This window comes from Epinephelus fuscoguttatus, linkage group LG24 (assembly GCF_011397635.1).
Source record: "Epinephelus fuscoguttatus linkage group LG24, E.fuscoguttatus.final_Chr_v1".
Taxonomy (NCBI): Eukaryota; Metazoa; Chordata; class Actinopteri; order Perciformes; family Serranidae; genus Epinephelus; species Epinephelus fuscoguttatus.
In genome coordinates, this window is record NC_064775.1 from 21,574,012 (window position 1) to 21,862,369 (window position 288,358).

Genomic DNA, 288,358 nt, shown 5'->3' on the forward strand with positions numbered 1-288,358 from the left:
GGGATGGATCCCTAAGGGCTTAACCACCTGTTACTCATTTATCCACAAGGGGGCATTCCAGAGATCTGAAGTTCTGCAAAACGAACAAGAGGATTTTTTTTTTTTCAGGTACCTGCAAGTTAGAAGTTATTTTAATCAACACACACAGAAGCTTTAGTAAAACTTAACTCAGGCTTCCTGCAGGCATTTTTATCACAGCTTAAGTCCCAGTCTTGCAACAAAATTATATTCAGAATGTACAATGCCATCCAAAAATCAAAACAAGACAGTACAATATATATAAAGGAGAAGTGGGAAAAAGAAAGAAAGGCAGTGATCTCGGTGGAGAGTTGGGAAAGAGTGTGTCAGCCACAGTGGAGGTCAACAGGGTCAAACATATGGCGTGAGTTTTGTTGGAAGAACATAGTGAGATTTTTTTATCACACCCATTCAGAAACGGCATCAGGGTAATGGTGATTTTTGTTGGAGACCATGTGGCACTAGTGGAGCCAGTCACTTTCATATTTTCTGGGGCTGCCAGGTTATCAGAGGATTTTGGGAAGAAATCCATAAACATATGACAAATGTAATGAGGATGAATATTACCTTCAACTATGAATCAATGTATTTGGGAGATACTGACTTTCACAGTTGGAACAAGAATGATAAAGAATTGCTTTATGTACTATTGGCAGCTAGTAAAAAAAACTATCACAAGAAAATGGCTTAAAGTAGAACCACCCACCATCGGGGAATGGATGGATATAGTACAGGAAATTTACATTATGGAAAAACTATCAGTTTTACAATACTTGAATGACTTTAAAATAACTTGGAAGAGCAGCATGGAAAAGACACTTGGACTTTCTGTAATCACCCTACCCAGTTACCAAGGGGAATGGGGCGGATAAACCAAGGGAAAAGACACTTCAGGGGTCCAGGGAGTGATTGCAGTGTTGTAAATGAAACTGTAAATATTTGCTTTTCCAAATAAAAAGAAAATTTAAAAAAAAAAGCAAAAAAAAGCTTCATTTCAGATCTTGTTTTGAGTGTAAATGTTTTACACCATAACACGTTTATCACACTGTATTTCTACTTTTAGGGATCATTTATTGCTATTGTTGTTTTGTATCATTTCTGTTTCATTGGTATGCATGATGGTTCTTTGTTTGATCAGTGACTTTTTTTATTGTCTGTTTATGCTCAGCATCACTCCCTCAGTTGATTTCCTGAATCCTAAATAAAGGTTTGAATGATGAATCTGCAAAGGTGCTGCTCTAATATGCTATCTGAAAAAATATAGGAAGAGATTGTACTGTGTTCTTATCTATGCTGCCAAAAAGACCATTTTAGCACAGTGGATTAATGAAATAGCACCATCTGTTAAAGGCAGACTTGGAATGCTGTTTGATTTAGTGCCATTTGGGGACCTTAAGAGCAAATTACATTCAAAAAACAAGATTGTTATCAAAACAGTGATTGTTATCATCGGGCCCCAGCAAGTTACACAACAAACTCTGCCTTTGGTTGGTCCCCTGTTGGATTATATCAAACCTGTTGCAAGAAATCTTGGAGTCCGGTTTTACAGTAATTTAAGTTTTGAGCAATATATCACAAAGCTTGTGCAATCATGTTTTCATCATCTTTGAAATATTTCATCGCAGTGCTCCTCCTGTTCCTCCTCACAGAAAGGAGCAGATACCGGTCCTGCTGCTGGGTTGATGCCCTTCTACGGCCTTGTCTAGCTCTCCCCGAGTAACAGACAAAAACAAGACATAAAAACAAAACACATAAATTTCTGGCATGTTTTTCATATGAACACAATCTTTTCTCATCTTTATTTAGAATAGTAAAATCCAGAAAACTAGAGGAGTACAGAAGAGGAAGGTTTTTGGCAAATGGACCAGTGAAATCTCTGTTGGCATCGGAAGCAGTTTTGAAATCATTTGTCTGTTTAAAAATGACATACAGGAAATCATGAAAAAAAAAAAAAGAACATTTCACAGTGTATCAAAGTATTGTACAAAAAGTCGCCTTACAAAAAGGAAAAGATGGATGTTTTTTTTAACTGTGTCCAAACTGGCATCACATTTAATTCATCTAATTATTATATTTAGAAAACACTCTCATCACGATGAGTGTGCTCACATGCACACAGTTTAAACTCCTGGCTTTGATTCTACTCAAGCATTTTACATACATGTTTTAATCTCATCACAAATGTGTCAGAGGAAACCTTTAAGATGCAAAAACACTACGGTGCACACACTCATGCTTCAGTGTCCCAAATACTTCTGGTAAATCTTGTGTATTTCATTCAGCTTTATCATAAAAATCCTCCTTATTATAAACAGGATATGTAGTCGGGGGTGAACATTACATCTCTGTGTGTGCACGTGAAGGACACTCAATGGCACAAACACGAAAATAAACAGGAAAACGTTGCCAGCAAGACTTTGTGCTGCCAGTTTGGAGTCGAAAAAAGTAAAATAACATTGTGAATTACATCACAGACATCTCTGATCAGACACTAGTGGTGGAGAAGGTGTGTAATAAGAGGGAAGTTACAGGAGGTGAAGTGGGAAGACCTCTGGGTAATGCATGTGTGAATCAGCTATCCAGAGGTATTAGCAGTGATCCTGTGTCTTTAAGAAGAGTCTTTTTCAGGTGTTTGTGCAGACTGAAGTCCAGATCTTCACCCAGATGAGTCTCTCTCGGTGCAGACTCATCAGTAAAGGTCTTTCCTGGTGCTCGGCAGGGAGCGGCTGGCGGAGCAGGTGGCGCTGCGGATCACCTCCATCCACCTGAGACAAATTAAATATAGTTGGTAAAATCGCTTATGCTTTTCCTGTGATCAACTTGTCACACCCAAAATACCGTACCTTTCAAAGGTGTACTCGCTCTCTGATCTGAAGTAGTAGACGTGGGATTTGAAGTGGAGTTTGAAGACGTAGTCTTTATGGATGTTCTCCGACTCTGATGGAACGGTGACGGAGTAACCAAGCAGAGGGAGGCTGGCCAGAGGGTAGTCATCCTATGAGCAGACGAGCCAGAAGGACAGGAAATCATCAGTTTTAACATATTATTTAACAACATATTACTGCTTGACCAGTTTCCCATATCAGACCAATACCTCTTACAGCTGGGGTAGGCAAATTAATTTTAGTGTCATTGGGCAATCGTCCCATTGAGAGAAAACTAGACTCGTCTTGGCTCTGTTTTCAGGCTTTGGAAAATCTGGGCCATGATGGGAGACTCACAAGTCATTTAAGAGAGAGACGATGTTCCTATTGGCTGTTCTATAAATGCAGATGCACATGCATGTCCCTGTCCCTGGCAGAGAATCCCACAGAGGAGGTTTCTATTCCAGCATTGGCAACAACTGCCTACACCGCAAAGCAACCCAGAAGAGGAAGACGGACTTTTCAAAAAAACAGAGAATCGGTCAATAACAAGAACAAAACGTGTCAATATCAGCAAAGTGTTTCAGAGAAGGACAGAAAATGTTGCTAATAGTTTAGCCTTCTGCTAACCGGAGCTAAAAGCTCACAGCTGCGGCATCAGGTTTATGCTTATGTAGCTTACTTTAGCTGGAGCCTCATTAGAGAAAATCAATTTATTGTGAACAGAAGAAGAAGGCGGTAACAACATGAAGAAATCTATATCCAGAGCCCTGGGGCCTCCTACCAGTGGGACATGCCCGGAACATCTGCAGCGGGAGGCGCCCAGGAGGCATCCTGATCACATGCCTGAACCACCTCAACTGACCCCTTTCGACATGAAGGAGCAGCGGCTCTACTCCGAGCTCCCTCAAGATGTCCTGAGCCCAGCCACCCCATGGACTAAACTCATTTTCAAGGCTTGTAGCTGCAAGCTCATTCTTTTGGTCACTACCCAGAGCTCATGACCATAGGTGAGGGTTGGGACGTAGATGGACCAGTAAATTGAAAGATTTGCCTTTCAGCTCAGCTCCTTCTTTACCACGACCGACCGGCGCAACGTCTGCATCGCTGCTGAAGCCACACCAAACCGCCAATCCATCTCACACTCCATTCTACCCTCACTCATGAACAAGACCCTGAGATACTTGAACTCCCTCGCTTGAGGCAGTAACTGAAAGAGTTAAATATTGTAAAATAAGCTAACCACTGGCTAACCACAGCTAACTTGTGCAGCATAGCGGAGTCGGACATACTTCTGTCCCATGCTTGTATACTGGGACAAGGACCAGGATCAGTAGTCCAATTAAATCGCCTGGTCGAGCTATAACTGTAGCCCAATTTAACTATGCATGTAAACGTACAGAGTGTGTCCTCCGCTCCAGCGCTCTCAATAACCCTGACTCCACTCCACATCAGCTAACAGGCTAGACCCTGCGCTGCTGCAGGCAATCAGCCTGCTGTGGTACCGGGCGCTGAGGGGTTGGCGCTGGCAGAAGGTCCTTCCTCCGAGCTGCTGCTTGCTCTCTCTTGGGGAAGCAGTCCACAGTGGCGGGGTTAAGGGAAGGTGACTAATCCTTGTCTCATTTTTGGGCTGATAATTAGAGTGTGACAAGGAGAGGCTGAGTGAATGCGCTCTGTATGAAGCCTGTTCATAGTATATTTTCAAATGCTACTGTTTTGTTTTTTTTTTGTTTGTCTTTTTTAGCCTTATTCAGCTTTCCGCCTACCCAGCTGTAATTCCTGTATCCCTGTCATTGCACTCTCACTGCATATATATCTAACCTGGTGTGACTTGTAGAAGAAAAGGCTGAAGTTGGTGAAGACCACCCAGAGTTTCTGCCAGCCGTTACTGTTCTTAAACTTCCTCAGCAGGTTACCTGACAGCTGGTTCTGGAAACACAAGAGAGAACTGAGTCAATAACAGACATGCGAGGCTAAATAGGAAACAAAGCCATTGATTTCATTATAGTGTTAGGAATGGGGAAGAAAGACAGGGGAGGTTAGGTAAAGGTAGAAGGGTAATTTCAGAAAACTCTCTTTTACATTTAACTTGTCTGGCAGGAGGTTGGCAAAGTGATACTTCAGGAATATTAAACACACTCTCGCAGTAGCCTTTTTACCAGTGTTTCTAGCAGAATTTAGTTTTCTGATTATCAGAAAGTTCATCGTACAGTTACTGTTAATCTTTTGGAGCAGCTGTGGCTGTTGCAGTACCTCTCTGCTCCAGCAGGTGTCACTAAACGACAGGCTTTGTGTTCTGTACCAGCAAACCACAGCAAGCGACACGGGCCCCTTAGGGCTGCTGAGGGGCCTCGACAACTCACTGGCCGGACTACTACTGTCCACTAGTAACGTCAGCGTGGACGGACAGAGGTGGGAATGGACAAACAGACAAATGGAAGACAGGAGAGACACACGGTGGGAGAGATGAAGATGGAGGTGTAGAAGAGAGAGAAAGGACAAGAACACAGACATGAGAAGAAAAGCAAGACAAGGGACATTTGAAGGCCCTTTGCCTGTGGGACACACTGGACAAAGACATAAGTCTGGACTCCACAGCTGTAAGACTCGAGAGGACAAACAGGTGGGAGATGTGTGGAGAGAAGACGATTAAAGAGACACAATGTGGTACCTCCACAGCAACACTAAAGTCCACCATGGACACACTGGTGTTGCGATGCCAGCAGACGTGCACGGTGGTGTTACCACGGTGACCCTGACGCTCCAGGGACGAGCGTGAGCCGCAGAGCTCGTCCTCCGACTCGGCTCCACCGTCCTCGGACAGCTCTGGGGAACGACGGGGAGTTCAAACGTGCAGGTTAGAATGAAACTGTGCTCACACACACACACACACACACACACACACATTATCCACCATCTAATAAACTGATGTGTACAATCATAACAAGTCAAGTCAGTCCATCTATAATGGAGCTGCAGGATATAAGAAAAGAATGCAATATGTAGCAGTTTGTTGAACATCCCCATGATAAATAAACAGCTTTCAGCAGACCGCTAAAATACAACACATTGCTTGCTGAATTTTAAAAAAAATGAAAGGAAATTATTTCCAACATACTTTCATTGAACAAATTAAACATTGACATTATATTTTATTTATTTATTTCCTTTATCTTTTGATCTTTCCTATTTTTTTATTTTCTAATTCCTATCCTTTTTTCTCATTTGTGTCCATCTAATTGAGGCTGTTGTACATGTGTTATGCAGGGATGTTGTAGAGGGGGTGAAAGTGGGACTGATTACCTAGGGCCTCAATAGGAGAAGGGTCCTCAAAAAGCCTGAAATGAAAGTTTGGTTTTGTTTGCAATTTTTTTTATTTCTAATCAGTGCAAAAACTAGGCTAATGTAATCAGATGAAAAACTTTGTATTAAAAAACATAGTGGAAGCTCTCTGAAGCCCCTCTTATCCCTTAAAGGTGCAAAATGGTTTAGTCTGCCCCTGCACTACGATTTGTTTTAAAATGCAGCTAAAGCCAAGTGACTCCTTATACGGGATTTATACTTCTGTACTGAATCGACACCGTACCTTGGCAAGGCAAGGCAATTCTATTTATATAGCACCATTCACACACAAGGCAATTCAATGTGCTTTACAAGAGAAATACATTAAAATAAAACATTAAAGGAACAACAGATCATTAAAAACAAAAGCTAAACATAAAGCAAAAGTAACAGCAGACAAATATAAAAACAACAGCTACAGATTATCCTAACAATAAGTTACATATCTAGTTCACTGGCAAGCTGCAGTAAATAGTAATGTTTTAAGCCCTGATTTAAATGAGCTGACAGTTTCAGCCGACCTCAGATATTCTGGAAGTTTGTTCCACAGGCGGGGAGCATAGAAACTAAAGGCTGCTTCACCTTGTTTGGTTTTGATCCTGGGAACACTGAGTAAACCTGTTCCAGATGCATTAGCATGTTGTATTTGTGGGGAAAATGTGTCCAGATAAAGACAAGTGTTTGTCTGTGAATGCTGTGACTTATAGTGAAGCTGATTTGTAAACTTGTGTTTGCAATCGTCTCTTTTAAGCCATGTTTAATGTGTGTTTTGAATCAACTAAACTTTACAGCACTTCACAGAAACCTCTGCTGCCGACTAGTGTTTTGGAGGTGTAACTGCAGAGTGACACAGACACACCACTGCACAAATATAAATGCTCATAATAGTGTAGACCACATGCATAGGCTACAGCGTAGGCTGTGCATAGAGCTGATGCACAAGTATAAATCCCGCTTTAAGAAAGAAAGAAAGAAAAAAGGCAAACTCACATTGAAAAAAACAAAACGTGTGTGAGAGAGACACGGATCAAGAGAGGAAGGGCGGGGGCCCCTGAGAGACTGTATATGCATAGGGCTCAGAATTTAGTGCTACACCCCTGCTGTTACGCATTTAAATATTGTTTATTATTTGCAGTTAATGCTTAATTTTATTTTGGGAGGATGCTGGGGGATATGTTAGGGAGCAGAGGAGGGATGACTATACTGGAATGATTTGATTTTGTGATTTAAAAACTAAAATTTATTTCTAAAAATAATAAACACTTGTTTGAAAAACAACAGCAATGGCAACTATTAAAGGCTAAAGAAAAAGAGATGACTTCAGCATTGTTGGCATGAAGATAAAACACTTTGTAGGTGTCTAATCCAGTACGTCTTTTAGAATAAATCATCTGTGCTTTCAAAATACTGACCAATAAATATCAAGTTTTATTTTAATGAAACTGCTTTCATGTCACGAATGTTGCCACAGAATTTGATACCAAAACGCTGACTCTAAAATCCAAGAGAAACAAGCTCTGCAACATCCTGCAGCCTCTTTTGTTACACACAACTGGCTGATGTTCTGGATTTTAACTGGTAGCAGCTGGTGGAGGAAACTGCGACTGGACAACTACACTTGGAAATACTACGCTTGGTTTGGGCCTCCTGCTTTGGCTTTTTTTGGGCTGCTGATGCTGAAGATTTGGATTGAACTTTGCAGCAACAATCTGGCTTTAATAGCTTCACTCTGGCTATTGCTGAGTATGCCTAACCAAGCCAGGGCTGCTCATTTATGTCGTCCCACATTTATGGTTTTAACGTGGCTGCAGGTATTTTACACAGAACAAAGCGCTGCTCAGACAAAACAGTGATCAAAGCAATTTCAGTACAGTCTGGATGAAATAAAGGAGGGAAAAAAGCTTTTGTTGTAACTTGTAAGCGAATACTCTTTAACAGTTTGAGTTAAAAATTAGACAACGGAGACGTCAAAGCAAAGGTCACCAGGTGGAGGCCTCGCTGAACACGGTGACAGGCGTTTATGATAAAGAATGAAGTGAAAAGAAGAAGAGAAAAGGGGGCGACAGCTGGTGCCTGGACCTACATATATCAGGTGACATTAAAAAATATGATGAAAGACCACCTGGAACAATCTGGTGAGATTATTCATGAGGCGCTGACAGCAGCTGTCTGTCGTGTTAGCGGGAGAAGAAAGGATTGAAATATACCCTGAGTCTGCGGGAAGTGCAGGTCCCAGCTGAGGTCTCTGTGTCACATTAACTTCAGCTGGGACATTTTGGCAAGGAAAGGCATCGTGGGTGACGAATCCCATGTGGAAACATTTCCAGAAATAACTCTCCTGTGGGGCTTTTTGTGACTGAACCCTCTGGTTCCCACAGAGTCTCAGACAGTCCTGCAATACTTTGGTGATTAAGTGATGTTCGGGCAGGAAGCAGTTTTTTAGGAATGATGATTCAAATCCTCTAAATCAATGAGAAAACTGAGAAAAATGAACAGTTACTCTAGTGAGGTGCTGCCTCACAGACAGACTGATTTGGATGCATTTGTTTCACCTCGTAAAGATCAGTGTTTCAGGAAACTCTAGTTACTTAACTGGCATTTGTACCAAGTAGGTCAGGTGTTAGGAGTCATCAACTCAAAGGCTGAACACATGTCTATATTATCAAGAAAACAACAAGCTTACTTTGAAATTAGTGAAAAAAAACACAAATTTGTATTTACACAAATAAAGCTTCAATTAAAGGTTTAGAAAAAAATCTAATTATAAATCTTGCAAATTAATACGTAAATATATATATATGTGCAATATCAAAACTGATTAGACGAAAGTTACAAAATAGAAACTATTGGTATTTAAACAAGACGTGCACTCAGTGGCCAATTTATTAGGGCACATCTACTTTTATGATGCCTGTGATGTAAAGCTGTTCCTAATAAAGTGGACGCTTTTTTCAGTAATGTACCAGTAGATATGTGGACGGTAGGGACATGTCCCAGTTATGATTTTTGCAGAGGACAAAATTGTCTTTACCAATGACTGAGCAGGTCTGTGCATAAAAATACAGGGCATTTCGCATCTCATATTGATTCAGTAAGGGACAGTGCATTTTATTCATTATTATTATTATTATTATTAATTTGGAGTTTGCAGTTAGTTTCAGATGGTCTGAGAGGGAAATGACCCTATCAGCATAGCAATAACATAATGCTATAGGGCAACAATGTGTGTGTTTTTTTGATGACAAAATGACAATAAAGGCATTCTGATTCTGATTAATTCTGATTATAAACTATTATATTCGGATTTCATGTTTTGAAACGTCAACTATCTCTTAAACTTTGGGTTTTCCCTTCCATAAAAAGAGACATTTCCACAAAAAAATGTTGCATAAAACTTCACCAGAATGCAGGAAATGAAGTGAGTGACACTCAAAGTTTCACAGACTACCCCACAAACTGAAATATGGGAAGTCCACGGTGAGTCTCTCTCTCACACACACACACACACACACACACACACACACACACACACACACACACACTCTCTCAGTGTTTGTACAGTGAAGGGCAGACTCACTGTTGTCAGACGGGCTGGTGGACAGCAGGTCAGTGCTCAGGCTGCTGCTCTGCTCCGCCAGGTCGATGGCCATCCTGATGTCCTCCACCCACCGCTCCATCTCTGGCGCACAGCTGGACGGAGACAGAGAGGAGGACAGAGAGATACTCTGTGTAAAATTGTTTCTTTATGTGTCTTGTATTGTTTCCACCCATCATTCACAGTAGATGGTTTCAATATACCACCTCCATTTTGTGGTGTTTATTAAAAATTGTGTCATTATTATGTAAAGAAAAGTGTATGTGACTGTAGGTTTGTGTTTGTGTATACCTGGCTGCCACCACTACAGACTGCCGCTGTCCAAACAAGGTGAACGAATGAGGGACGCCCCACTCCTCCTCACTTTCTCTGATCTGGAAAAAACACACACTCCTGAGCTGTAGACCTCAGTCATCCTACATATGGACAATGCATTTACAAAAAAAACCTCTTATAACAAAAACATCTGATGTAAAAATAAGTCCTAACATCTAAATAAAACACAATTTTACCCAGTTAATCCTGCACTCTGATGCCTGAAGTGACTTAAATTGTTTTTTAAAAGCATGTTGTTAATGTAATATGGTGACGCACCGTCATGCCGTACAGAGGCAGCTGGCCGTGAACTTTAAACTGGTTGGTTGGGGTCATTCCTCGACTGGTGTACACCAAGGAATCACTGAACTGGAGAGGAAAGAACAAAAGAAGAAGTGGGAGTGAGTTCCTCGTTTTCGCTGTCACCAATATTAGATTCTCTTTGAAAAGTTGCTGAAGTGTCACACCAGGAAGAACATCCTCTGCTGAAGGCCCTTCCCTGAGAGCTTGCTGAGGCAACCCAGCCTGATAAATTCCTGTAAGATAAACACAAAAATATCATCAGAAATATGAAAGCAACAGGGAGGAAGCAGAGATACATACGTTTGCAGAATGTTGCAGGTCTTGTCACTGAATAATTTAAGCCTGAAACATTGAACCTGACTATTTAAATAACACCAATGTGAACTCCCTCTCAAAGAAATAAATGTAAGAGTCTAACCCTCCCGGGGATGGCGAGGTTCTCGATGCCGGTCAGATCCTTCTTGAGCTCGAGAAGCTTCTGGAAGTTCTCCATCTTCATCATGGTGCCTTGGACCTGCAGCACCATCTCAGAGATGTCCGCCAGAGCAGCTACAGAGGGATTAAGGAAGATATAAAAGATGGAGATAAAAAAAAAAAAAAAGTTAAATTTTTATTAGTAGGAGTATGACTTGACTTGTGACTTGGAAGCACATATGTACCTCTGGAATCCCTGAAGTCATCGTGGGTGGGCGGGTAGTGCTTGCAGAGCCTCTCCAGGATGAGTTTGTAGTGCAGCAAGCGGTGGAGAGGCCTGAGGAGGAAGATGTTGAGGGGCAGGTAGCAAACTCTCTGCTGCTCAAAGTCTCGACACATGGCCTCCACCTTCCGACTGGACCTGAGGGACGAGGAGGAGGAGGGGAAATGCTGCTTTTCAAAAAGCTCCTACATGGCACGGTACTGGTGTTAGCCTTTCTGACACCTGTATTCACCTACCTGCAGGCGCGTTCCAGTTCCACCAGGCACTCTGAGTGTTTCTGAAGATGAACTGTCAACTGCTGCAGACGCAAATGAAAGAATGATTGAGAGAGTGTCTACTTACATCTGAAGGTTTATGGTGTAAAAGAAAATAATAAGAGTGAGGTACAGTTACCCTCAGACCCTGAATGTTCTTCAGGAGAACATCACCAATTCGTTGATAGTCTCCTTTAATGTGGGCATTAGAACGACCCTCCCTAAAGAAGAGCACACACATTAATTGGAGCGCTTCTCTCATGTACAGTAACACCTATTCACCAGTAGGTGTCAGGCTGCAGCTACGTTTCTCCCACACAGGACTGGAAAATCTTCACTCAGTTCCCACAATCCCATTCATCTTACCAGCAAGTCCTTGGGCCCTCTCCAAAAACAAGGTTTGTGTGTGTGTGTGTTTGAGTGTGTGTCTCCTCCTGTATGTCATTACAGAAATAACACAGATAAGATTCCCATAGGAGGAAATGAAGACTGTGCACAATTAGTTCGCATGCTCACTCACATTAAATCCCCTTATTTGTGCTTCTTCTTTGAAGTTTTTCATCATATTATTGTGAAACATGATGCATCAAATTAGAAAAGCTTCTTGGAGACACTGCAACATGGTACACACGAGACACTACAGTTGAACGGATGTTTTTCTGCATGGTGAGCCATGCTACAATGCTCCTGTCTGTAATCACTTTCTGTCCCCGTGGAAATGCAACAAACTTCAGTTTTCTGAATGAGAACAGACAGATACGGACCACTGAGCCAGCCGCTGCTCCACCTCTTTGAGGAATCCTTGGTGGAACGTGTAGATGGGATCGTAGTTGGCAGAAATCAGGTTCTTCACGGAGTCTGGGAAGGCCTCGTCTTTCCCCGCAGCGCTCTGGAAGGACTACAACAGGCAGAGACAGAAATACAACATTGATTACACATGTGGGCATGTGGAAAAACAGAAAACATGCATCGCTTGCAAAATTAAGATTAAAAAAGAGGAGGATCTGACATTTAAATTTTCCGACTTGGACCAAAAGTTCAAGTTTGACGGTTCTCACAGTGACATGTGAGAGCCACATTAAAGGAAGTAAGATGCAAGTGAGTAAAGCAGTACACAAGTTTAAGGAGGGATTTTAAGCATTTTTATTAAGTCTGGATGGGTATACAATACTCAGAGACAAAGCAATTAATCTATTAGTAATTTCTATAAACAGATATTTGCTGTTTATACAGAATCTGTGGGCGACAGGACAAGATCTATCACTATTCTGATAATCAAACAATCATTAGTTACAGTGTAGATGCTAAATAATTTAGGAAAGGGCTTAGACATGACTCCAACAACTAATCTCTGTGAAAGTAACTTTTCCTCATTCACCTACATGAAAAGCAAATACAAGCTGAAGACTGCAGACTGAGGCTGATTTGGCCTTCCGCCCGACAACCTCCATCCGCCCAGGTTAACCGTGACATCCATACATGTGGAATCACACACACAGGTATGATCCCAACAGATGCCTGATGAGCAGGTCGACGGGTCAGAATGACTGATTCGACTAGAGAGCACAATGACATTTGTTTGCACCGAGGATAACCATCAGCTCGCACACACACTGTGACCCTCCTGGCCCTGAGCGAGTGCACTCCACCCCCCTGACACAGAGGTGTTATATTCCCCTTCAGAGTAAATCACACACGATTATGACAGCCAGCGCGGACAGGAGGCCGTCCAGTTGTTTCACAGAAGGACCCAGTGGGAGAGAGGGGAGGGTGACAGCGAGAGAAGAGACGGAGGAGGGAGGAGAGGGTGTGGGATCTCAGGCCTCAGCGGTGCCAGCCAAAGAAAATATTTAAGAGGGTTTATAAAGCGCCAGCGCACGCCTTCCTGCCACATCAAAGAAGGGTGGAAACTACTGTTGGGAAGAAAAACAGCTGAGAGGGTGAAAAAGACACGGCAGAGGGGGAATATGATATTTCTGCCTCCACAGCGAGGTCATAGGTCAGCCTAATACCATTAAGGTAATGCAGGCAGGTGCTTAAACCTCTGTTTACTGCCCTCCTGCTGCTGATTTTCCCCTTGTGTGTCAGTAACAGACAGTAAAAACACACAAGTTGAATCCCATAAACAGCGAAGACAAAGTCTGACCCACATTAAGCTGCACTTTTATCCCAGGATTTAAGATGCAGATGTTGTATTTATGCATGCAGAGCGAGTCTGAGAGTGGTTTTACTTGTAAACTAAAGGGCCGGGAGCTATGGGTCTGTGTAAAGACCAAACAGGATACAAGTTTGCAGACTTTAAAAGGAGGTGAATTATAACATATGCATTGTGAGAAACAAAAGAGAATGTCATTTAAAAAGCACAACTGAAACATGCTCAAAGGGAAGCTGTCATCTGTCCTGCACAGAAATACTCCCATAAAGCCTCAGATGTTTAACCTCAGTTTTATGTCCTGGGCCAAACTAAATGCACATAAAAGCCCATTTTCGGGATGTGAGTGAAACAATCCAAACACTGGAACAGAAGGCTGGTCTGGTAATCTAATGTAATATTAATGTCACATGACAGAAAAGACCATCAGCTTGTGATTTTGGTTTAACTTTCCCAACACTGAAGCTGTAAAAACACCAACTTCCAGCACAAATCAGCTCTGACTCATCGCTCCAGCACGTGAGCTTTTACAAGACGGACTTCAGCTCAAAATGTCCAGCTTTAAATAACCAGCTTTGACTCACTATTCCAGCAACACGGCTTTAAAGTGACCAACCTTGGCTCACTGCGTCTCTGCGGGTGTATACTCAAGGGGATGTGTTTACGCTTTGCCAGATGAGCTCCTGGTCTTAACACAGATGGCTTATTAAAGTTTTTTCTTCTCTCTATCGTTCGGTTGAGAACGAACGTGCAGTTAGCATCGACATGACAGCAAACATGCATCCTCCTTACCTCTGTGATGACCTGCAGGTCTTTGAGGTAGGTCCGCTCTGTGGTCAACAGCTCCTTGGCGATGAAGTAGGCCTTGTCTGTGGGGAACTTCTGGACAAAAACAGAAAGATGACATCATGCTTTTTTTTTTATTACCACCCCTGACATCAAGTGGTATCATCTCATGTGGATATGAGAGAATTTTCTCTCCTCAAGAGTTCCTTATTATCAAAACACCATCAATAATCTATGGGATCATGCTCCTCTCTGAGTCCACTTTTATTCATATGGGCCAAATATGCATTCTCAAATTCATTCTGATACTAACCCTGTTGACAGAGTGACAGATGTGGACAAGCTCCTGCCTCAGTGATTCATATGTTTTGGTCTTGCCCTTCTCTTTTGGTCCAGCGTTTTTGAAATGACAGCAGGTGCCCTTTGATCCAACTGCATCAACAGCACTGTTTGGGGTAATACCACATACAGCGGCCCATCCAAGAATTACAGCAGACCTTGTGGCCTTCTTCATGTTATTGGTGAGATGACTAATATTTCTTTGTTGGAGGTCAACCTCTCCTTCATGAGGCCTGGATCAGACATGCTCTTAAATTTAGTAAACTGGGACAGATTAAGTTCACACAACGTGGGTCTACAGCTAAATTTTTATGGCAGTACTTCATTATAATTGACCTTTCGCTAAGCCCCGCCCCTTTGTGATGGTCCGACAAGCTGTCACAGTAAGCATGGAGCCCACGCTGTAACTAACTGCACTCCCTGAAGAAATATTATCATATTTTTGGACAAATGAAAGAGTGATTCCAGAGAGAAGCAGACAGAGGGGTCTACAGTCTGTGTTTGAAGGATATATCCAGGATGTCAAACTGACTCAGCAGCAACAACAGGTTAAAAAGACAAAGATAGATAGAAGCTAAAGCCGAACTATAGGCTCCAGATCACAGTGTAAAAGTGAACCACCACATCACTGCTGATCGCCACACAAGACAATGAATATAAAGGGGAATTTCACTGATACTGAACCAGCTGTGTGGCATCGCAGTGTGTGCAGATGAACGGTGTTTCTTCAGTGATCTTCATCTCCAGGGGAAATCAAACAACGTTCATCTGCACACACTGTGATGACACACAGCTGGTTGAATATCAGCAAAGCGTCCCTGCTTCCCTTCACTGGTTCCTGTACAGCAGGGTCGGTCTTTGTTTCACTGTTATAATCATTAAGAAGACATTCAGTAGGCTATATCTTCAGTAGCTAGCTAGCTAACCCTACACTTTTCAGGGTCTGATTTTGGTTTGGGAACAGGGAAGAAACGTATATCTTTTTCCAACCTCTCCAGGTAACGAGTATCATTAATACACGACGTGCCCCAGGCACAACATTTAGCTCCACATCCACAAAACCAGCCTGAAAGCGAAGGAAATCTGAAACCATTGCATTTGAGTCAATGGAGCACAGCTGTGTTGTTGTCAGATCCTGGTCTGAGCCGGCCCGATGCTACGTTATGATTGGCCAGTCTGCATCCGGGGGTGGGACTTAGCCAAGGTACAACTGAAACTTGAATCGATTTTTTTATGGATGTATGTGTAAAAAGTCTGACAGGCAGTCAAACAGGAAAGGGATGCACATGCACAGGTGAGATTCTCCTACTGTAAATACCCAAGTATGATAACCGTCAATTTGCATAGCTCGGTATACATCTCACAGTATATCGCTGCAACCCTACTTTACACGCACCACCCACCCAAACACCATTGCACCCACCCTGGAGGAAGCTATGTCGCACTGCAGAAACTGCTCAAGGAATGTTACAAAGAGCTCAAAGCGTCGACTTGACATCTCAACCCATAGGACTCAAAGGATCCGCCACCTTTGTCCCAGTTGCAGACAACGGAGACACCCCTAGAGGTCCTGTGTCTATGCCTTCGCAGGTCAGAGCCAAGTCTGATGCAAGTCCAAGTCTGAGGAGGCCCCACCTTGGACTTGCCTCTGGGGTACCTGCTGCACGTCCCATGGATGCTTGATCAGATTGGGATCTGGGGAATTTGGAGGCCAGGTTGATGCCTTGAGCTCTTTGACACGTGCTTTGTTACATTCCTGAGTAGTATTTGCCGTGTGGCATGGTGCATTGTTCTGCTGGGGGGTGGGTAATTTGTCTGTTATGGTGTCTGGGTAGGTGGTGTGTGTCAGGTGGCATCCACATGAATGCCAGGACCCAAGGTTTCCCAGCAGAACATTGCACTGTAATGAGATAATCAATGTTATTCACTTCATCTGTTTAATATGTCAAATTTCCCCTGTTTTTATATCTACCTTCCTCCTCGCCTCGTCTTCATCATCGTTGCGGACACATCCAGCGTCAGTGAGCAGCGGGCTGGTAAGAGGCGATAGCTGCCGTCCCTCAGGACTTTGACCCAAGACACCGATACCGCCCATCCCCTGTCCATTTACAGAGCCGTTGCCGTTAACGACCACATGGGGACTTCCCATCGGGGAGTCCTCTGAACCGGGACTGTCTGGAGGAGGAGAGTAAAAATAGAAAAATGGAAAGAGGAGGGAGACGAGACGAGGGGGAAGAGGAAGAGAACAGAGAGTGAGATAATGGAGAAAATGGTAATCCTGTACTCTCATGAAATTCACTGCCATCCTCCTTATCATTTAATTCTCATGGTGACGGTTTCATTCTTTCCTCAGACACTTCTCAGTGGAGGAAAAGGCTTCTACATCCCTGCATTCAGAAGCTCAAAATCCCCAAATGATTCCTCTAAATGTAACCAGCGTGCATGGTGATGAATTTCGAGGTTTGCTACACAATCAATCTGAATCTACGGGTCAGCTGTCATGTTCAGGCATGACAGAAATGCTACAATCACTCAGCTCTGAGGGAGGCTACAGCTACTGTAGTTCTCTATTTGGATTCTCAGCTAAAACATGATTAAAAAACAGTAAAAAAAGGAAAAATAACGGTAAATGTTAAGCAGATGTTAGTAAGGAGCTACGGATTATACAAGTCAGTGTGCATTATAAGGGTCAAAAGAAACAATGCAGTCATGCATATAACAATGTCAAGTAGAAAATGTAATATATCTGCATCTATGAGGACTACATTAACTTTTTTTTTTTAAATTCCCTTACAATGCACAACAGACATGATGCCTAAAATCATTTGTCTTCTGAAAGGAGTCTGATCTGACTGTAGTTGAAATCTACTTTCACTACAGCTACTTACTACATGGTACTAAGTTGTGACTGTATACTTGCCCAGGTTCAAAGTTTCCAAAGAGTCCACTCTTACACACCAAACTGGATCATGGGTAAAACCATGGCAACCACTGAGTGCAGATCTGTGACGGCGTGTGCTATAAAAGAACTTGACTACTATGACAAAACACACACCACGAGCTGGAGAACATGACAGACACGTGTGCACATGCACAACAAGCGAACAAAAAACGGACAACCTCTACTCTACAGGCTAGCTACCACGACACAAGACAGGGGTGGGTGGGGTCAGGATTCAGGCAGGTTGATGGGTGGGATGCGGGTGTGTTTGAGGGAGGGGGGTACACATCGGATCTTGCTACAGAAAATTCTGGAGTCCCTTTTCTTCGGACATACAAAGTCGTTTTTTTATTGACACTAGTGCACAGAGTTACAGTGTTAAAAAGAGAGATGAAGGGTAAAGAAATAAAACCTCAAAGAAGTCACAAGAAAATAAAATCCAGTGGGTGTTTTGCAATGAAAATAAAAAGGACAGGTGTGCATACATAAGTGTTACAAAGAAAACCAGTGAGTCAGTGCGACTGTAGGCCATACAGAGAGTGTGCGTTAAGGGAAAGATGATCATTTTAATGCCTTTCTTTTGTGAAGAATATAAAGCCGTCTTGGCGGTTCTTCAGCTACATTTGCAGCAGTTCTGGAAGTATTTGTCATGATTTTATGCTTTAGAGATGCTGCAAAACTGCAGCAAATCTGAAAATCAGAAACAGCCAGAAAAAGTTTGTATTCTTTCAAAAGAAGTCAGTCAGTAAAAGTGAGTTATGTAAACAGAAAGAGAAGCACAGATGAGATGCTAAAGCGCCACCTTATACCTTTTAAATAATCGAAATTAAAGAAAATAGAAATAGTTTGACACTTTGGGAAATATGCTTATATAATTTACCAAAATGTCAAGCTATTTGCTTTAAGCAGCCCGATATCAGTCAAACATGATCACAGCGTGCATACCGCAGAAGAAACTACAATCATTTTACCTTTTAAACCTAAAAGATTTGGCTCTGATTAACTTCATTAACATACATATTACAATATGAGTACAAAATCACAATCTAGCAGTCTGTTACTGTATGTACACTTCATTACAATTACAAAAAGCATCAATGGAATGCTGCAAGTGCTATTTGGTGAAAGTGAAAAAGAAGACGACTCAGCTCCAGTGTTAATGTGTATATGTGCGTCCAACTTCTGACAATACTCAGACTTTCACACCTTACAGAATGCCTCTCAAAGAAATCTGTTTCCACACTTACGTTTGCATTGAGCTTAACTTTACTTGTGTCTGTCTCCCTCCGCCCTCTCGCTCTCCGTTATCAAAAAACACTGGAGTTGAGTCTGTTTTTGTGCACAGCGAAGAAACTTGGGGCAAAAACACAAATGGTTGCTCAATATTTGAGAAAGACAGGGTGCAGTGAATTAATCATGATGGTGGCATGAAAGCTGCAACATCCCACGAGAGGTGAAGAAGGAAAACAGGAAACCTGCACACTTGTAGAGTTGTTACGTTTGTGTTACACTGCACCGAATGCTTCTCAGACATCTGAAACCATTTCTGAGCCCCGCGACAGAAACACCAACGTGAGCAAAAACAGAGCAGAATGACAGAAAAGCAGCGACATTGCTCGCCTGGTTAACATGCACTCAGAGTAAAGAAAAAGAAACTTTTCACCACTGACATGCTTAAAAACAGTGCATTTACAAAGCATGAACATTTGTTCCAGGAAGAAGCAGAAGCTCTGAGGAAAGAAAAGGTTGTTTGGCTTTAGAAGGTGACTACACATGATGAGATGCTGATGGCATTTAATCCAAATTAAGTACATTAAACCCCTTAAATCACTGTTTAAGGGAGCACTATGGCCCCCTCATTTATAGTATACTCATGGAAAAGTGGTTAACAAGGTCAATTAAAAATCCACCTCAGATTTCATATAGTTTCCTAATTCATTCTAAATATGTACAATTTCATTTTATATTTTTATGCACTGTGAGTCAATCATTCATAAGTGTCTTTAGTTCCAAATTCAGAAATGTATGCATGCTAATTAACAATAACATTTGTACTGCTAGCTATGGAGGTTGAAAAATAAATACAGGAATAAATAAATGTGTAAAAATCCAGAAATACAGAAACAGATAGAAAATGCTGAAATAATATGCATATATGGGGAAATAAATGCAGAGGTTAGGGCCTTTTAATTATTAAATTTAATTACTTATGTGTTTATAATTATTTATTTCCATATCTATTTCAACTGTTGTTTTTTAAAATGTATTTATTTCTGTATTTTAATTCCTTTTTTATGTATATATTTATTTATTTTGATATTAATTTTCTTTAATTATGTCTGTATTTATTTATTTATATATTTAATTATTTTGTTGTTTTTTATTTCTGTATTCACTCCATACTCCTGTCTTTGTTTATATATTTGTTTATATATGTGGGTTTTTTTTAATTCCTGTATCTATTTCCAAATTTAATTTTTTTTTACTGTTTCTGATTTCATTTATTCCTGTCTGTATTTATACATTTATTTCTGTGTTTATGTTTTTGGTCATGAATTTATTTCTTTTACTTCTAAATTTATTTCCAAATTATTATTTTTTTACTCCTGTATTTGTTTTTGATTTTATTTATTACTGTCTCTATTTATATATTTATTTATTCATGTTTTTTATTGCTGATTTTTTTTACTTCTTTATTTTTTTCAATATTTATTTATGTGTTTTTTTATTTGTGATTTTTAACCCCTGAATTTATCTCCATATTTATTTGTATTTATTTATTTTTTTTATTCCTGCCTTTTGTACTCATGTATTTATTTCCCTATTTATTTATTCCTGTATTTATTAATACATTTATTTATTTGTTGATACTACTACATCATATTTTCCATCCTCCATACTAGTCGGCATTTACAGAAAACAAGAAAGCATGTGTTGCAGTGAGCAGACAGCCAGCAAATGACAGTGATTGGGGGATGAAGTGCCAGCACACCTTCAACAGAAGTCACTGTAACAGAAGAGAGAACAGCATCCAAAGCAAGTGAAAGATAACAACAGTGAGCTACCTGATTCTGTTTTGTGTGTGGTTGTGGTGCATGCCAGGGGCTGAGCCAAGCAAAGCAGACAGCTGTGGATGGTCACAGGTTTAAGGACGATGGTTGGCGTGTTTGATTATTGCTTATTGTGTGTGTGTGTAAGAAAGAAAAAACAAAGATAGAAAGAAATGAAAAATAACCAGCCAGAAGGATGCGTCTCCATTAGATATGCAGAAACACATGGAGCTTCAGTTATTATCAAAAATACAAATATAAAAATTTAGGGTCTTCATACTCTCCCTAACATTTTAATTGATGCAAATCTATTCAAATACTTCCACTAACTGTAAATACAAAAGAGAATTACTATAAAAAGTCTCTACAACAAACATCCAAATTACAGTGCAAGTTGCTCACGACAGACGGACAGAAGTGGAAGCATGAAGAAAGTCCTCCGAAGAAAATCAGCTCGGCCCAAAAGGAGAAAGGCAGATCGGCCGCTAGCTACAGCGTTCCTCCTCCGGCAGACAGCGTCACACATTTAACTACCAAGTTAAGTGAACTACTCTACAACATTCTGTACAATCAAAGGGGAATATCTCTCAGCTCAACAATCCGTCTTATCCTTAACACAACCACAAACTATATAACATCTGACGGAAGATAGTTTCCCCCTTTAAACCTCCATTTAAATCCCTTAATGAACACCAGCTATTATCTTAAAGCCCTCCTATTGCACAAGACAAGAGTGAAATAATTATAATGAGAGTCAAAGTTACATTAGGACACTAAATATTCTTACAAACAAGAGCTCGATTAAGGGATAATGACAAAGAAAGTCAACAGCTTTCAGAACAAGCTATCAACGCCACCTTAAAACCTATTTAACTCGTGCTTCAACACCTTAATATCTAAACAACAAGCATTTACAAAAAGTGAGCTACAATCAGCAGAATCCTACTTTGTCCTTAACAGATTACAGACATGAATGCTATCAAATGATTCTTGAATATAATGAGAAAGAATTGCAGAAATAATCTTCCCCACAAAACCTACGATTCTACACATGAATGTCTTCCTTTAGATTTCCTAACATCCCTACATAGCATCTTTCATCTGCACATATATCTACACTGAATATACAGTTATGGCACATTGTAAGGAAGGTGACCTATAGTGGATTGATTCTTTAGCTGTACAGAAAACTGGCTGAGGTGCCTCCAGGCTTCTAGGACTGATTCTCCCTCTGACAAACAGCCAGCCAAAGTGTTTACTATGTGTAAGGCTAGATTAAAGTCAGCAGTTTGTATACAAAATTCAATAATAAGACTCATCTAAAAGTAGGTATTCACAGTTAACAAACCCACAACACATGTAAGAAATGTCAATTTTCAGACTCCAAAAACGTGTTAGAACCTTTGTACAAAATGAGAGTTTGTTGTGTATCATAGCCAACCTAGGGTAAACAGGTGGACTAACTCTATAGCATCGCAATTCACAGTTGTGTACTTCCTCTATGTCAATAACTACCAGTAGCTAGGTGGCTACAGACCTGTAGCTTTACACAGTAGATTATCTGTAGGTTATTAGGGCTGGGCAGTATATCAATATCAATTAGATTTTGTCTTTTCCTGGTTTTAAGGTGCTTTCACACCTAACCTGTTTGGTTCCGTTAAATCAAACTCAGGTCTGTTTGCCTGGTTAGTACAGTTCTTTTAGCCTGGTGTGAAAGCTGTCAATCGAACCCAGGTGTGGATCGAACAACCGCTTGAAAAAGTGGGTCTCAGTCCGTTCCCAAACAGACTCCAGTGTGGTTTGTTTATCCTGTAAAAGCAAACCAACCATTCACAGGATTTTACGAGAGCAGATATGTGATTTTAGCGTGACTTCAAAAGATGAAGTACGAGCAAATCATCTGCTGATTGTGAAATTTATCCGCTATCTGATAATTGACTCTAAAGGCCATGTAAAGCTGTATAAAATACCTCCTTTACATCCTGTTTCTATGTCATTACTCAAAATGTGCCGCTGCTTTGCAGTCTATAAATAGCCCACTGGTAACTATATTCAACGATGCTATGCTTGACTATAATAAATATTTTCTGTGTGAGCTCTATGTGACTCCAAAGAACCCAAACATCAGGAGCGTTAAAGTGCTGCACGAACTTGTGGTCGTCACCACAACTTGATTTCCCCAGATGGGTCTGAGGATGCAGTGACCAAATGAACCACACTACAGGTGTGAAAGCAACCTTAAAGACTGCATTACAGTAAAGTGATGTAATTTTCCGAACTTATTGGACTTTTCTACTTTTGCCTTCACCCACTTAGTTAATGTATCAGCATTACTGATCATGATATATCAATAGACTCATTGTGCAAATATTTTGAAAAAAATATTGTCGCAATATTGATATCGAGGTATCTGGTCAAAAATATTGTGATATTTGATTTACATCGCCCAGCCCTGCTCTACACTAAACTGAGATGTTACCATTGTGACATAACAGGATTATACTTGTTGGGAATGACAATGTTTAAAAATGAGCCCGAACTACCCTTCAGCAGCTGAAAACTCGCCCTCCTATATCTTCCTCATTAAAGCGGTAGCACCCTTCCTCCTCCTCTCCCTCACCATCCTCACCCTCCCCCAGCTGGAGACTCCCAAAGGAGAACTTGCTCCGAGGCAGCGGGGATGAGTTCACGCCGTTCGAGTTCACCGAATTCATCGAGCTAACAGCAACAGGGTTGCCGTACATCAATGGCTGGCTGTATGCGCTGCTACCAGTGTCTGACTCTGTGTCGCTGGTGTCAGTGCCGCTGCTGGTCGATCCGTCGATCATCTGGACCGGCTGGTTTAGATTGTTGTTACGAGTGGGGTTGTTATTGGGCTTTCCCTGACGGCCGAACAACCGCTGCACCGTGTTGGAGCGCACCTGACCTGGAACCATGAGGTTCCCTGCATGATTGCCGTTAGTTATAATCATTCTCCGCTCCACTGGGGCAGAACACGGCGCTTGGGCGTGCAGCCCGGAGCGGTGAGGGTCATGCTGGTGGATGGGGGTGGATGTCAGCTGGCTGAGAATGAACGGATCAGTATCAGAGCGGTTTCGCATGTTGTTGTTGTGATATGGTTTGGCGAAATGTGGTGGTGTGCGGTTTGGGGTGATCGGGGAGTAGCTACCGTAGTGGTTTGGTGGCTGGGATGGCGGCAGGGGAGTGGGAGTCTCCACTGGGATGACTCCTGGACGTTTACTGAAATAATGGCCGCCATCATCCCAACGTGGGGCTGAGCGCTGCTGGCTGTGACCATTAGTCATCTCAGAGTGACTGAGAGAGCTAGTGCGGTGGTGGAAGCTGCTGACCACCGGGCTGGAGCACTGACTACGAGTCCCAGTGCCTAACGGTCGCCCTACCGCTGCGCCTCGCTTGTCTCGACCCTGAAAGATTTCGTCCAGCAGCGTGCTGTGGAGTGGCAGGCGGCCATGAAATGAACCCCCGTTGGTCAGAATTTCCTCATCTGTAAGCTCATGACTCCCGTTAAACTTGTTAGACACTGGAGACTGATCTACAGCACTTCTGTTACCCAGCATACCTTGCTGCTGCTGTTGATGCTGTTGCATCAGCCCCTGGTGATTGGTGTGGTAGAACCCATTTACAGCCCCAAACAGACTTCCAGTTTGCCCCCCATTGCTACTGCTACCTCCTTGCTTAATATCATACACACGAGGCTCATCCGCATTGCTGTTGTTTGTGTTGCTGTGGCCCCTGGGAGCCCTGTTGTTTTTTGTCACATCACATTCACTGTCTATGTCGCTGCAGTCTATGTAAGGAATAGAAGAGTTGCTGCCTTTGTTTGCCCTGCAGGATGGACCTGGTTGGAGGAACTGTGAGTCCGGCGCTGATCCAGTGCCATGGTGGTTCTGTCGGGGCTGAACTGGGTCTGAGCCGGGTGCTGCCAGGATATCGTGGAAGCCATTGGTGGTTGATGAGGCCGCTGGAGGCTCCTCCGCACCGTTGCATTCAGCTCGATGGCTCAGTCTGGTTGAGTCAGGCTGGTCTGCCAACTGGACAGACATGGCACTCTGTGAATGAGGGAAGGGAAGAAGAGCGACGGGTTGAGGAAGACAAAAGGAGACAGTTGAGAAGAAGCCTTTTAAATACCAATTTAACTGGGCTCATTAAAGTGAATTCCTCACTCTGAATAAAGAGGGCAAAGAGAAAGCACACACTGAAACACACTCACTGCCCAGAGCTGCTTGGGACAAAAACAGCTTTGTACTTTTGGCCACAGAGCAGCTCCAGATTTAAGAGACAGAAAGAAGAAATAAAAACAGACACAAAACATCTGCAGATGTGTACCACCAGTTAGACGGAAAATTAAAACTAATGCAAGCAAAGAAACAAGACTATGGGGGAATAAAGGTCAGTGTCATAAAGACTTTTCTCAGTGTTTGGATTTTCCATTCACCATGGAGGCATGCCAGAAAACAAAGTTTGGTGGGCTAAAGTATTCCTTTAAAGTGTGCATCACCTCTTTTGGCACTTGCGATCTGAAGGATGATGACTGAGGGGACATGCTGCTGTTGGACAGAACCTTACTGTGCTTCCTGAAAAGAGAGAAGGGGACAGATGAGGTCTCACACAATAATTGCAGTTTCTGTTGTTGGAGTAATCTAATCAAAGGAGGGAGCTTCACCTTTCAAATGGGAGTTTCTTGAGCTCTGAGTCTTTCACATAATCGATGATCTGCTTCTGGGTTCGACCGCTGCAGATACAAAGAGAGAAAAGCAACTGATGAAGAAGCAATTTAAGACAAGTAGTTGTTTCCTATCTTTCCCTTTCTGTCCTTTCCTCACCTGAACCGGAACGAGGATCCTCTGGTGAAGAGGATGGGCTTGGGTTTGGGCTTGGGCTCCTCGAAGAGCCTGAAGAAGGCGTGATACTCTACACAGATCTTCCAGAAGACCTTACAGCAATCCCTGCTGGCCATGGCAAACTCCAGCGTGTCGTGGTGGGCATTCTGCTGGAAGACGCAGAGGCAGATGTAAGTACAGACAGAGTAAAGGAAAAGACTGAGAACAAGAGTTAAAAAATGAGGGAAAATAGAAAAGGATAAATGCTTTATGCACTTACAGCGGGGTCTGCTCTCAGCTTGATTAGGAACCTTTTGCGTTTGAAGCTGAGCTTGCGAACCTTGGACCAGTTGAAGGAGTTAATTTTCGTGTAGCCCTGAATAAAGGAGAAGACAATATGAGGAGCTGATTAATATTCATTAAAAAGTCATTATCTTACAAGAGAAAAGATAAATTGGATGAATTCTAAACGGAGAGTTCAAAAGTAATTCTATCAGCTTGACTCCTGCTGGCAGTTTCTAAGCATACAATAATATACTTTCCATATCCCCAAATCTATATTCCTATAAATCAAAGGCACACTTAATTGTCCGTAGGTGTGAATGTGAGTGTGAATGGTTGTTTGTCTTTATGTGTCAGCCCTGTGATAGTCTGGTGACCTGTCCAGGGTGTACCCCGCAACGAATGAATGAATTTATGGATTTACCTGGAAAACCAGCACCCCCACGTGCGCCACAGCCAGACTGAGCTTAGTCCCCTCTCGGTCCTTGGCTGGGTGCAGACGAACGCCATACATCTCCAACCGCCGGGCAATTTCCAGGAGCTGGTAGTCTGACTCTGCAGGAGTCTGTCCGCTGTGGAGGAGAGTGATCAATCAGTCCATTAATGATCCATTAATCAATGTACCAATCAATCAGCAGCTCATGAAAATAAGCTTAAATAAGGAAAAAAATCATAATTAGTTTCTTATTTTTCTGTTTTGTTTGCTTGTCGATAAAATGTCTCCACAGATGTAGGTGGGCACTTGGGGCTGTTACTATGGCAACAATTAAAAGAATGATTTGTCATCACTTACCCCTCACCAAGCGGTCATGTGTTATTATTTGTACTGTATATATAAGCTGTTAGACACGACCCGTCCCAGGTTTCTCCTCCAGATTTATTGTGAGTGCAGAAACAACAAACAGTCTTAAAATACACCACGGGATCAGATGGCAGCACCCACTGCGGGGCGGAAAGAAATCTGCCACAAAAGAAGTTTGTTTCCTCACAAATCTGAAAATAGCTTCCTGTTTCCTGTATGAGCTGCTGAATTAGCCACTTCCTTCCTTCGTCGGCTCGAGGAGGCTGAGGGATTGGAGAGGAGGAGGGGAGTGTGTGGCGCAAAGTGTGACCATGACAAATAACCAACAAGTCTGTGGTTGGTTTCCAGCTGCCATCTGTGGTTAAGTTCGAGGTTTTTGGGGGATTTGCATCGGCAGGAAACAAGGAAATGCATTTGTCATGTATTTGCAAACAGTGGCAGGGAAAGCACAGCTATAACGTAAATGAGAGGTGTGTTGTGTGAGTGTGTGGTCCCTTGGGCACGGAGGGAGTGAAATGTGGCGTGTTTGCAGATAGCCACCTCTGCGGGGAAGAGATTAAAAGTGTGTGTTTGTGCGTGTGTGTGTGAGCAGTTGCGGTTAAAGAGATAAACATCACTGCAGGAGAGAGACTTAATATTATGGGCTGGGTGTAATTGTGTAATGGGCGTGTTTGTGAGCTCACGTCTGAATAAACAGATACACATCTATGTGTGTGCGACACGCTGTGGAAGCATGTGACTGTGTGTTTATGTGGAAAACAATTTCTCCTGACACCTTCAAGCTTAACGCCATGCAGAAACTGATCCCCAGCCAGACTAACGCTCGGCTCAGTATTGTTTTGCGAGCGAGGATAATCTCGGGCAGCTGTTTACAGATAAACACTGCTGCTAATGTAACTTTGGGTGGTTCAGTATGCAACTTACACAAGAGCCATGTGGAAACCTAAAGCCTGCAGCACACTGAGAATAAAAGCATGAGACGTCTTGTGTCCACTTTCTAAAATTAAACACATTTGCATATTTATAGATTTTGGATATTTAATTGACAGAAAAAAAGGGAGTAGTTGTGCTTTTAATGAATTTATAATTACTTAATTTAACTTTTTTGTATAACACTAAATCAGATACAAATGATTAAGGAAAGCAGTTTATTTTAATATGCCTTAAATCATCTCTTGAGGTGATCTTTAATTTAAAAGTACACCTAAATCTCACAGTGGAGGTAAAACACTGTACTGAGCAATTCTATAAAAAACATACTGCTATATTTCTGTTAGAGACAAGTCAAATTATTGATTAGGATTGACAACAGATTATATTTAAAAAAATGGACATAGCCACCGTGACATCACCCATTGGTTTGTGGACTGTTTTGAAGCCAAGATTTTGGCTTTTTAGCCGTCTCCATCTTGGATTTTTGAAGTCAGAAGTGGCCATATTTGGACAGGAGGTTTGCTTGGTAATCACGGCACATTTCTAGTCATAGTTAGGAGGCAAGGCAAGGGGGAAAGTGGCCTGTAATTGCTGAGAAAGGTCAGTTTTTAGATAGCAGACACTATTCCATTTACTCAAGATATTATTGCCCCTTTAAAAGCTGAGCAAATTGGCTTGGGTTCTTTCAAAAACACAAAACAAAACATTTTGTTCTCTGACATAAAATATGTCAGTGCATATCCCATTTATAAACTCTGCAGCTTCTATGTGTCTCAAAAAAGGCGGTTGCTGACAGGTGGCTGAATGAGACAACAGAACATCATCACGCCACGCCACGCTAAACACAGCTTTACAGTCTTGTTATGGTGGTGACGTGAAGTCATGCAACAGTAGTGTAAGTTAGTTTGTAGCCTCACCTTAGCATTTTACTTCTTGCGATTGGATTTAGGCTTCAGTCATCATGACTGAAGCCCACTTGAGATCACACTGGGCTGTGTGTGTCCATGCGTGCCTGTGCTTTACACTCACTGAATGCATGTGTGGACATGTATGTGATAACTTACACATGCTTGCGGTGGCATTCAGTGATCTTGTCTCTGATGGCGTCCTGGTCGGGCAGGTACTTATTGTGGAGGAGATGCTGCCAGCTCTGGGTCTCATCGAAATCTCCTATCTCGGCTGGAGGAGTAGGGAGAAGAGGACGGAGAAGGAGACAAAGAGAGGTGGAAGAGAGATTCATTATTTATTTGGAGTGACAAAGAAGAGGGAAAAAAAAGGTGAGAAAACAGAATAAGGATGAAGCGTTAAAAGACAGATAAAAACAGGTGTGCAAGCGAATGCAGTAAAAAAGTAAATATGCATTGATTTATTTTCCTTGTCTCTATTCTACTTAATTTTTTTATTCATACCCCATCCTAATCTATCCTACTGTAGATCAGATGAAGTGTGCTGATGCGTGCGTCTCCCATCTGTCCAATACCAGCGATAATAAACCCTCATCCTGTACTGTACCACCCCGCAGGTGCACATACAGGCTTCAGCACTGACGGTTACCACGGTAACCAAGTGATATTCTTTAGCATGCTGTGCGGTGGGCCCTGCCACTGTCTGCAAGACTGAATTGAATCCATAAATTCTACATCCTTCACGTATGGTGCTGAATAACAAGGGCTGCTGCAGCGGAGACAGATGGTTTGACAAGCAGGTGCCCGGAGGCAAAAAATAAAGTGTTCATTTAATTCAAATATCTAATACAAGGGGGGTACTGATGCTTTATGTAACGGAGAAGACAATGGAATAAAGAAAGAGGGTCAGGAGGGTAACATGAGATGGAAACATGATCTCATACTGGTAAAAATCTGCCCTGCTGGAGTGAGATGAATCCCAACAAAGGATGAGATTCTTTTCCTATTAATGTTATTATAAGTGCTATTATGCTTTAACTTATTTCTTTCATAATGGTAAGATGTCAAAATGTTCACATTAAATGTGCCCAAAAAAATCAAATAATGAGGTAAATGTATGTAGCTTTCAAGCTCAGCGTTCTGAGTACCTGAGCGTTTTTTATACATGCGAGACAAGCTGACATCAGGAGTGACTTACGTAGCCCACACTACATTTAGCTATATGCTAACGTCATCATTTCTCTCTGATTCAGATCATGCTGTTAAATGTCAGAATGTGTAAAGAAGCTTTTATTGTTGATATTTAACAGGTGCCGCTATACATAGTCAAAGTAAACTGCTACATATAGCATCATGCTATCATAAGGAAAATGTAATCTTGGTTGCTGGTGTTCTTAATTTCTTCCTGGTTTTGGCTAATATTCCTGTTGGAACTTGTCTGGTTGTGCTCAGCAGCTTTTATTGTTGATTTTTCAAAGTAGAAAGCGCCAGTATTCTCCGTTACAGTCCTTCCCTTGGCTGCAAGTATGCTGCTAATTGTAGCTACATGCTAACATCAGGGGAATAGTCCTGCTCGAAAATGTCCAGTTGTGCTGAGAAGCTTTTATTGGTGATTTTTAACGAAAGAAAGTGCTGTTATTTTTGCAAGTACACTGCTACTTGTAGCTATGTGCTAACGTCAAGGGAACCTTTAACATATACCCACTGTGTTTAGAAGCTTTCAGTGGCAATTTTTATGGTAGAAAGTACAGCCATTCTCTATTACTGTCATTGCCCAGCTGCAATGATGGTGCAGAGATGCCAAAATGTGGACGACCCAGAAATGCTAACCAATGAGAGCAGAGGGAGGGTAGCTAAAAGAGACAGGAGCTAAAACACAGAATCTGAGACAACAGGCATTCCTGCACAGTATGAACAAAATAGTGGGGGTTTTTTACCATTAAAGCATGTAAACATGCTCTCATAGAAACCCAAAATATCAGTGTGCCTGAGAAAGAGTTTAACAGGCCCTCTTTAAGTGTTCAACTAAACTAGCCATGGTAAGTGCTGCTGAAATAGCCCCCAAAGGAAAATCTGTCATGTGTTTGTGTATATTTCCACATGCTTTTCCTTTAAACTGGGTCCCACGGTAAGACTATAGTCCCGTCAGACATGGACTATGTAAAACAGCAGGCTTCATCAAGCTGTTAAAGTGATGTGTTTTTGTTATTCAGACATTAATTGCATGTTGCAGCTTTATTGAACCCTAACTCGAGCATTTACAGCGTGATACTTGTCACCTGGTGTGTGAGAGGAAATGGTGAGAACAGCGAAGCGCTATACAAATTTATATTATCAAAGTGGTGTTTTATTTTTCTTTCACATGCAGCATCTGTGATGCAAATACATGACAAACTACAGTGTGTGTTGCACTTACACTGGATGATGTGGGAGACCATGAGAGCAGCGCTGGTGTCGTTACAGATGAGACGACCGCAGGCCAGATCGCGTTTTATCTGCAGGGCAAACAGATACCTAAAGACAGAGAGAGAATAAAAGATACAGCAGACAGAAATAGAAAGGAGTTAGGGAGGGAAAAGAGTTGGAAAGCAAGGAGGTAAAAAAGGTTATTAGGTTAATGCAAGCTTTATACACTCGGCTGTCAAAAGCACCGTCAGACTGCTGGCATGTACACTGCTGTTGATTTACATCTACTGACTTCAGACCAATCCCTAATTGAGTTTATGCCCCTTTCTGTTAATCATTATACAGTCAGCTACTATAATATGACCTGGATCTCATAAGTATGCACATGCCGCCAGGTCATGATGCAGCATTTCAGTCAAGAAACAGCAGAGACGGCACTATAAAGAAGACTTTAGTGCAGCGAGACAGCTGACCTCAAAACCTACAATCAGCTCAAAGACAAAACACAATCATAAATTCAGTCTGCTGTTATTTTCTAACGTATTTTCTTAAGGATTTGTTACATATTTGAGGATAAAGCCCTAAATTGGCTGATTCACCAGCTCTCTACTTACTGCATTAAGAGTAATAGCAGACTGTATCTGAGTGCATGAGTCTGTGATTAATGGTGCACGGCAGCTTTTTATGTGACATCCAATTCAACCTTTTTATAAGTGCGTGATTATCTCTCTTATAAAGTTAATGAGGCTTTGGTGAGTTTTGATATCTTTTCATTTTAGCCTGGAGTAATACTGTTATATAGGAACGCTGCACCAATTTGGAGCAAAATACATCATGCCAGTTCAAACTCAAGTGCTGTTTTATGTAATGTATCAGCAACATGAGAGAGAAAGATAAAAAAGCTGCAAAATACAGTGATTATATCTAATTTGTAGACCTCACCCTCCATCACATTGGAGCCGCACTGACTGGCCTGAGTCCCATTTTTAATAAAAGGCTAATATCAGCCTGATATATCTTCAAAGAGATCTTTCTTCCATCTGTCCGTCTTCATATTTGGTCTGCTGTGCCCACATTACCCATCAAAGGAAACAATGACAACAGTGAAATGCTGTGCGAGCCAAACAAAAGGAGAAGGAAAGGCTGTGTGCCCACTTCCTGTTTAACGCTGGAGTCAGCTGGCTCACTCCGAGACAATATGACATCAGTGGAATAAACTGGCCAGCTGAGGGGCCGAACAGCATCAGTGGAAAATATGTAAGGCGTTCTGCACTGGTGATGATATTCTCTTGTGGAGTTGTAGTTTTGATCCTTAAGATTTCAGTCCCGGGTGATTGATAACTGTTGTCTTGTTTTGTAGCTGCATTTTTGGTGGTCAACAAATACATTGCGTTTTCTTCTTGAGGACGCAAAAATAACTTGAGTTTCAACAAATAAACAAATAAATGTACCAATAAATACATTAAAATAAACAATTAGCTCCACATTCAACCTTCAGCATTCTGACTTGTTTAGATACTTTCAAATTCGCAACTTTGTCAAATCCAACTCCTCAGTATTTCCACAAGCTCCGCCGCCCTCAGGTGTTGACCATCTTCTTCCAGTTGGTGACTTATCAAAGGGACATATTTCCTTTATTTATAATCTTTTATCAAGGACAACCCCACCCCCAGCCCTGCATAAGATCAAGACTAGTTGGGAGGCTGAACTGGGCATTATCTTGACTGAGGAGTGGTGGGACGATGCATTACATGCAATAAATTCTTCCTCCTCCTGCGCAAGGCTTAGCCTCATTCAGTTTAAGGTACTTCACAGGATCCACTACAGTAAAGCCAGATTATCAAGGATTTACCCAAATCTCTCTGATACTTGTGATAGGTGCTCTCAGGCGCCAGCAGACCTGTCTCATATGTTTTGGTTATGCCCAAATTTGGCAGAGTACTGGAGGTCCTTCTTTAATTTTATGTCAGAGGTACTAGAGCTGACATTAGTCCCTTCTCCTCAAATTGCCATTTTCGGTATCCCCGAGGAGGGAGTTAGAATGACTGCTAAACAAATTAATGTTCTCTCCTTTGCCTCATTAATTGCCCGTCGTCGAATTCTCCTCCTGTGGAAGAGTCGCTCACCCCCCTCAAATACATCTTGGCTGCGAGACCTATTGTCATTCATAAAACTGGAAAAAATCAAATTCACCATTCGTGGCTCAACAGACAAGTTTTACAGGTATTGGCAGCCTCTCATCTCTTACTTCCAAAGAATGCAATCTATCTCACTGGACTAAAATTTCATGGTACGAATGGTTGAATAGTATTCCAGGAAGTACATGCTGACTATTTATCACATTATAGGGTTTTTTTTGTTTTGTTTTTGTTTTTTGCTGCTGTTGTTGTTTTTTCCTTGTTGCTGTTGTTGTTGTTTTCTGTTGTTTGATTATCTTTCACGCTTCCTTAACATATTTATGTATTTACTAATTTTGCTGATTACTTTTGTAGTATTACTCTCTATGTATATTGCAACTGTTTACTGGGAAAATATGGTTGTGTAATACTACCTTGTTACACCTGCAGAAATGTTGAATAAAATTTGGTTATTAAAAAATAAATAAATAAATAAATAAATAAACAATTAATAAATACAGAAATAAAATATACATAAATGTATGAATAAATACATGAAAAAAAGTTGATTATTCAACAGGACTCAAAAATAAATGTGTTAATGAGGTAAGAGGTCGTAACCTCTGCGTTTATTTCTTTATTTGGGCATTTATCTATATATTTATTTATCATTTCCACATTTATTTGTGCATTTATATTTTTAAACCTTTGTATTTATTTATCTATTCATGCAGTTTTATTTATTTCCATATTTATTTGCACATTTATTCATTGTTTTATTTATTTATATATCTATGTATTTTCTTACCCATTTTTTTGTCATTCCTCAATCTGGAAATCCATCGGGTAAAAAAAAAAAAAAAAATTCTTCCTTTACATACAATGTAGATTGCAGAATCTGTCTTGAGAGATTAGTCATTCCTCTATTCATTTATTTATGCATGTATATATTTAAACCTCTTCATTTATTTATTTATTTATACATTTAAGCCGTTATTTGTTGATTTCTGAATTTCTCTGTGCATTTATTTATCTTTTTATTTATTCATCTACGTTTTTTCACTTTTTTTGTATTTTTTTATGAATTTATTTATTTATTTATGTATTTATGTCACTTTTCGTCCTCCATATTTCCTGTGACATCTTGGCTATAAAATCAGCTTTCAGCAGTAACTTAATACAGCTCTGATTCAGCAGTAGCAGAGTGGACAGTAAACATTGTGGCAGATATCAAATGACAAGACTGGATTACAGGAATCCTTGTGATGATATTATATATGACTAAAAATGTGATATAATGGTAAACAGATGTATGCATTCTATACGGTATTAAAAAGTCTTGAATTTAATTTGGTGAGACCTGCAGAGACCCCAGCATGTGAGGGCAGTTTAAATCCAGAATGGGAATGGTGGACCCTGCCACACTGAGACATAATCACAGTGTGTAACTTCACTGAATGGCTGAAAAAAATGAAGACTCTGAACAGTGTCAAACTGGGGTTTGATTATAACTGCATTCAATCTCAAGAGATCCCCTCACAGACGAGAGGCACTACACTTCCTGCTTGGCTCTGGTCTCAAGTGAACCCAGCTGGGCGGTAAGAAAGAGCCACAACATCACGGGTAAATGAAGCAGGTCAACTGTTTTGCAAAATGGTGCTGCACTGAAGCTGAAACTTGAGGTCCTGAATGAGCTTAGACGTGCACAAACTGAGTCGTCTGGCTGTGTCAGACTAAACAAAGCAGAGAGGCAGACAAGATGGTGGCTGATATTTTACACTTTCAGAGCAAGGAGCTAGAAAGGAGGCAAAATATCCAAAACAATCCTTGAATGCTGACGGGGCAAAAAAAAAAAAGATGCTTCTCCAGATACGGCTGGCTGTGAGTTAACTCTTACATCAAAATATGTCAGAGTAGCAAACTTTAGTCTTTTACAGCCCAAAACTCTGGATCAAAAGTGGTCAGAGCATTCATCTCCTTTCAGCTGGCTTGGAGCTACAAATGCTTTCATGAGTCTGGTTCCCAGATGACAAAAAAAAATCCTGTTTGGGTCCAGAAAAGAAGAAAAACATGTTTGATGCTATGGCATGTGGATATAAATGTGTTATAAATGTTAAGGAGCTGACAGGGGACAACGAAAAGTACAAAACAAGATGCAAACATATTTAAACAAATCCTGCTTTATGTTGAAACGCAGCTGTGTGAAAATCCTCCTGAAGGACTGAAAAACATTCTGGCCAGACAGCAAACCCAAATCAAAACAACGTGTCTTTTAATCTGAGAAGTTCCTCCTCGGATAGGTGTGGTTTCTGGGTGAAGACTTACCGAGTCAGCTCCTCCAAGAGCTGTGTGTGGTCAGGAGGGAAGAACTTCACCACGAAGCGAAGGATGGTGTTTTTAGGCCCTGAGGGAGGCAGAAGGAGGAAGACATCAGTGTGATTTAGAAGATTTCAGTTCATGTGTGTGTAACGTTCACAAAATGACTGTCATTCAGTGGGCATGACTAGCTGTTCTCGCTCCACAGACACTGACATTTAGGACTTCATGTTCATTTCTAAAATAGAAGTACCTGTTTTTAAACCAGTAATGTTGAGATAGCCTACTTACGTCTGATCTGTTTCAGTGTCGGCTTCAGCAGGTCGAGCCACACCTGCAGAGGACAGAGCACAACTTTACTTTATTTAACTGAGGATTTTTTTTCCTAAAATTCTGCAGTCAAAATGACTGTGGTCCTTCTGTTATAGACAGAATGCTGGCATATCAGCGGGACGTGACAACAAGACATCATCGAAGAAATAAAATAGCAAAAGACTGTGGGGTGTCATGCTTTTGACTCTTAATGGAAAATCGACTGAAATGAGCTTTCAATTTTGTTTGATGAAATCAAAAACAGGATCAGTGAGCCATGGAAATGACAACTGTCAGGGTATAAAGCCAGACTTGGTAGTCTAACAGTGGATAAATTGAATAAATAAATAAACCAAAAATTGAATTGAATCATGACTTTAAAATTAAAAGTCAAACTGAATCATGGATTTGAGGAATGGTGACACCCTTACTGCGTAACATCAGGTAATTTGCATTGGCATACCAAAAGGGGAAGCACAGGGGCCGTGAAAATAATTGGAGGCCCACATTACTGTCTTTATAAGGCTGTGGCACACAGGGTAACGGTAGTGTTATCTTGTGAAACCTATGGCATCCATTGGTACCAGCCATATCAACATAGCTTGCCGGGAAGAGGGCTAAATTATGCTGTAAATTTAGGCTAAATTTTTGGTGAGGAAACAGGGGAAGAGGAATGGCCATTTTCAGTTGGGTCCCTTGAACTCACACCTCAAGATATCTAAATGAAAGTGGGTTCAATGGGGACCCATGAGTCTCTAGTAAATGTTTTGTTTCTTACAATCAAAGTACTCCTTTACATTAAAGCTGTATATTTGTGTTTTTAAGAATAAGGACAACCAGTCGATTTGAAGAGCAATGACTCACCTAACACATGTACAGTATATATATTCATTTTAATCACATTGCAACAGGATTGTTGTGGAACTCAAAATGTTAATATTAGTTCAGTCAGGACCACTTTTGCCAAAGAAAACTTCATTTCCATTTGCAGTATTATAAATTATTTATTTTTTTGGTGGGACTCTGTTCTGGGGTCTCTCTGCCTTTCCTAGGCCTACGCATAAAGAAAGGTGGAGAGAGCACACCTCTCTGCTCTTCCACATGCAAATGAGGAAAGCCTAACTGCACGTTTAAACCAGAAGCTTCCAAAGAGGCAAAGTCTCTCGCGGATGCCCAAGAAGCACGACTGACAAAAATATTTGTAGCAGCTTTGGTCGCTCTAGTCACTCATCACTTGAAACATTGAACGTTCGATCGTGCTTGTCAATTTAAAAGAGCCGCAAAGTGGACTACTGGCTTGAAAGCAGCGTAGTTGCTGCTTGCTGTTGTCCAGTCAAAAAGCTCATAGTTGGCCTACAGAAATCTATGTTTGGTCAATGAAAACAGAAAACGTATGTCATCCCATTCAAACCAAGCAAGGAAGACTTGCATGCTACGTCGCTACATTAGCCTGCAATTCTCTCCTCTATTACTAACATTACACACTTTAAAACTCACCAGACCAACCAACTACCTCCGCGACACAGTTCTAAGCCTCATTCTTTTTATATTGGTCTCTGTAACCAAACAGCGACACATTACAAAGGACTGAGTGGGCGCGAACGCAAGTAATAAACTTCTCGATATCCATTGTTGGAACAAGTGTGCTGTAGGAACCAAAGTTACATGGCTTGTTCTCTGGGACCCAATTCATTGAAGCATGTCAGTATTCCAATTGGTTGCCGCCGAACCACACCAGAGCTCATTACCATAAAGGTAAACCAGTTTTAACTCCCCTCCGGTCCGCTCCGGTCACTTTGGTCGCCCAAGACGCGTGGCTGACGACCAGGTCGCCCAAGTTGCCGGGCTCACATTGAAAATGAATGACTTCCGCCATTTTGGAAGCTCTGGTCACTGTTGGTTTGAACATACAATAAGGCAGGGAGAGCAGCAGCAAAGCCCCCCCTTGGCAACAGAACAGAGCAGCATCAGTGACAAACAGAAATGACACTTATAGGTCGGACACAACAGTAGGCACCCTATGAAAATTTTCTGGGGGTACCCCTGTTAATTTACACTCAAAATGGTACATAAGTGCCAATTGGTTCAGATACTACAATCCTTTGTTTTGGTTTATTTTGGTTGGTGTAAAAATCTCTACATGATAAAAACCTTCCAACAGTACAATTCAGGTTAAAGGGTAATTTTCTGGTAATTTCCTCTGAAGTTTCCTTGACAGACCTATGTAATTTTGTACTAATTACAGGGTATATAGGATTTTCCTTTTTCCATTTAAATACAGCATATTCAAAACTGAGCAGTAATTCATTGTTGGAAACTGTTTGCTCCACATTTGCATAATTAATGCCTATTATATTTTACACCGATACAAGTCGCACTAGCTAACATACACAAGATACCCCGTTATCGAATTGATGTTTAGCTTCATGCATTTCTGTGTCTCTATCTTCCTGTGAATGTGTGCTGACAACATTGCCATTATTTCTTCAGCATTACATCATTTGTTCCATCGATCCGCTTCAAAACAACTGTTTTTTAAGCCGGAGGCTCTGAAATGTACAGCGAGAGTCCAGTGTTTGAGCACACTGAAGTATCTGTGTGTGCATTTTGTGAGATGAATGTGTCTGACTGTTGTCCTCCAGCTAACATCTCCTTTATGAGCAGCCTTTTCATGCACTAATGCAGATTTTACCATCAGCCAGAACAGCAGAAAAGACGATAGCATCTCCAAACACCAGTGGAACAGACAGCAAGTGTGCAAATTATTACAACCAGCTGCTCTGTCGTGATATAAGTGGAACAAGTGACTCCAGGTTAACACCATATAGACGTAGATGAAAGGAAGATAGCTAAAACAGGAAGTTTCCATGACAGCAGAATGTGGAGCCATGTGATTAAAACTAAAGTTAACATGTGGGAAAGAGAGCAACCTTGCTTCAAGCAAGTTGGAGAGTTTTAAGAAAAATCCTGTGAAAATACTGTAAAAACATTTTAGATGTTAAAGTAGATCTGCACGAGTCATGTGGCTTTAAACCAGGAGACAAACAAGAGAAAGATTCTGTTAAAAGTTTCCCTTTAGGTTACAGCTGCAGGCAAAGGTAACAAAGAAACTATTGCTTATTGTAAAAAAAAAAAAAAAAAACATACAGCAGGAAAATTGGTCTCTGTAGCTAAGAATTACTGCACTAAAAAGAGTAAAAAGCAAAAATATATTACACATTTATTGTACTTTTGTGAAAATCATTTGTTTCAAGCATCTTTCACATGGTACCACATCCACTGATCTGTTTGCTAATTCGTTTTTATGCTAACTTCCTGTGGCACAGTGCATACGGTCTTTCCGAAATCACAAAAATTTCAATTCTTTTCAACGTACTAGAGGCAAATTCCAGACTGAAGTCTGATCCGAGATGTGATAGGAGATCATGGAATTTCTCAAAGGAATGAATGGACTTCTAGTTGACTTGCATATGTAGATAGTTCTATGTGGAAATGAGGCATAAACCATAAACAACTTCTGAATTCAAATGTGTCAGCGGTGGAGTCTTGTGATTGGTTTGCTTGATCCACGTGAAAGCGTCTTTCGAGAGCCTTGATGGTGAACGGAATGGACCGCCTTTTACACTACATGTCACATTCACCCATTCACACACTGGTGGCCGAGGCACATGTTGCTGCCTCCTCTCCAGTATCCATTCGCTCTCACACACCATTTGAACAGCCATCGGGAGCAATTTAGGGTTCAGTATCTGCCCAAGGATACTTCGACATGTGGACTGGTGGAGCTAGAACCACCAATTTTCCAATTAGTGGAAGTCCCTCTCTACCTCTGAGCAACAGGGGCCCCTTGTCCTTGAAATGATCCTATCACTCACAACACTGCTGTACCAGCATTTTCTTGAAACAGAGGCATTTTCCCTGAATTGCTACTAGAACTCCAAACCTCCCCTTTCATATCTGCCCAAGTAGCAAAACAGACCACGTAGGTGTTTCTCACCGTCATCTTGCGCTGGTCCTGGTACTCCAATCCAAAGTAGTCTCCCTCTACCAGATTGAGATGGGCACAAACCAGGTCAAACAGCACTTTGCCGGGGGAACGTTGCTGCAAGAGAAGAACAGAGGTGGAAAAACTCAAATTAGATTAAAGATAAAGGAGGAAACTGGAGGGCAGGAGAGGTGAGAGGAGGGAAGTAATGCAGAGAGGCCACAGAATGTCACACAGCATCTCATCACGGGAGTGCTGATAATGGAATTGAGAAGATTATTTATTTAACCTAATAAGTCTTCATGTGTGTCATCTACCTTTCCTCAAAGTTGTATGTTATTTTCATTTAATTTCACAAAGAAGCAGGCGAGGAAGGTCAGGGAGAAAACTCCTGACTCGTAGGCCTCTAACAAGCCTTTCTTCGCTTAACAAGCTAGTGACCTTTGACCCTTACGTGAGGTCTTGGATTCAGGTTCGGGACTAATGAATAGCTGCAAGCTGAGGCCCAGCTGGGAGTGTTCAGAAATAACCTCAACGCCCCAGGAAAGGTTCTAATGATGCAGCTATACCTGCTGCTGGCAATGCAGAGTAAGTATTGCTACGTTAGCAACTTTAACAATACAGGGTCGAGTTTTCTGCAAAACAATGTTTGGAGCAGTGACAGGAGCTAAATCATGTGACCCAAGAACAGGAGGATGGTGCAATATGGTGTCTGAGATATACACTTTACTGCTGTATCAACTGGACTCATTCAGCAGCATTATGGCAAGCCCTTCTAACATTTAATCAGATCAGTAATATCAACTGTAGATATCAACAGTCACTTTTTGACTAATCAGAATTCCAAGCCAACATATCTATGATGTAATTTTACTTAGCAGCAATTAAAATTAATGATCTACAATTAACTTCTCACTAGTCAAAATGTTATTTCTTGATATCAACAATTAGTGTATTACTAGTAGAAATGATTATTGTAGATATCTATGACTGTTACAATTAATCAACTTTTAACATTGACTTCTATTCAAACTCAATCCCAAACATGAAAAATGTATTACTCACTAGTTAAAATGTTTATTCTTGATATCAACAATTGGTTTCTTGCAAGTGGAAATGTCCACTGTAGATATCTGTAATTACAACTAGTCAACTTTTATCATTGACTTCCACTCAAACTTAATAGAGGCTTACAAACTTAATACATATCAAAAATTGAATTCTCACAAATTAAATTCTAATTCTAAATGCTAATTCTTGACATTAACAACTCATTTCTGAAAAGTGAGAAATATAAATATTAGATATCTATAAAAAAAAAACAAGTAAACTTTTACCATTGACTTCTATTCAGACTCAATTACAGATATCAAAAATTCAGTTCTCACTAGTTAAAATGTTAATTCTTGATTTCAAAAAATCAGTTTCCTATTCGTGGAAATGTCTACTGCAGATAGCTGTAACTGAGTTACAACTAGTCCACTTTTACCATTGACTTCTACTCAAACTCAATTATAGACATCAAAAATTTAATTCTCCCAACTTAAAATTTAAATTCTTGAAATCAACAACTTATTTCTTACCAGTGGAAATGTCAATCACAGATATCTGTAATTACAACTTGTCAACTTTACTTTTTACCATTGACTTCGACTCAAATTCAATTACAGACATCAAAAATTTAATTGTGACAAGCAAAATGTTAATTCTTGATATCATTAATTGGTTTCTTACCAGTGGAAATGTCAAAAAAGTCAAAAGTCAAAATGAAATTATTGATATGTCTGCTTAAAACTGTAACTAGTAAGAATTGCATTTCAGATATCAAAAATGCAATTCAATCTAGTGGAAAATATATTCTCACTAGTACCAATTATATTTGAGAAATCTATAATTCTCTTTATAACTAGTCAAAATTAAATTTTAGATATACAAAAAGAAATTTCCACAAGTCAAAATATCATTGTAGTTATCTTCAATGACATATGTATATATTCAAAATAAATATGCCAATTTAAAAGTCAACCAATGGCTTTGTTGTACTTTAATAATTCAATACCCGCATATCCAAAATGGTATGCTGATAAGTCAGACATATCAGAAATACAGTTGTTGATATCTGAAATGGAAAATCCCATTTTCACTTGTCACAATCCTTTGTCAACATGTGGATATTCAACTATAGATATCTGTAACTGTAGCTCGTACCAGGGAAAATGAATTACTGTTATCTAAAATTAAATTAAAGATATCTGTAAATCAGTTTTGAAAAGTCAAAATGTACCTTCTATGAGTGACAATGTGGCAAGACACATGAACATTGTTCTATCTTAAATTAACATTTCAACATGTCAGAATGACATTTTGACATGTTGAAATGTCACTTCCACCACTGAAAACTGAGTCGCTACCAGTCAGCCCTATTGATTAAATGTTAAAAGGGCAGCAGGAGCATTACAAGCATCAAACAACCTCCTCTGCAGCATTTCCAAAATAGACACGTGAAACCAAACCCCAAAATTAGCCCAGAATAATTTTCTCTGAGGTCGATGGAGCTAAATGGCACCACCCTAAAGAGTTACACTGTACAATTATACATTCAGGGAGGCTGATGCTGCTCTAGTCAAGTATGAAGGCAGGCATTCCTTCATCTGACAGGCTGATTTATAGTAGATACAAAAATTATACATTTTTTCAAAATAAATTTGCTCATCTCTCCTCTTTTGATTTCATTAATGGAAACTGTAACAGTGGACAGATAGCACGATTAGTCTTGATGATTTAAAGTATTCACAACATGAAAAAAAAAGCCATAAAGCAAGTGATGTTGTGAACTACACCATTATTGGAAAGGAAAAGCCCAAAGAGAGTAAAGAAAGCAGAGAAGAAAAATGAGCAGGAGAGGAATCAGAGCGGTGAAGGCCAAGGTGTGAGCCAAGTCTGTCACCATCTGGCTACCGTGTGTGTGCATGTCCATCTGTTTCTGTGCGGTCAGTCTGTCTGTGCGGACACACCCACACACTGTGCTCACACACACTCACGCTACCCAGACCTCTGGAAACAACAATAGTAGTCAATCACAACATGTCAGTTTTTCTGCTGTCAGATAGCGAAGATACAAACTGGCTGAATGACTTCCTGTGCGCATTACATGTTATGACAGAGACACGGGGGTGGGGAGGTGTTTGACTTGACAGATGTCACGGTCACAAAGCTCAAGGATCCCTGGAGTTTGGACAGGATCCAGGTCTGGGTGGCAGTAATCTTGGTTTAAAGGAGGTTAAGAGGGGAGAAGAGGAGAGGTAGTGGGAGAACAGGTTGGAAAAGAATTCAAGAGCTCGTTCTTCAGCGTTTATTTGTGTAACTTCTTTGTCTCTCATTTGCATTGTTTTTCTGTTTAAACTGTTCTTTCTGTCTTGCATGAAACTCCAGTAATACATCCATCTTCAACAATACAGCGTCCAGTTTTCTGCAACACAATGTTGGGTTTGGATGTGACACAAGAGCGTCATTATGTGACCCAATTAGAGGAAGATAGTCGAGTATGATGTTCGAGATTTAGGCTGCGTCTCAAATCGGATACTTCTGTACTAACAGAGTGCATGAGTGCATGATTGTGTTCACACTACAAATACCCAGATGGTGCGCTGATACAAGGGTTGAGTACCGAAACCCAGCGCCAATATGGCAGTGGCTCCTATATGAGCGGTACCTATAGGACCAAATTGCAATGCAGAATCCAGCACCTCATTTCTGTGCCAGATTGTGTGCGTAGCAAGTGTAGCGTCAAGAAACAGAGCATTCATGTGATGGCAACACGTGACAGTGAGGCTGCGGCAACCAGAGCAGAGAGTATTTGTGCACGGTTTAGCCCATTTGCTTGCCACCTTCTGATAAAGTGAAGGGGGTTCACCCTGAAGTTAGCAAGCAAAGTTGAGCAGCGAAGGGTTTGGGAAAATTTGTTTTTTCAGTCCCCTAGATACATTTTGCTGCTGCAAAAAATGGCTGAAGTGAGATGAACTGACTGAAAACTTTTTATTTTATTAGATAAAACAATTGCTGACAGAGTTTTCGTTTGGGGACATCATTTTCGTTGGACAGTTCTCACCCTTCTTAACGGTCACCATGTTGCCTACATAGCGACAGGGACGGGACCACAAACACTTTTCAAACTTGTGGCAGCCAAGAAGAAGAAACTGAAAACATGTGGAAACCTGGGTGCTTTGGGTCACGTCAAACAAGGTGAACCTAATTAGACTAAGGGAGACTTCCAAATATGTTTTGGGCAAAAGCTATTGCAAACCCTTCTCCAATAACTACAGTGAGTCCGTGTGCATGCATCAGGGAGATATCCCATATCACATTCATGTAATATAAGACACTGGAATGCAGAGGAGAATGTCATTGAGGGAATGGTGCTGAAATCTTTAAATATCAGAACCAGTAAGAATAACACCGATGTCACAAACACATGCTGTGTCACGAGTCTGACAGCATCGAGTCTGAGGCAAACCTGAAGCTACAACCTGAAGCCTTATTTCATGAGTCTGGTTGGAATTTTTCTGTCACGACAACAAGCTGGCAGGACAAACACCTAAATTTAACCTCAACTGTGAGAAAAGAAGCTGTAATGAAAAGGTGAGAGCAGAAGTGCTGCAAAGTGACGGAACCAGGATCCCAAACAAATGGATTCAGCTCTTTTTGGGCACTGAAGCAAACCTCTTAAAACAATATACAGTAACTGGCCAGGTTCACTGAATCTGGTCAACACAGTGATGAAAGACAGAAGCTTCAATATTCAAAACTGAACTTCTGAAGCCTGATTATCTCAGAGATGATAAAAGTAGGTTTGTAACATCTAAACCACATTTAAGGTCACCAAATTTGCAACATTTCACTTTCACTGCTTTAAGTGAAGGGAGAGGAAGTGAAAGAGAAGTGGGATGATGTGAAACAAAACACCAAGGACTCCCTCATCCTGTTTGAGGCCATGTTACTCACTACTCACCACTTTGGTCAGTCAGAAGAGGACCCAAAATACTGAGTAAACATTACCTATCACTACTGCAGGTAGTTTCCTGTTATCTGAGATAATACCTGTACGTTTCCGATCCGACCGCTCAGTCCCTAATCCCCCTCGCCAGCAGAGTAAGTCCCCTTTATAACACGCGATGATCGAGTCTTAAATGGTCAAGACAAAAGGTCAAGGATTCTCCGGCTGCGGAGGGGAAGTCATTAATCTCTTTCATGAGAAAAATGTGTCGGAACTCCTCTTCTTTTTACAGATTTATGGCACTTCTAGCATTTTCTAAATAGGGTTGTGTTTTGGCGAGAATCTGAGGATACGATTTGTATCATGATACAGAAGTTATGATTGAATATATTGTGACACTGCAAGCAAGGCGACAGAGCCTGAATTTCAGTGTGGGATTGTATTGCACATATTGATTCCTGCAAATCTAGCACTTATAACGATGTCTATTAACGTTCAGTGGTTGCGTTAACCAAAATATTTATCCATCACTGACAGATTTTTTTTAACAATGACGGAAGATTTTGAAGGCCATCCGTCATTTTGACAGATTGTAATTCACACCCCTGTCTAGATGGTGTGAATTGCCATATGGTGCCATATTAATTAGAGTATTGTCTTTGTTGTTAAGTTTTTCCTTGACTTCAGCCGCTTCAAAACGTCAATGCAGCAAAGTGTCTTTAAAAAGCTCAATAACTGTGATGGATTTGCCCAAGGTAGCACAATGATGCAGAGAGCAGAAGAGATGACAAATTACAGCAATGTATAGTTCAGAGAATACGGAGGAAAGTGACAAAATGCAGCCTGAGATAAGTTTATTTAAGTGACACAGCAGTGTTTACAAACGGTTTAATGAAACCTTTCTTCTAGTAGGCATTTTTAGCATTAAAATGTCACACTTATTTCCAGTGATTACTATCGCGGACCATCTGAAAGTGTAAGAGGCAGATAAAGCTGCTCTCCTGTGCACTCTTCAGCTTCACCTCAGGGTAAAACTATCTTTATTCATAACACACAGGCTGCACAAACTGTGCTTTTCCTTGCTTTACATACTGTATGATCACCTGTTTACAAAGTTTCAAACTAAATCCCAGATAATATGTGATGTAGTTATGGTTTGTTTGTTCAAGCTTCTCAAAAACACCTTAATGTACCAGCAAATCCAAGCAGACGCTGCTTACTAAATTAAAGTGGCACTTTAAATGGAACAGCATGTTCTCGTGATCTGCTCTCATCTTGGCAACAGCTCCAGAGGAGGAAATGGTCACCCAGCCGAGGTCAAGCATGATATATTTAGGTTTCGTTTCTAATAAAATAGGAGAATAAGAATAGGCTGGGTGTTGCACCACCTGGGAAACGAATAAGGAAAGTGAGAATCTTCAACAAGGTCATAGTTTGAGAGTTTTAAAGTCTAAAAATAACTTGTGTATGTGTGTCAAAATGTTTCAGCTGAGCAGAGCAGACTAGGCCCAGTGGAGCCCAGACTGAGGTCCTTTCAGTTCAAATCACAATCACTTCATTCAGCAGCAGCCATCAATGAGCCTTTCTTAGCCGGCCAGAAACACACACTTGTGCTCGATCGCTCGCACACATTTTTATCATATCTTGGAGCGTGATTTTTGTCTCATCTAGCAGAAGTGGAACGATGCTCTGCAAACCCAGACATATTGAGTGCTTTCTCTGCAGCATATGCACACAGTGACACATTCATTGGCGTGTGTGATCGCATGCAGACGCGCAATTAAAGAGTCTGAGAACGCTGTGAAGTCAGACTTTCCTCTGGACTGTAAAAGCAACCTGCAAAGGCCAAGGTCACGTCCTTAAAGGCAGGGTCCAGTTTCATACAGCTGTCCTTTTGGGCCTCACACTCGTGTCTTTTAAGATAATTAGAAGGCTTGCAGGTCCTGCAGTGAGCCTTGACAACCAACTGTCCATCAATGGATTCTGGCTTAAGCCTGGTGACCAAAAAATACTTCCAAAAGCTTTAAGAAGCCATCGAAATAGCTCCAGGCATGGGAAACGGAACAAGCACCAGCATGTCTGTTTGCAATGCATCTTTCCAGTGTGTCCTTGCTACAATTTGCTGTTAAATCCAAAATAAGTGGGTATATTTCAGCAAGTGAGAGTCACAGAGGCTGTCTGCAGCTGCGGCGGCTGTTTCCTCTTCTTGTTTACTTTTCATAAGATGACTCATGCAGCAAACTAGACTCAAATTATAGTGGTGCCCCTGAAACAAAATGCATGTTTGGGGGGGTTGTGTGTCACAACCGAGTATAAAAATATCCATTACTGTCAGCTGACAGGTTGACTGTGGGAGATCCCACGCAGTGTGTGTATCTGGTTTGTGTTAGTGGCAATAAACAAGGCTGAAGTCGACTGTGCCAGCGAAAAGACGCAAATCGATGGTGAATGGACCAAAATGAGAATGTGTCAGTCTGAACTTTCTTATGGACTCACTCACTCTCTTGTCTGCAGCCAGACTCCTGTGGCTCTTTGCCTATCGGGGACACTTGCCAGTAAGCTGTCAACGTGCCTGTCTACTCATCAGACTGTCTTTCTGCCAAAGCCAGCCTCAGTGTACCCCTGCAAAAACACTAAAGATTCAGCAAGCGCACTTCCTCTCCTACTTCCTTTAAAGGATTCATATTGGGAAAAGTCAGATTTCTATGTTTTTTTAAATTATAATCCTTCTGGGATTTATACGTCGGGCTAGGCTAATTTATACAGTAAAAAATGCCATAGACTTGTGCTAAAAACGTTAGCATGTTGTATTTGTGGGGAAAATGTGTCCAGCAAAACGCAAGTGTTTGTCTGTGAATGCTGCCAGTTATAGTGAAGCCGATTTGTGTACTTGTGTTTGAAATGTCCACTATTAAGCCATGTTTAATGTGTGTTTAATGTGTGTTTTGAATCAACTAAACTTTAGAGCAGTGGTTCCCAACTGACCCCAAATGACTTGAGAATGTGTCAAGTTTATAAAAAACACGCTTTATTTTGAAGTACAGTTCATTTCTTGCACAAAGCTTTTATTTTGAAGTGCAGTTTTGTGTTGTAGAGTGAGTGAATAATGAGTACAGCAAGTGGTCACCTATTTTCTCTGATAACTTAATATGTGCTCACTTTATTTCTGATCCAGACGTTCAGGCGGAGTTTACTGTAAGCCACATTATCTGCAGAGGTCTCACCCTCTCCAAATCAAACAGACCTGTTGATTTAAACTGGTAAAAACGCTGGACAAAGTAGTTTCGCATTATAAATCTCTGATGCTGTTTGGCACGTTGAAGACATGTTGAAGCTAATGGGTGCTCCACTTTTTTCTCTGATAACTTAAGATCCAGACATTCGGGAGGGTTTTACCAGGAGCATAATCATCCACAGAGGTCTCCTCCTCTTATAACACACGGAACCGATGATTTAAACTGGTAAAAACAATGAAGGAAGAAGTTCTTCTTTAGACAAATCTGTGTTATTTTAGATGCTCTCATCGTGGAGGTGCTGCTAACTATGATGGCCGACATGAAAACGTTAATGGCCCTGTCTAGAATCAGTGTTTGGTTTGTCTGTCCTGAGCTACTGTAGAAATATGGCAGTGCAACATGATAGACTCCGTTCACAAGGCCCCGCCCCTTATGCAGATATATACGGGTCATTTTGAGACAACAAAAACAAAAAGATTTTTATTTTCAGATGATCATTAACTACAGACAACATTCTTATCATGGACCTTTAAGCAAGCATTCAGGACTTCTTCAGGATGGGGCACTTAAAGAGACAGGCGCTAAAATGGAGCATTTCAGACAGAGGGTGAATACAGGTGTATTCAGGCAGACAGTATGAGAAAAATAATCTGTTTCTTAAACATTAAAGCAGGTAAACATGTTCTAGTAGAAACCCAGAATACAAGCATGAGCCTGAAATTCAGCACAGTATGGGACCTTTAAATCCAAGTCCTCTCTCATGCTACAAGGTCAGTGCCTGGCTCAACTGGGATATATCAAAGTAATTACTCTCTCTATTCTACTGTCCAGTCTCCTTTCGCCCGTTGAGGCCTATAGCGAAGACAACCTTCATATATTTCACTTCGCTTTCTCTCTTTACTCTTTTCTTTTGTTACTGCTGCTTCATTACAGTAAGAGGCCTCCATCTATCCCTCTTCTGAGCAAGTTAGTAGTTCATAAAACAGTCACACCAGCAGTCTCTGCGTGTCTGTAACTTAAAGCACTATCTATATATCACTCTCCTGTCCTCTCAGAACCCATGTCAGTTTTCCATTCGCCGTATAAAAGTCTATACTCACATATTTTACCTATTAATTACTTTGTTTGTCTTCCAGTATTTTCCTTCGCTCTTCCTTTCCTTGGATCCTGTCTTGCCCCGCAGAACACGGCCAAGTAAAATATTCTCACCATCTGTCGTGGTGTGCTGAGAGCCCCACAGCGTCACCGATGCAAATGACCTATGAAATCCCCAAAAGTGAACGCACATGGCGTTTGTAGTATCCATAACTGGATTGGATTTAGATTATAAACTTGGATTATGATAGATTACACCTGGCTGATGAGGTCCACTGCAACACTACGGAAATTTGAATCAAGATATCAAACTTCCTTTGCACAATTGTGTTTTTAGGACATGAAACAATGGGCGATGACTTGAGGCAAACTGGCAGCAAGTAGGGGGATGTCTGAAAGGCACTTCTCTGTAGTCCTGCTCTCAGACTAATGTCAGCAGGGATAGAAACCAGATGGGTGAAACTGATGATAAGAACTCTCCACGGGGGAAAAGACAGGAAAAAAAACACACCTCAAAGCTGTTCAGTTTCTTGCTTCAGTCCCCCGCTATGAATTCCAGCAGGGAAAAATGTGCTTCGTATATTACTTTAAAATTGCACCGTAACTGGATGTTTTAGACTCACAATTTAGCAGAAATTACCCCAAAATTGACCATTCTAGAGGAAAAAAGTTGAGGAATTGATCAATTTGTTACTAAAAACTTTAAGGTTACATGACAAGGAGACAGTGAAGTGAAAGATAATGGAAGAGTGAAAAAGAAAGAGATGGTTACACCCTGCTGAGAGCGCGCCAGGGCATCACCTGAACCTTAACTCAACTCCTGCCTGGCTGTGAGCGTGCACACAAAGCAGTAATTTGAGCTGTAAATCTGAGCAGTTTTTTTATGTTCACAGTTTGACCTTATCATGAAAGTATGAAGGTTTCATAGCAGAGAGTGTGCTGAGTCTTGCTGCTTTACTGCAGGTCAATGGGGCCAAAAATCCACAGAGAGAACGGCTTGAGTTACAGCAACATGAAGCGGCACAATTTGTCATCATTGTGATGTCAAAATGGACAATAAACACCTCACAAAAGACAAACAAAGAGATTTTTTGAGTTAGTTGAAAGACTTTCTAACTCAGTTGAGTGTTCAATAAAAGAATGTTGGAAATAATTTTGTTTGAGCAGCAACAGTTAACTGATGTGTTGTCAACTACTGAGTTAATCGCCAGTTAAACTGATAATTGATTTACTGGTTTGAATATTTTTTTAAGAAAAAAAAAAAAAAGTCAGAAATCTCAGATTCCAGCTTATTACATGTGAATATTTTCAAGTTTCTTTCCTCCTTTATGACACTAAACTGAATATCTTAGGGTTGTGGACAAAACAAGACATCTGAGGACATCTTCTTGGGCTTTGGGAAACACTGATCAATATTTTTCACCATTTTCTGATATTCAATTGAGCAAACAACTACAGGCGGATAAATATCTATTATATTTATTTACAATTATGCATTGGCTTTATGCAGACCCTACGACGTAGCCCACGCTGTTGTGAGCATTTATACTTGTGTGGTGGTGTGTCTGTGTCACTCTGCAGTTACACCTCCAAAACACTAGTTGGTGGCGGAGGTTTCTGTGAAGTGCTGTAAAGTTTAGTTGATTTAAAACACACATTAAACACACATTAAACATGGCTTAATAGAGACAATTTCAAACACAAGTACACAAATCAGCTTCACTATAACTCGCAGCATTCACAGACAAACACTTGTCTTTATCTGGACACATTTCCCCCACAAATACAACATGCTAATGTTTTTAGCACAAGCCTATGGCATTTTACATTGCATAAATTAGCCTAGCAGCTAGCAGAGATTTCCCTTTGCTTATATGAAGTCAGGGACAACAGCAACATTCAATAAAGGTAACGCTACAAAATTAGGCTCTATTAGGCTACAACTCACAATGTCTACCGACAAAACAACTGTCTTAAACTAAATAAGTTTTCCAAACAAATACGACATGCTAACGTTATTAGCACAAGCCTATGGCATTTTACGTTGTATAAATCAGCCTAGCAACAAGCGGAGATTCTCTCTGCTCATATGAAGCCAGGCTAAATCACACACAAGACTTAAAATGCTATTTCTGTGGAGGCTTTATTGTCTTCACAATTTATTGTTTGTTATCTGTGAAATAAAAGTAAATAAAAGCTTATTTCCACTGAGGGAAATGGTTTCAGCTTACAGAGATAGACAAGAGGTCTGCGTCAAGGCGACGTGTAGTTACATTTCTGGGGAGGTGCACTCTGTGATTAATGGAGAAAAGAATTAATCAACAATAAAAATAATCAATAGTTCCAGCCCTAATTTCCTTTCATCTTTAAATTCAACAAGAAATTTGTTGTGTTTCAGCAGTATACTGAAAGATCAAATAGGTCTACCACTTAAATATGTTTATTTAATGCAAATCGTATCATTATTGCAATATTCAACAGCATTATCACATATTTTGCTCATATCATGCAGCCCTACAGCAACATGTACAAAACTGCCACTGACTAAGAATTTTTTTAGTCAACCAATAGTTAGGGCCATTAGTCGACTAGTCGTGACTCCTGTCTGACTGCTGAGCATGGCCACTTCCTGCTTCTGTCCTTTCAAATTAAATTCCCACATGGTCCAGTCATACAGAGTTTGATTTATTTTGACAAGGTGCAGCTCCTAAAAGAGTCTCAAGTTTGGGTTTTATTCAGCGACTAAGCAACCAATGAAATCTTGCCGACTAATGACCTGTCTGGTCACTAACGTTAGGTCGACTACTAATCAGAGTGATTCTCTTAAAGTCTTCGTCACTAGTTCATCATGCTAATCTAGCTGAAAAACAGCTAACAAGGGCCGACAAAAACTAGGTTCACAGATGCTTACCAGCAGCCCGACACTGACCGATGGTTGACCGTCACCCTGGTGTGTCAGGGCCCTTCTAACAAAAAGCTTTAACTTTAAATCCAAAGCTGCCTTTTTAAAGTGTCTTGTTGTGTTTCTTTCTCCTTTATTCATTAGTATGCACGCTATCATTTTGTCTGAGACCATTTACTTGAGGAGTGGTTCCCCAAGGCTAAAAATAATAGAGTTGCTGCAACGTTTAATAGCCATGACACATGCTATTTTCTGAAAGGACTAAGCAGAGTAGTCCATAAAATCTGGTGTAGTCGTGTCATATTAAAGTAACTGTCAGGGCTGCTAGTTCTTCAGCTTTGGAAGTGATGGTTTACTTGATGCTGCCTAAAGCAGCTTCTGAAATGAGAATCACAAAGATCCCTCTGCTGTTGTTCTTCATCCCCGCTGTGTGCTGTACAGTGGTTAACCAAGCAACTGCTCAAATATGTCAAGGGACAGAAAATCAGTTTTCACTTTAGCTTGTTGGTACTGGTTCGAATGAATGATGGGGTATTTAGTGCAGGAACAGGTTTTGCTTTTTCAATATCACCCTGGTATGAGGCTAAAGAACGCCGCCAGCCTAAACAGCCCGACTTCCCCTCAAGCTAAAAGAGTAAAAACCAGCTAACAGCAGGACAGCTGGGAGAGGCTTCCTCCCTCCTCCACTGTCCACCAATCACATCCTCTCGCTCAGATTAGGTTAAACGGCTTAACCTACTGGCAAGACGTCAGAGCTAGTTCCTCCACAGAAGGGAGAGGACTCAGGGTCCACACACACACACACACACACACACACACACAGATGGACACACACATGACTAACGGGGCTGTTGAATAAACAGCATGTTGGCAAAATACCTGCAAGCATTGTCAGCAGTGACAGCAAGGCACTGTGGGAAATCAAACTGGCAACATGTTGATGGGGGATGATGAAAATGCCTGCAGTGTGTCTCAGTGTGCAGCATACATGTGTGTGTGCGTGTGTTCACAGCACACTGGAGGCTGACAATTAAATCGAGCAGCGGAGGGGAACACATGTTGTTCCATTAAAAAAAAGCAATTGGTGTCTCGTGTAGGATGGTGGTTGGTTTGTAGAACGCCTCGTGCAATAATGAGGTCTGTAAATCTTGCAACAGGGCCGCTTTGTCTCCTGAAAGCCTCTGGAGCTCCATCGAGACACGGAATGATAAAATGGAAATGGTGCAAGCTTTTATCTAAAGTGTCTTACAGAACCACGAGAGTCCACTTGTAGCTGCTGTGGCAACACCATCACTATCCATAGTTTAGCTCTGACATGCCAAAGATCAATTATCAGTCATGGAAGACAACCCACTCTTAGATTATCTATACCTTGATAATACTACTCTAAGGCAGAGCTTTGCAAACATAGGCACAGATTTCAGAGATTCAGCACAGGGTGTTATTCGGCGCGCTCACTGACACCGACACCGTCAGCAGTTGGAGCTGCAGCAGCTAACAGCTCGCAGAGGCCATTAAGGTACGTTAAAACCCTTAGCCTCCACTAGCCACAATTATGCCAATAACACAGTCAAATCTGAACACACAGACACGATACACATATTTTTAGATTCAGTGTGACCTACACTCTCTGGAGATATTATAGACTTAATCACCGTGACGACCTGTTAACAACAGTAATTTCCTGGTAGACAACTGGCAATTGATTTCAATTGTGGAGATACGTTTTCAGATATAACTGTAACGTTTAAGGACATGTAGTTAAACAGTGGTCCAACCGATCTGATGTTTCTGCTGTGCTTACTTTGTGTACTGTGCTGCTTTGCCGGCATCTTTAACAAAATGAACCTACCGGCACGAAAGCTAAGCAATGTTCTACTGTGAACGGAGCCGCAGTAAAATGTATTTAAGCCACCGAAAAAATGAATATCAGTCTAAGCGTTCGCTGCATTTTAAATATATTCTCTGCTTTAACTCACACTCTCACCAATCAAGGCAGTGGTAGGCCAGCAACTCCAGTGTTCTGCAAAGTAAAAGTACTGTTTTTGTCAATGGAGTCTGGTGGCTTTGAGATAACCGCTTCAGTTCCCCATTGGAAAGAGCTGCCTGACAGCAAGGTAAAGCTGTGAAAATATTTTCAATATAGCATACAATTAAAGTGATTTCGATTATTTTAGCTGGGATTTTTTAAAGTTTTTAAGTTAGTGTTCACAAACATTGTGATTTGGTCTATTATGTTCAATTTCCATTATGAAAATACATCTATAGTTCTGCTTAGAAACCACAGAAGAACAGACACTCCTTATAACTCCGTTTTTCTCACGTTTTTAAGTTATCTTCAGTATTAGAGTCATCCAGTGATAGTTATCTGCATATACATGGGTACACTGCAAACAAGGCCTGCTAATAGCTAATTCAGCTAACTTCTAATGGTGCCAATTTGCCAAAATACAGGCTCAAATTGTAGCCATCAGTATAACTGAGGATAGATTACTGAACAGGCTTACTGAGCACAGGCCAAGGGGTCCAAATATGGGCAAAACAACTACAAAAACGGTAGAATAACCACAAAGAGACACAAAATGACTAAAAAAATAGACAAAACAACCATAAGGATACACAAATTAGCTACAAAGATGTGCAAAACAACCACAAAAAGGCAGAAAACCACCTCATGGCAACATAAAATGACCCCAAAGTGATAGAAAACAACAACAAAAAAAAGACACAAAATTACCTCAGAAAGGTACAATTTTACCTCAAAGACTCCCAATCGACTACAACAAGATACAAAACAACCACACAGGGAGACAAAATAACTATTAAGAGAGACAAAACAACCAAAAAAGACACAAAGAGACCAAACAACCCAACATATCCTCATAGAACAGTTCGTATGACATCCTACAAAGATGAGCACACAACAGTTTGTAAGTTATTCTACAAATTAGCGGCCCCTGAACGATGTTACGTCCCTGACATCAAAGTTATGTGCTTACTTATGACGAGGACATAACTTAAATGACTTAAAGTTTACATGGTTCCCAACACACCAAGCAAAGCCGCCATTCCAACCCGATCACTTCCTGTTTAATCCATCAGCACAATGGTCACGTGACTGCAGCCTTCCAAAATACGTGGGATATGTACGCATTTGGGTGCGTTACTTTTCGTTAGAAAATGTACAAACAGTTTATGAGATCAGCCTGAACCCCCACAAAGTCTGTGTGTCTTACACATGTGTAGAAAAGGAGGCGGGGCCCTTTGTGTATCTGTGCTCAGGGACCCACTGTTCCATTATCCGCCCATGTCCCCAAAGCGTCATGGGATGTGTAGTTTAAAAACCAAGAGCATAATTATCTCCCAAATGGAAGACAAGGAATAAGACATAAACATCCATTTATACTTTATGTTACAACTTTTTTTATGACTTCAGAAGCAACAGCAGCTCAACAGCATCATAAAAGCGCAGATACTTTTGCTGCAGTCGTCTTAAGAGCTTTGGGTTCCTCACCCCGTTTAACCTCGCAGCAAAGACCCAGCCATTAAAAGCCAGTCACAGATGCCTAAGCTTGGCATGTGTTTTTGTTTGTGCGTTGCACGTGTTGCTGAAACAGATGAATTACCAGCCAACCAAAGGGTGTGGAAACACAATTGAATAATTAAACTATGCCTGCGGTAAACACATATGTGTGTGTGGTAATGAGGATACACAGATGATTTACAAGTCAGCAACAGAATTTTAATTATGCCACAGACAAAAATCTTCAGTGTAATTAAAACTGGATATCTCGGTGACATCAAAGCATGTCAATCAACACGCATATATTACCATAAACAGAAACTTCACAATCTCTGAAGCTGCTCAACTTCAAATGAAATGCTTCCAAACAGCACAGATAAGTTAAAAAGCATCACTCAATCCTTTTAAGAGTGAGAACAAACACACTTCAATCACATAAATCAATCACAGCTGAGCCAGCAGGGAAGTGACAGTGATTTATCAGGGGACACAACACTGGAAATTCCCAATTAGGGCTTTAAAGGAACAGCCCCCTCAAAAGTCTGCAGTGAATTATGATGGGAATGATGAGATGGTAAGGCTCGACGGAGGGAGGGGCATGAAATCTGAGAGAAAGAGGAAAAAAAGAGTGATGATACGAGTCAGAGAAAAAACAGAAAGGTGGAGAGAGGTGAAAACCAAAACACCTTTGCCTCCCAAACATCACATTTCAGGCTGCATTCCTCCGCTAGTTTCTCAGAGAAACAAACGGCTGGAGACTCAGGGACACAGCAGGGGAGACGCCATTGAATTCCACTGAGGCTCCTGGAAAACATCCAGAGCGGAGACGAGGGAAGAGATTAAGGAACACTTCACCTATTGAGAGAGAACCCAGTGCAGCATGCTCCCAACACACACACTCAACAACGACGTCCAAAGACTTAGGGGTGAAGTTACAGGGCTTGGTCCAGATCTGCGACAGAGATTGAGTGAGGCCTTAGAAAGGTTTAATAAGGAGCCATGGTTAACTCTTATCAAGGGGGAGAAATCTCATTTAGGATACTGAAGCTGACACTTGGGGTTTAAGCGGCTTTCTAAACTCTTAGCAGGCCCACTTACGCATTTCTTTTCTAATTAAAAAAGACTGGTTCCCATCGCTTAGTTCCAATACACGTCACTCTCCAAATAACATAATAAGTGCATGATGAAAACTGATGCAACCCAAAAGCAAACCATTAATCATTTATTTGTCTCATGAAATCATACAAGGTACAACTCCAATGAAATGTGATCCTGTCAGCTCCTTCAACGTGTATGCGTCATAGTTTTTTTTACATGTTTTGACCTCAACAAGACGACCACATGCTCACTCCTCCTGAACATGGGCAGCGCTTCACTCTGCAGCTGCCTCTGAACGGCATATCCTCCTGAGACCCTGTGACCTCAAATGAGGACATCACATTTTGGGTTTACTTGACTTCATACTTAACTCAGACCTGTTGTCCTCGTTCCTGGACACTTTTTTGTGCCATCTAGTGGTAGTAAGAGCACAATACACTAATCCATGTTAAAACAAGATGGCAGCCATCTCTGCCAAGTCAGTCTGCAGCCGATCCCGACACAGAAGTGGACAAGGTCCAAAACCTGATCACATTGTATGGTTGAAGCTTGTTTATTTATGATTAATAATGTTTACAGTTTGATATGGCAACACATTTGACCAATTTCAGCGACAGTAACGAGCTGTGACACTGTTTATAATTAGGAAGTACTCATCTGGGACCTAACTGTCATTGACAATGTTGAGTTTTTTATACTTATCAGGTCCTACGGATCCTAAATAATTAGGGAAAAATTAAAACTGCATACCAAACAAAAGTTCAGATCTCACACAGATGTAGCAGTGATCCATAGTCTTGTGGTGCAAGGTGAGCAGGAACAGGACAGGACCTCACACTCTGACTGTCACACCAGTCCTCATTCACCATCAAGTACACGCCTACACTCCTGTCTTTCTCCAGACTCCTCTGCTCTATCAGATTGGCATACCAGAATAGAGTCACATGGTTGCAAAGTGTTTTTTCATCAGCGTCATTTAGCCAAGATCATTTTAGTTCCTGATACCCCCTGAGAAACTGACGCAAGCACAGAGGCCATCCACTTTATTACCGTGCACTTCTACAATGGCAAGCAGGGTGCTAGTCTGGCAGAAGGAGCTGCGTGTTCAGGATCTCAGCTAGAGTTTAGCTCCTTTCACACATGCTCTGAAAACCTGAAATGATCGAGACATTACCTGGAGAATCTTTATGTGAGAATGCAAATGTAAAAGTCTATCTTCATCTTCTTAAGTACAAAGTTAGTAATGTCCAATTGTGCCCACGTGTGAATGCAGGAGGTCTTCACAATTATGCTCTCTCCAAGCACCACTCCTCGCCTAAACCAAGACTCCTTTTGCGTGCTACATGTGAGAAGGACAAACTTGCCACGGTGCCTCTGATGTGTACGCAGAGATTGACACAGAGATGGTGTTGCTTTGTCCAGCTGTTCGGCTTGTAGCTGATGCCTGTCTCCTCCATCTTCTCCTCAGTGTTTACTGCGGTTTACATTTGAAAACTGCGGCCTGCCCAGCGAGCAGTCACATTAGAGGAGAGTTTACAGACTGGTTGATTTCCTCATGCCACTGATTGACTCGCAGCCACACTCCACTACCATCCATCACCAACCACAATAAGCACCATCTACACTCGCAAAACACACATAAAAGCATAAATTTAGCACAAATGCAGTGGAGCTGACGGAGAGGTGACTGGAAATGTTTGTTCCCACGTCATCATCGTACTCCTGTAGTTTAACTCTCTAATAGGTGGTGTGTTTCTGGAGAGAATTCAAGCCCTCACTCCTCAACCACAAGCAACCTACCAACGACTTTATCACCCATGCCAAGGGAAAACCCTGACACAAACTATTATTACAGTACATCATGGGGTGCAGATTTACGGCAGCAGAGACAGCTGGGAAGACGAGCCACAAACTTAATAACTACACATCAAATTAGGTTTTACTTTTCAGGTGGAGGGGAGGGAACATCAGCGGCCAAACCTCATAATAATGCACTGGGAATGATTTGATTAGGAAAAACAGGAGTGCTGCCTGAAGCCTGTGTCCAACATGTATACCCTAGTGCTGCTACTATTTTCTACCTCGACTAGATTCATTTTTTAAACACAACAGGAGCTCCAAATGAGTTTTGGCTTCCTTCCAGGGTATCTGGCGGTGATGATAAAGCTACCAGCATTTGGCTCATGTTAATTTCCCATTGTGTTTAAAACAACAACACTGCCATGCCAAACTGGATTGACAAGGAGGGTGAGACATTATTATTACAGCACGGTAAGAATCTGAGTTACATAAGTCCAGTCAAACAGAGGAAATAATCAATATCCAAGCCGTGTGAATGGACTGACAAGACAGCTCCACACTTGTTACCCACAGAAACTACTAATTTGGTGTACCACAGTGAAACAGAGGTACAGTCATTACCCTAAATGAGGCCCAGTAGCTCTTCCACTGCTGGCTCCACTAGCCTCCTCACTGGGGACCTCATTCACTGCAGTTACACACAAAAAAATCCCATCTGCAGCCAGGCAGAGCGGACAGTGTTTGCTCACTCGCGCACTGCAAAAAGGCTTCAGTGGGAGACGGATGTGTGTCTGCATGCATCTTTCTCCCTCTCCCCCGGTGCTGCCATCCCCCTCTTTCTCTATCACAGCGAGCGTAACCCCGTGTCTCTTTTTCCCCCCTCAGCGGGGCCCCCTTCGTTTATTTCCTTCCCCCGTCCCGCTCCCATTCAGGGACAATCTCGCCGTAATTGTTTCTCCATCAGCAATAGCCTTCCACTCACTGAGTAATAATCTCTCTGTCTCGTTCGCTCGGTTCCCTCCTTCCTAGCTAGGAGGCAGCTGCGTCTGTGGCCCTGTCTTTGAACTTAGCATGTCTAAATGCTTCCACGTGGCTCCATATGCACACACCCACCTTTACAGCAAAGGGAAAAGCTTCTGCTGAAACAGCGCAACAGTCATACAGCACCTTCTTGTTCACGTCTTACTCTGACTTGTTGCAAATAGAAGGCAAGAGACGCAATGTTTCCAGCTCAATGTTTTGAACTTATGACAGTGTGATACTTCATGAGGAAGCTCTCTTCATTTGCTCCACAGGCAGGTCAAACTCTGAGGTCAGTGACAGAGGGAAAAATACAGAGAAGTAGTTGAGAGGGAAGTCAGTTAGAAGGCCCTCTCTGAGGTCTCCGACCACAGGAATGAGACAGTGAATGCCAGCCATTACATAATACTGCACAGTTCCTCTGTGTGAGACTCTGGATGTAAGCTCGCTGCATCCACATGTCTCTCAAACGTGGGGTTTGGGACACCAAACAGGCTCCCAGAGATTTTTTTTGTTTGATACAGAATACAAAGTATAGTATACTGATTTATATAGCAACTTTAATTGGTTGCTCCATCTCTGTTAATGAACTGTTTGACCCAGGAGTCATGCACTGGTTTCTATCACCATGACAACCATTAAAGGTATACCATGCAGGATTGTTGGTCGCTCTTTGTAAACACACTCCCAAGGGAAAGCGAAAGTAAAAGCCAGCCCCAGATACACTCTCATTTGGCTTTTCCACTCAGCCCTGTGTCTCTTGATGCCTGCTGCTCATAGTCTGCCACCTGGTCTCTACCTTTCTATAAAGGCCCGACCTCACCTGAGCGCTGTGAGGGTACACGCCCACAAACATCCTGAACACAGACAATAAGAAGAAAATTTAAAAAATGCAATCAGAGGGCAGAATACACTGCGACACACACCTAGTGGGTCATAAGTGATGACTGAGAAAATCCTGCATTGTATATTTTTAAATTTACACGTATCATAACTTGTGCCAACTGATTTAACTGGCCACACTAAAGGGAAAAACACATGTGTGTCCATGGTAGCATGACTGAGCAAGAATAAGATAACAGTACCTTGAAAATAAAATCATTTTTAGGGATGCACGATATTGGATTTTATGCCGATATCTGATGTGCCGATATATTACAACTTATTTGACCAATAACCGATACCGATATCTATATATCCACTTTTTTTCCGTCTAATTTTAGTGATCATCAAGTCTCCTCTGTGGTGGAATTATCAACATATTATGCAGATGTACTCTTGTCGTGATGGCCTACCAGCAGATGGAGACAGGAAATATACTTTTCAATGTATGTAATATTCACTTATTACGCAAAATAAGAAAAAGCATGTTGGCTAATTCTGATAAAATACCGATATCATACTGCATCCCTAATTATTTTGGTTTGATGAAAATGAGAAGTTGGACAGAGTGTCAGAGTATAGGCTAGTTTTATTACTAAAGCTTTGGAAAATCAGGCACAAGTATGAAGTGTGAAGTCACACAGAATATACAGTTCATATTTTCCTATAATTTGTATATTTGGTCACACAGCTACATATGGAAATTGATAGTCTGCCTGGTAAGTGTTGGACATCTGTTGTTGCAAGACACTGCTGAACAAACTGTATCTTGGGACGTTGGTGATAACAAAAAAATTAAAAGTGATCTCTGCTTGTAGTTACAGTTCACCACGAGGTCTCCTATGCGTTTAATCTCATGCTTCAGGTTAAGTTAGGTTAATAAAAAACATTTTAGGTTATGGTTTTGCCAAAGTGCCAAGAAAACACACATTAGGCACACAACACTTTGTGTGATGCAGGACATAAGGCACCGCCCCCACATGAAAAACCTTGTTTTTAGTGAGTCCCAAACAGGAAACTGGAACTTACCAGCTTCTCTGGAGTTGGCTGTAAATAAACGCCCCCAGTTGATAACCGGAGCTCAACAGGGGCTCTGGAGAATGCCGTGTTTTCACAATAAAAGCTTAGCAGGTCTGCTTAATTGATAAACTATAAATTGCTGTTCGGGGAAGGGATTAAGCACAAGGTCAACTGTGGGAAGTTAAAAGGGTACCGTGGGCCCTGAAAAGGCCATTATGTTGAAATTTTCATAATGCAGTTGTGTGGAGGTGTGTGGTGTGACTCAGTGCTGAAGAGAGGATGATGCATCAGCCATGTATTTAAATGATTAAAAGAACAATACATTATTCAGTCGTGTTCATCCCCCATTCCCATCAATGAGACATTCATGAAGGGGAGGATATTACATCAGTAAATCTCATCAAATATTTATTTTAATAGGACTGGAATTAACTAGTCTTTAGAGCTGGTGGAACTGCAGGGCAGGTCGTTGCATGCACACATGCACACTGGCCTATAAACTCACACGTCCATGTAACGCACTTTAATGTGGCCCTTGTGAGCCCATATAAACAGCATCAATATAGGTTTAGTATGTAACGGTGCTTGAGTGAGCAGGGACTGGGGGGTTCAACACACACACACACACACACACACACAGAGCAGGCCTCTGCGGACGGTGATGGATGAGGTCTGCCAAAGCTACTGTTGGTTCTGTAAGCGCTCCAAGAAAGCAGAAAGAAAGGAGATTATTTGGAGGATCAGAGACGAGGGTTTGGAGATGGGATGGATGGACAGAGGGAGAACGAGGAAAAGAAAAAACTAGTCTCTGCCATGCTGAGACGGTGGGTCGTAAATGATGTGCAGAGATCACAAAGTGTTTGAGCCTCACCCTGAAATAACTACATTTTACTGTCCTTAAACATCACCTTGGCTCTACCCACACATCCAAACCACTTTAACTTAACTGCCAGGAATCCTGCCAACTCCAGAAGTCATAAAGAAACACGATCATAGTTTGGCTCCAAGCTCCAAAACACACACATCTCTTATCACTTTGTGCTTGTCTGTGTCTCTCTTCTATCTCCAGTGTAAATGTCAGGGAATAAAAGCAACTCTGTGGTGGAAATAACTCAATCTCAGCTGAGTCTGAACATGCTTCAGGGTAAAGCACGGCAGCAGAGGACACACAAATATCTCCAAATTCAATTTGAAGACTCTAGCCGGACAAAGTTTTGTTGCTCTACCCAAAGCTTAAAATAACTTTAGGAGTTAGTATAGATAAGATTGGAACTGTCTGGTTCTGTGCTTACTAATTCACAAATGGGAGGCTGCTGTAAAACTAATTTCCTCTGTTTATGTTAGGGCCAAATAAATAAGGTCTCAGCTGTGCAAGCACAACAATGAGGCAGTAATACCTCTGCTGTGGAGGAGGGATGACGCACAGTTAACACACTGATGTGCAGCAAGCTCTGTCTTAAAGGAATACTCCATCCCCCAAATGACTGTTTGTATATCAGTCACTAAGCCTGTTCTATATCTACATAAATCAACAGGTGATTTCCTTCTTTTAGCAAAATCCTAAATGACTGAGTTGGGGGTTTTTTTCCACCTTGACCTTTATGCTCTGCCATTTCTCCTCTAATTATCACGCTGTAACCTGTGACAGGCTGCTATCGTACATTCGAGCCGCAAGCGTAACGTAGGTGTACTTTACCAAAGGTTTATGACAAAACGACACCGACTCCCGTGTGGGCACGGCGAGAGAGGAGAGGGAGAGACGCTGTGCCGCTGCCGGAGGAGCCGCTGAATGAGTTCCCTCTGAGCCGTGAGTTGCTACAAGAGTCTGAGAAGTCCAGAGCTGTTCAGAAAACATTCAGGACGCCACAGTTTATTCCACTCTACTGAAGCTGCTCCTCTTTCTGGAACCACTGTGAAGTCTGTAATCATTTCGCTTTCAGCCATGATTGTTGTTGCCGTGGGTAACAGTATGACGTCAATGTCAACAAGTAGAAATATCGCAAGGATCAGGATATTAATTTTTCATATGATATTAAAAATTATACTGGTGTTATTGTGAACGAGACGATACGGCACACCTAGGGAACAGTTTATTTTCATCATTTATTTCACTACAGAAGAGAGATCAATGTGAGTTATGGAATGGAATCAGGCAGACGATGGACGGCAAACCAGATGTCATTTTAGTGGATGGGATAATAATGGGACCTAATAATTTCATTTAAAATACTTCAGTTCATTTGTTTAAGATTATTTTCTAGGCTTTTTGCCGTTATTTGACAGGACAGCATCAGAGTGTGAAAGCAAAGGGTCATGGGCTGGAATCAAATCTGCATCTGCTGCGGCAAGGACACAGCCTTTACAACCGAGGCGCCTGCTCTACCAGGTGAGCTACTGGGTGCCCCGCTTTACCCCATTCTTAATGAATATGTCAATATGTCATGTGCATTTTGTTTCATGTTTGTTTTTTCCATACCGTCTAGACCAGGGGTAGGCAACCTGTGGCTCCGGAGCCAAATGTGGCTCTTCAGCCCCTGTCCAGTGGCTCCTTGAGCCTTCGAGAAAAGACTTCTATGGAAATTCATTCTATGAATCCAAATGTTGCTGAACCTCGATAGCAGTGGCTAGTTAGCTATGGATGCCAAATCCAAAAAAGTAAATTGAATAAAATAGAGAATGTAGTAGTGTATGGACAGATTTGTTTGCTCTCACTGCCAGCTCTGCAAAATTTAAGTACCAAATAATCATAGATAGTGCCCTGCACAGTGTCCACCTTGTGGTAAAACATATTAACAAATGCTTATTTAGACCATAAGTATACGCTAATTTAGACTTAATAGGCTATTTACCTTGATTATAAGGCTCAAACATGTTTTGCGGCTCCACACAGATTTTTTCAAATTATTTTTGGTCAAAAATGGCTCTTTTAACGGCAAAGGTTGCAGACCCCTGGTCTAGACAGTGTTGTGTGTCTCCCGCCCTTGACATGAAAAAGGTTGAAAACACCAAAGTCACACAATAACACAGACTAATTGAGGCAGAGCTAGACCGGCAGCTCCTGTGTTCAGCTATTTGAAATTAGAGTTTTTGTCAGTGGAATCAAAGCATTTGCACAGCCTGGTGGAAGACCTTTAAAACATTATATATATGCATTCAGATCAAAAGAATCAAACATTAAAGGGTGGTTTAGGAAGAAATAAAGATAGAAGTTATGTTCAGACAGCCTGTCTTTGTATCGTTCTGTAGCTTCATTGCTCCTTTTGTCTCCTAAAACACTTCTTAAAGGTGGGACTGACTCCCGTCTTATTCCTCATTCATTTATTCCCGAGGTAGCCGACAGGACAAAGGCCCATCCATTTGAAATGTCAGCGTCTCCATATCGGAGTTACGGCGTGAACATGTGTGTGTGTGTGTGTGTGTGTGTGTGTGTGTTCCTGTATAATGTAGCAGGGGACCTGTAGCTCATTTATCACAGGCCTGGGGGGACTGCTAGTCTATCAAATGATGTTGTCTGTAAAGCGGTTCTAATCCTCATAACCCTCCCCCCCCGTTGCCCTGTAGCTTTTCCCTGCTCTCTTTCTGACACACACACACACACACACACACACACACACACACACACACACACGCACACAAGGTCAAGAACCATGCAGATCTTTATAAAGCCGCAATCCAATCATGCAACAAAAACCCCGCAGTGATCTTATTGCACCTGAACAGAAACACCTCCCACACACATGCAAACACTAAAACCACGTCCTGCCTCTCCTGCTCTCTGATTTTAAAGCTCCTGACATCCACTGAGAAGGTCAGTCTCAGTGTGTGGATATACTGGATGGTCTTGCAGGGATTAAGGTCAAGTAAGCAGGCTAGACAAGGAAATATCAACCAATCAGACACCACTGATTGATACATGGAAGAGCCCCATACTGCCTCGGTGTTATATCATCCTTGAGACTTAAATGGATGCAAGAGTGAAAGCTCTGTCAGATATTGTGGAGAGGGTTATTCTCTCAGATTGTTCGACACCATTTTTAGATGAGATATGCAACAGAAAGAAGGTTCATAAAGCAAAAAAAAAAGTATGAAAGTATGGCACAGAGCCATGGCCAAGTAAATCCACTGCTACTGCATATTGTTTAAGAGAATATTAGAGATCCATTCTAAATTTTATTAAAACAGACATAAACCAAGATAAAACAAGATCCCAGAAAACTCTAATTAATGCAAACCTGTTGCACTGCATCCACTTTTTGGAACATGTGATGTGATTTGTAGTGTTTGTCACATGATTTTGTTGTTTGGTTAAAAGTTGTTTTGTATTTTTCATTTACTTGTATTGATGTGAAACAGCTGACGTCCTGGGACACAAGGCAATAAAGTCAAATCAAATTAAATTAAAAAAAAAATGGAGGTCCACTAGAGAATGAGACGTACGCAGATGTTGGCTAAAAAGATGTTAAAAACTTGGCTGTGATGGGGATGCTGGCTCCAAAGTTTCCAGACTTGACTGGATCAAGACTGTTTGTCTTCCCTGCTCTTTTTACACACAGCAAAACATATCATTTAAACTCACTGTCACGTTGTTTTGCTCTTCTTCCCCGGCCTTCCTCTCTCTGTAAAACTCAAGTTTATGTTGTTCTGGTTTGGGTCCAGATCCAGTTGAGGGATGCGTCTTGTGAAATTCTATATTTTTCCTATTGTAAACTAACAAAAAAAGGACCAAAACCAACAATGTGTTCGTCCATCTGTCTGTACTTGCCAACGTCTTCACAATGTCTGTGGTCCTAAACCTCAAACCCATTCATTCCTGAGGGAGTAAATCTTTAAAAAGTGCAAAATTGTTTCCAAAACAGCTGAAAGGACTATTTTCTGCTGCGGATTAAAAACACGTCTGGTGCTGCAGTGAGGATTTTCAGCAGCAGGGTGGTTGCAGCAGCGACTTTGTTTGTTATAATGAAGGAACGTGTCAACCAGAGCTTGTTGTGGCTCATTAATGTGATTTTAATAGTTTTTGGACAACAATAGAGCCCTGCTGCACAGAGGAACAAGATACATTAGGTTTTGGATACAAAGACAATAAAAAAAAAACCTCTTTTAAGGTGGTAGTAATCTCACTAAAAGGAATATCCCTAAAATAAATTTTGAGAAACAGGTGTGAGTTATAGTAAAGTGCAGTCACTTGTTCCTTTTCGCTGAGTTTTAATAATCTTCACCACAAAAACCAAAATGGTTTCCTTTGGAAAATTCCCCTCCATGACTGCATGCTGCGACCTCGTGATAAACTGAGGGAATCTGGGGCAGGGAAGCTTTACTGGAGAAGGCAAACAATCATGCAACAAAGTTTCTCTCTCTGACATACAAGTAAACACTGCAGCTGTAACGGATTAAAACTGTAATGAAATCAAATATCAAAAAGGACTGAGTCAAAAGGGCACACACTGTGGCCACAGTGAGAGAAAATGAGGTTAGGGTTGAACTTGTGGGAGAGGCATCCGCACACGGGCTCTGTGAATGGTTTCACTGATGCTGAATTACATCCAAGCAGGTGAAACCAACTGAAAGCAAATGAGTAACACACATCCGCCTTTATTCACCATGCAGGCAAATACAGACAGACAGACACACACACACACACACACACACACACACACAGCACATCCTCTCCACCTTCAATTATTCACCAGGTGGGAGTGAGTGACGACGTTCTGCACTCACACACTACTCCACCACGCTGCTACCATTCCACATTAATAATGAAGCCTCCTTTGTGTGTGTGTGTGTGTGTGTGTGTGTGTGTGTCCCCACTAATGCATTCTGTGCCAATGTCATGTCATAATATTTTATTGATGTAATGTATACTCAAACAATGTACTAAGTCAGCTGAGAGAAGAATGACGATGACAATAAGAAATATGACTTATCAATAAACAACTGTCTTACCGTGTGATATACGCAGACACTGATTGGCCAATGATTCCCGTCATTCCATGAGAGGGAAAAGCTGCATTAGATTTAAAAGGTATTCAGGCTCTTTGCCTCTCAAGAGTCCCGATAAAATTCTGCAGGATCTCCTTTTGTTCTAATGGATTCCACGTTCCCTCTCGTGGGAATCTGGCTAATAGAGTCCGTCCACATTCCCGACTGAAAGCCCGAGGATACAGCTGATTTCATAAACAACAGAATTATCGTAAGGACGCAGAGTTTTGAGGATGAAAAAGCCTGAGCCCTCAGGGTCAAGCTACCTGGATCTAAGAGATGTAACTTTATTGAAGACGCATGTTGGACCAAAATGTTTTGAATGATGTATCAGTATTTGTGTTCAGATGAGTTTAGGTATTGGAAGAGAAAAATTGGAGCGTCCCTATCTGCCCTGCTGAAATATATAATACATCACAGTACCTATGATGTGAGAAAAGCACAATGGAGACTGAACTGTGAGATCTTATTTGCAGAAAAAGGCCATGCTGGGCTTTTCCAAACCCAAAATAAGTGGCCAATGGGTTTAAAAGAAAAGCATGTTGCTGCAGAGGGCATTTAAACATGGAGTGAAAAGGGTTAAAATTGAAACGTCGACCATGGGAAGCTCAGGTCAACACTACAACAGCACCACGGCATGCCAACACTGACGCTTAAAGGGATGGTTTGCATTTTTTAAGTAGAGTTGTATGAGGTACTTCTCCAGCATCAGTATTACCTACAGTAGATGGCGGTCGGTACGCTCCCAGTGTGGAGAAGTGGACAGAGGTACCACCATGGAAGCGAAGCAATGTCCTGCTGTGGACAATGGCTACAGGAAAACACAAATCCCTAACAGTTTAAAACACTAAAGTCAACCTATAAGACTAACAAGCTAACTGATCGAAGCAGCAGTAAACGAGCAGCTCCTGTGTTCTGTGAGGTAAAATTACTGTAAAATATTATAAATACTGCATACGCTTTAACTGATGTAGATTTTTTTGGTGGCTAAAATCCATTTTGCTGCTGACCCCCGTCCACAGCAGGACATTAGTCTGCTCGTCATGCCTGCTTCTACAAACTGGGGGCATGCCGAACACCATCTATTGTAGGTAATACACTGACCATGAATTATATACAACCCCACTTCAAAATGTCTGAACTATCCCTTTAAAGTGTAAAAAAGTCCCGTGTTTTGGATCTTGAAGATGTATGGCTCCTGTTCTGCAGCCCCCTGGCTGAGGCTTTAAGATAACAGGCTCAGTTAATGAGCCAGCCTGTAGTGACAAAAAGCCCAATCCAGTGCCAACATTAGTGTGGGCTGCAGGCTTATCTCTTGATTCACACGTTAGACTACACCTACTGCACAAATACACTGGCAGGCATTGTAAGAGGAAAAAGACAGAGTACGTGAGTCAAGCTCAAGAGACAAAGCCTCCCCTATTTCTCTCAGTCTGTGATAAGCACTGAAAACATCGTAAGTCATTAATTTGGTTGGTTCGCTTTCAAACCATTCCTCAGCTCCTGCTCAGGTCTCTTTTCCATCAGTCCTCTGATCCTTCTATCCGTCTCTACGACTCCCTTCATTATTATTCTGGGTCTAGTCCTCTACTGGTGCACATTTCGTTCTTGTAACAGCAACCAAACAATCTCAGCTGAGAACAACGGTGTGTGAGTGCAGTATTAGTATTTTGTCATGCTGCTGTTGTTCACTGACGCTCTCCTGCGGTCTGAGACGTGACGTCTAAATACGTTCCACAGACATCAGGCATTTCATTTGTACGTGTGTGAAAGACTGAGGGTAGAAAAACATAGTTGGATGAGGTTGTCATGAGGCGTTGAGGAGTCCTGCTGCTGCTTTGTGGGTTCTTACATCAATTTGAGAAGACATCAATTTAGGATTTTGGAAAATGCTAAAAAAAAAAAAAAAACCCACACACATGCAGATAACACCCCTCTCACACAGACACCAGATCCCAGCCCTCTGTCAAACTGTCCAGAGACACATCCCGAGGCACCGACACACTAACAACCACATACATTCTTGGCATTTTCCACAAGAGCCAATTACGGCTCCCCAAACTGGCAGCTCTGGATGTTCTACAAGCCAGCTGAGAGAGTGACTCGCTGCAATCTTTCTTAATTATCATCACAAAAAACTCCCCGAACTTTAAGCTGATAATACAGCGGCTGGGTTTTCTGAAAGGCGTGCAAATTGCCGAGAAGGGCATGGAACCAAACTCTCTGTCAGTTTGCGGCAGGCATTAATTCAGAAATTCAGGACTACTCCCACCCGGAGATGACATACCAAAGCACCGCAGAACCGAGGTCATTAAAGCTGCTGCATGTGCAGCCTCTCAGAGGACCCTGCATTAGGAAGCCAGGGAGCTGCTGTAGACAAACACATGCCTCAGACTCACTTACATGGAAGCACACACCCTCAGTGAAGCTCACAGAAGGATTCAAAACACATGCAAATACTTTAGATGACTGATCAGGGTGAATACTGGCCAATATCTGCAAAGAATATTCAGTTGTGTTTGCTTGTGACTGAGTAAATGAGAGTATGACAGACAGAGGACAGCCTATAACATGTCATGGGAGCATATATTTTTAGCTTCAGCAGTGTAGGTGGGAAGCCTGTCAGCATTAAAGAAAAGGTTCTGAATTTTTCAACTTGGACCCTATTTTCCCATGTCTTTGAGTCTTAGTGACTGATGGAGAGGACACCTTTTTAAACTGGTCCAGTATTAAGTGAGAGCGCTGCAACGAAAAAGGCTGCAATGTAAACACTTGGGGAAGGTTTGAACCGCCAATTAACACTCACTAAAAGTGCTTGCTTTTGCCACTGACGGGCTCAGATTCTTATTTTAAGTGTCGGACAACATTGTGGTAAGGATCCCTACAGAGATAGACCTTTTCCTTAAAGAGTAAGATCCTTAGTTTAACTAGAAACAGCCCCAAAATGGCCATCGGCAAACCCACCAGACTCCATTTCAATAAACAGTAATTTTACCATCATTAAACAGACTTGATTCAAGGTTGACAGAAACAAAATAAAACTCACAAAAGCTGCCTTGGTTAGTCTTTCTACTCTTCCAACAATCACCAACTCTGATTTAGTTGAAATAAATCCTTATTTCACCCAGTTAGATGTGGAAAATAGGCTGTCTGTATACATGCTAAAATTACTGTTTTTTTAAATGGAGTCTGGTGAGTTTGGGGACTGTGATTTTGGGGCTGTTTCTGGTTAACCAAAAAGGATCTTAACCTTAAACAAAAAGGTCTATCTCTGTCAGGATCCTTTCCATAATGTTGTTAGACACCTGGAGTAATAATCCGAGCCTGTCAGTGGAGAGACAAGAACTTTCAGAGGGCGTAAATTGTGAACATGCCCAGTGTTTACATTGGAGCCTGTTTTTGCTGCTGCTAGCTGCAGCGCTCTTTAAATACTGGACCAACTTCAAAAATCATTATTCCCATTAGTCACTTAGACACAAGAGCATGGGAAACTACAATCCAGTTTAAAAGATACCAAACTTACCCTTTAAACCAACACACAGAAAGCGGAGGATGGGATACAGTGAGAGACAATGACAGAGGGGGAGCAAAGGCTGCAGCGTTTCTGTCTATGAGGAAGGATCACGGGTCTGTAGGTGTGGTGTGTTTAGACAGGAAGCTGGCGTCTATCCCACTTCCTGTGTACCTCCAGGAAGTGGAGATAAGACTAAAGGTAAATGGAGCATATTGAGCCATCCTCTTGCAACCAAAACTAATAATGGATTGATGGGGTTCCAGCAGGACGGAGATAAACAGAAAACAAAACTTATGCCTGTACTCACCGATATCTGGAAGACTTCCTGTGTGTCATCGAGCATCTGAACCCTGATGGAGACTTGTCGTCCCGGAGCCTGGACAGGAGGACGCAGGCCTGGCTCCAAGGTGGACACCCCGAAACTTTCAGGGGCGCCCAGCCTCTGTCCGGCTGTAGACGGCCTGTCCGCTGGTTCGACCATGGTGACGGACGCTACAGTGAGGGGCTCTCGAGCTGCAGGCACCTCTGTTCAGGTCTGGAGGAGAAAGAACACAACGTTTTCACTCAAAATTCGGGGTGCAGTTTGCGTCTCTTTATATGCGTCAAGCCAGGAAAGCCAACAAACTGTTCAGTCTGTGATTTTAGGGTTATTTTGGGCTTCTAAAATACACAGCAGGCTGTTTTAAGCCTGAAGGATCAGGCATTTCCTCTCACATCCAAGCTTCTAAATAGGCCCTCATCCTAAATAGCATCACATCCGGGGTTTTGGTAAGTTTATATACTTGTATTCCTGTAATCTTTGTATAAGAATTGTCAAATGCCTTTTGCTTTTAAGAAGAAAATGAAGGCTAAAAGTTGCATTCTGGTTCTCAAATGTGGAAAAATACAACATTTGTCTCACATTTAAAGGGAGTCAGGGATTCTGATGTAGAAAACATTGCTTGGAGGGAAACTTTGGGCTTAATTAGATCAAGAAATGTGCGAAGAATCCTGCCACGTTTATTCAGTCTGGGTTAAATTGGCCTTGCACAATGTAAAAACCACAAGACATTTAGTCAGGGATTTTTTATTAGTTTGGATGATGAAATGACCAGAACAACCTCATACAAAATGACAGCTTCAGTTAGAGTTTGGCCAGTGCACAAAGAAGCAGACAGACATGTCTCACACCTCACTAGACACACACTTATTCCAGCTGTGGCACACACAGGTGGGATTTCCTATGAAGCAAACACAGAGCTGTGTTTAAGGCCAGTTCAGACATGAATCAAAGCTTCACACACAAGTAGGGCAGATGAGATACGGTCTGACAACACACAAAGACGCTCACCCACCCCCCGCCCCCCCTCCTCTGCTCTTCTTTCAGACACACAAACTTTTCAGCGCCCCCACCTCCATTCCACACTTGATAAACCTCAACCTCAGACAATAAATATGCTCTCAGACGGTTGGTGACATCACAGCTGAGGAATGTTTTAGAAGACAGTCAAGGGGCAATGCACGGCTGAGGGTGTACACGGTTGAACTGCTCCAATGTACAAACACACTGGTAATGTGAGGGCATGGGTCATGTATGGGACAAGGCTGTCCTCAGTTCAGTCATATTTGGTCACCATTTCTTGTCAATTAATCATTTATTCAATATGTCATGAGGGACCTGTTGGACATCATGATAATTAACAGGTTGTCAGATCTTTGTTTGTAGTCACAGGTCTTTCCCAGAGCAGCATGTCAGGTCCATATTTCAAGTCCAAATACAGTATGTCATCGAGGTTAATGGGGTTATCTGATTCCAGAGTCTCGTCCAAATGTGCCTGAGAAATACAGCCTTCTTTTGCCCAAATCTGGAGAATAAAGCTGGTGTGTAATTTGCGGTCTTTTGGGGACTATCCTTAAAATCCACACAGTGCCGGTCACTTTTCTCTGAGAGGCAAAGACGGGAAGTACAGTGACGTGATGGTGACGCCTCTGTGCATCATCTATTTTGGGGAGATGGCGCAGGCTCATCATACAGAGCAGAGCTTAAACACTTTATTGAATAAAGACAATGAATCAGTGATTAGTATGATCGACACTCAGAAAAAAGGCAACTTCAATACGACATTCTGGCTGGGTTGCACTGAAATTCTGGGCCATTAAAAATGTTTAAAATATCAATTTGGCAGATCAACTGGACCCATACTAATGTTTTTGTTGTTATTTATTACCCTTTTTGTGCCAGGGAAACATATTTCTCCTCCAAACAACTGTATTTATTCAAGATGCTTACCAAAAATTTAATTTTCCAAGATTACAGTGCTCTTCACTTTCACAATACTCTTTGGTAAAGAATGTGGATATGATGCAGTGGCACAGAGGAGGAGAAACTTTTCACCGTAAGGTGAAAGATAAGACACAATAAATTGTGAAGACAATAAAGCCTCCACAGAAATAGCACTTTAAGTCTTGTGTGTAATTTATCATTCAGGGATTTATACTTCAGGATTCATCCTGGCTTCATATGAGCAGAGGAAATCTCTGCTTGTCGCTAGGTTACTTTCTACAATGTAAAATGCCATAGGCTTGTGCTAATAATGTTAGCATGTTATATTTGGTTGGAAAACGTGTTTAGCATAAGATAATTGTTTTGTCGGTGAATCTTGTGAGATGTAATGGAGCCAAATTATATACTGTTACCTTTGTTAAATGTTGCTGTTGTCCCTGGTTTTATATGAGAGTAGGAAAAGATTGCTAGTTGCTAGGCTAATTTATAGAACGTAAAATGCCATGGGCTTGTGCTAAAAACATTAGCATGTTGTATTTGTGGGGAAAAAGTGTCCAGACAAAGACAAGTGTTTGTCTGTGAATGCTGTGAGTTATAGTGAAGCCAGTTTGTGTACTTGTGCTTGAAACTGTCTCTATTAAGCCATGTTTAATGTGTGTTTTGGAGGTGTAACTGCAGAGTGACAGAAATGCTCACAACAGCGTAGGCCACGTGCGTACGGTCTGCCACACAAGTATAAATCCTGCTTAAGGCTCAGAGATAACATCATCTTCTCTCTTCTGCTTGGCAGCGGTACATTTACAGCTCACAGACACTTAATACGACACAGTCTTTAGCTTTTGTTTGGTGCTGTTTCACATTTCTGATCCGTCGTTAGCGCCATAAGCTTGTTTGCTACATTGCACTGAACATCCAGCTGAACCCCGTTCAAACTTCAAACTATAACTTCATATGAAAAAAAGAAGCTAATCTAACTCGACTGGCACCATTATAAGTCGGGTAAAGCCTTAACTTAACCTTTGCCCAACACTCATTTTTACTGAATACAGCTTCAGATGTTTACGCAATAACGCTTCACAATGTAACTCAGTGCAACCTCCATTAGTTCAAACTGCTAACAACTAACCACTAATATTAACTAACTTTCCTCCTGCTGATTTCAATGCAACCTCTGTTAGCTGTTAGTTCCAATGTTCTGACAGAATAACCTACCAACACCATGTGCACATCTGCAGTGCATTTAAGAGGCAGAGGTGCTGGTTTCTACTTTTCCTACCACTCAAAGTGCTTTAACACGTTACAGTCACCCATTTTCACATATGTTCACATACTGGTGGCCGAGGCTACCATACATGGTGTCACCTGCTACTCAGTAACCATTCACATGCACTCATACATCGATGGAACAGCCATCAGGAGCAATTTGGGGTTCAGTTTCTTGCCCAAGGATACTTCGACATGCGAACTGGAGGAGCCGAGGATTGAACTGCTGATCTTCTGATGAGTGGACAACCCACTCTACCTCTGATGCACAGCCGCCCCTATCCTCTATCAACTATTTGTGTCCATAGTGAGTTTACTGTGGTCCTTCATCCCAAAGGCATCCTAGGGAAGGTATCTGTTCATCCCAAATATGTTTTCTATTGTAGCCAGGACGACAGGATGCTTTTTGTTTTGGGCCCTCCTTTTTAGCTTGCGCAAAACTGATGTGACATGCTGAAAAGGTGATGACAGTCAGTCAACAAGCCAAGTATCCACCTTACCAATGTTTGCCCGATAAATCAGTGCATTCCTAGATTTTGGGCATAAAGAACTAGTGATGGGCAGCAATTTCTGACATCATAGCTGTGATATTCTCAAATAATTGGAAAAAAATAACCAGCAGATTAGTGATAAGGCAAATAATTGTTAGCTGCAGCCCTTCAGCAGAGCTGTCAGTCTTCTGAAGGCCAGACAGTCCAAAGGAAGAGGCCCCAGATATGGCACATAGCTAGTGAACGCCTACAAGCACCAGGGGAGCTGCTCTGCAACTGACCTCAGACCTCAGTGTCAAAGTGGACATCTTCTTACAACAAAAATATACTGTGCGCTCCTCCTCGTGGTAACAAAATAAAAACAGTTTGCAGAGAAACTTCACCTTTGCTCTTTCACACCTAATCTACCCTTTTATTTCCAACATGAGAACAAAACCCTACCTTTTACTAATCCCTCCACCTGCACACACAAACCAGCAGCTCTCCTCCTCACCTCAGTAACAAAAGCTGAAACTGGAAACTGGAGCCCAGCCAGGGAAGTGACCCGACAATAAAGGGACCTGACATTCAAGTTACTCATTACACCTGTGGGAAAATTCCTTTGTTCTTGTGTGCTACTTCCCCACTGCGCTGAAACGAACGCTCTGCTCTGTTGTTGATTAGTCGTTCAGTATCAGCCGGTTCGAGTATCTGAGAATAGTGCCTGACAAAAAGAGGAAGTTCAGTCTCAAAGAAGTGCTTGAATTATCTCTTTTGTAAGCCTACATTCACTCAGTAAGAGTTACCCTTCACAACAAAACAAGTGTCAACTCAGAGCTTTATAGCTCTACCTAACCATTCACTAACAAGCAGGTGCCAATTACCCTGACAAACATCAGCACCGTTGGTTTGTCACCTACACATATTTAGTCTCTCAGCACATGGCAATCGACAGGGTACGTTTCAGACATTTTAAGACCACCAACTAAAGCAAGAGAGTACCTTTCCATGGTTTAACATCCAGTGTCTAAAAAGCTCATCCCTGACCCTGCAAAGGCACTAAAACACTTTCACAGTTCTTTAAATGTGTTTTCCCTCATGAACAAACTCATAAATGTTGACTTGATTGATTCAAGACATTGAGAATAACCCACTAGCTGTTAATTTAGCGCTATCGCCTGCTTTCACAGCAAAAGAGTGGAAATTTGGAAGCACAAGTTTCATCATCTCCTCAGCAGAGGGTGGGGGATTATACATGCAGTTGGTTGTGAGGAATACAGAGCGAGCTGGTCACACAGGCACAAAGGAAGCCACTGTGGGAGCTTCCAGCAGCGGGGCTTTAAAACTCGCAGGGACCGAGGCCTCTCAAGCAGCCTTTGAACTGGTGTTAGCTGAAAGTTTCCCAAGAGTTTGTGAGAGGGAAGCCAGGCTCTGGGAATCGGATGTGAGCGTGTGTGCACGAATACATCTACAGAAAGCTTTATGTTTTACAGACATTAAGAGGTTACAAATCTGTTTTGAGTCCTTTTAATTACTTACTGTAATAAATAAAGACTGCACATATGTTACATACTGTTACATAATGTGGGTAAGTATATTCACATGGAGGTTGCATAATCTGTAACATTTGCCGGCTATAAAACAGGCCTGACATTCAACCCTTTGATAAATGGATTTTCAAGGTATCATGAGATAAAACTGCTGATTATATTCAGGGGAATATGACAACACATGCCAAGATTACAGAAACTGCTGTAAAAGTGGATCAGAGGTCACAAGCTCACACTGAAAAAGGAAGTGATGGGCATGCTGTATGTGCCACTAAGCCAACTGTAGCAGTGTTTCTATTGGAAATCTTGCACTGTTAATCATTTTAGCTACCTATATGTTGCATGGGTCTGCTACTAATGAGTATTTTTACTACTTAATTACATGACTGTTTTCTCAATGAATCACTTAGTCTATAAAATGTTGGAAAATATTTTAAAAATTGCAAATTCCTACAGCCCAAAGTGAGTTTCATGTCTTGTTTTGTCAGACCAACAGTCTGAAACCAAAAGACATTCGGTTTACTGCATGTTTAAAAGACAAAAATACTCATCTGGGAAGCTGGAATCAGCAAATTTTTGGCATTTGGCATGTAGTAAAGAACTTGATAATCAAAGTTGTTCATTTTCTTCGGTGTTATAGTGTTACAGCTTTGGGAAAAGTACAGGAATATTAGAGCTGCAACAATTAATCAATTAGGTGTAAGTTCTTATATTAATCAGCAACTTATTTGATAATCAATTAAGCAATTTGAGTCATTTTCTTCAGAAACATAAAAGTTATTCATTCTTTTTATGTGATCGCTTATCCTGATGGGGGTCACTGGGGGCTGGAGCCTATCCCAGCTGACACTGGGCGAGAGGCAGGGTACACCCTGGACAGGTCGCCAGACTGTCATAGAGCTGACACACAGAGACAACCATTCATGCTCACATTCACACCTACGGACAATTAAGAGTCACCAGTAAACCTGACCTGCATGTCTTTGGACTGTGGGAGGAAGCTGGAGTACCCGGAAAAAACACCCACACTGACACGGGGAGAACATATGAACTCCACACAGAAAGGTTCCCAGACCCCGGCGTTTGAATGCACCACCCTGGATTCGAACCAGTGAACCCTCTTGCTGTGAGGTGGCAATGCTGACCACTGATGCACCACCGTGCCACCCCACTGCAATGATAAATTAACTATTGATTTAATTGATTAATAAAAATTTAGGGGAAAAAAGGCAAAATTCTCTGATTCCAGCTTTGTCAATGTGAATATTTTCTGGGGTCTCATTTATAAAACAATACGTAGGAACAATACTTAAAATGTATGCTCAGGCAAAAGCCAAAAATGGTGTGATGGCATGCACCAAAAAATATTCAACAATTTCTACAATCAGGCTTACACCTCACCGTCTGCGTCGCCAATTTCCCATCTCCAAAATGTTAGTAAGCATGAGTCAAAGCTTCGCCCATCAAGTCTGTTTTTATACATCACAACTTTTGCGTGCGAGGTGGCTTACGCCTTTTTCAGACCTCGTTTTGTGCATATGCTTATATGTTTATACATGAGACATGAGGTTTCTTTCTGTGGACAAAACAAGACATTTGAGGACCTCATGGGATTAGATTTCGGGGGGGGACTCAGAGGGACACATTCCCTCTAATATTTAGGACGTGCATTTGTCCCCCTCCCAATAAAAAGATAAAAAGTAGCAGATGACTTTTACTTTGACATAATTAAAGATATTTACACCATACACCATAACATTTTCTTGCCCCCCAAACTCCCAATTTCATGTGCGTCCCCCAAATAATCAACCGAAACCAGCGCCCTTGGCTTTGGGAAACACTGATCAACATTTTGCTTTGATATACCAAACAACTTGCCAATTAATTGAGAAAACAATCGTCAGATTAATCAGCAATGAAAAGAATCATGACCTGCCGTCCTAGGGATATAATTCGGAAAGACAGAATTGGCTTTACATTTGAAAATTACAAGAAAACTATGTGGTAAATGTTCAAAATGCAAGGTCAACCTGCTCAGCTATTCCCGCCTGGTTACTGTCTGAACAAGGTCTTGCATTCACTGAGGAACGCTGTGGGATTCAACCAAAAGCTCTGGGAATACTGAAGCAGGCAGACGTTGCATTTAGAATATTTATCATATACTGTGCAGTATGTGCCGCAAAGGTCAAGACTGAGTCTCCATGAAAACTAATATAAAATGCTGGAAATGCAGATATGAGCGTGGAGCTCCAAGAGCCTCAGTTAAGAACCATCAAGGCAGCACATTAATCTCCTGATTGTGTTACTTGTTGCCATTTCAGCATCCAATAAACATCTGTATCTGACTAAACTGACAAATGACACCCTGAGGCGTCAACTACAACCTGACAAGCACAGGTGAGGGTGAGATCAAGGCCACAATCCAACGCGGCTCTTGACAGATCAATAGGCTGCGTCTGATACCTCATTTTATCAAGGTGACACTCTTCACCCGCTGAGCCATTAAGCTGCTCTGCTACTCTCAGGAGAGTTTCTATTGTGAGGCTGTGTGAAGGAAAGGGAGTGTAACGCCAATTCTCCTGGTGTTATGGGTGTGATATTGATTTTAAAAGTGGACAGGGAACAGGGCAGCATAGTGATTAGACACACCATGCTTCTCCCCCCAGCTCCACCAACGATTAAAGGTCCAGTGTTTAGGATTTAAGGGGATATATTGGCAGAAGTGGAATACAATACAATAAGTATGTGTTCTTAAGCGTATAATCATCTGCAAATAAGAATTGTGGTGAATTCGTTATCTTAAAATGAGCTGTTTTTATCTACATAAGGAGCAGGTGGAAATCACCATGCTGCACGGCCATGTTTCTACAGTAGCCCAGAACGGACAAACCAAACACTGGCTCTAGATAGGGACATTAACGCTTTCACATTGGCCACTGTAGTTAGCAGCCCCTCCACAACAACAGCGTTGCAAAAAACACTTTTTCTTTTACGTGTAACTGCTTTATTCAAGGTTTTTACCGCTTTAAGTCATCTGTTTGTCTTGGAGAGGAGGAGACCTCTGCCAATAATTCGTCTCCCTGTAAAAACCTCTTGAACGTCTGGATCTTAAGTTATTAGAGAAAAAAGTGAGCACACATTAGACATTGTTTCACTCGTGGCCTGTCTCTGACATGCCAAACAGCATTGGAGAATCACTGATTTTTGACTTGAAACTGCTTTATTCAGTGTTTTTACTGGCTTAAATCACCTTGTCTGTTAGTTTCGGAGAGGAAGCAACCTCTACGGATAATTCGGCTCCTGGTAAAAACCTCCTGAACACCTGGATCAGAAATAAGATGAGCACACATTGGCAGATGCTGGGCTCACAGCTTGCCAAAAAGCAAGGAAGACACACTAATTTCTAACATGAAACAGCTTAATTCAGTGTTTTACCAGTTTAAATCACCTGGTCCAACCAGGAGCCAATAATTCAGCTCCCGGTAAAAATCTCCAATGAAGGAAATCTTACAGGGAGAAGTTTCAGCTGGTTGCAATCTGCAATCCTCCCTGCTAGGTGCTACCAAATCCCCCTAAATCGTACCCAATATTAATTTAGAACAAAGCTGACCCTAGGTGCTGCCTTCACTGACCCTATGCTTTGACCTCCCTCCAACAGGGGGGTGCACAAAGAGCACCCCCACCCCCCACCCCCTCGAGATCAATAAATGAAAGGGATTTGTCACCTTATGGGTGGCGTGCACATTATCAGCTGCCAGTGACAACACCAAGGAGGACCTAGGAGGCGCGATACTGCTCAACATGCAGCAGCTTTGTCAAGTGAAGTGAAACAGACACACCTCTAAATAAAGGTACACACATTAGAGTACAGTTGGCTGAGAGTGCAAGCCCCAGGATGTAGGTTAGCAGAGTAATCCTTTAGGCCAGAGTAAAGATGTCAGTAGGCTAAAAGGCAACCTGATCACACTCGAGACAGGGCTGCTGTGTGTGTGAGTGTGTGTGTGTGTGCGCTATATATTAATGTGCATGTGATGACAAAGACAAGGTTTGGTGAATGGAAAGGCAGCTGGAAAAAATCCACAATATAAAACATCACCAAAAGCACATGCCAGTTAAACACTAACATGCAGGACATGTTAACTTTGTGTAAATGTTTGTAGCACTTCCTGGAGACCCTTGTCTATCATTAATTAAGCTTACAGTAAAAGAAGCTCTGTTGGACCTCCTACAGCTCAGCCGATTAGGAAAATGAACAGGCTGGCTGCAATGGAAGCGAGCTTATACTTTAAGACAGCAGGCTCATCAAACATCACGCACTGTAGGAGCCAAAGTCTCTGAACTGGAAACGCATATTGCAACAAATGTAGCTGAATGTGAACACAAGTGAGCTCCACACAAGGAGCACCGGACAGGCTACGTGTAACCTCGCTTCATAATCCGGATAGCATGATTTCCTTACCCCTCTCTTTCTTCAGGATCCACAGATTGTCCGTCTGTAGGAGCGTTTATTTCCGAGGCGGACGGTAAATCCCGCACCGAGCTCTAAGTTTGGGTCAGTGAGTCCTCTCCTCGCAGCCGAACCGCTCCCTCTCAGGTGGGACGTGGTTTCTGTGTGGTAGCCATTGAGACAAATGTGGGAAACCGTGCATTGAGCTTTCTACTGGAACAATAAAGAGCTCCACACACCGCCTCCAGCACAGCGCCCCGGCTCCAGTGTCAGCCAGGCAGGGAGAGAGTGCAGCCAGGGCGGATGAACAGCGCCACCGCATGGGGGAGCGGGGGGATGACAGTGTGGAGGCAAAGGTCGGAGCTGGAGATCTGTATTTCAAATGCTCAAATAAATGTAGCCTCTCAGAAATATAACATAAAACATGTTTCTTGTCTTTATGGAGAATTAAACTGGCATAAAATATGGTTGCTTGGTATTAAATATTCTGCTATTAATTAAGTAAAATATAATTTATTTGGGATTTTTACACCATACAAAGTCAGTAAAACATGTTGGAAAATTTAAGAGTAGAAATGTAGTATTTTAATATTTCTGTGGATTAGGAAAAAAAGTTTTAAACAAAAACAAAATCTGGACTGACGCCACATAAGTTAAAAATAAGAAGGCAGTGAAAATCGTATTGTTTTAAAAAAAAAATCACCTAGTATGTGCATATAGTGTGTAACTTAAATGTATTTTATTATTGAAATATATATATTTCTTCTGCAAACACTGGCTATACTTGTATACAGGCATGAATGTTTAATGAACAGGCCTACAGAATTTCTACAAGAATTTCCCAGGCAGGGATCAATAAAGTACTATCTATCTATCTATCTATCTATCTGTCTGTCTGTCTGTCTGTCTGTCTGCCTGTCTACTGGGCACAGCCCCAGGGGTCCAAAGTGTTAGGGGGCCCCCTGGCCTTCACCTGCAAAATGGGACTCGAAGAGACATGTGCTGCAAGGAGGAGACTTAGAATGACTACAAAGAAACATAAAATGACTACAAAGAAATGCACAACTGCAACAAAAAAGGGCAAAACAACCATAAAGAGACACAAAATGACTACAAAGAGATGTATAATGACCTCAAAGACATGCAGAATGACTACAACAAGGCAAGCAATGACCACAAAGAGACACAAATTCATTATATCAGGGGAAAAATGACCACAAAGAGATGCAAAATTAGCAAAAAAAGATGCAAAGTGACCTCAAAGATATGCAAAATTATAAGAAAGAATCTCAAATTGATCACAAAGAGAAGCAAAATCATCACAAAAAGCCACAAAATGACAATAATGACATGCAAAATCACCACGAAAAGACATAATCACCACAAAGAGACGCAAAATCACAACAAAGAGACACAAAATGACTACAAAGATATGGAAAATGATAACACTGAATCTCAAATTGATCACAAAGAGAAGCAAAATCACCACAAAAAGACCTAAAATCACCACAAAGAGACACAAATTCATTATAACAGGGGAAAAATGACCACAAAGAGAAGCAAAATTAGCAAAAAAAAAGATGCAAAGTGACCACAAAGATATGCAAAATGATAATATGGAATCTCAAATTGATCACAAAGAGAAGCAAAATCACCACAAAAAGACCTAAAATCACCACAGAGACGCAAAATGACTACAAAGATATGCAAAATTATAATAAAGAATCTCAAATTGATCACAAAGAGAAGCAAAATAACCACATAAAGCCACAAAATGACAATAAAGACATGCAAAATCACCACGAAAAGACATAATCACCACAAAGAGACGCAAAATCACAACAAAGAGACACAAAATGACTACAAAGATATGGAAAATGATAATACTGAATCTCAAACTGATCACAAAGAGAAGCAAAATCACCACAAAAAGACCTAAAATCACCACAAAGAGACACAAAATGACAATAAAGACATGAAAAATCACCACAAAAAGACCTAAAATCACCACAAACAGACGCAAAATTAACACAAATACACACAAAACGACAACCAAGAGACACAAAATCACAAAGAGATGTGTAACGACTACAAAGATACGAATTAATAAGGTCTGTGTGCCTTGCTCCTACGTAGGAGAGGTGGCGGGGCCCTTTGCATATCCATGCCCAGGGGCCCATTGTCTCATAATCTGCCGATGTATTTAGGGTATGTTACTCCATCGACTAAACTATTGTAAATACTAATTTTAGGGGACCTTTACTCAAGCATTTCCATGTCACGCAACTTTCCACTTCCTCTCCACTACAGTTCAGAGGGAATATTATACTTTTCCTCCACTGCATTTATTTTACAACCACAGACAACACTTTGTAGAGAAAGACTTTACATGCAAAATCATGACTTTATACAGTATGATGCATTGGTGTAGATGAAGCTAGCCGACAGTGTTTAAATTAGTATCAAACTATCTTATTATGGAAACATAATAACGTAAAACACACCTACAGGGCCTTTTTGTCTAAATTATGAGTACTTTTACTTTTGATTGTTTAAGAGCATTTTGGAAGTAATAGGCAACCTACATACTTTTACTTAAAGGTCTAGAGTGCAGGATAGAGGAGCATCTAGCTGTGAGGTTGCAGAACTGAAACTTATTCCATGTGCCAAATGGAGAGGAGAAATATGGATGCCAGTGCAAAGTGCAAAAACACAAATGGCCCTATAGAGCTGACAGCATGGTGGAGGGAGAGGACCAGCTCTGCTTGTAGATATAAATGACTTACTGTAAGCTAATGAAAACGCAACAGTTCTTATTTGCAGATGATTATAGACTAGGGTCGTGAAAACATAGTTGTTTAAATACCATAAACAATTTGCAATCTGAAGTTTGGTGAGGGCCTCAGCAGCAGGGACCAACCCATACTGTTTTAAGACAGAAGTCTGATACAGATTCTTTTGTACTGGAGCTGCTGGCTGACAATATGTATATTTAATATATTTAAATATGACCACAGTAAGTACATGAAGTATCTACTCACTGTTTGAATTTCTCCTGAAACCTCTCAGTACAAGGTCATCCAGTGGGCATTTGGCGGTGGGTTGTTGCCCCCTGGCTGTATGTTTGATACCCCTGAGTTAGAGTCAAGAAAATGTCTTAGCATGATTTTCTCACTATCAGTAGATCATGATGTGCTTAGGTAGGTTAGTGGCAAGAAAGAAAAGCTTACTTGGCCCGTACGGGGATCGAACCCGCGACCTTGGCGTTATTAGCACCACGCTCTAACCAACTGAGCTAACCGGCCATGTTTCTCTGAGCAAAAATACATAGTTTTAATCTTGAGCGAGATACTATTATTGTCACTATTTAAGGTACCATTTGCTTGCAAGTGAAAGGGCAGACGTTTTCCCAGTTAGATATCTAGTTTGGAGCTTTGGTGATTTCTTTAAAAAAAATACCCAACGTTGCTTATTACAACAGCTACGATATAATGTAACACAATGTACCCATAATAAATTATTTGTAGTATAAAAAAACCAAACTTTAAATCGGGAGTTATGACGTCTGTCATACCACAAGGTATCATCGGTAATGTCCGTTGCCATAGTTACTCTAGAGAGAGGGCGAGCCAGCTCACGTGACCCAGCAAGATGGCGACCACAATGCAGAATGGATTTGAATGTGAGTACTCCGTATTATTAGCTAACCGTTTTATTAATAAACCAGTGTGTAATTTCATATCGCTGTAAACCGCCGCCGGTGCACTGTCACTGTGTCACAAAGCAAATGTTTTCTTTACAGTTCACCGTAAAATAAACAACCGTTAGTTGGGTTTTATGCTCGGTTCAGCCTGCCAGCTGAAGTACCGAGTCCGCTAACGTTAGCTGTGTTCTAATCTGAGCTCGATCATTTATTGTTCACCGTTACTCAGCTGTTTTTCACCTCAGCCAGGGCAGCTCACCTCAGGCAGTGGTTAAACACTTTCAACATGTTCTTCTCTCATTTATTGTTTTATTCTTTATCTTCTCTCTTTCAGGATTTTAACTAAATGGGTCCGTTTTGATAGGAATTTGGATCTGCTGGTTAATTGTTCATCATCATTATCATCATATCACAGAATCAAGATGGCCCTAAATGTCTTTGGTAAGCAGCATCACGCCTCTGATACTGGCCTTTGTGTCCTGATCCGAGTGCATTTAATGGTGTGTTTGTGTTTGTATTTTGCTTGTTTGTTGTGGGGGACAGCCATCACTTATTATGATCATGTTTCTGTTATGTATTTTGGTGAAATCTGGAGAGGCTACTAGAAATAAGGATTCAGTAGCATAGCCTTAAATCAATTTATTTATGTGCAATTTTGAAGTAGTACTTAATGTTTTCCCCTTAAGTCTTACTTCACTTTATTTATTTCACAATTATAGGTGGTGGGTACCTTGCAGACTTAGATTTTACACACAAATCATTTGGTTATCTCAGAAAATGTGATGCAGCTTTATAAATTAAACATCCAGCAGTGTATAAAGAAGTTCAGTTGTCTTTACCATGAGCTATTACAACATTAAAAGGCAACATACACAGTAATGCATCTGCATTAATACCTAATTATATAATATGTGATGTTCAGTGGTGTAGTGGAGGGGATACGCAGGTATACGGAGTACACCCACACCTTTTTCTGGCCGTTTACAGTATACCCACCTATCAGCCAAAAAAAAAACATTGGCATATATAAGATAAGATAATCCTTTATTTGTCCCACAGTGGGAACATTTGCAGCACAGGGGCAAGGAAAAGCAGAAAGCATCAGGAAAAAAAGTATACATTGGTAAAAAGAAACACACATATCGACGTTATAAGTAATCTGCACAAAACAAAGACCAATATAATAAACTAACAGTAATAAAACACAAAGCAGTATCACAGATACACTTCACCACTGGTAATATATACATATATACAAAAAACACTGACAGGGCTATTACTTTTGATACTTAAAGTACAGATACATTACTGATGCTGTACTTTACCCAGGCAATGTATTAAATGCAGGACTTTCACTTTTTTATTTTGTTTATTTCTACGTTTACTTTGGTAAAGCAGTTATTGTAGACTATGTAATGTAAGCTCTGTATTTCACTGCTGGAAAGATGGGCTTTTTAAAACCAGGCTGTTTGTACAGTAGAGCAACACAAATACTTTTGAAATTGGTGCTACATGACCAGAGAAAACATAGACAAAGGGCTGTAGTGTTTTCTTTCGCTGAATAGATAGAAAACCCACAGTTAGCAGAATGCAATGTGCCGTATCAGACCACTAAGTGCTCCTGCTGGTTGGTGACATAATGCAAGCTCCTTCGTTTTGTGGCGGCTGGCTTGAAACAAATGATCTCGAGTTACAAATAAACAGGAAGCTAAAGTATGTTTCTGAAGACATTTAAGGCAAGAATTTGGTGATACAGTAATAGAATCTTGGTTTATATGTGCTCAGCGCTGCCTAGTTTTACTGTCCGAGGTCTTTTCACAGTACGGTAAACAGTATGGCATGGACTTCCTGTTCACAGACTCTGGTGGTGAGGTGAGAAACAGGTGATAGAGTAACAGAATCTAGGTTTAGATTTGATCAGTACTGCCTGGTTTGGTCTGGCTTTGGTCCAAGTTTGAGAGATAGAGAAAGAGAAGGGCAGCTCATTCTCTCGTTCCGCTTCAGTACTCTTTGTGTCTGTAGTGGCGGGTACACAAAAATGCAGAGGAATAATCTGTAGTTTGAGCAACAGCCCTAGAGCCAGTGAAAATCCAACAGATGACACATAACGCTGTAAAAATAGAGATACTCAGCTAAGGCGTTATTGTTGTCCCTGTAACACCTTTGTAAAATCGCTGCATTTAATTTCTTTCCACCCCTGCTGCAGACCCTGTGAGCTGTCAGCGGTCGATATGTTTTGTCTGGTTTCTTGTGAGTGTGTCTGACTGTGAGGGTCTGCTGTCTTGAGACAGAGGCTGAGACACTTGCCCAGGGAGGATTTGGAAGTTATTTTGAAGACAGGATACCGGGACGACAAGTGTTGAATAGATAAGGCTTGCAGAGTGAACACAGAGTACACCAAGACAGGAAGCAGGCTGTTAGTTTTACACATGCAGAGGAGATGGAAGACAGCATGCGAAATGTTGACCAAAGGACAGATAGATTAGTTGATTTCCTACTGATTTTTTTTAATACACAAGTGGAGCAAGTTTAGTTCTGAAACAAAGTCATTCTCTTTGGCTGATTCCACGATTAGTTTCAGTTGTTCCTGCAGTTTTGGACACAATGAGTCAGTGGATAATTGTACAAACATAGACTTTGCACCTGAAAGGGTTTCACAGTAATAATCACATTGTTGGATTTTTACCGAAAATGTTCAGTAGCTGCTGCAGAGTTCAGCCAAACTCCAACTGAGTGCTCGGGGCTGAAAATTATCCTGTTCTCCTCACTGTCTAATGCTGCAAAGAGTCTCATATTAATGTCAGCGTTGTTTATGCTCTGCAACAGCTGAACAAGCAACAAGGACACACTGCTACAGCGTTGATACCCATCTACAATTCATTTTAGAAGGCTGGCCCGAGGCGGTGACAGCACAAGCTTTTCTGGGTGTTAGAAAGATAAACATCGCAGTGAAAACTCATTTACAAGCCGTCCTTTCTGCGGAGCAATACAAATGAATCTTTCACAGCTTTTTATGCTTCACAGAGTAGATTTATGTACAAAGTCACTCAGACGCCGTTTATGCTCAGTGAGGTTTTTGTTGTTGTAAAAGAGCATCATGCATCAGTGTAATACCCAGAGGTAATTGCAGAAAATGAAGTAGCTGAAAGCCGTAACTTCATGAGTCATGCTGTCAGTGTGAGGATCTTTTAGACATTAAACTGTTTATTTAGCTTGTTTATTTGGCAATGGCCTTAATAAAAATCAGGATTGCTCCAAAATCCTCATCCAGCTCCAACTGTTCATCCTTTAAACCAGCATTTGAGCTCATTTGATTGAATGTAAAATGTCTGCTTTTGATTTTTACCTCAAGCTCCCCCTACAAATATATACTCTGTATTATGTCACTGATATAAAATAAGATAGATTAAATTAAATGAGAGAGCTACGATCTTATCTAGTTGATGGTTTGTATCAAAATTGAGACATTCAGTAGAGCAGGCAGATATCATGTTTTGTCCACTTGGGGGCACTGTAGCAAAGGAAATTAAGGAAATTACTGTAAAGATCTTGTACTTGTCTGTCCTCAGATCATGATGAATACAGGCCACCAGTGTGGAAGTCTTACTGTAAGTATTGATTAACCATTTTGTGTGTTATTATTCTGATTTTAATCTTGAATTTAAGATTGCTATACACTTATTCTTTGTCTGGAGGGTTTCTGCATGCTGGCAGCGTGCCCTTAGATGATGATTTGTGTGTTCTCTGCCATAGTGTACCAGCTCCAGCAGGAGGCACCTCACCCACGCAGACTGACCTGCACCTGCGAAGTAAGAACACACTCTCTGATTGTCGGCCAGCCGATGTTTAACAAGTCTGTCATGTCTCCCTTTAACACACTATTTAGTTTAAAGACTTTATGGTACTGCTCTTCAAAAATACCACTTCTGTTGGACAAGATACAGAGCAAAGGGTCTACAAATTATAGAGAGATGTCTTTACGTTTCAGCATGACAGTGGTTAACATGGTTATGTTTAGGCACAAAAACACTTGGTTATGTTTAGGAAAAGATCATGTTATGGCTAAAAATACCCAGTTTTGGGGGAATGACGCCTGCTGAAAACGCAGCAATGTCTTGGTAAAAAACAACTGCTTTTCATGGTACTATCCCTGATGGAAAATCAGCAACAGGTCACACCAAAAAATTCCACATTTGGTGACCAAAAAGCCGCTGGAAACACAGCAGTGACTTGCTTAAACAAAGAGTTGTTGTTTGTTGGTCTCTATAGCCCAATTTCCACCAAATACTTTCAGTACGGTAACCAAAAGTAACCCTTCAGACATGGTACCAAGACCTTAGGTCCATTTAGCGTTTCCACCGCAACAGTACTCTTGAATGTGGGCGGGGTTGTTTTCACTCACTGCTCCATCCAGCACTTACTGTGTTTCCTCATAGATGGAACATCTGCACCTCATTTATCGTCCACAGAACGAAGTTGCATGGCAACATTTTCAGTTTCTCGATGGGATATTTTAAAATAGCAGGTTTGTGCATTTAGTCCCTCTCAGGCAAGCTCAGGGGTTTAGTGTTGCTGGAGCCCACAGGAACAGTGTTCCCCAAAACTGGGGACAGTACAGAACGGTTCCATTGGCACCATCCACAACTTTTCACAGTGGAAACGGAAAGATGCGTACCAACAATACCATACTGCTCGGTGGAAACGGGGCTCAACAGTGGTCTGCAGCTTGGCAGCAACTACCTGGTCACTGCATCTCACCTTGGTGTTACGCCATCTATTATCCCCTCCACCTCCAGATGACAAAAGTCAGCTCATATGTTACATCACAGTAGAAACATCGATGTAAAATGTATGAAACATGCAAATGTAGCATATCTGTGGTTTTACAGAAACATGCAATGCCAGAATTTTCTTCTGCTGACTGAGCTGAGATAATGAAGCCTCAAAATGTTCATTGCAGATGTTGCGCCACTTTGCACGCAACAGCAACGATCCCTTGTGCTATTTGGGTTAGCACATGACAATGTAGCTTAAATGAGGAGCAGGAGATTTGAGCACAGGTGCAGGATGTCAGTAGAGTTGTCATCTGGGTATATCCTCCCACAGATGTTCCATTTGAATTAAAGCCAAAGCACCCTAAGGGGGTCACTTAGGTATCCCATCACCTTGTATCGTCACTGCACAGGCATACTCTGTGGCATCACATACAGTTACTGTCTGAAACAATAATGGTGTGGATCAAGCCTCAAGCAAGCTGAACATTTCATAGTGTGTCTTTGGGTGTGTGTGCTTCGTCTCCTCAGAGGCTGCATTCGCTGACTCGGCTTGTAGCAGGGTTGATTGTTTTTGTTGTAGTTCACCAATCCATTGTCTTTAGGGAAGGCAACTGGTAAACCAGCCTTAGAATGTTAAACACGGCATCGTTTTTTTCATGTTGGTAAAGGCACCTTCAATCGTAGCATCAGTTCCTGTTATATTTGCGTCAGTAGGACTGAGACTAAACAACACTATAGCAGTTATCCAGCTGTTCCTCAGTGATATTGGTACAGTTGTCTACTCATGGACTAGAGGCCTGTGTGAGATTTAAACATTATTGGCGTCCTCTTCGGCTGAGCTGTATCCAGTAGATAAATGCTTCCTTGTACACAGCAATATGGTTGGCAGGTGTAGTACGAAAATACACGAAACTGCTCGCAACAAGGTGTGTGGATTATCTTAGGTAGCTGGGTCATGATTTCTGGAAAGGGACATTGCTGTTGAGTTCAAATGTATTTTTTGGCTCACTGAGCACCACAAGCTGAGTGCCATGTAGTTCCATTATATTAAAGAGAAGGCAGACATCTCTACAGCCGATATCGCCAACACTCATCAACTCACACCAAAACAGTTTGGATTAATAAACAGCACTACAGCTAAGAGAAAAAAGATGTTTCTTTGATTTAGGTGTGTAGAAGTGTTGGCCTTTTATTTGTCATGAAAACAACGTGAATATACGCATCTGTTTTTGTAAGCTAAGTTTATACAGATGAAGTAGAGGCTCTGTCCTAGGTGAAATGCCACGTGCCAGCACCTCTGCCCACAAGAGGGAGAGCCACCAGATGTGTGTGTGGGTGGGTGGGGGTTTGAGCAAGGTTTGGGGGAATCCACCAGGGATTAAATAATGAAGGATTGTATGTCTGGTGTTTGTGTTAATCTGTAAAAGACAGTCCTCTTAGGGCACGCTTTAATGGATGGTAGTGTGTTTGTAGATGCTAAGTGAACAGCTGTTGGCTCTGATGCCCCGGTCTGGTCAGGTAGTCGGTGCTGACCCAGTTAAATCAGCAGACAGACGGAGTAGAAGCCCCACGCAACCGGCAGCTACATGTAGTCTGCTGGGAGTTCAGCCATATGTGGTTTAATGATGCACCAATAAACACTTATCTCAGGCTGGTACTTTTTAATTTGTGGCATGTCGGGGTGACTTCAGTGAGAGGAGACTGTCCTTTAGCTAAAAGTCATCAGGTTACATTATTATGAAAACTGAAACTTAAGCTTTATGCAAACACCAAGGTCAGATAAACTGTATATTGTCCACCACAGGCAGGGCTGGGTTGTAACTCATGACAAGAAAACTATATTTGTGATCCCGTAATCGACTTTTTTCTTCACTATATTTCATATGTGTAGATTTCGGGAGGGAACATTTAGAATTTGAGAAGGAAATTGATTGTTTAATGCTCAAAATTTTCTGGTGGAGGACCCCTAAACAGGTGAAAATGTAGTAAGCTAGCGAAGGTTTCGTGCCCCTTCCCTACCAGACAGGCTGACTTGTCCCTCCAGACTACCTATTCTAAACCTTTTAAACCTTTACAAAGCAGCTGGCTGGCAGCCAGAAACAAACAACGATGATGCATTGTCCGTTGCTATAATTTTTTACAAAGAACACATTTCTCAGGTGGTCCCTCTAAAATGAGCTGTGGTTGAAGTTACTATATCATTATGATGGGGGAGTTGATACACAGATGCTAGGTAGCGCTAGCATAGCTAGCTAGTTGAAATGTTGACCACGCGCATAACTGACTGGGGATTGTGAGCCTCTGATTGGGCACATTAAAATGATTGATAGATACCCCCAGAGCCCTTGAATAGTCCTTGAATGTTCTGTTCTATGGCTCTGGATACCCCGCCCCCTCAAGCTCACGCATGCCCACGTTTAAAACAGTGGCTCTGAAACTCACACATGCGTGTCTAAAACGGTGGCGATAGAACTCACGATTGCGCACGTCTATAACAGTGGCTCTCCGGCTCTGCAGGGGGATGATATTGTCTATTTTTGTAAGTTAAAAACCATTTCCTTTAGTGGAAATAAGCTTTTATTTACTTTTATTTCACAGATAAGAAACAATAAATTGTGTAGACAATAAAGCCTCTGAAAATAGTATTTTAAGTCCTGTGTGAAATTTGTCCTGGCTTCATATGAGTAGAGGAATCTCTGCTAGTCGCTAGGCTAACTTATACAATGTAAAATGCCATAGGCTTGTGCTAATAACGTTAGCATGTTGTATTTGTTTGAAAAACGTGTTTAGTATAACACATTTGTTTTGTCAGTGAACCTTGTGAGCTTTAATGGAGCCAAATTTTGTAATGCTACATTTGTTAAATGTTGCTGTTGTCCCTGGCTTCTTATGAGCAGAGGAAATCTCTGCATGTCGCTAGGATAATTTATACAATGCAAAATGCCATAGGCTTGTGCTAAAAACGTTAGCATATTATATTTGTGAGGAAAATATGTCCAGCAAAAGACAAGTGCTTTGTCTGTGAATGCTGCAAGTTACAGTGAAGCTGATTTGTGTACTTGTGTTTGAAATGGTCTCTATTAACTAGGGCTGCCACTAACGATTATTTTCACTGTCGACTAATCTGTTGATTACTTCTTCGATTAGTCGACTAATCATTTCATCGAAAAATGTGTTAAAATGTTGAAAAATGTTGGTCTGTCTCGCCCAAACCCCAAAATTATGTCATCTAATGTCTTGTTTCCTACTCACGCCGAAGGGTTTTAGTTCTCTGTCATGGGAGAGTGTGTAAAGCTGCCAGTATTTCAACGTAAGAAACTGCAATGAGAGTATTTTGGCGTACTGTTATAGTACTCTTATGAAAAATGACTCAAACCCATTAGTCGACTACTATAATAGTCACCGATTATTTTAATAGTCGATTAGTCATCGATTAGCCGACTAATCGTGGCAGCCCTACTATTAACTCACGTTTAATGTGTGTTTTGGGTGTGTTTTGATCAACTAAACTTTAACTTTAGCACTTCACAAAAGCCCTACTGCCGACTACTGTTTTGGAGTTGTAACTGCAGAGTGACACAGACACACCACTGCACAAGTATAAATGCTCACAACGGCGTAGGCTACAGCGTGGGCTCTGCATAGACCTGACACAAGTATAAATCCACCTTAAATATAGGATGCTCAAAAACCTACATGCAGTGTATCTGCCTAAATGGATACCTCATGTACAAAATTGAAAGCAAACTCTATACATAATTACTCCCTGAATTCCAGGTAAACATTTCACTCACTACCAAATTATTTCATAATTAAATTTGAAATACACTGTTTATGCAGATGAGACTCACAATGCATTGCTTATTCCCTCCAGCTCTGTACTCTGTAATGTGCAGTCAAGGCAGTCTAGAACATTAGGAATGGATATTTGTCTGCCATCCATTGCTTACTGACAGACCTCAGAGCAGTTTGGTAGGCGTCCAGAGGTGCAACTGCATGGCTGATGAGAGAGGGCTAACTCTGACTGTTACCATCTTGACTGTGTTGTATTAAGGCTTTTAGTTAATACTGGCGTTCACTCTATTGAACTGGCAGGAGTTTATTATTTGCTAATAATATACAGTCTGTAGACGCACCACATTTACTCTCAGAACAGGAGAGTGTTGGCATTTTGCACATACAAGGCTTAATGTCTAAACTTAAGTGTGTATGTTGCTTATTTTCCTCTCTGCCTCTATCCCTCTCTCTCTCTCTCTCACACACACACACACACACACACACACCTGCCTGCCTTCTTCCACACACACACAGCAGCCAAATTAATATTCAGCACTGTTTGTTGGATCTTTGTTGATTTATTGGCTCGACAGCAGTTTTGTTAAGAACAACACAATGTTCAGCTTTTTATCTGACTCGTGCAATATTCTCTGCGCCCACACACTCACGACGAGCACACAGTGTGTAGCTGTGGGGGCATTTCACACATTATATTGTTTTTTTGTGTGTCTTACAGAGCAATATGACATTGTTGGTGTTATTGTGTCATGTAAACATTCAAGCTTGTATGGAAATCCCAGTTTTTACTTTTTTTTAAGCATTTTACAGACTACGTGTTTTTTTCTTTTCCCTGCAGGTGGACAACCGACCTAAATACTATGGAAGAGAGTAAGTTGTTTTCTCGTTATCAGTGATTTACATGACGCACATTGTCTCAATTTATCTCCAACAATGAGGATGGTTTTGAATCCATCTGTACCTACCATATAGCTTTTGCTGTTCATTTTTGCTACATTTAATCCAAAGTTTCCCACATACATAAAAACATGCTTTGTGGAGCAAGGGTCATTACTGCCATGCAGTACCAAACATTAAAGGGTAACTAAAGTATTTTTCAACCAGGACCCTATTTTCACGTGTTTTTGTGGCTGAGTGAGGAACAACATATGAGTGAGACCAAACAGGCTGCAATATAACCACTCAGGGCAATGAGCCGTCACTTTACATCCACTAACAGTGCTTGTTGTTGCCACTGACAGGCTCAGACTGTTATTCTAAGTGCCTGATAACATTATGAGAAGGATCCCTACAGATATAGACCTTTTGGTTTAAGAGTGAGATCTTTTATGTTTAACCATCTCACTCTCCAACAGTGCCAATCATATTGTCATGTTTTCCAAATAAGACTACAAGGAAAGGTGACCTATATAATATGATTCATGCACTCTAATGAACTTCATGCATGGTAAAAATATTGTTTTTTCTGGAAACTATTCCTTTTAATGCACTTGTAATGTGTATATGGAAACATATGAGTAAAATGTGAGTGTGCTGTGTAAATACTTGGTCTAATATTAAAGTAATGAAGCATCATCAGGCAATTGGAGCTAAATTTAGCCCCAAACTCGCGGTTACTTACCAAATGAAATCACGAAAATGTATAGATCTTAAATATTGTTGTTTTCCCAGGACCTGGTCTGGTTTGTCTGTGTCAATGTTTTAGTCCGGTTGTTTTATTTTGTTAAGTGCTATATGTGAGTTGTTTTGTGCACTGTCACAAATGTAAAATGGTTGTGGATTTGATAGCTCCTGCAGTGCAATTGGGATCCAACTAAACTAAACTAAAGTAAACTAAACTGAACTCAAAGGTCTATTTCTGTAGTGATCCTTTCTCCATCTGTCACTGAGACACAAAACATGGTAAAATTCAAATTTGTTGGTAAGGTTGTGTGAAGACTATTTCTTGGTATTACAACAGCTAATTCATTTTTGTGATACAAGGAATCCTGACCTAATATTTTGCTGCTTTTTACGTCCAGGTTCCATGGGATGATCTCAAGAGAAGAGGCCGACCAGTTGCTGAGTCAGGCCGAAGGCAGCTACCTCATCAGAGAGAGTCAGAGACAGCCGGGCACGTACACACTGGCTCTAAGGTAATGTTTGTGTCTTTAGCTAATTTAGGGAGATGCAGACAATCAAGAACAAATGTGATCTCAGTGGTGCCAGTGGATAAGTGTAAGCTTAAGTAGCGGAACAGGTATTCCAGTACATTTATTAGCCAATAAACCACCACAACTAGAAAAACAGTTAAGTCAGGTCGGAGTCTAGACAATCCCAAATCACCATTTTACATAGAACTACAGTTAAATACAATTGTTAAGGAGCTTGTTAGGTTACTATGTATTTCCCTGTCAACATAATCTGTATGGAGGAATAAAGGAATAAATAAAAAATGAAAATAAATACATAAAAATTGAAAATAGATAAGTTAAAAAAAGTAAAAAATAAATATGAAAAATAATGCAAAAATAAATTTATACATTTAAAAATTTTAAAAATAAGAAAGAAATGAGAAAATGAAATAGGGAAGTATATACATAGTGAAGCAAATTAATTAATGCCTACACTTATTTTTAATATTATTTTTGGTGTGTTTAATGTCACAATTTATTTATTGTGTTATTTATTTATTTTTTAATAAATGTATTTCCATTTTTGGCAGCTTTTGTCCTCCATAAACCTGCTTCTGATCAAAAGCCAGTCGTAATAGCTCATTATATGAAATATAATCAACAAGTCAATCGTTTAACTTGAGGACCAATTTTTTTTAGCGTTTTAAAGACACTCAACACGCTCTTTTTTCACTCATGGAGGAATGAGCAGTGTAATATTATAGTTTTTTATTTTCTTTATTTTCAAGTACTAAAATGTAAGCCAAAAAGAGATAACTACAGATATTTTACTGTGCATTCTCTGCTTCTCTGCTTCTTGTGAATCCCCTGAGACATCAGTAGGAACTGTTGTTTGACCTCTTTTGTCTACGCCTGCACAGATTTGTGTGACAAGGCAAGAAAATGAGGTGCTGCGGCGCTGTGAGAAGCATGTGTGATTGTGTGTTCAGACGAGGTGTGAGGGTTTAAAGGCAGCCGTTTGAGCTTTAAGCTGCTCAAAGGCGCTCATCTCTGAACTCACATGGCTCTGCACACCTTTCCTCATGAGGAGAGGTCAGAGTGTGAGGGAGTGGTGGTTCATGGGAGCTTCTCTGAGGCATCAAGTGACTAAATTCCTGGTTGATCTTGCTTAGAGGCGCTTCAGTTGTGTTTAGGTTTGATGTTCTAGAAGTTCAAAGTGCTTGACTAGCTTGTAAGCGTATCAGTTTGACTTGAATGTGAGCTATCATTTTCTCCAAATAGGTGTCACACTTTTAAATGGGTGCATGGCATAATTTGAATTTGGTTTTGGGTCAGTTTGCTCTATTCATAGCTGTGCCATTCTTCCACCTGCTCATATTTCTCTCTCTTTCACTGCCTCTTCAATCCCTGTGGTTATAATTACCTTCCATAAATACCCACTTTATAAACTAGTGTCCCACTCTGGGTCGGCAGAAAAGGAAAGGTTGGATTTTGGGTTAATGATCTAATGGTGCTGTTTTATCTCGCGGTGGTTTCACTGTGATCCACTGAGGAGCAGATAAATGTGTTGGCCCAGTTCAGAGTCTGTCTATAATGGAGTTTGTGCCATTTTTGACTCAGAGTTAGAGTAAGGAGAATCCTCTTTCTTTTTCTCCTTTGCTGTATTTGCTTTGAAGCTCCCTATATCTCTTTTTCCACACTCTTTGAAGCCAGCCAGTCTTGTCATTTTGATGAAATATTATATTAAAAATGGGTCATTTTAAGCATTAATGCTCCAACCCAAACTTAAACTTTTAGTATCCAGTCTGCTGCCAGACAATCCTAAAGCTAAAGCATCTCCCTCTGTTCCATCCAGGTTTGGGAACCAGACGAGAAACTTCCGTCTCTACCATGACGGGAAGCACTTCGTTGGAGAGAAGAGGTTCGAGTCCATCCACGACCTGGTCACAGACGGCCTCATCACACTCTATATTGAGACAAAGGTGTGTGTTTCTTCCGCTCATTCCTTCTTACTCTCCTAAAAAATAACTTCCTGCTTTGGCTCTGAGAACAGTGCTGCACAATTAGATTGATCAGGGCTGTAATCACTGGATGTAAATGCTGATTATGGGTGATTACGAAGTGGAAGCATTTAAAGCTCTGTGCTTTAAGCTCATGTTTGCCAGGAATTCAGCTTGACTCACATATCATTACCCTTTGATCACCGCTTGTTTACTTGATCATCTGAGTCCCTGGATTCTTTGAAAATAACGCCTGAAGGAAGAAAGAACATTGGCGTTTTCTTGAGCTCACTCCCCATGAAGTGTTTATATGTTTATTCAGACAATAGGAAAGTACTGTGAGGCAAAGCTGTGCTGTAAAGTCAAGTATAGTATTGTAAGATAAAGATCCAGGGACATGTGAGTCAAGTGTGGTTTCACAGGCAGGAAAAATAATCACTGATTCTGCTGAGGACTTTACACACCTGGTGCATGATGAAGAAACGACACGAAAACGCAAAATACTGGCCTGCCATTACTTTGCATTGGAGCTATTCAAACCTGCAGCGATGTGAATTTGCAACAGTTGCAACAGTTGCTCAACAAAGGGTTTTGATGCAAATAGACTTGACGGCAGTAATGCAAATGTGCAACAGTCAGTGCTAACCACACCACCACCATGCTGCGCCTTAAATTTAATTTTTTAAAATTTTAGGCCTTAAAAGTCATTAAATAGTCATAAATTTGAATTTCTTCTTGTCAAAATGAGTCAAGCTCTTCTGCATTAAAGTCAACATTTCTGATGTTACAAGTATTTAAACCGATTACTGAACTTATATAATACTGTCTTTTTACTTTATACTCGCACTTACCTGTTGGCAAAATGGAACCTCATTCATATACCATAAAACTTAAATTAATAGCCCGGGCTATTTATTGAGACAGGCGCTTCTTTGTCAAAATGGGAAGCCACACCAGGCTGGTAAAAGGGACTGGGCGTTTAGTTGAATTTTTACGCTGCACCACATATATACTGCTTACCTTTAAATGCACCCGCAATGCTTGAAATAAAACAAGATGATTTGTTCATATTTCAGTCTTATCTTGGATTTAAAATCATCTTAAAAAGGCCTTAAAAAGTATTACTGTAATGGTCCTATACTGTAGCCACTACTGGCTGCTAATGCTAACTGGGCTACGTTATTTAGTTTGACGTGCACCCAAAGAAAACGATGCGAGTCCTCCTTTAGAACTCAAAATAATCTGGCAATTTATTTTCCACAAAACTTTCGTTAGTCTGTACAGCAGGCAATAACGCCACATCCAACAACATAAAAATAATAACACAGATTACTTCACAAAACCACAGTGAGCGCAGTCGAAAACTTTTTGCTTCCCCCCAAATTAGCATGGCAAAACCTATACATTTGTTTTGAACCTGGTTAAATGGCCTAAGGTGACCTCAGGTCAGCGGCATCTGCTGCGACATCAAATACAGCCCTCTAGTGGTACGGAGGAACCATTTCAATGAGTAAATAATAAATGATAAGTTAAATATGGCTCATACAATTACATTTAAGTGTCATACCTGTAGACACCCTTGTTGTATGATATATGCCCAGGGCTTTTATTGTGAAAGGTAAGAATGGAAGAAGTGGATCTAGTATGTGCTGCCTTTAATCCCGTTTCCACCGTATGGTAAAGTTCAGTTCAGTACGCTTTTTCGGTTCCCGCTATGAAAAGTTGTGGATGGTACCAATGGAACCGTTCCTTAGCATCCCCATGTTTGGTCCCCCCTCTGCTGGGGTACCTAGCACACAGATCTGGTACTAAAAGGTGGAGCTGTGAACACTGCAGTCTGTTGATTGGTCAATAGCGGACGGTCACTCTGTAACTTTTCACGGTAGAAACAGGGAAAAAGCATACCGTACCGTACCGTGCTGCTCGGTGGAAGCGGGGCATAAGTGTTGTTTTACAGTCCTCCAAAGTAAAAGCCCAACATGGTTGGTTGATGCCTTTATTCATGGTGGGAAAGGTCAGAAAAAACAACCAGGTTCTGAAAAAAATTATGTTCCTTTTTTGCTGTGTAATATTTGCGTTTTGTGAAAGAACTCATGACGAAAACAACAGTTTGAAAAACGATATTAACATGCAGATGAATCACATCAATAAAATGCCTCGGTGTGTAAAGGCTTTTAGAGGACACTGAATCTTAAATAATAAAAACCTGCCACCTTCTCCTCTGTCAGGCAGCGGAGTACATCGCTAAGATGACCATAAACCCCATCTACGAACACGTGGGCTACACCACCCTGAACCAGGAGCCCACCCTGAAAAAACACCTGCCTCAAAGTCCAGAGGCCCCGGATGGACCTGCTCCAGCCAAAGATGACCGTAATGCTGAGGAGAGGGTGAGGACAAACACACATGCATGAACACTGACACAGGCAAATGTTTTGTGACCTTAAAGTTTTGACATATTTTTCATGTTTCATTTTGAGGAAGTATCTCCAGCTAAAGGGTGACATAGCGAAAACAAACCTGAAACATTAACCACTGTGAATACTCAATCAGTATCTCCAAAACATATCACTCTCTGCAGGAATTATGGAAATGGAAATCGTGTAGCAACTCAGGCCAAAAGAGTCCTCCAATTAACATATGTTTTTGGCAAACTGACCTGAAAGCTTCAGGGTTTTTAGAGGGTTGGTTTGAATAAGAAATGGAGTTGTGTTGGCACAGGGAGTTGGCTACAGACCAAAGAAGATGCCCTGGAGGAAGCAACAGTCTTAAACTAGGCCTTAAAGTAACCAGTCTGAGACAAACTGAATCATTCATCATCACGTTTCTTCGGCTGGGTGTTTTTGCAAACTGTTTTTGCTTGTTGGAGATTATAAAATGGTGAGCAATCAGTGAGTCATATCTCAAAACTGAGATCATATTAGTAGAGACATTGACAGTGGAAATTGTGTAGGAGTACTGTGAGGTTTTTAAGATGGATTGATCCAGAGGAGTGAGAGATGAAGACTAGGGATGGGTACCGAAACACAGTATTAAATGAGCCCCGGGGCTAAATGATCAAAGACTGTAGTATTGATAAGCTCCGATGTTATTGGTTCCTTTAGTGGTACTTTAAAACTTTAAAACATACTTACTCACTCACTCACTTACTTTAAAACATTTTGGTTTAATTCATCATCCTGCAGCATCTCATCTGCGCTCTGTGCTTCGGCTGACCTCCACATCCACACACACACACACACACACACACAACATGGAGTAGTCAGTGAACAGCTGAAAGGCTACGGTGGAAACAAAGTAAAGATAACTCGAAAATTACGTGAGTTGATGGCAGCTATGTTCATGACTGTAGTGCCTTAAATCTTAGCAAGTAAAAAGCCAATACTTTGTCAATACATGTGATCAGCAAGCATGAACATTTAAACAGCGATATTTCATTCTGCTCTGTCCTCAATCTCTCATAGCCTATTTGTAACAATTTGCTATTGGCCGAAAATGACAGCTGTCTGTGTGTAGTCTAAGCATTTAACTTAGCTTGCGACTTAAAAATTGGGCAAATACATTTAAAACAAAGCTGCCGGCTGACACGAACAGCGCCCCCTTCCTCTACCAGCGGTAATGTTACCTGCATGCAGTGAATCACATCAGCAAAGAGGGTTATTATTTAGAAAAAATAAAGAACCAATAAAAGTAGTAGTGTTGATAAAATCTTAACGATACCCATCCCTAATGAAGACTACACTTGCATCTTTATAGAGCGGGCCCATCTGCGTTCTTTTCCGTTTTTTTCAAATGGAAACGCACACTCAGCCATTAGAGTGACGAGCACTGATAGCAATGATAATAACTAAAAGGGTTAGTTCGCATTTTTTGAAACAGGATTATATGAGGTATTTAGCCATAGTCAGTGTAATATTTTCATCACGTTCCCTTGCTGTCAGACAGCCTTTCTTGATAGGCAAGTGAAGTCGTTATATCGCTTTCTTCAAAGCCACAAGACTATTTGACAAAACAGTAATCTTACCTCGCAGAACACATGAGTTGCTGCTCTTCTGCTGCCTCGATTGGCTGGTTCGTTTAAATTATTGTGTTACTTTTGGATCCGAACTAACATGGCGTCCACAGCAGTGTGTTACTCAAGCCCCATTTCCACCAAATACTTTCAGTATGGTACCTTTGGAACCTAAACATCCAAACTGAAACATACCGTACTGCTTGGAACACTGCTGGGAAGCTACAAAAATACATAAAAACTTGATGGTGCTGTCCTTTAAATGTATGTGTCTGAAACTAGAAGGCGAAAGTACGAAATGTTCAGTTGTAGTTCAGCAGAGGAAGGAAGGAAAGAGTAATTTGCAAGTGGAAGATGAGTGAATTTATGCTGTGGGCAGTATGCAAAACAACTTGCACCAGTCAATCTCTTGAAGTCACTGGACCTTAAATGTATAAATAAAGGTTATGTAATCAGTAAAAGTAAATGTTGCTGCAGAGAGTTAGAATGAGGGTAAAGGTAAGGAAAGTTGCTGTGTATACAGTACTAAGATGGAAGGATGAGAGTTGATAACATGGTGAAAGAAGGAGGAGGAGGAGGAGGAGGAGGAGGATGGATGCAGAGGAGAGATGGCCTCCAGCCAAAGGCTCTGCAGCAAAATTACATAACAGCAGTTTGCCTGCAGAAACCTGCTATCTCCCAAAAGCTGTCTAATAAGAATTCAGGAGTCGTTGTTGGCTCATTAGTTTCCATTCGGCTGTGAGATAATTGTTTTCTGTGATTAGTTTTTAAGCCAGAGGACAGACAAGAAACTTTTTCTAAAGCTTTTGTAGAGTTTGGGAACAGAGGTTTGGACTGGAGATGTGAGGTTTACTATATGATGCAGGAGCTATCTTGGATGCTAATCATTGGTTTCATGTAAATTTAAGTTCTGCAGCTGTGAGTTTGTGCAGGTGGGTGTGTTGGAGGAGGCAGGAGATGTAGATCCATTCAGACAAGTGCTCTAAAACCACCATGTATATGAACACACACACCAGTGTAACACATTCCAGGTGAAATGGACGACACAAAACACCAACAGGCTCATAACAAAGTAGGTGTAGTAGTGTGTGCAGTGCGTTTATCGGCTACACCAGCACTGAACCTCCTGAGGCCTTGTGTGACCTGCAGTGCATGACCACCTACACTGCATCTCATACATCACTGTCTGTGTGTGTGTATGTGTGTGTGTGTGTGTGTGTGTGTGAAGGGGGTGGTCCTACGTGTGTGCTTTCATAATTGGGTGGATTTGCAGACAAAGCAGTACGAGTGTGACATTGAGACCAGAGGTGGCTCTCTGCAGGGAAGACAGACATGCGAGATATACATATTTCATGCAGCTAATCACCTTTTATCGCGGGTTAAATGCCGTTTTTATGGTCCCCAGGGGGCTGATAGAGACGTGGTTCTGGTGATGACTTTAAATTTTAAATTTTAAGGTCTTGTTTTGAGGGTGAGTTCACTGAATGGTGACAGGAAGTATTTTGGTGAGCAAAGAAGGCAGCAACCAGATTTGATGGAAAATACATAAAAAAGAATACACCAACTTAAACATTAGGAGCTAAAAGTGCCACATATAAACATATGAGCTTGCTAAGCATAACTAGCTTTGTTCCCTCTTCGACGTCTATGTTGTTTTTTGTCTTTCTTTCTATGTCTATAACCTGGGTGCTCTTTTGTTATCAACCCTGCCATCTCCACACAATGGAAACAATCATTAAATATCCATGACCAGTCATACATATGCACTGTGTTGCAGATATAAGCTGAGGATTACTGATTTGAATATATGGTGTCACGTTTCAATTATACTTTGTAGATTTGTAGTATCTAAAATATCTTATTTCAGTGTTTTAACGTGCCCCAAGGAAAATCAATCATTCTTATTATAATAAAATTATTAAATAATTAAAAAACATAAACATAGTAACAACAGTAAAATTACTACTTGTAAAACAGTATCTAAACTTTCAAGGACAACAAACTGTAAAAAGACATAGGAAGATGACACTTAAAAAAAAGTGTACAAATGTATAAGTAAGAAAAAAATTCTAATAATAAAAAATAAACATATAGGAAGTACACATTAAAAAAAAACAAATTAATAAAATAAGTAAGGAAAAGCAATCATAATAATAATAATAATAATAATAATAATAATGCTATAATTAATTGAAAAACATAATAATAAAAACAGTAATTTTTGTTTGCTATTTTCAAAAACAACAAAACATGGTATTGCCATTCTTCTTTTCCATACAAACAAACATAATTTCAAAAGACATAGGAAGAATACACTTCAAAAATATGAATATAATAGAATATATCACTAAAAATATATATTTAAAAATAATAGATTAAATTAAAAAAATAAGTAAAAACAAAAAAACAACAACAGCAAATACTATAATAATGAATTTATCATCTAATTAAAAATATAATAATGATAATAATAATAAAAATGATAGTATAACAGTAGTATCTACAATATCTAAAAAAAAAAAATAAAGAACTTTAAAAAAAAAAATAAAAAGGACAAAGCCCACAGGGTGAAGCTTTTAGATCTCTCCCAATGTAACAGGATGCAATGCAGTCCCACTGCTTGTTTGTTGACAGTTTGCTCAGCCCCAAAAAAATGCCACACAAAAATCCACCCACCAGAGGCCCCACTTACCGAAAAAACCTCTTAGTGCACTTCTTAAGTGAAAATTTAGCCTTAAACTGTTCTTATGTAATGCTGATAATGGATGAGCAGGGCCATCTGAGGACATGGGGTTGTGTTTATCTGTTGAGGAAATTTCAAGCAAAAAACAGAAAGCACACTAAAGCAGTGTCTATTATTTACAGTGGACAAGTATTAGAGACAGACTGGGAAACATCAGAGGAAAAACAAGTCAGTGCTGATGGTAAAATGACAAAAAGGAGGGAAGAAACAAATGAATAAAATAATAGCTTGTTTCTCAGCTCATTCTTTCTCTCCCTCTCTTTCCTCTTTCTCTCCCGGGACAATTGAGGTGGCAGAAATTGGTGACGAACAACAACAACCTCTGCGTTCTGATTGGCTCGTTCTCCTCTCAATGTGACCTGTTAAATTCATCCATTACTGCACCGTAGCTCAGCCTCAACCCCCCTCCTCCTCCTCCTCTTTCTCTCTCTCTCCGCCTTTATCACTTCCCTCCTCCACTAGTTCTGCCTGGTGAGTGTGTGGAGGGAAAGAGGATTAACACACACACACACACACACACACTGAGCCATGTGGGCTGAAGCGCTCACCTACACGAGACTGCGAGACGGGAATGCTCATTCTGCCGCATCAGTCCGGTTTGAAGGATTTGGGAACGCGTTGGGAACTTTCTTTCATAATTTTTTATTTTCTGATTGGCTGGCTGGCTTTTGTTTCATTTTTTTTTGTTATGAACTGGAATTGCACCATGCAGCCCCATCAGTATGCAAGGCTAATCTGATTGGCTGATCTTTGTGCTGCTAAGACAGCGGGATTGGTCGTGTGTTGGCCCCTCAGTTTGGGATGTTGTTCTCAGATGGAGCTTTGAAATGAACTGAGCGTCCAGTTGTTGTACTTATTCCTATTGCGCTGAGCATTGTTTGTCATTTTTAACACAATCTTTAGAAGAGTATTTCCTTTTTGGTTTTTTTATTGCTCGGCACTCTGATTGGCTGACTGTATTTATTTATGGGATTTAGGTCTCACAGCTAGTGTTTGATTTAAACCTCCAGTGTGACTTAAATTCACACTAAAAGTACAGATCCCACAATGCCGAGCCAAGAGTCGTATGTCGTTAAAAGAGGAAAAAAGCAATCCCGCAAACGAGCCAAGAAGGACTCAGGTCAGAAGGGCTCTTTGTTTACTGCAGCTCTTGGTTTGAATGTCAGCGCTGGTTCAATTCCCTCCCTGCCAGTTACTGGCAGCACCTCAGACCCCAGCGCGGGCTCAGGGACCCTTCTCAACCGGGCGCCAGCCCCCTCTAAACCCACCTCCCCTGCTTCCACCTTCTGGCAACCAATCAGATCTTTTGCCCTTTCGCAGCTTACATCGTTGGTGCGGCGGGCCACCCTGAGGGAGAGCGACTTGGCGCCCAAGTACGAGAAGGTCCACAACTTCAAGGTGAGCCGCTCCTTTGCTTCTTCATCCTGTCCTGTTTGTGTGTGTGTGCGTTGAATGGTGCCAGAATTGCTGATTCAGCTCAGAGGGTCTTATTCAAATTCGCCACAGAGAGCACAGAGCGCCTTACACACACACACACACACAGAAACACACATTTCTGCATTTACTTTTCAGGTTTTAAAGGGACAGTTCACCAGTAAATCAAAAATACATATTTTTCCTCTTACCTGTAGTGCTATTTATTAATCTAGATTGTTGGTGTGAGTTGCTGAGTGTTTGAGATATCAGCCATAGAAATGTCTGCCTTCTCTCCAGTATAATAGAACTAGATGGTATTCGGCTTGTGGTGCTCGAAGCGCCAAGAAAAAGCATTTAAAAAACCCATCAGCAATGTCGCTTTCAAGAAATCATGAGCCGGTTACTCAAGATAATCCACAGACTGAGTTGCAACAGTATGAGATTTTCTCAGTGCGATAACCGTCTCAGAAAATATTGCGGTTTCACAGTATCATGGTATTACAGAATTTATGTTATTATCAGTCAGAATGGCCCTTAAAATAATGAACACGGAAACATTTTACCATCAGAATTTACCACCATTTTGTTAATGTGTGTAAAAGGTCTCCCCTTAGAAAATAATTAAAGTAAAGGAGAGATTCAACGTCCTTTTTTTTTTTCTTCTCAATATCGTAGCTAAACAAAAGGTACAACAAACTGGTATGTCACTGCAACCCTTCCACAGTAGACTGATGTAGGAACTATTTTCTTTCAACCAAACCACACCTACTAGCCATATCACTGCGCAGAAGGAAGCATGCATCTAATCATGTAACGTTAGCTAGCTCAGTGGTGTATTGTAAGTGTATTTTTTATTTGTTTTAGGAATAAGTATTAGCATTGTTGTTATCTCCCCTCTTTTAAGAATAATGATAATAATAATACCCTCTTATTTTGTTTGTTTTTATCATGCCCTGCTTGTTTTTATATATGTAATACTTTGTCTTACATGATACTTTATGTTTGTCATGTATGATGTGTCTTAAGCACATTGAGTTCAAGCTTGTCGTATGAAATGTGCTATATAAATACACTTGACTTGCATGGTGATACAGTTGGCAGGTGTAGTTTGGTAGAAAGAAAATAGTTCCTACATGAAACTGCTCACATCAAGGTCTGTGGATTATCTTGAGTAACCAGGTCATGAATTTCTGGAAAGAGACATTGCTGTTGAGCTTTTCAAATGTATTTTTGGCACTTTGAGCACCACAAGCTGAGTGCCATCTAGTTCCATTATAGTAGAGAGAAGGCAGACATCTCTACGGCTGATATCTCCAACACAACACAACACAACTCACACCAAAACAATCTCAACAGATAATAGCACTACAGGTAAGAGGAGAAATATGTATTTCTGATTTTGGGGTGAACTGTCCCTTTAAGCTTTTGCTTGGTGCGTCAGACTCCCAGATTTCCATACTGCAAGGAGCCATTAGTGAGGAGCACAAAGGTCAGAGCCACAGTGTACTGAGCTCAAGGGAGATGTGGACGAACACACACTGACAGACACACGCTCACAAAGAGCACTGTGGTGTGATGGAGGGTATTAGCATTTCATTATAGAGAGCCAATTTATGCGAAAAATAAGCAGATTAAAACTCAGCTCTCACTGTAATTTTTCTATAAACGTCCTTTTAAGGACTCCTATTGTGTCTCCATCTTCCTTTCTTCAGTGTCTGTAATTGCTGGCATACCCCTTTTTCTCAGTGTAGACCTGTGCAGATATATAATTTAAGCACATTTAACTCATGTTTATTTTTTATTTTGTCTGACCATATTTTCTTCACTTTAAAGTTCGTTATAATTTCTGCAATAAATTTCAGTTTAAAAATGATCAATGTCCCTTTTTGTCCATCTCATAATAACCAGGTTCATACATTCAGAGGCCCCCACTGGTGTGAGTACTGTGCCAACTTCATGTGGGGTCTCATCGCTCAGGGAGTCAAGTGTGCAGGTAACACACACATCACTGCATTATTCAATTCTCTCAATCCAAAAAATGATTAAATTTCTGCTCCTCTGCCTCCCCCGCTGTGTTCGACATGTCGCGCCTCCTCTCTCTTTAAACCGTGACTCGAAACTGGGACAGCAGGCTTAAAGTTAGTCACTTTTTGCTGTTGACTCATCTGCTGTGTACCGTGGATTTTAAATGTTAAAAGATTCAATTTGGTGCCAGAGAACACACTGTGTGTGTGATTATTACAGTGTGTGTGGGTCTGTCTGATGAACTGTGCCTCAGCAACGCCTACACTTCAATGCAACTTTCTACTTCTTATGCTTTAAGTGGGAGACAAAATTGCATTATCCTGATATTGCTGTTGGGTCTTTACAGCAGTGTGAAGAACTGAAAGCACACTTTTATGTAAATGCAGCCACACAAGATGCTGCAAAACAATGGTGTAAATGATTCACTGTCATATTCTGTCTCTCTCTGTCAGACTGTGGGTTGAACGTCCACAAGCAGTGCTCCAAAGTCGTGCCCAACGACTGCCAGCCGGACCTGCGGCACGTCAAGAAGGTGTACAGCTGCGACTTGACCACGCTGGTCAAAGCCCACAACACCAAGAGGCCCATGGTGGTTGACATGTGCATACAGGAAATCGAGGCTAGAGGTGAGAGGATCAAATCGTTTGCTGCCTCCACCCACGAGACCTGCATGTGTATGCAAGATGTGTGTGTCAGTGGAATAAAGATGTACATAGGCAGAATAAATCCCACATGTGAGAGTGGGAGTGCTACAATTTATCTCACATGGGATCTGAGTTGTCTTAGGGGAGCTGCCAGAGACAGGATTTTATCGACTGCGATTCAAGAAACTAATACGTGAAATCAATAGACACCTGACGTGAAGTGATTGAACTTGACAGGAGCAGGAGAGCAATTCACTCCTCATCCCCCCACTCTGTCTCTGTTGTAGTGTCTAATCAATCTTCAACGCCGTCTCTTCGTTTTAATCTGTGTGTGTGTGTGTGTGTGCGCGCGCGTGTGTGTGTGTGTGTGTGTGTGTGTTTAATTCCTATTTCTGTGTCTCCTTCAGTTTAATTCATTCAAGCTGTTCCATTCGCACAACAGGAGAAAAAACATTTCACAAACACTGTGGTATATTAGCATTAATCAGCAGCTGACATCTACAGTACGCCCATTATTTATTACGCTTAATTGATTAATTTTTTTTTTATTTATTTATTTTTTTTAGTTAAAACATGTAAAAAATGGGAAGAAATACTTGTTGCATGTCTTTAAATGTATTCTTTTGTCAAACCAACAGTCCAAAACCCAAATATATTCAAATGACTATCATGGAAGAAAATCAGTAATTATTCTCGTTGAACCAGTGCATTCTGGGATTTTTGTTTAAACGTGTTTAATTACAACAGTTTAAAGTCCCTGTGAAACAGAGGTGAGAGCGTCTTTAACTTCGTATTTCACACTGAAACTGAATATTTGAGCCGTGTGCAGTTACAAAGGGGCCTTGAATCAAAGTGCGCGGGCTTAGAGATAGACCTATTTCACGGCAGACATTTTGACTTGTCATAGTAGGTAAAGCACAGGTGTATTTAATACTTATTAGAGGCTTTGTCATTGTGCATGCTGGCTCACTGAACAGCTAATTGGAACTGAGCCATTGTTAATGTTATCAATTTCACCTGTGCTTTTCCTACTTTGACAAGTCAAAACATCTGCTGTGAAAAAGGTCTATTGGCGCAATATGGAAGTACAGTGGCAGTGGACTGTTGGCTCCACCCACACCTCCCTCGCCATAAGATCAGGCAGAGGACGAGGGAGAGATGAATGAATTAGACCTCAGTCACATTGTTTTTAAGAAAATGAAAACAAAGGTTTTGCTCACCAATATCCAAACATAAATCAGCGTAACCAGCTGAAGGAGCTAGCCTCAGTCGTTGTAATATTAATGTTAGCAGCGGTAACGTTAGCAGACTCTGCTTGCACTGCTGCTCTCTGCATATTCTTTGCTGCTGACGTTGTTTGCGCACTACTTGCTTGCTAACACACAAGATAAGTAACACAATATTGCTAGCATCACAATTGAGCGCCAGAAATGTTTGTCGCACTCTGCCCTCTGGCACCTATCACTGGCATCCTAATGTATTTATGCCATAGCAAGTGGACACAGCTTTTTAGACATGTATTTGACTTATAACAAGAGATAAATGATCAGTTGACGCAGGAACACAGGATTAAGTTAATTTAAATCATCCCTTCAACTCTCCTTGTCTGTCTCAGGTCTCCAGTCAGAGGGTTTGTACAGAATATCAGGCTTCAGTGAGCTGATTGAAGATGTCAAGCTGGCCTTTGACAGAGGTGAGTGTTGCTCATCTGTAGGAATTTACCTCCCAGCATCAGTGAAATATCAATAAAATTCTGAAGGCAGATATGTTATCCGCTGCCATCATCTGTGGGTTTCTTTCAGTCACTGACTCATTGTTTGGGTCCTTATGTTTGCACGATGTACCGACTGCTTTGCTCCACAGATGGAGAGAAGGCGGACATTTCCTCTAATGCCTACGAGGACCTCAACATCATCACCGGAGCCCTCAAACTCTACTTCAGAGAGCTGCCTATTCCCCTCATCACATATGACGCCTACCCACGCTTCATAGAAACAGCAAGTAGGTCTTCATGCTTTCTGTATCTCATTACATAAGATGAAAAATGAATGGAAGGGCAGTTTAGAGGCTAAGCTGAGCTTTTGAAGGCAACACGGACACGGTGTGGGTGAAATGTATTTTGTCAATTCAATTTTTTTTTTCTTTACATTTGATTATAAGATTCTTACATGTTGCTTATCTGTGGGATGGCCTATGTTTAGTGCTCCTGAAACACGTTTCTTTAATCTGTGTTCCTTTTTGTGCGTGTTGCAGAGATAGCAGACCCAGAAAAACGTCTGGAGGCTCTCCACGAGGCGCTGAAGCTGCTGCCGCCAGCTCACTGCGAGACACTGCGATACCTCATGGCTCACCTCAAGAGGTCTGAACACACAAGTTGTGGTTTCACCTAATCACATATTGTGATAGCTTAAGCAGGATTTATACTTTAACACGCTAACATTATTAGCACAAGCCTATGGCATTTTACATTGTATAAATTAGCCTAGGTCCAAGGCAAACAAACCACTAAATTTAAAAGGGCATGAGGTTGAAACAATATTTTTTTAGCCATTGAGCGTTTTAGCAGAAACGGTTGGTAATTGTTTTCTAGCACACGGTTAATATCCATTGTTCTGTCTACATCGGGTCATGATGCTAATGTGCTAACTGATTAACTAGCATCTTGAATCCACCCTGTCGGTCTTGCAGATTTCCCTTTCAAACAACAAATACAGACTGCCACCAACTTTTTGGATGATGCAACAGTCCTTCTTGATGTCATTTTGGTGTGTCTTGGCCTTAACATGCTTTCTGTCCTCTCTGTTTCCAGAGTGACGGACTACGAAAAGGAGAACCTTATGTCCAGTGAGAACTTGGGTATAGTCTTCGGCCCGACACTGATGAGGGCCCCCGGGCTAGATGCCATGACAGCGCTCAACGACATCCGATACCAGAGACTCGTGGTGGAAACTCTCATTACCAACGAAGACGTGTTGTTCTGAGAGGAAGGGAGGGGAGAACGATTCTTTCAACTTGGAGAAGAAAGACATACAGATCGGGAAGTCCTCCTGTGAAAAGAAAACTTTTAACAAGAACATGAAGAAACATGCAAGACATCTGGAGCTTGTGTCTTGATAGAGACGACATCGAGGAGTGGAAGGAGGGATCAACGAAGGAAGCAACTATTTGCAAACAGTGGGGAAGAAGTCAAAGGAAGGATGCAGTGTTTCCCTACATTTTTAAACTCAATCACACACCTGAGGCTTTCACAGAAGATCCAAATGTGTTGATTTAGGACAATATTCCAGCCTTGTTAGAAATAAACAATTAGGATCTTTTTTGATGAGCTGGAAAAAAAGAGAATATGTTCTCTATCATGGCGAGAAGATAGCAACAGCATTGGAACAACACTACTTTGTCTATGTAAGGGAAACACTGAGTGATCCATGTATATGTTTAAATTGTTCTTAAATGGATGCCTTGACGTTTTTGAGTTTTCCTCACCAGACACCAGAAATCAGCTAGCTAAAAAACCTTGGGTCGTTAACATTCACCACAAAAACCAAATGAGCCACACACTTCTAAACAAGTGTCAAAGTTCGGTCTGAAAGGCAATAACGCTCCATGTTTTCCTCAAACTCTGGTGGTAAGAGATCCGTTTGTTTGCTTTGTTTTCCATTGTGTCAAGATATCCCTTTAAGAAGCATTGACTCCATACCTGTAGACAGCTGGATGAATGAATGAATGAATGGAAAAAGGGAACCGCTCACCCATAATGCGCACTCATTCCTCTGAATGGAACTTAAGTGACTTGGACCTAATGTGTTTTCATTCCTCTTTAACAACTCTTTACTTTACAGCTCCCTCTTCTTTTCCATCGACTGAAATGTAATTACAAAGTCATTTTACACAAAGTAGTTTTTTAGTTGTTAACGTAGAAATGCAGACTTACCCTTTTTTGTGTCAAATTATAAGCCTCTGTTTAAGAGTTGTTGCTGGATAATTATGTTATAACTGATGGAGCTCTACACTAAATGGTTTATCTTTTTTTCTCACTGTCCCTGAAGTAATCCTGTGTTTGCTCTCTTCGCCTCTAAAGTGAAAAATAACGCTATTTTGTATTTAAATGAAAGCTTTGGGAACATTTCTGCAGCAAGCACACACAATTTTTCTCAGTATTTAGACTTTCTAGTTCTCCATCAGGCCTTTAAAGGGTAATTACAATATTTTTCAACCTGGACTCTATTATCCTTTGTTTTTGTGTCTAAGTGAGAAATGGGAACAATGTTTTTTTAACTGGTCCAGTACTGAGGGAGAGCAATGCAGGCAGCAGTGACGAAACAGGCTGCAATGTAATCATTTGGGGCGTTTGTACACTGTCACTTTACATCCACTACAAGTACTTGTTTTTGCCACTGACAGGCTCAAATTGTTGTTAGGTATCTGACAACATAATGGAAAGGATCCCCACATAGACTCGATAGACCTTTTTGTTTAACCACTAACAGTTTCAAAAAAAACATTGCCAAACCAACCAGACTTCATTTAAATAACAGTCATTTTAGCATGTAGAGAGCCAGCATGTTTTCACATCTAACTGGGTGAATTAAGTGTTTATCTCAACCAAGCCTGAGGTGGGGATTGTTGGAACAGCGGAAAGATGAACCAAGATGGTTTTCATGAGTTTTATTTTGTTTCTGTCAACTTTAGATTTTGTTATACAATGTTAAAATTACTGTTTATTTCTGTCTGGAGTCTGGTGGGTTTGGTGACGGTGATTTCAGGGCTGTTTCTAATAGAACAAAAAGGATCTTTTTCTTTAACATAAAGATCTATCTGTGTAGGGATCCTTTCCATAGTGGTGTGAGATACTTATGATAATAATCTGAGTCTGTCAGTGGCAAAAACAAGCTCTTTCAGTGGACGTAAATTGACGTTGCACAGTTGCTCATTTGTGTTATGTTGCACTCAGTTCCTCTGCTGCAGCGTTATAAATAGCTCAATACTGGACCAATTAAAAAAAATTATTGTTCCCATTAGTCACTTAGACATAAAAATATGAGAAAATAGGGTCCAGGTTAAAAAGTACCAGAGTTACCCTTTAAATTAGCACACTGTCTGCGCAGAACACTAATCCATTGGCAGATAGTAAAGAGAGGAACACATCATAACAGACTTGAAACACAAATATGTGAACCAGTGCTTCATGATGTTTTTGTTTTGCCTTGGTCATTTGTATAAAGCAGTACTGTAATTAAGCGGTGTTAACAAGCAGATGTGCTCCAAATACTAATTGAAATTCTTGATTGCTTTCCTGGATGCAATTCAACAGATTGAAATCATAATGTTGAGGCTTTATCGACTTTATAGGCCTGAGAGGGATAATTCACTTCGGTACCGAGATGGGTTTTGAGCGCCAAATTATTTGAAATTTTAATATCCCAAAAATCAAAGCAAAGGAGCTCTATAAAACAGAAGCTCATAATGTTAATTACTCCATATTCACTATTAAAGCTGTATTGGCGCTTCCCTCTCTTGATGTGCTGGTTGACAATGAGGCTGTATTGTGACTCCACTGACATGTTTGGAAAGATGATACAACTGTGAAATTGTTAGAAATAATATTGCTTCGACATAAGCAAAGGCCAGTTTGGATCATCTTTATTTATTTCTTTTCTTTTAACAGACAGAGACAAAATGAGATTTTACTGAAATACAAGTGTAATCAAATGCCACACTGAGTTTCTTCCAGATATGTGAAGATGAGCTGCTGGTGAAACATTGCAAAGGTTTGCTGTAATGTTTTGACCGTGCTCTGATGAAATGAAAGCAGTATTAGTTGTGGGATGATGTCCCTAATCATCTGTAATATGAAGGAGTGTTTTTGCTATGACTTCTTGTTTTTTAACTAGTGCCATTTGAAAAGGGTGGAGGTGTAAAAGTGGATGCCTTCTGCATGTAACCCTCACCTCAGCCAACACTCCGAGCCCCCCTTTTCATTCATGTCTACCCCCATTTCTGTCGGGGGTCACTGATGACATACTCCTAGTGTGCTTCATTTGCAAAGCAGTGATGAACCACCAGACACCAATACCCATTTTACACAGCAAAGACCGAGTTAGGGTTGTAAAGATCAAGTGCGCCCATCCTTTGCTGGGTGCAGAATGGATGTAACATAAACGTAACATCAGCATTTTTCTAACACATCTTGATTTTTCATGTTTTTCATTTTAACTGTTTTGTTGACTTTTTGTTGTACTAACTACCATCAGCCTAACCCGATGATAACGTGAGCCTTCAGTGATCTGTGACACTTTTTTTTTTTTTTTTTGCATCATGAAATGTTTTGTTTTTTGGTTTTTTTTGGTTTTTTTAAATTGTCATTGCTGTAAAGTATTTTCTATATGGTTTATGCATGGTGAAATTAAATTATTAAATATGGCTCTCAGCTGGTTCATGTCTGAATTTTGTTCAGAGCTGACTCTCCAGGCATCAAATGGAAACAGACAAGTTTTCTACAGAAACAAATAAGAGACATAGGTGTTTTGATTTTAACAGCTAGTGATTACAACACTGCTGAATTCATAGCATAGAAATATTTTACTTTGAAAATCCATGTATCTGTATCTTATTTTTTGTTGTGAAATTAACCTCTGAAATGAAAATATTAAATTTATGGATTTTCAATTTTAAAAGCTTAATTTGAATATATTATTTTTTAATGGTCATAAAAATTTGGATCCAAAAATTTGAATTTCAGAATTTAAAGGAAAAAATAGATTCAGGTTGCTCAAGTAAAAGCCCCCCATTTCCCTGCCTCAATACTAAAAAGATAAACACATTTATTTTATTTCGTATGGGCCACTCTGCATGATGGATACTTTTACGTTTTGTTTCTTTTGTACTTTTACCTGAGTAAAAGATTTGAGTGCTTCTTCCACCACTGCAACCATGTCAAATTAGTCCATCAATTCAATGCTAAGACTTAATGGGAATTGCCATTAACGCGCTAATCCAAATTAGCATTGAGAGAATATCATCCTTACAAATTATGTTATTTTCAAATTCTAGACATAAATAGAAATATGTGCTCATACTTCCCCATGCTGTTTGGAAGCAAACTAATAGCGGCTGACTTCTGTCCCTGTGTCCAGTTGTTGTTATAGGCTAGTTAAAGATGCTTATGTTAGATAATCTCTTTGTGTTAGCCTACCAGGTACCGTTATCCCCTGTGAGGGAATGTCGCCAACTGCTGATGTGGCAAGTAACTGCAAGTCACACAGTTACATACATTTGTAAAACCTGTGACATTTTCAAGTTAAATTAAAGCACGTGTTTACAGAGTAAGTTATGCGCATTTGCAAATCAATCTGTATTTTTGTGGATTTGACTTTACATAACACAAATATTTAAAAAAAAAAAACAAAAACAAAACACGTGTTTGGACAGTGAAATATTTGTGGATCATGGTACACATTTGTAGATTGTCTTGTGTGGGTTACAAATAATGAAGTCCAATAAAAACTTCCATACCTAACTGAATACATACAACACATAGTGTGCATTCCAGACTTTAATGATAACAGTTGTAGAAAATATATTTCGTAATATAAAAGTAATATGAAAATAAATTAAATTGCACAACAATTAAATGTAGGGAAAAGAAAAAAACCACAAAAACAATGTGCAACACTACTCTCCTTGTTATATCATATTCAATATGACATTGATTATCAGCAGTCTGATTTTCTCCACCATTTAAGTTCATTTTAGTCACTCTTGTACTCATCATATTCCTATTGTTACTTTATTAGACACTGGTCTTTGCTTCTACTCCTTGAAAACACTTTTATTGTGCACATTTGTATATTTTGCCAGATATTTAATACTGTTTCTAAAACTGGGCCCAGTGAGTGACCCTGACCCGAGGAACCCACTGGTTGTCTGGTTGTGGAACACTGAAACTGTGGTTACTCTACTTAGTGTTAATGTAATGTAATGAAGCATTCACTGGCTCAAGAATATCCGGGATAAATTATGTTAAATTGAATTGAATTGAATAAAAATCCTTGATTCTATTTGGAATTATATAATTATGAGGCAACAGGAAGATCGTGTTCCATTGTTCTCTATTTAAGTATGACTATCTATGACAGTTGGAAGTCGTTATATGCTCCAGTGTTGTTGCACTTTTTTATGACATAAATGGTTTTAAATAGCGCAGAAGCCACTTTTGTAACTTTTTAATAGTGTCGTGAAGTGCACACGGCTCATGCGTCTATTCAACATGTGACGTCAGCTCAACCATGGTTGGCCTTCTCCCATTGGCTGTTGCTTTATTGGGGGCGCCGCTGTGTCGGGAGGTCACAGAGCTCCACGGGCGACGGAGGAAATTAACCTACATGGTTACACGGCAGTTATTACCGCTTATTTTATTGTCAGTATTAAAGCTGAAGTATAAGGTAGACAGGGTCGGGACTGTCAGCAAACTGTGGTGAAAAACACGACACGCAGGAGAGGTTTTCCGGCCATGGACATCGGGACGTGACACTGGCTCTGCAGAGGACCGTAGGAGGAAAACGCAGCAAAAAATGTGGTTAAATCAGCGAAGTTTCTCGGACAAATGGGTGAGTCACTATCAACCCAATGTGTAAACACTTATAAACAGTGTTGCTTTGGTGAGTCTGTTGTATTTTCCATGCAAAGCCGTGTATAAGGTAAATAATTTGTGTGTTTCAGCTAACGATTTTTTTTAGGTTGTTGAACGTCACGCGCGAGCTGTTAGCGTAACGTTAACTTATAGGGATTGCAGTCAGCGATGTTTTTGCGACTAATGTGTGAATTACTATCAACCTAACACCAAAATGCGTATGAACCATGTTATTTTGTGACTTTGTTCTATTTTCCACGTTAACTGTGTGTATGGTAGTTATTCTGTGCGTGTGTCAGCTGACGCAAAGTCAAGTTAGGTTGAACGTCAAGGGCCAACAGCTAGCTTAAAAGCTAGCGTGTCGCCAGTTAACTTAAATGGATTGCAGACTGATCAGCCAAGCCAAACTAAATCCTAAACATCAGCCCTATTTTCTCATATAGTTATGCTTGAATGAGATGCTCTAATCTTTGCAGCCAAATGTGAAACTAAATTGCCCATTTGCCATGCATTCACCCACAAATCTTCAGTAGTTAGTTCGATAGGTCCGCTTTTAAACCCTCTACGGTGTCGTGTAACCGCTGGGTACTAGGTGAAACGTCATTCTTGGCTGTTAACACTCACACGATTTATCCTCAGTTACGTTGCAGTGCTTCATAAAAGAGCTGGGGCCGTAAGGGAACCCACAGTACTGTTGATATTACGCCATGACTCTCTGGAGGCCATGTTTAGCCCTATCAACTCCCTCCCAAAAAAAAAAAAAAAAAAGGTCTGCAAAAGTCCCTTATTGTCATTTTACAAGCTGAAAAAAATGAATTCACAGAAATGGATGAGTTAAGTTTTTTTTTTTTTTTTTCTTTTTAAGGAAGTCTTATTTGATAATTAAGTAGTGCAAAATGCTCAAATGTTGCCTTGAGGCAGCACTGTACATTTATGGAACCATAACAGCATGACAGCTTTTGATATTGTATATGTTGGTTTGTATAGTGTTTAAATGCTTATCAGTCATCATAATTTTCTTTTTAAATCAGCATATTAATTTACATACATTTAATAATATTAGTTGCATCACAGTTCAGGCTAATACACTAAGGGATGCAAGACAATATCAGCATGTCATTGGTATTAATTTTACACAATGAATGAAAATTACAAGCATTAAAAGCATTGTATTTCATGTGTCCATCTGCTGATGGGCCGTTATGGTGCTATATTGGGGCCAAATGTTACTGTACTTGGGAAAATAAAATTTGAAACTGAAAATTGAAGTTTTGATCTTGAATTTTGAAAAATACTTCAGGGCTTAAAATTAACTTTTTTACATGGTAGCACTGGTGCTCCTAACTTCAGAACTTAGGAGCACCAGCAAAATTTTGCTCCCAATTATATTTTGAGGTCGCACAGATGAAATTTTGGTCGCATATGTGACCAAAACAGTTGCAATTTCGAGCCCTGTACATCAATGTATTCAAAATGAAAATAAGTGTACAAAAAGTTTTTTTCAGGTTAAATATAATTATGAATCACTCTGGTAATTTTGAATAAATTATTTATTTTCATTTTTCATTTTCCATTTTCATTTATTTGGATATTTGAGATCTATTTTTTTGAGTTGCACATTTTATCTTTTCAGATTGAGATCTTAGTTTTTACAGTTTCAAATCTTTTTTCAGTTTCAGATTTTTCTTTTTCAGTTTCAGATCTTTTCTTTTCAGTTTCAGACTTTTGGCCCTGATCTAGCGTGGGGGTGTGACATCAACTAAGAGGGGTGTGGAATCATGACAGACAGCTTAACAAAAAGGCTAGGGACCTTCCCCTATCACGTTGCTTTCAGGGAACGTAGGAACTAATACATTTCAACTCAACACTTTATTTTGACTACACCATGTGAACAATTACAAAAAAAAAAAAAAAAACTTGAATGGAAATGCCAGAAATTAGAAAAAAAAAGCCGAAATATTGCAAAAAAAAAATTCCACACTTGGAGGGGGTAGAAAAGTCAGCATATCGATATTAGGAAAATGCAACTTTTGGCAATGTGAACAGATTTAGCGAATAAACTGTGACATAGGCTCCCGGATCCTACTTCTAAAAATGGCAGGAGAGGAAGAGAGCGTGAGATATGTCTGGAGCGACGTTAAAACTGAATGTAGCCAAGAAGTTCCCAAGGAATCTTTCCATCTCGTCGTAGTCATGGATGTGCCTGTAGTTGTTTACATCAGTTGTGGACATGAGACACTCTCAATGACGTCAGCTCATGGCGCCCTCCCTTCCCCGTTTGTCCTTTTGCATTTTTATTTTTATTTTTCACTGCTGCATTTTATCTTATTTATTATGGTGGCAAAATGCAGTATGTCAAGAAAGACACACCAGGACACTAAAAACAGGCAGTCAAATGTTAAATAAATAAACACTAAATTATAACTCACTCTCTTGTTTTGAATATGCTTACACTCTTAAATGCATTAATTCCTGTTCTTACCATAATGGTACAGTGTTGCTTTAAAGTAACATACCCAAAAGTTTAAGCTCATGAACGTCATAGAAGTACATTAATGAGGACAGAAAGCAAGTCGTGAAAGATGAAGATGCACTGACGTTTTTTGGTGGGTACATTTTCATCTATCCACAGTAAATTTACATGACATCGCCCATAAGCTTTTTAGCTGGATAAAGTGAGTGTGTTGTACCTGTTGAAGGACATTATAGCATATTTGTTGACAGTTTCACAGAAGTTAGGGCAGTTTATGGCAGGTTTCTCTGCAGTGGGAGTGAGAAGTGCTTTGCCTCCCTCTGGAGGACAATGAAGGGAATTACAGCTACAACCAATAGATGGTGTGTTGTTCTCTAGTTGTGCTCAAGTGTTAACATGGCTGCATTCGGGGCTGTTGGTTTTGCATTTGTCTGAGGATTTCTGCTGGTGAAACCAGATAATATTGTCAAGAAGTATGGATGTCTCATACAGTGAAGTATATATATAAAACAAGTATTGTAATGTTAAATCAGCCATTTAGACAGTCTCTTTATTATATTTGGCTTCTTTTTGATGCTTCCTTATTATATTGCATTGTGTTTCCATACTGTTTACTTATTATATTGCTCCAATTTACTTATTTTAGGTACTTACATATTGCTTTGTATTTTTTTCTACTAATGCTTCCTGTTTTCCCTGTCCCTCTGCTGCTGTAATGTTGCAAGTTTCCCAGCTGTGGGACAAATAAAGTACAACTTACCTGAGATTGACTTCACTATATCTGTAGTTCCTATTTAAAGGCTTCCTCTTAAATGGTATCCAGTGCCTCGTTGGCGCAGTAGGCAGCGCGTCAGTCTCATAATCTGAAGGTCGTGAGTTCGAGCCTCACACGGGGCAGATGTTTTGCTGCTGAAGTCTATCTTTGTTAAGAGCACATCTTCTGTTAGGAAACTGTATATACAACTTCTGCTGTGTTGTATTACACCATATTGTGTTATGGTAGACATTTTTATTACACTAGATGCTATTATATTTCTACTACACTTATTTAATCATACGGACAAAAGCTAAGGATCATTACTCAGTCAGCTTTTTACTTCGACCAGACTTGTTGACAATGCTGCTTTTAATAGCATAACTTTTAATTTACCTTGTGATTTTGTCTTATGCTTCTATTCTTTTTGTCAGTTTTATGTGCCATTTTCTTTCACATGGCAGACTGTTTCTTTGTGAAGAAGAAGACAACAGTGCAGTGGTGCAGAGTTCAAAGAATGCTGAGTGATTGATGTGATAGGTGATTAGGTGGTGATGTACAGTGCATACATGCATACGTACATGTGTATACAGCAAACACTACACCACCATGATCTTCTGTGCCGGTATATGCATTGCTATAAAAAGACAGGTTTTGTGTGTCACACCAGGCCCGGCTAGCTCAGTCGGTAGAGCATGAGACTCTTAATCTCAGGGTCGTGGGTTCGAGCCCCACGTTGGGCGCATATCTTTTATCCCCAACTTTCTTTTCCCCTTCCGTGCACTTATTGTGAGCTGGGTACTCAAGCTTTCCAAAAACCTCAAACGTAAAGGCCAGTATAAAAAATTGTGATTTATTCTTGATGTGAGAGAGGTAAGTTGATTTTTAGTTCACCAAGGGTGCGTCCCAAGTCTCTTAATTTTATACTGCTAACTCCTTACTTGAAGTTAGCTTTAGGAGTTAGGAGGGATCTGTTAGGTGCGATGAGTAAGGTAACACGAGAGGTTCCTAACAGGAAGTCTTTCTCAGCTTGAGGCCCTGATGTATAAATACCCGCCCCCTACGTCTGGCTCATTTGAATGAAATGGCGGAGAAACAGCGCAAGTGTACCCGTTACATGCATTCTTTGCAATGACACGCTGTAATTCACATCAGGGGTGTTCCAACAAGGGTACCTCACGATTCGATTCGATTTCGATTATGGGCGCTTCGATTCTTCGATTATGGCGCTTGTTGATTCGATTCGCTTATTGGTGCCACGATTCTTCGATTATTGCACTTTTTAATGCTTTCTTCCATACAAGATCGATTTTGTCTTCATCTGTGGCTACATTTTTAAATAAATAGCCTATCAATTAACTCAGTTCCTCCAAAACTACACTCAATAAGTAAATAACAAGGTTTTTTGAACATTTGACTTGTATTTTTCAAAGACACAAAATATTTTATTTTATAACTTATGTAAACATTTGCACTTTGACCTACTTAACTTTGACCAGGGAAAGCTGCACTTGCACGAGAGTCCCCTCTATTGGCGGAAAACACTGAAAACAGTCAAGCCCTGGATTTAATGAGGTCATTAATTCAAGTAAACAAGATATGTACTTCCATCAAATTTATTTAATGGAAAATGGAAAGTTATTCAGTCTGGAATATGAATAGGATAACTTTACAAAAAAAGCTGCCATACAGAACAAAAGTGCATTTCTCAAAATTAAATAATTCAACTTATTCAGTCTGGAATATAGATAGGATAATTTAACAAAGAAGCTGCCATATTCCAAGGTAACAAATTGCATTCTTCTGAACAAAAGTGCATAATTCAACTGAACTTATTCTGTCCGGAGCTTCAGTACAGTGAGGTAAACACAACACAAACACAGTAGAGCAGAGTGGCACTCACACTCATCTTAAAGTTAACTGTCCTCCCATATTCCCTCCCCTCCCTCTTGACCCCCTACATCCTCCTGTTGTGTGGGATTGGCAAATGTCCACATTGTGCTACTCATCTTCATCAGACTCTTCATCGTCAGTGCCAGAATCTGGGACACACACATTCATGTGCAAGAATAACAGCTGGTCAGTGTGCTCCGACTTGAGTGTGCTACACTGGGCTGTTACTATATCTCCTGCGGTGGAGAATACCCGCTCTGCAGATACACTGCTGCCTGGAATGCACAGGTACCATTTGGCCACATTAGTAATCATGGGGTACAGCACCTGATGCACACTCCACCAGTGGAGAGGGTCCTCTTGTAGAGAAGGTGTTAAAGCAAGGCGGTACTTAGCCATCTCGTCCTTGGCTCTGGCGTATGCTGATTTGGGCTCCGGAGCTAAAGAGAGAAAGAGAGAGAGTGGGTGTGAGCATGTGTGAGAGAGAATGTGAGAGTGAGAGGGTGTGTGAGAGAGTGAGTAAGAGAGAGAATCAGAGTGTGAGAGAAATTAGCCTCAGCCAACAGCTAGATGTAGAACTTCACATTTTAAAAAGTAAAGATTCCTACCCTGATTTGTGAACGCCGGTCCTAACAGGTTCTCAAGCAGAGTACAGCTTCTTTTGGCTGGTGGCGGTGGCGGCAGCTCCTTCTCCTGGTCCTCCTCAGTGTCACTGGTCACCACTGCTGCTGTCCTGGCATTGTCCTCTGGGGTCTCTTCCTCCACTCTCACCTCTTGCTGCATGTAAAATAATGAGAACACACAAAAGTCACAAATCCAATTGCTTTGAAACCACTTTTTTTTTTTTTTTTTTTTTTTTTTTGGGATGAAAGCATACAAGGTGCTGCCTCATGTTTGTGGTGTTGCTGAGGTACTTTATTTTTGCTTTGCAAATCTTGCAAATCGCGTAGGTCTTGTCAGTCGTCTTGTTTTCTCTCTCATAAAATCCAAAGTACTGCCACACGGTTGCAGTCAACCCCAGTGGCGAGAGAATCGGCCGCTCTTTGGAGGCTGCTGAAGCTGTTGCCATTTTGCAAAGAAGCTAACGTGCTCTGTTTGTAGTGGTCTCACTCACTAAACAGTCCGGGCGGCGCGCGCGTTAAGGTTCCGGTTACGTGTTTTTTGTTCCGGTCTTGCGGCAAAGCATCGACGTTAATTAATCGATGCCAAATCGTCACGTGCCGCATTTCGATGCATCGCCACATCGATCAATTGCACCCACCTCTGATTCACATGCCTACGTGACTACAAAGAGTAACATTGATGATATTTCCTGCAAGACTTGCATGTCACACATACAACACATTTGCCCATCATTAATTGTCCTGCATGTCATGTGAGTGGAATAATGTTTAATAGCTTGTAGGTAATATTAATATTAATATTAATTAATATTATTACTTTAAGCTACTGTCATTACCGTCTGTCCTGCATCTCTCTCTCTCTCTCTCTCTGTTTCCCCTTCTGTCTCATTGTGTCATACGGATTACTGTTAATTTATTATGCTGATCTGTTCTGTACGACATCTATTGCACGTCTGTCCGTCCTGGAAGAGGGATCCCTCCTCAGTTGCTCTTCCTGAGGTTTCTACCGTTTTTTTCCCTGTTAAAGGGTTTTTTTTAGGGGAGTTTTTCCTTATCCGCTGCGAGGGATGTCGTATGCTGTAAAGCCCTGTGAGGGAAACTGTGATTTGTGATATTGTGCTTTATAAATAAAATTGAATTGATTGAGGTAGACTGACAGGTGTGATACGTCTTATTCACTCAGCAGCTAACTTGTTGAATGATGGCGAGTGGATTTAATAATAGTGATGTGGTAATAATAGTGAACAATGGTAATACGTGCAAAAGTGTGTGACCAAATTCATGACCGGGGGGGTGGGGGGGTAACAGTTTTCAGAGTAAGGCCTTCTCATGTCTCTTAATCAGCAATCCTAACTCCTGACTCCTGACTCCTTGCATGTTTTTCTAAGTGGGAGGGACTAAACAGTTTGGTAAGGTGGTTAGCAGTAATTTTAAGGGACTTGGGATGCACCCCAGATCACTGTTGACTCCACAGTACAATTCCATCTGTTTGTGTTTGAATAGTCACGCTTTCTAGAAAAAGAAATGACAATTTATTGAATTCAAGCATTGGTGGTTCAGTGGTAGAATTCTCGCCTGCCACGCGGGAGGCCCGGGTTCGATTCCCGGCCAATGCAACATCCTTTTGACAATTCTGAGATTTTGTACTGCACTGTACTGTATAAGTTGTCCCAACATGCAGGGCTTGAAATTAACTTTTTTACAGACACCTGCTGTTCACATCCTATCCCATCTCCAGTACCCCCCTCTGTTACTTGCCCCATTAATAAAAACAAATATCCAAAACAGAGTGGCAATGGAATACAGATTTTCAAAAACGATTAGTTACATTGTTTATTTAATGGCAACCGATATGTACCTGTCAGATATTGTCCACATTTTTCAGTGTTGTAGAGCAAAATAGCTTAGGTGACATCTAAGCTTGACAAAGTTAGAGATGGTGAGCCCATGTCTATGCATAAAGGCTGGTGCACTCACCCCTTTTTATATGAAGGAGACAGTTCAAACCCAGCCATGTGTGGCTTATCTGGCGGTGATTTTGCGGTAAAATTCCTCAGCCTCTTGTGGGGATATGAAAATTTGGTATTTCATATTCGTTTTTTTATTTACTTATTTTTTTTATTTTTTACATATTTTTTTGGTGCTAAATGTAGTCTTTTTGTTGTTGGTAAATGTAGGTTATCAATAAAAATCAAAATTTTTAAATTGCATTGTTAAAAATGTGAAAATATAGTATCGCCTACTAACTGAGCTTGTGCGCATGGCACGCTTGAGCGCATCCGTCTGAGGCTGTGGATCACTGCCAAGTTTCACCACTTTATCACAGTTCCCTCTAACTTGTAGCTGTTTTTTCGTTATCTTTTGAATTTAATATGAATTATGGAATCGTTTTTGTCAATGTTTCTTTCCCCCGTTTTGTGCAATAAGTTATTGTTTAAAGTTTCAACAAGTTTCTTTTGGAGTGCGTGACACAAGTGTGTTTTGAAAACGACCGGACTGTCACCTGCTCAACGCATCAGTACCTTCGGATGCCATGACAGTAATAGATTATAGATTAATAAATTATAGTAATAATAATGTCAAAATATCATTTACAGACTTTAACAGACAATCACTGCTGCCTGACCCGCAGGTCCATTTGTGGGTCCCGCGGGTTACAAGTCGACCCGCGTATCATTACTCAGCTCAGTCTATAAATGCTGTACACAACAGTAAGGCTATAGACATTATATTCTATTCAGGCTGGCAGAACCAGCAGCGCATCGGCTCTACAGTGCACGGCACTGCTGATTAACCATTTTATTGCAGCACAGAGTGTCTGCCAGCAACCAATTACTTGCAGAGGCTTCCTACAACTTGTTTCAGTGGTTCCAATTTAATCAGAAGACAAATTAAACAGGATGACTAGCCAATGTGAAAATCAAAAGAAAGCATAGAATAATGTACTGAAGGAGACTGTTGTGCCATCACATTTTTTTGTGGTTTGAGAGCAAGGATCCGGGCGCCGCTGTGCAAAACTCCGCAATACAATTAAGTCCGAAAAAACCCTGGAGTCCGCTCGATTAACTTTACCCAAGTTGCTCTCTAGCACCGAAATTGAGTTTGTCAGGTCACCCAGTCGGTCGTTTATTCCGTCCAACTTGGAGCTGAATTCAGAGCGGAGTGCTTTTAGCTTCGATTTTGTGTGCGAAGTTGTGTGGAGCCTACACACTATGCTGCCATCTTAGTTTTGGTCCAAACCCTGCCCCCACGGATGCTGTTTTTTGACATTTCCCATTTCATATTGTGGGTCACTGTTTCAGTGCAGTGCAGGGTTGGTTAGTGTGAGCATTGGTGGTTCAGTGGTAGAATTCTCGCCTGCCACGCGGGAGGCCCGGGTTCGATTCCCGGCCAATGCAACAGTCTTTTGACATTTCTGATGTAGTGCATCTTATGGTATGGTAACACATGACTTTTTCTTCGATTACAGGATTTTAGTATACTGAAATAGCAGAGTTTTGTGAGGTCCGTTAGACAGAGGTGAAGTGTAGTACAGAGTTATTGCTTTGTATAGTAAAGAATATTGCCATCTCAACACAGTGTGGAACTGGAACCAGGCAGGACATATTCCACAGCACCAGTATTTTCTCCTGGTTCAGAATCAGGTTGAAGAGGTTTCACTCCTGGAGAATGGCTGGACTCTTGCCTTTTGAGTTTCCCAGTGTAAGAGGTGCCAGGAGGTTGTGGGAATTCTCACCAGCCCCTGACTCTCCCAGGGTAATGATAGGGTTGCCTCGATGCAACTGTGAGTTGCTTAGAGGAGGTCTCTGACTGTTGTTTGTACTCATGCACCAAACAGCAGTTCGGAGTGCTTGGCCATCTTGGAGTTTCTGGTGGGTGTCCTAGAAAGGGTACCCACCAGGGCCTCCACAGTTCTTATGGAGGACTATAACACTTACATTGGCAACAATCGAGAAGACTGGAGGGAACCCAGACATGATGTGGAATGTCACCACTCTGACTGGAAAGGAACCAGTGTTTGTGTTCATAAGTGTACCTACAGATACCAGATTACCCTACACCAATGATCGGTGATTGACTTTGTGGTCATAGCATCAGATCTGCGGCTGTCTTGGACACTTGAGTGAAGAGCGGAGCAGAGCTGTTAACCAATCACCACCTGGTGGTGAGTTGGATCAAATGGCAGGGAGGCTGCTGGGCAGACCTGGCAAACCCAAACGTTTCATGAGGGTGAAGTGGGAACATTTGGCCAAGTCCCCTGTCCATGAGATTTTGAATTCCCACTTCCAAAATAAGTTTTTGCATTGTTGAATGTTGGATTGAGGAGGGCGCAGTGAGTGTTTCATTCTGGTTGTGGAACATTGAACCAGCTTGAAGAGCTGCCAGAGTCACCAAGTCACAGAATATGGTGTAGGAGGAGAAATTGATACTTAACTTTGTCATATGTATGCTGTGTTTTGATGTTCCCTATTACATATTGTGAGCCATGGTCTGTCTGCCGTAAATAACATACTTTTACAAGCATTGGTGGTTCAGTGGTAGAATTCTCGCCTGCCACGCGGGAGGCCCGGGTTCGATTCCCGGCCAATGCAACATCCTTTTGACAATTCTGAGATTTTGTACTGCACTGTACTGTATAAGTTGTCCCAATATTCAGGGCTTGAAATTAACTTTTTTACAGACACCTGCTGTTCACAACAAAAGTACTGAGAGCTGAATACACAGAGACTTGTAAAAACACCTTTCTCTCTGTTCTCCTGCAGAGTCTCACATCACACGGCTTATTTTGGGGGGTGGATGGATGGATAGATGGATGGTTGGGGTTTGGTTGCGGTCAGCAAGTCACCACCACTACCTGCCTGAGTGTGGGCAACCTGGCTTTTGGACCTACTCTGAAGAAGGGGTAGGTGCGCAGCTCAGTCTCACAGACTGATTTAGCGTAGCTCGTGCAACATATAGGCCGCAGTGACGGGGAAGTCGGGGGGGACAACCTCATTCGGAACACCTGATGAACATTTGGAGCAGCTGATGGCACGCCTCACACACTGGTGCCATCTTCCTTCCTCAAATGCAGTCTCTAGTGGGGCAGTTAACATACTGATGTAATGTTGGTAAGGTTTTGTGCAGTGTGATGATATTTAAGCCCCCCTGTAATGGTAACAAAGCACATGGACACCGAGTTTAAAATGCTTAAGACTGTGTGTATGTGTATTGGTCAGGTGGTGAAATACGAAAGAAAAGAATGTCTACTCCCCGTCGGGGAATCGAACCCCGGTCTCCCGCGTGACAGGCGGGGATACTCACCACTATACTAACGAGGAGATATTTGGCCTGTTGACTCCTCCCCTTTTAACTGTTTCAGCCCAGCACAACAGTTCAGTTTGAGATCAGTTCGTTTCAGATCAGGCAGAGTGCTCTGACGTTTGATTTTATTCATGACATGACAAAATGGTGATATATTTATTGTCTTGATAGGGCTGCAGAAGCAAGTAGCACGCAGTGCAAGTATAATTTCAGTACTACCATCTTCCCCTGTAGGTCGAGAAATATTCATTAAAATTACGTTTGGAGGGACATACATAATTTCACTGCTATTTATCTGAAGCTAGGTTTTAGTTAAAAACATAACATTAAGGTACAGGCTTTGATCTACAGATTAAGAAGATTAATCTACAATTATTTGAAAATGGCCTGGATTTTGAAACAGATTAGCCAGATTTGATGACCGTGCAGAGTGCACCACCAACCATTGTCTTGCTGGGGGAAAGGACAAGGGGTACGTGTGTGTTTATCTTTTCATCTGGAATCAGTGAACTTTAGGAGGGGGGATGGTGGGAGTTGGCGTGTGTGGTGGAGAGTATATGTCCCTCAGCCCCTTCCAGACAGGGCTAAAGTGTTTCCTTTATCGGATTGTTGTGTGTTACACCATGTCTTGTCATGAGATTTGAATCAGGCTCATTGATCACCATAGCTGGCAATGTAATGCGTAGTGACAAGCATTAGTTTTGTGGCATCAGTTGGTTGTTGTAATGTGTGCATTGGTGGTTCAGTGGTAGAATTCTCGCCTGCCACGCGGGAGGCCCGGGTTCGATTCCCGGCCAATGCAACAGTTGTTTTGTGGTAAAAAAAATTACTAGTAGAAGGTATTTTTGTGTTTAATAAAGGAATTTCGAATTTTATAGGTCTATTCCTACATTGATGCAGTGTACAGTGTATCACTTAGCAAAGCTGTATTGTTATGCCTGAAATTATGTCTATAAATAGGTCACAATAGAATCACTACCACCACTCCTACTATCTTAAATAGCATAGACATAATGGGAGAGAGGTTGTGTTCACACTAGAGGTCGACCGATAGCCTTACTGTTCTCTCCAAGGAGCTGTGTTTATTTGGCCACTATCCAATACTCCAGCTGTAGTGATGTTTCAGTCCCAAACTAAACGGCTCTTAGAGCCAGCTCTTAGAAGTGAATGACAGGAGCCGGCTCCTCATTGGGAGCCACTTTGTTTTTGTTTTTTCTCTTTTTTTCTGTTCAAACCGTGCGTGATTGGTTAATATGTGTGGTGTCGTCTGTGTGTCCGCACTGAGAAGAAGGGGGAGGGGCGGGGGTTACAGACACACAGCACTGTGAGCACATGAACAGGAGGGAGGGAAATGAGAGAGAGAAAGAGAGTAGCTAGGCACCGAGTGGGGGAGGGGAAAGCATGCGTTGCACGTGTTCTCCAGCAACACTGGGCTGCCTGTAAATCAGGCCCTGGAAAAAAAACGGCCTAAAAACATATTTACTTATTTTTTCCTCTCAGCCCTCAAAGAAGCATTGTGCATTAGCTTGGTGTGAAGCAGGAAAAAACAAAACAAACCAAAAAAAACAAAACAAAACATGTTTACTCCCCGTCGGGGAATCGAACCCCGGTCTCCCGCGTGACAGGCGGGGATACTTACCACTATACTAACGAGGAGATGTTGAAGGTATTTGACTCAGCCCTTTTAACAGTCAGATAAAATCAATAAAATGTAGGCTGTAAAGCCACCAGTATACCTCTATGTATATGTAGAATGAGAAGGTGTGTGGACACTCTACTAAATAAATGAGTAAAGAGACCGAGCAACAATTACCAGATTTATCTGAAGAAAAAACAAATAGTAATGCAAATAATTATACCAGAATGCACAGTACCAGTACAAACAGCTCAGTAAATTATACCAATATGTACAGTACCAGTACAAACAGCTCACAGTAAATGATACCAATATGTACAGTACCAGTACAAACAGCTCAGTAAATTATACCAATATGTACAGTATCAGTACAAACAACAGTAGAGACATAAGGGATAATGTATAGTGAGCCGGTGACTGTTGAAAAATAACTCCGCTGCACGTCGGGGTTCCATTCCCTTGTCGAGAGTTATTTTTCAACAGTCACCGGCTCACTATACATTATCCCACTTAGAACATGGCTTACTACTAAAACATTTGAATGTTACAACTGGCATTAATATTATTAAACTGCTGGTAGAGTGTATTGACAGAGGAGAGGCGTTCACCTGACAAACGGGAGCGGAGGAGAGGATTTTTCTTGATTTCTCCCGGTCGGAGATGCTGGGTGCCCAGTAGCTGCGAAGGCTGCCCTCACATTTATGGCCAGTGACCGACATGATCTCCCTTCTCTCCGGGACAGCTTGCGAGAGCTCCCTCATGAAAAAACACTACCGAATCACTACTCATCACTACTACTAAATACCTACACAAAAACTACTGTTTCACTACTTGATTGCTATTGAGCTGTGTAGTGATTTGTGTAGTGATTTGAATAGTAATGAGTAATGTATTGGGTGATTTCACTACTGATCACTACTGACAATTACTACATGATGCCTATTCAAATCCCTGCACAATTGCTACTTAATCACTTCTCTCTCACTATTGGATTTTGGGAAATTACTATATAATCACTACTCATTCCTTCACATTTATCACTGAATTACTACACAGTGCTTACACATTTACTGCTGTATGTCTTCACAATCCCTATGGAATTACTACATCCTTCTGCGTATGTAGTGTTTTATCACTATTGATTTACTTTTCATTTCTACACAAACCCTTTTGAATTACTACTGAAACTCTACATGATTACCACTTAATTACTTTTGTCTTACTATTAAGCAATGACTACATATAAACAACTCACTCCTTGACTTTTACTCTTAAATTACAACATTCTTACAAGTTCTGATACTGAACTGTCCCATTCATTACCATTTACCAGTTCAGTATCATGGTTCAGTATTCAGGTGAGACGTGAAACCAGGGTGTAAAATATCATACAATTTTAATTGCAAATTATTACATTAATTACATTTTACATTACATTTTGACGCTTCACTGCCTTGTCCTCAATATTCAGCTTGGCCTTAACCAACTTCAAAACCTGTTTCTTGGTAGCGCCACACTTTTCCATCACGTAGCCTGTAAGGCAAAAAAGACAAGAACAGAATGACAATTATTAACTAGAAAGAGGCACTCGATGAGTGCCGACCCCCGGCCCGGTAGTTCACCCACACCAGTGGCCCAATCACAATAAAGGGGGTATGATTTTTAACATGGATTAGCAAGGACTTAATGTATAGGCCCCTCACACCAAGTTTGGAAGCTGTGGGCCCTTTCCACAAAGATATTGAGCAAAACAGACCCAACAGACAGACAGAGGTGAGGTAGTCACAGATGATGCTCAACATGCTCTCCAACTAGGACACAGACCATGGAAGATCAGAAGAACCGGAAAGGGCCACGCAATTCATCCTATGCAGAGCGTATTGATTGTTTTTGAGCGCTGCCATGCTGTCCAGTGAACTACATCCCACGTGGTTCTGTGACGTAAGAGTAGTCTGATGCAAAAATAGCTCATGTAGATAGCACATGCGCAGTTACTTCAGTTGCATTATGATACCACATGGCTGAGTAACTGTGCATAGGCTCACTACATGAGCTATTTTACATCTGATTACTCTTGCGTCACAGAACCACATGGCCGAGTAGAGTAACTGCGCATGGGCTATCTACACGAGCTATTTTTACATCCGACTACTCTTGCGTCACGAACCACGTGGAGTGTAGTTAATTGGACAAAATGGCAGCACTCCAAAAGCATCAAGCTTCTGGCCAACTCCTGACCGCCTGACACAGACAGACATTTACACATTCACACAGATTCCCACATCAAGCCATCATGCAAGGCTCCACCTCGGCCCATTGGGAGCAATTAGTGGTAAAGTGTCTTGCTCAAGGACACTTCGATATGCAGATAGCGGAGCCGGGATTTGAACCACCAACCCTTAAAGGAGCAATAAGCGAAATTCATCATTTCTAGATTGAAAGAATTAAAAAATTGCTATGTGAAGAACTAGAGGTGTAATTTCATCTGGAGTATAGTATGACCTCACACACCCTCTCTCTGTGTTGATCTCCAGCCCCTTGTTTACAAGCTGGTCCGGCTGCGCGTTCATGTACGTTCATGTTCTTCCTCAGGCTCCACTTCGCTCAGCTGCCAGCACAGCCAGTTAACGGGGGCTAACCAGTGCTTCCTCCTCAGACTCCACTTCACTCAGCTGCCAGCACAGCCAGTTAGCCTCCGCTAGCTTCCCAGCTAGCAGGGGCTAACCGGTGCTTCCTCCTCAGACTCCACTTCACTCAGCTGCCAGCACAGCCAGTTAGCCTCCGCTAGCTTCCCAGCTAACGTTAGCCCCGGCTCTCCGTTTGGATCCAACTGGAGCACTGAGCCCTGGTTTGTTATTCAGGTTAATGTGGGAAGAAACAGCGGGTATATCGGGCAGCTGAGTGAAGTGGAGCCTGCGGAAGAAACACCGGGACCGTCTGGATGTAATAGTACGTGGACATGTTGCGGTGCTCGGCTGCACAGACAAGGCAAGTGGGGTGGGGGGTAGAGAGCAGAGGTAGAGGGAGGTGTGGCTCATGACACACTTTGTTTTGGTCTACAGGCAGCGCCCAAATATGAAAATTCACCCATCATCCACTCACCCTCATGCCGATGAAAGGTGCAGTGACATTTTGGAGTCCTCAAAGCAGGGATGGAGTTCCAGGGGGATGAAGGTTAGCAAAAGATTCAAAATCCAAAAAATAAATGAAACCACCAAATATCTCCATACTGCTTATCTGTAGTGTTCCAAGTGTCCTGAAGCCCACACACAAAGTTTTTCAAAAAAAAAAATGCCATTGAAACTCTGTTTTTAGCCTGTTTTTAGGCGAGGCTACAAACTAAGCAAGCCACAGGCTACAGTGAGGCTTTTAAAAAAAAACAACTTTCATGTCAGGCTTCAGGGCTTCAGGACACTTGGTTCACTAAGTGTGAGCAGTATGGAGATATTTGGTGGTTTCATTATGTGATTTTTGGACACTTGAATTTTGAGCACCATAAACTTCCATTGTATGACATTTTTTGCAAACCTTTCTCCCCCTAGAACACCACTGTTTTGAGGACTCTAAAATTTTCACAGCATCTTCCATCGGCATGAGGGTGAGTAGATAATGGGTGAATTTTCATTTTCCGATGAACTATCCCTTTAAATAACTTCTCTTAAAAGTTGTAATGTTGTACTGAATAGGCTAATGTACTGTAAATGTACTGGAAATTAACACTTACTTGTGAGGAGAAAAGTTCCAATGATTGATTTTCCTGAAAGGAAAGATAACCTTTATTAGATATGTTTTACTCTAGCATTCTAGATTGCTTTTAGGCTATTGAACACAGTATCCATTTTGAGGTTGATAACGTTAAACCAGAGCACATAAGGCTAATCAATGAAGGCCCACCCACACAAACATAAAAACACATTACAAACAGTGTTGCAAAGTCCGCTTATTATAAGCGACTTTGGGCTTGTTTTTTTGTAAATTCACTTACAAATATTGGTAGTCGTGGGTTGCGTTTTTTTGGATTTGTTTCTAAAGTGTAGTTGCTTATTTGGGCTTGCTCCCAGCTCCATAAGATGTCAAGCAGATATTTTCGATAATAACGTAGTTTGTCTCTTCCTGCTGGACGGCTCCAGCCCGTCCCCCCTCCGCCTATACACATAAGAGGGTCCCGGGTACAAGTATAATCTGTTTCTACAAAGATTGTCTGTAGTTTACCCCGTTTCTGGCTTGTAACGTTAATTGTTTAAAAATGGGATCTTCTGCAGTCCCTGTTGCACTATTTCTGACACTTTATACTGTCTTTCTTTATTGCTGACAGATATATTTAAACTGAAAGAAGGAAAATCTGAGTTTTGTTTTATAACATATCGGTTTGAGGTCCTGGAACCAAAGAAACCCCGAAGATGAGCACATAAAAACCAATAATAAATAGGGGTAGGGGAAAAATTGGATTCTTGGATGCATCGAGATTCTCTCTTGAAAGATTATTAATCGATGCAGAAAAATTTGAAACTATGGGCCAAATCCACAAAAGGTTTGTGCAGGTTTTGCGGCCGCAAAAGCTGTGCAAATGGGTCAAAAATATGGCAGGCTATCCACAAAGCACGCTCAAAGGCCCTTTGTGCACAAAATGCAGTGCAAAATGCATTGACGAAAATGTTGACGTGAATTAAACCAGGTGGAGCTCTTAAACCGGACCGAACCGGTTAAACCGGAAATCGGCACAAGCCTATTATCCACAGACCAGTGCATTCTGCTATGGCACGCGCTGTTACCGTCATTTAGAGCCGTGTATTAACTTTGCGCAATCAGTCCTCTCTCTCTTTCTCTGCCTGTTGCTCTTCAAAGCTTGTGAGCTGTAAAAGATATTGAATTGATACTGAATGATATTAAGGGTGAAATCTAGTCAGAGGGGAGGATCAGGTGAGATGTGGGCTTATTTCGGATTTTAAAACTAAAAATAAAAGATGATGGCACTCAGGATCCATCCATAAGCGCTGTGTTGTTACACTATAAATCTGGTGTGTGTGTTCAACAGCTGACATGTAGGTGTGTCGGATAGCCTACCGTCAGATCACAATGTCACGAGTCTGTGATTTTCAAAACGCACTCCAAATGCAAATTAATGATATTCAAATAGTTTATTACACCAAAAAAAAAAAAAAAAAAAAAAAAGGCGACAGACAAACACGGTTCCATTATTAATTTTAAACTCAAAAGATAATGAAAAAACAACTTAAGTTATGGGTAGCCTAATATATAACATTGGTTTGATGTGCAGCACCGGGACGTCTGACACAGTGTGAGCGGTCATGATGTCTGCTCATAACGTAACCGTTCTATAGGAGGACAGAGGTGGAGATCTCACGTCAGTGGCAGTGATTGTAATGTTGTAATCAGACACTAGTTCACGTTTCAGTTGTCCTGTAGTCACCAGAGAATAGTAGTTTAGAATAGAAGGAACCAACTTATTCCAACTTTTTGCACATGGAGCAGCCGACCTGTCAGTTATTCTCAGAGTCTCTGTCCTGCACATTAATGTTGCATATGATGGCAGCGTGCGTAAAGACGCATGGCCTCTGTGGAGAGCGCCGCTACAGCTGGCTGCAGCACAGCCAGCTATGACACGTTCAGTCATTCAGACGCAAAACAAGGGCAAACTGCTTTCTGCTGCCAAACTTGGGCGTGTTTGCGCCGGCATATCATTAGTGCAAAATCTTTTGTGGACAGGACACTAAATTGGGGCAGATTGCAAGTGCAATTTTTGCGCAAATTATGGTGCTATTATTAGCGGGCGCAATCCATTCTTTGTGGATCTGCCCCGAAGAGTGATTGAGTGATTAAGGGCAGCCTTTTGTGTTATGAAGTGTTTCCGAACATGCCAAAGACTGTTAATTTACCACAAGGATGCTGCTACAGGTGCACTTTTGTTTCTTTCCTTGTTGGTTCTTTACAAAACTGGAAAGTACATTGTTTCCCATACATTGTAAAAAAAAAAGGTGTATTCACAATGATAAATGAGGCCCCTTTCGCAACAGAAACAATGGGTTTTTTTGTGATCAGCAGACAGCCGATGGAAATAATCAGCACATAGACCAGCAAATGGCTGATGAGGATGTTCACATAGACCAGCAAATGGCTGATGAGGACAACCACGCAGATCAGCAAATGGCTGACGATGACGACGACAAACTGCTACAGATTGCAGATGAAATGGTATGAAAATTGGTTCCTATATTTGAGTTCAAATGTGTGGTAATCAAACACAGTTTTAACGATGGTAAAAAATAAATTAATAAAAAAAACAACAAACTGAAATAGTAACATGGTTTTGAATGTTCTCCTTGCTACAGATAGATCCGCAGACTGATGCAGAAGAGGATTCATTGTCAACAGATGATGTTGACCAGCTTGCTGCTGAAGAAGAGGACTTGATGTCTACAGATGATGATGAGGTACACAATAAGTGATAACTGTAATAAAACTACATTATTGTCTAAAAGCAGGGATAGATCACTGAACAGGGCTACTTAGAGATTTAAAGGGCTTATTCAATGACCCAAAAATTGGTTGTAGTTTTCCAACCATTTGTATTGCTATTCCGCTACAACTGTATAGGTCAATAGACAAGCTTCCGTTGAAGACTTGCAAGATGGGCATGAGGAAGCCAGCCAGGACAATGCCATCCACCCGACTAATGACAGTCAGCCACTGTATCCCGGTTCTCAGGTCACCATTGGTGAAAGCCTACTGATTCTTTTGGCATTCTGTCTTAAGCACTGTGTGAATGGGGTGGCTCTGCAGGACTTGTTATCTGTTTTCAATTTTTTTTTTTCCAAGTATGCTACCAGCCACAAAATATCTCTTCCAAAAGGCATTCACTAACTCAGAAAATGGAATAAGTGAAATACATCATTATTGTAATAACTGCTTTGAATATATTGACAATCCAGGCATTCTGCATTGTGGAAACTGTTCACACCCTTTCAATGCAGAACATAATTTAAAGCAGGGCTGTTTCTTTCTCTACATGCCTCTGGTTGAACAGTTAAGAGACCTTCTCAGTAGGTCAGATGTTTCCAAACATCTGAAGGGGAAGAAAATAAGAAAAGATGGAAGTATCGGTGATATAATGGATGGTGCTCTGTACCAACAGTTATTGTCAGAGGGGAAAATAGATAAGGACACTTTGTCAGTCATCTGGAATTGTGATGGGGTCCCAGTTTTTCGTTCGTCCAAGTACTCAATATGGCCCTTGCAAACACAACTCATTGAGCTGCCCCAAACTATGAAAACAAAATATAATGACAACAGCACTTTCATTTGGACCAATGAAGCCAAAAATGGACACTTTCTTAGTGCCATACATTGCTTAGTGCATTAAACTAGCTCAAGATGGTATAGTGTGGGAAAACCCCAGCACTGGTAAAAAAAACACACTTCCAAGGTTTTCAACCTAGTTTGCTCTGCTGATGCTATAGCAAGACCTCTTCTCAAAAATACTACTCAATTCAGTGGCATGTATGGGTGCGATTGGTGCTTAACACCTGGTGAAACTGTACCCAAGGGAGCAGGATTCATGAGATCATATAGTTCAAAAGATGTACCTACACTACGAACCCACCAGGAACAAGTCAACAATGCACTTGAAGCTCACAGGACTCAGAAGTCTGTATGTGGCACTAAAGGTCCAACGCCCTTAATGACTCTTCCCCTATTCAATGTAGTAGATAGCTTTGTTTCAGACTATCTTCATTGTGTGTTGCTGGGTGTTATGAGGCAGCTGGCCTCCCTTTGGTTTGACACTACTCACCACTGGAAACCATGGTTCATTGGCAAACAGATTCAAGCTATAGATGAGCGCTTGCAAAGTTTTGCCCCACCATCAGAGATAACACGCCTACCAAGGGCTATGTCTGAACGGAGACATTGGAAAGGGTCAGAATGGAGAGCTTTTCTTCTGTTTTATGGTTACATTGCTTTGGATGGCATCCTCCCCACTGTGTATCTGAGACAATTCTTTCTTCTATCATTTGCAATTCATCTGCTGCTGCAGGAGACTGTTACAGAGTCTGCAGTTGAGGAAGCTGATAAGATGTTGACCAAATTTGTGAAACAAATGACAGTATTGTATGGCAAAGAGCATACCACTTACAATGTTCACCAGCTTCTCCATGTCCCCAAGAGTGTGCTAAATCTTGGGCCACTGTGGGCAACGTCTACCTTTTCATTTGAGGGAAACAATGCTGTTCTTTTAAGTGGATTCAATGGCACAAGACACATTCCTGAACAAATATGTAAGACACTGTATCTACGACAAGTACTTGTCAAACAGGCGTCTCATCTACTGCAAGAAAGCAGTAACTGCAAATCACTATTCGAGACCCTCACCACCAAAAAGAAAACCATGAAAAATAGACAGCATCTTGCTACTGACCTTTATGGCATGACAAGAACTCATAGTCCACCCCTGACAAACCTGAAGAAGCCCATAGAAACACTGTTTGATTGTCACATAGAGGATAGTCAGGTGTCTGGTTATGACAGGTTTTCTTTCCAAGGTTCCATTTTTACCACAGCACACTATGCAAGAGAATCACGAAGAGACAACTCAGTAGTTCTGGTTATAGATGGTTCATTTGGTGTATTAGAAAAACTGGTGTGTATCCACTGTAACTGTGCAACTAACAAGTGTGACTGTGAGGTGAAAACATGTGTGGTGCTTAGAAAATTGTCTCAAAAACACACAAATACCTGTAGACATTACAATATAGGCATACAGTTGGACTCTCTCATCAAGGAGGTCAAACTGACAGATGTTTTCTTTGCCATTAGACCAAGTGAGATACTCAGGAAATGTGTTCTCCTTAAAGCTGAAATGAGACTCCATGTAATTCCTCTGCCTAATAGCCAAGAAACAGATTGAGCCGGAATCCGATAAGTCTTATACGACGGAGTGTTCGGGCCACATTGAAGAAAAAAAAATTCGGAGATTGCGAGAAAAAAGTCGAAATATTATGAGAATAAAGTCAAACAGCGCATTTCGACTGACACAGAACCAAATCGTCAGAACACCGGCACAGTGCCGGTTCCTGAACCTCATTAAGTAGGCTACTTACAATGGCATGAAAGACAATCTGACATTCTGTTTGTTGTTGGTTATTTCCTTAAAAACTACGACTTTATTATCATAATATTATGACTTTAATCTTGTTAAATTACGACTTTAATTTCATAATATTTCGACTTTATTCTCGTAATATTGTGACTTTTTCTCAGTTATGACGTTATTCTCGGAATATTACGAGTTTTTTCTCGTAACATTTCGACTTTTTTCTCGAAATCTCCGATTTTTTTTTCCTTCAATGTGGCCCTAATACTCCATCGTAGTCTTTAGACCATATGACATTCATTTATTCATTTATTTATTTGATATGATATGTTATTGTTTTTTGTTTCTCTATTGGAAATGTATTGACTGTGTAGCCGAGTGGGAAAATGGAACTGATTACTAACGCCACCAGACGGCACTGTCTCAATTTGGGGGCTGACCGGAACCAAGGCTTATCAAGAGAAGGCTGAGACACGGGATCAAACATGGGGGGATTGTATATGCACAGTGTAACTTGAGCTGCAATTCTGGAGGGTGACAGCGAAGAAGTGCAGACCAGATTTTACTGCACATGTGCAATCTCCCCATGTTTGACCCCGTGTCTCAGCCTTCTCTTGATAAGCCTTGCTCTTGATAAGCCTTGTCCGGAACAAGGAAGTCGCCATTTTGTTTACGACGGTTTCTGATGTTTTATAGCAGGAGTGCTGTTAATGTCAATGTGACTCGCTAAAAACAACAACAGCTGATCCCAACAGCCATAAAACATCCTTCTCTCAATGCCGGCTTGTCAGTGTTAGCCGCCTGTCGCTGTTGTGCACACGCAGGTACAGGTTGTACTGTTAGGTGTCTGTTAAGATGCCAGATTGATTATCGGTGTAGTTAGATGTTGTCAATTTGTTCCAAAGAACTTGTGGTAACTTCAAATGATGCCTTGTACAACAATTCATAAAGGAGAATGTTCTATCTGACCTCAGTGACAGAATTGGAAAATATCTTTCACTTGTCTAAGTTTACAACAGGTTGTGTAACACTGTGATAACACTTGATGTGCAGCTCATTGGCTGTTCCTGTAAAGGATAGGTTCACAATTTTTCAAGTGCGTCCTAAAACAAGTCAGGTGCCCAAATGAACACTGAAGGAGTTTTTCCTTACTGTAATCATTCCTCCTGTTCATACTAGCTATTAAAAGATCTCCTACAAATGTGCTTTCAATGGAAGTTATTGTTACATTGTAAGTGCATTATGAAGGGATCTTCTAAAGGTCACTATGAACAGGAGGAATGATTATGGCAAGAAAAACACATTTCAATGTTAATTTGGGCACCTGACTGTTTTAAGAAAAACTGTGAACCCGTCCTTTAATCTTATCAAGTGGGAACCTGTGGCTTCAGGCGAAGGGAAGTCAGGAAGTTCTGAGAGACAGACTTACGCATTGATGGTTGTGGCTGTTATTCTCAGCATGGGTTTTGTTTACAATAAGAAAAGTAAAGAACAACACTGGCCATATCTTTCAGTCTCAACAACTGTGTTAACCTGGAAATTGAAATAAAGTATATCTTATCACACAGTTTGTGCAGTAGTAAATGTAGATAAATGTGTGTAAATATATTCTGAATCAGAAACTATTCTTCTTATCTCACTATAATTGTCAGGACAGTGTTTCCTGACTAGTCCAACAGGAAAACAGTTGTCACATCTGACTGATTATAGCTTTACCTCCTCTTAGAGTCTTAAACAATTGATTTTTTTTTTATTTATCTACAAGGACTGCAGATAGGGCAGAGGACAGTCTGCCACTTTTATTTGGAAACTGTTATTTCTTTTTATTTGCTGAACACCATATTCTGTTATTCAGATAAAGACCCCAAAAGATATTTCTGTGTCCTGTGCTGGTTTAATTTCACCAGGCTACAACTGTTATGGTAAATTGTGTGTGTGGTTGGATAATTATAAAGTAATAAATCATTTCAATTAAAAAATTTCTGTTGTGTTTTCAGTTACTATATTATATCACAAATATCTTTTAATTTTATTGAATTGTAAATGTATATGAATGATCAGTGGAATATCCCAAAATGAAATCCCTGAGAAATTACCTTCGCTTCTATTTAAAAAAAAAAAAACAACAAAAAAAAACAAATTTTACAGTAGGCTCTCATTGTCTATTCTGAACACTGACAATTAAGATACACACAGAGCCTCATGAAAAACTACAGTGTGTATAAACATCAAGTATGTATATTCAAGCACTAAAATCTAATTGATCACTATTTAAAATATGCAGTGTTGCTGCAGTGTCATGACTACATATTTACTATACAAGCAAGTAGTAAAATCTCTACATAATCACTATTTAGATGCCTGTGTAATGAAGCAGTAGTGTTTTAACAGCTCTTTTCACTACTCTGCTTGGTTACTACTGGAAACACTACTGGTGTGTCATGAGTAGTGTATAAACTACAGATTTACTACACAATTACTACAGGTGACTACACAGCCACTACTACATGAATAGGTTTTGTGTAGTAATTTAATAGCAGTTTTTCATGAGGGCTGTGTGGACTAATGTTAACTGATTTTTTTTTTTTTTTTTTTTAAATTAGCATTTAACAAATTAAAAACAGAACATCCCTCCCTCTCACCCCCCATCCCTCCACCCCTCCCCAACATCCTCTATGGTTGCATACAAAAAACAGAGGGGAAAAAAAAAAAAATTAAGACAATTAGACAAATAGACAAACACTATACAGGACACCTTATTCAAGAGGCGCTACATCTAGTTACAAAAGACAGCGAAAAAAAGAAAACCACATACATGTTATTACAGATGCATCCTGTTTTTCTAGGCTTGCTCATGCCAGTCATTTATGTCCTTCAAATTATCAGAATAATTTAAAAAGGGTCCCCATACCTCGTACAATTTGAACTTGCTTTCCTGTAAGGTATATTTTATTTTTGACAAGCTTTAAATGAAACAGTACATCTTAGTATGGCACCTAGTATGGCTAGGAGGTTTAGAACCTTTCCAGTTCAGCAGTATGAGGTGGCGTGCCAGAAGTGTTGTGAATGCTATCACATTGTGCATGTTAGATGACCATTTAGCATTTACACCAAACAAAGTAGTAATGGGTTGTACCTCAATAAGTGATACCATACGCTTCATTTAGAGATCCAAACACTGCCTCCCAAAAAGCGCGAAGGCTGGGACAGTCCCAGAACATGTGAAACAGGGTCGCTGGCTCAGTCTTGCATCTCCCACAGGTGGGGTCAGTATTGGGATAGATTCTTGCCAGTTTCATTTTACAAAGGTGAGAATGATGGACTATTTTAAATTGAATGAGACCGTGTCTACAACATGGGGATGACTTATGCACTTGCTTCAATATTGCTTTCCAAGTGTTCTCCGAAAAGGGACTATCCAAGTCTTGCTCCCAAAGTGTTCTTATATTTTCCAAAGGCTGCAAATTCAAGTTATTTATGAAAGAACATATATGAGCAATCGATCCTTTCTGATTAAGATCAAGGGACAGAAGTTCATCAATAATATTAGGTAACGGCTCATTAGGGAAAGAGGTGTAACTTTTCCTGACAAAGTCCCTGATCTGTAAATAGCGAAAGAAACTGATTTTGATGCTCCTCAGTCTAAGGCTGTTGAAGTGAAAAGTCCAGTGTTCACAGCTGGACGTAACTTAGCTGGTCGATGTCCGTGGATAGCTGCATCCGTGAGAAGAGATCAGAAGGAAAGGAGGGGGGTATCACTGTCCAAGGGCTGCCGTAGAATGGCAACGAGGATGTCAGCCGACCAGCACTCGCTACCCACTCCCTGGTTGCGGTGATTTGCGATGCTGGCCATCTAGGAATTAACTAGCAGCCAGTACAGTACAGTCCTCTCTGGTCTAGCTAACATTTAGCCGTGTTACTTACTGATCCATTAGAAAGAAAGCTAGCTGGACATGGGTTTTGAAGCCTCTTTGGTCACGGAGCTCCCTCCATCTCTTGAACACCTGACTGAGGTTTACTCTTGTTTTTCCTCTTCATTTATCACTCTCCTTTTTGCTCTTCTTTGCCTCCTCACACAGAGGAGCTCCTTTTCTTTCGCTAGGCTGTTTTTCACTTGTTTCCAAACTTTGTCCGTCTGCCATTGTGCTCGTGACTCAACTATCTCATGCCCAGCTCCTCATAAGGACCAGCTCCAGTCCCTGATTGGCTGACCGACCAGGTCTGCAATACATGATGTGTTTCCTGCTGTAAAGCAGATTTTTTCTGCGAAATTTCGCCCCCGATGGCAGAAGCTTTTTACAAAGAATGCAAAGCCACTAAGTAACCTATGTAAACGCTGATAGTCTGATTTTACTGTGGCCACTACCCTGTGCAACCCACATTATTTTCATAATGATAGGTTTAGTAAAAAAATGCTGTCTGTTGCCTCTTTAAATAAAAAACAAACCTTATGGGACAACTTGGATGCATTCGTTTCTTTTTCTTTGTTAATGCTTTGCAAAGTATCGGTTCAGACTCGGTATGGGACTCGGTTTCAAAATAAAGGACTCGTATCAGATCGGATGCAAAAAAAAATGTGATCGGGACATCCCTAGTTTTTGATAATCACTGGGAATGGGAGCTGGGAAACTTATAAATGCTTATTGCAGTGTAATTATGTTCACTATTCCGTTACGTTATTTTCATTCTAAAGTGGCCATTTCCTTGATGGCTGTGTGTATCTCAGACATGTAGACAAGGTATTCCAGCCCCTTTATGGTGAATGCATCGCCAATTCTACACGTGAATAACGGAGAACTCCTAGCACTGGTGTTTATATATTTGTTCAGTATAGGCAGTGCTTAATTTGAGCCGGAGCGTACTGGAACGCACACCAGGATCTTTTCAGAAAAGGCCCTGGTGCGTTCGGGAACTAATTTGCATGGGTCTAGAACTTTTCACATCCAAAACTACATAGAGTATTGGCTGATGTCACTAGTGTTGCAGGGTGGAGTACCGGTGCTTCACGTACCACTACTGTGGGATAAGTTCAAAGTCCAATTGCAAGAGGCTGAGTGTCCATGTGCCGTCCAATAATGGCGCGCGCTGGTCAATAACGGCACACGCTGGCCACCTGGCACTCAATATGCTGCTGTAGTGGTTTGTTTTCCAGACATGTGAGTATCTTTGAGCAGTGAAAGTTATTATTTATTACTTTTTATTTGTCGGCAGTGATTTGTTTTCCACAGAGCTCTATGTGCGAGCATTTTACTCGCATTTGCGACTAAAAATAGTTTTGTGTGAGCAAAATAAATCATTCAGCATGCTGTGCGAATACAGATTTCAACCAGCAGCAGAAACGAAAGGCAAATCCTGCCGATTGTGGGTTGAACGGGGGTCACAGACAGGAATACAGCGGTCGAATAGCCTACGGCAGCTCCCCGGTGCAAGATAACGGCTTACCGGCAACAGAGAAGTCCGACTCCAGGTCCAGTAGCCTAATTTCCTTTTTCGTTGGCGTCATGACTGCCCAGTAGTACCTGGACAATTGAGCCGTGGTGGCACACAGGTATGTGACGTGTCAGAGGAGAAACGAGCCGTTCACATTTCTGTCTTTGTGGCGGGTAACGGTCCACAAACCTCACCGCACTTTAGGGACTGTTCTTTGCTTATGAAGGGACTGTTCTTTACTTGTCAGGGGAGGAGGGTGGCTGGTTGATTTTTATTTTATTTATTTATTTTATTTTGATCCCCCCCTATGTTAATCACTTATTGATGCTGTTTTTGAGGTATGAATAAGTCAATAAGTAATTTATTCCATTGAAATATCATTGATGTATTATAGAAAAGTGATTTATCTTTTTATAAATGACAAAAGGCACATCTGCCTCATTTTCGCTGTGGTATCGTGATACTACTCAGAACCATGATACTTTCACTGGTATCGTACCGTGGGTCCCAATTTTGGTACCGTGACAACACTATATGTCACAACCATTCCATTCGGAGTTGCGCAGTGAGGCGGCTCGGGTGTCGTTTAAAAAAGTGTTCCCCCACTTTTGGGACTGGGGGAACACTGCTCTCTCAGAGGCCCAAAGTGTTCCCCTTCTTCTTAGAAAATGCACTGGAGATGGTGAATGTGCATTTCAAAGCAACACGAACTCATTATACGAGTGTACCGTTGTCTCCCAGCAAGTCTCGAGACTGTGAGGCTGGAGACTACACCATGCATCAGTTGGATTGTGCCATCTTGGCTGAGTGGCACGCACTGAAATCACCACACGCGTTGAAATGCACAGCTGAAGGCTGTTGGCAGAGACGTGTCTGCACTCTGCGGACATTCTTTTTAGATCGGCCTCGTGAGCACAGGGATCGGCCTAAGCCGATTACCTCAAAATGGCGTTAGATTGGCCTGATTAATCGGCCGGCTGATTGATTGGTCGACCTCTAGTATTTACTATTGGCAATAACCTAAGTATCAGACTATATTACAGCTTATTATTATTGTTGTTGTTGCTGTTTTTATTATTATTAATGCTACTGCTAAAAGTATTACTACTATTACTACTCACTTATTTTATCATTATTGTAGTAGTTATCACTTGTCTGCTGGTGTTTGTGTTTGAATAAGACTACTTTTTAATGGCTATAACATTTTTTTGTATTGGTAGACTATTTCTAGCCTGGTTTATTCTTGTCTCAGTTTTGAGGAGGAAGATGACGATGATGATGATGATGATGATGATGATGAGCGGGAGCCTCCTAAGTCCTCTCCAGCTCCATCCTAGTCCAGGAAGAAAAGGAAGTCATGGTATGTATTTTGCATAATCTCATTGTACTATTATTGTGATCTGCTATATTGTCTGTCCCATTGAGAATTCATATGTCCACAAATCTACAAATAAGTGAATATAATTATTATTACTGTACTGATAACAACTCGTTCTAATTATTTAATCACAGTCCAGAAGTGGAGGACACAGATGAACTGGCAGAATCCGGTTTGCTAGGGTTGTCATCGTCAGCCCCTCCCCCACCACAGCCATCTAGGACAAGGAGGAAATCTGCACCTCCAGCACCCACCTCAAGGCCCACACATTCCAGAAAAGGAACAAAGCCATCACTAACACCTAAAAGGAGCACAGGATGTGGCTCAACAACCCCACCCTCATAAATATTGACACCTCCTGCACAGACCCCCGCTACACAGAGGACAGCTGAAGAGGAATTGGGGGAGAGTGTGAAATGGCTTGATGATTGATGAGCGACCAGGACACGCAGCCGCCCCCACACAACTTTGTCCTTTGCCAATCAAGTGGCCCCACTATTGGCAGAGGATCAAGGTGGACACTGTTTCAACTATTCAAGTTGTTTTTCAACACGGCAGTCGTACGCACTCTCATCACTAACACTAACAAGATGGCACAGAAAATGAAAGCAGCAGGGAAGAAGTTCAGGTGGAAACCTGTTTTGAAGGAGGAATTTTACACCTTTGTGGCAGTGATAATTTTCTGTAGACTGGTGAAGTGCCTGGTTAAAGACGATTATTGGAGGAAACAGAGCCCCTACAATTTCCGCTTTCCATCTTCTGTCATGAGCCGGAATCGGTTCAATTCAGTCTTCTGGGGCCTCATGTACAAAGGGTGCGTACGCACAAAAACGTGGCGTACGTCCTTTTCCACGGCAAAGTTCAGATGTATCAAGAGTGAAATGACCATGGAAATGTGCGGTGCCTCACGCCAACTTCATGGCTGGCCTACGCACGTTTCTACAGCTGTTGATTCTTTGGCGACACTTAGAGGTGATGCTGGGAAACTGTTATAATAAATAAATGTGAAACCAATTAGTCCTCAGAGTGATGTGCACATCAGAGACACATCAACAATTAACACTGATGAACAATTAACACACCCATGTGTTTGCAATTAGATGAGTGGATATAAAAGCTTGCGCAAAGTGGTGACAAAAATACCGTTAACAACAACGGCTGTTTTAGCAGTATTTGCCGCATTGGTTCCCGAGGGCAATCCTCCTGGAACTGTGCGCAGAGCTGCGGCCGACCTTGGAGCGCGACACGGCAAGGAGCCATGCGCTGCCTGTATCCATACAGGTGCTGACCACACCGGGACTCCTAGCAACACGGGCATTCCAGAGGGAGCTGGCCGACCGATCGGGACTGTGCCAGTCGACCCTGAGCCAAGTCATGCCAGCTGTGTGGGACGGAATTATGCGCATGTCAGCCAGGTATATCAAATTCCCATATGTAGCTGAACAGGCCAACATTAAAGCGCAATTTGCAGCGAGAGCCGGTTTTCCTAATGTTACCGGAGCTATCGACCGCACACACATTATAAAAGCGCCATCGCAGGATGAATTTGTTGTTGTTTCGAACAATGTACAGATCATATGTGATGCGCAAATGCAATTAACCAACATTGTGGCGAGGTGGCTTGGTTCAACGCACGATTCATACATTCTCAGTAACAGCATGGTTGGGAACAAGCTACAGGCTGGCACTGTGCATGATGGGTGGCTTCTTGGTGAGTAAATAATTTATTTGTTTAATTGTCCCAATATCAATCCCCCTGATGCGCACTGAACATGTGCGCCCCCAAATATTATCCTGTCTTCACAGCATCAGTACTAGTCAGTGGTGGAGTGGAGTTAGTGACTTGCTGTTTGTTGCTGGTTAAACTGCAGCTTCAGAGCTTTCGAACAACCCCCTGATTGTCTCTGTGTGCAAAGTACTCATGTCAATAAACCTGTGCGTAAAGTGCGACATTTCTTAATCAGCCACACCGTTTCCCCGGCGCACTTGCATTCATTTACAACAATAGTGTGTGATCCCTGTAAGTGGTGTATAAAATTAACAAATGAAAACTGTAAATCCAGTTCACATAATTATTTGTCTGCTTTCAATTGACCCCAGACGACTTTCTGTTCAAACGGGGTGAGCTCCTCCTCTCCTGTCCCCCAGCCTGTTTTGGCCACACTTTGGCGGTGGGCAGTCATCCTCCGCTTCACTTCCACCTTAATGTCGGACCACTTCTTTTTTAATTCTGTGTGTGTACGCTTTTCTGTCCCCACAGCATTGATAGCCTCACACACACTCTCTCACTCACTCCTCTTGTTTTGTATTGATGCCGGAGGACAGTGTGCCAAAAAGTACATCTTTGCGCGCCTCCACTTAAGTGAGTAGCGTTTCCAATTCGCATTCTGTGAAGATTTTCTTTTTTTCCCGTCTTACTCATTCTTTTGTTTTAATTTTCTGATCGTGCAGAGAGAGGAATCTCAGGTGCAGGGTTCATTTAAATATGATTTGCATATTTAAATAGGGGCGTGGACAGGGAGGGCTCAGGTACTCCAACATTCATTCATCTTCTAACCGCTTCATCCTCTTGAGGGTCGCGGGGGGGCTGGAGCCTATCCCAGCTACATCGGGCGAGAGGCAGGGTACACCCTGGACAGGTCACCAGACTATCACAGGGACAAACAACCATTCACACTCACATTCAGAGTTCATTTAGAGTCACCAATTAACCTAGTCCCCAATCTGCATGTCTTTGGACTGTGGGAGGAAGTCGGAGTGCCCGGAGAGAACCCACGCTGACACGGGGAGAACATGCAAACTCCGCACAGAAGGGCTCCCATGCCCGGGATCGAACCGGCAACCCTCTTGCTGTGAGGCGAGAGTGCTAACCACCACACCACCGTGCCGCCGGGGTACTCCAACATGTGTGCTCAATTCCACGTTGATTGGGATGTACAAAAAAAATGTACTTGGATTCATGCGTACGCACTGATTCATACATCTGGATATTTTTGTGCGTACAATGTTTTCTGGATTTAAGCGTACGCCATGTTTTAGTAGGAAATCCACGCAAGTCTTTGTACATGAGGCCCCTGGTGTCTTCACTTGAGCGATCCTGATGAAGATGAGGAAAATAACCAGAAGAAAGGCACTCCACAACAGGACCGGCTTTTCAAGGTGAAGCCACTATACGATGACATCCTGTTGGCCTGCAAAGCTACATATTATCCTGGCCAGCAGCTTTCTATAGATGAAAGAATGTTGGCCACTAAGGCGAGAATAGGGTTCAAACAGTATTTACCCCTCAAACAAACAAAGTGGGGGATAAAGCTGTTTGTTCTTGTGGATATGAATGGCTACACGTGGAACTACTTAATTTATGAGGGTAAAACAGCTGAACAGTTGACGGATGGACTGGGCCACTCAGCCGTCATGCGGCTTCTGGATGTTTCACTTTTGGGGACTGGATATCAGGTGTACACAGACAATTTTTACACCAGCCCGAAGCTCCTCTCTGACTTGGACCAAAAGAAGATCATGGCTTGTGGGACGATGTGCGAGAGCCATAGGGGTTTTCTTGCCATCAAACCAAACAAACTGTTGAAGAAGGCCAAGCGGGGAGAGTTTAGATGGCTGAGAATGGACAGGCTGCTGTTCGTCCAATGGATGGACACAAAACAGGTGACTGTAGTGTCCAACTTCCACCGAGCCTTCAGTGGCTTCATCACCAGAAGAAGGGTGAGGGATGAGGCTGGAAATGTTTGCAAAACTGATGTCACCATACCTGATGCAGTGAAGGACTACAATGCCTGGGCAGAGTGGACCTCTCAGATGCCCTTATCGGTTACTACAGTGTGCTACACAAAACCATGAAGTGGTATAAAAAAGTTTTTTACCACATAGTAGACATTGCTGTAGTGAACAGCTGCATCATATACAAACTGCTTGCAGTTGGGTGTGGAGAGACTCCAGTGAAACAAAAGAGGTTCAGGGAGCTCCTCATCAAAGAAATGACTACGCAGCAACCATCCCCAACTCGCCGGCCAGCAACAAAAACATGTGGACCCATCTTTCCCTCCCAGGATGCGACAAAGGGTCGAAGATAGTGTGTTGTTTGTAAAAACAAGACCCCAATGATTTGCCGAAAGTGCATAACACCCGTCTACATTATTCCAAAGCGAAACTGTTACATTCAGTGGCACGACAAACAGATCAGATATAATAAAAACAAAACTAGCACACTGAAGCCTGTAGAGAAAGAATTATATCTCAGCTCAAAAACTGCCTCACTTCCAGATTGAAAGATTGAAGCCATTTTACAAACTTCATCTCAGCCTCAACTAACTGAAGCTTTGAGTTTGAAGTCTTATTTTTATTTTATTTACAGTGTGCCATTTTGTTTGTTGTTAGAACTTCTTTTGGTCCAGAATTGTTAGATTATCATCAGATTATTATCAGTATCACATCAGATGACCTCTCTTTACTGAAAATAAGAGAAGAACGAACTCTCAATATGGACCAGCATCTCAGAAGATCTAGATCGCTCGGGAGAAATGGGTACCAGACAGCAAAGATGAAACAAGATTCGGACTCGACAGTTAAGGTTGAAAGGTACAGAAAAATAAAAATGTATTCTATCTTCTTCAGTTCTTTCTTTCCTTTTGCAAGTATGAACAGCTTTTATAACATTCACCAGAGAATAGTAAAAAAACATTTAGTTCAAGTCTGTACCATGTGCAAAATCTAGAACATAGATTGTAAGTAAATAGACATAGGTGAGATGGGCCACTCTGAGAGTCAAATGTTTATGGCTTTGCCCCGGTCTCATCTCAAAATTAATGAAATCTATCACCATCATCCTGGCGTCAAGAGTGGTGGAGGTGTCAATTGGAAATCATCCAGATCCCAGTTTGCTGATTACCATCCTGGGAAAATCCAGCGTTTTGACAACTCAGCCAGATTAACTGCCAGACCAGGGTCATTAACTATGCTTTTAAGTTCACAGATCTGCTGAGATCCCAGCAGGAGGGAGAGACTCTAACTTAACCACCACTGAAGGATCATATCTTTGATAAAACAAACTGTTTTCTGAAGGACTTAATACTCTACCTCCAATAAAACCATATCCTCTCTTCCCTTTTATCGCATCTATGGGAGTCACCCCAGCTCTATCTTGCTCTCACCCTGGTGAAGATGAGATAAGAAAACAGACGTGGGGGTTGTAAATTCAGGATAAATTCCTGAGCAGAGACTAAGTTTATCTTGTTAACCAACTTGAAATGTCTCTTGAAAGTAAAAAAACGGTCCGGTTTTTGTGAAAAACCGCATCGAGTCGGTAATACCGGATTTTTGCCACTTGGGGGCGCAATTGACTGATTAAAATAAAAAACGACCATAGGACAACAGAATGGTCTCCAAAAAAAAAAAAAAAAACGGTCTAAGATGGAGCACCGAACCGAATCGGTATTACCGAGAACCGACCCAAGCCAAGTTGGAAGTGGACATATTCTGCCATATATGAAGAGGGGAGACTCTCTGGAATCTGGCAATATAAGAATCATGATGGCGGGACATTCTGTCACTTCACAGTTGTCCAAAACATGTGGTTTGTGCCAGGCGGACATGATTGCCAGTATTTTTTCATTATTGCAAGAAATTCCATTAACTTATTAACAAATCAAAAATGTGTTTTATTTGAAAGAAACATGCAGTATTTACATCTAAGATCATAGAAAAATAGTAATAATATTATTCCTCACTATATGAAGTGACTGATAACAAGATCTGTATAATGGGTTGTAAAGAAATTCATCAGGTTTTTATTTTGATCTGTATTTATAGCATGATGGGATGACAGCACAATGATGTGTTTGGTATCATATAACAATGAAATTAAAGATGTAAGAGCAAAATATTTCTCAGACCTCATCACCTCCAACTAGCACAACCTGAGATTCTTATTTAAGACCATCGATCAATTAGTTAACCCTTAGTCTCCTGGTGCCCCTATTTCCTCTAATACAGACTGTGAAAGGTTTTTACTTTTTTTTATTAACAAGATTGAAGACATTCGTATGAAGATTAAGCCTCCTACTTCTGTGTCCAATTAAGACTGTCCCCAGCTAGATACATCCTGTTCCTTTAAGGAAATTACCAATCCAGAATTAACCAAAACCATTTCACACGTCTTCAGGTTGTGTCCCATATTATTTTAAGACTGCCAGTATCCAGCCATGTCTTAAAAAACCTGGCTCTGATCCCTCTGATCACACCAACTACAGACCTATTTCTAAGCTTCCTTTCATCTCAAAAACCCTAATCAATTATTAGAGGTACTGGTCAACAGTAACATACTTGAAAAATTTCAATCAGGTTTCCGACAGCATCATAGCACAGAAACTGCCGTTGTGAGAGTCATTAAAGATATATTGATGACGGCAGACACTGATGAATCCTCAATTCTGGTTCTACTTGATCTTAGTGCGGCGTTTGATACGGTGGACAATAGCATCATTATTGAAAGATTGAGAACTTGGGTTGGTATCTCTGGAACTGCCCTCCAGTGGTTCACTTAAAGGGCCAGTGTGTAATATTTGGCATGGTTTATTGTCAATCTGAATCTGAATCTGAATATTCTACCCATTAATATGTTTATACAAGTGTATGATCGCTATAAAATAAAATTCGTTTGGTTTTCGTAGCCTTATAATTATGCTTTTATATATATACAGTACAGGCCAAAAGTTTGGACACACCTTCTCATTCAATGCGTTTTCTTTATTTTCATGACTATTTACATTGTAGATTCTCACTGAAGGCATCAAAACTATGAATGAACACATGTGGAGTTATGTACTTAACAAAAAAAGGTGAAATAACTGAAAACATGTTTTATATTCTAGTTTCTTCAAAATAGCCACCCTTTGCTCTGATTAGTGCTTTGCACACTCTTGGCATTCTCTCCATGAGCTTCAAGAGGTAGTCACCTGAAATGGTTTTCCAACAGTCTTGAAGGAGTTCCCAGAGGTGTTTAGCACTTGTTGGCCCCTTTGCCTTCACTCTGCGGTCCAGCTCACCCCAAACCATCTCGACTGGGTTCAGGTCCGGTGACTGTGGAGGCCAGGTCATCTGCCGCAGCATTCCATCACTCTCCTTCTTGGTCAAATAGCCCTTACACAGCCTGGAGGTGTGTTTGGGGTCATTGTCCTGTTGAAAAATAAATGATCGTCCAACTAAACGCAAACCGGATGGGATGGCATGTCGCTGCAGGATGCTGTGGTAGCCATGCTGGTTCAGTGTGCCTTCAATTTTGAATAAATCCCCAACAGTGTCACCAGCAAAACACCCCCACACCATCACACCTCCTCCTCCATGCTTCACAGTGGGAACCAGGCATGTGGAATCCATCCGTTCACCTTTTCTGCGTCTCACAAAGACACGGCGGTTGGAACCAAAGATCTCAAATTTGGACTCATCAGACCAAAGCACAGATTTCCACTGGTCTAATGTCCATTCCTTGTGTTTCTTGGCCCAAACAAATCTCTTCTGCTTGTTGCCTCTCCTTAGCAGTGGTTTCCTAGCAGCTATTTGACCATGAAGGCCTGATTGGCGCAGTCTCCTCTTAACAGTTGTTCTAGAGATGGGTCTGCTGCTAGAACTCTGTGTGGCATTCATCTGGTCTCTGATCTGAGCTGCTGTTAACTTGCCATTTCTGAGGCTGGTGACTTGGATGAACTTATCCTCAGAAGCAGAGGTGACTCTTGGTCTTCCTTTCCTGGGTCGGTCCTCATGTGTGCCAGTTTCGTTGTAGCGCTTGATGGTTTTTGCGACTCCACTTGGGGACACATTTAAAGTTTTTGCAATTTTCCGGACGGACTGACCTTCATTTCTTAAAGTAATGATGGCCACTCGTTTTTCTTTAGTTAGCTGATTGGTTCTTGCCATAATATGAATTTTAACAGTTGTCCAATAGGGCTGTCGGCTGTGTATTAACCTGACTTCTGCACAACACAACTGATGGTCCCAACCCCATTGATAAAGCAAGAAATTCCACTAATTAACCCTGATAAGGCACACCTGTGAAGTGGAACCCATTTCAGGTGACTACCTCTTGAAGCTCATGGAGAGAATGCCAAGAGTGTGCAAAGCAGTAATCAGAGCAAAGGGTGGCTATTTTGAAGAAACTAGAATATAAAACATGTTTTCAGTTATTTCACCTTTTATTGTTAAGTACATAACTCCACATGTGTTCATTCATAGTTTTGATGCCTTCAGTGAGAATCTACAATGTAAATAGTCATGAAAATAAAGAAAACGCATTGAATGAGAAGGTGTGTCCAAACTTTTGGCCTGTACTGTATATATATATATATATATATATATATATATATATATATATATATATATATATATATGTATATATATATAGCAAGGGCCTTGCTTTAGAGAGATCGCCATCTTGCGCCGCCATGTATGTACGGCAGACCGAGCGGACAATCCAGCCAGCCAGAGAACGCGTTTCGCGTGTATAAATGAACCAACGAAGACAGCGGAAGGAAGGAAGAAGGAGGAAGAAACAGCAGAGTGTTAGTAGTTCGTCGATAGAGAGTAGTGAAAAGTTTTTTAGTTATAAAGTTTGCGAATGGACCACACTTACCACGCAACAGGAGAGAATGAACCCGAACCGTCATCTGCGAGGAAAAGAAGACGCAACTTCACTCCTTGTGATGCACTCTCTGCGGCACTTTTCCTCCTGATGATATATCTCCCCAACGATGGTAGCAGTAGCTCCGAATCCCATTCTGTGCATTTAGCCTCTCTTCTCGCCCGCTCAGCATCCAACACATGGAGTTCCTCATCTGTATGCTCCGGCTCAAACAGGTATGGCTCTGGGTCTGTGTCCGCTACAAGAAACTCTTCAAAATCATGTTCAAAGTCGTCCATTGCAGCTACTATAGTCCGGAGATATTGCTAGGCTAAATAAACAGCTGAGCTCTGTTTACCGGCTACGCTGTCAGTCAGTGTGCGGGCTGGAGATTGGTGGAGCAGAGAGGGGAGGGGTCCCCACTCATTATGGTAAACAAGTATGTGTGTATGAAGTGTGTTACGCTAGAAGAAGTCAGAGTTTGGGACGGAGTCTTTTACCCCCTGGAGTGTTACCAGAGTTTTTGGAGCGCTCAAATAAATATCGTAACATGGCTTAGATTTCTAAATAAACATTCACCTTGTCGCTAGATAGACCTACTCCTGAAAAACTCATGCGCAAGGCTTTTTATCCCTACGAGGCCACTGTCATTTACCCGACGGGAGGGGTGAGCGAATGAGCCCTGCAATCTAGAATTTGACCACTGATGTCACTGTTTTCAACCCATTTTACACACTGGCCCTTTAATACTTTTCAGATAGAAAATTTTCTGTCTGTCAGTGGTTTCACATCATCTCAAGCCCGGTCTATGTTTGGAGTGCCACAGGGATCCATTGTTGGTCCAATTTTATTCTTCTTGTATTTGCTTCCCTTGGGCCACATTATTAGGCAATATATTTCATTTCATTGTTACTCTGAAGACACTCAGCTGTACTCACCTGATAGGCCCTGAGCACTCTCACAGCCAAGTTCTGCCTGCTCTTGGCTCTTTAGCCCAACGCGTTTTTACCACTCTTAGGCCCCGTTCAGATGTAGCGTCTAAAAGCGCGTGGAAAAGGCCAGCTGTGCCGTTTCCATCCTTTTATCCAAGGCGCTTCGGAGGTTGCACTACTGTCGCACCTGCCGTTACTAAGCAACCAAAACCGCCTGTCACTCACACCACCTGATGTTGTGAAGTCTGTTGGACGGAAAGGAAGAAGCAGGTCCATGGAGCTGATTGGTTAATTCTTATCACATGACGTGGTGCGCTTGCAGTTGAGATTTTTCCATCTCTGTGTGCCGCGGACGCACACGAAAAAACAGGCGCGTCGCACCGAATGTGCGCCGCTACGGCGTTGCTTTGGATTGTGAGTGCGCTTGACGCACGTCTACATTGAAACTAATGGATTTGTGCGCGCAAAAGACGCTACATCTGAACAGCCCCTAAAGAGCCTCGGAGTTATTTTGGATGAGAACCTCACTCTCGAGTCCCATGTTATAAAGATAACGCAGTTGTGCTTTTTTCATCTGAGAAACATCTCTAGAATCAGATCTTTTATTTCTTTTAATGATCTTCAAAAAGTGATTCATGCTTTTATAATGTCTCGTCTGGACTATTGTAATGCTATGTTTACTTGCCTGGGACAAAATTTGATTCAACGGCTTCAGGGTGTCCAAAATGCTGCAGCCAGACTTCGTATTTATTTATCCTTTTGGAAATTCTTTTTCTGTCTGTGGCATCGTCAGAAAAATACATAAGAAAGATTACAATTAAGGACAAGTACAACCGCAACTGATAACAACAGCATTACATAAGAAGACAGCATTTAACAGTTTAACAGTGCTCTGCACCAGCATCACCAACAATCAAAACTTAAGAAGCCTACCAGACCAGACTTTTAACTAGAGCGCAAAAACATGAGCACATTTCACCTGTTTTAGCTTCTCTTCACTGATTACCTGTACGTTTTAGAATTGATTTTAAAATTTTACTCTTGACTTTTAAGGCCCTGCATGGTTTGGCACCAAGCTACTTGATAAATAAAGTTAATATTGTCATTATTATTTATATTTCTATCAGACATTTCTATTTCTGCCATTTTCAGGCCTTTTCCCTTGCCCGTGTTGCTAACTGTTTTGGCCACGTTCAGGCCTTTTCAGGCCTTAAGTGTTGCCATGAGATCTATTCTTGCATTCTCACAAGTGCTAATATTTTTAATTTCTATTCATGTTTGAATGATTGCTTTGCATTGACCATTCTCAGGTCAGCCTGTAGCCCCTGAAAGTGGTAGGCAAAAAGATTAGTGAATAGTTAATGCATCGCTCGTGTAAATTGCTTTTAGGAAGAAAACAAATTATTCCTAAATGTACATAATATATTCAACAGTGAGAAGTGTTGTTTGTTTGTTTGGCTGGCGGTGGATTGTCTAAATCATGTTTAAGGTCATTAAATACACTATGTTTTGTGTCCTTTTATAGTGTCTGATCCAGCGACAGTTCCTCCTCCTGCTTCCACCTACGACCAGGAGCTTCTGAATTGGTACTGTTCTCACCGGCAGAGGATCTGCATGAAGACAGAGTTGGAATCCTTTGTCATCCTTTGATCAGTGGGCAGTACTACCTGTTTTGCGTCGAGGCTTATCTGCAAGGCATGCCATAGGCACTGGTTTGCAGACAATCCCCAGTGGCTGTGTAAGCTGCCCCAGAGGTTCCAGAACATCCTGCCAGCTGTCCCCACCTATAAAAAAGCTTTCTGCAAGACCATCATGCATGAGCTCAGGCGAACTGGGAAGTCTCCAAATGATATGGCCAACCAAGTCATGGAAATGCTTCACCTATAGTATGAGCATGCACACTTGGCCTATCTACACAGTTTGGACAATGTAAGGGATGGGGAGCCTGGACTGTATGGACAGCAAACCATCAGTGGCTTCATTTGAGGTCTTAACGATGTTGCTCCATTTGGAGGATATGCTGACAAAGATGGGTGGTGTGGTGTGTCTTTGTCTTCATTCTGCCTCCTCCATGAGTTCCAACAACAAGAGGCAGACATCAACCTCCTCTTCCAGGGTACCTTTCGGCCAAGTCCTCAAATCGGACCACACAAGGAAGGTTGCCAGGAAGGTGACTCTGACATCAATCAACATCAGGCACTATGTCATCGTACGCTGTGATGAACTGTATGATCCTCTCCTGGGTGATGGTCCAATCTGAAAGCAAGGTATCGTTGGAGACACTGTATGATCTGAGTTGAACTGATAGCCATGGATGGACTTGCACAGTAACTCATTGAACTGAGCTCTTTGATCTTTATTTGCTTTACTGGTATCACAACAGAAGTTGAACTGGAGTTTGTGTTTACATGATGTATTAAGTTGATATGTTAAAGTAACTTTTCTTGCATTTCACACAGCACTTAGAAAAAATTTGAACATCCACAACTCCCGCCTCCCTCCAAAGTCCCATCCCCCTCCTCCTGCAACTCCACCTCCCTCTAAAGGCCTACTCCACCCTCCTCCATTACATCCTTATTACATCTATGATAGACGTAGGCGTTGGCAAGGTAACGTTAGATATACGGAAGAGGAGAGCATGTGTAACGTTACAACCAAGACAGTCAAACGCAACCCCGGAGTTTTAAAACTCAACCGGAGTCAGTGATGACTGATGAGTTTTAGATGGTTACAGTGCTAACGTTAGATAGTAGCGTTAACGTTACTAGTAAGTGGAAACACACAAGGAAGATAACGTTAATGTTTCAGAGGCTACGCTAAAGTAGGCTAATATTCGCCATTAGCAAATGGATGCTGTGTTGTCATATATCACGTTATGAACTGAAATGAGCTTCTTTGTCATTTTTATGCCGACTGACATGTCGCATACCCAAAGCAAAAAGAAACAAAACATTTAAAAACAATTTGTGCGCCATATAAGAAAGAACATATAGTGCAATAGTAAGATGAAAAGGGTCGACATTTCACAGTCAAAAACTCCACATCCTGAGAGCAGAACTGGGAGATCCTCTGCACATCACAGCACCATGAATTGTTTGTGTATATTGCCACACCGCCACCAGGGAGCTTACCAGATGATGCAGCCTCCCTGTCTGCTCTGTGTAGTGTTAGCCCCGTTAGCTCAACACCGTCGTCTGATATGTTACTATTCATCCATGTCTCAGTGAACACAAGGACGCAGCAGAAAATGTTTGCATTCGTAATAAATTTAGGGGCACCACCCTCCTGATGGAGGGAAGTGACTAATCAAATTAATAACTCCGGAAGGGTTATGAATCCTCCATACAGTGATCTTATTTCCTGCTCAAAAGAAATATCCACAGACAATGACTTGGCGATAAATGAAGATTTATTTAGGTCTAAATGTTCAACAATTGAGCAAATGAATAGTAATGAGGATGATGAAATGACACAGAATCAACAGTATGTATAAATGGATTAAGGCAAGAGGTAACACTTTTGTCGGTTATTTAGTTTGGCAATAGTGAGAGAGAGTATGTGAGTATAGATAAATTGGGGACGCAGGGATGCGCAAAACCATTTACCTAACAAAACTTAAATTAAGATCAGAATAACTAAGTCTCCTATTCGACATCAGCTCCTATCACAAAACAGCAGCTGCATCAGGTGAGGCATGATTGCCTACTTTTAGCAGCGTTGACTCTGGCTAACGTGTCTCAGAGGACCCCAGACTGTCACGGTGTGGCTCCCGGTTTTCCCAGCAGAATCAAGCCGACTGGATCCAATGAATCTTTGATGGAGTTGCAGGTGGAATAGTAGCTCATCTATTTAGCTGTGGCTACTTGCTTGTCAGGTTGAAAACAATCTCGTCAACCATTTGGTATTATTCTCAAAATTATTACTAACTCGTATAAAAAATGTTGCAACCCTGTATAAGAGCGTAACGGGTTAAAGCATAAAGAGTATAACCAGAAGGAAGAACGGCAAAAGAAAGAAGAGAAAAAAAATAAGTAAAAGTAAAGTAAAAAGAAAAGTGCGGAAATGCGCTGAGCTCACTAGTTTTAGCCGACCAGGTTGAGTGGGCGTGTTTGAGGCAAGGCAGGTCTCTTAGTTTAGACATTACTTTATTTCGGAGAAACTTCACTTTATTTTGCAAGATTATATACTTTAACATGTTATGCGCGATAGACACATACTCTTCCCATTATGGTCAAAATCAGCTTTTAACATCAAATTAGATTTAATACGATTATTATACTGCATATATCAGCGGAACACAATTGTAAAATGTTTCGTTCAGCAAACACTACAAAGTAGTCTGCAGTTGCATCACATACAAAATGAGAACGCATATATTCATTAAGACAAGTTGTTTAAAATCACCAGCAATTAGAACTTTGTCATGGAGCAGTCAGTTATTAAAACAGGGATTTTATCAGCTAATGGTAATATGACCTGGTCAGGGTCAGAGATTGTTGACTGAGAGGAATAACAATTAAGTTTGACCTGCCACGTATGACACAACGTCTCAACCGGGATGAGGTCTTGTCTGTGATGATAGTCTGGATACTGAAGTGAATCGGTGAGGGAGTTAGTCCCAACGAAGGACAGTAGGGGGGGGCTAGCGCTGGTGACGTTGACCTGGGATGAGGAAGGAGGGGGTTTGGGAGTGGGTGTGTGCTGTGTAAATAGTCAAAATCACGGAGGAAAGAAGCAAGCACTCTCAAAATAAATCCACTCGACAGGTGCACGGCCAAAAACAGCAAAAAAAGAAAAGATGCCAGCACTCACAAATGTCCTTTAGGTAATTTTAATAAACCAACTTGGGTGGCGTTACCAGAAACACAGACGTTTCAACATAAAGTCTTCTTCAGTGTGTCACACACTAATGATTATCACTATATAGATATATAATACCATTATTGTGGCTATATAAATGTAATTTATGGTGCTGTTGAATTGCTGTTACACCACCCCATTCCGTTTACAGAATGTGCGAAAGATGAGGATTTTTTTTAACCTCAGTGAAAATGTTGTTTTTCAAAGACTACACGCCAACAAATATGGACTGAAGCAGAATCTTTCTTTAGATAAAAACAGCTTGTGAATATTGGAAATGATTACATAGATCTTTTCATTTTTAATTATTATTTTAACGTTCGGACTGTACAACACTCTGCACATGCTCTGCCTGCCGCACAGCGTCACCTCATTGATCTGTCGCTGTCCGTCTAAACAGATTCATGGAAGCGATATTTCTAGATCTGATTCAAGAGGAATTTGCGATAAAATGTCTATTACTATTATTAACACTAGAACCGCCAAAGGGTCATTTTTACCCCCCTGTCATTTTCAAATGCTTGGAACTTTGTCACAATAAAACTCGTAACATCTCTCTGTGAAATGCAAGCTAGTTTTGACAGACAGACAGACAGAAAAGATGATAAGTAAAGAGAGGGATTTGGATAATGTATATATATATATATATATATATACATACATACAAAATGTCGGTCAGTAGTTTCTAGCAAGATTATTGCACTTGTGAAATAAATTTTATTTATTTTGTATAGTGTCAAATGAACCAGATCTGTGTGAGGGCCATGCAACTGGAAAAGATGGGACTGTGTGGAAGCGTATACAACCGGGATTACGCACTGGGAGAGCGCAGTCACAGAACATCTTGACTAAAGTAGCTGGCCCAAATGCACACGCACACTGTAATATTGATGACCATTTGAGCGCGTTCATGTGTCTGGTGGATCCTGTCATGCTGCAACACATCTGCGACTGTACGGTGGCAGAGGCGCATCGGTGTGGAGCGGTACATGGTTGCCAACATGACTCCGCCACGCGCGATATAGAGAGGAGAACTGTAAATGCGCAAGCATGTACAGAAATGACATGCCGTGGTGTAAATCGTATAAATAACATAAGGCTAGGGCTTCGCCTCATTGATCTGTCGCTGTCTGTCTAAACAGATTCATGGAAGCGATACTTCACAAAGCGCTGCTCATTCAGCTGTTGTACATAATGTGAAAATGACTCCTCGGCTCTTCTATCACGTGCTTATAGCATTATGTTGTACCCTTTTACCGCCTTACCGCTGATGTCTGAGCTAAACTAATTAAATTTGTAAGTTTAAAGGAGCAATAAGCGAAATTCATCATTTCTAGATTGAAGGAATTAAAAAATTGCTGTGTGAAGAACTAGAGGTGTAATTTCATCTGGAGTATAACATGACCTCACACACCCTCTCTCTCTGTGTTGATCTCCAGCCCTTTGTTTACAAGCTGGTCCAGCTGTGCATTCATGTACGTTCATGTGAATTAGCATTGTAAAATATAGCCTGGCGGGCTGTGTTTACATTTTTGGAGATGCTGCAGTGCTCGACTGCACAGATGAGGCGAGTGGGGTGGGGGGTGGAGAGCAGAGGTAGAGGGAGGTGTGGCTTATGACACACTTTGTTTTGGTCCATAGGCAGTGCACAACAGCAAACCTAGCGGTGAAACGATTTTGCTTTTTGCCCCTTGCCACTTGGATGAGGCTGTCTCACTCAGTCAGTGAGAAATCACAGGCTGAAATTGGCATTTCATCCTCACGTGCAGCCACAACAGTCAAGCTGCACGTACCCTGCAGAATTTAACTGAAAAGGAGTAAAGTACTTTCACTAATGTGACATAATGTGGTCCTGTTTATCTTGGAAGGTGAGAGAGCTTAAACACATAATTAGCATTACCATGAACCTTTCCCTCTGAATGGGTGAGTGTTTCCATCTGAATAGGTTTCCCAGTCACTCAGATCATCACACTAAGTGGGCTCTTTAAACTTTTGATGCCAACATTCGACAACACATCGTCACTGTTGATGTCTGACAGTACCGATGTACAGTTCTTCACATTATAAATCAAAAAAAGTGTTTTTGTCTCTTAATTGATGTTAATGTTATTTTAAAATTTAAGTCTCTTAATGAGCTGTGCCAGACAAGGAAGCCAGGACCCAGTTGCAGAGTTAAGTTCAAAAAACAGTTTATTTACAAAGTACCAACAAAAAAATCAGTTCACAGAAAAATACGAGCAAACAAAGTATCAACCAAAACTCTTTGAGGGAAAAGTAACAACAGAAAAGGCTAAACTGAAAATCACCATTAACATGGGAAAAAGAGCAAGAACAAAAGTGCAACAAAAAGAGTGACAAGGCACAAAAACTCACTAAACCTGGAGACCAAACACTGGAGCATAAACACGTGGCGGGAGGCAGGAGATCACTGAGAGCACAAGCGTAATACTAGAGCAAAGAGAATAATCCAGCACTGGAGACAGAGAGTGTGGCTTAAGAAGCAGGCTAATTAGGCAGAATGAGCTGCAGGTGTGCCGGGAGCCCAGTGCTCCCGGAGATCGCCCCGCCCCTCAGCACTCACTCTGCAGGGAGAGGGAGAGAAGGATTAGACAGCAGCAAACACAATTGCACAGAAAATCAGGACCACAACATGAGCAACTTTTTCAAAATGATTTAAGTGATCATTTTCAGGCACAAAATTATTTTCAGAACGTTTCTCATTATTCTGAGAGACTAACTCAGTATTTTCAGATAGGGGATACCTGGGCCAGTTGTAACAACATTTTAGGGTTTCCTTAATGACTGTGTTTATAATACTGATGCTGCATCAGATGAAGGTGGTTAATTTAATAACTTAAAGGGATAGTGCGCCCAAAAATTAAAATTCAGGCACTATCTACTCACCCATATGCCGAGGGAGGCTCAGGTGAAGTTTTAGAGTCCTCACAACACTCACGTGTGTGTGCTTGCTCGCGAGACCAGCGAAAGCACATGAACACACATATGAATGCGGTGCCCATGTCTCACGGTCTTGCGCAAGTGCGCACACATGAGCGCGGTGCACAGAGAGGCAGTCAGAGCTACAGGCTACAATGAGGCTAAAAACAGAGTTCAAATGATGTTTTTCCAAACAACTATTTATGTCGGCGTTTCAGGACACTTGGATCACTACAGACGAGCAGTATGGAGATATTTTGTGGTTTCAATTATGTGTTTTTGGACGTTTGAATCTGGGGCACCGTCAGCCTCCATTAGGTGGAGTTGTGTTGCTACCTCCTCTCCCCTTGGATCTCTGCAAGTGATGTGAGGACTCTAAAACTTCACCTGAGCCTCCCTCGGCATATGGGTGAGTAGATAGTGCCTGGAGTTGGCTGGAAGTTGGCAGGCATCTGGAAGGCTTTCGGATGGTGTGGGAAATTTGAAGTGGCTGCATCTGTATTGCCTACTTTTGTGTGATTTTTGTGCACACGTTTTTGGACACCACTTAGGTTGTGCAGCAGTCCATTTTTGGCTATGGAGTTTGATCTTGATGATTTCGTGGCGCACCCTAGCCTTGATAAATTGCATCTGTGCCCAAAAGAGCAATTAGTTATTATTGTTATTGTGATGTCACTGTGCCTAAACATGCGAAAAAACAAGTGATAACATCTGCGTTATCAACTGCTTTGTCTGATGAAAGGGTCTTGCCTTCCACCTCCAGTGTGTTGACAATGAGGTCTGCCGGACAACAAGATCTGGGGGAACAGCTCCGTTTTAAGGAGTTGGAAGTTGAAATGGGTCATTTAGCGATAAAAAAAGTACTTGAAAATTAATTGGCATTACGTAGAATAGAGGTTGATGGACAACTTTGTTTAAAGGAGCTTGAGTTGAAGCATCCCTCCTCACCTGTTGTGTCTCAGTTACAATCCGGTGAATTTGATGTTAATAAATGCATCCCTGTGGTCCCTCCCATAGTGATAAAGATATTGATAAGAACTTTATCTTGGTTGAGCGTGTCGCAAACACATTAAAGTGGTCTACAAATATCTGTCCATTGCTTTTGCAGAGTGTGTTTACTGGCAAGGCTCAGGAGGTTTACGCATCCTTGTCACCTGAGATGACTCTAGATTATGAGACAGTTAAAACAGCTGTGCTGAGGACATATGAATTGGTGCCAGAGGCATATCGCCAAATGTTTGTAAGTAAGCATACCTTGAATGCAAGTTGTCTTGCACGGCAGTCTTGATGTCCTTAATCACAGGTGAGTCGTCGGGGACACTGGTCATCTCATCCAACAGCTGTGCATGCAGGGTTGCAGTGTTGGGGTCATCTCTTCGGACATGATCAGTGTGGCTGCCTTCAGTAATAATAATAATAATAATAATAATACATTATATTTGTATATGGCACTTTATATCTGAAACAGATCTCAAAGTGCTCCAGTTAAGTATGAGCTAAGATAAGACAAATGACAAAAGAAACAAAAATGAGAAAGTATAAAACATAAGAATAAGGCAAGAGTGATACCTTCAGTGGCTGGAGAGCTTTCACAATACCTTCTGCCACTGTCACGTCAGCCTCTGTCAGGGTGCAGAGGTCTCGTTCGTTCCTGCGCACCTCAGGTGAGAGCAGCGTTGCTGAGATAAGATAAGAAAAACTTTTTGTCCAATTAATATACATTAAATTGAAATTCATCTGTGGCACTGGCACATAGACAGACAAACATCTTTAATCAAAACATATTATATCTGTGTGTCTGCCTGTCTTTCCGTCTGTCTGAGATAAGGCCAGGCCTACACCGCCATGCAGGACACCCTACAGTCTGTCTGTCTGTCTGCCTCTCTGTCTGTGCCGAGATCAGGCCTATACTGCCATGCAGGACACCCTGCGGTCAGACACACACCACCCACCCACCCATCCAAGCTACCTAGCCAGCCAAACTAGTACCTAGCCAGCCAGCCAATCTACCTAGCCAGCCAGTCAAGCTACCTAGCTAGCCAAGCTACCTAGCCATAAGAGTGCCTAGGGTCAGCACACGCATATGCGCCCCTAATGGTACATTCACCTGTGATCGCTGGTTGTTGCTCCAAGAAGTGTTCCAGCATGTCCAGTGCGCTGTTCCAGCAGGTCACCACGTCGATCACCAACTTGTGTTGAGGCAGCTCCAGAATCGTTTGCTTCTCTTTAAAGGTAGGGTCTGGAGGCTTTTCCAGTTGCTGTTTGTAAACACACATTCAAATTTGGACCCTCCTATCAGGCTCAACTGCGCGCTGCCCCTACCCCTCCCAGCAGTTGGGTGTTACAAAATTATTCAAAGCTCAATCCTCACACTACATCAAGCCATATATTAGCTAAATGTAAAGTTATTTGCATCGGTTGATAGTTGGAATTAGCCTCCACAACAAACTACGTAGGAATTACAGTTGTTGTAACGGAAAAGTTGATAAATTAGCAAACTAGCACAAGCTAACCGGCCTGTATTTGGGATTTACCTGTTCAACAGAAAGCAGGCCAACTCCGCGTCGCTGTACATCCCGAGCTTCTCCTTCAATGTTTGAAAGCGGGTGAAAGCCACCCCGATATTTACACGAGTTTTGGCCTGTGCTTTATCGGCTCAGCGTTTTGCCTCACTCACATTTAATTTCCTTTTCTTCGTCGGTACGTCTGTATCCGCCATTTCTCCCGGGTGTACAGAGCCCGGAGGTACGGAAGAAGGCTTCACAGACGAGATTCAGGCAAGGCTCGCCCTGGTGCACGCTCGGGCACGGCACCTGCGCTCTCTCATTGGCTGGGGAAATCTCCACCCAGAAGCGGTCCGAGCTCACAAAAACATCAAAATACAGTTAAAGGGCAGGAGCTCTGCAAACAGAGTCACCACCACACGAGTAGAAGCCCATAGGTGATGATTAAGCAGGATTTCGTTTGTATGTGTCTATATTTTGTTTAATTTGAAAATCCTCCAGATCCTACCTTTAAGCATGTGGCTCGCCGTTGTGCTGCGATGGAAGAAGGCTATAATCCGCCTCACTCGGCCAAGCGGTCGGACACCAAAGGTTATTCTGAGTGCTGCTTGTGAGGCTAAATTCAGTGTGTGGGCGAAATAGCCAACAGGCAACAGCTCCATCAAGGCCACTGACTGTCCGGATCATGTGGGCCGCGTTGTCTTTAACGATGGCCAGGTCTTTGTCTATGAGTTCCCACTCTCAAAGCGCCTCGGTCAACAGCTCAGCAAGATGACTCGCGGTGTGGCTGGCTTCAATCACCCGCATTTGTAAAACATGGGACATGAGGCACCAGTCACTGTCCATGTAATGAGAAGTGATGGTCAAGTAGGAATCCATAGCTCTGCTTGTCCAGCTGTCACAAGTGATAGCAACTCTCTCTGCTGGTTTCAGCGCAGTTGCGACCTTGTTTTTAACCTCTGTGTACAGCTTTGGGATTGGCACTTGACTCAGTTGTTTCCGTGTCCGTAACGCATTGTGGTTCCAGTGTCTTGACGAGGTGTCTGAAGCCTACATTTTCGATGCTGTATGGTCGGAGATCCTTGCAGATAAAAGTTGCCAGAGCCGAAGTGATTTTCTCAGCACATGGAGACATGGACGGAAACTTCGTCCCAAATGCTTTCTCCAGTGAGGGTTGTAGCAGTGACTTGTTTCCTGGTTGTTGTTGTGTATACTCTGGGTGATGCCTCGTCAAATGGCTCCGGAGATTTGTTGTGTTGCTGTTGTATTTCACTTCCACTTTGCACATTTTGCACACAGCGTTGTTTTTGTCCAGTTCTTCACAGTTGTCTCTCTTTTTGAAGCCAAAGTGCTGCCAGACATCGGCTTTTAGATGTGACGGTGACATCACTTGAGTGTCCGCTTCCTCTATGCTTGTTCTTTTTCTGAAGCACATGGCCTGGATCTCACGAGATCTGATCATCTGACTGTAATTACGTTGCGCTAAGCATAGACATATATACATAGACGCCGCATTGACTACCACTGACGTCCTAGCCGGCTGCCATCTTGGATGGGTCTCGCTTCGCCTCCACAGTGCATTCACTTCTACTGAGGAAGGAGCTGTATGCACAAGTAACATAGAATAACTTTTCACACGGTTTGGTTTGTTACAAATGGCACACATTAAAAATGCGGGATTTCATGCTTTAATACTTTCTGCAGATAGCAACAGTTTGTTATTTAGGTCACAATACAGTTCTTTTAAGTGGGATATATATATATATATACATATACTGTATAAAGATATATATTGTATAAACACAATATACACAATACAAAAGATAGTATAGCATATTAATAAATTTATTAATATATTTTAATAAAGAAAAAGCTTGATTGTTGATTGAGTTTATTTCTCACACACACCCACTCTCTTTTATACCCACAGCCATCAGACTTAATAATTCTTTGTTAAATAGATGATCTTACAGACTTCTATAAAATTTTCTTTTCAGGGATTAGTAAAGTTCTTCTTATTCTTATTACACTGACTGCTGTGATCCCTCAAAAGTAGTAAAAAACATTTTCAGTATTTACATAAACACTGAAATTAATTTTGGTATTGATGTTATAACTATGAAAATGGAACTGTGGTCAAGATAATTTGAAAAAAGTTACAGAAGGATGAGCAGCAGGGGATATTTGCAGCACAGCTGGTGGAAAAGTGAATATGTGCACAAAGGTGTGCAGCCATGCACGTGAGTGTTAAGTGTCAAATTCTGGAGAAGAAAAAACACAGCAGCAGCTCATCAGTTATGAGGTTCTTTTTCTTCAGATTCTCCAGAAGACTCTTGACTGTTATCTTTGCCCTCCATTCTCTTTTCTTGGCATTCTGCGTCTCCAGCTCCAGACTCTCCACTTTAGCCAAAGCTTCACTGATCTGGCCTTTAGATGATTGGGGGAATTAGGGAATGCATAGGTGTGGTCCTAGTAGAAAGAAGGATGTCATACCTGTAAATACCACTGCAAGCACCATGGGTATGAGAAAATGAGTGTGTGTGTGTGTGTGTGTGTGTGTGTGTGCGTGCGTGCCAGGGATGCATACTGTAGTTAACAGCGGCACATTTGTGCACATGTGTATATGTGAATGTGTCTGAAAAGAGTGGCAAAAAGCAAGGGAGAGGTTTTAATATGACCAGGGCCATGATGCTCACAGCTGTATGGGCTGTATGATATTGGGCTTTATAAATAAAATTGATTGAATTGATTGACATATCAAATACAAATACTTAAGGTGTGTTCACACCGGACCTGTTTTTTTTTTTTTTTCGCTAGTGACGAGTTTACATACAAAGTCAATGCAAATGGGTGATTGAGCGTATATTCGCCCAGGAGAAAAATTGCTCGGGCTCCGAGCGACAGCGACAGAGCGATTTTTTGCTTGTCGCTCGGAGATGAGAAATCTCATCTGGAGCGGTATTTCGCTGGGTCCTGTCGCTTGCAGCTCAACGCTGATTGGCTGCCGTAACCCCGGAATCCCAGGGGGTTCTTGTTTTATTCACTTCCATAAAATAAAACGAGAAATTGAAGAAGATTGAAAAAAATTGTTAAAATTAAATTAGGGAACTGATCACAGATGCATTGTGTCTGTGTGTTTTTACATCTGTTGTTGCTTTTAATTTGCAGCTATACTTTTAATGAAGCTGACATTAATGAAGCCCCCCCCCCCCCTGGAATTCCCTGATTGTTTCAATGATGTCATCAAAGCGAAAAAGCGAGTCTGTTGATTTCTGCCACATTGACAAGCGATTGCAACTGAGTGATGAAGCAATATCAGGGGCGAACCGAGCGACAGCAAAAAAAAAAAAAACAGGTCCGGTGTGAACACACCCCTTTACAACATTGGGCTGAGGTTCATTTTGCTGCTGAAATGCTGAGGAAGGTCCACTTGTGGGCTCTCTTCAGCTTTCCTTGAAGCTTTTGTGGTCCTGGTTGCTACTGGCTAAAATGGAAGAAACACAATATTTAAAAACAACTTAATTAAAAACATTTTGAACAGGTTTTAGTATCCCACAGTGTGTATTGTAATACACAGTACATCACTGATTCCTAAACATGCAGAAAGAACAAATAGAAAAAAAAAAACATGTTCAGCAACGTGTGAATGTTTAGACATCTTTTTTGTTAAATTAAGACAGAGATAATATTTCAGTTTTGCTTTGACTCTACTTGAATTTACAGTTCATTCAAGAATTTTTTTTTAATAGTAGTAGTACATAACCCGACCCGTCCAGTCAAATTCATCCAGCTTGAAGTGCTCACTGCAGAGCTTGGATGACTCTGGCAGTAAACTCCTCCCTTCTCAACACAACTTCCCACTGCCTCCTCAAGTTTTCATCTTTGGGAAATCTGCAAAATGTGAGAAAGCCAGCGAGAGATGTGAAAGTGTCTACACTATAACGTATATAAAAGGGAGAGAGTACCTTAGTAGTCTTAGCAGACGTGTTGCTACATGACATGAGAAAAATATTTAAGACTTGCAAAATATTAAAAGATAATTGTGAATAGAAATAACACTTCTGTTTGTCCCACCTAAGTAAAATCCCTGAGTCAACAACAGTCTTAAAACTACGACCTGACAGTTTGTGTTGTTAGCCAGCTAATAACTACAACCACATTCATAATGACAGTCGTTGTCGTGAAGATGAGGTTGTCATAAAATCGGTGTGGAGAAAAGCGCAAAATAAAGTTAGATGAAAATATCGATTATGATTTACATGATTTATAAATTCTCGGCTTTGATAGCTGCAAAAAAAATCCGGCATCCTTCCTCCGTGGTCATTGGAGCTCGACTGTCAGTGTTATAGCTGTGTATGTGTTCCTTGCTGCTGTCCCTTTTCCCTCCTTTTGTAGATCTGCCCAGGTGTGCTGCATTACTTATTGAGGTGCAGCACACCTGGCATGGAGGAGGTGCTTAAGAGCTCCTGTGCCAGCAGCAGAGGAGAGGTGGTGTGGGGACTGCTGGTCCTGCTGCCTCTCACCATGTGGTTTTTGTTGTCTTGTTTGCCTGTTTTAACTCTAATGAATCCCATGGATTTGAATGTTTTAAAGGTGTTCATGTGGTTATTGCTGGGTCAGTGTTTGGAGTTTTGTTAGCTCCCATACGCCTAAGGGTGGGGCATAACAAATGGGGGCTCGTCTGGGAGTTGAACATCCATGAGATAATGTAAATGTTTGTGTGTGTATTTCGTGGCCTTTTTTGTGTAGAGGTAATCTCTTTTGTTGAATCATTTGTGGTTGTTGCTCTGTGTTGAGTTGAAACTTTAGTTTTGAGCACCCTGACTAGGTAGTCACTGGGCAGGTAAGATCTTGCCACTTTGTTGTTTTGCCTTTTTTATTTTTGGTGGTAATCCTGAGTGGGGGCACGCTTCAGTATATTACAGTTGGCTATTTCTATGGTCTTCTGCGATGCACTGAGTTGAGCGTTTAAAGCCGCCTCGAGCTCGGCAGGCCACTGAAGACTAGCTAGGTGAGGTAGCTGTCTTGGTAGGTATGTCAGGGTTGGGGTGCCTCAACAACTTGTTTCCTAGTTTTGGCATTTTACAGAGCAACTTGGTTTTGAGATGACTAGTTTCTGTTTGGTCACAGTTTTGTGTAGCTGTGATAATACTTATGCAGTAACTTGTGGTTTTTGACCGTTAGGGTGGTGGTCACTGCACTCCACATTTGGTGGGTTACTTGTGGGTTGCTGCTTAGGTGTAAGTTGGCAACATTTGTGTAGTGGTTAATTACATTGTGACCCTTTTGTTGTGTGGTTGTTGCAGTCCACTTTTTGGTGTGGTCACTTGTGTGTTACTGCTTTTGGGTATTTCTTGTAGCAAATTCGTTGTGACTTTGTTTTGGGGATTGGGATGTAGTCACCCCACAGATCACTGGATCTTGGAGTGGTGGGTGTGGCTTCCCAATTCATCAGGTCCATTTGTGTTGCTGGCTTCCTGCATCCATCACAGTAACGTACGTGTGTGGTTGGAGACCATATGGTGTCCATTTTGTGTTGTGGTAGTGGCAGTTCATTTTCGTTGGCTCTTTTGTTGCTGTCGGTATGGCAGCAACATTGTAGCTGGTGTACTTGTATGATCCTTTTTTGGTTGCACTCCACTGTTGTGTTGGTCACCTGTGTTACTGTTTTTGGTGTTGGTAATGCAGTAACTTTGTTTGGCTTAAGGTTTCTTTTCACATCATAGTTGTAGCCATTTTGCACCTGGTGGGAGTGGCATCCTCTGATTTGGCTACTTGTGCAGCTGCTGCTAATTCTTGAACTCGGTGGCAGCAGCTTAGTTGGCCCTTTTTATGATTCGATCTTGTTAGATCCAAATTTGACCTAAGGTGACACCTTATCACCCTATCAGTCCTATTAATCTGTGTTTAGTTGTATGTCTTAACATACAGCCTTGGTAAGTAGCACTCACTTCCTCTTACACTTTCAATGAATAAATGGCATTTGTCAATGAACTATGGGGTGTTTAACTGTAATGTGTTTACATTTACTGTCTCAGTACTTGAGATTGACTGACAAATTATTTATTGTTTTAAGGGTGGGGACACCCCCACCCTTAAAACAATGAATAAATAATTTACAGCTGTGTATGTGTTCCTTGCTGTTGTCCCTTTTCCCTTCCTTGTAGACCTACCCAGGTGTGCTGCATTACCTAACAAGGTGCAACACACCTGGCATGGAGGAGGTGCTTAAGAGTTCCTGTGCCAGCAGCAGAGGAGAGAGGCTCTGGTGTGGGGACTGCTGGCCCTGCTGCCTCTCACCAAGGGATTTTTGTTGTCTTGTTTGTCTTAATTCCAATAAATCCCATGGATTTGAATGTTTGTTTTTAAAGGTGTTCTTGTGGTTATTATTGGGTCAGTTTTTGGAGTTTTGTTAGCCCCATATGGCCGCCTAAGGGTGGGGCGTAACAATGTGAGAAGACGCCACCCAATATGGTGGCGGCGCAGGACGCGCTCAGGCAGTCTGCGGCGTCTACATATATGTCTATGGCGCTAAGCACTAAAGCACGTGAGACTAATGGGGCAAACCAAACAAAAACGAACGGGTGAAATCAAATGCATTTCAAAAGATCGATACTGGAACTTGTGTATCGATAATTGTTCCTACACATGAATATTGATTCAATATCTAAATACCGATTATTTTTAAACCCACTCCTAGTTGGGACCCTGCTTTAGTTCTTTGTGGCAGAATCTACACAGGCATCCTTTAGGGGCTTCATCTGTGCATCTCCTCTTTAATTTTTTTGCTGCACTCTATCTTTCATTGCCTCAATCTCCTGCTGGAAAAAGGGTGACTTAAAGTCCTCAAGACATGTGGGATTTGTGAGGCCCTCTCCACTGTAGCTCTTGAACACTTTCGTGGAGCAGTAAAAATAACGGTCCTGTCCGTCCTGATTTTAAAAAAAAAAAAAAAAAAATGAATAGAGGAGCCGTCATTTTCATTACGAGACTTAGGCTGGCCACATGAAAGGCAGGTCTTGGTCCTCTTTTTTGTTGGAGGCTGCTGTTGCTGCTTCTCTGAAATACTCAGGACTCTCTTTTTCACAGCGGCCTCAGTCAGTTGAGCTTTGGTCTGTGATGGGCGGTTGACAGGTGCAGGGACCAGAGGTGTGACAGGAATATTAACAGTGGCGCTGCCACAGTTGTGTTTCAAGCAGCTTCTCCGGGCTGGTGTTTTGGAGCTTGGCCAGGTGTTTCAGATACCTTGAAATGTGCTGCTTTGTTGTGGGATGCAGGAGGCTGTTGGGGTCTGTGCTGGAACTGTGCACCATTGCAGCATACTCATTATCCACCAGTCTGAGCATGTCATTTTGGCCATGATGTTTGCTCAAGAGATCGTCTATTGCCAGCTTCATTGGCTTAGTCCGTCTGTGATCCAGAACAAATACCCTGCCACCTGTTTTGATGGGACCTGTGTGTGCACTTCTTGGTGAAGCAGAGAGAGGGAGAGGAGGAGTGTGCTACCCATTCCAGTCCCGAGGGCTTCAGAGCTCTCTGACTTCGCAGAATCACACGCAGCAGGAAAGTGGAATACTTGTGTGCTGGATAACTCTTTTGGTGCCAATGGTGTTGACAGAGGAGGCTGGGCTGGCAGAGGAGCTGGTATAGGAGGTTGGGCTAGCATAGGAGACCATGATGACAGTAGAGGCTGGACTGACAGAGGAGGCCAGGATGACAGTGCAGGCTGGGCTGGCAGAGCAGGCTAGGCTTGCAGGGTTCCATCTGCCTCAGAGTGAAGAGGGGTGATAAAATCAGAAATGTCCTTCTGTCTGAGAGATCTGTGTTTCTCCCAGTCAAGTGGAATAGGGCAACAACCAGGCTCCTGGTAACGCGGCCCAAATCTCTCCTCAGTGTCCCTGTTTGCCACCTGGAGGGCTGGATATTTTGGATGTCTAGTTACCCTTACAGAGGCAACATTCAGCGCTGCTATGAGCACTGGATCAAACACTGCAGGAAGCACCACATCCGGTTGTTTGAGATCCACCAGTCTCTGGAAATTCCAGTGAGCAACACCAGTTATACCCTGAGCCTGGGATAATTCTGGGGAAACTTTGTTGCCCGTCACCCAATGAGCTTGGTGGAAGGGGTAACCTTCTTGTTGAGAGGTGCCTCTCACAGGTATCCAGATTAGAGGTCGACTGATATGGCCTTCAGGCCGATTATGCCGATGCCGATATTGAGAGAGAGAGCAGGGCGGCCGATGGTCGATATAAGGCCGATATCACTTTTTTTCTCCCCCATCTGAAAAAATACAATATTTTGTCGTTACGGGTCTCCTGTCTCTCGCCTCCACCCCTATGCCCACTGGGCGCTGCTCAGTGCCCTCCACAATGACCATGCCCGGGATCTATACACTCAAGTCTCTCCGGGCTCTGACATTCCCGCGACTTCACACCCAGCTAGTCATCACTGATGATAACCATCCCTACAAGAAGAACCCAGGGACTACACTCAGCACAGGTTTGTCCCAACTACCAGTGGCAATGTACCTCGTTGTCCTAGTGTGCTGTATTAACATTTTCTAGTTTGACTTAAGTTCTATTGGTTTGGTAGTGATTATCTCTGCACTCTAGTCTTATCTTGACTTCTCTGCTTTCAGACTTGGACCGCACCTACCACTTCCATTCAAGCCCAGGCTTCACCTGCTCTCTGCCTCCTGAATTGTGCTTTTGGATCTAGGGCTGAATATGATAAATGACACAATACTGTGCAACCTAAATGTTAACATTTATTGAATGTTCTTGTAATTGACTAAATAAAAGAAACACTAAGTGTTTTAGTGCACTTATTAACAGCAGCATTATCAGCTGACAGCAGCATCACTGAGAAAACATTTACAGAGATTACTGTATAAACTTTGTTAAAAAAAATAAAATGAATAAACTTTGTTTGTTTGCCCCCCCTCCCTCCCACCCTCTCTCTCTCCTCCTCTCTCCCTTCCCCCTCCCTCTCTCTCCCTCCCACCCTTTCTCTCTCTCCCTCTCTCATAACATGAGCATGCTCGTGTTGCAGTTACCAAATTAGTTAAGTGGGTTTTTGGTAAGCACTGGGAATGGGAACTGGGAAACTTATAAATACCTATTGCAGAGTAATTATGTTCAGTATTCCATTACTGTGCCAATATGTTCTCCATTGTTCTGATGCTAAAACTTGCACAGGATGAATGTTCACTCACTATTTTGTTGTTACTGCCGCTAATATTTGCACTGATTCTGTCTTATACACTACTGCACTGTTGCCATGACATCCAAACAGAAATAGACGCACGCTGACCACAAGAGAAACCTTAAAACGGTGTTAAGCTGTTGCACAATGTTGGTGTTCTTGAACGTGCCCTCAACACTGACGTCAGTGTCTTGTTAGGCTCAAAGAGGGGAAGCTACACACAGGTGCAGCAGAGCAGACTGTTTCTCCGTCTCTCATCTCTCCATTATTCACATGTAGTGTTTGTGCTGCGATCACCAACAGACTGGAATTCCGAGCAGTTCACGCCAGCCAAATGCAACTGAAAGGAAATGGCCACTTTAGAATGAAAATACAGAATTACATGGCAACTTGCGTGACACTAGCTGATGGCTAGTGGTGGTGCAAGTTCTCGAGTCTTGCGCGAGTTGACATGTAAACACAGCATGCCTGCAGGGCAGGCTAACTGACCATGATGAGAAATTATGCCACAAAAGTGGAGTAAATTACCTCTTTTCAAGTCAGTTTTGCATGCCGCGGCTTCAGGGCACTTGGATTACAATGGATGAGCTGTTCTGACATTTTGGAAATGCACTAGCGGAGTTTTATTACATTTCCCCAAATGAGTTTTGTGCATTAAAAAACTACACTGGACTTCTTGTCGGCATGACGGTCAGTAAGTACTGTCTGTATTTTCACTCGAAAGTGGCCATTTCCTTGAAGGCTGTGTGTACCTCCAACATGTAGACAAGGTATTCCAGCCCCTTTATGATGATTGCATCGCCAATTCTACATGTGAATAGCGGAGAACTCTGAGCACTGGTGTTTATAATTTTGTTCAGTATAGGCAATTAGCAAATGCACTGGAGACGGTGAATGCTCATTTCAAAGCAACTTGAACTCATCATACGAGTACCTGCGGTGCTCTCCTGTTCCCTGATTAGCAAATGTTAGCCCCACACCTGTCACAGGCACTTGCTGCATGTTGCTTTCACTGTCTCCAGTGCGTTTTCTAATACAATGCAAACCAATGTCTCAAAGCGAGGCTCTCTCGAGACTGTGAGGCTGGAGACTACACCATGCATCATTTGGATTGTACCATCTTGGCTGAGCGGCACGCACTGAAATCACCACACGCGCCGAAATGCACAGCTGAAGGCTGTTGGCAGAGACGTGTCTGCACTCTGCAGACATTCTTTTTAGATTGGCCTCGTGAGCACAGGGATCGGCCTAAGCCGATTACCTGAAAATGGCGTTAGATTGGCCCGATTAATCAGCCGGCTGATTGATCGGTCAACCTCTCATCCAGATGGGCACAGCAGCCTGCTCTCCCTGCACATGACTGAGCTGCAAAGTACCCCCAAAATGGTACAGGATCCTGTCATCCACCTCCGGGTCACTGAGGCAGCCTCTTAACATGTGGACCCGCTGAATTCTCCAGGTCTTCAGCATAGTTGGCTTGAAGAGAGGAACATGGTTGGGGTCCTTGGCAAGGTGGAAATGCTAAAGGACATCTTCCACTCTCTCCACCAGTTCTACTGGGGGTGGGATTTTCATCCTGCAGTGCTCCCGGACATGCTGTTTTGTGGGTACAGCTGGCTCAATCCCACAGAAGGTGTAGGCATCCTGCAGCTTCTTCAGGTCACTTTGATCCACGACAGTAAATGCAGCAGACAGAAACTGGCAGAAGGCACTATAGAGTGGGTGGTGTTCTGACGTGCATCCCTTGTGAATCGACACATACAGTGAAACAAGTCCAACTTAACAATAACGTTCTTGTTAAACTTGTTTCGCAACGCACAGGAGTTGGGCAAATTGCCTCATGTGATCTCTCAAATAATGTCCTCAGTGGTCCTCCAAGATGCCCAATGCAGGTGCTCCCCTGGTTTTGTGTCCAGCAGTTTAAAGGCTGCACAACAGTCCCAAATAAGAAGTATAATGCAATGTACAAAACAAATTCAGTTTCCAAAATGTGTATTATGACTACGCAAATAGAGATATTTTCAGAATAGATTGAAATAATTCTGCTGAGACAATTCTGAGACAAAAATAATTCACTTGCATACCTATCTGTCCACTGGTAGCTGGCTTTCTCAATTCCAGCAGTGGTGTATCTCAATGCAAGACCATCATACAGTGTCTCCAATGATACCTTGCTTTCAGATTGGACCATCACCCAGGAGAGGATCATACAGTTCATCACAGCGTACGATGACATAGTGCCTGATGTTGATTGATGTCAGAGTCACCTTCCTGGCGACCTTCCTTGTGTGGTCTGATCTGAGGACTTGGCCGAAAGGTACCCTGGAGGAGGAGGTTGATGTCTGCCTCTTGTTGTTGGAACTCATGGGGGAGACAGTCTGTGAGGTAGAATGAAGACAAAGACACACCACACCACCCATCTTTGTCAGCATATCCTCCAAATGGAGCAACATCGTTAAGACCTCAAATGAAGCCACTGATGGTTTGCTGTCCATACAGCCCAGGCTCCCCATCCCTTACATTGTCCAAACTGTGTAGATAGGCCAAGTGTGCATGCTCATACTTTAGGTGAAGCATTTCCATGACTTGGTTGGCCACATCATTTGGAGACTTCCCAGTTCGGTCTTGCAGAAAGCTTTTTTATAGGTGGGGACAGCTGGCAGGATGTTCTGGAACCTCTGGGGCAGCTTACACAGCCACTGGGGATTGTCTGCAAACCAGTGCCTATGGCATGCCTTGCAGATAAGCCTCGACGCAAAACAGGTAGTACTGCCCACTGATCCCAACAACCACTCGTGGCCTTTCTACACCTGAAGAGGCAATGTGGGGTCGAGTACAGCCATGGAGACAGGGCAGCACATAGTTGTTCCTCACTCTCTCCATGATGGCACTCTCTGGCTTCCAGATGAAAAAAGGGTGGAACTGAAAATATGAAGGCAGTCCTGATATGGTGTCAATAAGCTCAGGTTGAGGAGAATGACGCCATAGCGAAACCAGGTTCATGAGGCGGCAAACATAACAGTAACCTGACCATAGACCCAAGGATTCCAACTCTGTCTTCATGCAGATCCTCTGCCGGTGAGAACAGTACCAATTCAGAAGCTCCTGGTCGTAGGTGGAAGCAGGAGGAGGAACTGTCGCTGGATCAGACACTATAACAGGGCACAAAACATAGTGTATTTAATGACCTTAAATATGATTTAGACAATCTACAGCCAGCCAAACAAACATACAACTCTTCTCGCTGTTGAATATATTATGTACAATTAGGAATATTTTTTTCCTAAAAGCAATTTACACAAGTGATGCATTAACTATTCACTTATCTTTTTGCCTACCAGTATCAGGGGCTGCAGGCTGACCTGAGGACTGTCTGTCAGAGGCAGCAGGCTGACCTGAGGACTGTCTGTCAGAGGCTGCAGGCTGACCTGAGGACTGTCTGTCAGAGGCAGCAGGCTGACCTGAGGACGGTCGGTGAGAAGCAGCACGCTGACCCGAAGATGGTCGGTCAGGGACTGCAGGCTGACCTGAGAATGGTCAATGCAAAGAAATCATCCAAACATTAACAGAAATTAAAATATCAGCATGTGAGAAATCACATATTAACAGAATATCATCAATGTCGTACTGTGTTTCCACAGAGATGATCCTTGTTCAGAGGCCAACGATGGGGCCAAGGCAAGCTGCTGGGGAGGGATAGGCACAGAGATCTTTGCAGGGGCTAAAGGCAGCAGTGGGAGAAAGCACAAGAAATGTCACACTATTGCAAATTACTTGGAAACTGGATAAAATTGGAATACATCCAAATTTATATGAACCTTTGAGTGAGGGAGCTGTTGATCTCGGCTCGTCAGGTCCAGCCAGTCGAGAGGCAGTGGCTGATGGCTCTTTTCTCACTATTTCAGAAAAAGAAATCATATTCTTCTCTTTAGCCTACATATATGAAATGTAATTTAAGGCAAACACATTCACCATCAATGTCTTAACCTGCTATTAATCTCAGCCTATTTAAGTGTTAGTTCACACACAACAATCAATCTGTCTCTATTGATTGATAACTTGAATTTAGCGCATAAACTTTTTTCTAAATATACATATTTATTAGGAAATTATTATATATTAGATGACTTAAAAGCAGGTTAATCAGTGGAACAATTACAATTTGAAAAAAGTAATAGGTGTGATATGCAACATGACATTTTTCAGAATGTATTTTAAGAATCATAGAATTTTGTAATATGGGCTTCAGATTTTGTGAGACAGATTTCATTTTTAGTTCTGTCTACGTCTTAATGCATGAAAGTTAACTCTCATACAAGCAAGGCCATGTGCATGACAAACCCTTAAACTACAGATCCAACATACATGCAAGAATAGATCTCATGGCAACACTTACCTCATCGTTGAGTTAAATCCTGAGGACAGATGTTTGTCGGACGACAGAACACAGGCAAGAGAACAGGCCTGAATGTGGCCAAAATAACAAAGTCACACAGGTGAGGGAAAAGGCCTGAACATGGCCAAAGTAGAAATGTTTGATAGAAATATGCTGCCAAAAGTGGTAGAAAACCTCCTCCTGCAGTCAACACTGGGGCTCTGCTGAAGGCTGTAGCTGCTGGTGAAGCTGAAAACACAGTGAACAGTGCATTGTGTCATTATCATTACTATCATCATCATCATCATCATCAGTATTCTTAAGCTGACTTATATGCATGTAAATGCCATAAGATCAAAAATGTAGCTCCTCATTTCACTCACTAATCCTCATCCTCCTCCATTTCTGTGGAACATAAAATGATGACTTCACTGATAAATGGTACAAATGAAAAATCAGGAACTAAGATTGTGTTATTAACTGACCTGGAGGATTTGAGGCAGGGGGTGAGGTAGGCAGTGATGATGGGGCCGGGACGGGGAGCTGGCTCTGTTTCAGCAGGTACTGTTGAAGCTTGTGCATCTTGCTGCCTGCCACACAGGCTTTCCCCATGATGAATGATGCATAGCCATCAGCCCTGCTAGTCCAAATGGCCCACCATGTGTTGTTTTTGCGGATACCAAAGCCAACAAGATTACTGCCCTCTGGTGACCCAACTAGGGGTGCTGGCCTCTATGCCAAGTACTTCCTGAGGTCCTCAATCTCTTTAAAGCCCCTGGAGTAGTGGAGGAATGACAAGAGGCTGTCCTTACTTTGGCCCTCCGGGTGGAACTGGCTGGCCTTCTCCTCTTCCACCTTATTGATAAGGTACAGGATGTAACCTACATCATTTTGAAGGAGCCACCGGAAGGACTTGCCCCTGTATTTCCCAAACGGAATCACATACTCCCCCAGCACTTCCTGCTTATCAGACAAGTCCCCCCCTCTCTGCATGACCACTTTGTGGGCATTGTCCCACACCAGCTCCTCCTTTTGTGGTGCTGACTTGTCCTACAGAGCTGGATTGTCTTTGATCCTCCGAGCTTCATCCGAGGGTTCCTGTTTCAAGTACCCTGACTGACCTTTCCTGAAGGTGACTTTTACTCTGCCAAGGAAGAAATGGAACCCTGTCTTTTTCATGCTGTCTACCTGTACAATTATATAAATAAATAAATAAATAAATAGTAGAGAAGTTGATTAAAATACAAAGAACAACACTACCAGTAGGTTGTGTGCATGTATGTGCGTGTGCCAGAGAGAGAGAGGGAGAGATCCTGTCCATGTGAGCATATAATGTATTGTATGTCTGCCATTATGTTGTTTTAGTAAGTATCTTTAATGATTGACTCTTTTTAATGACAACATAAGGGTGGGCTATGTATTTGAGGTGGGTCAGTCACAAAAGAATAAAAAACATATGTAAAGTATACTGTAAAGACTATATACTACAGTGTTTCTACTTCTACATTTAGGTTGTATTCATATGATCCATCACCATGACAAGAACATAAAGAAAACATTGCAGTCTGTCTTAATGTCAAGTCATTATCAAATAGCCTGCACAAACATGAACCCAACATTTTTGTGCTGCAAGCTGTACTACACCCAGACTTGTACTATTGATAGACTGCAAACAAATTCCATCCACAGCTACAAAATAATCACAAAGAAAACACTGTATTATACAATCATGTACTACAGTACACAACACTTTAGAGGTTATCCAACACATACAGTAGTCATGCCCTCTTTGACATATGACCAGAAATTGCATCAGCTTGACCACTTTCAATATTCACTAGCCAGGCTCTGATATGGCTACATTAATGATGCAAACTTTAAACACGGAGGAAATAAAGCATGATAATGTCAAACAGTTGTCAATTTTAAGCAGGCACTGGCAATACAAAAATGAAATGAAATTCAACTGTCCAGCAGCTAATTTAAAAAAACAACAACCACACCTCCCCTTATCAACAGTGATACAGTGGTATTAAAATAGAAATAATATAGAACAAGTTTAAATAAGTGCATAAAAAGAAATTAAAAATCAAATTAAAAAGCTAACGTTATCTTTTTTTCTTTTTTACAGTGGGGCTTAAATCTTTACACAACACCTTTCTATATTTGCATTTTCATAGACTGTGTATGTAACATGGCTATATTGGTTCCACATATCGAGTTAATCTTTACAGTTACCTTAAGTTGACACATTTGGAGGAGCACAATGACTGTTGGGTCTAATGTAGGGCCCGTTACAAAACGCTACGATAACGAGAGTGGCCATAATATGACGTTAAATCACCCACCATTTCAATAATTTACCCAAACGTATTGTAAAATGCAAAAAAACAGAGATTCAGCCAATTTTCAAATTACTATTGTGACAGAGAATATTTGCTCTTAGCGTTCAAGTTTGGTTAACTGTAATCCTTTGTAACTGGTAGAGCCGGGCGGTGGTGAAGCTGAAGATCTTCGATACAGCGCAGATCGGTTGAAACAAATATGAAACAAAACAAATATGAAGCTAAACGATGATAAAACAAACATGAAGCTTTTACACTGAGTTAGATTTTGTCACAGTTTAAAACTTCGACAACAGACTGAAGTTTTAGCTCGTATCACGGAGTAACGTTGGAGATATAAAATGGTGGAGTTTCACAGACTCCTCCATTATTTCTTCTCCCAATACTCACAAGGAAAAACAGAAAAAAGTGCCAAAACTTATTGACCTCCATCTTGTGGCCAAAAACGTCATTGCATCCTTACTGGTTTAGCAGTACCATAGAAAAAGAATGGAAAGCGGATTAGGGCAATAAAGCATCTGCGCGGCAGGCCCGGGTTCGATCCCCGGCCGATGCAACACCGCCATGTTAGGCTGTTACTGTAGTGTTAAGCGGGATTTAAACTCGTGCGGTGAGCATTTACACTTGAGCCGTGGTGTGTCTGTGTCACTCTGCGGTTACACCTCCAAAACACTAGTCGGCGGCTGGGTTTCTGTGAAGTGCTGTAAAGTTTTGTTGATTCAAAACACACATTAAACATGGCTCGAACGTGACCATTTCAAACACAAGTCCGCAAATCGCCGTCACGAGGACTGGCAGCATTCTCAGACAAAGCACTTGTCTTTTGCTGGACGCGTTTTCCCCACAAATACAACATGCTAACCTTTTTAGCACAAGCCTATGGCATTTCACATGGTATAAATTAGCCAAGCGGCTAGTAGCGGACGTTTTTCTCTGCTCCAAGGACAAGGACAGAGGACAACAAGAACAACAACAGCAACGTTTCACAAAGGTAACGTTACAAAATTCTGCTCCCTTGACCCTCGCAAGGTTCACCGACAAAACAACTGTCTTATATTAAGCCCGTTTTGCCACCAACTGGAACATGCTAGCGGTACGAGCACAAGCCTATGGCATTTTACAGTGTATAGATTAGCCTAGCGACGGCGGAGATTCCCTCTGCTCATGGGAAGCCAGGCTAAATCCCAGTGTAAATCCCGAAGCATAAATCACACACAAGGCTGTGAACTGCTATTTCTGTTGATTTTTTATTTTCTTCACAATGTATTGTTTGTTATCTGTGTAATAAAAGTAAATAAAAGCTTTTTATCCATAGTGTAAATTGGTTAAGCTTACGAAAATAGGCAGGAGTCCCGTGTAACACATTTCTTGGGAGGTGCATGTCAGGCCATGGCGTGGGCTGCAAACAATCACAGCAACAGCTCAGTAAACCGCATTAAATCCCATACAACAAGTTAAGCAGTCTTGCTTAGCCCATACATCTGTGATAAAGCTATGCCCAGTTGTTATATTACCAATCCTTGACTGGATGGAAGAAAGAGTTGCTTTGTGGCGTGGTGCTTTGTTAGCAGTCTTTGTTGTGTCCTTGTTCCAAAGGTGCAGATCCCAGGAAGCCGCTCGCTCGGGGTCCGTGCAGAGGTAGATGCTGGGTTGCTAATTCACAGACAAAGCACTTGTCATACGCTGGGCACATTTCCCCCACAAATCGACATGCTAATGCTTTTAGCACAAGCCTATGGCATTTTACATACCGCCCAACGCATAAGGTCTCGTGGATGGCGCCTGTGTGGCAGTAATAAGGAAGGGTGTCGCGTGCACATTGGTGGTTCAGTGGTAGAATTCTCGCTTCCCACGCGGGAGACCCGGGTCCGATTCCCGGCCAATGCAACGAGCTTTCCCCCACGGTTAGGAATCAGCCCTTGCACGGCTTCTTCATCTTCTGGCAGTTAATACCTGAGGGGTTTACCACTAAGCAGGATTGGCTGCTTAGCGAGGTGTGCCGAGTCTGAAGCCACAGCTTTGCCCTCCACGAAGGCGGCCCTCTTTTAACCTGGCTATGCGGCCATGGTCATTTATGCTACCGACCTAACCTGGCCTGGACTAGTTTTTGTCGGGTATTTGGGCTGGAAATCAGCTAAAAAAAAAAAAAAAAAGCACCTTTCACCGATGCTTTGACAAGCGTCAACTCTGTGGTGAATGTCAGTCTATGAACGGTGCAGATTCTCACCTGAGGGAACACGCTGTAAATGCGCTTTGTCCAACTTGATGCAACGTTACATTCGTAAGGCCGCTGCAGTAAAAAAGCGCCCAGTAGCGCTCCGCCTTTGTGTGTCAGGCTGCGGGTTGTTTTGTTGTCTTTGCCCGGGAACAAACTGCATCTCAGTGCTGCAGAAAATGGGGGAAAAGTATTGTTTTATTCCATTCACAAGGTTGTTCTTGCTGTTTGTGAGCTAGCAAAATTGATAGCGTGATTGATTTGTCACCCATGGGATACCACACTGCGATACCAGTGAATTTTTTGCTCCCTTGACCCTACTCGCAAGGTTCACCGACAAAACAACTGTCTTATACTAATCACGTTTTGCAAACAAATGTAACATGCTAGCGTTACTAGCACAAGCCTATGGCATTTTACATTGTATAGATTAGCCTAGCGACGAGCGGAGATTCCCTCTGCTCATGGGAAGCCAGGCTAAATCCCGAAGTGTAAATCCCCGAAGCATAAATCACACACAAGGCTGTGAACTGCTATTTCTGTGGAGGTTTTATTGTCTTCACAATGTATTGTTTGTTATCTGTGGAATAAAAGTAAATAAAAGCTTTGTATCCATAGGGGAAATGGGTTCAGCTTACGAAAATAGGCTGGAGGCCCGTGTAACGGCGCAAAGTCACATTTCTTGGGGAGGTGCATGTCAGGCCATGGCGTAGGCTGCAAACAATCACAGCAACAGCTCAGTAAACCGCATTAAATCCCATACAACAAGTTAAGCAGTCTTGCTTAGCCCATACATCTGTGATAAAGCTATGCCCAGTTGTTATATTACCAATCCTTGACTGGATGGAAGAAAGAGTTGCTTTGTGGCGTGGTGCTTTGTTAGCAGTCTTTGTTGTGTCCTTGTTCCAAAGGTGCAGATCCCAGGAAGCCGCTCGCTCGGGGTCCGTGCAGAGGTAGATGCTGGGTTGCTAATTCACAGACAAAGCACTTGTCATACACTGGGCACATTTCCCCCACAAATACGACATGCTAATGCTTTTAGCAAAGCCTATGGCATTTTACATACCGCCGCCAACGCATAAGTTCTTGTGGATGGCGCCTGTGGCGCAGCAGTAATAAGGAAGGGTGTCGTGCGCATTGGTGGTTCAGTGGTAGAATTCTCGCTTCCCACGCGGAGACCGGGTCCGATTCGGCCAATGCAATGAGCTTTCCCCACGGTTAGGAATCAGCCCTTGCGGCTTCTTCATCTTCTGGCAGTTAATACCTGAGGGTTTACCACTAAGCAGGATTGGCTGCTTAGCGAGTGTGCCGAGTCTGAAGCCACAGCTTTGCCCTCCCACGAAGGCGGCCCTCTTTTAACCTGGCTATGCGGCCATGGTCATTTATGCTACCGACCTAACCTGGCCTGGACTAGTTTTTGTCGGGTATTTGGGCTGGAAATCAGCTAAAAAAAAAAAAAAAAAGCACCTTTCACCGATCCTTTGACAAGCGTCAACTCTGTGGTGAATGTCAGTCTATGAACGGTGCAGATTCTCACCTGAGGGAACACGCTGTAAATGCGCTTTGTCCAACTTGATGCAACGTTACATTCGTAATGCCGCTGAAGAAAAAAAGCGCCCAGTAGCGCGCACAGCCTTTGTGTGTCAGGTTGCGGGTTGTTTTGTTGTCTTTGCCCCGGGAACAAACTGCATCTCAGTGCTGCAGAAAATGGGGGCAAAAGTATTGTTTTATTCCATTCACAAGGTTGTTCTTGCTGTTTGTGAGCTAGCAAAATTGATAGCGTGATTGATTTGTCACCCATGGGATACCACACGAAAAGCGATACCAGTGAATTTTTTTTCTCCCCTCGCCTCTCAGAGCCGAGGGTAGCGTCGTAGACAGACCAATGGGAGAGGACCAGGTTTTTCTGCTGTGATGTGGGCCTCGTCGGTGTTGTGGATAAGGCGGTGATGCGAGCATTGGTGGTTCAGTGGTAGAATTCTCGCCTGCCACGCTGAGACCGGGTCCGATTCGGCCAATGCACTGAGCTTTTAGTGCCGTCTTCAGTCGGCCCTTGGCCATCCAGGGATTTTCGTGCTGAGGACAAGCAGTCATTTTTGTTCACGTGAGACAAAAGATGCTGTAGATTTGACTCGTGCAGTTTGGCTGCATTTTGTGCCTCGTTGGCGCAGTAGGCAGCGCGTCAGTCTCATAATCTGAAGGTCGTGAGTTCGAGCCTCACACGGGGCAGGTGGGGTTTTTTTTGTTTTGTTTTTTTTCCCCTTTCTTTTCTTTTCTTTGTCCTAGCCTGGAATTATGCGCAGTGAATGACACGACTCGAACCGGCGCCTGGGCGATGTTCAGGCAGCACTTGTCAGCATTGGTGGTTCAGTGGTAGAATTCTCGCCTGCCACGCGGGAGGCCCGGGTTCGATTCCCGGCCAATGCACTATACCTTTGACTCGCTGACGATGAAGATGTGAATATGTCATGGTACATCCATGGCAGAGCCTGACAGCCCGTGACACTGAAAGACAGCGCTTTGATTGACACTTCAGCTGAGGCCACCGGAAGAGGTTTGGATGTGAGTAAAGGAAACAAACAGCTAAAGTCCAGCGGGAGTGGGATTGAAGCAAAGTGCTTAGAGAAGAGAGGCCACTGTTTTTTCCTTTAGCCATGGAGCTCTTGAGCAGAAAGCGGTTTTTAAAGGTTTGCTAGGGCATGGACAAAATCGGTTGTGCTTTCGACATGGGGCTGTGTTGTGCATGTCCCAAGTGGCAACGTGGCATCTCCAGTCCGTCCTGTGGACCTTCGGGTCTGGCTTTTCGGTCTCCATAGCAGCAGACTAATGCCGCCTGCTGCTACGGACAGCGATTTTCCTCTCACGCCGGTGCTGAACATACAGGACGTGCTGGTTGGCGGTTGGCCGTTGGCGGTACAGCAATAGGCGGTGTCAGACTGACAGAGTGTTTTTCTTTACAGGAGAAAAGACATAACTGTTAGGCAGGAGTAATGAAGAAATTGCCATAGACAGCGTAACTGGAAACAAAAACAGCTGTGGCACTCCCCGTCGGGGAATCGAACCCCGGTCTCCCGCGTGACAGGCGGGGATACTCACCACTATACTAACGAGGAGATGTCAGGTGCTGCCGAGGCCTCTGCGCGGCAGGCCCGGGTTCGATCCCCGGCCGATGCAACACCGCCATGTTAGGCTGTTACTGTAGTGTTAAGCGGGATTTAAACTCGTGCGGTGAGCATTTACACTTGAGCCGTGGTGTGTCTGTGTCACTCTGCGGTTACACCTCCAAAACACTAGTCGGCGGCTGGGTTTCTGTGAAGTGCTGTAAAGTTTTGTTGATTCAAAACACACATTAAACATGGCTCGAACGTGACCATTTCAAACACAAGTCCGCAAATCGCCGTCACGAGGACTGGCAGCATTCTCAGACAAAGCACTTGTCTTTTGCTGGACGCGTTTTCCCCACAAATACAACATGCTAACCTTTTTAGCACAAGCCTATGGCATTTCACATGGTATAAATTAGCCAAGCGGCTAGTAGCGGGACGTTTTCTCTGCTCCAAGGACAAGGACAGAGGACAACAAGAACAACAACAGCAACATTTCACAAAGGTAACGTTACAAAATTCTGCTCCCTTGACCTCGCAAGGTTCACCGACAAAACAACTGTCTTATACTAATCACGTTTTGCAAACAAATGTAACATGCTAGCGTTACTAGCACAAGCCTATGGCATTTTACATTGTATAGATTAGCCTAGCGACGATGGAGATTCCCTCTGCTCATGGGAAGCCAGGCTAAATCCCGTGTAAATCCCAGCATAAATCACACACAAGGCTGTGAACTGCTATTTCTGTGGAGGTTTTATTGTCTTCACAATGTATTGTTTGTTATCTGTGGAATAAAAGTAAATAAAAGCTTTGTATCCATAGGGGAAATGGGTTCAGCTTACGAAAATAGGCAGGAGGCCCGTGTAACCGCGGCGCAAAGTCACATTTCTTGGGGAGGTGCATGTCAGGCCATGGCGTAGGCTGCAAACAATCACAGCAACAGCTCAGTAAACCGCATTAAATCCCATACAACAAGTTAAGCAGTCTTGCTTAGCCCATACATCTGTGATAAAGCTATGCCCAGTTGTTATATTACCAATCCTTGACTGGATGGAAGAAAGAGTTGCTTTGTGGCGTGGTGCTTTGTTAGCAGTCTTTGTTGTGTCCTTGTTCCAAAGGTGCAGATCCCAGGAAGCCGCTCGCTCGAGGTCCGTGCAGAGGTAGATGCTGGGTTGCTAATTCACAGACAAAGCACTTGTCATACGCTGGGCACATTTCCCCACAAATCGACATGCTAATGCTTTTAGCACAAGCCTATGGCATTTTACATACCGCCGCCAACGCATAAGGTCTGTGGATGGCGCCTGTGGCAGCAGTAATAAGGAAGGGTGTCGCGTGCGCATTGGTGGTTCAGTGGTAGAATTCTCGCTTCCCACGCTGGAGACCGGGTCCGATTCGGCCAATGCAACGAGCTTTCCCCCACGGTTAGGAATCAGCCCTAGAACGGCTTCTTCATCTTCTCGCAGTTAATACCTGAGTGGTTTACCACTAAGCAGGATTGGCTGCTTAGCGAGGTGTGCAGAGTCTGAATCCACAGCTTTGCCCTCCCACGCAGGCGGCCCTCTTTTAACCTGGCTATGCGGCCATGGTCATTTATGCTACCGACCTAACCTGGCCTGGACTAGTTTTTGTCGGGTATTTGGGCTGGAAATCAGCTAAAAAAAAAAAAAAAAAGCACCTTTCACCGATGCTTTGACAAGCGTCAACTCTGTGGTGAATGTCAGTCTATGAAGCGGTGCAGATTCTCACCTGAGGAACACGCTGTAAATGCGCTTTGTCCAACTTGATGCAACGTTACATTCGTAATGCCGCTGAAGAAAAAAAGCGCCCAGTAGCGCACAGCCTTTGTGTGTCAGGTTGCGGGTTGTTTTGTTGTCTTTGCCCCGGGAACAAACTGCATCTCAGTGCTGCAGAAAATGGGGGCAAAAGTATTGTTTTATTCCATTCACAAGGTTGTTCTTGCTGTTTGTGAGCTAGCAAAATTGATAGCGTGATTGATTTGTCACCCATGGGATACCACACGGGCGATACCAGTGAATTTTTTTTGCTCCCTTGACCCTCGCAAGGTTCACCGACAAAACAACTGTCTTATACTAATCACGTTTTGCAAACAAATGTAACATGCTAGCGTTACTAGCACAAGCCTATGGCATTTTACATTGTATAGATTAGCCTAGCGACGAGCGGAGATTCCCTCTGCTCATGGGAAGCCAGGCTAAATCCCGAAGTGTAAATCCTCAAGCATAAATCACACACAAGGCTGTGAACTGCTATTTCTGTGGAGGTTTTAGTGTCTTCACAATGTATTGTTTGTTATCTGTGGAATAACAGTAAATAAAGCTTTGTATCCATAGGGAAATGGGTTCAGCTTACGAAAATAGGCTGGAGGCCCGTGTAACATGGCGCAAAGTCACATTTCTTGGGAGGTGCATGTCAGGCCATGGCGTAGGCTGCAAACAATCACAGCAACAGCTCAGTAAACCGCATTAAATCCCATACAACAAGTTAAGCAGTCTTGCTTAGCCCATACATCTGTGATAAAGCTATGCCCAGTTGTTATATTACCAATCCTTGACTGGATGGAAGAAAGAGTTGCTTTGTGGCGTGGTGCTTTGTTAGCAGTCTTTGTTGTGTCCTTGTTCCAAAGGTGCAGATCCCAGGAAGCCGCTCGCTCGGGGTCCGTGCAGAGGTAGATGCTGGGTTGCTAATTCACAGACAAAGCACTTGTCATACACTGGGCACATTTCCCCCACAAATACGACATGCTAATGCTTTTAGCAAAGCCTATGGCATTTTACATACCGCCGCCAACGCATAAGGTCGTGGATGGCGCCTGTGGCAGCAGTAATAAGGAAGGGTGTCGCGTGCGCATTGGTGGTTCAGTGGTAGAATTCTCGCTTCCCACGCGGGAGACCCGGGTCCGATTCCCGGCCAATGCAACGAGCTTTCCCCCACGGTTAGGAATCAGCCCTTGCACGGCTTCTTCATCTTCTGGCAGTTAATACCTGAGGGGTTTACCACTAAGCAGGATTGGCTGCTTAGCGAGTGTGCGAGTCTGAAGCCACAGCTTTGCCCTCCCACGCGGCCCTCTTTTAACCTGGCTATGCGGCCATGGTCATTTATGCTACCGACCTAACCTGGCCTGGACTAGTTTTTGTCGGGTATTTGGGCTGGAAATCAGCTAAAAAAAAAAAAAAAAAAGCAACTTTACACGATCCTTTGACAAGCGTCAACTAGGGGGTGAATGTCAGTCTATGAACGGTGCAGATTCTCACCTGAGGAACACGCTGTAAATGCGCTTTGTCCAACTTGATGCAACGTTACATTCGTAATGCCGCTGAAGAAAAAAAGCGCACAGCCTTTGTGTGTCAGGTTGCGGGTTGTTTTGTTGTCTTTGCCCCGGGAACAAACTGCATCTCAGTGCTGCAGAAAATGTGGCAAAAGTATTGTTTTATTCCATTCACAAGGTTGTTCTAGCTGTTTGTGAGCTAGCAAAATTGATAGCGTGATTGATTTGTCACCCATGGGATACCACACAGCGATACCAGTGAATTTTTTCTCCTCGCCTCTCAGAGCCGAGGGTAGCGCGTCGTAGACAGACCAATGGGAGAGGACCAGGTTTTCTGCTGTGATGTGGGCCTGCGTCGGTGTTGTGGATAAGGCGGTGATGCGAGCATTGGTGGTTCAGTGGTAGAATTCTCGCCTGCCACGCGGAGACCGGGTCCGATTCGGCCAATGCACTGAGCTTTTAGTGCCGTCTTCAGTCGGCCCTTGGCCATCCAGGGATTTTCGTGCTGAGGACAAGCAGTCATTTTTGTTCACGTGAGACAAAAGATGCTGTAGATTTGACTCGTGCAGTTTGGCTGCATTTTGTGCCTCGTTGGTGCAGTAGGCAGCGCGTCAGTCTCATAATCTGAAGGTCGTGAGTTCGAGCCTCACACGGGGCAGGTGGGGTTTTTTTTGTTTTGTTTTTTTTCCCCTTTCTTTTCTTTTCTTTGTCCTAGCCTGGAATTATGCGCAGTGAATGACACGACTCGAACCGGCGCCTGGGCGATGTTCAGGCAGCACTTGTCAGCATTGGTGGTTCAGTGGTAGAATTCTCGCCTGCCACGCGGGAGGCCCGGGTTCGATTCCCGGCCAATGCACTATACCTTTGACTCGCTGACGATGAAGATGTGAATATGTCATGGTACATCCATGGCAGAGCCTGACAGCCCGTGACACTGAAAGACAGCGCTTTGATTGACACTTCAGCTGAGGCCACCGGAAGAGGTTTGGATGTGAGTAAAGAAACAAACAGCTAAAGTCCAGAGGGAGTGGGATTGAAGCAAAGTGCTTAGAGAAGAGAGGCCACTGTTTTCCTTTAGCCATGGAGCTCTTGAGCAGAAACGGTTTTTAAAGGTTTGCTAGGGCATGGACAAAATCCTTTGTTCTTTCGACATGGGGCTGTGTTGTTAATGTCCCAAGTGGCAAACTGGCATCTCCAGTCCGTCCTGTGGAACTTCTGGTCTCTCTTTTCGGTCTCCATAGCAGCAGACTAATGCCACCTGCTGCTACGGACAGCGATTTTCCTCTCACGCAGGTGCAGAACATACAGTACGTGCTGGTTGGCGGTTGGCCGTTGGCGGTACAGCAATAGGCGGGGTCAGACTGACAGAGTGTTTTTCTTTACAGGAGAAAAGACATAACTGTTAGGCAGGACTAATGAAGAAATTGCCATAGACAGCGTAACTGGAAACAAAAACAGCTGTGGCACTCCACGTCGAGAATCGAACCCCGGTCTCCCGCGTGACAGGCGGGGATACTCACCACTATACTAACGAGGAGATGTCAGGTGCTGCCGAGGCCTCTGCGCGGCAGGCCCGGGTTCGATCCCCGGCCGATGCAACACCGCCATGTTAGGCTGTTACTGTAGTGTTAAGCGGGATTTAAACTCGTGCGGTGAGCATTTACACTTGAGCCGTGGTGTGTCTGTGTCACTCTGCGGTTACACCTCCAAAACACTAGTCGGCTGGGTTTCTGTGAAGTGCTGTAAAGTTTTGTTGATTCAAACACACATTAAACATGGCTCGAACGTGACCATTTCAAACACAAGTCCGCAAATCGCCGTCACGAGGACTGGCAGCATTCTCAGACAAAGCACTTGTCTTTTGCTGGGCTTTTCCCCACAAATACAACATGCTAACCTGTTTAGCACAAGCCTATGGCATTTCACATGGTATAAATTAGCCAAGCGGCTAGTAGCGGACGTTTTTCTCTGCTCCAAGGACAAGGACAGAGGACAACAAGAACAACAACAGCAACATTTCACAAAGGTAACGTTACAAAATTCTGCTCCTTGACTCTACTTAAGGTTCACCGACAAAACAACTGTCTTATATTAATCACGTTTTGCAAACAAATGTAACATGCTAGCGTTACTAGCACAAGCCTATGGCATTTTACATTGTATAGATTAGCCTAGCGACGAGCGGAGATTCCCTCTGCTCATGGGAAGCCAGGCTAAATCCCGAAGTGTAAATCCCCGAAGCATAAATCACACACAAGGCTGTGAACTGCTATTTCTGTGGAGGTTTTATTGTCTTCACAATGTATTGTTTGTTATCTGTGGAATAAAAGTAAATAAAAGCTTTGTATCCATAGGGAAATGGGTTCAGCTTACGAAAATAGGCTGGAGGCCCGTGTAACATGGCGCAAAGTCACATTTCTTGGGGAGGTGCATGTCAGGCCATGGCGTAGGCTGCAAACAATCACAGCAACAGCTCAGTAAACCGCATTAAATGCCATACAACAAGTTAAGCAGTCTTGCTTAGCCCATACATCTGTGATAAAGCTATGCCCAGTTGTTATATTACCAATCCTTGACTGGATGGAAGAAAGAGTTGCTTTGTGGCGTGGTGCTTTGTTAGCAGTCTTTGTTGTGTCCTTGTTCCAAAGGTGCAGATCCCAGGAAGCCGCTCGCTCGGGGTCCGTGCAGAGGTAGATGCTGGGTTGCTAATTCACAGACAAAGCACTTGTCATACGCTGGGCACATTTCCCCCACAAATACGACATGCTAATGCTTTTAGCACAAGCCTATGGCATTTTACATACCGCCGCCAACGATAAGGTCTCGTGGATGGCGCCTGTGGCGCAGCAGTAATAAGGAAGGGTGTCGCGTGCGCATTGGTGGTTCAGTGGTAGAATTCTCGCTTCCCACGCTGGAGACCCGGGTCCGATTCGGCCAATGCAATGAGCTTTCCCCACGGTTAGGAATCAGCCCTTGCACGGCTTCTTCATCTTCTGGCAGTTAATACCTGAGGGGTTTACCACTAAGCAGGATTGGCTGCTTAGCGAGGTGTGCCGAGTCTGAAGCCACAGCTTTGCCCTCCCACGAAGGCGGCCCTCTTTTAACCTGGCTATGCGGCCATGGTCATTTATGCTACCGACCTAACCTGGCCTGGACTAGTTTTTGTCGGGTATTTGGGCTGGAAATCAGCTAAAAAAAAAAAAAAAAAGCACCTTTCACCGATGCTTTGACAAGCGTCAACTCTGTGGTGAATGTCAGTCTATGAACTTTGCAGATTCTCACCTGAGGAACACGCTGTAAATGCGCTTTGTCCAACTTGATGCAACGTTACATCTGTAATGCCGCTGAAGAAAAAAGCGCCCAGTAGCACAGCCTTTGTGTGTCAGGTTGCGGTTGTTTTGTTGTCTTTGCCCGGGAACAAACTGCATCTCAGTGCTGCAGAAAATGGGGGCAAAAGTATTGTTTTATTCCATTCACAAGGTTGTTCTAGCTGTTTGTGAGCTAGCAAAATTGATAGCGTGATTGATTTGTCACCCATGGGATACCACACGAAAAGCGATACCAGTGAATTTTTTTTGCTCCCTTGACCCTCGCAAGGTTCACCGACAAAACAACTGTCTTATACTAATCACGTTTTGCAAACAAATGTAACATGCTAGCGTTACTAGCACAAGCCTATGGCATTTTACATTGTATAGATTAGCCTAGCGACGAGCGGAGATTCCCTCTGCTCATGGGAAGCCAGGCTAAATCCCGAAGTGTAAATCCCCGAAGCATAAATCACACACAAGGCTGTGAACTGCTATTTCTGTGGAGGTTTTATTGTCTTCACAATGTATTGTTTGTTATCTGTGGAATAAAAGTAAATAAAAGCTTTGTATCCATAGGGGAAATGGGTTCAGCTTACGAAAATAGGCTGGAGGCCCGTGTAACCGCGGCGCAAAGTCACATTTCTTGGGGAGGTGCATGTCAGGCCATGGCGTAGGCTGCAAACAATCACAGCAACAGCTCAGTAAACCGCATTAAATCCCATACAACAAGTTAAGCAGTCTTGCTTAGCCCATACATCTGTGATAAAGCTATGCCCAGTTGTTATATTACCAATCCTTGACTGGATGGAAGAAAGAGTTGCTTTGTGGCGTGGTGCTTTGTTAGCAGTCTTTGTTGTGTCCTTGTTCCAAAGGTGCAGATCCCAGGAAGCCGCTCGCTCGGGGTCCGTGCAGAGGTAGATGCTGGGTTGCTAATTCACAGACAAAGCACTTGTCATACGCTGGGCACATTTCACAAATACGACATGCTAATGCTTTTAGCAAAGCCTATGGCATTTTACATACCGCCGCCAACGCATAAGGTCTTGTGGATGGCGCCTGTGGCGCAGCAGTAATAAGGAAGGGTGTCGCGTGCGCATTGGTGGTTCAGTGGTAGAATTCTCGCTTCCCACGCGGGAGACCCGGGTCCGATTCCCGGCCAATGCAACGAGCTTTCCCCCACGGTTAGGAATCAGCCCTTGCACGGCTTCTTCATCTTCTGGCAGTTAATACCTGAGGGGTTTACCACTAAGCAGGATTGGCTGCTTAGCGAGGTGTGCCGAGTCTGAAGCCACAGCTTTGCCCTCCCACGCCCTCTTTTAACCTGGCTATGCGCCATGGTCATTTATGCTACCGACCTAACCTGGCCTGGACTAGTTTTTGTCGGGTATTTGGGCTGGAAATCAGCTATAAAAAAAAAAAATCACCTTTCACCGATGCTTTGACAAGCGTCAACTCTGTGGTGAATGTCAGTCTATGAACGGTGCAGATTCTCACCTGAGGGAACACGCTGTAAATGCGCTTTGTCCAACTTGATGCAACGTTACATTCGTAATGCCGCTGAAGAAAAAAAGCGCCCAGTAGCGCACAGCCTTTGTGTGTCAGGTTGCGGGTTGTTTTGTTGTCTTTGCCCCGGGAACAAACTGCATCTCAGTGCTGCAGAAAATGGGGGCAAAAGTATTGTTTTATTCCATTCACAAGGTTGTTCTTGCTGTTTGTGAGCTAGCAAAATTGATAGCGTGATTGATTTGTCACCCATGGGATACCACAGCGATACCAGTGAATTTTTCTCCCTCGCCTCTCAGAGCGAGGTGGCGCGTCGTAGACAGACCAATGGGAGAGGACCAGGTTTTTCTGCTGTGATGTGGGCCTCGTCGGTGTTGTGGATAAGGCGGTGATGCGAGCATTGGTGGTTCAGTGGTAGAATTCTCGCCTGCCACGCGGGAGACCCGGGTCCGATTCCCGGCCAATGCACTGAGCTTTTAGTGCCGTCTTCAGTCGGCCCTTGGCCATCCAGGGGATTTTCGTGCTGAGGACAAGCAGTCATTTTTGTTCACGTGAGACAAAAGATGCTGTAGATTTGACTCGTGCAGTTTGGCTGCATTTTGTGCCTCGTTGGCGCAGTAGGCAGCGTCAGTCTCATAATCTGAAGGTCGTGAGTTCGAGCCTCACACGGGGCAGGTGGGGTTTTTTTTGTTTTGTTTTTTTTCCCCTTTCTTTTCTTTTCTTTGTCCTAGCCTGGAATTATGCGCAGTGAATGACACGACTCGAACCGGCGCCTGGGCGATGTTCAGGCAGCACTTGTCAGCATTGGTGGTTCAGTGGTAGAATTCTCGCCTGCCACGCGGGAGACCCGGGTGCGATTCCCGGCCAATGCACTATACCTTTGACTCGCTGACGATGAAGATGTGAATATGTCATGGTACATCCATGGCAGAGCCTGACAGCCCCTGACACTGAAAGACAGCGCTTTGATTGACACTTCAGCTGAGGCCACCGGAAGAGGTTTGGATGTGAGTAAAGGAAACAAACAGCTAAAGTCCAGAGGGAGTGGGATTGAAGCAAAGTGCTTAGAGAAGAGAGGCCACTGTTTTTTCCTTTAGCCATGGAGCTCTTGAGCAGAAACGGTTTTTAAAGGTTTGCTAGGGCATGGACAAAATCCTTTGTTCTTTCGACATGGGGCTGTGTTGTTAATGTCCCAAGTGGCAAACTGGCATCTCCAGTCCGTCCTGTGGAACTTCTGGTCTCTCTTTTCGGTCTCCATAGCAGCAGACTAATGCCGCCTGCTGCTACGGACAGCGATTTTCCTCTCACGCAGGTGCAGAACATACAGTACGTGCTGGTTGGCGGTTGGCCGTTGGCGGTACAGCAATAGGCGGGGTCAGACTGACAGAGTGTTTTTCTTTACAGGAGAAAAGACATAACTGTTAGGCAGGACTAATGAAGAAATTGCCATAGACAGCGTAACTGGAAACAAAAACAGCTGTGGCACTCCCCGTCGGGAATCGAACCCCGGTCTCCCGCGTGACAGGCGGGGATACTCACCACTATACTAACGAGGAGATGTCAGGTGCTGCCGAGGCCTCTGCGCGGCAGGCCCGGGTTCGATCCCCGGCCGATGCAACACCGCCATGTTAGGCTGTTACTGTAGTGTTAAGCGGGATTTAAACTCGTGCGGTGAGCATTTACACTTGAGCCGTGGTGTGTCTGTGTCACTCTGCGGTTACACCTCCAAAACACTAGTCGGCGGCTGGGTTTCTGTGAAGTGCTGTAAAGTTTTGTTGATTCAAAACACACATTAAACATGGCTCGAACGTGACCATTTCAAACACAAGTCCGCAAATCGCCGTCACGAGGACTGGCAGCATTCTCAGACAAAGCACTTGTCTTTTGCTGGACGCGTTTTCCCCACAAATACAACATGCTAACCTTTTTAGCACAAGCCTATGGCATTTCACATGGTATAAATTAGCTGCGGCTAGTAGCGGACGTTTTCTCTGCTCCAAGGACAAGGACAGAGGACAACAAGAACAACAACAGCAACTTTTCACAAAGGTAACGTTACAAAATTCTGCTCCCTTGACTCTCGCAAGGTTCACCGACAAAACAACTGTCTTATATTAATCACGTTTTGCAAACAAATGTAACATGCTAGCGTTACTAGCACAAGCCTATGGCATTTTACATTGTATAGATTAGCCTAGCGACGAGCGGAGATTCCCTCTGCTCATGGGAAGCCAGGCTAAATCCAGTGTAAATCCCAGAAGCATAAATCACACACAAGGCTGTGAACTGCTATTTCTGTGGAGGTTTTATTGTCTTCACAATGTATTGTTTGTTATCTGTGGAATAAAAGTAAATAAAAGCTTTGTATCCATAGGGGAAATGGGTTCAGCTTACGAAAATAGGCTGGAGGCCCGTGTAAATCGGCGCAAAGTCACATTTCTTGGGAGGTGCATGTCAGGCCATGGCGTAGGCTGCAAACAATCACAGCAACAGCTCAGTAAACCGCATTAAATCCCATACAACAAGTTAAGCAGTCTTGCTTAGCCCATACATCTGTGATAAAGCTATGCCCAGTTGTTATATTACCAATCCTTGACTGGATGGAAGAAAGAGTTGCTTTGTGGCGTGGTGCTTTGTTAGCAGTCTTTGTTGTGTCCTTGTTCCAAAGGTGCAGATCCCAGGAAGCCGCTCGCTCGGGGTCCGTGCAGAGGTAGATGCTGGGTTGCTAATTCACAGACAAAGCACTTGTCATACGCTGGGCACATTTCCCCCACAAATACGACATGCTAATGCTTTTAGCACAAGCCTATGGCATTTACATACCGCCGCCAACGCATAAGGTCTTGTGGATGGCGCCTGTGGCTGGCAGTAATAAGGAAGGGTGTCGCGTGCGCATTGGTGGTTCAGTGGTGAATTCTCACTTCCCCACGCGGGAGACCCGGGTCCGATTCCCGGCCAATGCAATGAGCTTTCCCCCACGGTTAGGAATCAGCCCTTGCACGGCTTCTTCATCTTCTGGCAGTTAATACCTGAGGGGTTTACCACTAAGCAGGATTGGCTGCTTAGCGAGGTGTGCCGAGTCTGAAGCCACAGCTTTGCCCTCCCACGAAGGCGGCCCTCTTTTAACCTGGCTATGCGGCCATGGTCATTTATGCTACCGACCTAACCTGGCCTGGACTAGTTTTTGTCGGGTATTTGGGCTGGAAATCAGCTCAAAAAAGCACCTTTCACCGATGCTTTGACAAGCGCCAACTCTGTGGTGAATGTCAGTCTATGAACGGTGCAGATTCTCACCTGAGGGAACACGCTGTAAATGCGCTTTGTCCAACTTGATGCAACGTTACATTGTAATGCCGCTGAAGAAAAAGCGCCCAGTACCTTTGTGTGTCAGGTTGCGGGTTGTTTTGTTGTCTTTGCCCGGGAACAAACTGCATCTCAGTGCTGCAGAAAATGGGGCAAAAGTATTGTTTTATTCCATTCACAAGGTTGTTCTTGCTGTTTGTGAGCTAGCAAAATTGATAGCGTGATTGATTTGTCACCCATGGGATACCACACGAAAAGCGATACCAGTGAATTTTTTTTCTCCCCTCGCCTCTCAGAGCCGAGGGTAGCGCGTCGTAGACAGACCAATGGGAGAGGACCAGGTTTTTCTGCTGTGATGTGGGCCTCGTCGGTGTTGTGGATAAGGCGGTGATGCGAGCATTGGTGGTTCAGTGGTAGAATTCTCGCCTGCCACGCGGGAGACCCGGGTCCGATTCCCGGCCAATGCACTGAGCTTTTAGTGCCGTCTTCAGTCGGCCCTTGGCCATCCAGGGGATTTTCGTGCTGAGGACAAGCAGTCATTTTTGTTCACGTGAGACAAAAGATGCTGTAGATTTGACTCGTGCAGTTTGGCTGCATTTTGTGCCTCGTTGGCGCAGTAGGCAGCGCGTCAGTCTCATAATCTGAAGGTCGTGAGTTCGAGCCTCACACGGGGCAGGTGGGGTTTTTTTTGTTTTGTTTTTTTTCCCCTTTCTTTTCTTTTCTTTGTCCTAGCCTGGAATTATGCGCAGTGAATGACACGACTCGAACCGGCGCCTGGGCGATGTTCAGGCAGCACTTGTCAGCATTGGTGGTTCAGTGGTAGAATTCTCGCCTGCCACGCGGGAGGCCCGGGTTCGATTCCCGGCCAATGCACTATACCTTTGACTCGCTGACGATGAAGATGTGAATATGTCATGGTACATCCATGGCAGAGCCTGACAGCCCCTGACACTGAAAGACAGCGCTTTGATTGACACTTCAGCTGAGGCCACCGGAAGAGGTTTGGATGTGAGTAAAGGAAACAAACAGCTAAAGTCCAGAGGAGTGGGATTGAAGCAAAGTGCTTAGAGAAGAGAGGCCACTGTTTTTCCTTTAGCCATGGAGCTCTTGAGCAGAAACGGTTTTTAAAGGTTTGCTAGGGCATGGACAAAATCCTTTGTTCTTTCGACATGGGGCTGTGTTGTTAATGTCCCAAGTGGCAAACTGGCATCTCCAGTCCGTCCTGTGGAACTTCTGGTCTCTCTTTTCGGTCTCCATAGCAGCAGACTAATGCCGCCTGCTGCTACGGACAGCGATTTTCCTCTCACGCAGGTGCAGAACATACAGTATGTGCTGGTTGGCGGTTGGCCGTTGGCGGTACAGCAATAGGCGGGGTCAGACTGACAGAGTGTTTTTCTTTACAGGAGAAAAGACATAACTGTTAGGCAGGACTAATGAAGAAATTGCCATAGACAGCGTAACTGGAAACAAAAACAGCTGTGGCACTCCCCGTCGGGGAATCGAACCCCGGTCTCCCGCGTGACAGGCGGGGATACTCACCACTATACTAACGAGGAGATGTCAGGTGCTGCCGAGGCCTCTGCGCGGCAGGCCCGGGTTCGATCCCCGGCCGATGCAACACCGCCATGTTAGGCTGTTACTGTAGTGTTAAGCGGGATTTAAACTCGTGCGGTGAGCATTTACACTTGAGCCGTGGTGTGTCTGTGTCACTCTGCGGTTACACCTCCAAAACACTAGTCGGCGGCTGGGTTTCTGTGAAGTGCTGTAAAGTTTTGTTGATTCAAAACACACATTAAACATGGCTCGAACGTGACCATTTCAAACACAAGTCCGCAAATCACGAGGACTGGCAGCATTCTCAGACAAAGCACTTGTCTTTTGCTGGACGCGTTTCCCCACAAATACAACATGCTAACCTTAGCACAAGCCTATGGCATTTCACATGGTATAAATTAGCCAAGCGGCTAGTAGCGGACGTTTTTCTCTGCTCCAAGGACAAGGACAGAGGACAACAAGAACAACAACAGCAACATTTCACAAAGGTAACGTTACAAAATTCTGCTCCCTTGACCCTCGCAAGGTTCACCGACAAAACAACTGTCTTATACTAATCACGTTTTGCAAACAAATGTAACATGCTAGCGTTACTAGCACAAGCCTATGGCATTTTACATTGTATAGATTAGCCTAGCGACGAGCGGAGATTCCCTCTGCTCATGGGAAGCCAGGCTAAATCCCGAAGTGTAAATCCCCGAAGCATAAATCACACACAAGGCTGTGAACTGCTATTTCTGTGGAGGTTTTATTGTCTTCACAATGTATTGTTTGTTATCTGTGGAATAAAAGTAAATAAAAGCTTTGTATCCATAGGGGAAATGGGTTCAGCTTACGAAAATAGGCAGGAGGCCCGTGTAATCCGCAAAGTCACATTTCTTGGGAGGTGCATGTCAGGCCATGGCGTAGGCTGCAAACAATCACAGCAACAGCTCAGTAAACCGCATTAAATCCCATACAACAAGTTAAGCAGTCTTGCTTAGCCCATACATCTGTGATAAAGCTATGCCCAGTTGTTATATTACCAATCCTTGACTGGATGGAAGAAAGAGTTGCTTTGTGGCGTGGTGCTTTGTTAGCAGTCTTTGTTGTGTCCTTGTTCCAAAGGTGCAGATCCCAGGAAGCCGCTCGCTCGGGGTCCGTGCAGAGGTAGATGCGGGGTTGCTCATTCACAGACACAGCACTGGTCATACGCTGGACACATTTCCCCACAAATAATGCTTTTAGCACAAGCCTATGGCATTTTACATACCGCCGCCAACGCATAAGGTCTTGTGGATGGCGCCTGTGGCGCAGCAGTAATAAGGAAGGGTGTCGCGTGCGCATTGGTGGTTCAGTGGTAGAATTCTCGCTTCCCACGCGGGAGACCCGGGTCCGATTCCCGGCCAATGCAATGAGCTTTCCCCCACGGTTAGGAATCAGCCCTTGCACGGCTTCTTCATCTTCTGGCAGTTAATACCTGAGGGGTTTACCACTAAGCAGGATTGGCTGCTTAGCGAGGTGTGCCGAGTCTGAAGCCACAAGCTTTGCCCTCCCACGGCCCTCTTTTAACCTGGCTATGCGGCCATGGTCATTTATGCTACCGACCTAACCTGGCCTGGACTAGTTTTTTGTCGGGTATTTGGGCTGGAAATCAGCTAAAAAAAGCACCTTTCACCGATCCTTTGACAAGCGTCAACTCTGTGGTGAATGTCAGTCTATGAACGGTGCAGATTCTCACCTGAGGAACACGCTGTAAATGCGCTTTGTCCAACTTGATGCAACGTTACATTTGTAATGCCGCTGAAGAAAAAAAGCGCCCAGTAGCGCACAGCCTTTGTGTGTCAGGTTGCGGGTTGTTTTGTTGTCTTTGCCCCGGGAACAAACTGCATCTCAGTGCTGCAGAAAATGGGGGCAAAAGTATTGTTTTATTCCATTCACAAGGTTGTTCTTGCTGTTTGTGAGCTAGCAAAATTGATAGCGTGATTGATTTGTCACCCATGGGATACCACACAGCGATACCAGTGAATTTTTTTTCTCCCCTCGCCTCTCAGAGCCGAGGGTAGCGCGTCGGAGACAGACCAATGGGAGAGGACCAGGTTTTTCTGCTGTGATGTGGGCCTCGTCGGTGTTGTGGATAAGGCGGTGATGCGAGCATTGGTGGTTCAGTGGTAGAATTCTCGCCTGCCACGCGGGAGACCCGGGTCCGATTCCCGGCCAATGCACTGAGCTTTTAGTGCCGTCTTCAGTCGGCCCTTGGCCATCCAGGGGATTTTCGTGCTGAGGACAAGCAGTCATTTTTGTTCACGTGAGACAAAAGATGCTGTAGATTTGACTCGTGCAGTTTGGCTGCATTTTGTGCCTCGTTGGCGCAGTAGGCAGCGCGTCAGTCTCATAATCTGAAGGTCGTGAGTTCGAGCCTCACACGGGGCAGGTGGGGTTTTTTTTGTTTTGTTTTTTTTCCCCTTTCTTTTCTTTTCTTTGTCCTAGCCTGGAATTATGCGCAGTGAATGACACGACTCGAACCGGCGCCTGGGCGATGTTCAGGCAGCACTTGTCAGCATTGGTGGTTCAGTGGTAGAATTCTCGCCTGCCACGCGGGAGGCCCGGGTTCGATTCCCGGCCAATGCACTATACCTTTGACTCGCTGACGATGAAGATGTGAATATGTCATGGTACATCCATGGCAGAGCCTGACAGCCCCTGACACTGAAAGACAGCGCTTTGATTGACACTTCAGCTGAGGCCACCGGAAGAGGTTTGGATGTGAGTAAAGGAAACAAACAGCTAAAGTCCAGAGGGAGTGGGATTGAAGCAAAGTGCTTAGAGAAGAGAGGCCACTGTTTTTTCCTTTAGCCATGGAGCTCTTGAGCAGAAACGGTTTTTAAAGGTTTGCTAGGGCATGGACAAAATCCTTTGTTCTTTCGACATGGGGCTGTGTGGTTAATGTCCCAAGTGGCAAACTGGCATCTCCAGTCCGTCCTGTGGAACTTCTGGTCTCTCTTTTCGGTCTCCATAGCAGCAGACTAATGCCGCCTGCTGCTACGGACAGCGATTTTCCTCTCACGCAGGTGCAGAACATACAGTCTGTGCTTGTTGGCGGTTGGCGTTGGCGGTACAGCAATAGGCGGGGTCAGACTGACAGAGTGTTTTCTTTACAGGAGAAAAGACATAACTGTTAGGCAGGACTAATGAAGAAATTGCCATAGACAGCGTAACTGGAAACAAAAACAGCTGTGGCACTCCCGTCGAGAATCGAACCCGGTCTCCGCGTGACAGGCGGGATACTCACCACTATACTAACGAGGAGATGTCAGGTGCTGCCGAGGCCTCTGCGCCGGCAGGCCCGGGTTCGATCGGCCGATGCAACACCGCCATGTTAGGCTGTTACTGTAGTGTTAAGCGGGATTTAAACTCGTGCGGTGAGCATTTACACTTGAGCCGTGGTGTGTCTGTGTCACTCTGCGGTTACACCTCCAAAACACTAGTCGGCGGCTGGGTTTCTGTGAAGTGCTGTAAAGTTTTGTTGATTCAAAACACACATTAAACATGGCTCGAACGTGACCATTTCAAACACAAGTCCGCAAATCGCCGTCACGAGGACTGGCAGCATTCTCAGACAAAGCACTTGTCTTTTGCTGGACGCGTTTTCCCCACAAATACAACATGCTAACCTTTTTAGCACAAGCCTATGGCATTTCACATGGTATAAATTAAGCGGGCTAGTAGCGGACGTTTTCTCTGCTCCAAGGACAAGGACAGAGGACAACAAGAACAACAACAGCAACATTTCACAAAGGTAACGTTACAAAATTCTGCTCCTTGACCCTCGCAAGGTTCACCGACAAAACAACTGTCTTATACTAATCACGTTTTGCAAACAAATGTAACATGCTAGCGTTACTAGCACAAGCCTATGGCATTTTACATTGTATAGATTAGCCTAGCGACGAGCGGAGATTCCCTCTGCTCATGGGAAGCCAGGCTAAATCCCGAAGTGTAAATCCCCGAAGCATAAATCACACACAAGGCTGTGAACTGCTATTTCTGTGGAGGTTTTATTGTCTTCACAATGTATTGTTTGTTATCTGTGGAATAAAAGTAAATAAAAGCTTTGTATCCATAGGGGAAATGGGTTCAGCTTATGAAAATAGGCAGGAGGCCCGTGTAACCGCGGCGCAAAGTCACATTTCTTGGGGAGGTGCATGTCAGGCCATGGCGTAGGCTGCAAACAATCACAGCAACAGCTCAGTAAACCGCATTAAATCCCATACAACAAGTTAAGCAGTCTTGCTTAGCCCATACATCTGTGATAAAGCTATGCCCAGTTGTTATATTACCAATCCTTGACTGGATGGAAGAAAGAGTTGCTTTGTGGCGTGGTGCTTTGTTAGCAGTCTTTGTTGTGTCCTTGTTCCAAAGGTGCAGATCCCAGGAAGCCGCCGCTCGGGTCCGTGCAGAGGTAGATGCTGGGTTGCTAATTCACAGACAAAGCACTTGTCATACGCTGGGCACATTTCCCCCACAAATACGACATGCTAATGCTTTTAGCACAAGCCTATGGCATTTTACATACCGCCGCCAACGCATAAGGTCTCGTGGATGGCGCCTGTGGCGCAGCAGTAATAAGGAAGGGTGTCGCGTGCGCATTGGTGGTTCAGTGGTAGAATTCTCGCTTCCCACGCGGGAGACCCGGGTCCGATTCCCGGCCAATGCAACGAGCTTTCCCCCACGGTTAGGAATCAGCCCTTGCACGGCTTCTTCATCTTCTGGCAGTTAATACCTGAGGGGTTTACCACTAAGCAGGATTGGCTGCTTAGCGAGGTGTGCCGAGTCTGAAGCCACAGCTTGCCCTCCCACGGCGGCCCTCTTTAACCTGGCTATGCGGCCATGGTCATTTATGCTACCGACCTAACCTGGCCTGGACTAGTTTTTGTCGGGTATTTGGGCTGGAAATCAGCTAAAAAAAAGCACCTTTCACCGATGCTTTGACAAGCGTCCAACTCTGTGGTGAATGTCAGTCTATGAACGGTGCAGATTCTCACCTGAGGGAACACGCTGTAAATGCGCTTTGTCCAACTTGATGCAACGTTACATTCGTGAATGCCGCTGAAGAAAAAGCGCCCAGTAGCGCACAGCCTTTGTGTGTCAGGTTGCGGGTTGTTTTGTTGTCTTTGCCCCGGGAACAAACTGCATCTCAGTGCTGCAGAAAATGGGGGCAAAAGTATTGTTTTATTCCATTCACAAGGTTGTTCTTGCTGTTTGTGAGCTAGCAAAATTGATAGCGTGATTGATTTGTCACCCATGGGATACCACACGAAAAGCGATACCAGTGAATTGGTTTTGCTCCCTTGACCCGAGGTAGCGCGTTCACCGACAAAACAACTGTCTTATACTAATCACGTTTTTGCAAACAATGTAACATGCTAGCGTTACTAGCACAAGCCTATGGCATTTACATTGTATAGATTAGCCTAGCGTTCAGTGGTAGATTCCCTCTGCTCATGGGAAGCCAGGCTAAATCCGAAGTGTAACCAAAGCATAAATCACACACAAGGCTGTGAACTGCTATTTCTGTGGAGGTTTTATTGTCTTCACAATGTATTGTTTGTTATCTGTGGAATAAAAGTAAATAAAAGCTTTGTATCCATAGGGGAAATGGGTTCAGCTTACGAAAATAGGCTGGAGGCCCGTGTCGCGCGCAAGTCACATTTCTTGGGAGGTGCATGTCAGGCCATGGCGTAGGGCTGCAAACAATCACAGCAACAGCTCAGTAAACCGCATTAAATCCATACAACAAGTTAAGCAGTCTTGCTTAGCCCATACATCTGTGATAAAGCTATGCCCAGTTGTTATATTACCAATCCTTGACTGGATGGAAGAAAGAGTTGCTTTGTGGCGTGGTGCTTTGTTAGCAGTCTTTGTTGTGTCCTTGTTCCAAAGGTGCAGATCCCAGGAAGCCGCTCGCTCGGGGTCCGTGCAGAGGTAGATGCTGGGTTGCTAATTCACAGACAAAGCACTTGTCATACACTGGGCACATTTCCCCCACAAATACGACATGCTAATGCTTTTAGCAAAGCCTATGGCATTTTACATACCGCCGCCAACGCATAAGGTCTTGTGGATGGCGCCTGTGGCGCAGCAGTAATAAGGAAGGGTGTCGCGTGCGCATTGGTGGTTCAGTGGTAGAATTCTCGCTTCCCACGCTGGGAGACCCGGGTCGATTCCCGGCCAATGCAATGAGCTTTCCCACGGTTAGGAATCAGCCCTTGCGGCTTCTTCATCTTCTGGCAGTTAATACCTGAGGGGTTTACCACTAAGCAGGATTGGCTGCTTAGCGAGTGTGCCGAGTCTGAAGCCACAGCTTTGCCCTCCCACGAAGGCGGCCCTCTTTTAACCTGGCTATGCGGCCATGGTCATTTATGCTACCGACCTAACCTGGCCTGGACTAGTTTTTGTCGGGTATTTGGGCTGGAAATCAGCTAAAAAAAAAAAAAAAAAGCACCTTTCACCGATGCTTTGACAAGCGTCAACTCTGTGGTGAATGTCAGTCTATGAACGGTGCAGATTCTCACCTGAGGGAACACGCTGTAAATGCGCTTTGTCCAACTTGATGCAACGTTACATTCGTAATGCCGCTGAAGAAAAAAAGCGCCCAGTAGCGCACAGCCTTTGTGTGTCAGGTTGCGGGTTGTTGTGTTGTCTTTGCCCCGGGAACAAACTGCATCTCAGTGCTGCAGAAAATGGGGGCAAAAGTATTGTTTTATTCCATTCACAAGGTTGTTCTTGCTGTTTGTGAGCTAGCAAAATTGATAGCGTGATTGATTTGTTTTTCTCCCCGCCTCTCAGAGCCGAGGACAGACCAAGGGGAGAGGACCAGGTGTTTCTGCTGTGATGTGGGCCGCGTCGGTGTTGTGGATAAGGCGGTGATGCGAGCATTGGTGGTTCAGTGGTAGAATTCTCGCCTGCCACGCGGGAGACCCGGGTCCGATTCCCGGCCAATGCACTGAGCTTTTAGTGCCGTCTTCAGTCGGCCCTTGGCCATCCAGGGGATTTTCGTGCTGAGGACAAGCAGTCATTTTTGTTCACGTGAGACAATAGATGCTGTAGATTTGACTCGTGCAGTTTGGCTGCATTTTGTGCCTCGTTGGCGCAGTAGGCAGCGCGTCAGTCTCATAATCTGAAGGTCGTGAGTTCGAGCCTCACACGGGGCAGGTGGGGTTTTTTTTGTTTTGTTTTTTTTCCCCTTTCTTTTCTTTTCTTTGTCCTAGCCTGGAATTATGCGCAGTTAATGACACGACTCGAACCGGCGCCTGGGCGATGTTCAGGCAGCACTTGTCAGCATTGGTGGTTCAGTGGTAGAATTCTCGCCTGCCACGCGGGAGACCCGGGTCCGATTCCCGGCCAATGCACTATACCTTTGACTCGCTGACGATGAAGATGTGAATATGTCATGGTACATCCATGGCAGAGCCTGACAGCCCCTGACACTGAAAGACAGCGCTTTGATTGACACTTCAGCTGAGGCCACCGGAAGAGGTTTGGATGTGAGTAAAGGAAACAAACAGCTAAAGTCCAGAGGGAGTGGGATTGAAGCAAAGTGCTTAGAGAAGAGAGGCCACTGTTTTTTCCTTTAGCCATGGAGCTCTTGAGCAGAAACGGTTTTTAAAGGTTTGCTAGGGCATGGACAAAATCCTTTGTTCTTTCGACATGGGGCTGTGTGGTTAATGTCCCAAGTGGCAAACTGGCATCTCCAGTCCGTCCTGTGGAACTTCTGGTCTCTCTTTTCGGTCTCCATAGCAGCAGACTAATGCCGCCTGCTGCTACGGACAGCGATTTTCCTCTCACGCAGGTGCAGAACATACAGTACGTGCTGGTTGGCGGTTGGCCGTACAGCAATAGGCGGGTCAGACTGACAGAGTGTTTTTCTTTACAGGAGAAAGACATAACTGTTAGGCAGGAGTAATGAAGAAATTGCCATAGACAGCGTAACTGGAAACAAAACAGCTGTGGCACTCCCGTCGGGGAATCGAACGGTCTCCGCGTGACAGGCGGGATACTCACCACTATACTAACGAGGAGATGTCAGGTGCTGCCGAGGCCTCTGCGCGGCAGGCCCGGGTTCGATCGGCCGATGCAACACCGCCATGTTAGGCTGTTACTGTAGTGTGTTAGCGGGATTTAAACTTGCGGTGAGCATTTACACTTGAGCCGTGGTGTGTCTGTGTCACTCTGCGGTTACACCTCCAAAACACTAGTCGGCGGCTGGGTTTCTGTGAAGTGCTGTAAAGTTTTGTTGATTCAAAACACACATTAAACATGGCTCGAACGTGACCATTTCAAACACAAGTCTGAAATCGCGCCCAGGACTGGCAGCATTCTCAGACAAAGCACTTGTCTTTGCTGGACGCGTTTTCCCCACAAATACAACATGCTAACCTTTTAGCACAAGCCTATGGCATTTCACATGGTATAAATTAGCTGGCTAGTAGCGGACGTTTTCTCTGCTCCAAGGACAAGGACAGAGGACAACAAGAACAACAACAGCAACATTTCACAAAGGTAACGCGTTACAAAATTCTGCTCCCTTGACCGCAAGGTTCACCGACAAAACCACTGTCTTCTATTAATCACGGTTTGCAAACACATGTAACATGCTAGCGTTACTCGCGCAAGCCTATGGCATTTTACATTGTATAGATTAGCCTAGCGACGAGCGGAGATTCCCTCTGCTCATGGGAAGCCCGGCTAAATCCCGAAGCGTACATCCCCGAAGCATAAATCACACAAGGCTGTGAACTGCTATTTCTGTGGAGGTTTTATTGTCTTCACAATGTATTGTTTGTTATCTGTGGAATAAAAGTAAATAAAAGCTTTGTATCCATAGGGGAAATGGGTTCAGCTTACGAAAATAGGCTGGAGGCCCGTGTAACCGCGGCGCAAAGTCACATTTCTTGGGAGGTGCATGTCAGGCCATGGCGTAGGCTGCAAACAATCACAGCAACAGCTCAGTAAACCGCATTAAATCCCATACAACAAGTTAAGCAGTCTTGCTTAGCCCATACATCTGTGATAAAGCTATGCCCAGTTGTTATATTACCAATCCTTGACTGGATGGAAGAAAGAGTTGCTTTGTGGCGTGGTGCTTTGTTAGCAGTCTTTGTTGTGTCCTTGTTCCAAAGGTGCAGATCCCAGGAAGCCGCCGCTCGGGGTCCGTGCAGAGGTAGATGCTGGGTTGCTAATTCACAGACAAAGCACTTGTCATACGCTGGGCACATTTCCCCCACAAATACGACATGCTAATGCTTTTAGCACAAGCCTATGGCATTTTACATACCGCCGCCAACGCATAAGGTCTCGTGGATGGCGCCTGTGGCGCAGCAGTAATAAGGAAGGGTGTCGCGTGCGCATTGGTGGTTCAGTGGTAGAATTCTCGCTTCCCACGCGGAGACCCGGGTCCGATTCGGCCAATGCAATGAGCTTTCCCCACGGTTAGGAATCAGCCCTTGCACGGCTTCTTCATCTTCTGGCAGTTAATACCTGAGGGTTTACCACTAAGCAGGATTGGCTGCTTAGCGAGGTGTGCCGAGTCTGAAGCCACAGCTTTGCCTCCCACGAAGGCGGCCCTCTTTTAACCTGGGTTTGGGGCCATGGTCATTTATGCTACCGCACTAACCGGGCCTGGACTATTTTTGTCGGGTATTTGGGCTGGAAATCAGCTAAAAAAAAAAAAAAAAAGCACCTTTCACCGATGCTTTGACAAGCGTCAACTCTGTGGTGAATGTCAGTCTATGAACGGTGCAGATTCTCACCTGAGGGAACACGCTGTAAATGCGCTTTGTCCAACTTGATGCAACGTTACATTCGTAATGCCGCTGAAGAAAAAAAGCGCCCAGTAGCGCACAGCCTTTGTGTGTCAGGTTGCGGGTTGTTTTGTTGTCTTTGCCCCGGGAACAAACTGCATCTCAGTGCTGCAGAAAATGGGGGCAAAAGTATTGTTTTATTCCATTCACAAGGTTGTTCTTGCTGTTTGTGAGCTAGCAAAATTGATAGCGTGAGTGATTTGTCGCGATACCAGTGAATTTTTTCTGCTCCTTGACCTCGCAAGGTTCACCGACAAAACAACTGTCTTATACTAATCACGTTTTGCAAACAAATGTAACATGCTAGCGTTACTAGCACAAGCCTATGGCATTTTACATTGTATAGATTAGCCTAGCGACAGGGAGATTCCTCTGCTCATGGGAAGCCAGGCTAAATCGAAGTGTAAATCGAAGCATAAATCACACACAAGGCTGTGAACTGCTATTTCTGTGGAGGTTTTATTGTCTTCACAATGTATTGTTTGTTATCTGTGGAATAAAAGTAAATAAAAGCTTTGTATCCATAGGGGAAATGGGTTCAGCTTACGAAAATAGGCTGGAGGCCCGTGTAACCGCGGCGCAAAGTCACATTTCTTGGGGAGGTGCATGTCAGGCCATGGCGTAGGCTGCAAACAATCACAGCAACAGCTCAGTAAACCGCATTAAATCCCATACAACAAGTTAAGCAGTCTTGCTTAGCCCATACATCTGTGATAAAGCTATGCCCAGTTGTTATATTACCAATCCTTGACTGGATGGAAGAAAGAGTTGCTTTGTGGCGTGGTGCTTTGTTAGCAGTCTTTGTTGTGTCCTTGTTCCAAAGGTGCAGATCCCAGGAAGCCGCGCTCGGGTCCGTGCAGAGGTAGATGCTGGGTTGCTAATTCACAGACAAAGTTGCAAACACATGTACATGCTAGCAATGCTAATATTAGCACAAGTCTTGTGGATGGCATTTGCAGTAATATTGTATTAGATTGGTGGTTCAGTGGTAGTGCCCGCAGCGGAGCTTTCCCTCTGTCAGGGGAAGCCACGGCTCTCAACCTGGTTAAACTCGGCTCATTGGCATAAATGCACACCTAAGCAAGGCTGTGAACCTGGCTATTTGACCATTGTCATTTATGCTACCGACCTAACCTGGCCTGGACTATTTTTTGTCGGGTATTTGGGCTGGAAATCAGCTAAAAAAAAAAAAAAAAAGCACCTTTCACCGATGCTTTGACAAGCGTCAACTCTGTGGTGAATGTCAGTCTATGAACGGTGCAGATTCTCACCTGAGGGAACACGCTGTAAATGCGCTTTGTGCAACGTTACATTCGGCAATGCCGCTGAAAAAAAAGCGCTCAGTAGCATTGTGTGCTTTGTGTGTCAGGGTTATGGTTGTTTTGTTGTCTTTGCCCGGGAACAAACTGCATCTCAGTGCTGCAGAAAAATGGGGCAAAAGTATTGTTTTATTCCATTCACAAGGTTGTTCTTGCTGTTTGTGAGCTAGCAAAATTTGATAGCGTGATTGATTTGTCACCCATGGGATACCTGCAGTGATTTAGTTTCTCCCCTCGCCCTCAGGAGTAGCGCAGTCGTGAGACAGACCAATGGGAGAGGACCAGGTTTTTCTGCTGTGATGTGGGCCTGCGTCGGTGTTGTGGATAAGGCGGTGTTGCGAGCATTGGTGGTTCAGTGGTAGAATTCTCGCCTGCCACGCGGAGACCCGGGTCCGATTCGGCCAATGCACTGAGCTTTTTTAGTCGGCCCTTGGCCATCCAGGGATTTCTGGCAGTCCTGAGGACAAGCAGTCATTTTTGTTCACGTGAGACAAAAAGATGCTGTAGATTTGACTCGTGCAGTTTGGCTGCATTTTGTGCATCGTTGTTGCAGTAGGCAGCGCGTCAGTATGATAATCTGAAGGTCGTGAGTTCGAGCCTCACACGGGGCAGGTGGGGTTTTTTTTGTTTTGTTTTTTTTCCCCTTTCTTTTCTTTTCTTTGTCCTAGCCTGGAATTATGCGCAGTGAATGACACGACTCGAACCGGCGCCTGGGCGATGTTCAGGCAGCACTTGTCAGCAGTGGTGGTTCAGTGGTAGAATTCTCGCCTGCCACGCGGGAGGCCCGGGTTCGATTCCCGGCCAATGCACTATACCTTTGACTCGCTGACGATGAAGATGTGAATATGTCATGGTACATCCATGGCAGAGCCTGACAGCCCTGACACTGAAAGACAGCGCTTGATTGACACTTCAGCTGAGGCCACCGGAAGAGGTTTGGATGTGAGTAAAGGAAACAAACAGCTAAAGTCCAGAGGGAGTGGGATTGAAGCAAAGTGCTTAGAGAAGAGAGGCCACTGTTTTTTCCTTTAGCCATGGAGCTCTTGAGCAGAAACGGTTTTTAAAGGTTTGCTAGGGCATGGACAAAATCCTTTGTTCTTTCGACATGGGGCTGTGTTGTTAATGTCCCAAGTGGCAAACTGGCATCTCCAGTCCATCCTGTGGAACTTCTGGTCTCTCTTTTCGGTCTCCATAGCAGCAGACTAATGCCACCTGCTGCTACGGACAGCGATTTTCCTCTCACGCAGGTGCAGAACATACAGTACGTGCTGGTTGGCGGTTGGCCGTTGGCGGTACAGCAATAGGCGGGGTCAGACTGACAGAGTGTTTTTCTTTACAGGAGAAAAGACATAACTGTTAGGCAGGAGTAATGAAGAAATTGCCATAGACAGCGTAACTGGAAACAAAAACAGCTGTGGCACTCCCCGTCGGGGAATCGAACCCCGGTCTCCCGCGTGACAGGCGGGGATACGCACCACTATACTCAGGAGGAGATGTCAGGTGCAGCCGAGGCCTCTGCGCGGCAGGCCCGGTTCGATCCCGGCGATGCAACACCGCCATGTTAGGCTGTTACTGTAGTGTTAAGCGGGATTTAAACTGCGGCGGTGAGCATTTACACTTGAGCCGTGGTGTGTGTCACTCTGCGGTTACACCTCCAAAACACTAGTCGGCGGCTGGGTTTCTGTGAAGTGCTGTAAAGTTTTGTTGATTCAACACATTACATTAAACATGGCTCCTACGTCACCATTTCAAACAAGTCCGCAACGCCACACGAGGACTGGCAGCATTCTCAGACAAAGCACTTGTCTTTGCTTCCAACGTTTTCCCCACAAATACAACATGCTAACCTTTTAGCACAAGCCTATGGCATTTCACATGGTATAAATTAGCCAAGCGGCTAGTAGCGGACGTTTTTCTCTGCTCCAAGGACAAGGACAGAGGACAACAAGAACAACAACAGCAACGTTTCACAAAGGTAACGTTACAAAATTCTGCTCCCTTGACTCTCGCAAGGTTCACCGACAAAACAACTGTCTTATATTAATCACGTTTTGCAAACAAATGTAACATGCTAGCGTTACTAGCACAAGCCTATGGCATTTTACATTGTATAGATTAGCCTAGCGACGAGCGGAGATTCCCTCTGCTCATGGGAAGCCAGGCTAAATCAGTGTAAATCCTCAAGCATAAATCACACACAAGGCTGTGAACTGCTATTTCTGTGGAGGTTTTATTGTCTTCACAATGTATTGTTTGTTATCTGTGGAATAAAAGTAAATAAAAGCTTTGTATCCATAGGGAAATGGGTTTCAGCTTACTTAAAATAGGCAGGAGGCCCGTGTAACAGGCGCAAAGTCACATTTCTTGGGAGGTGCATGTCAGGCCATGGCGAGGCTGCAAACAATCACAGCAACAGCTCAGTAAACCGCCAGCAACAAGTTACAACAAGTTAAGCATTTACACATCATCTGTGATAAAGCTATGCCCAGTTGTTATATTACCAATCCTTGACTGGATGGAAGAAAGAGTTGCTTTGTGGTGTGGTGCTTTGTTAGCAGTCTTGTTGTTGTCCTGTTCCAAAGGTGCAGATCCCAGCCGCTCGCGGGTCCGTGCAGAGGTAGATGCTGGGTTGCTAATTCACAGACAAAGCACTTGTCATACGCTGGACACATTTCCCCCACAAATACGACATGCTAATGCTTTTAGCACAAGCCTATGGCATTTTACATACCGCCGCCAACGCATAAGGTCTCGTGGATGGAAGAGGCAACAGCGTCGCGCATTGGTGGTTCAGTGGTAGAATTCTCGCTCCCACGCTGGAGACCCGGGTCCGATTCGGCCAATGCAATGAGCTTTCCACGGTTAGGAATCAGCCCTTGCACGGCTTCATCTTCTGGCAGTTAATACCTGAGGGTTTACCACTAAGCAGGATTGGCTGCTTAGCGAGGTGTGCCGAGTCTGAAGCCACAGCTTTGCCCTCCCACGGCGGCCCGCTTTTAACCGGGCTATGCGGCCATGGTCATTTATGCTACCGACCTAACCTGGCCTGGACTAGTTTTTGTCGGGTATTTGGGCTGGAAATCAGCTAAAAAAAAAAAAAAAAAAGCACCTTTCACCGATGCTTTGACAAGCGTCAACTCTGTGGTGAATGTCAGTCTATTAACGGGGCAGATTCTCACCTGAGGGAACACGCGGTAAATGCTCTGTGTCCAACTTGATGCAACGTTACATTCGTAATGCCGCTGAAGAAAAAAAGCGCCCAGTAGCGCACAGCCTTTGTGTGTCAGGTTGCGGGTTGTTTTGTTGTCTTTGCCCCGGGAACAAACTGCATCTCAGTGCTGCAGAAAATGGGGGCAAAAGTATTGTTTTATTCCATTCACAAGGTTGTTCTTGCTGTTTGTGAGCTAGCAAAATTGATAGCGTGATTGATTTGTCACCCATGGGATACCACACGAAAAGCGATACCAGTGAATTTTTTTTCTCCCCTCGCCTCAGAGCCGAGGGTAGCGCGTCGTAGACAGACCAATGGGAGAGGACCAGGTTTTTCTGCTGTGATGTGGGCCTCGTCGGTGTTGTGGATAAGGCGGTGATGCGAGCATTGGTGGTTCAGTGGTAGAATTCTCGCCTGCCACGCGGGAGACCCGGGTCCGATTCCCGGCCAATGCACTGAGCTTTTAGTGCCGTCTTCAGTCGGCCCTTGGCCATCCAGGGGATTTTCGTGCTGAGGACAAGCAGTCATTTTTGTTAACGTGAGACAAAAGATGCGGTAGGTTTGCCTCGTGCAGTTTTGGTGCAGTTTGTGCCTCGTTGGCGCAGTAGGCAGCGTCAGTCTCATAATCTGAAGGTCGTGAGTTCAGCCTCACACGGGGCAGGTGGGGTTTTTGTTTTTTTGTTTCCCTTTCTTTTCTTTTCTTTGTCCTAGCCTGGAATTATGCGCAGTGAATGACACGACTCGAACCGGCGCCTGGGCGATGTTCGGACAGCACTTGTCAGCATTGGTGGTTCAGTGGTAGAATTCTCGCCTGCCACGCGGGAGGCCCGGGTTCGATTCCCGGCCAATGCACTATACCTTTGACTCGCTGACGATGAAGATGTGAATATGTCATGGTACATCCATGGCAGAGCCTGACAGCCCCTGACACTGAAAGACAGCGCTTTGATTGACACTTCAGCTGAGGCCACCGGAAGAGGTTTGGATGTGAGTAAAGGAAACAAACAGCTAAAGTCCAGAGGGAGTGGGATTGAAGCAAAGTGCTTAGAGAAGAGAGGCCACTGTTTTTTCCTTTAGCCATGGAGCTCTTGAGCAGAAACGGTTTTTAAAGGTTTGCTAGGGCATGGACAAAATCCTTTGTTCTTTCGACATGGGGCTGTGTTGTTAATGTCCCAAGTGGCAAACTGGCATCTCCAGTCCGTCCTGTGGAACTTCTGGTCTCTCTTTTCGGTCTCCATAGCAGCAGACTAATGCCGCCTGCTGCTACGGACAGCGATTTTCCTCTCACGCAGGTGCAGAACATACAGTACGTGCTGGTTGGCGGTTGGCCGTTGGCGGTACAGCAATAGGCGGGGTCAGACTGACAGAGTGTTTTTCTTTACAGGAGAAAAGACATAACTGTTAGGCAGGACTAATGAAGAAATTGCCATAGACAGCGTAACTGGAAACAAAAACAGCTGTGGCACTCCCCGTCGGGAATCGAACCCGGTCTCGCGTGACAGGCGGGGATACTCACCAATATACTAACGATGAGATGTCAGGTGCTGCCGAGGCCTCTGCGCGGCAGGCCCGGGTTCGATCCCCGGCCGATGCAACACCGCCATGTTAGGCTGTTACTGTAGTGTTAAGCGGGATTTAAACTCGTGCGGTGAGCATTTACACTTGAGCCGTGGTGTGTCTGTGTCACTCTGCGGTTACACCTCCAAAACACTAGTCGGCGGCTGGGTTTCTGTGAAGTGCTGTAAAGTTTTGTTGATTCAAAACACACATTAAACATGGCTCAACGTGACCATTTCAAACACAAGTCCAAAATCGCCGTCACGAGGACTGGCAGCATTCTCAGACAAAGCACTTGTCTTTTGCTGGACGCGTTTTCCCCACAAATACAACATGCTAACCTTTTTAGCACAAGCCTATGGCATTTCACATGGTATAAATTAGCCAAGCGGCTAGTAGCGGACGTTTTTCTCTGCTCCAAGGACAAGGACAGAGGACAACAAGAACAACAACAGCAACGTTTCACAAAGGTAACGTTACAAAATTCTGCTCCCTTGACTCTCGCAAGGTTCACCGACAAAACAACTGTCTTATGCTAATCACGTTTTGCAAACAAATGTAACATGCTAGCGTTACTAGCACAAGCCTATGGCATTTTACATTGTATAGATTAGCCTAGCGACGAGCGGAGATTCCCTCTGCTCATGGGAAGCCAGGCTAAATCAAGTGTAAATCGAAGCATAAATCACACACAAGGCTGTGAACTGCTATTTCTGTGGAGGTTTTATTGTCTTCACAATGTATTGTTTGTTATCTGTGGAATAAAAGTAAATAAAGCTTTGTATCCATAGGGAAATGGGTTCAGCTTACGAAAATAGGCTGGAGGCCCGTGTAACAGCGCGCAAAGTCACATTTCTTGGGAGGTGCATGTCAGGCCATGGCGTAGGCTGCAAACAATCACAGCAACAGCTCAGTAAACCGCATTAAATCCCATACAACAAGTTAAGCAGTCTTGCTTAGCCCATACATCTGTGATAAAGCTATGCCCAGTTGTTATATTACCAATCCTTGACTGGATGGAAGAAAGAGTTGCTTTGTGGCGTGGTGCTTTGTTAGCAGTCTTTGTTGTGTCCTTGTTCCAAAGGTGCAGATCCCAGGAAGCCGCTCGCTCGGGGTCCGTGCAGAGGTAGATGCTGGGTTGCTAATTCACAGACAAAGCACTTGTCATACGCTGGGCACATTTCCCCCACAAATACGACATGCTAATGCTTTTAGCACAAGCCTATGGCATTTTACATACCGCCGCCAACGATAAGGTCTCGTGGATGGCGCCTGTGGCGCAGCAGTAATAAGGAAGGGTGTCGCGTGCGCATTGGTGGTTCAGTGGTAGAATTCTCGCTTCCCACGCGGGAGACCCGGGTCCGATTCCCGGCCAATGCAACGAGCTTTCCCCCACGGTTAGCAATCAGCCCTTGCACGGCTTCTTCATCTTCTGGCAGTCAATACCGGAGGGGTTGACCACGAAGCAGGATTGGCTGCTGAGCGAGGGGTGCCGAGTCTGAAGCCACAGCTTTGCCCTCCCACGGCGGCCCTCTTTTAACCTGGCTATGCGGCCATGGTCATTTATGCTACCGACCTAACCTGGCCTGGACTAGTTTTGTCGGGTATTTGGGCTGGAAATCAGCTAAAAAAAGCACCTTTCACCGATGCTTTGACCAGCGTCAACTCTGTGGTGAATGTCAGTCGATGAACGGTGCAGATTCTCAACTGAGGGAACACGCTGTAAATGCGCTTTGTCCAACTTGATGCAACGTTACATTCGTAATGCCGCTGAAGAAAAAGCGCCCAGTAGCGCACAGCCTTTGTGTGTCAGGTTGCGGGTTGTTTTGTTGTCTTTGCCCCGGGAACAAACTGCATCTCAGTGCTGCAGAAAATGGGGGCAAAAGTATTGTTTTATTCCATTCACAAGGTTGTTCTTGCTGTTTGTGAGCTAGCAAAATTGATAGCGTGATTGATTTGTCACCCATGGGATACCACACGAAAAGCGATACCAGTGAATTTTTTTTGCTCCCTTGACCCTCGCAAGGTTCACCGACAAAACAACTGTCTTATACTAATCACGTTTTGCAAACAAATGTAACATGCTAGCGTTACTAGCACAAGCCTATGGCATTTTACATTGTATAGATTAGCCTAGCGACGAGCGGAGATTCCCTCTGCTCATGGGAAGCCAGGCTAAATCCCGAAGTGTAAATCCTCAAGCATAAATCACACACAAGGCTGTGAACTGCTATTTCTGTGGAGGTTTTATTGTCTTCACAATGTATTGTTTGTTATCTGTGGAATAAAAGTAAATAAAAGCTTTGTATCCATAGGGAAATGGGTTCAGCTTACGAAAATAGGCTGGAGGCCCGTGTAACCGCGGCGCAAAGTCACATTTCGTGGGGAGGTGCATGTCAGGCCATGGCGTAGGCTGCAAACAATCACAGCAACAGCTCAGTAAACCGCATTAAATCCCATACAACAAGTTAAGCAGTCTTGCTTAGCCCATACATCTGTGATAAAGCTATGCCCAGTTGTTATATTACCAATCCTTGACTGGATGGAAGAAAGAGTTGCTTTGTGGCGTGGTGCTTTGTTAGCAGTCTTTGTTGTGTCCTTGTTCCAAAGGTGCAGATCCCAGGAAGCCGCTCGGGTCCGTGCAGAGGTAGATGCTGGGTTGCTAATTCACAGACAAAGCACTTGTCATACGCTGGGCACATTTCCCCCACAAATACGACATGCTAATGCTTTTAGCAAAGCCTATGGCATTTTACATACCGCCGCCAACGCATAAGGTCTTGTGGATGGCGCCTGTGGCGCAGCAGTAATAAGGAAGGGTGTCGCGTGCGCATTGGTGGTTCAGTGGTAGAATTCTCGCTTCCCACGCTGGAGACCCGGGTCCGATTCGGCCAATGCAATGAGCTTTCCCCACGGTTAGAATCAGCCCTTGCACGGCTTCTTCATCTTCTGGCAGTTAATACCTGAGGGTTTACCACTAAGCAGGATTGGCTGCTTAGCGAGGTGTGCCGAGTCTGAAGCCAGCTTTGCCCTCCCACGATGGCGCCCCTATTTTAACCTGGCTATGCGGCCATGGTCATTTATGCTACCGACCTAACCTGGCCTGGACTAGTTTTTGTCGGGTATTTGGGCTGGAAATCAGATAAAAAAAAAAAAAAAAAGCACCTTTCACCGATGCTTTGACAAGCGTCAACTCTGTGGTGAATGTCAGTCTATGAACGGTGCAGATTCTCACCTGAGGGACACCGCTGTAAATGCGCTTTGTCAAACTTGATGCAACGTTACATTCGTAATGCCGCTGAAGAAAAAGCCCAGTAGCGCAGCCTTTGTGTGTCAGGTTGCGGGTTGTTTTGTGCATCTCAGTGCTGCAGAAAATGGGGGCAAAAGTATTGTTTTATTCCATTCACAAGGTTGTTCTTGCTGTTTGTGAGCTAGCAAAATTGATAGCGTGATTGATTTGTCACCCATGGGATACCACACGAAAAGCGATACCAGTGAATTTTTTTTCTCCCCTCGCCTCTCAGAGCCGAGGGTAGCGCGTCGTAGACAGACCAATGGGAGAGGACCAGGTTTTTCTGCTGTGATGTGGGCCTCGTCGGTGTTGTGGATAAGGCGGTGATGCGAGCATTGGTGGTTCAGTGGTAGAATTCTCGCCTGCCACGGGAGACCCGGGTCCGATTCCCGGCCAATGCACTGAGCTTTTAGTGCCGTCTTCAGTCGGCCCTTGGCCATCCAGGGGATTTTCGTGCTGAGGACAAGCAGTCATTTTTGTTCACGTGAGACAAAAGATGCTGTAGATTTGACTCGTGCAGTTTGGCTGCATTTTGTGCCTCGTTGGCGCAGTAGGCAGCGCGTCAGTCTCATAATCTGAAGGTCGTGAGTTCGAGCCTCACGGGGCAGGTGGGGTTTTTTTTGTTTTTTTTCCCCTTTCTTTTCTTTTCTTTGTCCTAGCCTGGAATTATGCGCAGTGAATGACACGACTCGAACCGGCGCCTGGGCGATGTTCAGGCAGCACTTGTCAGCATTGGTGGTTCAGTGGTAGAATTCTCGCCTGCCACGCGGGAGGCCCGGGTTCGATTCCCGGCCAATGCACTAAACCTTTGACTCGCTGACGATGAAGATGTGAATATGTCATGGTAAATACATGGCAGAGCCTGACAGACCCTGACACTGAAATACAGCGCTTTGATTGACACTTCAGCTGAGTCCACAGGAAGAGGTTTGGATGTGAGTAAAGGAAACAAACAGCTAAAGTCCAGAGGAGTGGGATTGAAGCAAAGTGCTTAGAGAAGAGAGGCCACTGTTTTTCCTTTAGCCATGGAGCTCTTGAGCAGAAACGGTTTTAAAGGTTTGCTAGGGCATGGACAAAATCCTTTGTTCTTTCGACATGGGGCTGTGTTGTTAATGTCCCAAGTGGCAAACTGGCATCTCCAGTCCGTCCTGTGGAACTTCTGGTCTCTCTGTTCGGTCTCCATAGCAGCAGACTAATGCCGCCTGCTGCTACGGACAGCGATTTTCCTCTCACGCAGGTGCAGAACATACAGTACGTGCTGGTTGGCGGTTGGACGTTGGCGGTACAGCAATAGGCGGGGTCAGACTGACAGAGTGTTTTTCTTTACAGGAGAAAAGACATAACTGTTAGGCAGGACTAATGAAGAAATTGCCATAGACAGCGTAACTGGAAACAAAAACAGCTGTGGCACTCCCCGTCGGGGAATCGAACCCCGGTCTCCCGCGTGACAGGCGGGGATACTCAGCACTATACTAACGAGGAGATGTCAGGTGCTGCCGAGGCCTCTGCGCGGCAGGCCCGGGTTCGATCGGCCGATGCAACACCGCCATGTTAGGCTGTTACTGTAGTGTTAAGCGGGATTTAAACTCGTGCGGTGAGCATTTACACTTGAGCCGTGGTGTGTCTGTGTCACTCTGCGGTTACACCTCCAAAACACTAGTCGGCTGGGTTTCTGTGAAGTGCTGTAAAGTTTTGTTGATTCAAAACACACATTAAACATGGCTCGAACGTGACCATTTCAAACACAAGTCCGCAAATCGCCACGAGGACTGGCAGCATTCTCAGACAAAGCACTTGTCTTTTGCTGGACGCGTTTTCCCCACAAATACAACATGCTAACCTTTTTAGCACAAGCCTATGGCATTTCACATGGTATAAATTAGCCAAGCGGCTAGTAGCGGACGTTTTTCTCTGCTCCAAGGACAAGGACAGAGGACAACAAGAACAACAACAGCAACATTTCACAAAGGTAACGTTACAAAATTCTGCTCCCTTGACCCTCGCAAGGTTCACCGACAAAACAACTGTCTTATACTAATCACGTTTTGCAAACAAATGTAACATGCTAGCGTTACTAGCACAAGCCTATGGCATTTTACATTGTATAGATTAGCCTAGCGACAGCGGAGATTCCCTCTGCTCATGGGAAGCCAGGCTAAATCCCGAAGTGTAAATCCCCGAAGCATAAATCACACACAAGGCTGTGAACTGCTATTTCTGTGGAGGTTTTATTGTCTTCACAATGTATTGTTTGTTATCTGTGGAATAAAAGTAAATAAAAGCTTTGTATCCATAGGGGAAATGGGTTCAGCTTACGAAAATAGGCAGGAGGCCCGTGTAACCGCGGCGCAAAGTCACATTTCTTGGGGAGGTGCATGTCAGGCCATGGCGTAGGCTGCAAACAATCACAGCAACAGCTCAGTAAACCGCATTAAATCCCATACAACAAGTTAAGCAGTCTTGCTTAGCCCATACATCTGTGATAAAGCTATGCCCAGTTGTTATATTACCAATCCTTGACTGGATGGAAGAAAGAGTTGCTTTGTGGCGTGGTGCTTTGTTAGCAGTCTTTGTTGTGTCCTTGTTCCAAAGGTGCAGATCCCAGGAAGCCGCTCGCTCGGGGTCCGTGCAGAGGTAGATGCTGGGTTGCTAATTCACAGACAAAGCACTTGTCATACGCTGGACACATTTCCCCCACAAATACGACATGCTAATGCTTTTAGCACAAGCCTATGGCATTTTACATACCGCCGCCAACGCATAAGGTCTCGTGGATGGCGCCTGTGGCGCAGCAGTAATAAGGAAGGGTGTCGCGTGCGCATTGGTGGTTCAGTGGTAGAAGTCCGCTTCCACGCGGGAGACCCGGGTCCGATTCCCGACCAATGCAACGAGCTTTCCCCCACGGTTAGGAATCAGCCCTTGCACGGCTTCTTCATCTTCTGGCAGTTAATACCTGAGGGGTTTACCACTAAGCAGGATTGGCTGCTTAGCGAGGTGTGCCGAGTCTGAAGCCACTTGTTTTCTCTCCGACGATGGCGGCCCTGTTTTAACCTGGCTATGCGGCCATGGTCATTTATGCTACCGACCTAACCTGGCCTGGACTAGTTTTTGTCGGGTATTTGGGCTGGAAATCAGCTAAAAAAAAAAAAAAAAAGCACCTTTCACCGATGCTTTGACAAGCGTCAACTCTGTGGTGAATGTCAGTCTATGAACGGTGCAGATTCTCACCTGAGGGAACACGCTGTAAATGCGCTTTGTCCAACTTGATGCAACGTTACATTCGTAATGCCGCTGAAGATAAAGCGCCCAGTAGCGCACAGCCTTTGTGTGTCAGGTTGCGGGTTGTTTTGTTGTCTTTGCCCCGGGAACAAACTGCATCTCAGTGCTGCAGAAAATGGGGGCAAAAGTATTGTTTTATTCCATTCACAAGGTTGTTCTTGCTGTTTGTGAGCTAGCAAAATTGATAGCGTGATTGATTTGTCACCCATGGGATACCACAGCGATACCAGTGAATTTTTTTTCTCCCCTCGCCTCTCAGAGCCGAGGGTAGCGCGTCGTAGACAGACCAATGGGAGAGGACCAGGTTTTTCTGCTGTGATGTGGGCCTCGTCGGTGTTGTGGATAAGGCGGTGATGCGAGCATTGGTGGTTCAGTGGTAGAATTCTCGCCTGCCACGCGGGAGACCCGGGTCCGATTCCCGGCCAATGCACTGAGCTTTTAGTGCCGTCTTCAGTCGGCCCTTGGCCATCCAGGGGATTTTCGTGCTGAGGACAAGCAGTCATTTTTGTTCACGTGAGACAAAAGATGCTGTAGATTTGACTCGTGCAGTTTGGCTGCAATTTGTGCCTCGTTGGCGCAGTAGGCAGCGCGTCAGTCTCATAATCTGAAGGTCGTGAGTTCGAGCCTCACACGGGGCAGGTGGGGTTTTTTTTGTTTTGTTTTTTTTCCCCTTTCTTTTCTTTTCTTTGTCCTAGCCTGGAATTATGCGCAGTGAATGACACGACTCGAAACCGCGCCAGGGCGATGTTCAGGCAGCACTTGTCAGCATTGGTGGTTCAGTGGTGGAACTCTCGCCTGCCACGGGAGGCCCGGGTTCGATTCGGCCAATGCACTATACCTTTGACTCGCTGACGATGAAGATGTGAATATGTCATGGTACATCCATGGCAGAGCCTGACAGCCCCTGACACTGAAAGACAGCGCTTTGATTGACACTTCAGCTGAGGCCACCGGAAGAGGTTTGGATGTGAGTAAAGGAAACAAACAGCTAAAGTCCAGAGGAGTGGGATTGAAGCAAAGTGCTTAGAGAAGAGAGGCCACTGTTTTCCTTTAGCCATGGAGCTCTTGAGCAGAAACGGTTTTTAAAGGTTTGCTAGGGCATGGACAAAATCCTTTGTTCTTTCGACATGGGGCTGTGTTGTTAATGTCCCAAGTGGCAAACTGGCATCTCCAGTCCGTCCTGTGGAACTTCTGGTCTCTCTTTTCGGTCTCCATAGCAGCAGACTAATGCCGCCTGCTGCTACGGACAGCGATTTTCCTCTCACGCAGGTGCAGAACATACAGTACGTGCTGGTTGGCGGTTGGCCGTTGGCGGTACAGCAATAGGCGGGGTCAGACTGACAGAGTGTTTTTCTTTACAGGAGAAAAGACATAACTGTTAGGCAGGACTAATGAAGAAATTGCCATAGACAGCGTAACTGGAAACAAAAACAGCTGTGGCACTCCCCGTCGGGGAATCGAACCCCGGTCTCCCGCGTGACAGGCGGGGATACTCACCACTATACTAACGAGGAGATGTCAGGTGCTGCCAAGGCCTCTGCGCGGCAGGCCCGGGTTCGATCCCCGGCCGATGCAACACCGCCATGTTAGGCTGTTACTGTAGTGTTAAGCGGGATTTAAACTCGTGCGGTGAGCATTTACACTTGAGCCGTGGTGTGTCTGTGTCACTCTGCGGTTACACCTCCAAAACACTAGTCGGCGGCTGGGTTTCTGTGAAGTGCTGTAAAGTTTTGTTGATTCAAAACACACATTAAACATGGCTCGAACGTGACCATTTCAAACACAAGTCCGCAAATCGCCGTCACGAGGACTGGCAGCATTCTCAGACAAAGCACTTGTCTTTTGCTGGACGCGTTTTCCCCACAAATACAACATGCTAACCTTTTTAGCACAAGCCTATGGCATTTCACATGGTATAAATTAGCCAAGCAGCTAGTAGCGGACGTTTTTCTCTGCTCCAAGGACAAGGACAGAGGACAACTAGAACAACAACAGCAACATTTCACAAAGGTAATGTTACAGAATTCTGCTCTCTTGAACCCATAATTAGGGTCTGATGGGGAACTTTGCGGAGAACATGGGTCTGGTGCAGCTAAGTTCTCCTTATTCCTACCTTTTGCTTTTTTCTTCCCTTTCCCATGCTGCTAAAAATTTTCCCACTGCATTTTCCGGATCCTCTGATTTTTCTGAACATTTTAGAAAAAGAACTGTGTCTCTACGACCTCCCTGTCAAAACTTCAAATAGTTGCAACACCAGGAAAAGTAAAGGGGGGGTGCTGGACTTTTTTTTTATTGATTTCAACATGTCCTTACCATAGAAGAAGAAGAAGAAGACACCCAGCTTATGGATATACTTCCCATAACCCACTTTTTTAGTCTGACCATTCATAGACCAGCCCATATTGCCCATATAAGGCCAATATGTCTGTATATAGCCTTCTATTCAATTCAATTCAGTTTCATTTATACAGCGCCAATTCATAACACACGTTCTCTCAAGGCACTTTACATGTACAGTGGGTCATTGGAAGTTGGTTCCACAGTGGCTCAAAAACACAACACACCTAAAATGACAAAAACATACTACCCACATATACTCTATACAGCATGTTATGGAGCAATCAGCAAGTGATAGGTAGAACTATAAAAGCAAAATAAAACAACATGATATGTAGAGTGTTAGGTGCTGCATGTTGTAGAGATGTGGGAGATCGCCAGGGAGTCGTTTTACAGGTAAAAATGAACACCAGACGAAATACTTCTCACCTCAGCTGTAGTTTTATTAAGGGCAGATGTTGTGATGGTACGGACTAGCGTCTTCTCCCATCAAAAGTAAAACAATGACTCACCCAAAGCGGACGTGACGTCACTATTTAACCCTCAGGTAGGCAGCGATCATTACATACCCCCCCAACCCCACCCCCTTTAAAATCAGGGCCGTCCTCGGGCCGCAGCCAACCAAGAAATGAAACTTAAAAGCTGACATTATACACAGACATAGCCAGTGGTACAATAAAAAAATAAATAAATAAACAAAAAGTCTCACAGCATAAGCTTAAAACCAGTGTGCCCATATCCAACACTCTGCAGGTATACATACAGTCGAAGGTTGATATTTCTTTTTCTCCCCCTTAAACCGAACACAGGAACCCACAGCAAAAGCATTTAAATTTAACAGGCCATCACAAAACACAAAATGTGCTCACTTTCACAGTCACAGCTGGCCAAGCAACAGGCAATGAAACAAAAAAGAAAACAGTTGTGGACTAAAAAACATCATCTGACAATATATAACTGTAGTGAGAATAAGGCACAAAACAGCCAACTCCCAATTTTCCGATTCTCCAACTAAAAAAACAACAACACATTCCTACAGAAGTTGGTTTACAAAACAATGCCAACTGAAAAGAAATCTTCATCTTCTAACAGCTTCATCCTCTTGAGGGTCGCGGGGGGGCTGGAGCCTATCCCAGCTGACATCGGGCGAGAGGCAGGGTACACCCTGGACAGGTCGCCAGACTATCGCAGGGCTGACACATAGAGACAGACAACCATTCACACTCACATTCACACCTATGGACAATTTAGAGTTATCAATTAACCTAGTCCCCAATCTGCATGTCTTTGGACTGTGGGAGGAAGCCAGAGTGCCCGGAGAGAACCCACGCTGACACGGGGAGAACATGCAAACTCCGCACAGAAGGGCTCCCACGCCCGGGATCGAACCGGCAACCCTCTTGCTGTGAGGCGAGAGTGCTATCCACCACACCACCGTGCCGCCCGAAAAGAAATCTTGTCATACCATAAAACAAACGTTCCAGAGAAAGAAATTACATTGGAAATATATATATATATATATATATATATATAAATCACAGAACCCAACAGCTCACAAATCTAGCTTCTGAGTAAAATAAGGGTCAGACCAACGTGTAGTGGCCCACCCAGAGGTCACTCTAGGTGCGTGCCTCGGCCTGAATGAATATCGGGGGGAGTGGGGGAGAGACGGGGAAAAGTGAGGGATAGGCAAAGAGGGGTGAGGGTGTGACAGAGATGCAGGTGGCCCTCGTTCCTCCAGCACCAACCCTAACGGCAACACATCAAGGCCTGAAGGTTGTACAGACACTGCCAGGGGCTCCTCACGTTCCACCACTGGCCACCCCACTGGCAAAGAGAAAGTCGAACCCATAGTCCTCCGTTTCATCATCATCCCCACCAGTTTCTTCAGCGAGGGCGGATTCCACAGGTGGAGCAGGGGGATCCTGATGAGACTGCGCATCCCCACCCCAAGTGAAGAAAGGAAGCAGGTTGGCCACATGATGAACCCCAGCACAGGAGTCGTCGGAGACCCGCGACAACCTGTAGTTCAAGTCCAACATCACTTTCTCCACTCTGTACGGACCCTTGAACAAGGGGGCCAACTTGGCAGTGAACCCTGCAGACGCGTCAGAGCGTGGATGAGTTCTCAGCCGTACCAAGTCGCCAACCTCAAAAGAAACCTGTCTCCGTCTCTTGTCATAGTGACCCTTCTGAGTTTCATGACTGGCTGCCAGCGACTGACGCACATGATCGTATGCATCCCATAGAGCAGCAGACAGCTCAGACTTGTACACCTCCACGTCCTCCACGTGGTTCCAGTTCAGGTTGCATCCACAGGTCTGGTGGCGTGGCGAGGTCCCTGCCATAGAGAAGGAAGGCTGGTGAATCCCCTGTGCTCTGATGGGGGGCGGCGGTTCTCAGCACAAAACTGATGAGAGACAGATGACGGTCCCACTCCCTGTGCTTAGAGCCAACATAAGCTCTGATTGCGATCTTGATTGTCCGATTTGCCCGCTCAGTTTGGTTGGACTGTGGGTGATAGGCTGTGGTCAGCCTATGGGCAGTACCCATTGCTGCTATGACTGACTCAAACATGTTGCTGACAAACTGGACAACTCTGTCAGATACCAGATGTTTTGGCGCACCATGTCTGGCAAAAACTTCGGACAGAAACTTATCAGCAGCAACCTGCGCAGTTGCTTCTTGCACTGGGCATATCTCAACCCACTTGGTAAAATAGTCTATGAAGACTAGAATGTACTCATTGCCCCGTAAAGACCTCGCCAGTGGCCCCACGAAGTCGACTCCAGTGAACTCCCAAGGGAAAGAGGCCACAACCGGTTGAAAGAATCCACCTGGCTTACGGTTAGTCGGCTTACTGAATTGACAGGTAGAACAAGACAGCACGTACCGTTTGACATCGCCCCTCATGCCTGGCCAGTGCACCCACTTCTGGAGTCGGCCCTGGGTCTTCGCGATCCCAAGATGACCTGCCATTGGATGGTCATGAAAGTACTCCAGCAAGGTGCTTCAGAGTGAAGTGGGCGTATAAAGACGAATGTCTTTATAAGGGTGCAGACGACACGATGCTCTCTTGTCTCTGAAATATACAAGGCCTTCATGAAGACAGAAATCGGATGGATCAACACAGGAGTTACTCTCCAGCGTGGAGCGCAGTGAACTGATGGTCGAGTCAGCATCCTGTAGTGCATGCAATTGCACTTTATCAGTTAGTACTAACAGGGGCTGATTCCTGAGGTTCAGAAATCCCACTGTGGCATAGCTGGGGAGCAAGTCAACCACCTCACTGGGTGAGACTGGATTGCGCGACAGCGCATCAGGGACGGAGTTCGCTGCACCAGGCTTGTGGACAACCTCGAAATCAAAGTCTTGGAGCCTAAGGCACCACTGAGCCAACCGACCTGACAGGGTTGGACGAGACATCAGCCAACACAGACTGTTATGGTCTGTCACCACCGTAACATGGGTCCCCTCGATGTAGGGTCGGAAGTGCTCTAGGGCCCATATCACTCCAAGGCATTCTTTTTCAGATGTGGAATATGGTCGTTCTGACTTAGACAGGGTGCAGCTTGCATATGCCACGGCTCTCTCATGCCCCCTCTCGTCAGTCTGGATCAAAGCGGCACCTAAACCGACGTCGCACGCGTCAGTGTGCACGGCAAATGGTTTCTCGAAGTCAGGGAGAACCAAGACTGGCGCGGTACACAGTCTTGACTTGAGGTCGTCCAAGGCCTGCTGGCAATCGTTAGACCATACAAACGGGGCCCCATCCCTCGTCAGTGCAATAAGTGGCTCTGCCACCGTTGAATAGCCCTGGATGAATCTACGGTAGTATCCCATCATCCCAAGGAACTGCTTGATCTGTTTGACACTACGGGGCCTTGGGAAGTCTTTGATGGCACTGACCTTGTTCTCATCCGGGCTCAGGCCTTCCTGAGTGACAATGTAGCCCAGGTACCGGAGGGAGGGCTTGCAAAAGTGGCATTTTGAGAACTTCAAGGACAACCCAGCGTCTGCCAGGCGGGTGAAGACCTCACTGAGATCAAACAGGTGCTGGGAGAAGGTGGGGGAAGCAATGACTATATTATCTAGGTAGACCACACAACAATTGTAGGTCAGGCCAGCCAGGACTGAATTCATCATCAAACAAACGCTGTCTTAGGGCGGGATACAGGGGCCACGGACACTTGCCAGTACCCCCGAGCGAGGTCAAGCATTGAGATGTACTTCCCCCGGGCAAGAAAGTCCAGCGACTCATCCACCCTAGGAAGGGGGTATGAATCCTTGACTGTCGCCTTGTTCACTTTTCTGTAGTCCACGCAAAAGCGTGGCTTAGAGCTCTCAGCAGTCATCCTGTCCACAATAACAACAGAAGAAGCCCACGGCCCATTAGCGGGTTCAATAATGCCCTCTGCAAGCATCTTAGAGACCTGTTCTCCGATCATCTTTCTCTTCTCTGGGGAAGTGCAATAGGGCGGCAGACACACTGGCTTAGCAGTGCCCGTTTCTACTGAATGCTCGACCAGGGAGGTGCAGCCCAGTCTGCCCTCAAAAAGGTGAGAGAACTCTTCCAAAGATCATGTGAGTTCTGCTTTCTCCCCCTCAGGCAGCACTGCATCTCTCACTTTGTCGTGAATGCTCACCCTCAACTCATCATGGTTCAAGAAGGCAATATGGCCATCTAAGTCCCTCAGCTCCTCGTCAGGTAGCTCCGGAGCGGACATGCTGTTCTCCCCAAGCCATACTCTCCTTGTCGCCGGGTGCATATGCACATCAGCTGGTATCATGAAGTCGGTCCCCAAAAGGATAGGACAAGACAGTTCAGGGATAACTGCCAGACGGTGACTGAACAGCCGACCTAGCAGTTGGATCTGGAGCCATACCAAGCCAGACGGTAAGCAACGCTCTGAAACAGCGAGCTCCACAGGGTTAAAGTTCCAAGGAACCACCTTGTTCTCTGATATTCCACACTTCTCCAGGGTTGAGGGGTGAACTGCTGAAATATTAGCTCCCGAATCCATGATTGCCACCAGAGGGGTACCCTCAACCAAAATGTCTGCTTTGGTTGGCTGACCCAGGCGAGTGGCCGTGTGCTGCAAGGTTGAGTGAGGGGCCAGCGCCAGAGAAGTTTCTGCCGTTGTTTGAATTAGGACCCTTAGAATCATTGGGACCACCTTTCTGAAACTTGTGTGTGTGGGCCCCCTGGTCTGTTTGGGGGGACGTCCTGTTCTCACCCACTTTGCCAGCAGAGGCCCCTTCAGACTCATGAACAGGTGGGGGCGCGTGGCTTGACTCCGCCCTCACCCCTTCCTTATCACGTCTACAGTTCACACAATTATGAGTGGTCATCCCCGGGGCCGTACATTTGAAGCAGTGTAGCTTCTGGTGTGACTGGGCTCAGGGGCCGGGCTCATATCTCTCTGAAGACACCGGGCCCAAGGCTGAGTGTAACTCATGAGCTTTGAGTAAGAGATCAGAAATCGACCCCAGAGATGAACTGTAGAGGGCCAGTCTGTACTGGTCTGACACGTGCCGACAAATGATCTCAATCTGTTCAGGCACAGGGGGCGGCATATTCAAACGTTTGAATTCCCCTACAAGGTGTGTCACAAAAGTTGGAAGTGGTTCATCTGGCCTCTGGACCCTATCCAAAATACCTCTCCATATGTTTTCCTGGTTAACTGAAGGCAGAAAGGCCTGGCAAAATAGGTCAGAGAACTCAGCCCAGGACGACAGATGTGGCTGCATAGCTGAAAACCACTTTTTTTGGTTCCTTTGCCAGAAATCTTGGCATCTCCAGGAACAGCTGGGCGTCAGACAGGCCACAAGCTTCTTTATAGAGTGCCACTGTTTGAAGCCAATCATCCGGCTGCATGGCAGCGTCGCCATCAAACTTGTCAGGGAGCAGCCGTGACTGGAGCACAGATGAGTTTGAGCTTGAATTTAAGCTCTCCCCTTCAGAATAATGTCTGTGGTTTGAAAACGGTGGTGCAGGGGTAGAGGCATGGAATGTGGGCTGATATTGTGAATCCGCAGCCTGGGGGTGGGGGTTCATTTGGCTCTCTAGGAGATCCAGCAAACCTCGTTGTAGCTCCAAAGACTGGCTGAGCGTAGACTGCAACTGAGTTACCTGAAGCTGTAAGTGTTTAACCTGAGCAGCAAGGTTACGAACATCAGTAGACAAAACATCACAAAGATCCCATCTGGTGAGAGCCCCAAAATCCCCATCATACAGTGGTAAACCCTTTCTTGCCATCTTATTTGACATTAACCAAATAGCGGTTTAAGTTATATATTTTTCCACTTTGACTTTTTTTTTTTTTTTTTAAATTTCCAAAGTCAAATTACATAACTCACATAACTCCAATGTGGTCCTATGAAGCCACAGCTGTGAAAATATTCTCCTGGACTCGGCTGTGTCCACCAGCAATGAATGAGAAACACCAATCCAGTTCACTCCAAGCTGTCCTCATGTGAAGCAGCAGCATTCAGCGCAGCAACGACGTTAACCCTTCAATATCCTCACGGTGATAGAGCCAGCAGAAAATCCTCACATAACAGCACAGTCACAGTTCCTCCTCGCAGAGAAAAAGCTTCTGAAACATACCCGGTCGGGATCCTGCGGTCCGCCGCTTCCTCCCGATCCAAAACGAGCCAGCGGACACAGCAGTAACATCTTGGCAGGCAGCCTGCCAGTGGGCTGCAGCAGAGCGGGTCGTTAGCTCCTCCAGTTAGCGGCTAACAATGATGTAGCCTAGCACCGTCTTTATCCACTGAGGCTTCGTCATGGGGCGAAGATGGCAGTCCACGGCCACCACATTGAGTCCACTCAAGTTTAAACAACAGTCCAGCCTTATGGGAAAGCGGCCACAGCTGATATCTGAGGTGTTCATGACACAGTTCGGGCGCCATTTGTAGAGATGTGGGAGATCTCCAGGGAGTCGTTTTACAGGTAAAAATGAACACCAGACGAAACACTTCTCACCTCAGCTGTAATTTTATACAACATAATAAATGGTTCAGGCTGAATAAGCAATAAATGGATATTAGAAAGTGTCTAAGAAAGAATGGTCTTAAAAAGTAGATACCTAAGTTTAGAAAAAACAAAACAAAACATTGATAAGTCAAGCTGAAAAAAATTGCATTAAAGAGCATATATATAAACACGTTACCCATTCATGAGTCTGATAGATTTGGGCTTGAAACTTGACATGGCTTCACCTGTATTTCTCGCCTGAGGGTAGAAGACTGTATGAGCCATAGACCGCGGAACTGGGGGGGGGGGGGGCAGGGGGGCCATGGCCCGGATAACTTTTGTACTCTGACATAGAGGGCTGCATTGGGAAATATCGCGGGAGCGGGCGGTTTGAACTTTGCTGTGGGCGGGAACGGGCGGCTAAAAAAACACTGTGGGATCGGGATGTAGCTTTTTTTTTTTTTTTTTTGTTTAAAAAAAGGTGTAATAGTCATTTTGAGCCACACTCCACCAGTTGGTGGCGGTAATGGACCAATTTGTTGTTTGCCAACCGTCATTATACAGTAGAAGAAGAAGAAAAAGAAGAAGAAGAAGATGTAGCCTAGTGACAGGATGTCAACACAGGGACTTGGTGCAGATGCATGAGCGTTTCCACTCCATATTTATTCATAAATGGACGAATATGCCCTGAACCAGCTTTCATACCAATTTGCCGTTTGCTCCACCTGTCTGTCTGTCTGTCTGTCTGTCTATCTGTCAGCTCCATCTGTCATGAGACAAACATGAAAGAAGACGTGCAGTTTATTGTGTTTCACCGGCGACGAGCTGTCATTATGCGCAACTATTACGCACGTCTGCGCGCTCTTTACAACTCACTGTGTGAACCTATGTTGCATAATAAAGATTTGCCCCCTTGTAATTTTTAACCGCTCCCTCAGTAACTTCATCCTGGTGCCGGGCTTGCCTTAACCTCAGTCACTGCGTGATTATATAAAGGTAGAAAAATAAATAAAATACAGAGGAGGAGAATAGAATATGAAACAGCCTTTATTTCATTAAAAACTAAATGAAAACAACGAAATAGGAGCGCTATTCCTGACCAGTGCGTCAAAAGACATGCAGGCCAGGGAAACGAAACAAACAACCCCATGAATCTCTTTATTAATAGCCTATAAAATGACGTGTTTTCTCCTGCGGGACGGGAGAAGAACCAAAATCAATGCATCTCTATTATTGTGTGGGCATAAATTCTCAGAGTTTTGCGGGAGCGGGCGGGATGAGTTTTGGTTGTGGTTGTGGACTGGATGTACTTTGTTGTTTGCTATAGTTTCATCTGTGCGTTTATGTGTAAATAGGCTTGGCCTGTTGTGTGCGAATGTTAGAGTGGGATCAGATTGGTTAATCTGAGCAAGCATGTGTTCGTGTTCATGTGTGTACTGTAGATGTACTGTACTGTATATGTGACTGTCGGTGTCCGCAACGTTATTTAATACATCAGTAATATTGTCTGTTTCAATGCATATGCATAATGTTAACTGGCTACCTGGACTAAATATAAGCAAGCTCACCATTTAATGATCTCTGGACATGTTGAGTTTATTTTAAATTGTAAATAAATTGTTTTGTATTAACATAATTCTACTCTTTTCCCCTTTTCGTGGATATATGCAGTATCGGAGATAGTAGATGGAGAGGTGGCAATTCGGGCAAGATGCCGCAGATCAATAAGGAAAAGAGAGCAGCCACATTACCTCCAGGTTGCCTATATGAACAGTTAAACGCCGGGTTGGAAGTTAATTTAGGCTACTGTGTCAAAATGTCTACTTTGTACACTATACTATGTTAGTCCAGGCTATAGTTACATGCATCAACCACTTTAATAATTGACACAGGTGCAGATTAATGTGCTTACAAGGCACAGGTTAAGGCACTTAAAACTATTCAAATAAACACTAAATGTATAATAAATGTGCTTTAAACATCATAAATAACATTCAAGTGTGTAAAAATTACACTTAAAACTCAAATACATGGGGCGTCGGTGGCTTAGTGGTAGAGCAGGCGCCCCATGTACAAGGCTGTTGCTGCAGCGGCCCAGGTTCGAATCCAGCCTGTGGCCCTTTGCTGCATGTCATCCCCCCTTCTCTCTCCCCCCCTTCACTTACCTGTCCTGTCAATTAAAGGCAAAATGCCCAAAATATCTTTAAAAAAAAACCTCAAATACATCAGCTTAATCAATGTACTTGAACACAAAACATGATTTCTACTGCACAGTATGAATGGACAGAAATTGCCATCAGCCGCTAGCCTATTGGCCGCTTCCGTTAGCAGTAAGCTAATAATATGAAGCGCTAGCTGCTAGCCAGTAACACTGATAGTAATGAGCCAATATAACTGAGGAGCGCTAGCCACTAGCTGTTAGCTGCTAGCTGTTAGCTGCTTTTGTCTCTTCTGATAGCTGTAACCCAGCGAGCTCACAATTTATCATCAGATGGAAACCCGTGAAAGCTTAAGTATGGATGTTTTTGCTTGTTGTTGGAACAATTCGGGACACTGCAGTGGCATTTCCAACGCGACTGTGCCATTTTAACCTCTTAGATTTCTCAATTTCTGCCATTGTAGAGCTTGAAGATGATGAGCCAGAAGTAAACATCCACGGCGTTTGACTACTTCCGCTTTCATGACGCACACCGTGAAAAGGGCCTATTACCTCTATTCTCAGGAAGCACCCAGGTTATCCCTATTAGGCCCTTAATATAGCCTACTAACTTAAGTCCCCATGAGCCGCTAGTAGCACCAAGCTCAAAAATCCCCACTCTGCCGTAGCTTCCTGCTCCTGTTCCCGAGCCTGAACCGCCGCCACAGCTTCCTGTTCCTGAGCCTCAGCCTGAGCGTGAGGTGCAGCCATGGACACTTTCTGTGTCCGAGTACCAGCCTGTACCAGAGCCCTCTTCAGCAGTGCAGCAGCCCCTTGATCATGGCCCTGCACTGCAGCAGAGAAGGCTTCTAAACTAAATTATTCATTTGGTAGGCACTACAGGTTTTATGGGGTGTTTTCTGAAGCCTAAGTTTTGTCTAAAAAGAGTTCATACTTTAAAATGAATGAGTTTATCTGTTAATTCCTCTAGGTGTTTCAGAGCTAATGTATAATTTACTTTATGTGTGTGTGTTTGTGTGTGTGTGTGTGTGTGTGTGGGGGGGGGGGGTGTTTGTTTTTTGCTTAAGAAGGGAGAGTAGAAAGTTTAATATTGTTTGAAGAAATTGGTACTTGAAGAAGTTTGTACTTCTGGTCTAATCATGAAAATGTTCTTAGTGTATAAAAATTAAAAACACCCATCAACACCAACATTTCAACATGCTTATAGTGTAGGGAGACCAGAAAGTGTAATATTGTTATATTCACAGGCTTGAAGAAGTTTATACTTTTGAGGTCTAATCATGAAAAGGTTCTCAGTGTATATGTAGGTCAAACACCCATCAACACCAACATTTAAGTGTCTCCCCTTGTAAAAAGATCTGAAGAGTAACACAGTTTTCATGTACTCTTAATGATAATAGAAAGTTCAGTGCTCACAAGCTTGAGCTGCTGAGATTTTAAACATTTTAAGCCCCATCAGGATCCCATATGGGCAGAGTTTTGTGTTAACACTCGTACTCAAGTGTGCATATCACACTTTTGCAGTGTATATTACACTTTCACCTTTCATGTCTCTATTTTAAGAGAATACCTTCCTAATCCCTTGTGTTGTTTTTGTTTTTGTCCCTTGTGTTGTTCTTGTTTTTGTACTTTTAAACAATTTTTCTGTGGTGTATGGTAGCTCTGCAAGAGCACCCTCAATTTCAAATGGGACCCCAGACTCATTTAAGACCACCATCTCAATATAAACGGCCTAAAACATCCAACATGTGGGCTTATCCTCCAGAATTCTAAAGCCCAATCTTCTACCACTTCTGCAAGTGGGGACTTCTCTTCAGGGGCCATGTAGGGGCCTCAGACCAGGCTGGCTCAATTCAACATCCCACAAATCCACTTACATTGTGCTAAATAGCTACAGTTGCCTAACAGTCATTGAAAGTCACCTACCCATTCACTGAGACCAATTTCTGCAGTATACATGAAGATTGGGCTTTGCAAGTGTTCAGCTGATACCTGTTCAGCCAAATCTTGGTGTGTAGACTAGCAGTGAGTCTTGCCATAAAGCTGACACTAGGACCTGTGACATATGTTAGGGCTGTAGTTTTGGACCCAGAAGCAGACACAGTATAGCATGTTGCAGTAAAGTGGATTTATTGTGGAAACTGGTGAAGGAAATGAGGGGCACTGGGTAAGGCAGGGGACAAGAAGGTAGGTGAGCAGGTTGGAATGGTTGAATTTAATGAGCTGAGCTGTAAGATGGTTGGAGGTGAAGCTGGCACTGGAATCCTGGGGCGTAGGAGAAAGTAACATTAGCACAAGGAAAAACATGAGAATCACAGTTGAAACTATTCTTCAAAAACATAAAAACTTCAAACCTTAGGAGTCTGTGAGACCTGATGAGATGAGATGTTAAGCTACAGCTAAATCATAGCAAAACATCTGGCAAATGTTGGATACAAGCATGCACTTACACCTACACAGACACACACAGCAATGGACGACTTTGAACACAATTTTGAAGAGTTTCTTGTAGCGGACACAGACCCAGAGCCATACCTGTTTGAGCCGGAGCATACAGATGAGGAACTCCATGTGTTGGATGCTGAGCGGGCGAGAAGAGAGGCTGAATGCACAGAATGGGATTCGATGCTACTGCTGCCATCGTTGGGGAGATATATCATCAGGAGGAAAAGTGCCGCAGAGAGTGCATCACAAGGAGTGAAGTTGCGTCTTCTTTTCCTCGCAGATGACGGTTCGGGTTCATTCTCTCCTGTTGCATGGTAAGTGTGGTCCATTCACAAACTTTATAACTAAAAAAACTTTTCACTACTCTCTATCGACGAACTACTAACACTCTCTGCTGTTTCTTCCTCCTTCTTCCTTCCTTCCGCTGTCTTCGTTGGTTCATTTATACACGCAAAACGCATTCTCTGGCTGGCTGGATTGTCCGCTCAGTCTGCCGTACATACATGGCAGCTCAAGATGGCGACCTCTCTAAAGCAAGGCCCTTGCTATATGTATATATATATATAAATATATATATATACAGTACAGGCCAAAAGTTTGGACACACCTTCTCGTTCAATGCGTTTTCTTTATTTTCATGACTATTTACATTGTAGATTCTCACTGAAGGCATCAAAACTATGAATGAACACATGTGGAGTTATGTACTTAACAAAAAAAGGTGAAATAACTGAAAACATGTTTTATATTCTAGTTTCTTCAAAATAGCCACCCTTTGCTCTGATTACTGCTTTGCACACTCTTGGCATTCTCTCCATGAGCTTCAAGAGGTAGTCACCTGAAATGGTTTTCCAACAGTCTTGAAGGAGTTCCCAGAGGTGTTTAGCACTTGTTGGCCCCTTTGCCTTCACTCTGCGGTCCAGCTCACCCCAAACCATCTGGATTGGGTTCAGGTCCGGTGACTGTGGAGGCCAGGTCATCTGCCTCAGCACTCCATCACTCTCCTTCTTGGTCAAATAGCCCTTACACAGCCTGGAGGTGTGTTTGGGGTCATTGTCCTGTTGAAAAATAAATGATCGTCCAACTAAAAGTAAACTGGATGGGATGGCATGTCGCTGCAGGATGCTGTGGTAGCCATGCTGGTTCAGTGTGCCTTCAATTTTGAATAAATCCCCAACAGTGTCACCAGCAAAACACCCCCACACCATCACACCTCCTCCTCCATGCTTCACAGTGGGAACCAGGCATGTGGAATCCATCCGTTCACCTTTTCTGCGTCTCACAAAGACACGGCGGTTGGAACCAAAGATCTCAAATTTGGACTCATCAGACCAAAGCACAGATTTCCACTGGTCTAATGTCCATTCCTTGTGTTTCTTGGCCCAAACAAATCTCTTCTGCTTGTTGCCTCTCCTTAGCAGTGGTTTCCTAGCAGCTATTTGACCATGAAGGCCTGATTCGCGCAGTCTCCTCTTAACAGTTGTTCTAGAGATGGGTCTGCTGCTAGAACTCTGTGTGGCATTCATCTGGTCTCTGATCTGAGCTGCTGTTAACTTGTGATTTCTGAGGCTGGTGACTCGGATGAACTTATCCTCAGAAGCAGAGGTGACTCTTGGTCTTCCTTTCCTGGGTCGGTCCTCATGTGTGCCAGTTTCGTTTGTAGCGCTTGATGGTTTTTGCGACTCCACTTGGGGACACATTTAAAGTTTTTGCAATTTTCCGGACTGACTGACCTTCATTTCTTAAAGTAATGATGGCCACTGGTTTTTCTTTAGTTAGCTGATTGGTTCTTGCCATAATATGAATTTTAACAGTTGTCCAATAGGGCTGTCGGCTGTGTATTAACCTGACTTCTGCACAACACAACTGATGGTCCCAACCCCATTGATAAAGCAAGAAATTCCACTAATTAACCCTGATAAGGCACACCTGTGAAGTGGAAACCATTTCAGGTGACTACCTCTTGAAGCTCATGGAGAGAATGCCAAGAGTGTGCAAAGCAGTAATCAGAGCAAAGGGTGGCTATTTTGAAGAAACTAGAATATAAAACATGTTTTCAGTTACTTCACCTTTTTTTGTTAAGTACATAACTCCACATGTGTTCATTCATAGTTTTGATGCCTTCAGTGAGAATCTACAATGTAAATAGTCATGAAAATAAAGAAAACGCATTGAATGAGAAGGTGTGTCCAAACTTTTGGCCTGTACTGTATATATATATATATATATATATATATATATATATATATATATATGTAGGGCCTTGCTTTAGAGAGGTCGCCATCTTGCACCGCCATGTGTGTAAGGCAGCCTGAGCGGACAATCCAGCCAGCCAGAGAACGCGTTTCGCGTGTATAAATAAACCAACAAAGACAGCGGAAGGAAGGAAGAAAGAGGAAGAAACAGCAGAGAGTGTTAGTAGTTCGTCGATAGAGAGTAGTGAAAAGTTTTTTTAGTTATAAAGTTTGCGAATGGACCACACTTACCACGCAACAGGAGAGAATGAACCCGAACCGTCATCTGCGAGGAAAAGAAGACGCAACTTCACTCCTTGTGATGCAGTCTCTGCGGCGCTTTTCCTCCTGATGATATATCTCCCCAACGATGGTAGCAGTAGCATCGAATCCCATTCTGTGCATTCAGCCTCTCTTCTCGCCCGCTCAGCATCCAACACATGGAGTTCCTCATCTGTATGCTCCGGCTCAAACAGGTATGGCTCTGGGTCTGTGTCCACTACAAGAAACTCTTCAAAATCGCGTTCAAAGTCGTCCATTGCAGCTACTATAGTCCGGAGATATTGCTAGGCTAAATAAACAGCTGAGCTCTGTTTACAGGCTACGCTGTCAGTCAGTGTGCAGGCTGGAGATTGGCGGAGCAGAGAGGGGAGGGGGTACCCGCTTGGTACTGTAAACGAGTATGTGTGTGTATGAAGTGTGTGTGTTACGCTAGAAGAGTCAGGGGGATTTATTACAATATCGTAACATGGCTTAGATTTCCAAATAAACATTCACCTCATCGCTAGATAGACCTACTCCTGAAAAACTCATGCGCAAGGCTTTTTGTCCCTACGAGGCTGCTGTCATTTACCCGACGGGAGGGGTGAGCGAGTGAGCCCTGCAATCTAGAATTTGACCACTGATGTCACTGTTTTCAACCCATTTTACACACTGGCCCTTTAAGCTAAGATTCCTTGCTAGGAATTTTTAGGCTAAGTTAGGAGCTCTCTGAGAGGACTCTGAGAATCTTTGTGAATACGGGCCTAGGTGTCTTACCTGAGAGCTGGTCCTTCCACTTTCTTCATCCATCATCTCACATAACTCTCCTCTGCTTTGTCCCCCCCACCTCTCTGTCAGGAGTCTGTTCTGATTGGTTTGTGTTAATTAGTCACACAGGGGCTCATTTCGCGGCTTTTGTGTCACATGGCTCCTGTGCAGGTACTTTTTGTGACAGTGGCAGCTCATTTCTAGGTAAGAGTCAACTTCTAATTTCTTTTCTGCTACAGTGCTGACCACTTTTTTTCTCCGTTTCTTTTCTTTTCTTTTTCTTTTCCGTCTCTAGTACTGTTCTAGTGTGAAATTGTTGTCCACTCTTTTTGCTAAATGTGAAACTGTAGCCCACTTTTTTTCTGTTTCATTTCTGCTAAAAAGTTATTGAGTGTTTTTTTGTTCTAGAGTTAGAGGAGGTGGACTTGAAGACTGTGCAAGTGAAACTATCCATTGTTTCTGTTTAAGGACGAGTGGAAGTCCACTTTTGCTGTAAAAGGTCCTTTACTGTAAAAACTTTTATGGAATTTATTGTGCTGTTTTGCACAACACAGTTTAGGTATAGCGGTGCCATGGGAAACATGTACCCAACTTACTGTGTACTTGTGTAAACAGAGTATACTTTTTAATTATGTATTATATGTTAATATTTTTTTAAAGATAATACAATATGACAATATGTCAGTATAGGTCTGACAAAAGACTTAAGACTTAAGACTTAAGACATATAAAGACTTATATGTCTAACCTCATAGCCCTTTCATTTTACAGTGAAGCCCACCCTGTGAGGCAGAACCAGCCCATCCCCAAGAACCCAAGGACATTATAATGTTTGTTCGACCAAAGTGCCATCTCCCACCAAACCCCTTGAGCTCAAAATATTTCAGGAAAGAAAGAAAGAAAGAGACATTTCACAAAGTTTTGGATATGGCTGTTTATCAACTTATTATTTTATTTATTATTTTGCCCTTTCACTACACGACCAGCGTGTGCGCTGAAAATAATCTCCCATATGAAGAACTATTATATCTTTAAACAATCAAGTGTGACTCTTAATTGTGAATTTTCCCTTGCCTCTGAGAACTTGCAGCACATGGAGATAGAGTGGAACATTGTGCCTCCAAATAGAGAAGAAGATGACAAGATCATTATCTGGTTGACTGGAGGCATGTTATATAATGACTTATATGATCCTTTAAAGCACATATGTCAAAGTCAAGGCCCGCGGGCCAGATCCGGCCCGCAAATGAATTATCTATGGCCCCTGGGATGATATTTAATTACTATTGAAACTGGCCCGCAGGCCGCAGCTGCCCGCTGGTGTTTTGCACGCACCAACACTACATTCCCCACAATGCAACGGTAGCCCGCGAACTCACTGCAGCGCAGCAAGCGGGCCTCGGCTTCATTAGGCTGCTCATCAGCAGTCAGAGCAGATGTCAACTTTCAGCTACCCCCTCCCCAAAAATGGCTAAACGGAAGGTGGACGCTGAGAACAGGGGGTTTCAAGCCAGGTGGGAGGCAGAGTACATGTTCACGGAGGTAAAAGGCAAACCTGTGTGTCTTCTGTGTGGAGAAAGTTTGGCTGTAATGAAAGAATATAATCTAAGAAGGCACCATGAAACGTCTCAGAAACACAAAGACAAAGACAAGAATATGAACACGGAACAAAGGCTACAGAAGGTGGAAGAATTAAAACGAGGTCTTAAGTCCCGGCAGGCTCTGTTCACAAAAGCCATATCACAAAGCGAGGCTGCTGTCAAGGCTAGTTTTATTGTGGCAGAAGAGGTCGCAAAATCAGCCTGGCCATTTACAGAGGGAGAGTTTATCAAAAACTGTATGCTTAAAGTTTGTGACGCAGTGTGCCCAGACAAAAGGCAACTATTTTCAAACGTGAGCCTGAGCAGAAACACCGTTGCTGAACGTGTAGACCAGCTTTCCACCAATCTAAAAGAACAGCTTGTGGGAAAGGGAAAAGATTTCATCGCATATTCCCTTGCTGTGGATGAGAGCACCGACACATCTGACATTGCCCAGCTGTCAATTTTCATCCGTGGAGTGGACTCCAGCCTGAGCATAACAGAAGAGTTTTTGGCATTACGTCCTATGCATGGCACAACTACAGGACAAGATCTGTATGAAGAGGTATCCAGATGTGTAAATGAGATGGGGCTGCCTTGGGAAAAACTCATGGGATTGACAACAGACGGAGCACCCGCGATGTGTGGGCACAGGAGTGGATTGGTGGCAAGGATGCGTGAGAGGATGCGGGAGGAAAACGTCACAGATGAGCTGACAGCTTATCACTGCATCATACACCAGGAGTCGTTGTGTGGCAAAGCCTTGAAAATGGAACATGTAATGAGCACCATAACGCGAGCAGTTAACTTCATCAGAGCCAAAGGTTTAAATCACCGCCAGTTCAAGGCATTTCTGGCCGAATTAGATACAGAGTATGGTGACTTGCCCTGTCACACAGAGGTGCGATGACTAAGCCAGGGAAAGGTGCTGCAAAGATGCTTCGAGCTGCGTGAGGAGATCTGTCTGTTCATGGAAAGCAAAGGGAAAGACACAACAGAGCTCCGAGATGAAACGTTCCTGTGTGAAATGGCGTTTCTGTGCGACATCACGAGCCATCTGAATGTGATGAACCTGCAGCTGCATGGACGAGGGCGTGTCATCTCTGATATGTACAGTACAGTGAAGGCGTTTAAAACCAAGCTGAGTCTGTGGGAGACGCAGATGCAGAAAGAAAACTTGAGCCACTTTCCCAGCTGCCAGACCATGAAAGAGAAGCTCTCTACCGCTGTGTTCCCGAGTGCACAGTTTGCTGATAAACTCAACATACTTGCCGCTGACTTCCGACGCCGATTTGCTGACTTTGAAGCCCAAAAAAGCAGGTTTGAACTGCTCAGCAATCCTTTTGCAGTTGACGTGGAAAGCGCACCACCAAACCTACAAATGGAGTTGATTGAGCTCCAGTGCAATGACACACTGAAGGAAAAATATGAGAGAGTGGGTGCTGCTGAGTTTGCACGTTTCATCCCCGACACAATGCCCCAGCTGTGCATCCAAGCTGCTCAGACGCTCTCTATGTTTGGCAGCACATACCTGTGTGAACAACTGTTCTCTTTGATGAAGCTAAACAAAACATCACACAGGAGCCGTCTTACTGATGAACACCTTCACTCAATCCTGAGGATTTCCTCAGCTCAGAGCCTGACCCCGAACATTGATGAACTTGTACAAAAGATGAGACACCACCAAGTATCAGGCTCAGCCTCAGACAAGTGAGCATCACAGAGCATTAAAGTATTTTCAGTTTTTAATTCAGTTAAATTTTTACATTTGTTTCTACAAGACGTGTTTTTTCTTTGAAGGAAGTATTGTTTTGTCTGTGTGCCATAGATTTTTGTATTTTATTTTATTGTATTTTATTTATTTATTTATTTATATTTATTTTTCAGTTGAATGGACTCGGGGAAAATTGCAGATAAGAGCCATGAGAAAGAATACAACTGATTTGATTTATTTTTTTAATTTTCTCATTTTACTATTTGAAAGCAGTGATTGGCAGGATCATAGAGCAGCACAATAATGCATTTTCAGTTTATAATGCATGCAATTTCATTTATGCATTTATCTTGATATTAAGGAACATATTTTGTTTTTGAAGGACATTTACTTTTTTGCTATTTGCCTGTTGAAAATGTTTTCCCTTGAAATTACTGACAGAGCCATAAGAAAATATTGCTTTATTCATTTAATCATTAAATAATATACACTGTGTTAGGTCTTGGTTCAATAGGCTATGTGCAATCATTTCAATATGTTTTAATAAACACTAAACCAGTCCGGCCCTCAGCTTGTAGCAAATTTGGTTTTTTGGCGCTCTGTGATATTTGACTTTGACATCCCTGCTTTAAAGGGTATGGTGCACTTCACATATCCTGATCCCCAAAATGGTGATGCTTCATTAACCATCAAGGACCTGAGGCTGATAGATACGGGGACTTACCAATGCAAGGTGAAAAAGTTACCTGGGATCGACAAGACATTATCCTGACTGTAATGGAAAGGCCATGCAAGCCAGTATGTTACATGGAAGGTGAAGCTAGGGCTGGTAAGCGTGTAGTGCTGAAATGTAGATCCTCACAAGGTACCCCCCCTCTGAAATACAGATAGTCAGATGTTGCAACGTGACACCTTTGTTGACACTATTGGTGGTACCTTGTATTTACCTAAGATCACACAGCAGGACTGTGGAACTTACCTCTGTACGGTTGAAAGTCTTGTCGGTATGGAGGACTGTGAGGTTACACTCAGTATTACATCACCGCAGACCATGAGCTATGGACTTGAAGCTATGACAGCAGCTGTACCTACCGCGGTTGTGGTCATCATCGCTGCCATTACCGTGATTTGCTTTTGCCGCAAAAAAAAAACGAACAAAGAGTTGTCTAGCAATGAAATACTGGAAGATGAACTTTCTCCCCGCAAATGGCATTGAAGGGCCCAGGGCAGTGCACAGGTGAGGAAAACTTTGGTAAAATGAATTTCTACCTGTAAGAGTGTTAGTCATTTGTCAGTGTTAGTCATCTCATTGCATTTCACATGGTATGTTTAAGAAATGTCAGTGATCTGATGATTTGTTCACAAAGAGGCATCTGGTTGTATCTAAGAAGGTGGATGAAGGGTTCAAGAAAAAGGACAAAGAAATGTGGCAAGAGGACAAGGTCATTGAGGAGGAGGACCTTGAGATTAAATGTCAAAAATGTATAAACAATTTAAGTGAATGCATGTCTCTGTTTTATGATTTAGATAATGATGTTAAGACAACATAACTGTAAACAGATGTGGGGTCTACACAAAGATGTAGGGTCACGGGACTTGACTGTAAGAAGTTACAGTGGTATAATCCCATGATCCCATGATGTATTGCTCCAACAGACAACTCTGATGAGGCACGAGAGCATGGACAGACGTTTTAACAGTGAAGACAAATACACAGACTATGAGATCATTGAGAAGGAATTTGTGAGTAACAGTCAAATATGTATAAAAAATGACAACTTTAAACAACTGGAGGGTCTATATGGAGATGTAGGGTCACAGGAGCTGATTGTGCTAAGATGTCGGGGCTGTTACTGAGATGATAGGTTTGACCCAACACCCTGTTCTTTACATGGCACATTTAAGAAGCTACGGTGCTATAATCATGTAATGTTTTGCTCTAATACACAACAATGGTAATGTATGAGGATACGCAGGGAGTGCTCAAGAGTAAGGACAAAGAGATGCGGCAAGAGCACAACATAAATGAAGAAAAGGACCTTGTGAATGACAGTCAATATGTACAATGAATATTATGCAAATGCATGTCACTGTCCCATGATTTATCTGATGCTCTTAAGGTCACACAACTGTAAAAGAAAAAAAGGAAGGGTCTATAGAGAGATATAGGGTGACAGGACCTGACTGTACTGAGATGTGGGGTTTGATACTGTGATAAGTGTGACCTAACAAACTGTACTTCACGTGGTACCTTTAAGAAATTACAATGGTGTAATCATTTGACGGTCAAATATGTATGAAAAATACAGCGATTGCATGTCTCTGGAATTTCGGTTATTCATAAACTTGTACATATGTCTAAATCAAAATCATGTGGAGGTCTTGCTTCATGTATTGTCTGATCAGTGAACTGTTTATTATATTCTAATTATTATGAAAAAAAAATGTTGATGAAAGCTTTACCTGTTTTGACATTTGAACAGGAGAAAACTATTTGAGTCTGATTTCTATCTTCAGAAACATGGTGCAGCTATGGGTATGGTAATCCATTCTCATGATCATGTTGTGTTCTGGTGCCGTTATCTGCACGGCATATTTTTAATATGGAAGGCCTCACTAGAAACATTCAGTCATTTTCTAGAGTATATTAACACACTAGTACCCTGTATCAAATTCAGTGCAGAGGTGAGCAAAACTGATGTGGCATTTCTTGACACCAGAATAACACTAAATTCAGGTTGCATATTTTCTACTGTATACACTAAACAAACTGACCATAATAGCCTTCTACATGCATCTAGTGCACATCCTATTCCTCTAAAGAGGGGCGTTCCATATTCACAATTCCTAAGATTGAAACGCATTTGTTCTAACAATTCTGATTTTGAACAGAGGGCCAAGGAAATGTATGACCGTTCCCTCCTTCGCTCATATCCTAAGTCATGGTTGGATACAGCCCTTAATAAGGTACGCCATGTTGATGACAATCCACCAGCACACAACAGAGATAAACAAAAACAGCATTCAATTAAGTGTGTTACAACATATTACACAACATATTGCAAGCGTAATAGCACTTTTGTCAGTCATACTACTGGCAAAAAGTATGATATAAGACAGTCTTCCACATGCAGTTCTAGTAACATCATATATCTAATTTCATGTCCATGTGGACTTCAATATGTTGGCAGAATGACAAGACAAAATAAAAACAAGGATAATTGAACACAAAAGTGCAATTAGGAGGGTAGATGAAAAATCCTCTATTGCTCATCATTTCAGAGATGCTAACCACCCTGTTTCCTCTCTCACCTTCTGTGTTATCCAGTAGATTAAAACACCACGTAGAGGAGGTGACATGGAACATCTTCTTTTACAGGCAGAGTGCAAATGAATATTTTATCTCCAAACTCCGCATCCAAACGGTTTAAACGAAGAAATGGTATTAAATTGTTTTATTTAGAACCCTTGGGGTAGTGTGCCATGATCAGGGATGAGAAATGTGTCTTTCTATCCTTCTATATATTTTGTAATTGCTAGTTTTAAAGCTGTTAGTGTTGATCTAAAATCAGGCCTCTTCTCTTAGTAATCTGATGATGCTTTAATATGCTATAATAGCTTTAGATATCATCCATGCACCGATTGACTCTGCCTGTAGCAGGGTTCTATTGGCAACTCTCAAAAAGTCCAAAAATACAGTTTTTGGCTTTTTATTTTGCCGGCCTCCCAAGGTGCAAATTGTGAATTATTTACAAAAACAACCAGGAAAAAAAATGCAAAAAAAAGTTTGAATACACAAAAAAAAACAACTGTTCTTCAACAAACCTCTATAGTCAGGAAAACCCAGCAAAGGGGAAAAACCTCACAGTCCAAAGCACAAAGAAGTCCAAATGATGTTGCCTTCTCTGCAACCAGATCAAGACTCCCCTTACCTGGGTTGAACTGCTCCCTTTAAACCTGAAGCCACACCCCTCAGGCATAATAATACATGGGAAAAATCGAATAAATTCAACCCTCCTTCAAATGAGGGGTTAATCATTCTGGATACCCAAACGTCATACACAGAAATTATATACATATTTAGACATATTCCCTTTAAACACCAAAAACCCATGTATATACAGAAAATTAATAAATAAGCAAAATTACCGTCACGTTAATCATGTGACAGGTCATGTGACCATGGAGATGCGCAACGCTTCACACATTTATACCAGAAGAGCAGTGCGCCCCGGTTTGACAGACTAAACAGGAGACACGAGGCGAACACTCATCACACTGTCACCCGGTAAGTCATGGTCCATAAACTGAGAAATGTATGCATGAAAGAGGAACGTAGTGTACCAAAGTGTGCACCCTTGGTTGCGCTACTAAACAGCAGGGAAAGAGGGAAAATGGAGAGATGCATGAGTCATTTCATGAGACAGAAAGGTAGCGGAGGGGGAGTGGGTATTGTGTGTGTGCGTGTGTGTGTGCTGCCCGTAGTCAGTGCCTCCTCCTCCGGGAGGTTGGCGCTGTGCAGCAACCTGGAAAGGTAATCTGCCACCACATTGGCCTTCCCTGATTGGTGACGGATGGCAAACCTGAAAGGCTAGAGGGAGACATACCACTGGGTAAGGCGGCTGTTGTGATCCTTCATGGAGTTGATCCAGGTGAGAGCCCGGTGGTCAGTTTCCAGATCAAACTCCCATCCAAGTAGATAGTACTGCAGACTCTCCAGCGCCCACTTAATGGCCAGACATTCTTTTTCCACAGTGGAATACCTGGTCTCACGTGGCTGCAGCTTGCGGCTCAGGTACAGGAATGGATGTTCCTGCCCAGGGTCTCCTTGGGCCAGGACTGCTCCAAGGCCAACTACAGATGCATCCACCTGTACCAGGAACCTTTGGTTGAAGTCTGGGCTTTTAAGTACAGGAGAAGAACACAGGTGGGCTTTCAGTGTGTTGAAGGCTGTTTCACAGTCATCTGACCGGGTCACTGGGTTCCTCTGGTCCTTGCTGGTCAGTGTTGTGAGTGGAGCTGCAATGGTTGCAAAGTGGGGCATAAACCGGCGATACCAGCCTGCCAAACCCAAGAAAGACCGTACCTCCTTCTTGGTGCGGGGTCGAGGGCAGTTTTGGATAGCTGCCAACTTATCCACCTGCGGTTGCACCTCCCCTCGCCCCAGTTGATAGCCAAGGTACCGTGTCTCCTGCCGTGCCCACTCACACTTGGCAGGGTTGAGGGTCAGCCCTGCCTTTTGGATCTTCCCCAGCACCAGTGACAGATGTCGGACACGGTCCTCCCAGGTGTTGCTGAAGATCACTACGTCATCAAGGTAAGCGGCACTGCAGTGGTCACAACCCTGGAGAACTTTGTCCATCAGTCGCTGAAAGGCGGCTGGTGCCCCATGCAGACCGAATGGCATCACTGTAAACTGGAACAGCCCTGCTGGTGTCTGGAAGGCAGTGTATGGTCGGCACGACTCCCCCAGAGGCACCTGCCAGTATCCCTTGCACAGGTCAAGGGTGGTGATGTACTTGGTGGCTCCAATCCTCTCCAGCAAGTCATCGATTCTTGGCATGGGGTAGGTGTCAAACTCAGAGATGGAGTTGAGCTTCCTGAAGTCTATGCATATCCGGAGGGACCCATCTGTCTTGAACACGATGACCACCGGACTGCACCACTCTGCGTTGGAAGGCTTGATCACTCCAAGCTTCAACATCTCCTCCATTTCCTGCCGCAGCTTCTCCACAAGCTGTTGGGGTACATGGTAGGGCCGTTGGCAGATGGGCCATCCATCCTTCAGGCGAACGACATGCTCAGCAAGAGTGGTTCTCCCTGGGCTAGCAGCAAAGAGGGAAGGGGCCTCCTTGAAGACCTGGAGGAGCTGTGCAGCCTGCCCTGGGGAAAGGTGGGTCAGCGCAGGAGGAGCAGGGGTGCCAGCCATCGGTAGACCTTTGGGTCCAGTCTCCACTTCATGCTCCATATCCACCTCCCTCACCAGCAAATTGCTTCCTGGAGCTTGGAGAGGACGCTCCTTCCATTCTTTCAGAAGGTTCACATGGTAGGTCTGTTTGGCTTTCTTCTTGTCCAGATGATGGACCTCATAGGTAACTGGGCCCATCTTCCAGGTGATGCTGTATGGCCCCTGCCATTTCGCCAAGAGCTTGCTGTTGGAGGAAGGGAGAAGCAACAGAACCTTTTGGCCAGGCTGAAACTCGCGATCTACAAATAGAGCACAGGTGTGGGATTTGCCCTTTAGGCAGACTGAGGATGGCTGTGTAGCCAAAACGTTTCTGGTCAGTTTTCTTTTATTTCTTTTTGTTTTTCACACTATGGTAGCACTTGTTATATATATTTGTATATATTTTTGATGGACCATTAAACATGCTACCTCAACATCCACCAACCTCTGGAGTGGACAATCCATTTTTCTGATCAGTGTGCGAGCTTTTCCTGCTTTGAACAGGAGAAAACTGCCCATTTTATCTGTATGAGCACCTTCAATATAAAATTGTACAAATTTCATGATATGTCTTTTCAATCAGATGCCCATGAAAAAGGATGTGCCAGAGATTATTGTCTGCAGCCCTGAGGAGGAGGAGGGCCATAAGACAGATGAGGTAAGATCATCATCATCATTGTGGTCAGTGTAATGTGGTGGTTCTGTATCCAGCTCTTCATGGCCAACCGAATTTGTTTCTTTTACTATCGACAATCAGTAGCTACGTCAGATGTGTACTCTGAGCCAGGACTTGTTTCCTTGATGTTGACTGGCTAATGAATGCAGATGTAATGAATCAAGTGTCAGAGTATGGTGAAGTGAAAAATCTTCAGTGCTGTTGGTGTCAATGACCAGAGAGCAGTGATTTAGTATATATTCATAGTTTGGTAGCCTGAGACCTTTGCATGTTGAATGCTTGAGCTATTTTGGTTTATGTGTTACCCTTGAATTTAAAAAAAAAAAAAAAGTCAAGGGCTGGATCGATGAAAATGATGTGAAAGCCAGGGAACAGTCAAAGGTAAGCAGCAATATTGCTATAATGCCAAGTGTATTTATTATTCATGATTTAATTCACACCAAATTAGATAAGGAAAACTAAAATCATACAGAAGATTTGTGGATCTTGGTAGATTTCACTGGACTATGGTTGGCAGATTCTCCCTACTTTCAGAGAGAGCTGAGGACTCAATGATTTACCTGCAATATTTTCTGTTATATATGACAAAGGTCACACGCATAGCATGAGTGTTTCACTTTTGTGTTACAGAGAAAAAAAAACATTTAAGACTCAAAGGACGAGGATGAGGACATCCAGGGGCCACACATTTGAAAAACTATATGTGAGAAAAAAAAAACATTGTTTTTGTTTATAGTTCTGCTCCAAATTCAGACATGTGAATTTGTGTTTAACAGTAAATGGTAAAACATTCATGAATGAATGAGTCTTTCTTGTCATTGTACAAAAATGTACAACGAAACTCCATTTCTGTCAGAGAAAGTACAACATATAACAGGAGAAAAAAAGTCCAACATATAAGAGGAACAGAAAATGATGTAGCAGCAAGTAAAACCTAAAGTGTTAGGTGCAAAGTGTCAGTGCAATAAATTATGCAGAGATAAACTGTATATAAAAAAATAATAAATAAATAAAATACAGTTGTCATAAATAGGACAATATGTATATATATTTTCTATTTTGGGGTGACTGGGGTAATGGAGGCCACAGCTCTTGGATAGAAGCTGAGTAGCTTTGGTGGTAGTTTGGCCCACTTCAGTTTCCTCGGGAATAAAGAGTCTCTGTTGGGCTTTCCTGACCAGCTGTGAGGTGTTGTTGGTCCATGTCAGCTGGTTTGTCAATGTGACTCCCAGAAATTTCAGGTTTTTTACCTCCTCCACCATATCCCCATGAATGTGAAGGGGGGCGTTCAATTTGATTTTAGTCCTACAGCTGATGTGAATAACGTCCACAGAGCGTTACCCGCGAAACGTTGATCTGACGTCATCGAACCCACTTCCTTGTTTAGTATGGAGGACGCAGGAAACATGTTTTTAAAATGGGTCGATGCTTTATTTGTTATTATGTGATTGCTGAGAGTATTTAGCATTACTGTCATGAATATCTGCCCAAAAGAAATTGTATTATTTCATTAAAACAGAGAAGAATGCACTGAGATAATTTGAATCGCACTTTAGTTTTTGAACTGCCTTTTTTGTTTTACATTTACAGCATTTACAACATACTTAGCCTGTGCATTTTCATCCTGCTTACTTTAATTTTTTATCCATAGATATCTGTTAAATTATGGTTACTCAGAAGAATGCAGGGTTTAGCCTTATTTGTGATTAATGTGATTGTTTTGTTTCATATTCAAACAAACAAAAAAGTACTTAGATTTTTGTATTTAGATTCACTCCTCATACTGACTTGAGGTCAAGCAAAGTACAGTGTTACCAAGGCTGTGCTATGTTTACTCGGAAAGGCAGCACACTTTTGAATTTATACCATATTACTTTATTTTTGTGCACTCAGGTTATGTCTGGGTAGGCCTACTCAAAAAAGAACTTGATTTTGCATTGTTTGGCAATGTTTACTGTGAGCTGTCAGTGTACACTGTTTTATATGATGTGATGGCTCAGACATTCATAATGTCTTCAACTGATGTTTTTGTATCCTGCAGGTGCACATTTGTGTAATAAAGCATATTTTATTACATTTTCTGTACTCCTTGAAATCTTTTGTTTTTTGGCTCAGTGGCTTAGTTCCCTTCATTTTAATGAATTGTTGAATTATGAAATGCCTAAAAACACTGGCACTTTCATCGCAACTTTTCAGAAAAGCTGCCGTAAATTTGATGCCACCTGGAGATCGACTCGGAGTTTTTTGCATTAAAGGCTCTTAAGGCTAGATGTTGGGTTTATGAGCCTTTACATATTGAGAAGCTGGTCTTGAGTGACTTCTTGAAATTTGGGGTCAATTTTTGGGCACGTCCTGATGTGGTAGATATACAAGTCATGTGTCCTAGGGCCACCATATACGTTAGTTTTTACAAAAGCTAGTGCAATACACTTATATTTGGCTGAACAGGCCTCAGTCATACACTTGCACAGTCTGTTAGTCACAGTCTACAGATACTGGCTAATGGCTTATTGAGCTTCTTAAGCCTCCGCCAGTGGGGGAATAAAGGTAAATAAAGTTTTTTGCTACAAAGTAGCATTGGATGACCTGTGCCGGACACTAAATTGAAACACTATGGTTCAAGGCCACTACAAGACCCCTGAAAGGGACTAGCCTTGGGGCAGACGCTAGAAGGTTGGGCTTCAGAATGCTGGACGGTAGGGTCTCTGTGAGTTTTCTGTTAGTGTTCGATGCCACCTGGAGATCGACTCGGAGTTTTTTGCATTAAAGGCTCTTAAGGCTAGATGTTGGGTTTATGAGCCTTTACATATTGAGAAGCTGGTCTTGAGTGACTTCTTGAAATTTGGGGTCAATTTTTGGGCACATCCTGATGTGGTAGAGACTTCCTTTTGATAGGAAGTCTCTAGCACCTTCCTATCAAAAGTTACTCACAAATGAAATCTTGACCCAGAGGGTCATTGGTGGCAAACTGCCCTTAAAGGGATAGTGCACCCAAAAATGAAAATTCAGCCATTATCTACTCACCCATATGCCGACAGAGGCCCCGGTGAAGTTTTAGAGTCCTCACATCCCTTGCGGAGATTGGCGGGGGCAGAGGCTAGCACACCTAATGGCTGACGGCACCCCAGACTAACGTCCAAAAACACATAATTGAAACCATAAAATATCTCCAACATGCTCATTCGTAGTGATCCAAGTGTCCTGAAGCCCTGACATAAAAAGTTGTTTGGAACAACGTCAAATGAACTCTGTTTTTAGCCTCACTGTAGCCTGTAGCTCTGACTGCTTCTCTGTGCTCCGCGTTCACGTGCACGTGCTTGCGCGAGACCAGCGAAAGCATGAGCTTTGCTCACCTGTGTTTACATCACATGGCACGTGCACCGCAGGGGGAGACAACAGTAACCACAGTAGCTAAAAGATAATTTGCACTACGGTCTTTTAGCAAAGGACAGCCCAACATGTCTGAAGACTTTGAAATTGAGGAGGAACAGCATTTCTTTGCTGAGCCGTATTTGTTTGAGCCCGAGTATACGGACAGAACTCAGGCTAATGGACAAAGCAGCCGCCGCAGCTCATGAGCCTAACCCTCAGCCAGCCGCAGAATACCGGAGTCGAGCACTGGAAACCTGGTGGTGTAGTTGTTTCAAATGCAAAGCAATGCCAACGGAGAAGGAAAGTCTTTGCTGCTCAGACTGGGAATTGGCGATGCCTGCACTTGAGAATCTGGACATCAGTACTGACGAGACTGCTGCTCTTCAGAGACCGTGCATCACCGATCACCCTGAGCGCGCACACGTGATCGCAGAGCACAGAGAAGCAGTCAGAGCTACAGGCTACAGTGAGGCTAAAAACATATGATGTTTTTCGAAACAACTTTTTACGTCGGGGCTTCAGGACACTTGGATCATTACGGATGAGCATGTTGGAGATATTTTGTGGTTTCAATTTTGTGTTCTTGGACGTTAGTCTGGGGCGCCGTCAGCCATTAGGTGTGCTAGCCACTGCCCCTGCCGATTTCCGCAAGGGATGTGAGGACTCTAAAACTTCACCAGAGCCTTCCTCAGCATGAAGGTGAGTAGACAATGGCTGAATTTTCATTTTTGGGTGCACTATCCCTTTAACCGCTATTCCTAACCCCCTAACCAGAGTGTCGGTGGGAGAAAAGTATCGCTGCTTACTGTATTTCACAGACGCAGACTTTTAGACGCCTCAGCAGACTCACACGCAGATTACATTTCAAAATAAGTGAGTATGACAGTTACCGAGTCTGCGTTAGTTTCCTCCACCTTTAACGTCCCGTTAGCGGTTGAACGGTCAGATTTAACCGATCAGTTCGGTTTGAGAGTCTCCGCTGCGCCCAGGTAACCAGTGAGTTAACTAACCACCCATGAACATTTCAGATATGTCTCCTGCAACAACACTCTCCACATAGAGATAAACAATAGAGAAGACAAAGAGAGCAAGTACGAGGACAAAGAGGGAAAGAAGGCAGGGGGGTCCAGTCTGGCGGGGAGTCCTACAGGGTGATGGACCATACACCAGTCTTGTCCCCTAATCCAGGGGACAGGACTTTGAGTCCCCTACTCCTAACCCTCCTAATCCTCATCGAGATAGTTTAAACCCCTAACCCATTATGGTCGAAGTGAAACCACTGAATAACTTAGTCCGACTCTTGTATCTTTACATTTTCACACTGATGTTGCTTGATTGTGTTCAGTTAGTGTATATCCAAATCAGTGTGAGCCAGATTTCCATAAAAAATATTTGTACCTCTGCTGATCAGATGAAGTTGTTTTGAAGCAGTGTAATTGCAGCCATTTCCTCACACTACAGCACCTATAGCATTTGCATGTACATACCACGCACACATTGACACACTCATGCTCAAACACTCCGCTGCAGAAACTAAACGTTAACAGTTAAGTTATCTCCTTCCCCTTCATCTCATGCTCTCTTCGCTTTCTTTACATTCATCCCCTCACTTTTTATTTTGCTCTTTATCTTCTCTTTTCTTCCTGCTCAGAGAAAAAGAAGAGGGGGCATGGCCGGGATTGACTGAGCAATAACAGATTTGTGATGCCCTTAGATGTCTGGGGCAGATCACCTGTTCCCACAGTGTATACGTTAAATTAACAGAACAGTTTCAGTGAGACTGGTGAGGTCCGTCTGACACAAGTTTCCTCTCAAGCTCCTCCCTCATTGCTCTCACCTCCTGGTTATCATCCCTAGTTGACAGATGAGGCAGGGGGAGTCATCGAGATCAAAAGATCAATGATGGGAATCACAACAGAATGATTGAGGTTGTCTGTGAAGGCCGACACTTTGGGACTGGTTGTGGGTGGTGCTTGTTGTCTGGGCAGCAAAGTCCGTCTCCCTTTTTGTTGGCTATGAGCTCATAGGGTTAAAATCGGTTAAAAACTATAAGACGATACATTAAAAAGATTTAAAAAGTTTTAAAAGACTTATTGAAATTCATATAAAATGACAAATATTCCAGTTAAATTCATGGTAATAAATTAATGTGAGCATTGAAAATGACAATATTTCATATTATTTACATCTCAAAAGGTTAGAAACAGTTAAAAACTATAAGACGATAAATCATTTAAAAACATTTACCCTTCCCTTACCCATCCCTATGTCTGTAGCTTTACATGAGCCTCATTTGCTCCCTGTACTTCGACGAATGCACATCGACACAGTCTACAGCTGCTCCTTTTCTAACCCAGCCTCGTTTCATCCCTGGACTTCGACCAGTCAACATCGACAGAGTCTACAGCTGATCATGATGATGTATTGGCCAGATGAGTTGTCTATTGCCGGGGCCATGAACACTGGGACACCTGTTGGACAGTGTCAACAGGTGCCCCAGTGTTTCAGACTTCTTGCATGTGGACATCCGCATTCCAATTCATGCAGTGCATGTTTTGGAGCCAAGATGCCACCTTCAGTTTAATTACGATGTTGATGGTGTCGTGATTGAGCTGTCTAAGATGGTTGGCATCATGGGGGGCATCCACCACCTTCTGATGCCAAAGTTGGATACTGGGCCACTTTTTGATCTCAGCACTACTGTTAGACCGCTTGCCAGTGTTTGGGTTTAATGGGTGACCATGTTGACTGCAGGAGCTGTTGAAAACACAAAGACAACAGTTAGCCTAGGTGTTCTCCTAAGCCTTTAATTTTACTTTAATCAATTTCAAATATAAACTCATCTGTGTTTCATATTGACATATATTTACATGCGTTAAGCTGTGCTCAACACGACTCATTTTCCTCTTGTAATGTTTCTTATAATGTGAGAAACACACACTACCCAAACAGGCCATCATAGATTTTTAAGGATAGAACCTGACATCCGCACTCATCTCCGCTCCTCTCACTCACACTTGAGCACCCATCCAGGGCCCCGGAGGTCAGGCCCGGACCATAGGTGAGTGGATCCCAAGTCTCGAGCCCTGCCTGGGACAATGGGTGGCAGGTATACGCCTTTGTTGCGTCTAGTCTGCCTTCTCAAAAGAAGAAGAAGAAGAAGATGTGAATCCCTTTTGTTTGAGACCATGGGTCCATCCCAAGTCTTTTATTTTTATAGTGCTACTGCTAGCTCCTCGCTTGAACTGGAAGTTGTTTGAGGTCCGCCATCTTCTAGGCCGTCCCAAGTCCCAAGTTATTTGTGCAGCGAGGAGCTAGCGCTAGGAGCTAGCAGCAAGCTTTAAGCAGCTACGAGCTAGGATGGTCGAGAGCTTCCTATCCGGAAGAGTTTTTCAGCTGAACGCCATGACGTATAAATACCCGCCCTCTACATCTGGCACATTTGAACGAGATGGCGGAGAAACAGCACAAGTGTAACCATTACATGCATAATTTGCAATGAATCGCTGTAATTCACGTACCTACTTCAAAGAGTAATGATATTTCATGCAAGATTGTTATGTTACAATTAGGTTTATTTCAGTCACAACCCGTTGCGTTGTTCATCGGACTGTCGGTGATGTGCGGCTGCTACATGCAAAAGTGTGTGACCAGAGTCATGACGGCGGGGGGTGGGGACTACTGTTTTGGTCAGCGAATATCAGCCGCCATCATCAGGAATGGACGTCGCTTCACATGATGCTTCAGTGGAAAGGACGTCTCATGTCTCTTAAACCGACAATGCTTGCTCATCGCTCCTAGCGCTAGCTCCTCGCATTTTTTCCTAGGCGGGAGGGGCTAAACAGCTAGCAAAGTCGGCTAGGTAAGATAACTAGCAGTAATTTAAGAGACTTGGGACGGACCCCATGCTGCAAGGTGAGTGTGTTTGCTGATCCTGTGAGTTTATCTATCTCCTTTAACGTTAGCTAATATCGGAGTTATGCTATGTAGCGTGTGAAATAGAGTATGGTGAATGTGCTAGGAAAGGTAGTATCCGCACTGTTTCTACCTGGAGTGCAGGAGCTAAGTCTGATACTTCAAGCTACTGAGATGCTTGACCCAGAGTAACCTGGTTGACGCGCCTCGCTAACTTACTGGTTTCTTACACTAACGTAACCGTTCTTGATGTTCAGTAAAGGAGTCCGGACGCTGGTCCTCTGATGCAGTATAAAACACATTTATTCCGATTTCATTGACAACTGATCGAACAAAGAAAACGCCGGCAGTTAGCGCCACAGCGGTCAAAAACCTTTTGCCCTTCCGGGTCAAACACCTGACGACAACAGTGACGTAGCTACCTTTATACCTGAACCCCAGGTAACAACACAGCAACACCCATCACACACAGAGTGAACAATAATTCATTGTTTCATGATCACAATAACATATTTGGCTCCTATATGGAGCTCGCATGTACGGAGCCTGGATGCTAGAGATCACTGTCTAGCCTCCTGGAGGTGTCGTGGGACCAACTAGACAAAACACTGGTGAAAGGAGGTTCCCACCTGATGACCCCAAAGACATGCTAGTTATCACTGCTCACTGGTCTGTATAGTTAAGACTTGCCATAATAGTTTATCATAGGGCTTAGGAGGTTATTCACTGAGTGCTGATCCTTTCTCTAGAGCACAAACTTCTTGTGTTTATTTGAATTATTTTGTCCCTGAATGAACATATCAATTTGGGTACCCTTTGTCCCTAGAAATGGTATACCCAAAATTATATCAATTGAGTTATAACTTGAATGGGGGCAAATAATTTTTAGTCATGTCTTTGATTTGCAGAACATGCTTTGCCAAGAGGCAGCAACGCCCCACCTGCAACCCCCCAACCCCATCAGACTCCAGAACAAATGGTAATAATTAAAGATATAGATACAGTTTAATATGGTCCAAAGGTTACAGAGTGTAAATTATTGACTGGTTATTACTGTAATGTTTTCAGAGGAAAAGGAGAAAGATATTTTTTTAAAAAAAGAGAAGGAAGGCGAGGGAGGTGATTAAGAAGAAGAAGAAGAAGAAGAAGAAGAAGAAGAGCTGCTAAAGCTCCGCTGGATGTATTTGAATGTGCCCTCCTCATCCTCCCTTCTTTTAACCTCAAGGTCGACCTGAATGAAGAGGAGACCATCCTGAACATTCGACGTTTACACAAGGTGCTCAGGCTGTTGCTGCGAGAATGGTCTGGCTGCAGACCTCCACCGTGAGGCTGCTTCCGGTGCAGGCTCCTCTCTCAGGCCACCTCCAGTGTCAGGCCCTGAAATAACAAACTTGTGCGTTTCCAAAAGGACTCCGGCATTTTCATCAGTTTCGTCATTACAAGTGAAGGACATTTGCTATTTGACTGCTGCCCAGTGCTTAATTTGTAAAATTAGAAGTAGGTGAACACTTTGGGCCTCTGAGAGAGCAGTGTTCCCCCAGTCCCAAAAGTCGGAGAACACTTTTTTAAGCGGCACCCGAGCAGCCTCACTGCGCAACTCCGAATGGAATGGTTGTGACATCTAGTGTTGTCACGGTACCAAAATTGAGACCCACGGTACGATACCAGTGAAAGTATCATGGTTCTGAGTAGTATCATGATACCACAGCAAAAATGAGGCAGATGTGCCTTTTGTCATTTATAAAAAGATAAATCACTTTTCTATAATACATCAATGATATTTCAATGGAATAAATTACTTATTGACTTATTCATACTTCAAAAACAGCATCAATAAGTGATTAACATAGGGGGGATTGAAACAAAATAAATACATAAAATAAAAATCAACCAGCCACCCTCCTCCTCTGACAAGTTAAGAACAGTCCCTTCATAAGCAAAGAACAGTCCCTAAAGTGCGGTGAGGTTTGTGGACCGTTACCCGCCACAAAGACAGAAATGTGAATGTGACATGCCACATACCTGTTTACCGTCACGGCTCAGTTGTCCAGGGCAGTCATGACACCAACGAAAGAGGAAATTACTGGACCTGGAGTCGGACTTCTCTGTCGCCACTAAGCCGTTATCTTGCGTCGCGGAGCCGCTGTAGGCTAGTCGCAAATGCAAATAAAATGCTCGCAGGTAGAGCTCTGTGGAAAACAAATCACTGCCGACAAATAAAAAGTAATAAATAATAACTTTCACTGCTCAAAGATGCTCACATGTCTGGAAAACAAACCACTACAGCAGCATATTGAGTGCCAGGTGGCCAGCGTGTGCCGTTATTGGACAGTGCATGGACAATCTTGCGATTGGACTTTAAACTTATCCCACAGTAGTGGTACGTGAGGCACTATAGTACTACGGTACTCCACCCTGCAACACTAGTGACATCAGCCAATACTCTATGTAGTTTTGGATGCGAAAAGTTCTAGACCCATGCAAATTAGTTCCGGAACGCACCAGGGCCTTTTCTGAAAAGATCCTGGTGTGTGTTCCAGTACGTTCCGGCTCAAATTAAGCGCTGCTGCCGCCGTGTCTGACTTTTGCTAGTTGACTACCACTGTGACAGTAAGTGACAATGACAATTTATATATCCCAAAAAATGAATGCACGGGTTGCATATGTTTGCCATTTTACCAGCCACTCTATGCACGTAAATTACAGAATGTTACATATGTTATGCTAATGGTGGATAGCAGTTGACTACGATGCTCAGGTTATTTAAATCTAAAGGTGACCGTGCTTTTGCCATCAGGGCCCCTCAACTTTGGGATGACCTGCCTGAGGAGATAAAGCTCGCAGAATCAGCAACTTCTTTTAAATCACTTCTTAAAACTCATTTCTACAGACTTACTTTTATGTAATGTTATCTTTTGATCATCTTTCTAGTGTTTTTCTTTGTCTTCAGCCGCCGTCCTCTTAAGGTCAGATCTGTTATTGTTTTCTCTATCATGTCTTTGCTTTGCATTGCACTGCTTTTGCTTTGTCTGTCAAAGCCCTTTGTAAACTCTGTTTTTAACCCTTTGATGCACAACATGGGTCTTAAGTGACCCGACTGAGTTTTTATGTTCTTTATCTTTGCAACAAATTAATTTCATCATTCAGTATTCCAGGTTTTCCTCAGTTAACTTGTTTTTGATCATTATACATCCTTATTTTATGTTTTCCTTTCTTACTTTTTGAATAAAAACTCTTTTTGTATCACTACCCTTCTAATGCACAACATGGGTCTAAAATGACCAATATCCATTTTCTATGTTATTTCATGTATGGCTGAGTGTTTCTATGATATATCTTTGAAATAAATGTATTTTATCATTTATTATTCCAAGTAATCAGTAAATATCTTGTTTTTGTTTAGCACAAATAGGTCAGCATTTGGCGGGAGCCTGTGAAAGTTGTTTGTTTGCAAGTAGGAACATACTTACCTCGGACAACTATTCACAGCTCAGCACAGCTCCCTTTGCACATCTGATACATGTAGCCTAAGACTTGTTTTACAAGTGTTCAAACATTACTCTAAGAAAATATTTGATGATAATTGTGAAATATAGCTGTACATATTATTTGATAAGGTTTAGGTTACCTTGAGAGTGAGTACATTAGAGTTCCTCTCTTGAATAAAAAATTCTCTTCGCAGAAGTAAGCTATCTATTAGTAGTTGAGAAAAATATAATAAAAATTCAGTAAAGCTAAGTAACACTGCAGAGCTACCAGACTGTGCTGCTACTAGTTAAAGCGCATGTTCTAGAATGAACCACCCCCACCCCATAATCAAATTATTATTATAGTGTTAAGTCATTTAATTTTAAATCACACTTGGAGGACACAGTGGTCATCAGTGCAGAAGAGGATAGGGTGAGTTGAGCGTTTTTATTTTAACATTAAAGTCAAACAACATTTCCGCAAGATTTGAAAAACCAGCTTGGCATTTCCTTTCCCACCGACAGTGGTTTGATGCCTATTTCACGGGCATCAGGCCGCTCTGCCTGAAGAGGCAAGCTCAAGTGCAGGGTGACAAGGGCTGCTTCTTCGTTGGAAAGAAGGGAGGTGCCGTGGCCAATGTCATGTCCGACTTGGACCGTCTCTGGAACCAGTGAGTGTACTTTACATTTCTTAAACCGGCTTGAGGCAGTTTCACTCGTTAAGTGACCAGAACTAGCAGGTTGCTTATGTAACTTGTAACTGGTAATTATTAGTCCTAGTATTGTTAGTTAACTTGTTCTTACACGTCAGACAAGGCATATTGCAACCATTGAACATCAACAGCTCTGACTTAAAACTTCCTTTTCTCTCTCTCTGTTTTTCTTTTCCCCCTCTATTCTACGACACAGCTGTAAGAAAATCACTGTCTGGTACGTGCCAGGCCACGGGGACGCCCTCCAGAGACCAAAGGTAAACATTGTCAGTTTCGGTGCTGACGTCAACACGTCTAGCATCACAACTACCTGATGGTGACATGTGCTTTTCTTTTCTTGCAGTTCTCTGTCTGTGAATGCCCCACCTGAGGACTGATTGGAAGCTTTTATCAAAGACTTCCCCATAACACTCAGAGCCCTCGCCCCCTCCAAAGATGACCGGGTCAGTGCCGGATTTGGGGATGACCATTCATTTTACTTCAAGTGGAGGCATACGCAACTGGAACAGTGTGTGCTGCATGTCTCAGGTAGGCACCGGCATTGTCTTTGTCAAACAGGTACTGTATGCTGTCTGTGAAAAATGCTTAGTGTCTTCCTTTGATTGCACTCACTCACTCACTCACTCACTCACTCGCTCACTCGCTCACTCACTCACTCACTCATGCACTCACTGTTTTTCTTTCCAGCTTGCTGTGGCAGACACCGACCGACGGAAGAAAAAGTGAAAGCTATTGTGGCCAAGGAGAGGTGGGAGAAAAATGTCCCCAATTTCCCAGACGTCCTTCAGGTGTGGGTCTCTCTTTTAAAGACAGCCATTGAAGATGACGAAGCCATTATCAAGTCAGTGGTTGAGCAAGAGTGGAAGGGGATCAACTTGAAAGATTTTGGAGAACCAAAGGGCAAAGGTGAGGAAAGACAGAGAAGCACAATGCAAACGTTCCTGTAATGACTTTGCCATGGCAGCAACATAACAGCTTTTTAATTTTTTTTTCTTTCGCTCTCCTACACAGGCATCTTCGCCACCATGCCGTTCTCCAAAGGGGATGTCGTCTGTGACTATCACGGGAAGCTCATCTCAGAATCAGAGGGGAAGAAGATGATGGAAGAAAAGCAGGAGGGAATGAGCTACCTATTGTTCATCTTCAAGGGCAGGCTAGACACCAAGCTATGCATGGATGCGGAGACGTTCCCCTGTGAGTGTCAACCTGGGAAAGAGACCTTTGGCAGGCGCATGAACCACTCTGGCAAGGCTTTCAACGTGAAGCCTGAGGTCTTCCACTTGAGCTGTCCGGACGGACAGAAGGACACTTTATAATAAGAAGACTGAGCTTGTGCATCATTTGTTAATAGTTCCTTAGGTAGTTTTTTTGGTATATAGTTAGAGATAGGTGGTTATTTGTTTGTTACTTTGTTTTATTTTGCCCTTTTTTCATTTTTCTTTTGTGGTCTGTTAAGATTTGTTGTTGCTGTTGTTGTTGTTATTAAGTTTCTCTCATGCTTACAGTTGGTTCAGTTTGTGTTGTTTCGCGGTCATGTTTTAAATAAATGTTTTCGCTACAAAGCACAACGCCTTGAAGTCTTGTTAACATAAGATTGACATGGAAAGGGTTACAAAAAAGTGCAAACTCAAAATAACTGTCTTCTCAAACTTGTTTATTGGAGAAACAAAGGGTTTAAACATTGAAAAACGTTACTGGAGTAAAAAGCCACGCATAAAACAATGCATGTGAAACATTCCTTAATCTAACTATTGTCTTTGTGTTGATATGAAAGCATTTCCATTTAATTTGAGGTCAAAGTGACTACTTTTTACAACTTTGCACTATTTTTTAACGGTTTGTAGGTGTAATTGCTTCTTTTGTCCACTAGAGGGAGGCAAGTGACCACATATCACAACAGTTTCTCTGTGTTGAAGTCTGGGATCATGTAGCACACATGGTGAGAGACAGCATTGTGTGGCCTTAAACTCAACCCAAACCCTATTCTGATATTCACATTAAACTCAGTCATAAGCTGGTTATTTGTTGCCACATGGCAACAATGTGCATTTGTGGAAAGTATCAAAAAATTCAAAATTTTCTCAAAAAAAAAAAAACTTCTTTTAAGAGGCAGAAACCTCGAGCAGAACCAGACTCAGGGTGGGGGGTCATCTACCGCGACCGATTGGGTTGATAGAGGCGCTATCTAAATAAATAAAAGTGTCTATATAAATAAATAAAATTGAAAACTGAAATCATTGACAAGTACAAATTGGAATCGATCTGAGAGATACAACCTAAAGCAGCTCAGCGCGGTTCCTTTAATGCCAAGTAGATGTTCTAGTCTCTGTAGTAGGATGTGACCAGCGCTGTCTCCGTGCTATGATGCATGGCACTTTTTGTTCATCAAAAGGTTGAAAGCACACTGAATTGCCATTCTTTGAGCCTCTCTTTTTAAGCCATGAGCGCCATCTAGTGGGCTCAGAAAATAAAGAAAATGCTTCATGAGGCTTCATTTGGCCATCACTACTTAGTACATCTACAGCCCGATCTTATTATCACCACCTGAGAAAACAGGATTGAACTGGCACCTGTCTGATCACATATGGACAATACAATTACAGTGTATGAAGCATGTATGAAAAAAATTCCATAACTTTTTATACGCAGATTTACAGATGTTTGGATAGTTTCTGGCCAGAAACACCTCCCTTCTTCTGGAAAACAGATGTCAGCTGGGGTAAAAGATTGTCCAACTGTACCATGAAGTTTGTCTCAAGTGGAAGTGTTGTAATCTGCTGGAATCCAGCATTTATCTGTTAGAAGTTAGAAGAGTATCTTGCCTTAGAGTTCTTCTGCCCTCAAGTGGCCAAAATAATGAACTGCTTCCTTTACAGGAGATTTTTCTCTCTCCTTATGTTGGTCATCTTTTGTTTTACCTTATCAGACTTTTTTTTTTTTTAAATTTTAACAGCTGCATATTGAAATTGCACAATAAGAAGAGGGGAAAAGGCAAGCATGTGTTTACCTCATCAATATGAAAGAATGCAGGCCACCTGGCTTTAAACTCTCCGGCTCCTGCGTTTTGCTTCACCACCTCACTGTTTCTTTGTCTGACATCATTCAAAAGTTCAACTCACATTTTCCAGACTTTCATCCGTGAGGGTGTGATGGACAATTTTATTTTGTATTTTGATTAATAGTGCATGGGTGACATAATACATAATTGATAGTGAACCCTTGCCAAAACTTTGACCACATTTGAAACCAGACAGACCAGGTAAATATTCCAAGTCAACTTCACAAAGCTCATTTTGTTTCCTCTGTGTCGTCATGTGACCCAGTGTCCTGGTCCTGATTGGCGTTTTACAGGATCCTGGTCCCAGTGCAAATAAACAGTGAGTCATCGTTTGCTGCTGAAACAAACTTTATTTACAGAAACACAAACAAAAAAAACATCCCCCATCAATAACAGGGACTGACCACGCCCAGCCTAAAGCCCCGCCCCTCCCTCTGATTGGCTGGCTGAGGTTTACTTTGGCTCCTTAAACAAAAGACTCAACGGATTTAACGTTTCAAACAGGAAGTCACTGACACAGATGTGAAGCTTGATGGTTGTCAATAAAGATTTCTGGCACTTATTGAAAAAGAAAAATACAGGCGATTCAGCCGTCGGGGAAAAGTCTTTAACATTTTTTTGAATCTTTTTTTTTCATTTTATTTTGAAATTCTCTGAAAACATGTTCTCTGACATGTGGGTGTGTCACATGCTGGGGGGGGGGGGGGTGTGCAGTGTGTGGCTGGCTGTGATGTAACCAACCATGTGGGCAGGGCTGGGGGCCAGGCAGTCGACTCGTGACGCATGTCCTTCAGCCTGTAGTGCCCCCCGGTGGGTGGAGGGGGGAAGGAGGGGTGGTAGGAAGAGTGGGAAGGTGGGTGGGGTGAGGATGAGCGGGGTGAGGAAGAGGGGGTGGGGGAGGAGCAGAGGGCATGTAGGTGGCGGGGGCAGAGCATCATCATATGGCAGGTGTAGCAATGGAGGAGGGGGGAGCGGCACCTGATCCTGGTACAGGAGTGCAGGGGAGTGGGCGGTGCCAGGGGGGGCGGGGTTCATGGAGGAGGAGGGGCTTTCCATGAGGGGGCGGGGCCTGATAATGCTGTTAATGCTTCTTGCATCTTCTTGCCCTGTACAATAATGGAAATGATTATGGAAAAATAGCAGTGCACACTTATTTTACTTCCAACATACAGAAATACATGTTTGTTCTTCAGCTGTCTAAACTGTAAACCATGTTACCCAGCGTACAGATGAAAGTGTATTATCAGCCATTATCTCTATATGGAAAACTACATTTGCACATCCCATGAGATTATGAGACATGTAGTGTTTCCAGTGGCATTTAAAGTAACCCCAAAAAAAGGTCAGGTGCACACACAGTCACTGCACCTACACTTTTAAAATATAATTATTGTAAAAGTCAAGCACTTGATCCCTGCAATGTTATTAATTATACTATACTTGATATTTAAAAAAAATATTGGCACTACATCCTTATACAATTATGAGTAATTCAGCAGCTGTTACAATGCCATTATTGCAATATGTGCATGTGTGCTCATTCTGTGCATTATTGTGATCTACCCATGACTGATATCAGCCCTATAAATTAAAAGGCAATAATAATTACTTTGTGGTTATATTAAAGTTAATGTGTGCTTCAGTTTTTGTTATCAGTCCTAATAACTTCTCAATAACTAACAGGGAATATAATGGCGTATGTAGAGGTAAGTTAGCTCACCTGACTTTGTCCTTCCATTAAAATGAACGTGTCAGATAGCGTTTGTTCTGCATGAATTATTTCAAACTGCAGAATGAAAATTTTAAAACTTTAAAACATTAAAGAGTCCTATTTCCACTACATTGTCCTTAATTGTTGTTGTATCATCTGTAGTAGTTCTGAGCAAAGAACATCAATTTTACTATGAACTCTTGCTACTTGATATTTAGCCCATAAAGCCAGCAAATATGAAATAATATTAAATATAAAATATTTCCATTGCTGAAACCTGCAGGGAGAGAAGAGGGTGCATGTGTAACAACGTGTCTTCATGCAGTGGTCTGACATTATCTAATTATAACTGGATTTATTGAGCAAGCCTAATGACAATAATAACAAAAAAAAATAATAGTCGCTTTGTAATTATAATGCATTAATATAACATGAGGGTTCAATAGACAGCAGTCAATTACTCTTGATAAAAAGAAACGCCAGGGGGAGACAGATCCACTTTACAGGACAGTATTTCTTTCACTGTGCGGCTTCACATGTTAACTTTCCTGTTTATCAACTCAAGTAAATGCATGTGAACCAATTTCAACACATTATTATAGCTGTTTTAAAGATGCTTCTGGAAATATAAATAGGCAGTTGTAGATGTACATATAAAATAACAACATTTTATAAATCAAGTGAATTAACTTGAGCTGAAACACATGCATTAACATAACCTTGAAGTTAATATGATAATGATAGAATTGGTGAAAATAGTGAGGGAGAGAAGAGGGTGTGACAACTTGTGAATATATAGAGGTCTGAGCTACTGTTATCTCCAAACAAGGGCAGTTATTGTGCAAACCTCAGCAATTCAGTTCTGTGCATAGTAATAAAAATAACAATAGCAAGCAAAACATTTTAACAACTGTCAATCAGGTGAGATGATGCCACTTTCACTACTTTTGAAAACATTTTTCTTGGACAAAAAAAGTAGCAATTCGCCTAATTTTAGTGCAACATTTGACATGATTAAGTTTGTATTTCTGTAAATCATCATGTTATTTGTTCCATCTCTTCCATGTGAACTCAGAGACCAGAGGAGGCCGAAGCACAGAAAAATCCTGTGCCAGCAAAGTCTCCTCACCCCAGAAGAAGGCCCAGCAATAAAACAGCTGGGCATCAGTGTCCTGTTTGTGGACTTAGATACGTGGATATAATGCAGCATCTCGAAGTCACAGAGAAGGTGAAAAACAAAGAAGAGCTCAGTCTTTTAAGCAAGTTGGCTCACAGACAGTAAGTATTTTGGAAATATTACCATTCACACACACACACACACACACACACACACACACACATGGAATGGGGACTTTTTTAATACTACAGTGGTAAATCCATAATGAATTAATACAGGGACTTTTTGCTGTCCAGTAAGGCAACGTCCTGTTCTCTGGATAATTAGCCTTTTTTCATTGGTGTCATTTCCCCAGCTTTAAGGCAAATCTGGACTGTCCAGTTTCCTTATGTGAGTCTAAACATATCAACAGACTTGACAACCATCTGTTAAAGGTCCATGGGTTGGAGGTGTGTATTTGACTGCTGTATTTATATTGATTTGCTGGTCATCCTTAAAAAAAGAAGTAATAAAATTATAAATAAAAGAAGAAATAAAAGTAGATAAGGTATTACATAAGGCATGAAACTGTAAAGTAGAACAGAGTTAGACAAAATAAATTTACATTTAAAGCAATGTTGTCCTCATTTTTTCAGAAACCTATGGCTCAACTTTATATGGAAATGGCAAAGGACAGCTACATTGCAAGGGAACTGGGACTGTTGAGGGCCAGCCATCCCCATCCACCAATTGTGTCACCTATGGATGAAGTGAATGGATCTACCATTGAAGAGGCAGGGAGATAGCTGCAAGGGCGTCTGAAAGGACTGTGAGCCTTTATAATGCTACAGCCACCTTTACACCTGCATTATCTCTGTCCACTGCCTTACATGCAGCAGATTCTGTAGGTCCAGGATCCACTGACTGTGAGCCATCCACACCCGCCCCACAAACACCTCCTCCTTCAAATTATTTCAGTGCAACTCTTTCAGCTTTGCCATCACCAAGTAACACAGAAGTAGACTCCGCTGTATTTAGTGCCACAGATTCTGTGAGCCTAGTACCCACTGACTGTGGACCATCCATGTCCCCTTCAAGAGGATCGCCAACTGCTGTCACTGCTCTTTCACCTTTGCCGCTGAGTACCACACCATCCTCATCCTTAGCCAGCAAACCTCCCCGCTCCGTTGTCAGACAAAAACACCGCCTTCCTCCAAGGACACCTGCAGATGGTTGTGAAAATTGTCAGTTTCTGTTCGCAGAGCTTTGTGTGACAAGGCAGCTGCTTGAATGCGAAATTGAATGAAATGAGGAGCTGAAGCAGCTGCATTCTTCTACAGTGCGTACAAATGTGAGGATCATTTCATTCTACTTACATATCAATGTGACCAGTCCTGGACGTTAACTTTGGATGTCTGCATCTCATTTCATATTTTTCCAGGCTATGAAATACACGCGTGTGCCAAAATATTCAGCATCAGATGCCCTTGCTTATGGTGAATATCACATTCCTATCAAAACATTTAGGATTATGAATCTTACTGTTACATGTTTACCATTGTTTAATGTCTAATTATTTATTTACCTGTCCCTCAGTGAAACTGGTAAACGACTTTAAAGGCCATGTGGAAGGTGCCAACCCTCCCAGGAAAATTCAGGAAAATGCAAAGCAGCGTGCCACTCATGTGTTCCACTTCCTCCACTTCATGGCAGACTCCCCAAATCCAAATGTATTGTTCCTGCAGGATATTTCAAGAGACAGAGGGCAAGTTTACAAAATTTGAAGAATTATCTGCGATTGTCTATTGACTATGAGAGGACATGAACTAATGCTTATTTTTGAACTTTAAGGTTTGTAGCCAACCTGCAACAAAAAGGGTTCAAACCCACAACCCAGCGGATATATTTAATGGATGTTTTGGCATTCTTAAAATATCTGTCCAACATGAAGCCGCGTTGTGTGAGGCTTGGTGAAAGGGGAATCAAGGCCCTGTGAGTGGAGCTTAGGGCACGTGTCCGAGACATTGGCAGAGATGTTGTTGGGCACCAGCTCCTTGTGCGACGTAATAAGTCTGGCAAGTTCAGTATTCACCTCCATTGATGAAAATCTCATAATTTAAGTTAAGACACATATATGCTGAACAGTAGTTGTTTTTTGTTTGTTTGTTCTTCAGACAAACTTGTCAAGGCCATAAAACATGCTCGGTTCATAGAGGAGGCACCAAAGCATACTGATGCCTCACTTGGTAAGGATCAGTAGTCACAGCAGTTGTTCAAACGTCTCTGAGAGATTGCTCAAAGGGGATTTATTTGGTTTTTCTATTCAAAATGCACTGAGATGGCTTTTTGTTGGTACTGTATATATTAATCAAATTGTGTTGAGGAGCCCTTGAAGATTTCAGATTGACTTATATTTAGAAACTGGGTTCATGCCTATGTGCTGTCTGCTAACTTGGATGTCTTCCAGTTTGTACAGAATTATTGTTTGGTGGGTTATGGTAGTGGAAAATAGAACTGGTAAATCAGCTCCAGACCTAAAGGCGACTGTCTTTGAACACTCATGCATAAAATGTTGTTCCTCTTCTTTAAAAGATGATCTTGAGGAGGAACCACGTAACATAAGGAAACTCAGACTGTTTCTTGGACTACTTGGTGGGTTTCTCATTGCAACAACTGGACATGGGAAGGGTGTAATTATCAACATGACCACTGTTGGAGGGCCCTTATTGAAACTCCCAGAGCATTTTAAGCATGCCTGGGAAGGACTGAATCTGGGTCCTGGCCCCACCTTCAATATGTTACGTTCTTCTGTTGCCACTTACGTAAGACACGTTTTGTTCTTTTAAAGTCTTTATTATTATTACAAGGTGCAACATTTTTATCTTATGTACTTTGTGCATGATTTCTCCCATCAGGCCAAGCGGCAGCTGGGACATAAAACATATGAGAGGGTAGCAACATTCATGTGCCATGATCCCCAAACAGCCAAAAGATTTTACCAAGGTTACCTCAGCGTGAAAAACTGAAAAACAATTCTGTCGGGTTGAGTAGTATCAGTTCATGATTTTAACCTTTCATTTTACAGCGGCTGACCTGACAGAGGCCACAGTCCAGAGCAGAGCACTGACGATGATGGCAGTGTCAAGCTACGCAGTCAAGGAAAAGAAGAAGAAAGAGAGGAGCAAGAGGGCAGGTGCGGACTATGATGAGGCGGTGACTGAATCACCTCAGGAGGACACAAGGGAGGGCATGCAAGAATCTGAAAAGAAGAACCATGGAAACAAGCAGCGGGTGACTGGTAGGGTTCTAAACCTGCGCAAGAAAGAGCTATCCTCAGCCAATCAAAGGTCAGTAAGAGTAGTCTTCATCGGTTTCAGTGTATAGGGTAAGTGAGTGAGAAAAAGATCATTTTATCTTATCTAAAACAGATGGTGAGCTCCTCTGGCGATAAGGGGTCAGGTGACTGGCAGCTCCCAAAGAATGGAACAGAAGAAGAGGCCAGTGTGAAGCTAAGGGTTCCCCAGCTGCAAAAGAAAAGGCCTGCACCCACACCCAGGAACAGACTGGTAAGAGTTGTCTTAAGTAGTTTCTGTGCTTACAATAATGTTTGTGTCTTAAGTGAGAAAAATAACTTTTTATCTAATCTAAAACAGAGCTCTGAGCTGAGTTCCTCTGACGATGAGGGGTCAGGTGATTGGCAGACCCCAAATAATGGAACAGAAGAAGAGGATTCTGAAGAGGAGGAGGCCTGCACCCACACCCAGGAACAGTCCGGTGAGAGCTCCAATTTAATAACGTTAGAATGTCTGTAATCCGCCCAGTCATAGCCATGACAATAGCATTTCATGATGATGATATGATAACTGACAACAATGGAGGTAAGGAGAGGAAGTGAAGTCAAACTAGCCATAATTTCCCTAATCTTTATTATCCACCCAATTATTCTGTTTGAAGGTTGCTGCCAGGGAGTAAAATTAACACCCGCCAAGCGCCAATGGCGGGCAAAAAATGAGTTTGGCGTGTAAAACAAAAACACACACCCGCCAGTGGCCGATGGTTAATTTTGAATTGCGTGTGGGTTTTTTATGTGCTTCGACCATTTCTGTCAGCTGTGTCCAGGAACGGTTTTTGCTATGGGCAATGTGGGCGACCGCCCAGGGCGCAATCTATGTGAGGGCGCCTCGAAAAAAACCAAAACAACAACAAAAAAACTCGCCAGTTTTCTAGACTACCGCTCATTTCCATGTCAAGTTAGTGGAGTGGGCGCTGGGGCGCCCCTATTATCATGTTTCAACCAGCAGCAGAAGGGAAATGTGAATCCTGGGGGTTGTGGGTTGAACACAGACAGGAACACGGCGGAGGTTCATAGTGCTCTGCGGCGCAAGATAACGGCTTACCGGCCGTCTCCGACTAACGGCCGAGATCCACCGGGCACATCAGCAGCGCGACACGTCTGCAGCGCGAGTCCCGTAGCAGCTCGCCACCCTGTTAATCAATTACAGTGGCTCCACTGGCAACGGGAGCGGCGCGACAACCCCCGTCTGCCACGCGACAACTCTCTATTTTACGCGGCTCTTCTATTTTTGTCGTGCTACGCTCCCCTACGCGACCCTCCAGCAGATAAAAACTACATGAAATAGTGTGCTAAACGAGCACAATGTGTTTTTAAATGAATAAACCATTATCAGAGGTGATATGTGATGATTTTCATTTTCATGCATTTACCCATCCGTGACATTGTGTAAATGTCCGTGGCGGACATTTGAAAGCGAGTAGATGACAAACAGCACAGTAAACTTGTAGATTACTCAAATATATGTAATAACTTAGGTGGAAAATGCTTTAACGCCAGGGCCACACTGCCAGCGAAGCGCAGCGCACCAAAATTTTCGCGCGCGCCGGAGAACCTCCGTTCACATCGCATTTCTCCACGCCGTAGACAAGCGATTCTGCTCCCAGCTGTTGTTTTTCACTGCCTGGCTTGACACATTCACTCGCGGCTCGCGCAGAAAATAGACCAGACGCCGAACTGATCGCTGCAAATCGAGAGCCTGCCGCAAAGCTTCCTGGCGTGGCGCGGCCAGTGTGGATGACACAGTCGGTTAACATGGGCGCTGAAAGGAAACTGCCTTCACTTCTCGCGGCTTCGTGGCTATTCGTGGCACTTCCGCGGGCGGTGTGGCCCTGGCGTAACATTTCATGGTTCAGCAAATGGTAAACAACCCCACTAGCTTCTCTATATGTCGCTTCCACGCTGTCAGTGGAGCCCAAATGAATACGCCGCGACGCTACGCTGACGTGATGTGGCGGCACACAGGTAGGCTATGTGACATGTCAGAGGAGGAACAAGCTGTTCACATTTCTCTCTTTGTGGCAGAGAACGGTCCACAAACCTCACCGCACTTTAGGGACTGTTCTTTACTTATGGAGGGACTGTTCTTAACTTGTCAGGGGAGGAGGGGGGCTGGTTGATTTTTATTTTATTTTGATCCCCCCTATGTTAAGTGCTACTTTTTCCACTTGAAGGCAACCGCAGTCGCTTTTCCCTGGGATAAGACAGGTGGTTATGAAGGCCATCGTGTGCTTTTCGACAGTGAAGATCTCTTTCTCCCACATCCTTCTCTTGAAAGGTTGGTGACCTGTGAAACAAATGAATATTTCAGCATTTCTTAATGGAAGAGCCTATTTTGGCCATTTTTGAATTCTTTTGATTTTGCCATTACATACCACATAAAAAATGTTTACCACACCCATGTTTGTTTGTTTGTTTCGACATATGGGTGAGTAGATAATGGCTGAATTTTCATTTTTGGGTGCACTGTCCCTTTAATGTGAAGTGTCTTAGAGGGAGAAGTGTGATCATATCGACATGACATATCAACACTGTGGGTTTGTGGCCCTGGGGGGCTCAATTAAGAGCCTTTAATGTATAAAAAAAAAAAAAAAACCTCTGTTGACCTTCAAGTGGCATCAAACATTAGTAGAAGTCTCAGTGCCATGATCAAGCTAAAACTCTGGACTGAACCCCAAAAGCAGACTCAAGACATAGACACAGTTCTGATGTAGGAAACAGGGTGTAGGAATTGGGCTGGGTGGACAAGGAGAAGTCAGGACGGTGAGTCAAGGGTGTAGGCCAAGCGGTGGGGAAGGTGAGGTCGCTTGAAGGGAGGCCGGAGCAGGAGCTGTGAGCAGATCTTCCACAGTGGGGCAGAGAGCTGTGCTGGAACCGGCAGGGCTGAAGCACAGTGAAAAGCACCGTTAGTGTGAGATTCAGAAGAGGCAGGAAAAAAATTCTGATTACTATTTAAGCAATCAAAGCAGGCAGGAGTGTTACCATGTGGTAACCAGGGACGATCTGGCAGCTTGTGACTGGCAGCCATGATAGATGTACTGATCTGATGAGCTGATGGAGAACAGGTGAGACCAGCAAACAGCACAGCATCACGCCCCTGCAACAAAGCACACACGCATATACACACACAGCCCAAGAGGAGGAAATGCAAGGAGGACGCCATAGCACAGAGACCCTACTGTCCAGCCTTCTGAAGCCCAACCTGGTAGCATCTTCAGTGGCTAGCTCTTTTCAGGGCTCCAAACCATAGTGTTTCAATTTAATGTCACACACAGGTCATCCAATGCTACTCTGTAGCCAAAGTTTTTTTTAAAGTCCTCATAGCTGAAATTGGCCAGGGAAGACTACCTTCTCAGTATGCTAATGATAAATAAATGGAATCATTATTTACATCCTTATAAATACCAACATTTGTCCAGAGATTAGCAAAGGCCATCATCCCAATGGCGGAGGCTTGAGAAGCTCAATAAGCCATTAGCCAGTCTCTGCAGCATGTCTGACTAACAGACTGTGCAGGTGTATTGACTTGCACTCACTTTTGCTGAAAAGCTAACGTCTATCTTAAGCCTAGTACCCATGATTTGTATATCTGCCACAACAACAAGTGCCCAAAATTGACACCAAATTTCAAGAGGTCACTGAAGACCAATTTCTCTGCATGTAAAGACCAACAAACCCAACATCTAGCCTTTAGAGCCTTAAATTATAACTGTACAATATGTGCCTGTTGATTTGTTCTGTACATTCTGTCATTCTGTACACGCGACATCTATTGCACGTCCGTCCGTCCTGGGAGAAGGATCCCTCCTCTGCGGCTTTTCCTGAGGTTTCTTCCACCTTTTTTCCCTGTTAAAAGGGTTTTTTGTGGGCAAGTTTTTCTTCACTATGAACCGAGGGTCAAAGGTCAGAGGGTGTCACTCCCTGTACAGATTGTAAAGCCCTCCGAGGCAAAATATGTTTTGTGAATTTGGGCTATACAAATAAAATTTGATTTGATTTGACTTGATTTAAATGGGAAAAAAAACAAACTGAGTTGATCTCCAAGCGGAATCAAATGTTAACAGAAGACTCTGCTGTCTAGTTTTCTGAAGCCCAACCCTTCTCTTGTTATATGTGCAATACACAAAATATCCTTCTACTCCATATATAATTTCTATCTGCACAATTTAATTTAATAGTGTCAATGTCCGTAAATATTAACAATGTACATTTTGAAGGGTATATTCGTTTACTTCTTCTTGATTTTCTATTCTTGTATTTCTATTTTTTTATTTTATATTATATTATTATTACTATTTTTTGTGGATTGGGTTTAATTACCATTTTATCTTATTTTATTTGTATCTTCGTTATTTTACTTTCCTCTTTATTTACCTGTACTGTGAAATGGAGCACTGCAATCCAACAATTTTCCACAAGGGATTAATAAAGGATTCTGATTCTGAAACTATTTCACGGAGGTATTCACCGAGTTATAAACAAAGATACATCAGTGGAATGAAACAATGCTCGCCCCTGCCTGATTCACTGAGGAATGGAGCTGTTTGAGCTCGTGATTCCTCTCCAGTCCTCCAGAGGACTAGCTCTCTCACTACCCTGACCTGGACGACTCAGAACCTACATCGACATTATGGTCCACTATCTTTATATTACAATGTAAGAAAGCCAACAACTCTGTCAGTTTCACAAACTGTGTGACCAAACATCTCTGTATCACTTTTAAGAAAGTATTATGGTCCACTGTCCATACTGTCAGGAGACTCTGTGTATTATAAGTCTTACCTGCAGACCATCGTAGAAAAATCTCTGGGGATACTGATGAGGATCAAAGGCACTGTCGGTGCTGCGCTTCATTTGGAGCTATTTGTATTTTTTCCAAATGACACTAGAGCACTCTCCCTTTAAAAGCTAGGTGCATCGTAATCTCGCGAGATTGGTGCTAGGCTGAAGCAATACGTGCTTAATGATGAGGCGAAGCATGGAGTCAAGACCAGACACTATAACTTTACATTATAACTTTATACTTACATTAGTGCATGCTTGTTTGTCAAGAAGATGAAAGGTAAGAAAATAAAGAGTCATTAAGGACAGTTGTTTTCAATAGGCTACCTGTTTAACAACACATACAACTTTTCTTAAAGTTACAATTACAGCAGTTTTGATCATCTAATGTGAAGATATTTGGAAAGCTCAACTGTTTGCATCAGAAAAACATTCTAATTATATACGGGTGAAAATGAGGTGACAAAATGCCACAAAGGCCCAAGATACCAACACCTCCTTACACTGCCTTGTAGAAACCTCTGCTGACCTCAGCAGGTATGCGGTGTTAAGGCGCCCCCACATGGCGCAGTTCCACGCCCCCGGATTGCCAGACATGACACAAATTAGCATGTAAACAGTGGCTAGGGAAGCAGACAGCAAACTGGTTCAGCAACCGATCTAACTGAGTCTATCTGACCCAAAAAGCTGCAGCATATTTCTGAAAAGCTCTATACTCCAGGACCAGAAACATGGTTAAACAAGGCTTTTGAAAAATGGAGAGCCGTTACAGTGCACACACAAAATCACGTCCTTACTTTCCTTAAATGACAGACTTTGGATGCCCTGGAGGAAATGCTGGTTCTCTCTCTGCAGTGTTTTGAATTTGGACTGCAGTAACCATTTTAAAAGCTAGTCGACAGGTTTACATATTGTTACTTCAGTTTTTACTGTTCTTGGACATACCGGGCCATGTGAAGATATTTGATTATACAGAGATATTGTTATCAGTGGTAAAGTTGTTAGAGCTTTTTAGGTGGTATTCAGATGCCTCTGTTAGACTTTACTAGGGTTTTTACCCTAAAGGAGATTGTACTTGGGTCAAATTACTGTGGCATACAGAGATAATGCACGAAAATGTGGTCAAGGCCCTTGTGGGCCCTTGACTCAAATTTGCTTCTACATTGAAATCTTGGGAAGACTAGCCGTAATAATCAGTAGTAGAGTTGTAATAGCTTTCTAAATTGTTTTCAGAGGGCTCTTTTAGACTTTGACAAGGCTTTTACCCTAAACATTTAAGTACAGAAATAAAGGGCAATATTACAATAGCATATTCAAATATTGTGTTTTTAAAATGCAAATGTATTATTATTTCTATCACACCCTATAGATCACACTGATGCTGTTAATCCTTCAAGCCCCCAAACATTTCCATGGCTTTGGTCTTGCTCATCGGTCTGATGTCAATACTTTTGACATCCACCTGTGGACTGAATTTAACCAGCCCCTCTTCTGAATACCAAGCAGTGCTAGGACACAACATCAGCCCCGGATGCCATTTCACCCTTGCTTCTGTGAATGTTGGTGACTTGGAGATTGAGTGGACGGTCAACCGTTCAGATGGTCAAGAGGAAGAGGAACACCTCATCTGTTACACTGAGGACATAATACACCACTTTATTGGTTTTGAAGGCCGAGTCCACTTTTCCTCTCCACATCCCCAAGATGGAGATGATTGCGGACAAAGGTACTTACCAATGTACAGTTAAAAAGCTTCGAGAAGTCCAAAACAGGCAGATTAAGCTGATGGTAATGGAGGAGGGGGCTGTGCCAGTTTATGATTCTGATGTTGGCACTGAGTCCGATGTGGACTTAAAGCTGAGGAACAGGTCTTCACCAGTCACCACCTTCCCTGCAAACTACAGTTTGTTGACATCCACCGAAACTTCTGCAAGCACTCTAGATGACTTGTCTTCACAAGACAGGAACCACCGCTGTAATCACCACAGGATCAATCGCAGTGGCTGCTCCCATTACTTTCATTATCATTTCGGCAGGCATAATTTTCCGCTGCTGGAAACAAAAAAGACAGCAGAAGTCTGATGAAGAAAATGTCCCAGCTGATGAAGCGAGGCCTGGCCATACACAGTCAGAAATGGGCATGGTAATGAAGGAATTTGATGTAGTTGTAATTACAGTTCCTGTTTTGTAAAATAATTCAATAAATAGAATCATTCAATAAATATAAATTATTTTTTATGTTAAAGATTGTAGACAATATAGAGAGCACCTGGAATATGTGGGAGAAGATGGGCATTGAACTTGAAGACATAACCAAAACCCTTATGGACATTAAGGTGAGTGGTAAGCCTCATTAAGGTGAAGGGTAAAAGCTTGATTTATTGTTCATAAAATTTTAACTCAGGTCCCTTTTACATCAGAAGTGTAAATGTCATTTTTGTCCTTGGCAGGGGGAAGATTCTACAGAAGAGGTACCTGAAACACAGAATGTGGATTATGAGGGTAAGATTATGGAGTGCAAGCCGAATCTTCCATTCAATGAAAATAGCTCTATTTCTCTCTCTTGCTTTGTAGATGTAGAGGTTATGGGAGCATTACTTCCAGAGATGACCAGCTTCTGAGCTTTAATTCAGCCCAGAGAAAGGCATCTGTTAGACTGAGAAAGATTTTACCCTAAAGGGTCTTGTACAGACAAATTTGGTCTCATCACAATGGTATACTGAGAAAACGGATGGGCCCCTGTGGGCCACAGGGCCACTTGGGGCCATCACTCATTTGAAAATGATTGTAATATTAATAGAAGAATGTATTACATTACATACTGACACAGTGTATCATAGTTAGAAATTGGTTGTTACAGCATGGTCACATGGAAACACTGATCTTCAACAGCTATCATACAAAAGTAGTGGAAAATACTGATTCGTTGGGTGTTTTTTCCATGGATGTACTTAGACAGTGGACCAAAGCCTGTGTATACTGAGATATTGGATGCTAATACTTCATAAATAGGGATACAGAGATCTGAAATGAGGACCTTTTATTGCAAGTAGCAAAACAACCATTTACAAAACATAAAGTGTGGTAAGTGATGACATCAGTAGTGCATGGGGGTGTATGGCTGCATGTAAAGAGGATATTGGCTGCAACAGAAGAGGGACGAACAAACCCAAACCAGAGGAGAGGAGATGAGAGAGAGAAACAATCAAATCAAATCAAATTTTATTTGTATAGCCCAAATTCACAAAACACATTTTGCCTCGGAGGGCTTTACAATCTGTACAGGGAGTGACACCCTCTGACCTTTGACCCTGGGTTCGAGTGAGGAAAAACTTGGAAGAAACCTCAGGAAGAGCCGCAGAGCAGGGATCCCTCTCCCAGGACGGACGGACGTGCAATAGATGTCGTGTGTACAGAACAAATCGACAGAAACATATTGTACAGTTATAATAAATGATGAAATGGTAACAGCAGCAGCGGTTAACAGTAGTGGTAGTGTATACAGTGGTGGGTTATAGCAATGCCACAATAATATACAAGTTAATATAGGATTATGATTAATAATAATAATAACAGTAGTAGTGGATGTCAGGCAGGGCCATGGCAGTGGGGGCAACCATGATCCACGACCCAGGTGCCGCCACGATCCATAGGAACCTGCAGGACAAGAAAGCACAAAGACTCCGGGGAAGAAGTCTAGCCAATAAACTGCAGCAATGTGACATGAATGATACAGGTGGAGAGGAAAGGAGGCAGTCACAATAAAATCAGTATGATATATTCCTTTATATTCAGAAATCACATCCGTTACCTCTGATAACAACAGTTACCATTATTAAAATCATAAACGTTCATCAAAATAAGAAAAGTTCCTTCAACATGTGTGCTCAAAGTCATGACATGATTGTGATTGGATAATCAGGATCCAATCAGTAACCAGCATTGCTGACATCTTTCAATTAAACATATCATGACCATTCCAATGGACGCAGGGTCCGAAGGGGTTCGGGGTCACAGCTAAAGGTCACGGCTAACAGCGGGGCGGGGTGTGGGGGTCAGGTGTCACCAGGTGAATGCACCTGGTTTCTAAAGTTATCACTCTGCATACAGTCTTGATTGAGCAGGTTGCCATGGAAACAGACACCACATTTAAGCCAGTTTAGAGTAAACACGAGGACTTGGGATGACGTCACAAAGGCCAGGGTCTCAGGCAGGTTCAGGGTTCGGGTTTCAGCCAGCTTCTTTCAGTGACTCACTGATGTGAGACTGTAGACCAGGACCCAGACTCAGCTGGACTCGGCTCAGGACTGTAGGGACAAAGAGGTTTTCAGAACCAGAAGACTCGGGTGAAGATGCTGATCCATCAGGTTGATCAGGATCAGGTGGATCAGGTCTTCACTGAAGGGCTGAGGTGGCCTGGGCTGGAGGTCTGGGTCTGAAGGGATTAGCTGATTGATTGATTGATCAACAGAAAAAAATATTATTATTATTTTCCAATAATCAATGAATGTGAGCTTCTGATCAATCAATCAATCAATCAATCAATCAATGAGACTGACTGACAAGTGTGTGTGTGTGTGTGTGTGTGTGTGTGTGTAGTTGTATTACTCTCAGAACCATCATCAGAGGATCCGTCAGGACTGCGTCGACTTCATGAGAGCGAACAGATGGAACTTTGAGCTGGTGACTCTCAGATTGTTAACTAGTTAACTAATTCATTAAACCCTCAAGATGCCCTCTCCTCCACCCTCTCCTCCACCTCACCTCCACCCTCACCTCCACCTCCTCCCTCACCTCGGCCCTCACCTCCACCCTCACCTCCACCTCCTCCACCCTCACCTCCTCCACCCTCACCTCCACCTCCTCCCTCACCTCGGCCCTCACCTCCACCCTCACCTCCTCCCTCACCTCCACCTCCTCCCTCGCCTCGGCCCTCTCCTCCACCCTCTCCTCCACTCTCACCTCCACCCTCACCTCCTTCCTCACCTCAGGCCTCTCCTCCACCCTCACCTCCTCCACCCTCTCCTCCACCCTCACCTCCACCCTCACCTCCTCCCTCACCTCAGGCCTCTCCTCCACCCTCACCTCCTCCACCCTCACCTCCACCTCCTCCCTCACCTCGGCCCTCTCCTCCACCCTTACCTCCACCCTCACCTCCTCTCTCACCTCCTCCACCCTCACCTCCTCCACCCTCACCTCCACTTCCACCCTCACATCCTCTCTCACCTCCACCTCCTCCCTCACCTCAGCCCTCACCTCCACCCTCACCTCCTCCCTCACCTCCTCCACCCTCACCTCCACTTCCACCCTCACATCCTCTCTCACCTCCACCTCCTCCCTCACTTCAGCCCTCACCTCCACCCTTCCTGGTCAGACACTTCTACCCGGACTTAGCTGTGGGACTACACCAACTGAGGAAACAATTCGACCAGGTCCGCCAGGAATTGCGCAACCTCGGAATCCAACACGGACTTATTCATCCTGCGAGACTGTTGGTGACACATAAAGATGTACGTCTAAGAGAAAGCATATGGCAGGCATAAGTGTATAAAACACAAATTAATACACTGCATATATGTTGGGCTAAAATGTACACTTTAAGATTATAATGTAATTACAGGTGAACTACACCATACCACATAACATTACACTATTACCCATTTCCCAGGCAGATATATACAGATACATACACACACACACACACACTCGCACGAATTCTACTCATTGAGATATTAAATATACACTGAATGTCCATGTTGTATACAATAACTATACATACAAACTATCTAAAAATGCTATGATGCAGATCTCAGAGCTAGACTATTAGACATGCTACAGAGGAGTGTTGATTGAGGCCACAATAAGAAAGCAGTAGTGATTAATCATTTAGAGTAAGAAAAGGGTGGATAGCCTGATCCTCACAAAGGGTGGAACAGTTATGGCGATAACAGGTGTCAGTTTGGGGTTGGGGGAGATCTCACTGAAGTGGGTAAAGGGGAGTTCAGGTTCAGTAGGTTGGATGAAGGTTTTAACATCCAGGTTCATCATGCTTCTCAGCGAATTTATTTTTGCATTGTCAAATGAGCTGATACTTTTTGTTCAAGATGTCTCAAGGAGTAAAGCTTAATTTAGTTTCTTGGAACTGCAGAGGTCTGCAACAGCCTAAAAAAGTTAAACAAGTCATGAATAGAATAAAGGATATAGGTTCCAAAATTGTATTTTTACAAGAAACTCATCTTTTAGATGAGGATGATAAAAAAAATTAGGAGGAGGTGGCCAGGTAGTGTGTTCACAACGTCATTCTCATCCAGGGCCAGAGGTGTTATGATTCTTATTCATAAAACAGTTCCATTTCAAGTGAAAAATATAATAAAAGATAAACTGGGGAGATACTTAATCATCCAAGGCTGTTTATTATCAGAAAACCTAAATTTAGTAAATGTGTATGGCCCCAATATAGATGATCCCAATTTTTATGTTGGTTTGTTTCTTACCCTCTCAACATGTGCAGGACAGTTTATAATAGCAGGAGATTTTAATTGTACTCTAAACCCTGACATGGATAGATCCACAGAAATAGACCAGTCACATAATGGCTGTAGAACAACAATTCATCACTTCATTAAGGAATTAAGGTTGTTGGATATATGGAGAGAATTAAATCCACATGCGAAAGTTTACTCTTGTTACTCTAGTGTATTTCGGACATATTCTCGAATTGATTATTTTTTGGTTTCTTCAGAATTGCGGTCCAGAATTCATAACTGCTTTTATGATAATATTGCAGTCTCAGATCATGCACCATGTTGTTTAGAATATATAGATAAAAAATTGACAAAGGACCCACCTAGATGGCATTTTCAGCATAAATGGCTGCAAGATGAAGACTTTGTAAAATATATAGGAAAGCAGATAGATGAGTTCTTTGAAATTAATACTACACAAACATCAGCATGTACAAAGTGGGAAGCATTTAAAGCTTTTCTTAGAGGTCATATTATCAGTTACACAGGCTCAAAATCAAAAAAGGCGCGTGAAGAGAGATCACGGCTAGAACAGAAAATAAAAATTCTCCAAGAAAAGATTTATGAGAAAAGTAACCCACAATTGGAAAACGAATTATTGATTTTGAGAGCTGAATATGAAAAGATATCTGCATTCAGAGCTGCCTCTAGTCTTTTAAGATTAAAACAATCATTTTATGAACAGGGCGATAAAACTGGAAAATTATTGGCATGGCAGATTAAACAATTAGAAACAAAAACATCAATTACAACCATAATATCTGAAGGAAATTCTATTGTAGATCCTGTAGAAATTAATGATGCCTTTAGAGGTTACTATGAGAAATTATATGATACAAATTCTGAAATTAATTTACAAAATCTAAATAAATTTTTAGATGAACAACCTATACCATGTATCCCAAATGTATATAAAGACGAACTGGAGCTAGATATCAACAAAGAAGAAATAGGGCATGCTATTGATAATTTGAAATCAGGGAAAAGGGCAGGACCGGACGGTCTCCCAATTGATCTACAGTATATAAAAAATTTAAGAACAAATTGTTAACGCCTCTTTTGGAAATGTTTCTAGAGGCATTTCAGAATAATAGGTTTCCACCCTCAATGACCAGTGCCTTAATTATTTTACTGCCAAAACCAGGTAGATCATCTGACAGATGTGAAAACCTAAAGATAATATGTAAAACTTTGGCAAAACGATTACAAGAAATACTACCAAATGTAATTGATAGAGATCAAAATGGTTTTATAATGGGAAGGCAAGGTTTCCACAATGTTAGAAGGGTACTGAATGCTATACATTTGAGCAAAGAAAAACCAGATAGAGCACTTCTATCAGTAGATGCCAAGAAGGCCTTTGATAGGGTCGAATGGCCTTATCTTTTCAAAGCTTTAGAACGATTTGGCTGTGGAAATAAATTTCTAAAATGGATTCGGATAATATATAAAAATTCCACAGCAGAAATATTAACAAATAGAAACATTTCAAAACCAATAAAAATCAATAAAGGTTGCAGACAAGGGTGCCCTCTTTCACCCCTTTTGTTTACAATAGCAATGGAGCCTCTTGCAATAGCAGTGCGTTCACACCCACAATTCTATGGCATAACAGTAGGTCCAACAGAACATAGGATATGTTTATATGCTGATGATGTAATTCTACTCATGACAAAATTAAATAAAACTATTCTGGCTTTGCTACAACTTTTTAAAACATTTGGCGACATTTCAGGATATAGAGTGAATAAAACTAAATCCTCTATATTATTACTAAACGCAAATGAAAGAAGGAATCCAATCCCTGAGGTAATTCAATTTAATGTTGTGGATCAGTTTAAATATTTGGGGATACAGATTATGCCAAGCCTAGAACTTGTGGTTAACGCTAATTATGAACCTATAATGTCAGAAATTAATGAGTCAATTGAGAGGTGTATGCCATTACCAGTATCTATAATTGGGAGAATTAATATTTTAAAAATGAATAGACTGCCAAAATTACTCTATTTATTTCAGAATATTCCTCTACCACCACCTTCAGATTTCTTTTCAAGAATTAAGAAAACATTTGCAGGATTCATATGGAACAACAGGAGGGCAAAACTCCGTCTGTCTTTATTATATTTACCATTTGATCGAGGGGGTTTGAAATGTCCTAATATGTTGTGGTATTATTGGGCTGCACAGCTGAGATCTATAATGTTTTATTTTTCAACAAACAATTCTCCTCACTGGACTGAAATGGAGGCTCATGGTTTGAAACTACCTCTTCCTTCTTACATGTACTCAGACACGGTAAAGAAACTACATAAACAAACTAAAAATCCAATTGTAAGACACATGATCAAGATATGGTATGAGGTTAAAAAATATTCTCAAGAACTGGGAATATTATCACAGTTTAGTCCAATATGGGGCAATCAGTTTTTTGTACCAGGGAGAGCAGATGCAACATTTAAAGTATGGGAATCTAAGGGACTTAAAATGATTCAAGATCTTTGTATACAGGACTCAGACACTATGATGTCTTTTGAAGAGCTGAGATCTAATTTTAACCTTAATAACAAGCATTTCTTTAAGTATCTTCAGCTTAGAAATTTTGTAAAAGTAAATCAAAATAATCTGCTTACAAGGCCTTTATATTCACTTCTGGAAAAAAGCATGATAAAGGACAAGTTGAGAAAAGGTATCATATCAGAACTTTACAATGTGTTGTCATCTTACTCACCTGAAAACTCACAGTCTAAATTAAAAGCCTGGAAGGAAAACCTGCAGCTTGAAATTTCAGAGGAAGATTGGGAAGCAGCTTGCACTGGCGCTCATATTAAATCTATAAATACACGTCTGAAATTAATACAATATAAATGGTTAATGCGGACTTATTTGGCACCAGTGGACTTAAACCGGTTTGACCCAAATATACCAGATATATGTACAAAATGTACAGAAAACAGAGGGACTTTGTTCCATTGTATTTGGCAATGTACAAAGGTTAACATGTTCTGGGAAGAGGTAAGAGTTGTGATAGAGAAGGTAATTTCAAAACAGATTTTACTGGATCCTAAACTTTTTCTCATGGGCTTATACCTAAAGAAACATAATTACAATAAATATGAACAGGCATTTATAGATCTCAGCTTGCTCAATGCAAAAAAATGTATTGCATTATTATGGAAAGGGATTTATAGACCAAGTATTACTCAGTGGACAAGGCAGATGTTATCAAGTCTCCCATTAGAGAGAATAACTTACATATTAAAGGTCAAGCAGCATGTGTTTGAATTTATATGGGGACCCTTCATAGATTATGTAAAGGATTTAGATTTAATAGATGATGTGAGTGAATAGGTTCCATGGACGATGCCGTTTTCAAGTTTATAATTTCTTTTCAAATTATTGTTTTGCAATTTTTTTCTAGACATCTGGATTTCACATATGTCACAATGAATATACTCCATTTTATGAGTATTATTTTGAGACATGCCATTTGGTGATTTCTACTGGCTTGAACAGGAGCATGACTGTTTTTTTTTTGTTTTGTTTTGTTTGTTTGTTTGTTTGTTTTGTGTGAGTGTTTGAGTATGTTTTTTTGCTGTTGTCGTTTTGTGATAATGCAGCAGGACTTTATGTTTGCAAACATTGTATGAATGAAAAGAGGCTGTATCTTATAATGCTGGAAAATGAATAAAAAATATTGTGGCAAAAAAAGTCCAGTGTCTCACAAGTCTCTGTCACAGCTGTTTGCACGTTACAAAGTTCCTGCAATCCTTATATGAACAAAACAAAACAAAAAAGTCCCAGGCAAGACCAGGAGGAATGTGGTGAGTCGCCCAAAGTCCAGAAGTCTCGAAATCAGGGTGCAGCATTTTATACATTGTTAATAGACCAGAAGTCAGTATGGTATGGTACTGACTTCTAGTCTATTAACAATGTATAAAATGCTGCACTCTGCTTTCGTTCCCCCAGCCCGCAACATGAATGTTTACTTTTGCCATGGCAACGGATGCTGTTTCAGTAGCTAACGTTAGCTTAGTGTAATCTACATATTAACAATGAACAATACAACTACAACACTACATTTCTAAACAAAAAGAGCTACCAACTCCAACAGCTGTTCTATCAAAGACCTTAACCAGGCTGTTGCCACTTGTCATATCTTACAACAGTTAACGTAACCTCACTGAAACGATGTAACCTAACTAAACACGGTGCGGTCAGCACAGACATTACAACTACATTACTAAGAGTACACTAATAATAAGATGTGAAGTGCTTTGTGACTTTAATCCTACTCGAAAGAATAAATGAAAACTATGAAGGATGAGTTGGCTGATAACTGCCAACTGAAGAAGCAGCCAAGCCACCGTGCCTTTCATACTCAAACAGAAATGTATACAAAAGTGTGTGCCAGATACATAGAACAAATAAACACACACTAATACTCACTGTATGACATTAACATACAACAATGAATGCACGTTACTTATCGCTGATTATTATTTAAAAAACAACAACAAGAAACAGCTCATAGAAAGACTGCGTGCTCTTACTTTCACATGCGGAAATGATGTCATCAGCTGGGTGATCACGTGCTATCCGAAGATGGCCGAGTGATACGAGTGCATTTTCGTTCGGACCAGTGGAAAGTTTTGTGTGTGTAAAAAGCAAATCCACACGCGTAGAACTGAGACCCACAAATGTTTTTTCGATTCATAAATAAAAACTGAGTTCACAAATGCTTGTTTGAAAGTTGTAAATGTTAGGAAGATATTCACAAATGCTTTTCATTTATTTGTAAATTAATTTAATGTAATCACAGATATATTTTGTATTTGTGGAATCTGTTCACACACATATTATGAAACGTGTGCAGATCAAGAAATATTTGTAGATCACCCTCTGTGCATTTACAGTTATTAATGAGACAAATCTAACTCCATAAGAGTGAACCATGAACCGATCTCAGGTACATCAAAAAGATGGCGGACGTGAGGCAGACGCGCAAGCAGGTAAGCACCTGTCCAGTGCGAGTGTGCCAGTGGCAGACGGCTCAGCAGCAGGGTGCCCTCTCCACCATGTCATGCCCGGGTGACATCCAAACACCAGCGGCCTCTCCAGTGGGGAGGCGCCAACAGCCGACGGCTCAGCAGCTGGATGCCCACAACACCACATCACCTAACATCCCATATGACCCACCACCTCTGTATGGCCATACAATGAACGTTTTTCACAGTTTTTATTTTGAACAAATTAATCTTTTATGCAAACTCTGTTTGGGGGTTTGTAGGGTGATGTTGGGCTTTTTTGCACCATGATATGGTGATCTTTTTTAACAAAATTACCCCTTAATGTAAACTGAGTAAAGAATAAACAGTGACACCATCAGGATTATGATAAGGAAAAAGTTAGCTGCCATGATCAGCCAGTCATCGAAGGTCCACTGGTTAGGGCAGCACTGAAAAAAGACAGAAAGAAGAATTCTGTCAGTGTGGTTGTTTTAGTTGTAACTAGAGATGGGATTTATGGCTCTTTGAGGGGAGCCAGATCTTGGTGAGCCGTTCCTTTCAAAGAGCCGTTCAAAAAACTGGCTCATTTGACTGATTTTTATATTTACTAAGTTTTAAGAAGCCAGCCTGGTGGTAACTCATTTTATCTTGGAAATAATCACTGGGAGGTATGATGGGGTGAGATTTGGAACAAAATAATACAAAATTAGAAATCCCACCAATATCTGAGTTTGAATTATTCTGAAATATTGATTATAACCTCATTTGACATGTGTGGACTAGATTTTAAAGTCTGATCTGGATTCACTGTAAATATTCCACAAGGTTGCGCCATATCACTCTGCTTTGACAGTGACATCACTATTTTCTATTTTGGATTGACCCTTTATACAAATTGTTTGTATGTGTGTAAAGCTACCATGACTTGTTATTCATGCAACACCGTGACCTTAACACTTACAAATAAACATAAAAAACAAAGCAGGCTATTATGAATTTTGCTCAGGGGAGGAGCAAAGGAGGAGCACACAGTGATATTAAAAAAAAAAAAAAAAAAAAAAGAACGGTTCCCAGCTGCGACTCGGTTCCCATCGTTCATGTTAACAAGCCGTTCAATAGAATCGGTTCGTTCATGAACGTCACAACACTAGTTGTAACATAGGTATGCAATTTGTCGATAAATTTACTGCACTTACCCCAGTTTTTACGACAAAAACTTGCACTCCGTTGTTTGCGCCGCCTTCACCTTGAGGTTGGGACGGCGAATACGGAGGAGGAGCTTCATCATACGGAGGCTTGAGAAGAAAGTATTAAAAATCAAAGCAGATTTGATTAATCTAAATCTTTAATCAGCTTGACCAAAAAAAACACAGCCAAATTTGTCTTTCTTACTGCAACAGCAATATATATATATATATATATATATATATATATATATATATATATATATATATATATATATATATATATATAGGTACACCGGTTCAATTGCTTGTTAACACAAATAGCTAATCAGTCAGTCACATGGCAGCAACTCAATACATTTAGGCATCTAGACGTGGTGATGACTTGCTGAAGAAAGGTGATTTAAGTGACTTTGAACGTGGCATGGTTGTTGGTGCGAGACGGGCTGGTCTGAGTATTTCAGAAACTGTTGATCTACTGGGATGTTCACACACAACCATCTCTAGGGTTTACAGAGGATGGTCTGGAAAAGAGAAAATATCCAGTGAGCAGTAGCTGTGTGGACAAAAATGCCTTGTTGATGCCAGAGGTCAGAGGAGAATGGCCAGACTGGTTCAAGATGATAGAAAGGCAACAGTAACTCAAATAACCACTGGTTACAACCAAGGTCTGCAGAAGACCATCTCTGAACACACAAACCTTAAAGTAGATGGGCTACAGCAGCAGAAGACCACACTGGGTGCCACTCCTTTTGCCTCCACAGTCCCCAGATCTCATTCCAATAAAGCACCTTTGGGATGTGGTTGAACAGGAAATGTTTGGGTTCGTGGTGTAACAATGATGAAACGGCACACATATAGCTTCGTTGATATGAAACTTTATTGCGTCGGCTCAGATCACAGCACAATAACGAAAGCCAGACTGCTAATTAATCAATTAATTCTCTCTGAGACAGACAAGGGTGGAGTCACCAGTGTGAGAAGGGGAGTAGCTGCTACATTGGAGATGTACACATACGTAGGAGAAGGGGGAGCTGTGGTGGAAATGGGTGGGGCCACAGTATCAAACCTGTTGAAGAACTGGTTGAGTTCATCAGCTTTTTCCACATCACCCAGTTGGCTGTCTTTTTGTTGTAGCCAGAGATGGTATTGATTCCTCTCCACACCTCATGGATGTTGTTGTGTTGTAAATTCCTCTCTAACGTCATGTCCAGGAAATGATGTTAAGTTAATTTAATAAGTTTTGTCTCGTGTCTATGTTGTCTTGTGATTTCCTGTTTTACGTTGTGTCTACTTCCTGTCTGTGTATATTTTTGTCAGTTTTACCTTTTCCCTTTGTCTGTTTTCCCGCCCTTGGGATTACCTGTCTCCGCCCTGATTGTTTCCACCTGTGCCCTTGCCTTGTGTGTGTATATATAGTCCACGTCTCCCTTTGTTCTGTG

The 288,358-nt window shown here is 42.8% G+C and overlaps 5 protein-coding genes and 41 non-coding genes across 48 annotated transcripts; 37 read left to right on the plus strand and 9 right to left on the minus strand.

The window, feature by feature from the left end:
- Positions 1–1,961: 1,961 nt before the first annotated feature.
- Positions 1,962–80,879, minus strand: LOC125884963 (FERM, ARHGEF and pleckstrin domain-containing protein 1-like). Of its 3 annotated transcripts, none has more exons than XM_049570297.1 (28): positions 80,623–80,879; positions 70,925–71,152; positions 39,568–39,672; positions 35,550–35,592; positions 35,268–35,346; positions 30,836–30,933; positions 28,579–28,693; positions 26,204–26,351; positions 25,778–25,873; positions 25,501–25,664; positions 25,341–25,409; positions 25,176–25,251; positions 24,516–24,726; positions 16,638–16,840; positions 14,333–14,422; positions 12,153–12,286; positions 11,528–11,609; positions 11,371–11,432; positions 11,097–11,272; positions 10,856–10,986; positions 10,602–10,670; positions 10,414–10,503; positions 10,111–10,193; positions 9,802–9,914; positions 5,554–5,708; positions 4,704–4,811; positions 2,862–3,013; positions 1,962–2,783 (listed from the first exon to the last, which is right to left on the minus strand). In XM_049570297.1, the coding sequence occupies exons 2-28, from the start codon at positions 71,096–71,098 to the stop codon at positions 2,708–2,710; spliced, it is 3,102 nt and encodes a 1,033-aa protein (XP_049426254.1). In that variant the 5' UTR covers positions 71,099–71,152; positions 80,623–80,879; the 3' UTR covers positions 1,962–2,707. The 3 variants fall into 3 exon arrangements, with proteins under 3 accessions (XP_049426254.1, XP_049426255.1, XP_049426253.1); XM_049570298.1 differs by having other exon boundaries at positions 14,333–14,419; positions 25,501–25,667; XM_049570296.1 differs by having other exon boundaries at positions 25,501–25,667.
- Positions 80,880–83,841: 2,962 nt separating this feature from the next.
- On the minus strand, positions 83,842–83,915 carry trnai-aau (transfer RNA isoleucine (anticodon AAU)). The gene has a single exon. It is a non-coding gene; the product is annotated as a tRNA-Ile (tRNA).
- A 322-nt stretch (positions 83,916–84,237) lies between these two features.
- Positions 84,238–114,278, plus strand: LOC125884987 (N-chimaerin). Its single transcript, XM_049570332.1, has 15 exons — positions 84,238–84,292; positions 84,648–84,754; positions 87,883–87,921; positions 88,067–88,122; positions 93,722–93,753; positions 94,905–95,018; positions 96,853–96,979; positions 99,226–99,387; positions 105,073–105,150; positions 107,077–107,161; positions 107,646–107,819; positions 109,453–109,530; positions 109,701–109,838; positions 110,091–110,196; positions 110,647–114,278. Coding segments are annotated over exons 1-15 (1,470 nt in total). The 5' UTR covers positions 84,238–84,290; the 3' UTR covers positions 110,819–114,278.
- A 5,485-nt stretch (positions 114,279–119,763) lies between these two features.
- On the plus strand, positions 119,764–119,836 carry trnam-cau (transfer RNA methionine (anticodon CAU)). Its single transcript has one exon. It is a non-coding gene; the product is annotated as a tRNA-Met (tRNA).
- A 527-nt stretch (positions 119,837–120,363) lies between these two features.
- trnak-cuu (transfer RNA lysine (anticodon CUU)) lies at positions 120,364–120,436 on the plus strand. Its single transcript has one exon. It is a non-coding gene; the product is annotated as a tRNA-Lys (tRNA).
- Positions 120,437–121,673: 1,237 nt separating this feature from the next.
- Positions 121,674–132,257, minus strand: LOC125884639 (E3 SUMO-protein ligase ZBED1-like). Its single transcript, XM_049569616.1, has 5 exons — positions 132,252–132,257; positions 130,906–130,960; positions 130,585–130,682; positions 122,195–122,363; positions 121,674–122,026 (listed from the first exon to the last, which is right to left on the minus strand). Exons 1-5 carry the CDS (start codon positions 132,255–132,257, stop codon positions 121,695–121,697), a joined length of 660 nt encoding a protein of 219 aa, XP_049425573.1. The 3' UTR covers positions 121,674–121,694.
- trnag-gcc (transfer RNA glycine (anticodon GCC)) lies at positions 123,755–123,825 on the plus strand. Its single transcript has one exon. It is a non-coding gene; the product is annotated as a tRNA-Gly (tRNA).
- On the plus strand, positions 125,537–125,607 carry trnag-gcc (transfer RNA glycine (anticodon GCC)). Its single transcript has one exon. It is a non-coding gene; the product is annotated as a tRNA-Gly (tRNA).
- On the plus strand, positions 126,731–126,801 carry trnag-gcc (transfer RNA glycine (anticodon GCC)). Its single transcript has one exon. It is a non-coding gene; the product is annotated as a tRNA-Gly (tRNA).
- On the minus strand, positions 127,459–127,530 carry trnad-guc (transfer RNA aspartic acid (anticodon GUC)). The gene has a single exon. It is a non-coding gene; the product is annotated as a tRNA-Asp (tRNA).
- trnag-gcc (transfer RNA glycine (anticodon GCC)) lies at positions 128,245–128,315 on the plus strand. The gene has a single exon. It is a non-coding gene; the product is annotated as a tRNA-Gly (tRNA).
- trnad-guc (transfer RNA aspartic acid (anticodon GUC)) lies at positions 129,098–129,169 on the minus strand. Its single transcript has one exon. It is a non-coding gene; the product is annotated as a tRNA-Asp (tRNA).
- A 50,411-nt stretch (positions 132,258–182,668) lies between the features above and the next one.
- trnag-ccc (transfer RNA glycine (anticodon CCC)) lies at positions 182,669–182,739 on the plus strand. Its single transcript has one exon. It is a non-coding gene; the product is annotated as a tRNA-Gly (tRNA).
- Positions 182,740–185,223: 2,484 nt separating this feature from the next.
- Positions 185,224–185,296, plus strand: trnam-cau (transfer RNA methionine (anticodon CAU)). The gene has a single exon. It is a non-coding gene; the product is annotated as a tRNA-Met (tRNA).
- A 127-nt stretch (positions 185,297–185,423) lies between these two features.
- On the plus strand, positions 185,424–185,494 carry trnag-gcc (transfer RNA glycine (anticodon GCC)). Its single transcript has one exon. It is a non-coding gene; the product is annotated as a tRNA-Gly (tRNA).
- A 614-nt stretch (positions 185,495–186,108) lies between these two features.
- Positions 186,109–186,180, minus strand: trnad-guc (transfer RNA aspartic acid (anticodon GUC)). The gene has a single exon. It is a non-coding gene; the product is annotated as a tRNA-Asp (tRNA).
- Positions 186,181–189,042: 2,862 nt separating this feature from the next.
- trnag-ccc (transfer RNA glycine (anticodon CCC)) lies at positions 189,043–189,113 on the plus strand. Its single transcript has one exon. It is a non-coding gene; the product is annotated as a tRNA-Gly (tRNA).
- Positions 189,114–190,048: 935 nt separating this feature from the next.
- On the plus strand, positions 190,049–190,121 carry trnam-cau (transfer RNA methionine (anticodon CAU)). The gene has a single exon. It is a non-coding gene; the product is annotated as a tRNA-Met (tRNA).
- Positions 190,122–190,248: 127 nt separating this feature from the next.
- trnag-gcc (transfer RNA glycine (anticodon GCC)) lies at positions 190,249–190,319 on the plus strand. Its single transcript has one exon. It is a non-coding gene; the product is annotated as a tRNA-Gly (tRNA).
- A 3,548-nt stretch (positions 190,320–193,867) lies between these two features.
- Positions 193,868–193,938, plus strand: trnag-ccc (transfer RNA glycine (anticodon CCC)). The gene has a single exon. It is a non-coding gene; the product is annotated as a tRNA-Gly (tRNA).
- Positions 193,939–194,674: 736 nt separating this feature from the next.
- trnag-gcc (transfer RNA glycine (anticodon GCC)) lies at positions 194,675–194,745 on the plus strand. The gene has a single exon. It is a non-coding gene; the product is annotated as a tRNA-Gly (tRNA).
- A 333-nt stretch (positions 194,746–195,078) lies between these two features.
- Positions 195,079–195,149, plus strand: trnag-gcc (transfer RNA glycine (anticodon GCC)). The gene has a single exon. It is a non-coding gene; the product is annotated as a tRNA-Gly (tRNA).
- Positions 195,150–197,976: 2,827 nt separating this feature from the next.
- trnag-gcc (transfer RNA glycine (anticodon GCC)) lies at positions 197,977–198,047 on the plus strand. Its single transcript has one exon. It is a non-coding gene; the product is annotated as a tRNA-Gly (tRNA).
- A 135-nt stretch (positions 198,048–198,182) lies between these two features.
- Positions 198,183–198,255, plus strand: trnam-cau (transfer RNA methionine (anticodon CAU)). Its single transcript has one exon. It is a non-coding gene; the product is annotated as a tRNA-Met (tRNA).
- A 127-nt stretch (positions 198,256–198,382) lies between these two features.
- trnag-gcc (transfer RNA glycine (anticodon GCC)) lies at positions 198,383–198,453 on the plus strand. Its single transcript has one exon. It is a non-coding gene; the product is annotated as a tRNA-Gly (tRNA).
- A 611-nt stretch (positions 198,454–199,064) lies between these two features.
- On the minus strand, positions 199,065–199,136 carry trnad-guc (transfer RNA aspartic acid (anticodon GUC)). Its single transcript has one exon. It is a non-coding gene; the product is annotated as a tRNA-Asp (tRNA).
- A 1,320-nt stretch (positions 199,137–200,456) lies between these two features.
- trnag-ccc (transfer RNA glycine (anticodon CCC)) lies at positions 200,457–200,527 on the plus strand. The gene has a single exon. It is a non-coding gene; the product is annotated as a tRNA-Gly (tRNA).
- Positions 200,528–201,267: 740 nt separating this feature from the next.
- trnag-gcc (transfer RNA glycine (anticodon GCC)) lies at positions 201,268–201,338 on the plus strand. Its single transcript has one exon. It is a non-coding gene; the product is annotated as a tRNA-Gly (tRNA).
- Positions 201,339–201,473: 135 nt separating this feature from the next.
- trnam-cau (transfer RNA methionine (anticodon CAU)) lies at positions 201,474–201,546 on the plus strand. The gene has a single exon. It is a non-coding gene; the product is annotated as a tRNA-Met (tRNA).
- A 127-nt stretch (positions 201,547–201,673) lies between these two features.
- On the plus strand, positions 201,674–201,744 carry trnag-gcc (transfer RNA glycine (anticodon GCC)). Its single transcript has one exon. It is a non-coding gene; the product is annotated as a tRNA-Gly (tRNA).
- Positions 201,745–203,759: 2,015 nt separating this feature from the next.
- trnag-ccc (transfer RNA glycine (anticodon CCC)) lies at positions 203,760–203,830 on the plus strand. Its single transcript has one exon. It is a non-coding gene; the product is annotated as a tRNA-Gly (tRNA).
- Positions 203,831–206,048: 2,218 nt separating this feature from the next.
- On the plus strand, positions 206,049–206,119 carry trnag-gcc (transfer RNA glycine (anticodon GCC)). The gene has a single exon. It is a non-coding gene; the product is annotated as a tRNA-Gly (tRNA).
- Positions 206,120–206,254: 135 nt separating this feature from the next.
- Positions 206,255–206,327, plus strand: trnam-cau (transfer RNA methionine (anticodon CAU)). Its single transcript has one exon. It is a non-coding gene; the product is annotated as a tRNA-Met (tRNA).
- A 127-nt stretch (positions 206,328–206,454) lies between these two features.
- On the plus strand, positions 206,455–206,525 carry trnag-gcc (transfer RNA glycine (anticodon GCC)). Its single transcript has one exon. It is a non-coding gene; the product is annotated as a tRNA-Gly (tRNA).
- Positions 206,526–211,033: 4,508 nt separating this feature from the next.
- trnag-gcc (transfer RNA glycine (anticodon GCC)) lies at positions 211,034–211,104 on the plus strand. The gene has a single exon. It is a non-coding gene; the product is annotated as a tRNA-Gly (tRNA).
- A 2,786-nt stretch (positions 211,105–213,890) lies between these two features.
- trnag-gcc (transfer RNA glycine (anticodon GCC)) lies at positions 213,891–213,961 on the plus strand. Its single transcript has one exon. It is a non-coding gene; the product is annotated as a tRNA-Gly (tRNA).
- A 326-nt stretch (positions 213,962–214,287) lies between these two features.
- On the plus strand, positions 214,288–214,358 carry trnag-gcc (transfer RNA glycine (anticodon GCC)). Its single transcript has one exon. It is a non-coding gene; the product is annotated as a tRNA-Gly (tRNA).
- A 2,014-nt stretch (positions 214,359–216,372) lies between these two features.
- Positions 216,373–216,443, plus strand: trnag-ccc (transfer RNA glycine (anticodon CCC)). Its single transcript has one exon. It is a non-coding gene; the product is annotated as a tRNA-Gly (tRNA).
- A 2,244-nt stretch (positions 216,444–218,687) lies between these two features.
- trnag-gcc (transfer RNA glycine (anticodon GCC)) lies at positions 218,688–218,756 on the plus strand. The gene has a single exon. It is a non-coding gene; the product is annotated as a tRNA-Gly (tRNA).
- Positions 218,757–219,084: 328 nt separating this feature from the next.
- On the plus strand, positions 219,085–219,155 carry trnag-gcc (transfer RNA glycine (anticodon GCC)). Its single transcript has one exon. It is a non-coding gene; the product is annotated as a tRNA-Gly (tRNA).
- A 610-nt stretch (positions 219,156–219,765) lies between these two features.
- Positions 219,766–219,837, minus strand: trnad-guc (transfer RNA aspartic acid (anticodon GUC)). Its single transcript has one exon. It is a non-coding gene; the product is annotated as a tRNA-Asp (tRNA).
- Positions 219,838–221,993: 2,156 nt separating this feature from the next.
- trnag-gcc (transfer RNA glycine (anticodon GCC)) lies at positions 221,994–222,064 on the plus strand. Its single transcript has one exon. It is a non-coding gene; the product is annotated as a tRNA-Gly (tRNA).
- A 135-nt stretch (positions 222,065–222,199) lies between these two features.
- Positions 222,200–222,272, plus strand: trnam-cau (transfer RNA methionine (anticodon CAU)). The gene has a single exon. It is a non-coding gene; the product is annotated as a tRNA-Met (tRNA).
- An 804-nt stretch (positions 222,273–223,076) lies between these two features.
- Positions 223,077–223,148, minus strand: trnad-guc (transfer RNA aspartic acid (anticodon GUC)). The gene has a single exon. It is a non-coding gene; the product is annotated as a tRNA-Asp (tRNA).
- A 17,135-nt stretch (positions 223,149–240,283) lies between these two features.
- On the plus strand, positions 240,284–242,113 carry LOC125884979 (general transcription factor II-I repeat domain-containing protein 2-like). Its single transcript, XM_049570320.1, is given in 1 exon segment — positions 240,284–242,113. A coding segment is annotated over 1 exon segment (1,827 nt). The 3' UTR covers positions 242,111–242,113.
- Positions 242,114–248,646: 6,533 nt separating this feature from the next.
- LOC125884640 (uncharacterized) lies at positions 248,647–261,596 on the plus strand. The gene is made up of 5 exons (XM_049569617.1): positions 248,647–248,715; positions 260,013–260,158; positions 260,616–260,728; positions 260,888–261,106; positions 261,212–261,596. The coding sequence occupies exons 1-5, from the start codon at positions 248,647–248,649 to the stop codon at positions 261,514–261,516; spliced, it is 852 nt and encodes a 283-aa protein (XP_049425574.1). The 3' UTR covers positions 261,517–261,596.
- The last annotated feature ends 26,762 nt before the right edge of the window (positions 261,597–288,358 follow it).

Bases quoted from the DNA above. Each gene is read 5' to 3' on its own strand.
- LOC125884987 (XM_049570332.1), top strand. The intron at 96,980-99,225 runs GTGTGTGTTTCT...CTCCTCTGTCAG, and splicing joins CACTCTATATTGAGACAAAG to GCAGCGGAGTACATCGCTAA. The intron at 109,531-109,700 runs GTGAGTGTTGCT...TTTGCTCCACAG, and splicing joins CAAGCTGGCCTTTGACAGAG to ATGGAGAGAAGGCGGACATT.
- LOC125884963 (XM_049570296.1), bottom strand. From the start codon at position 71,098: ATGGTCGAACCAGCGGACAGGCCGTCTACAGCCGGACAGAGGCTGGGC. The intron at 30,934-35,267 runs GTAAGTCTTCAC...CTCTGTCTTTAG, and splicing joins CTCTTGGAGGAGCTGACTCG to GTATCTGTTTGCCCTGCAGA. The intron at 25,668-25,777 runs GTAAGTGCATAA...TGCGTCTTCCAG, and splicing joins AGCTGAGAGCAGACCCCGCT to CAGAATGCCCACCACGACAC.
- LOC125884639 (XM_049569616.1), bottom strand. The intron at 130,683-130,905 runs GTCTGTTTTGCT...TTTGCCTTACAG, and splicing joins CACCTCTGTCTGTCTGTTGG to GCTACGTGATGGAAAAGTGT. The intron at 122,364-130,584 runs GTAATGTAAAAT...TTTTACATGCAG, and splicing joins AGGCAGTGAAGCGTCAAAAT to CAAGAGGTGAGAGTGGAGGA.
- LOC125884640 (XM_049569617.1), top strand. From the start codon at position 248,647: ATGAAAAAGGATGTGCCAGAGATTATTGTCTGCAGCCCTGAGGAGGAG. The intron at 248,716-260,012 runs GTAAGATCATCA...TCCCACCGACAG, and splicing joins AGGGCCATAAGACAGATGAG to TGGTTTGATGCCTATTTCAC. The intron at 260,729-260,887 runs GTAGGCACCGGC...TTTTCTTTCCAG, and splicing joins GTGTGTGCTGCATGTCTCAG to CTTGCTGTGGCAGACACCGA.